Source organism: Chelonia mydas, chromosome 6 (genome assembly GCF_015237465.2).
Source record: "Chelonia mydas isolate rCheMyd1 chromosome 6, rCheMyd1.pri.v2, whole genome shotgun sequence".
Taxonomy (NCBI): domain Eukaryota; kingdom Metazoa; phylum Chordata; order Testudines; family Cheloniidae; genus Chelonia; species Chelonia mydas.
Genome location: NC_051246.2, coordinates 21,796,886 through 22,081,887, shown reverse-complemented (window position 1 = coordinate 22,081,887; position 285,002 = coordinate 21,796,886). Strand labels below are relative to the sequence as shown.

Sequence of the window (285,002 nt, the reverse complement as noted above, 5' to 3'; positions counted from 1 at the left end):
GGAACCCTAACCTTAGTGCGTGGAGACCTATCCATAGGAACCCTAACACCTTTAAAATCTGGTCCCTAGGAGTGGGATCCAGAAAAGGGAGTTAGATGTTGCAATAGTGAGCATCACAGTGCCAAACTTTTAGGTATGTAGAAAATCACAGAAACAAGAGTAATGAGGAGTCCGGAAGCACCTTAAAGACTAACAGATTTATTTGAGCATAAGCTTTCGTGGGTAAAAACCTCACTTCTTCAGATGCATGGAGTGAAAGTTACAGATGCAGACATAAATATACCGACACATGAAGAGAAGGGAGTTACCTCACAAGTGGAGAACCAGTGCTGCCAGGATCAGTTTGATCAGGGTGGATGTAGTCCACTCCCAACAATAGATGAGGAGGTGTCAATTCCAGGAGAGGCAAAGCTGAAACAAGAGTGCAATCCACAAAGCTTAGTTAGGTGTCAAGGCTCCCTACAGGATGAACGGGGAGAGATAGATGCCTTAAACTTCGATTCACAAAGCCAGCGTGATACGCTGCCTGACTAAACAATGGGAGATATCAAACAGAGTAGTGTGTGCTGAGCCCTTTCGCTCTCTCCAAGATAAGTAAAGACCAGGCTGCATGGAAGTGCCTATCTCTGCTAGTGATGCATAAATGGGAACCAGCCCCCTGCAGTCAAATGGCGTAGGAGCCTAGAAGTTTTTCTTAAGGGAATGAGTTAAGTGCCTGCCTTACTCCACATAAAACAGGCAGAGGAGGAAGTGCTGGAACTTTTAACCCCATGGTTAGAGGACACACCTGGGATCTGGGAGACCCAAGCTTCAATTCCCCCCTCTCTGCCAGAGTGGGAGAAAGGACATGAACTGGGATGTCCTACCTCTTAGCAGAGTGCTCTAACCAATGATACAGGGTTTAATCTGATGTGGGGCTCTCTCAGTTTCTCCTCTTGAAGCTGTTCCACTGTGGAAAAATAACAAAAAAGTGACTGGAGCAGAGGGACTGGGGGCAAGGTCTCCTACCTCCTAGATGGTGCCCTAACCACTGGTATCCAGAGTTATTTTCTCTCTCAGGAGAGATTGGGGGAGCCATACACCAGAATATCCTGTAGCTCAGTGGTTACAGCATGCTCTTGAGACATGGGAGACACCCATTCAAATCCTTTTTCCCCCTCTCGCAGAGAAAAGGGAATTGAAGATGGATCTCCCACATCCCAGGTGACTGCTCTAACCACTGGACTAAAAGTCATTATGTGGGTGCTGTTTTCACTTCCTTCTCTGATTAGATTTTGAATGGGACACAATCTGGTAGGAGGCCTCTTAGCACATCTACCGGATCAGACCCCAACGCAACGTAGACAAGTACCCATCTTCCTCCAGTTTGTGAATTGCTCTGAGGCTTAGGTGGGAGATAGGTACACAAGTGCCTAGAAGGAGGCAGCAGTGCACATGCCCTGGGGTCTAAAACATAGCAGCCTAGGGAACTTTTACTGTGGAAAGTTAGGCACTAAATGAGTTTAGGCACCTCCAAAGTTAGGTGGCAGCCAAGCAGGAGTTTTGTGTATCACAGTGGTGCTGCACATAGGGACTGAGACACTTAAGTTCCTTCGTGGGTTGCACCCTAAGAGTCCAAGTTTCATTAATAGTTAATGCGAATTAGGAGCCTATGTCACTTTAGAAAATGAGACATGCTTCCAACTCACTTAGGTGCTTTTGAAAATTGTACGCTTTGCCAAACTACTTTAGAAAGAAAACTTCTTTTGGGGCCTGTTTCTATTTAGACTAGGGCCAAAAAAAATCCCAAACAAAGAACCAAACACAGCTGCAGTTTATAGCAATCACTTAAGAGATTCTTTAGAGAAATATTTCCCTTTAAAAACAGAAATACAAAAATGCACGTTTAATTTATGTTAACACTGTGACAAAAGCCAGGCAACTCATAGTGGATGTGGACATTCCATCCTTAACTGACAGCACTGCACGGCTTTCCTATTCACCCTAACATCTCTTCTCAAAATAGCCCCACTTCAGGGCAGGTGTCAGCCTTCACCATGAATGTTGGACTTTTGATGTTCAGTGTCACCATGAAGTGAGCTGTAGCTCACGAAAGCTTATGCTCAAATAAATTGGTTAGTCTCTAAGGTGCCACAAGTCCTCCTTTTCTTTTTGCGAATACAGACTAACACGGCTGCTACTCTGAAAAGTGTCACCATAGAGGCAATATAAACATTTAGAGTCACAGGTCACGCTTAATTCATTTGCCTAATCCACACTGATAGTAGTAGTGTACTGAGATTTAAGAACTCTGGCACCTGTGTGTTGTTACTGCCGCTTTAAGGACAGGAACAGTTGCATGGCAGAGTTTAAAAGACAAGCTGGAAGTTGTTGCAGCTGAAGGCCAGAGCCTCAGCTAACATAAATTGCAAAACTCAGTTGACTTCAGTGGAGCGTTACTGATTTGCACTAGTTGAGTATCCAACCTGAAGAGTGAACATAAGAATGGAGAGGACTGAATGTTGCTTATAAACAAGGACTTCTCACTTGGCTAACAGGATTATTCTGCTGTTACTTATTTTGTTGTTGTTTTGCTGATTCAATTAAAGTCACTGTAATCTGTATTAAAAGGCATAATGGGGTGATTGGATTTTGGAAGACATACTATCAGAAGGCTATGTAGGTATTAAAACATATGTAGGTATTAAGAGCAACTTTAGACTAATATATATGAGCTGAGGCCCAACATACCAGACCATAATCTGCATCTTCCTGGTGCTACTGCCCCTCCTTTATACTGTTGAGTGCTGCCAACTGCTATCGCTGCTTCCATTCTTCCTCTCGTGGGTGCTGCTGTTGCTCCCCCTCTTCTGTATTCTCCTGCTGATGTTCTGCTCACAGTTACTGGGTGCTGCTGTGCTTCACTGATGGACCTTGGCACCGACAGCTGCTATTCTACATCGTCAGGCACCATCGCCCTGTACTGCTATGTCGCTCTGTCTCCTTGGGCACCACTGACTGCTGCTGCTGCTCTGTGTCATTGAGCCCTGCCCGCTGATGCTGCTTTGTGTCGTCACTGCGTGCTGCTCCAGGCTTCTGCTGCAGCGGTGAGCATTACCACCTGCCATTGCTGTTGCGCTGCATTTGTGGCCACCACCACTGGCTGCTGCAGATGGTGTGACTGACGCCAGCAATGCAATGACTATATGTTGGGTCTTCTAGCTGGCAGCCTTTTCTCCTCCATTCATCCAAAGGTGGTGCTGGGGAGGACATGTACAACAAGGTCCCTAAACAATATCTCCTTTAGAATCAGAATCCCAGAAAGATTCTGCTTCTGCAGGTTATGTTTATGATCTGAGATAAGGGTCAATATCCAACCAGTGAGAATCCTGGGGTTCATCTTATTTATTTTTTAGTTGAAAAAAATGTACTCTTGTAGTACTGTAATGTCCAGGAACAATAATTTATAGACAACAGACCTAGTTATCCTCAGTCAGGACCACTCAAGAATCTAATGTTCATAATAATAACAAAGGCAACCATATGATCCCACTATAGTAAAATAACTAAGGAACAATAAGCATTCCAGTAATATTATGGAGAGGCATTAGGTTCCCTGTAGTTAAGGTTGCAGCCAGTTTCCTTTATTATTTGTATTATAAAGTCGTATATTAGCCTCTGCCAGCTACAAAAACTTTCATTTGGAAAACTGGTTTGGCTTGTAAGGCAAAGGAGAATGTTTCTGCAAACTATAGAGAAAACTGGTCAAACTCTGTTTGAGTTTCAGATCATTAAAAAATTAGCTGATTAAAGAATATCACTTGTCTAGTATCTCTGTGTTCTTCTAACTCAAAACAGCGTATTCCTTTAAATCTTGAAAATATATGTGCAGCGTATTTTAAAAGAAAATGAGCGGCAATTAAGCAAAGTTTTTAATGATTTGTTGTTGTAAAGTTTTGGACTCAATTCTGCTTTCACTGATGTCAGTGGGAAGTTTTTTTTCCCATTGATGTCAAGTGTGGCAGGACTGGGCACTACATATTTTTATGTTTTTCTCAGTATACTGGTTGCAGCTTAGATCGACCAAAAGGATCCTCTATAAGCAGTAGCTAATGAAGACTGTCATTTAGCTCACAAAGTACAGGTCAGTGTTTCCAGAGCTATGTGTTGCCAGGTGGCAGCAGGGAGGGGTAATTTATGAAAGTTTTTCAACTAAAACATTTTCCTGGTGAAAAATGGAGTTTAGTTAAAAAAAAAAATCATGAGAGAATTTTAATTGTTTTTTAATTGAGATATTTCCAAATCAAAAGAAATATTTTGTTTTAAATTGCATTTTGTCCATTTCAGTTTAGTTAGCAAAAAAATTTCTGTTTTCATTTTTAAAAATTTATTCTGGATTTTTCCCCACCTTTTCTCACCTTACCCCCTTTTTCCACTAGAAAAAGAAGGGAAAAGGGGAAAACTCTGGAAGAAAGTGTTGAAAACACACTTTTTCTTTTTGTAAACCTTCTTGCCCACGGGTAAAAGGTGAAGATTTTTTTTAAATGTGCAATAAAGTGGGGGGACAATAATCTCACACTTTTTGTTTACTTTTTTCAACTGGAAAAGTGTGAAAAAGTGAGATGAAGTGTTATTTTATGTCAGTTTTTAAACATTTTTTAAATCTTATTTTTCAGAATTTTCAGGATGAAAAAAGTAAAAAAGTGTGAATGTGGCTTTCTCCCCACTTTCTCCCACTTTCAGGGAAAAAAAATGTCTTCAAATTTTTCAATTGGAGGGAAAAAAATTAAAATGGAAAGGAAGTGGGTTTTCCCTACTGTCTCTGGTTTTTTAAAAATCTTTTTCCAGTGTGAAAAAAGAGAGGGTAAAGTAAAAATGGAAGAGAAAGGGCGGGGGGAGGGGGGGCGGTAAGACCCACATCCAAAAAGATTAAAAATAAGGACCTGATTTTTTTTTCTAGTTTTTGAAAACTCAATCAAAACAAAAAAATCTGCTGAGAAATTTCCCATGAAAAATGTTTGTTCACAATTTTTCATGGGTTACTGTACTGTTTTTTGACCCTTTCTAGTGCTAACCTTTCCATGATTCAGGCTAATTTTGATTCCTTTTTTAGCTAAAAATTGTGATACTCTTTGAGATTAAAAGACTTCAGATTGTCTTTCTGAAATATTTATGAAGTGTCTAAAATTCCTCTGTGTGTATCAGTGTAATGTAACCACATTACACTTCTACTGTCTACTCCCAGCCAGCCTCACTGTTATTGCTCAATCTGCAGAGATCGTGCAGGTATAGTGTCACAGTGCCTACCACTCTATGAATGCCAGTGTAGCTCATATTTCACCTTGATTCATGTGAAAAGCCATTTTTAAGGGCAGGGATAGTAGAATATATGAAAAAATGACTATTTTAAAACTAGGCACAAATCTCACTATTGAAGCTGATGGAAATAAGGAATGCCAGCAGAGATTAGAGTTGATGATGACCCTTGTCATCAATGAACTTTTTCACTTACCAAAGCAGAGATCCCGGGGAGATGTATTGCTTCTACAAAAAGTGGTCTTGTCAATTGGTGATTTCCACAGCTCTAACACATACATTAAGATGATGTATTGCTGGCAGACAATTTGTCTCCACATTCTTTCCACAACAATCTAAAAACTACTAGGAATAGTTATTGGTTTCCAGCCATTATTAGCTCACTCTTTTAATTAATAGGATGACTCATTAACCTCATTTAGAATAACTGTATCTTCATTAAGCTACACAAAACAAGAGATGTTTTGGGGGTCGGGGGGTGGGGAAAGCCTTTGGAAAATTCCAAAAGCATAATCTTTCTTTCAGAAATCAGTTAAGGTGTTTAAGTGACAACAAAGTACTTACCTGTCACATCCTTCCCCCAGGAAGGAAGCCCACATCTTGCACTGTCCATTCTGCACAACACAAAGGCCTGGTCCTGCCAGGAACTCCATGGAAACATACTGCTGGGCCCAAGAGCAGTCCTACTGACTTCAATGGGACCACTCAAGTGCATAAGCATCTGGAGAATCACTGTCTTAACTCATTTTTAAAGAATGGGTTTTGGGTTTTACAAATGATATTTTCTAACAGGGTGTGATATTTATAGCATTTTTCATCATCTTAACGTTTGTACGGTTTCAAATGGAAGTAAGGCAGAGGGTTGCCAATTTAGGTCAGGTCTCCTTTGTTTGTGAAATACTGTTCTTCTGGAAGAATCTAATAAGGAGCAGCCCAATGGACCACTAGGTGGCAATGTTACTCTAAACTAAAAAGGTAAAAGCACCGTTAGCAAAGACAATATAAATTTAGATCCACACATAAAACCTCTTGATTTCCAAAAATGTGTAATTATGAGGGCCAGTAGCAAGTATTTACCAACTAGCAATTGAAAGCAAAGAATAAAGAATTGTGTGTTGGATAACCTGCAGAGAAATGTATTTTGGTTAAGTGAGCAATATCTAATGTAAATTATGTTTTTAAAATACAAAATATCCATTAATGCAACATTAAAGTTAAAAATTAAATTGCTGAACAGTCATGAAATAAAAAACTTAAGATTCTCATACAACATTTGTACAGCCACACTGTGAGAACAAAAACAATTCACTGTTGGAAAATGAGTTTGGAGAGAGGCAAGACAGAAAAACAATGACAACTTTTAAGTACACAGTAGAGCTGAGTTAATTGATTTTTCAGCTGAGTGGCTAAACTGAAAAATGAAATAAAAAATTGGTTAACTTTGAACCAAAACTGATTATTTTCATTTTTGTTACCAGAACAAAACAAACAAACAAAAAACATGAAAACAATGTGTTTGGGTCAAAACAAAATGTTTAGAAAATGTTGTTTCAATTCAACTTTTTATTTTGAAACAACATTTCTAAACGGATCATTTAGATTTTTTCAAAATGTTTGTTTTCATGGGGTTTTTTGACCAAAGCTACCTACCAAATTTGACCCAAATGAATGGATCATTTCAGTGCCCCAAAAAATACATTTTGCAAATTTACTATTCACTGAAAAAATTTCGCCCAGCTCTAGTATACAGTTCTCTGAATGGAAATCTCTTTATGCTGTTTAGAGCAGATGAATAGAAGAATGCATTGCAAATAAAAATCATTGTTAATTTGGGCATTTTTCATCAATAATTATACATGAATATTTCCCCCCCAATTATTTGACCAGACTGAATGCAGATTTGCATTTGAAAGTGAGCTGTACTGGAATGAGCTTTCCAACATCCTAGCAAAACCTCCAGTTTAAATAAAGAAAAAGGGGGTGGAAAGATAGTCCATATTCTTTCATTAAAAAGTATTTGGTTAACAAGAATAAAATAATATTACAGCTGAGCTTGCCCGAAGATCCTGGTCCTATGCCTACACTGCAAATAAAAACCTGCAGCTGCCCCATGCCAGCTGACTCAGACTTGTGGGGCTCAGGCTGTGGGGCTATATCATTGCAGTGTAGATTTCCATACTCAGACTGTAGCCCGAGCTCTGGGACCTTCCCGCCTCACAGGGTCCTAGAGCCCAGGATCCAGCCTGAGCCCAGAAGTCTACACTGCAGTTATGCAGCCCCTTAGCCCGAGTCAGCTGGCTTGGGCCAGTGGCGAGTATCTAACTGAAGTGTAGACATACAAGTGCTAAAATCTCATTAGAGGCACTTGTCTGCTTAGAGGTGGGTATCGCTAATAGGTTTATTAATAATATCAGATGTAGGGACTTTGAGGGGTTATACTTTTGGTGGTTTCATTGTACTCATAGTGCAAGGGGAGAGTTTTCAGTGCCTTTGGCTGCATGACTCCCACTAGCGTGAACAAGACTTTCTTTGGTCAACAACTCCCAACACTGAAAATATGCCTCTTATTTCATTCATAAAAGATTAGTGTATATCAGTGTGTGGGTCATGACCGCAAAATGAGGTGACCGGGCATTGTTTTAGAGGGAACAGAAGTTATGAGCCTGCAGTCGCTCCTTACCTCTGGTCTTCCCATAAACAGAATTGCTCAGCTGCATACACCCAGGTCCTACTCAGAAACCACTAGCTTCAAATAAAATAATGTGCCAGTTCCTAAAAAATTCCTTGGAATCATTGCAAGATCCATTACCTCCTTAAAGCACTGAGTGTCCAGTCTGTCGAGTAGCCGAGCTGACAATACGAAAAGGTTGAAAAGGAGAAAACATCTTTATACTTTCCATGCCACTGACAGTTGGTTCTCTAGAATTCTGTGACTTACTACTCTCTAGAAAGAGGTTTGGGGTGGTGTCTTACTTCCTGGTGAACCACTGTTGTGAGGTTCAAATTATTCTGGGATACAGCTAAGCAAACAAATTCTGACTGGCTGACTGACATCATCTCACTGCTAACATATGGCTGTATTTGGAGTTTTCAGAATGGGGACTTTTTCCCCTGCATCTCTCATAGAAATTGACAAGACACAGATAAAAAGAAACACAACCCTTTGACAAATTTGAAGCAATCCAATGGAATTTGAAATGATTGAAACAGAAACCCTAAAACAGGAGCAAAGGGTATGGTGGCAAGCTCTTCATGTTGATATCATGCCGTCTGTCAATGTCTCTAATACAGACCATCAGTTTGATCCTCATTTACACTAAGGCCCCTTTATACCATTCTGGTGATGTAAACAGGCCTTAAAGTGTCAGAAACTTCAATTTATGCCCACTTTAAGTTCTCTTTATACTATCAGAGTGGTGGTTGGATTGCAAATAAGAATTGCCCCCAATGTGTTTTCCTGTGACTGTATTTAACTCAAGACTCATTTTTGGTGATTTTTATAAAATATACTGCAATGTGGTACTGATCTGATGAAAGTGCAAACATTTTAAAAAAACATTTTAATAATGACAACTTTGGATTCCGGAAAGAAGCCAATCAGGAAAGCAAATCTGGGGTGAATTTCAGAAGTTGTCACATATCTGAGCACATGTTATTTTAAGGCTGATTTTACACTGTCTCAGCATAATGGATGTGGCAAGAGCTAAAAAGGAGTGCATAAAACCTGAGGGTTGCATTGGAACTGTACTCCAAGAAAACGTCTTTTTACCTTAACTAAACATGCATATTGAATATGCAATAGTAATCGGACAGGCTGAATTGTGTTAGCACATTCTTCTTAGGGCGATTTAAATTAGAAAACTCAAAGAAGATACTAAAGAACCAATGGGACAATAGTCACATTACATATCGTAACTGATTAAAAAATAAACCTCTGCACTTTTATGAATCTTATAATCGAATAGCTGATGACTCTTGTGAAAGAATTACAAAGAAACCTACCAAGGATTTTCACAGCGATATACAGTACACACTGTAGGCTAACAAACATTATCAGACTTATTGTATAAGTGTAAAGAATGGGAACCTATATTAAGCACTAAGGCTCTGATCCTGCAAGTCATTGTGCGTGCACACACGTCTGTGCCCATATGAAGATTCGATTGTGCTCTGTGTGGCTATTGCTATCCACACATAGTTAATTTACTGGACTGGGGCCTATGGGCCTAATCCAAAATCCACAAAGGGAGTCTCTCAATGTATCAGAAGAAGCAGAAATACAGTGCTAACAATTTGTCCTACACTGGTAAAGGTACAGAAATACCTTCTGTTGAATGAAACTGTTCTCCCTTTAGCTTTTCGTGTATTATTTGCTATAAAATGGGAGTGCACATAAGAGACCAGTCTGTATTTCCTGGCCCATCACATGACATGGACAAAAGCCAGAAATTATACACTGAAATATAGGGTAGATCTGCACAGACGCAGAATTACAAGTCTCAATTTTCTTGGTATAGCTGCAGCCCCAGCAACAAGAAAGAAAGAAAAAGGTAACAATGTGCAGTTATTTTACAGTGCTGGGATTCATCTCTCCATGCAGCCATGAGATACAACATGTTATGCATATGAATAGTAGCAAGCACTATGTATTCTATGATCAGAAGTCGCAACAATACATTATATAAGGTAACAAAGAATTTGCTGAAATGTGTTGATTCTGAGTCATGTATGTTTATTCATTAAAGCCTAATTTTATGACAGGGTCCTTTAGTTTTGGGTGCCTCCATCATTTGGGTGCACCACTTAAGACAATTAGACTCTGATTTTTAGATGTTCTGCACTCTGAAAATTAGGCCTGAATTATCTCAAGTTGGGCACCCAAAAACGGAAGCACTTAAAATTAGGACAGGTTTCAGAGTAGCTGCCATGTTAGTCTGTATCCGCAAAAAGAACAGGAGGACTTGTGGCACCTTAGAGACTAACAAATTTATTTGAGCGTAAGCTTTCATGAGCTACAGATCACTTTCCACTGAATGCAACCAATAAAGTGAGCTGTTGCTCACGAAAGCTTACGCTCAGATAAATTTGTTAGTCTCTAAGGTGCCAGAAGTCCTCCTTTTCTTTTTAAAATTAGGAGATACTTTTGAAAACTCAATTTTCTGGTCTCCGAACCCCCCTCACTTAGTAACACAATCTGCGCAAAGGAACAGAGCTAGAAAATTCTCGCTGAGTAGCAGAATGACTGATGTGCAGCTATATTATCAGGAATTAGCGAGGCCAGGATGTGACAGGGGCTACTGGAAACAGAAACGTAAAAGGGGCCGCTCCAGCTAAGATACAACAGTGATTTTCACATATATAAGAAAAGTTAATTACTTGATTAGGCTCAAACCTGTTCCTGACAGGGAGCTTTCAGTTTAGTTCCTCATGCAGCTCACCTAACAGAGAAAAAGAGAGAATGAAAAGTGTTGAAAGCTAACATCATAAAGTGAAATCCTTAGCCTTGTACGCTGAAGCCTAGGGAGAGCCAAGGAACGCCCATTACTCACTTTTAAAGGTTTGCTGAGCTCAGCTGTCAAGGCTGGGTGGTGGCTCCGGACGTAATCTAATAATTTGGTTTAAGGTTGTTAGTGATATCAGCTACCAGGTCCTGGATTCAGGAGCAAAAACTGTAAATTAAGGTCAAGTAATTCCACGATAAAGTCATGTCAGCCCTTTCAGTATGTAAGATTAGTCACTGCTTGGCATTAGATGCAATGACATGGTGGCTTATGAAACCTACAACACCTTCAGGAACCACCAGCGTTGCCCAGGCTTTCGATTTTATTCTGAATCTTGTGATGACGTGTTTTTCTGGAAGCCCCAGGTTCTCAATTATGTGACTATGTGAGATTCAGCCTTTATTTTTTTTTAATTCAAAGCATGTTGCCAGCCCTAATGGCTGTGGAGGAAAGCTTGAGTGTACCCTACGTGCTCAAAACCCAGAAGGTAAATTAAAAAAACCCCAACCCAATATGTTTTGTTTACATCCCATGATTTTGAAGGAAATATCAGTATTTTGGGGAGCTTGGCTGATGATTTTTGAAAGCTTGGAGCTGGTATTAAGAACATAAGAATGGCCCTACTGGGTCAGGCCAAAGGTCCATCTAGCCCAGTATCCTGTCTTCCGACAGTGGCCAGTGCCAGGTGCCCCAGGGGGAATGAACAGAGCAGGTAATTGTCAAGTAATCCATCCCCTGTCTCTGATTCCCAGTTTCTGGCAAACAGAGGCTAGGGACACCATCCCTGCCCATCCTGGCTAATACTGAAAGAGTACAGGGAAATACTCATTGCTCAGATCAGTCGGAGAAATCATCCATTCTGAATCTTACTATGAATACTGAGAAATTTGTCTTTAGAGCGGTGTGTTAGTTCATCTCATCCAGAGACTTTTTGGAAGTAAAAACAGAGCTCCAGTGCATTTTTGTGGGGGAAATGAATTTCAGGAAAATGAAAGCGCACCTTGTTCCACACAGAGCACTGAATATCCAACACGCAAAGTGATAGTTCATCTCAAGTGTGGAAAATAAAGCAGCCCAGAGATAGCTGCATTGAGAGGTACTTTTTATACCCTTTCCTCATACTGATTACACACTGATATATAAAAACAATGTTGATGAAATTTAAAACTTATTCAAGTTGTTTTTTCTGGGGCTACTTGGGAAAAATCTGGATTTGTAATTCTCTACAAGTGCTAGCAATGCTGGACATTGTAGTGCAATGCTATGCCATCTACTCTTGCTCTGAGCAGACCAGAGGGAGAATTACAAGTCTGAATTTTCTCAGTGTTAATGCACCCTCTGGGTCCAGCATTGTAAACCCATATACACAAGTCTAATCCTATGCGAGGAGTCTCACTGAAGTCAGTGGGACTATTTGCATGAGCAGAGAGGACTGGAGTGAGGAAGGGTTTTCAGGCTCAGGCCTTTTATTCTTGACCAAAGGAAGCAGAATGATTGCATCAATTATCTATGGAAATTATGTCACTGAATTATAACAACAGTAATAAGAACAGGAGTACTTGTGGCACCTTAGAGACTAACAAATTTATTAGAGCATAAGCTTTCGTGAGCTACAGCTCACTTCATCGGATGCATAGAATGAAACAACAGTAATAGTTCAGTCATTTTCCAGTCATCTTTCTTGAGGCTAATGAGTGCATTTCATGTCCTCTTAAGCGTAAGAATCCTCATCATAAATCACTCACTATTCATGGGGGAGTTCACTTCACTTTAGGCAGAAGAAATAATGTAATGATCCTTTTGGATTCACCTCTCAAAAAGGTGGCAAGTCTGTGAAAAGCAGAGTGTGGTTATCACAACATCTGTCCCATGGCACATTGCTTTTGTAGTGGTATGAGGAGCTTTTTATTTAAGCGGATGACAGGAAAACATCTATTATCCTTTCCTACAAGACTTTAAAAAAACAAAAAACAAAAACAAACAACCCCCCCCAACAAAATATTGCCTCTATCCTACCCCTCCAAAATTACTTATTTTTCTTCTGCTATAGTGACCATTCTATAACCTTTACTATTTTTTCCCCCAGTCAGTTCTATAAGAATTTTAATTTCCCTGTGGTTTAAAATTGATTGTCACCTATTGCCAAAAACTGGTAAATGGCCTACACTCAGGCAGAGGAATGGGGAGGAGACTATGAAATGGGATATCTCAGACATCAGATTCTAATCTCAGTTCTGCTGCAGTAAATCTGGAGGAACTCGAACTCTATGGCTGATTTTCAGAGAGGCCAAGTGCCTGCAGCTCTCATTGAAGCCAATGGGAGCTATGTGTGCGCCTTATCCCCGAAAAGCATCTTTTAGTAGGGCCTGGTGGATTTAGTCAGGCCTCAGTATTGGGTAATTACGTCTCAGGTCTGTAAAAATAAACGTTCACATTCGGGGTGGCAGAACTCATGGAGTAAGTTAGACAACAACAGGGGTGGGCTGGATGCTTGTGAGCAGTGTCAGTCAGAACTTTTCCAAGGACACTTGAGAATTACCAGTATGAAGGGAAGGGGAGAGGGTAGAATTGCAGTAATGGAATCATAGAAATAAAGGCTGGAAGGCACCTCAAGAGGTCACCTAGTCCAGCCCCTATGCTGAGCTGGACTAAGTATACTTAGACCATCCTTGGTTGGTGTTTCTCTTACCGGTTCTTAAAAATCTTCAGTGGTGGAGATTCCACAATCCTGCTTGAAAGCCTATTTCTGAGCTGAACTACCCTTTAGTTTGGAAGTTTTTCCTAATATATAACCTAAATCTCCCTTGCTGCTGAATAAGCCCATTACTTCTTATCCTACCTTCAGTGGAGATCCAGGGGCTGAGCCCCCACTGGTCTTAGTGCCACACACCAATAAGTGCAGTGTGAGTGTGAACACAGCAGGTCATGTTATTTTGCAGCGTAGCTGGTTTTACTTGAGCTATGCTAACTTGAAAAGAGTAACTCGTATTAATTATAGTGAAGACATATTCTTAGACAAGAAGCCAGTAACCAATTTCTGGCAAAAATTAGGGGGATGCAAGTGTTTTCACCACTCCCACTGTGACTGCGCATTTTGCACAAGCCTAATAGTTGCCACACTTTTTTTGTGCCATGCGTTGCTTTCTTTTGTGCAATGAATAACCTTTATAACATGCAACATTATCAGCACCTTTACTCTGTTTATTATTCCACATGGTAGTCATGGTATAGATACTCTACACAGCTAATTCACAGGAAACCACGGGAGAAAGTTACACCTTTCTTTAACACAATTCATCTGCTGTTCCTTCTGTTTTCATAACAAACATAATCAAAATCCCTTCAATTCAGCATCAATAGCATCAAAAGAGGAGAATTTAAATGAATAAAGCAGAAAGTGGTTTGTGAGTGGGTGACATTGTAGGATGTGGGGGTGGGAAAGGCCTTCATTTTCCTTTAATTAGATTAGTATTAGTGGTGGTAGTGGGGTCGTTAAATACTTACAAATGTATTAGAGGGCAAGTGATAAACCAGGCAGATTAACAGGTACTTCTCTGGTTGCAAACACATGGGTTAGGCTAGGATATTAGCGGTAAGTTGAGTTGCAGTCAGATGTGAGAAGGAGCTGTGACCCTGAGAGGAAGCAGAGAGTCAGAGCTTCTTGGGCACATTTGGGGATTTTTGAACAAGGAAACTTCCATTTGTTGTTTGTTCTATTATATTCAGGGAATCGGGACTTTATATGTAACCCACACGCTTCCTATGTAACCCACTTCAATCCTGACGACCAGGGTCTGTCAGTGTTATCAGTGGCGGCTCCTGCGGGATTTCAACTGGGAAGTCTCTGAAGCTTGGGACACGCTTCCTCAGCTAGGGGAAGTATGTAACCCACACACCTCCTGGGTGTGGTGTTCTGTCCCCTCTAGTGGCACCGAGACCACTTAGAGATTAATGAGTCTGCTCTACAGCCTTAGTTAAGGGCGAGGTAGCTTTTAGCTCATGCAGTAGAGGCTCATGCATTTAGCTCCAGAGGTCCCAGGTTCAATGATGACCAGGGTCTGCCGGCTTTACATGTACACTATTTATCAATAAACAAGATTACAAGAACATATCTGACCTATACAACCTATTTTTCAATCTAATAGACACAACCTTTCAAGGCCCCAAATTTTGGGTAACTGGGCCACATGGACAATAGTATTATATGACTAGTATGAAACAATCTCACTGGTTTCAGAGAACACCTTGAGCTAACAAAGAGTTAAGCAGCTTCACAGCTCTACACCTACGATAGCTTTTAATCACCTAATTCATAGTAAATTTATGCGAGAGATTTTCCAGTGTTTCTGGCTCTAGCATGAGTGATGTATCACTTTAAAAGACATGTAACAGCTGCTTCCAAGACTGCCTCTATTATTTTTCTCTTTAAGAAACAGCTGAATGCCTGAAAAGCCATTTGTAAATCTTCCTTTTATTATCTGTAGTGTAGGAGACTTGTCAGAGGCCAGATTTTATCTTGTCAATTAATTTCTGAAATATCAGCCTGCCTGTGGAAAAGCTTATTCAGGAAAGAAAGGACCATTCCACAAACATAATGATGTTCTGAGTGATAGCGACAGGGCACACCTCTATGCTATTTGTATTGATTTTCTATATTCAGTAGCTTGAATTCTGTAAATTATTAGAGCTGGGTAAAAAGGCCCAATTTTTTCCTTTGTGATATTATTTTTGTTTATTTAAATTTGCTGGATTTATACTATGAGCAGGGATGGACAAACCGGTTTGGAAAAACTAAGAACCTTTACCCAACCCTAGAACTCCACCTAGACCAAATCTTTGTGGGAGCTAGAGGGGGTCATTACATGGCATTCATCTTTCCAGCACATTCTCTTATTTACTTTTTCACGGTTAGCAGGTATGGAAGATAGTTGCATCTGGAGCCAGTCTTCTCTTCAAGGGACAACTAATCAGCTCAATCAGGGATTGACAGTCCACCCTCTCCAGGAAGCTAAATGGATGCCTCTCCACAGTTAACAACCCCATTCACTTCTGAAGCTGTGGGACCCAATAGCTCCTTTACCCAGTCTTACTGAGCTGCTCCTTTTAAATATATTAAAACTATGGAACTTAGGCAACTAAACAAAGCAAAAAAACAACAACAACTTTCTATTAACAAGTTAAACACAATGAGCTTGATCAAAAGTCCACTGAAGTAAATGGGAGGCCTTTCATGGACCAAATGGACCAATATGAACTTACATGGTGAAAGTTTCTGTCTGTCTAACATACTGTGTCATATAAACCTATAGAGTGAGACAGATAGATCCTCAATGAAATGTCTCAAAGTATTTTAATGACTGAAGAAATCTAATTTAATACACACATTCTGGATAATAAGGTTGTATGCAAACTTGACAGTTTATCTTGTGGAAAGAAAAGGAGTACTTTTAAAATTTTAAATTTGTTAGCCTCTAAGGTGCCACAAGTCCTCTTTTTCTTTTTGCAAATACAGACTGACACGGCTGCTACTCCGAAACCTGTCAGTTTATCTTGTGGAGTACGCAGATCAACTGATGAGAAAGGGAAACATTTGAAGATTTTAAGGTCTTGATTTTTTAAGTGGCCTTCATTATTTGTGGGCATAAATTGTGAGCACCAAAAAAGGATGCCAGATTTTAAAAATCAGGCTCTACCCTTTTTGCAGTAGAGTTCTGTGAATTTTAATGTTTTTCACTCTTTGCCTATAACTTCAAAACAAATATAGAATGAAACAGTCTCTAGGGCTGTTCTTTTCAAAACCAGAGTGGATCCTACTTATTGACCATGTGGATAAAGCAAACTTCTTATAAGACTAGCTTTTCAATTTTGAAAAGCCTTAAAAGGAGCTGATTTGCAGAAAGTGCTGAGTGTCTCCCTCTCATAATCAGTCCCCTTTAAGCTATCTCAAGCTAGGCACCGGAAATCACTCATCACTTTTAAAAATTAAGCCTCGTCCTTTTCTTCAGTCAAAGACATTAAAAACTTATTGTCCATTTGTTTCAAATCCTGCAGTCCTTATTCAGGCAGGACTCCGACTAATGTCAGTGGGAGTTTTGCTTTAGAGGACAGTGTAAGGATTGCAAGGTTGGGCCCATATTGATTATTTTAACAATACGATTAGTTTAGATTTAACTTCTGTAAATCAAACATTCTAAAAGCAGCACATGAAAATTATAAAAGAAAACACATTAAATACACATATACTTTTTAATAATGAGCAAAGAGGTAAAGCCATTAAGCTGACCTTTTCAAATGTAAACTCTGTATTAGAGTGGTAAATTGTTAAACCCTGGATTTGTGCTGGAAATGGCCCACCTTGATTATCATACACATTGTAAGGAGAGTGATCACTTTAGATAAGCTATTACCAGCAGGAGAGTGGGGTGGGGGGAGAGAAAACCTTTTGTAGTGGTAAACACCCATTTTTTCATGCTTTGTGTGTATAAAAGATCTTCTATACTTTCCACAGTATGCATCCGATGAAGTGAGCTGTAGCTCACGAAAGTTTATGCTCAAATAAATTGGTTAGTCTCTAAGGTGCCACAAGTACTCCTTTTCTTTCTGTAAATTGTTGTAAAATTCACCCCATTTCTCTTGGAACAGCTTCAATGAGTTGCTTCAGATTATGTAGAGATTAGCCTTTCAGTTATCATGGACTGGATAATAACTCTCGTAACTGAACACAGAATAAAGCAAGTCATTTGGTTAAAACAAAACCAAAAAAACAAGTGGTACATTACATAAAATCAGTGCTAGAGAAAAATACTACATAAATAGCATCACCTGCAATCTGTCATCATAGTAGCAATTTTAGAACTGAAGGGCACGTGTATTCACATTTTACGGTCTTGAATTGATGTATAACTTTGATGTAAGATAATTAGGGAACTGAAAAAAATGTTATTCAGTACATGTTTATGGATGGTTCAGATGACGATTAAAAAAAAACCCAAACCCCAAAGTAGCAAATCTGCTTCCTAGCCTCACTGAAGAAGTTACACTGAAACATGTGCTTTGCTGAACAGAGATGGACGAAAGCATGTGCCTATCTTAAAGCATGTACTTAAGTGCTTTGCGAAATTGGAGGTCCTGATGAGGAGGGTCCAAAAGACAGAGGAACTGGTGCAGTTCCACTCCAAAGGGGAAAGGGGCAGGATTTGGAGAGCCCATGCAGGGGAGCCATACCTATTTTGCTGAGCACGGCTCTGTGGGGGTTCCCCGTGCCCCAGCCCACATGTCACTTTTTGAGGGCAGAGGTGGGATAAGGTAGGAGTGGAGCTTGGTGGGTCTGAGGCTATGGAGATCCACTGGTTACTGCTCCAGCTACAGAGCTCATTGGTGCAGTTTCTCAAGCTGCTGCTGACATCAGAATTTGTTCCTAAATGCAAAATAATTAGATCACTGCACAGAAACGAAGGTTCAGTTAAGTCAGGTCTGGTCATATGTACTGTTAAAATTCATGCAAGTTGTTGCATCACCAACGTTTCTTACTTCTATCTAATTTAATGTATCTGATGAATCTGTCAGTTTACTGACTGATAGTCCATTTGTTGGTATTGCTGCTTCTGAACAAACACCGCTAAATTCAGTGCTGGTTTCCAGGTAGCATAATGCTAGTGACTTCAGCATTGCACAAGATGTGTTAAACAGTGCTAAGTTTGGTCCACCGTTCCTTTTAATTCTCTCAGGACCCTTCCGTATCCAAAAGTCCAGTTAACTGCAATGGGAGCTTTGAGTGAGCAACTAAACTTTTTATATTATAATAAACACATATGGGCCTGAATCTCATTTACATTGAGACAACTCTGCAGCACACTGGCAGTGTAGAAGGACATTAAAGTGGGAGCACATATATACACCCACTTTATGGCCCCTGTACGCTGCTAGAGCTGTATAAAGTGGCCTTTGTGTCAATGAGAATTGGACCCATATGAAATACTTAAACCCTAAAGATTTGTAAAGTTCACACACAGCACAGAGCTAATATTTCTACATATATTTATAGGAAGAGGAGAGGAAATAAAATCCTTCAGATTCTACAACTTGAATTTCAGCTCCTTCACTTTCTTTACTCTGGGCAGAATATTTTGCTAGAATCCTTAACATTTGTTTTAATTTACTAGTTTATAATAATTCAATCTTCTTTCCTTTTGTGGTCAAAACACATTTTTAATTCTGGAAAGTCCTGTAAATGTAGGAAATTAATGAACATGTTGTTGCTTTTCATCTTACCATTAATAAGCTTAAAAATCATAAAAGAAATAGTGGCATGTCCAGCTCTGTGTAATCAATGGGAACAGATATAACAGGAACTAGTTCATTTCCTAATGAATCTGAACCCTTGAAATGAACATATAAATGTATAAAGTCATTGACTTTACAATAAAATGATCTAAAGGACTTAAGCAAACACATCAAAGAGATTAAATAAAATACTCTGAATGTATATGTTATATGCCATACAGGATTAATGCCATATCGGATAAAAAACAAATAACGACTGCAATGAAGGGTTGGAACAGTACATAAAAGTAAAACAAAATGTGTAGCTCTACATAGGTGCTACGGTAATGAGTACGGTACAACCAACTAAAGAGAACAGAAGAGAGTGATGGAAAAATGAGCGTATAAAACAGTCAATGAACAGGAAAAGTTTCCTTTTCAACCATTGTCAGGTGTTTACTATGATAGAAAACAGGGCGGAAGATGCAAATTACACATATGCAGCATCTGCTGAGAATGCTTGACATTTAATCAACTTTTGTCTTGTTTTTTTTTTTTCCTTTGGGTACAGGTTGTTTCTGGATCTCATGGGGACAACTGTCATTAACTACCCTGGTATAAAAGAGCCTGACACAATAATTTTTTTGTTTTGATCACAAAGGAAAGTAGACACTGTATACCTAATTTTCGCATACTAAACCGCATGTATACATTGGTGCCTTTAAAACTGACTGCTGGAAAGAAACATGCGCAGCTGAACAGAGGTTTGCATGTTTTATGATCATCAGCTGCTCAAGCTCTTTTCCAGTGAGAAAGTGGCAAACCAAATCTTTGACAGCATTTGGATGATAGAAGAGAGGGACAGCAGCCGACGTGCTAAAATGGTAAGAAGAATACAGAGTATGCATGAAGTCTGATTTATAATATTCATTGCTCCATTTTGCTAAATGTATTATGAAAGACAAAAATATTAATTTTTTTATTATTTTCTTACAGAAAACTAAAACTGCAGTGGTTTGCGCTTGTGCCATCCTCATGGTTTTTCTTATAGTTGAATCTTGGTGTGCTCCAAAGGTAAAATTTGGGTTAAAAATGTCTCTGCAGGACTTTATAAGAGGATTCATTTCTAGCTGAATAATTTCTACTTTGTTTTTGCAACTTACAGAACAAACTAGTAGCAAGAAATTGGGGCCCACAATCAATGCTATACCTCAAAGGACGATGTAAGTTAAATTCAGTAGCCTATCATTTTCACAGTGAGATTAAATGCTTAGTTGGACGAAAAAATAGTTATGAAACTGAATTGATATGTATTTTTAAAAATACCATATTAAATAAAAACACGGATAAGTTAATAAATCTGTTTTATCATATGAAAGTTGTGCCACTGGGAAGTATACAGATAAATCTACTGTGTAAGGATATCCTAATACCAAAGTACTGGTAATTTTTTTGTGTTACGTACAAATTCTGTTAGAAATGTTATTTTTCTACTAATACCATAGTCATATCTTACTCAGTTATGTATTTCTTTTACATAACATATTATTTACAATTACAAATACTAGTGCCTTAAACAAATAGTACAATACTTATTGGCAGAAAATAAGATTGTATTTCTAATTTTTGTGATGTCTGTACATTTACATGTACTTGTTATAAAGTCAACCCAAAAACAGTTTGATGAAAAGTGATAAACGTATATTGCACTGTCTACTTTTAATCAATTTTACTGCTAGTGTCCAGTCTTGAAAACAAATAATCTCCCAGCATTCAAATGTCTCTACCTGTAGAATGACCCATGCATTCCAATGCAGGATTTTAAATTCACTTTCAGTTCAGATTTTTTGAATTACAGTAAGTAAACAAGTAATTTTGTTTTGTTGATTCTCAGAGGAGTCTATAAAGTACGCAGTCATCTAATTTATTTAAGTAACCAGAGAAAGACAAGAGCTAGCAGTGGCCGGCAATCTGATAAAGTTTGCCATTGTTTGACAACAGAATGTCACAGAGCAGACAGCACGACTTAGTTATATCTTTGAAAACAAACTAGTTGAATCTGTCAGGAGTGACAAAAGGTACCTGAAGTACTGAGACCTACATCTACTCAATGTCTTCCTATAATGTCCCGATGACATCTGTACTTTTAATAGACCTTTATTATCACTATGACACGTGCGACTGTCTGTGCATAGTTTATAGGTCATAAGAAACCGTTATGATTAGGTGCATTGTGAATAAATACAAGCTGTTGTTGCTGCTGCTGAAGATAACTGTGACAAGGTCTGAAATGCTCTTTCAGGCTTGGAAGAATTTTATAAATGATACTGTGGGAAAAATATGCTTCTAGAGAGTGATGACCAAAGAGTTCATTCCAAATTACTGTAAGCTCTCAGATTCATAAACCTCTAAAACCTGATTTACTTAAGAAGTTTTATTTTCTGTGACTGTAGGTTGAGAAGTTAATGTAGATAAATAATCTTGGAGTGGATCATATTAAAAATCAAAATATTTCAGAGGTGGATCACAGCTGTAGGCCTAAATCCTTCCATCACTAGGACAATTTGGCCCTGCTTCACTGATGGGCAATGGCTATGAGGCTGGTTTAACCAGCCACAGGAGTATTCCCCAGTGTAGGGGGATTCTTGGATGGCATAGAACCAATAAGGCCTCCATAATGGCTTTTACTCCAACCCAACCTCCTCCTGGTGGCCAGTATATGGGGCATAGCTGGAGGAAAGAGGGGATTAGCACATTTTCCCTGTTCCCAGCGATCCCCTGTTATCATAATGACTCCTTGGGACTGTTGGCAGTGGGTGCAAGTTAGAACAATCTCCAAGCTACTCAGAGGTCATTAAAATCACTTTTGCACTCCTGCATCTCCTGACAAATTCTAAGAGATCCTGAGCTGGACTCTTTGTCCACTTTGTCCCCGAACTGCAAGCAGCCAGTACAAGCAGCTCTTGCAACACACTGGATAGCTGCTGTCTATGTGGACACAAGGCATTGTACAGGCATTGCAAGCTCAATTAATGGTTTGTTGCAATGCCTTTTTGACTAGTTGAGATCAGATCAGAGAAGTTAAGTGACCTGACCAACGCCAAAGGAGGAGTCAGTGTCAAGATTCAGGAGTTCCTAGCTCCCTCGCTCAGCTCAGCAAATCACAGCTTTGTCTGGATTCAGTGTGGCTCTCTCACACACATGCTGAATATTTATAATAAACCATGCAGACCTATGGTTTGTTTTGAATGATGCATTGATAAACCATTTTCATTGGTAACTTGTCTGTCTCTTTTTTTCATTTTTTAACAGATGGTAGAAGATATGCTTCTGATAGTGAAGAGCAATATTACAAGCTTGACCTGGAGGACTTGAATGCAGTGTTAAAAAGTAATTTTAAAAATATAATATAGAAGTAAATCTGCCATAAGCATTTATACGTCGCTTTTTAAAATGTTATCCAGTCAAACAAATTTCTTGGTCTGGGATGCAGGCAAAACCTTTGGGGCAGATCCTCAGCTGCTGTAAATTGTCATAGATCCAGTGGACAATTTACACGAGCTGAGGATCTGTTCCTTGCTTTGCTAATTCACTTCACATCTGGAGGGAAAAACAGAAAACAGAACACAGGCATAATTTTCCACAATGGTTAGTGTTACCTTAACCCTGCTGCCAGTGAACCATTGACTTTGATGGGAGCAGAGTTAGGCCAGCACAGAGTGCAGTGGAAAATCCCATGTATATACTGACAGGTTTCAGGGTAGCAGCCGTGTTAGTCTGTATCCGCAAAAAGATGCATGCATCCGATGAAGTGAGCTGTAGCTCACGAAAGCTTATGCTCAAATAAGTTTGTTAGTCTCTAAGATGCCACAAGTACTCCTTTTCTTTTTTCATGTATATACTGGAGGTTCAACCATTTCATACCATAAAGCAAAAATTTAAATAAAAAAGTCTTTATTTTTGGACTGGCAAAAAGGCAGGCAGCAATCTTCCCGCACATCCTGGAATCTGCAGAGGTGGGAGTGGGGCAAGGCAGAGAGAAGGGAGTTGCAGGAGTGAAGACAAGAGGAGATGAAGGAACAGATGAGGATTTCAGCTGAAGTGGAGTGGTGGCAGTGTTATATACACAATGGCAATGATGGAGGTGCCAACAAGCAGGGTTGTAAACGTAAGTGATGCAGGTAGAACAGTGAAATTCAGGGCCCATGATGAAGCCAAATTTGCAGACAGTGAAGGCTACTGGGGAAAATATATGCTTACTTTGTGACATGAGAATCATTCCCATCAAACATGCGGTAGTATTACACGAAATGGCATTGCAATGCTGCATCACAGCATAGAGATACACCACGGTGCACTGATGCAACATCACACTGGGGATGCATCCGATGAAGTGGGTTTTAGCCCACGAAAGCTTATGCTCAGATAAATTGGTTAGTCTCTAAGGTGCCACAAGTCCTCCTGTTCTTATCACACCGGGGAGATTCCCATTCTCTGATGTGGCAACACAATGGTGAAACCCTGCCCCATCGAAGTCAATAGGAGTTTTGCTATTACCTTCAGTGGGGCAAGGATTTCAGCCCTAATTATTCTGGCTCACCGGCAAATACCGAAAGGTGGCACCCCGCGACCAGGGTGAGCTGGGAGTCTTCAGAACCATACCCCAGGGTCTCTGCTTGCTGCCATGAAGCCACAAAAAGGTGTTACTGTTACAATACCATCTTCTCTCACTGTTCTACAGGAGCAGCCGCAGAAACCCGACCTCGGCCCCGTCTCCGGTCCGGGGGCCATGGCCATTATTGTCCGTGCCTGTGCCAAGAAGTGCGGCAGCATGTACTTCAATGCTTTCCTGGTCAGGAATGGATTTGAGTATGTGCTGAAATGCTTTCCTGGATTGGGAACTGGGTGAACAAATCAGCAGCAAATTACAATGGGGACAGGAAGGCGTGAGCTCCAGGAGGACGTGGCCTTTTAGTGGTAGAGAGAAGGATGGTGGTTTGTGGCAGGCCTTACCATGGGAAAATGAGGAGTCCTAGCTCAGGTCACCCAGCAACGCACTTTTACCCTAGGAAATGAATGAACACTTTTATTTTTCTCTTTGTTTTTGCTATCTCTGCTCAGTGTATTTTGGGGTATGTTGCTAGAGAGTAAAATAAACAAAATCTCCAGGAAGAGCAACTTGTTTCCCACCAGACTCCCACCAAGTCTGGGCTGCTGTAGGTGGAGGGGGGAAAGATGGGGTGGACGAAGACCATGAATACACTATACTTTTTAGAAAAAGATCAGTGACAAACTTTCTACCCTATAAATTGGTTTAGATTCATGTAAGTTTTCAAGACTAGATTGGCAAGGAAGAGGGCTAGAAACAGTAGCCCAGACTTGGTGGGATGGATCTTTACACCTAAAGTAGGTGGAGTCCTACTCAGGTGTTTCTATTACTGATTTTAGGGCCCAGTCCAACTCCTTGTGCAGTCAATGGAAAGACCTTGACTTCAATGGTAGTTTGAACAGGTCATAATATCTAATCATGGACACTAAACATTGTATATGTTTTCATATTAGGAACATGTCTAATGAATATATATTTTTTGAATTTAGGTTATAAAAGTTCAACACCAGTGAAATTTATGAACATCAAAAGAAGATTAACAGCTCAAAATATGGACATTAACTACTTGGAATAGAACAAGTAGATTTACTTTACCTGCTGCTAATTTCTCATCACGCTGTAAAAATAAAAACAAATATGTTAACTTAAAAAAGTTACTGTAAATGTCACTGTGAAAAGTCCCATTAAAAGCTGGTAAACTTGAAATCAGTTTGTTTTAGTAACAATTTCATTTTATGTTAATAAAATTAAATTTGGTAGTCATGAAAGCTAAAGGGTGAACAACATATTAAATGCTTGATGTTCTTAGGAGCGATATTCAATGTAAAAAAACAGTAGCAAAGTTTACAACTCCCAGGTATCTGCAAAGTAGCAGTGTTCAAAACACAAGACAGGTGTCTCTCTCTGCTTTCACCAAAGACATACCTCCCAAAAACTGGCAAATGTGACTGTGCTTCTCACTTCCACTGCAGTGACATTAAGCATCCTCCTGTGTTTGACTCACTCAACAAAGTCATCCCCATCAGCCAGGTGTTTAAATAGGATGAAATGTCCAGCTGGAGCTGCCTCCATTGCAGTTCTCTGGTCTGACAGAGAGAACACTTACTGCCTCTGATCACACATGTAAAAGACCATGCTACCTTTAAGACATAAGTTAAACAAGATGGCAATGCATTTGTACCTCATTGATGTATCTGTCTGGGTTGTGGGTAGTTGGCTTTTCTGATTTTATTGCAATAAAGTTATTAGCTTTCTTTCTTTATCAGGTTTCACACATCACTGGCTTCTTAAAGTTTGTTCAGGAATCTGAACATGACTTAAGTGGGATTTTGTACATGCAGTCTTCACAAATATTGCGCTAGGATATGTTTGGTATTCGTGTAAGAGCTACGAAACAAAACGGCATCCTTCAAGTGAGCTGCTTTTGATCTTTCTGGTACAAATGCCGTGTCTGCTAATTTCTCATTGAAATTTTACATCAGATGCTCACTCATTACACTGACAGAGGACATGTGTTCTGAAAATGGTATTGTATCCTTTGTATTTAAACAACTAAGTCATTTATAATATTTGCTGTATGCCTGGTGACACTGTACACTGACACAAGAGTTATTCTGTGGCATTAGCTTATTTTAACATTAAACTGCTTCCAGAAGAATTTATCACTCATGTGAGATCAGATAATGCATATGCTCGCCAATAAAGATCAACATGACCTGGCAAAAAGTGACAGCATAGTCTGCGGTCTGTGGGCAGCTTATGCAATGTAGGTTTTTATAGTCGTCTAAAACTTCTGGGTGCTTATCTGAACTCTGAATGTTTTGAGGTTCCCCATCACTCGTGTCACTGTACTGATGCTAGTTTATGGCACACTTTTACGTGCTGTTTGCCTGAGGTAATGGGTTTGCATGTTTTTCCTTTTATTCCCTTCTCAGTACTAGAAGCAGGACAAGAATTGTTTTAAAAGGGGAGAAGGAAAATATTTCAGTTTGGGAGGCACAACTGACCAGGGAAAGATTGCCCTAACACAACTGGTTTTTGTGGAATATTGGATGCCTGGCCTCCTTCCTGTCATGGGCACAAAAAGTATGTGCAGTGCTGTGTATGACCACCCATGAGAGTAATGGTCAGATCTGTGCAATGCTTTGGTTACGCGTAGGCCTGGTGGGCACTTGCACCGGTAGGTAGGAAGGCTCCCACAGGGGGACACTACTCTGCTAAAAATAGCAATGTAGACATGGAAGGCACTGCTTGGGTGTGGAGAGAGCCATGTAGGGTATATACTCTAAGGTTCTGGCATGTCTCTACCCTACTTGCCTAAGCAATGCTCGCCATCTACATAGTACAATAGAACCCCGTATAGCTGAGCCTCCATTATCCAGCTCTCCGTATTAGCTGAACTGGGGCTGACAGCTGGAGCCCCACCGCCTGGGGCTGACAGCAGGTGACCTGCCTCCCGGGGCTGAAGCTCTTTGCCCATTCTCCAGATTATCCAAATTTTCGATGATCCGATCTGGCTCCAGTCCCACTTAGATCAGATAAGTGGGGTTCTACTGTATTTATACATGTGGTAGGGAGGCGTGCAGTGTCTTACGCCATCATAAGTGTAGACCTACCGATACACGTCTAAAACAGTGAGAAGGGATCAGAGTTGAAGACCCAGCTGAAAGGTCTATTATTCTTCTTATTCTTATTTGTATCATGTGAGTGCCTAGAAACCCTAGGCTTGAACCAGGACCTCACTGTGTACGTTCTATGGGCACTGTACCAACACAAGGTCTATCTAGTTTGGCTGGCGCTGCTCCTGCCTGAGATTAAGCATACTTTTAATAGACCTTTATTATCAGCATGACACCTGCGACTGTGCATAGTTTATAGGACATAAGAAACCGCTATGATTAGGTGCATCGCGAATAAAAACAAGCTGCTGTTGCTGCTGCTGAAGATGCTGTTTGGTGGGTGAAAGGGTGCGTTGACTTTCACAACTGAATTTCGCCTGGGCTGTCAGTTCTGCTGTTCTTGAACTTTGCTGTTCAAGTGATGCTGATTTTGTGTCCTGCCTGCCTCGCCCGAGTTCTATGGTGTATGCCTCAGCAAAATGCTGGCTCCTGATTTATTGCTGTTCTTTTTGGCTAACTTGGGGACCTGTGTGGTTAAAACAATTCACCTCGCAACAGGCAGGCCGACGAGCAGTCAGACCATTGACTACGTGTGAGCACCCACTGGGTTAGAGCTGGGGGAAAGAAACTTGGACATGGGCAAGAGTGCCAGAACAAACACCTGCCTCCCGCTGATTTCACTAGCATATGAATCAAGCCCTAACACCAACAAATTAACAATTTTTCTTCCTTCCTTCCATTGACCCAGCCACTCTCTTCACCTACGGTGCACAAAATTTTAAGAAATGGCCACTATCCTCCTTGGGCATGAAATTCCAAGATCATGAAATTTCTCCAAATGGAACAAATATTTTCAAGTGAAATTTTGTGAAAAAATGGTCACCAGTTTGACACATCTCTTGTTGCACTCAGGTAGCCTGACTTTTATATGTGCTCTGAACCACACAAAGCAAGGAAAGGGGATCTGCAAGTGATAACGCCAAGTAGACTTTACAGTAGAAGACAGAAGCTGCTTGCAAACAACTGGAAGCATTAAAAAAATCCTTTCCTAAGGAAGCAAACACTGCTTCAAAATCGAACAGAAAAAAAATGTGATTTGCACATTTGCACTCCCATTAAAGCCAACAGGACTTTTGCCTGCAGGAAGTCTCCCCCAGCCCCCAGCAATCCAGGTTTTCTATAATGTCCATCACTATAGTATTTAAATGCTGGCTACAAAAACTGTAGAATTGGGCCCTTAATTGGTTAGTTATCATGGATAAAGGTTACAAATATCTTTGAGGAATCATTTAGTGGTAGGGTGGGTGAAAACTGAGAACTCGTCAACTTTGTGATGGAAAGCCATGATTGCCACAAAGTGTACTCTGATTGAGCTCATTGATAGGCCTGATTTTTTGAGTTCCAGTATATAATCTAATACCATTGGTAAAGGAGAGGTAGTCACCACTGTTTGTCTATTCTGGTACCATATGTGGAATATCTTCCATTTGTGAAAGTAAGTGTATTATGTAGTAGACTTTCTGCTGTTTAATAGTATGGCCTTTACCTCCTATGAGCAGGTCATTTCATTGCCTTGGAACCACGGAGTAACCATGCCTTAATGTGGAGTATTTCCAGGTTCAGGTGGCAGATGTGGCCTGCATCCTGAGACAGGAGATGGGGAAGAGCGTGTGGTGGGCATATTGCCATCTTCAACAGGTAAGGGAACCACATTTGTCTGGGCTAAGTGTGAGCTATCAAGATGACTCTGGATTCATTGGTCTTTATCATGTGTATGACCCTGGAGGCGCATCCCATTTGAGGAGAAAAGCACTGCCCAGAGATTGGGGTCCCAATCCTGCTCTCGAGGAGAAGTGTGGGTACTTGGCATTCTGGGCTGTAGCGAAGAGGTCTATAGTTAGGGAATCCCAGCATTTGAATAGCCTGTGTAATACCTTGGTGTTTATTTCCCACTTGTGGTCCTGAGAGAATTTTCTGCTCAGCGCATACACAGTGGTTTTGTGGCATCCTGGTAGGTAGGAGGTTGAGATGTTGATGTTGTGGTAGGTGCTCCAGTTCCATAATCTCATTGCTTCTGTACGTAGGGATTGTGACCATGCCCCTCCCCTCTTGCTGGTTTATATAAAACAGACAAGGAATGTTGTCTGCCAACACTTTTATGGTCTTGTTCCTGATCCTGGGCAGAAAGTGTGAGCTTGCATTGCAGACTGCTCGCAGTACCAGTAGGTTTATGTACAATGTTGATTCTGAGGGGGACCACCTGCCCTGGATCGTGTGGTTGTGCAAGTGTGCCCTCCAACCAAGCACAGAAGTGTCTCTTGTAAGTATAATTGATGAAGGGGTCTGTGCAAAGGGAACTCCTGCACAAACATTGTGTGGTCGAGTCCACCAGTATAGGGAGTATTTTATTTTGATTCACATCATAAGGCTCCTGTTTATTCTGCGTCTGTGTAAAATATACACTCTTCTGAGCCAGCCTTAAAGCCAATGCATGTGTAGCCTGGCATGCTTCATGACAAATGTCATTGCTGACATATCGCCTAATAGTTGGAGGCAGGTCCCGGCTGATGTCTGCGCGCTGGTTTGTGCTGTACTGATCAGATTGACTAGAGTGACAAATCTGTGTGGTGGCAGAGAGACTGTGGCCTCCAGTGAATCGAGGTAAGCCCTGATGAATTCTAGTCTCTGTACAGGTGTGAGCGTTGATTGTTGCTTGTTTATTTGTAGACCTAGTTGTGTGAAGAGAGCTTTTCTCTTTTGGGTAGTTTCTAAGGCATCTTCTTGGATGCAGGCTTTGAATAAGCAGTCATCCAGATAGGAGAATATTATGACCCCTTGTCCAGGGCTGGTACACCCACAACAAAAAATTAGCAGGTGCTTAGCGCTTACTGGCAGCCAGCTTCCCCTTCCCCCCAGCGCCTCCTGGTCACCAGGGGCTCTGCTGTTCAACTCCTCCCCCTCCCTCCCAGCACCTCCTGCTTACCACAATCAACTGGGGTGGGGTGGGGGGGTTGAGCACCCCCTGGGCCCACAGCAAGCTGGCGCCTATGCAGGAGATGGTTTACTTCCTGTTATAGCAGGTGCTTGTGAGAAGGGTCCCTGAATAAGGACGGGTAGGTGGAGGGGATGGAGGTGAATTGGATTGAATAGCCAGTCTCAATGATTTTTAATACCCATTTGTCTGATGTGATGGTCTGCCATGCTGGGTGGAATGCAATCAGATGGTCTCCAAAAGGATGGATGGTTCAAGCACTTGAAAATGGGGGAAGTATCTCAGGTCCTCAGCCAAACCCTCAAAATTGCTGTTTAAAGGAGGGTTGCTGGGATGTCGATGGCTGAGACTGTAGTGGTCTCCGTCTTGTGGGCCTCTGTCTACATCTTTGGGAATCATATAGCCTCTGTGGTTGTACGTATGTCACAGATCTTGTTCTTTGGACTGAGTAGTATTTCCCTTGCTTCCTTCTTTGTATAGGCATATAGATGCCTAAGGACTGAAGAGTCAACCTGCAGTCTTTTAGGATGTGAAGCGACTCATTGGTCTTAGCGGAGAACAGCTTTGGTCCCTTGAATGGGAGATCTTCTGCAGTGGGTTGTACCTCTTTGGGGAAACCAGAGAGGTGGAGCCAGGAAGCTTGCTGCATGACTATGGCTGTGGTGATGGATTGTGCCACTGTGTCTGCTGAATCCAGTGAGGCTTGTAAGGCTGTTCAAGCTAGAAGGTAGTCCTCCAAGATGACTGCTTTACATTGCTCTTTTTTTGTCCTCAGGTAAATAATCAATAAATTCTGGTTTCAGAGTAACAGCCGTGTTAGTCTGTATTCACAAAAAGAAAAGGAGTACTTGTGGCACCTTGGAGACTAACCAATTTATTTGAGCATAAGCTTTCATGAGCATCTGATGAAGTGAGCTGTAGCTCACGAAAGCTTATGCTCAAATAAATTGGTTAGTCTCTAAGGTGCCACAAGTACTCCTTTTCTTTTTGCAATAAATTCTGATATCTTTGAATGATTGGAGTGGTTGTATTTAGCCATCAGTGCTTCATAATTGACAATTCTGAATTGTAGGGTTGCCCAATCTAACCGCTTCCAGTCCCGAGCATACCGAGTGGACCTGGAGTGATGTTGTCTGCACCATTCATTCACTGTCTTTACCATCAGAGAGTTTGGTGTCAGGTTTTAAAACAAAAATTCCATTCCCTTGGAGGGAAGTAGTGTTTTTTGTCCTGTTTTACAAGTGGATGGAACTGCTGCTGGGGTCTGCCAGATGGTCTTGGCTGGGTCCGTGAGTGTCAATCTTATCAGGAGAGCAATTTTGGATGAAGTTGCTGTTAGTAGAATATCCAACAACTTGTGTTGAGACTCTGCAAGTTCTTCCAGTGGTATATATAGCAAGTCCGCAATCCTCTTACACAGCTCTTGGAATTGTTTAAAATCATCACCCATTGTAGGCGGTCAGGACAAGATGGCTTCATCCAGAGAGGAGGAGGAAAAATTGGTAGCTGGGGTGACTTCCTGATCAGGCCTCCAGTCCATCGGATGCCTCTTCCGGGTGTTCAGAGGGTCCCAGTATTGAGGATGATGGAGAATGTCTCAATCTCTCCCTGTGGGTATTGGGAGGCTTACAATAGTGGTGATGGTACGTTGCCTCATGGAGACCAGTAGGGCCACTGTGGTGGGAACGGCATTGGTGGTGGCATCCATGGATGTCTATGCCACCCATTGGTTTCCATCCTGGCTGGTATTCAGGTTGTTCTGGGGGGCCCCATCGGGTGGCTGTCTGAATGGGCAAGGAGTGATGTGATGAGTAGATCTCCCCTTCCTCATCATCATCCTCATCGCTGGAGAAAGGAGGCACTGATCTGGATGGTGGTGTAAATTGGTTTGGGACCAAGCTTGCTGGAGTAACTTCAGTATCAAGGAGGGGAGAGTAGGAGGTCTTTGTGGCAAAGAAATTCCTATGGTACTGAGAGCACTGATATTGAGGAGAGCATTGGTGGTGCAGCCGATGAAATTACCGCAGTTGTCAGTACCGACAATTGCACACTATGTGCTATAGAGGCAGAAGGTGGTGCCACAGACTTCAGTGCTGCTGAGCTGCGTGGTGCCGCATGTTTGAGCAGCTTTGGCGGTGCTGAGAAAGGGATGTGTGATGTTGCACTCTGTGTGTTTTATGAAAATACGCTTGGAATGTGAATATAATGTAACTGGAATATGCTTTATGCAAAAGGTCTCTTCTAAGGTATCACTACAAAGCTTATAATCTACTGAGTGTGGTCATCCTATTTGTATGAATGTATCATTCTTGTATCTAAAACTAGAAATATGAAGTATTACTGAGGTCCTATTGTAATTATGCAAAGTGTGGGCCATTAATGGTGGCTTAGGATCTTGATGGTTCCCATTAACTAGAACAATTGGTTGTAAATGGCTCTGTTTACTTGTAAGCCTTCCTGTGTTCCTGTGAGTCAGGCCAGAAAGAATGGAGGCTTGGGGTCTCATAGGACATGTGACCATGTCACCTGGAACTGGAATCCATCTTAAACCTGGTGCTTTCCATTTAGAAGGCAGGGTGGGGACTCAGAGAGACAAAAGATTCCTGCCTTGTGCCAAAACTATAGAAGGGGGTGGAACAGAACAAAGGAGGCTGCCAGTCATGAGAAATCCCCTAGTTACCACCTGAGCTGGAACTAACAAGAACTGTACCAGGGGAAAGGATTAGGCCCAGACTAAGAAGGAGTCTAGTCTGTGAAAGAAGCTTATCAGTACATCTCCGAGAGTGAAATTTATCTGTATTCAGTTTCTTAAATGTATTAGGCTTAGACTTGTGTCTTTTGTTTTATTTTGCTTGGTAACTTACTTTGTTCTGTCTGTTATTACTTGAAACCACTTAAATTCTACCTTTTATTCTTAATAAAATCACTTTTGTTTATTAGTAAATGATTAATACCTGGGAGACCAAACAGCTGTGCATATCTCTCTATTGGTGGTATAGAGGGTGGACAATTTATGAGTTTACCCTGTATAAGCTTTATACAGAGTAAAATGGATTTATTTGGGGTTTGGCTCCCATTGGGAACTGGGTGTCTGGGGGCTGAAGACAGGAGTACTTCTTAAGCTGTTTTCAGTTAAGTCTGCAGCTTTGTGGGCATGGTTCAGACCCTGAGTCTGTGTTGCAGCAGGCTTGCATGTCTGGCTCAACAAGGCAGGGTTCTGGAGTCCTAAGATGGCAGGGAAAACGGGGCTCAGAGGTAATTTGAGCACGTCAGGTGACAGTCCCAAGGGGGTCTCTGTGACCGAACCCATCACAGGATGTTTCTCTTTCCTGTTTCTCTCTGCGCCTGCCCACTTAGGGTCTTTGGCTGACATGGCACCCATGGTACCAGAGGGCCCCGCTGCCTCAGAGGTAATCTGCCTCAGTGTAATCAGTACCAATAGCGTCTGATGGGTGGGGATCATCTCTTTTTAGCTAATTCCTGGGGAGGAGAGGTTGAAGGCTGTTTTTTGTCACCTTTCTGGTGGAGTGCTGTTTCCTCGGAGAGGATGGTCTGGAATGTCTCTCAGATGCTGCCTCTGGAGACTGGTGCCCAGGAGAGTCCATGATCCTGGCTTGGATGCTGGGTGCAGAAACTTCTCCATCAAAAGAAGTTTTAATATAAGATCCCTCACTTTTCTGGAGTGGATCTTAAGATTGTGGCAATGGGAGCACTTTTGTGGGACATGTGTCTCGTCAAGACAGCAGACATATTGCAAGTGTCATTGGAGATCAGGATTGACTCCCGGCAAGTAAGGCAGAGTTTAAAACCTGGGGAACCAGGCATGCCCCTTAGAATAAAGGTTCTCCCTTGAGGGTGGGTATCTACACTATGCTAAAGGGTATAATAAGGAATGATACTTATTGAAGAAAATTTTTTTCTATAAAGAAAGATAAATGGGGAAGAGAAAGGTAGCTAAACTACTAAAGGTTCTAAAACTACTAAATCTACATCTAATTCTTAAGTTAAGGCAAACTTGGAGGCATTGATGATGCTCTGTCTTAAGCCATGGGTGGTAAAGAAGGAACTGAGGGCAGTTTAGTCACACAGTGCTATGTTACCATCAGAAGCGGCGTGAGATGGGGAAAGTGCATGTGCGACTCAACTAGGCACTGATACTGAAATTCTCCTATCACAGGGGCAGGGATGCAGATTCACCTAAAGTGGAGCACCCACAGGGACACTCCTCGAAGAAGAAACATGAATTCCTCTTTTTCTGACGCATGCTGATACTATCATCACACGTTTTGTAAAAGCGTGAGATGCCAAGGACAGGCCAAAGGGAAGCACAGTGGCTTACCATGACAAATCTCAGAAATCTCCTGTGGCTTGGGAGAATCACCACATGAAAAGAAGCATCCTGGGAAGGGCAGCACACAAGTTATTGTGGTTCAGTGTGGGAAGGCTAATGTCTACAGTGACCATACGGAACCTCATGTATCTGATGTATTTGTTGAGGCGACAGAGATTGAGGATAGGTCTCATTCCTCCTTTGGATTTGGGGTCTAGGAAATACAGGCAATAGAACCTCTCTCCCCGATGCTGTAGGGCAGTGGTTCTCAACATACAGCCCAACTAACACACAGCTGTGGCCCATCTGTGTGCTAAAAAACCCGGGTCCTGGCTGCCTGGCCCAGTGCGTGGCAGGGTCTGGGTCTGGCACCAGCTGCCTGGCCTCGTGCGTGGCAGGGTCCCAGCCCCGGCTGCCTGGCCCCGCACTGGTTCCATGTTCTGGTTGCCTGGTGCTGTGTGGCAGGGTCCGGGTCCTGGCTGCCCAGCGGGGGTGTTAGTGAGGTGGGCGCTGCGGTTCTCAACCTGTGACCCATGTAACACAACGAGGGCTGCATATGCAGCCCACAATTATAAATAGGTTGAGAACCACTGCTGTAGGGGAACCTCCTCTAAAGCTTCCTGCACAAGCAGAGTCTGGACCTGCTTCAGGAACAATGTCTTGTAAGAAGGGTCCTTGAAGACAGACGGGCTAGAAGGTGGTGAGAAGAGCTGGCTAGGAATTGCATGGCATTACCCGATCTCATGATGCTTAGGACTCATTTGTCCGCGGTAACTGTACGTAAAAGTGAGACAACTAGTCTCCAAACCGAGGAGACGGAGATGCGGGGGGATGCAACTAGAATGCTGCCCTAGACAGGCAAGGCAAAATGGGTGCTTGCTGGAGAAGGATTCGCTAACTGGTTGAAACTGGACCGAGAAGTCCTCCTGCTCTGAGATCTCTGACCTTTCTTGGAAAAATCTTGCTGCCTCTCGGGAGAGGATGACTGGCAGAAAAACCTCTGTGAGTGGTATTGCTCCTGCAGCTGTGGACCCACACAGTGACGTCACTTAGTGGCTGGGGTACAAATTTCCAAGGAACACATAGTAGTAGCCCATGATCCTTCCACAAATTTAGAGTTTCATCCGTCTTTTCTGAAAACAAAAATGACTCTCAAAAGGTAAGTCCTCTATGTTTTGCAACCACAAGGCCCTCCTCATGGTCACAGCTGATACCATAATTCTGGATGAAGCATCTGCCATGTCCAGAGCCAAATGCAACAAAGTGTTTGCCACCAGATGGCCCTCTGCAGTGAAAACTTTAAACACTCTCCTGGAGGCTTCCGGCAACTTTCAATTGCCCCAGGGTGGTTTGCACTTAAATATGGTACTATGGTCTGTCATTTCTTTATAAATAAAGGACATTGTGATCCTCCAAGCCCCTGAAGCTTCTTGTTTCTTATAACTGCAGTGGTGCCATTTCCCTTGCTGTAGGTATTAATAATAAATAATAACCAGACTTTGAATTTCTATAGCATCTTCCACCAAAGATCTCAAAGTTCTATTCTTTCGATTTTCCTGGTGCTTATCCAGAACTCCAGGTATCTCCCAAATATTAAAACACTCTGGTGGGCCAGATTCTCAGCTGGTATAAATCAGCATAGATCTGTTGACTTCCATGGAGCCTTGCTGATTTACATCACTTGAGAGTCTGACTCAGCATTTGAAATCCTAAAAATGTTCAATATGCTGTTATGATCCACAAAATATCTAGTTAATAGTCTCACACAAAAACCAAAGAAACTCAGTTGATATGGGAATATCCAAAGACCTGACCCACCTCATCCTGTGTTCTCCAACCCCTCCATCTATGAACTCTAACATCCCTGAAAGCCTGTGAGAAAAGATGCACTTTACAGCACACCTTGGATTGTTGAGACTCCGAGGGACCAAGGAGGGAAGTGAATTTCATAGCCAAGCTCTCCTCAGGGAGAATGTCCTGCCATGATTTCCTCTCATTTGTACTGAGGGACCTCCAGCTTGAGCACCTCTACTGATATCCATTGTGGCAATATAAAATAAGTGGCCCCTCAGGTAGCCAGGGTCTGTGCCACTTAGGACTTTCCAACTTAAAACATACAGCTACTTGAACTTCTGTAAACTGTAGGAAACCAGTGCAATTCTCTGGCTACTGATGTTATATGATCCCTGCTGAAAAATAGCCAGGGTCACTAGCATCAAGTGTTGATTTCTTGGGGATGGGAAGGACTACCTTGTGTTTCAGAATACATGGTGGAGTGCCCTTCCTGAGAGGGTTGTTTATATTGTTAAGTAACATCTAAGATTACTATAACCGAAAGAGTTCAGAGGAAAACAGTAGTGTATCTTTCTTTCTCCCCACTTTACTTTGCATTTAACAGCACTTTCACTTAGCAACGAGAAAAACAAATAGGAAAGCATGACTGTAAAACCACACAGATTGGTAGCGAGTTTCAGGGACAAGGGTAGTATCTGAAACTATTGTTAACTCATGTTTTAAAACTGAATAGACTTCAAGTTGACAGCGACCCTTTAATCTGCTGGACATACTGCAAGGCCCACCTTTGCTCCCAGGCCTTTGGGGAGAAGGCTGCGTGAAGGGGAAAGGGAAGTTTTATATTTTATTTGAAGCATTTTTGGTTACTTGTTTTCTGTAGCTTTGGGGGAGCTGGGTATTTGTGGTGGGTGAGCAGTTTATTAATTGTTGCTTTATTACATTAATGACAGGTTTCAGAGTAACAGCCGTGTTAGTCTGTATTCGTAAAAAGAAAAGGAGTACTTGTGGCACCTTAGAGACTAACCAGTTTATTTGAGCATGAGCTTTCGTGAGCTACAGCTCACTTCATCGGATGCATAGCATATCGTGGAAACTGCAGTTTCCACGATATGCTATGCATCCGATGAAGTGAGCTGTAGCTCACGAAAGCTCATGCTCAAATAAACTGGTTAGTCTCTAAGGTGCCACAAGTACTCCTTTTCTTATTACATTAATGAAATTCTAATTTTAATTGCTGACAAGGTGCATGCCTGTTAAAATATTTGCCGTCTTTTAAAAATCGAAATACATAAGGGCTAGATTGTGACTTTAGGTTTAGTGCTCGGCCCTGAATGAGAGGTGCTGTGTAAACTGTACTAACCTAGCAGGAGTCTCAGAAGGCAGTGTGACAGGTTTTCTCTGAGGGACCCTATAGAATTCACTTCCCCATTGGTCTGACAGAGCCTGGATTTGTTAATCTTACAGGCATGCTGCAGTGCTCCTATTTTCTCACTGGTATTGCACTGGAGGGCTGAAAGCTGAAAGACAATTTAGGTGGTGTCTTAGATCACTGGACTTTAGCTCTTGCGAGAGTCTGTTAATATAGTACTTGGAAAAAATGATGAACTAAGGTTTTGCGTGGTAATTTTTAAATAGCTAACCTTGTGTTTAAAGTTCTGAGAGGTGCCCAGAGCTCTGTACAGGTATCAGGAAATCTAAAGAAAGGTCAATGCTAAAATACAACATTACATTAATATGGACTAATTATGAGCTGAATGTAACACTCTGAATGTTTGCTTAAATTAAATGTTCAGACACATTTACTACTGTATTAAAATAAATGAACCCAAGATTCTCTGGGCTCTGAGTAATTCAGTTCAGAGAAGAATGTACATTTATGGAAGTCACACTAAATCTATTTCACACACATACATCTACCTTTTTCAAAATACAGAACTCCATTCACATGTTCCCAAGACGTTTCCTCTATATTGCTGGAGACAAGCACCTAAATACAAACGCCTCCTGTTCTGCATACATTCAGAACAGACATTTGCATCCCCAACTGTAATATTGTTTCCATGCTCTTTCCAAATGTAAAGACTTCCCCCTCCCCACTTCCAATAATATAATTACGCTTTAGTGAATCTCTTTTATAGACACTGAAACATTACATTGCCTCTAACCAGTTTCCTTGTTAGGATGGAATAGAGGGGGATGTGTTTCCAGCTACAGTAATTACCTTAATTTTGTAGGAACATAAGATTGCTGCGTAATCGGCTATTACTAATGCAATTACTCTAACAAAAATGGCTCACAAAGAGACAGTGTCAGGGTTACTCCTACATCAGCACAGATTGTAGTAATTTAATACTGAGTCATATTTGTCTCTGAAGTGGATAATACTGAATGCCAAATATCCACATTATAATTAAGATTTATGAAAGCATTATTTTGTGGCATGCTCATAGGACTGCTTTTTGGTTTTGCAAGTTCCCTACACTCCTCTTCCTGGGCCTAATATCCTAACAGTATTACTATTATTTGTAGTACAGTAGTGCTTGGAGGCCCAAACCAAGATCGGGGCCCTGTTGTGCTAGGCACATACATATATAAGGGTATGTCTACACCGGCAGTTACATCACCGGCAGTTATATCGCCGCTCAGAGAGCGCTGAAGGGAAACCGCTGTTGTGTGTTCACACTGTCAGCTGCCTACACAATATCATGTTCACACTTGTGGCACTTGCATCAGTATTTGGAGCAGTGCACTCTGGGCAGCTATCCCACAGAGGATCTCTTCCTCTTCTACTGCTAAGAGTTGTGGGAAGGTGGAGGGGGTCATGGGCATCCTGGGTCCTGTCCCAATGCCCCATAATGCATTGCTTCACATCCCAGCAATCCCTGTGCTTACATCCACATTTGGCGCCATCTTCCAATGGTTTGTGTACTGCGCGCTCTGCCTCTTCGGTCTGCAGGAATGGATCCTGCACTGTTGACCAATATGCTGCTTGCTCTGACTAACACATCATGAGTGGCAGTGGAGTTACTCCTTAAACATTGATCTTGCTACATGCAGTAGCTACAACACAAAATTGCTTGTGGCATTCACAAAGGTGCTGACCACCGTGGAATGCTGCTTTTGGGCTCGGGAAACAAGCACTGAGTGGTGGGATCACATCGTCATGCGTGTCTGGGATGATGAGCAGTGGCTGCAACACTTTCAGATGAGGAAAGCCACACTCCTGGGACTGTGTGATGAGCTCACCCCAGCACTCTGGCGCAAGGACATGAGAATGAGAGCTGCCCTGTCATTGGAGAAGCGTGTGGCAATTGCACTGCGGAAGCTGGCTACTCCAGACTGCTACCGATCAGGATTTCTGGAGCACCTGCTATGTTTTAGCGTCTTATGGAGAAAGTTGTGGGAGACATGAATTTACTGCAAGTGTTAGTTTATTTGGATGACCTAATTGTATTTGGAAGAACCTTGGAGGAGCATGAAGACAAATTTCTTAAAGTTCTAGATCAGTTGGAAGCTTATGGGTTGAAGCTTTCAATTGACAAATGCCAGTTCTGCAGAACCTCGATGAAGTACATAGGTCACATTGTGTCTCAAGAGAGTGATCCTGACAAAATAGATGCCCTCACTACATGGCCACGTCCAAGTAATTACAGAGAACTCAAGACCTTTCTTAGATTTAGTGGCTACTACCGCAGATTTGTAAAGAACTATGCTACCATTGTAAAACCCCTGAATGATCTTACTCAGGGGTACCAGTCCACCAAGAACAAATCTAAGACCAAGAATAAGGGGAGGTCCCCAAAGGCTCCCAAGCAGAGACATTATGGCCCCTTAGAACAATTTGGACCACAGTGGGATGAGAGGTGTGAAAGGGGCATTAGCGATAGTAGAGCAGCCAGCTGAAGGAGATACATGTGAGAGTCAGAGACCCATAAGAGTCTTCATGGGTGTGTTACAGAAGCTCTGGGGCTGCCCTCTGAAAGCATGCCATCTGCCTCAGTGAATTATATTGTGTTGGACCAATCTCCGTTGCCCATGCTCAATGTGGCTGACTGGCAAGAAGCCCAGCTGTAAAATATTGAAATTTGTGATACACTACTTGGCAAAAGGGAGGGGGTGAAGCCCCACTGTGATTATCCCACTTACCCCTGAGGGTAAACTACTATTGAGAGAATGGACCAAACTAAAACTGATTCAGGGAGTGCTGCATCGAATTACCACTGACCCTTTACAACAGCAATGAACGCAATTAGTGCTACCAAAAGAGTACAGAGCCCTGGCCATGAGGGGCCTGCGTGATGACTTTGGACATTTAGGAATGGAGAGGACCCTGGAACTTATTTGTAGTAGGTTCTATTGGCCCCAGATGGCGGAAGATGTTCATAGGAAATGTGAGACGTGCGCTCAATGTGTTCAATGGAAAACTCTGCCCACAAGAGCTGCATATCTGAAGAATATTACCAGCAGAAAACCTTTGGAGCTAGTATGCATTGACTTCTTGTCTTTAAAAGTGGACAAGAGCAATGTCGGGAATATTTTAGTAGTGACTGACCGTTTTACATGGTATGCACAGGCATATCCCACACGTGACCAGAGGGTCACCACCGTCGCTCGAGTGCTGTGGGAGAAATATTTTTCAGTGTATGGGTTCCCAGCTCGGATACACTCCAATCAAGGGCAGGACTTTGAGAGTCACCTTCGGAAGAAGGTGCTGAGGATAGCAGGAATTAAAAAGTCTAGGACAACGCCTTATCACTTCAAGGTCATCCTTAGCCAGAGAGGTTTAATTGAACTCTGTTAGATATGTTGGGGACTTTACGGCCAGAGCAGAAGGCAACCTGGAGCCAGCATGTTGCGTTTTTGGTGCATGCCTACAACGCCACAAAGAACGATGCTACGGGAGTCACCCCATATCTCTTGATGTTTGGGCGAGAACCAAGATTACTCATAGACTTGTGCTTTGGCACATCAGGATGGAGACAGCTATGAGATTCATCAGCAATATGTATCCCAACTAAGAGAAAAGCTGCGGGATGCTTATTGCTTATCTATGTCTGCAGCTCGGAAAAACTCAGACCGTAACAAGCATCGGTATGATGCTAGGGTGTGTTCACAGGCGCTCCAGCCGGAGGATAGGGTTCTGCTGCGAAATTTGGGTATTGCTGGCAAACACAAGATAGCCAACAGATGGAAAGCAATACCTTACTTGGTGGTGGAAAAACTGGTAGATCTGACGGTCTACAAGATCAAACTTGAAGTGGGGCCACGGCAAATAAAGACAGTACATAGAAACCTTTTACTCCCTGTGGGGGAGTTGGTAGGCACCCATTACAAAGTGGACCACAACATGGCAACTGGGCAGAACAAACGTGCTAGACCAAAGCCATCATCCTACATGGACAGTGGGCCCCCTGTGGATAACCTACCCCAACTCAGCACATCTGAGAGTGAGTCTGAGGAGGAAGACACGACCGTGGTGTATCCTAAAATGGAGATGAGATTTCGGTCTCAATCAGCTGAATCAAGGGAGAGCACCACTTCTTCAGCCCTAAACCCCATGGAGGAAGTATTTAGGCCCTTTGCTGGCACACCCATGCCACCAATGAGATTGCCCTGCGATGACACATTTAGGTTATTGGACAGTGGAAACATACAGGTGGAAGATGTGCTGGATGCCTTGGACCTTCCACTACTAGAATCAGAGATGCAGAGGCCTATGCCAGTAGCCAAGGGATCCTCAAAAGAACCCTCACCATCCCTTGCCCAAGAAGATGTCCCCCACTGTCCCTGCAATGCCCACTCTCAATAGGTGGGACAGTAAGCCGCTTAACTCATGATGCACCTTGGGTGGCTAGTGAAGAACCAATACACTTAGTTCACAGGGTTGTGGAAGCCATAGTGGGTTTCCTGAGGCCCTTTGGGGGAAACTAATGAATTTGGTATAATATCGAGTGTGATTTGTCAGGATGACAAATTCTTGGCTGGGGGGAGGATGTAAGCAGAGTTTGAATGAGCTCTCCCCTGACATCTAGTGGTGAGCTGTGTGGAAAAAGACTTCAGGAGCTGATCTTGTTTGCATGGACACACCCACCCTGCCTAGGTGCTCAGCATGATGCGATTGCTTGCCCAAATGATCACTTGTGGCTGATGTTGGATCCCCAGTCTCCTTGTTATAGGGGCAGGAGTAATAAAGGGTTGTTTACTTTATTAAACCCTTAACTCCTTGTTGTGTGAACCGAGGGCAGCAGAACTGCACCTGGCATACCCCGCTGGAGGGATTCACCCTCAACTGAACGGCACTCGCTAGGCAGGGGACATGGGTTCCAAAGCCCAATGAGTTGAGAGAGGGTGGGGGACAGGTACTTGTGGTGTGGGCCCTGTTTAAGGGTTCTAGACACCATTTGACTATTTCTTTCTCCATGGTATAATAAAAGAGCTAATTTAGATTCAATTGAGAGTATTATTACATGCTGCAGAGCTACTTTGGGACAGTGTCTCTATTGCAAGAGATTATCCAGTGTGCACCAGCAGTGTGGCTCCCCCACTAACAGCTGAAATCACTGAGAGCTGTGTTAAGTGGGGGGCCCTGAAGACATCTTGGTGAATGGGTGACTGGTGGAGAGGTGCAGCAAGTGGCCAGCAGGGCGGTTGGTGGTGAGGCGTGGCAAGCAGCCAGCAGGGTGGCTGGTGGTGTGGGCCAGAGCAGAGCCCTGCAGAGAGGCGTGGTAATCGGCCGTTGGGGTGATGACCGAGTGCCTGAGCAGTGGAGCGTGTAAGGTGCCGTCTTACTCCCCCTGCCCGTGCAGGGCCAGAAAGATTAATAAAGCCACAAAAGAAGGGTGTGGCAGAACTGGGAATTGAACCCAGGTTTCCTGAGTTCAGTACCTCCAGTTCAGTGCCTTAGTCATAAGACCATCCCTGTCCAGGGTATAATACTGTGTAATGCAGATATAGCCTGCATTCTAATTAGTGCCATTCTTAACCCCACTAATCATTCGGAAGAACAGAATTTATTTTACTGAAAAATGGCAGCAAATAGGCTTGCTGTAATTTAAGGAAATTAAACTGAACATTGCATAGCATAAAAAGAAACTCTATCAGGACAACATCTATATGAGGGAGACAGAGAGAGGAATTAAATAAAAGACATTCAAAGTTTTAAAAATAAATTATATGCAGGATCATGAATAAATGATTCAGGAAATACACTTAAATTAAATAGTATATTATAATGTCCTTTTAAACATAATTTAAAGTTCAGAGCAGAGGGAGGGAACCTCTGTTATTTTTGTGAGGAGTGGACTTAACACAGCGTTTGTCATAGGAATACATTGTGTTTGGATATTTGTGTGGTTTTTGTGAAAATGAGGTTTCAGCATTTATTTGAAACACATGATATTCAACGTTAAATACCTAAATGTATTGAGAAGTCTGCTTAACTTGCTGAATAAGGAAAGTCTGCAGACAGGAAGAAAGACATTATAGTAACAGGTTTCAGAGTAGCAGCCATGTTAGTCTGTATTCGCAAAAAGAAAAGGAGTACTTGTGGCACCTTAGAGACTAACAAATTTATTTGAGCATAAGCTTTCGTGAGCTACAGCTCACTTCATTGGATGCATTCAGTGGAATTTTCCACTGAATGCATCCGATGAAGTGAGCTGTAGCTCACAAAAGCTCATGCTCAAATAAATTGGTTAGTCTCTAAGGTGCCACAAGTACTTCTTTTCTTTTTATTATAGTAATAGAAATTGTCAGACCAGACCAAAGTTTCAACTAGTCTGGTACTTTTTCTCTGCAGTTGCCAACGCTATAAGTTTCAGAAGAAAGTGTAAAATCCCCATGTTGTTGAAGCTTAATCATAATAAAGGTGCAATACTATACCATGGAGGGAATGCCTTCATGTCCTCAGCCAATGATCAGTTTATGAAATTAAGTATTTAAGTATTAATTACTGTAGTTTTCATGTTGCTAGTATAATTGCTGATATTTCAAAACTCTAAATATTTGCACATTTAAAATATTTGCATGATTTGATAAGACTAGTTTCCCCTCTGATTCGCTAATTTAAATGCTTTATGTCTAAATAAAATAGATTAAATTCTGTTCTCAGATTCATCAGTGTAAATCCATTGAAGTCAGTGGAGTTACATTGATTCACGTGAGAGGAGAATTAGGCTCAATATCCAGTATCTGTATATAGACTGATAAAGGATGGATTGGAACTCTACTGTACAATACTGCAGTGAAATATCCTATTAGTGCAGTGCAACTGGATATGATGCAAAAACAAGCATCCTGAGAAAGTCTTTTTGAAGAATTTTTGCTTCTGAGGGTTTGTCTACATGGCGCAGCAATGCCCACTAACGGGGTGTGAATTTTAAAGAGCACCAACATGCTGTGTACTAACTGGCCTCTGTAGACCCTGGTAGCGCACACTAAATGCTCCCTAGCGCATGTTACTGTAGTGCTATGGAATCAGTAACTATGTTAACGTGCAGTAGGAAACATTTAGTGTACACCAGCAGAGTCTATGGGGGCCAGTTAGTGTGCAGCATGCGGTGTGCTTTAGAATTCACAACCCTCTAGCATGCATTATCAAGCTGTGTAGGCAAACCCTGTGATAAATTAAGCTCTTAAGATGTTAATTTCAAACACTGATTCTAGAAATTGCTCAAAACACAGAATGCTGTAGCATGTAAATTACCTATACGCAGTAGGAGCTATTGATTGTCATAAATAAGTTCTGAAGCATACACTACCTCTTATGTTTTATTTGCTTTTTTATACATATGGTTCACAACAAAGTTATATTAAATAAAAACAATGACATTTGAAATACCTGGAAAGAAGATTTAGGCTTCCATCTAGCAAAGCACTTAACTTGCTTAATTTTATTCATGTGAATAGTCCTTGTTGAAGGTGATGGGATTACCCAGGTGATTAAATTTAAGCCTGTATTTAAATGCTTTGCTGGACCAGGGACATAGTGGAAGAATACTATAAGAAATAGGAAAAAACAAATGAAATAAAAACACTGCTCTGTCATATCAAACTCCAGTATAGAGCAGTGTGGAAGTGTTTTTAGAACATTAGTATTTGTGATAACATATAAAACTTGGAAATAAATTGATTAAATATTTATTGTGTGAATAAAGATGGACCTAAGTGAGGATGCAAAAATGTGAACACTTTCAAAATACAGTTAACTGCAGGTAGACTGAATATTGACAGGTACAGTATATATAGACCCAAACCAAATATTCACAAAACTCCCACAAAAATGGGCAGTGAATGTTTAATCCCTTTTAAAGTAGTGCAGCTCTACTTATTATAATTGGAAGACCAGGTGTGGGGATAAGGTCTAGAGAAAACTTTGAGGCCTTGATTTTCAGCTGCGCCTCCATCCAATCTCCATTTCTGCAGGTGTTTTGGGGCACCCCTAGTGAACTGCATATATAAATATCAATCATTCACATCTAACTACCAGATTTGAGGGAGCAAAATTGCAACTGCAAAAATGAAGGCCATATCTAAAAATCTTGGGTTTAATATTTAATTTTTTCCCCAAACTGGAAAAGTAGAGAAAATACCAAAAGATGTATATTACAAGTTATAAAGTAGCTCTCTACTCTTCTGATTTTAGTAAGTACTTTCATAGTACTAAAAGGGGCCTAATCCTAAATCCTAAAATAGGCCTCTTTTGGGGCTTAATCCTAAAATCATTGACTTCGATACCTTACTTAGGTAAACTCCCCTCAAAACCATGTAAATTATTTGGATTTCAATGGCAGTTTTGTTTGGGTAAAGATTTCAGAATCTGGCCCAAAGCAATGATGTTGTTTTATGGAAAATTCTTTAACATAAGTAAAATATTCTAGGTGACTCTGAAATGTTTTGGTCCTGATTCTGATCTCACTTAAACCCTGTAATTCAGAATCAACTGAGTTAAAGTCAATGGAGTTAAGTCAGCGTGAGATCAAAATCAGCCCACTGAGTAATAACAGTACTCAGAATACAGTGATGCGCAATAAAGTGAATACTCATTAGTTTTAGAATACATTGTACATTACTCAACTGTCAGCCCTTTGGACTTAAATTCTGAATGGAGAATTTGTGATAAGCATCTCCCAAACTCTTCCAAGATCATTTGTTCTGCTAGACAAAGAGAGTAAGCTTCTTTTTCTGCCTCTTCAGCTTGTGCCAGGAGACAAGCACATGTTGCTTCAACCACTTCCCAGGAAATACATGTAGTAGGTTGCCTGTCAGGAAAAAAAACACAATATAAAATACTTGAATAGTAAACACTCAATATATGAAAGGCAAATTACACTCTACTAAACTTACTGAAACTGAAAATACATAGTGCTGAGTCACGGTAGTTGCACAGTTACTAGATAGCATATTCCTGTGGGACATCTTAGTACTCTACTTGTAACAGCTCTAGAAGCCAACAAGCTGCTTCTGAATCCTCCTAATTAATCACATGTAAGATAGTTTTCAGAGTAGCAGCTCTGTTAGTCTGTATTCGCAAAAAGAAAAGGAGTACTAGCGGCACCTTAGAGACTAACCAATTTATTTGAGCATAAGCTTTCATGAGCTACAGCTCACTTCATCCGATGCAAGTGAGCTGTAGCTCACGAAAGCTTATGCTCAAATAAATTTGTTAGTCTCTAAGGTGCCACAAGTACTCCTTTTCTTTTTATGTAAGATAGTGTTCACACTAAGGGATAAGTGCATCCAAGTGCTGCATACATAGTACAAGTTGGGAAAGATGGTGCAATGAATTTCTTTCCTCTTTTGTAAGAAACAGTCAGATTCCCACCTTTACAGTCAAGGAACATGATCTACCATTTAAGAGGCCTAGTCAGGCACCATGGTATTTGTTGCAGGAAGCAACACACATTAGCTGGAAACATACTCTGCTCATTTTTAAGCAAAAGGCAGTGAGTGTCCTCTCCTGGCACTCAGAGCCATCTTGCTTCAAGTCAACAGGATGACTCTTGTAACCACCATATGGTAGCCATCATTCCACTCCCCCTGCAGCATGACTCAAGCAAGTAATGGCAGGACTTAGTACTAACTAACTAATTAACCAATCTCACAAGTACATGCACAAACAGCAAGCCTACAAAAACTATTTAAATTAATCAAAATAAGTCACCAGTCAGTTTTTAAAACAGAATTAATAATATGATTTTTTTAAAATTATATATGAAGGTTAAAAAACAAAAAGCCGTGGTTGATGCAGTGAAAAATTCATCTTGCATAGAAGCTTCTGGGCCTGATGCAAGGTCCATTGAAGTCAGTGGAGAGACTCCTATAGATTTCAATGGACTTTGGATCCTTATTAAGTTTTATTATGTTTATTAGGATGGTCCCTAGGGTCCACAAAAGAATGGGGTCCTGTTGGGCTGGGCACTGTTCAGAGTAGTAGACAGTCCCTGCCCCATATAGCTTACAATCTACATGGGCAAGACAGACAACAAGTAGAGGGGAAAGGGGTATAACATACAAGCAGGGTGAACAATGTGATCACCTGCAAACATTGTGTAAATGACATTTTAAAAAAATTCTTTGGCCATGATTTTGTTAAGAGGGGATTAGCTAAATCGAAAGACAAATAAGGGAGAAGGGATGCTAAAAATGAGTGGGACGGGGAAGAGAGAAGAGTGGGGGAAGGATCAGGTCCTCAATCAGTAAAAAAGTAATTGCAGTTCGGTAAGTAGGTGTAATATTTATAAACCCTAAACGATGCACAGTGTATTCCTAACGGGTTTGTCTTAAATGACCTTTCTAAGCCTATAAATCCAAAATTATGTGTGGATCCACAGATATCTGTTATACAAACCATTAGTCAATATTAGTCACTATTTTTTAGATAACCCAGTGATGGGCACTTCAGAAAAATCTAAAATAACATGGACAGATAGATGGACTTCATTTTGTTAATGCCAAATATTCACCTGTCTCGTCTAGATTTTGATAACATATCAAATGTAGATGTTGAAACAAGGATGTTTCCTTCATTATTTCTAATCTCTGTGTAGTTTGGCATGTTCATTAGTGTTTTTCGATCTGGGCTTTCTTCATAATTTTTGCAACCAATGCATTTGCAAATAGAGGAACACATAATTTTCGCCTGGAAAAAACAAAATACTTTGATTTAAACAAACACTAAAATCATAAATTACTAAACATACATAAGAGTATCCATTGGAGCCGTGCTACCACAGACTCACCCTGACTGTTCCAGTCCTGGAGACTCCCAAAGGGAGACTGGAGAAAAGTCAACAGAGCAAGGGACTATTATCAGCTTTTCCAAGTATTCTCTGTGGGGCCACAGAGGGGAATGATTGGGATGTGTATGCCTCGAACCCTGCACGTGGCCCACCCACTCCTTCCCTCTAGCCTGCCTAGTCTCCTTCAGCTCCCCCAGCATGGACTCCAAACATGTGGAGGACTTTGCTGGATCAGATGGGAGGGCAATGACACAGAAGCAACTGAGCCACCCTTCCACATGGACAGGAAAAATCTGCACTTGGGGCCTGATCCAAAAGTCCAATGAAGCCAATGGGAAACTGTCCTCTGCCTTCAAATACTTTTGGATCAGGGGTGGGGCAAGGCCCTTCAGGGACCACACAACAACTGAGAACTGGTGGAGCGTAGTTGTGCTTTGCTCCTCCCAACATAGCCTTTCCCCATCCCCTACACTGGAGCAAGGAGTGCAGTTGGCATAGGAGCTGGCTGAGAGCTCCTCCATCCCCATAGGGAAATCCTCAGCTGGTGACCCACAGCCAGATCAGGGAAAAGGATCCCCTGTCCCCCTAAGTTGAATAAGATTTAGAACGAACAATCTGAGGGGGGAAAAGACAAATATTTATTTTTAGTGTCTAACATTATTTATGCAAAAACAGCGGGATCAGAACATATCCATTTTCATTAAGAACATGATTAATGCTAGGAAAGCTCACTTGACTAACCTCAAAGCACTCACAATAATTCTTAAGGCACCCTGAGCGCTTGCAATTACATCCTTTGTTGTGGCGAGGTTTAATATCCCCCAGTTTCCCTTTCCCAATCTTTGGTAGGAAAGCTTCTGGGTTTCTATCAAGACAAGCCTAGAACAAAAAGCATTGGCATGCGAGACATTCACAGAAATTTTCTTTATGTAAAATACAAGATCAACTGTGCTTATGAAAAAAAAGTACTTACCTGTAATTCTTATTCTCTGAGGTATGTGCAATAGACCCACACCTCTGAGTCTGGATATCTAGTGTAAAGTAAGTGGGAATTCCTATAACTCAAAATTCTGAGCTGACAGGGCTCAGCCAAGGGTACCATGTGCTGTCCCTCTTATGGTAAACTCTAGTGACTCCTACTCTCCAGCTCACTTAGGATTAGTCTGGTACATGGCACATTATTCTTAAATAATCTTTATATAATATGGCTCAATCACGAAATGCTAAAGCTCACTCATTGTGCAAACTGAAGCCACTGTCACCAGAAATATAACATTCCATGTAAGAAACTTGAAGTCACTGGTATTTATCTGAGGAGGTTTCATCAGATTTATAAATATCATACTAAGGGTCTGATCTAAAGCCCTTTTGTTGAAGACAATGGGAGTCTTTCAGTTGACTTCAATGGGTTTTCAATCAGGCCTTAAGATTTCATGACACCAAGGACTTCTAAAAGGCAGGCTTTAAATGTAACAAGCCCCTCATGAATCGGAGGAAAAGGGACAGCAGAGAAACTGGTCTGCCTTCAGCATGGTGACACACACAACTGAAACAGGACCCAGAGGTGAAAGTAAGCCGGTACACCCCGGTACGGCGTACCGGCAAGAGCTGGTGCGCCGTACCAGGGTGGATTGGCTTCCCTGGGTACAATTTAAAGGGCCTGCGGCTCCCAGCAGCGGCTGGAGCCCCTGGCCCTTTAAATTGCTGCCAGAGCCCCGCTGCCAGAGCCGGGGCGGAGATTTAAAGGGCCCGGGGCGGTAGCAGCGGCTGAGCCCTGGGCCCTTTAAATCGTCCCTGGAGCCCCACCGCCGCTTCCCCAGGGCTCCGGCAGGCTATGGGGACGATTTAAAGGGCCCGGGGCAGCAGTGGCGGCTGGAGCCCCGTCCCCGGAGCCCTGGGGAAGCGGAGGCGGGGCTCCGGAGACGATTTAAAGGGCCCAGGGCTCCAGCCGCCGCTATCACCCCGGGCCCTTTAAACCGCTGCCAGTGCCCCCGGCTGCCACTGTTACCGCAGGGCGGGGGAAGGAGGCACTTGCCGGTACAGGGTGCGCCGGGGCTGGCTCTGACCCCCCTCAGCCCCGCCCCTTCCGGGAGCCAGAGCTGGCCCCAGCCCAGCCCCGTACCGGTAAGTCCCTAGACTTACTTTCATCCCTGCAGTAACCAAATATACTCTCCCAGATATATTCTCCATGATGCAATCTGAAGTAGCAAGGAGAACTTCAGGCACCTGCTTGGAGAGTCCAAACCTCTCCAGCTTTACCATCCAAAGAGCCATGCTGACACAGAAAGAAATCCAAGGGTATGATGCAATGAAGTGCCATGGTTTTGTGTGATCAGATGTGACAAAACTCTCAGTCTGATGAGATCAGCATCAGCTACTACCACTATTCACAGTGCTTAGAACTATATTGGGGAATTCCTGACAGTTGCACTCTAGGAGCACAGACCAAGTAATACAGAGTTATTACAACGCACCTACCTTTGGAAAATAGATTTCTTTTATGTTCAAATTTTACAAAAATTAGCTAGATAATATAATTCTGTCGTAACAGCAGAGATAGATATACTATATTGCTTCTTGCATAGCAATTAGCCCTCTATTTTTCACTCTTTTATTCCCCTCAAAGGTTAATCAAAGGCTCCAAATATGGAGGTAATCTTCCTTCCAAGACAGCAGGTTCAACATGGCTGCCATTGAAGAGCCTTTATATTACTGCATGAGTCATACAGAAAGAGTAACAAAAGGGCCCTGTGAATAGCCCATTCCTCACATGTTGAGGTCTGTCAGACCGGATAGCAACTTGGATATCAGTTTCTTCTGTTTGATTTTGAGACATTACACATTTTTTCTTCCAAGTGAAAATCTTTTCTTAAATTAAATTCTGATATGCTCCACTTCCCTCCAATTTTTTCGAGGACATACCTCACAGTTCAGCTAAAATAATGCTGATTATGATCCAAAAGGGTCAAAAGTCCTATGAAGTGAATGAAAATTTTTAACTGCAATGACTTTTTTTTATTTAAAGACAATATACGGACTATACGCCACTTACTCTATCTAGGTTTTAAATCGGATTATTTTAAATTACAGAATTTTTGAACCCGAACCAAAACCAACAAAAACACTTGTATATTTTTTCCTGTCTGAACTAGATACATATTATACTTTTATTACCTTAATAGCTTTAAACCGCTCAGTTTCATGAAGTGGATTGTTGTAACAATTATTACAGTTGCAGTTGTTGCAAAAATCACCATTGGCAAAGCAATCGCAATATCTGTGATTAACAAAGCAAATATATATACAAATTTAGAATTTTTCATCATTCTCCTTTTTCAAGAAAGAATTTCTGGTAACCAAACAAGAAACATATATGTCTCACACACACACTATATCTGATGCTTACTTCTCTCTCACACATTTTATAATCTATGCCAAAACCATAATGACATAATGAAATTCTATCAGCATCTGTATATCTCTCTCTCTCTATATATCATAGAATCATAGAATATCAGGGTTAGAAGGGACCTCAGGAGGTCATTTAGTCCAACCCCCTGCTCAAAGCAGGACCAATCCCCAATTAAATCATCCCAGCCAGGGCTTTGTCAAGCCTGACCTTAAAAACTTCTAAGGAAGGAGATTTTACCACCTCCCTAGGTAACGCATTCCAGTGTTTCACCACCCTCCTAGTGAAAAAGTTTTTCCTAATATCCAACCTAAACCTCCTCCACTGCAACTTGAGACCATTACTCCTTGTCCTGTCATCTTCTACCACTGAGAATAGTCTAGAACCATCCTCTTTGGAACCACCTCTCAGCTAGTTGAAAGCAGCTATCAAATCCCCCCTCGTTCTTCTCTTCTGCAGACTAAACAATCCCAGTTCCCTCAGCCTCTCCTCATAAGTCATGTGTTCCAGACCCCTAATCAATTTTGTTGCCCTTCGCTGGACTCTCTCCAATTTTTCCACGTCCTTCTTGTAGTGTGGGGCCCAAAACTGGACACAGTACTCCAGATGAGGCCTCACCAATGTCCAATAGAGGGGAACGATCACGTCCCTCGATCTGCTGGCTATGCCCCTACTTATACATCCCAAAATGCCATTGGCCTTCTTGGCAACAAGGGCACACTGTTGACTCATATCCAGCTTCTCGTCCACTGTCACCCCTAGGTCCTTTTCCGCAGAACAGCTGCCTAGCCATTCGGTCCCCAGTCTGTAGCGGTGCATTGGATTCTTCCGTCCTAAGTGAAGGACCCTGCACTTATCCTTGTTGAACCTCATCAGATTTCTCTTGGCCCAATCCTCCAATTTGTCTAGGTCCCTCTGTATCCTATCCCTATCTGCCACCGTATCTACCTCTCCTCCTAGTGTAGTATCATCCGCAAATTTGCTGAGAGTGCAATCCACACCATCCTCCAGATCATTTATGAAGATATTGAACAAAACCGGCCCCAGGACCGACCCTTGGGGCACTCCACTTGATACCGGCTGCCATCTAGACACGGAGCCATTGATCACTACCCTTTGAGCCCGACAATCTAGCCAACTTTCTACCCACCTTATAGTGCATTCATCCAGCCCATACTTCTTTAACTTGTTGACAAGAATACTGTGGGAGACTGTGTCAAAAGCTTTGCTAAAGTCAAGAAACAATACATCCACTGCTTTCCCTTCATCCACAGAACCAGTAATCTCATCATAGAAGGCGATTAGATTAGTCAGGCATGACCTTCCCTTGGTGAATCCATGCTGACTGTTCCTGATGTATATATATACACATGAAGAGGAATGAGCCTCAAGTATACAGAAGTTGATACAATTTCATAATGTTTTTGCCACATATTATAATCAATATTATTTAGTTTCAGGTTTTATTCTTCAAAACTCTGGACCATATGTAGTCATGTACACCTCTGGGCCAGATCCACGGGTGGTGTAAACAGGCCTAGCTACAATGACCGCAATGGGGTTACACTAATTTACATCCACTAAGGATCTGACTCTCTCTGGTTTTAACCCAACATACTAATTGTGTATTTTGGGACATGCATGCATTCTATTTCGTGTTTTCTAAGCTTTGCCTTTTCCAAAATAAACTTAGCTCATATATCATAATAAATGCTAGTTGGTAAGTTACTTACAATTTCAAACACTGAGATTTGGTACAGTTACATGGTTTTTTAGATTTTGTATCCCATGAACTAAGAGGCAATCTATAAAGTTTAAAAGAGAAAAGAAATTAAATGATACTTGAATGTAAAAACTTATTCAAATAAATTATGATTCTTTTTCCCCCAAACCACAAATCCTGACTTTTTAGCATCAGATATCAGTATTATTTAAAGATGATTTGCAAATACAGCATACTTAAGAAAGATTCATTAGCTATAGAATTATATGGTGAATTCCCCATAGTTAGATTTAGAGTCGTCAGCATATAAATTAACGTTTAAAACTGATATATTTTATTTTTTCAGGTCCCCAAAGTCCAAATCACTGACTCCAAGTGATGCCTAACATGCGCTATGCTTGTAACATCACATCAACTATGGAGTCTGCCGGAACATACAGCAGGCAAATCGGACGGTTTAGGAGACGTCAGATAAACACAGATTTTTTTTAAAGCATATTATGTAGGTTTTCTCAAATTTTTTTTAATGTAGCATGAAATAAAGGAATGTCAAATTCTTGAAATATTTCAGAGTTGAAAGAAAGGAAAGGACCCCAGATGTGACTGGGCCTATGGAAAGGTGATGGGGAGAGAGGATAATCTGCTTTTTATTTGAAGTTTTCAGCTGGGGTTTTACTGAAGAGTTAGAGTATGGGATAAATCTGCAGCACTACAGAGAGTTTTGCAAAGAGTTTGGAGTGCAGAAGGGAGAAGATACATGTACTGATCCAAAAAATCCAGAACTAAAATAAGGTTTGTTTCATGGCTTTTCTCAAGGAAAAACATGCCTCACCAATCTATTAGAATTCTTTGAAGGGGTCAACAACTATATGAACAAGGGTTCTCCAGTGGATATAGCGTACTTGGACTTTCAGAAAGCCTTTGACAAGGTCCCTCACAAAAGGCTCTTAAGTAAAGTAAGCCATTATGGGATAAGAGGGAAGGTCCTCTCATGGATCAGTAACTGGTTAAAAGACAGGAAACAAAGGGTAGGAATTAATGGTCAGTTTTAAGAATGGAGAAAGGTAAATAGTGGTCATCAAGGGATCTGTACTGGATCCAGTGCTGTTCAAACATATTCATCAATGATCTGGAAAAAGTGGTGTACAGTGAGGTGGCAAAATTTGCAGATGATACAAAATTACTCAAGATACTTAAGTCCAAAGCAGACTGAGAAGAGTTACAAAGGGATATCATAAAACTGGATGACTGGACATCAAAATGGCAGATGAAATTCAATGTTATGAATGCAAAGTAATCCACATTAGAAAACATAAGCCCAACTATACATGCAAAATGATAAATTCTAAATTAGCTGTTATTACTCAAAAAAGAGATCTTGGAGTCTTTGTGGATAGTTCTCTCAAAACATCCGCTCAATGTGTAGCAGCAGTCAAAAAAGCGAACAGAATGTTGGGAATCAATGGGACCAGTACAGCATTGGAGAGTATGACAAACAGTTGTTGAAATTAAGTGCTCTAAGCAGAGCTGTACAGAGGAAGCCACCATTTGCAGGGTGCAACTGTGATGTCCTGGCCCTTTAAATGTTTGAGCATAACCCCCCCACCCCCCAGTGCAAAGCCTCACTTTTGTGTTAGTTTCAGTTTTCCTGCTGAACAATAAAGCTACCATCACATCAGTCAGCTGTGCTTTTATCAGCTCCCATTGTGTCTATCTCCTTCTGTGCTGGGTTCTAATAGAACATATTAGTGATGAGGAATTTTTATCCCATGAGTGTCTAGTGCTCCCTTTGCCTGAAGAAGACAATCATTATCATCAACATCATCATCAAAAGGAAAAAAGTTCATCTAGACTCAGAGGCACAAGATGACAATCTGCTGCTTTTTGCTGCTGGGACTGAGAGAGCCAGCTAGCTAGAGAGGGAGAAGTAGACAAATAAAACTGAACAAAAGATAAAGGGTTCTGCAATTACTGCTGGAGTTGTGAAAACAAAGCAGTGAGGCAGAAGCAAGCAGAGAGGGAGCCCAAGTGCAACCACAGGAAGAATTCTGCATTCTGCAGTGTAGACACAGCCAGAAGAGGCAGATTAAATGCAGCTAGTGCACAGTAAAAAGGAAAAAAAAGTTTCACTGTGGGAAAGAAGACCTTCAGGAAATGTGAAGTCCAACAGGAGAGCAGAGAAATGGCAACTTTTGTGGGCAATGTTGGTGAGTTTGATGAAAACCAGAAATCATGGGTAGCATACCTTGAACGTTTTGAGCAATTTCTTGCTTGCAACTCCATTTCAGACATACAAAGAGTTTCAATCTTGCTGACAATGATGGGTTCAAAGGCATATGGACTGCTGTGTGACCTACTGTCTCCAACCGTGCCCTGAACTGCCACGTCTGCCACAATTCCTGCAACAATGCAGGAATATTTTTTCCTACCCCACTGATGAAGCAGAATAATATTGGTTCCATCAGTTACATCAGAGAAGTGGAGAGTCAGAAGTACAATTTATTGCTGCTCTCAGGATGTTGTCAGAACACTGTCAGTTCCAACAAACATTAAGTGATGCCCACATGACCAATCTGTCTCTGGATTATGCAATGACCAGATCTGGAAAAAGTTACTGACTGTATCAGCCCTTTCACATGCAAAAAGGCTGTTGAGATAGCAATTGTCATGGAGACCGCAGAGAAGGATTTGCTGAAATTTAATGTGAATCAAGAAGTTCCCCTCCTGCACTGGCGAGACAAAGGACCACGGGAACTTAAGGAACTTCTGTGTGGCTGTTATGCATAAACCACATGTGCTGAGAAGGAATGCTGGGCATGCCAGCTTATCTTCAAGAAGTGCAAAAAAAAAGGACACATTGCTGTGACCTGTCACACAGTTCAATGACCAGCAACACAGAGTAGCCATACATCTAAGAAGACACCTATCGAGACTGAACCTAAGAAAGGATGGAAGTCGGGAATTCATCATATGGAAAAAGACAAGAGTTCTTGTGACACTGATCAAGACCTAGCACTACATCTGTTATCAGAAGCGGGAGTACAAGATGCTATCTTGGTCACATTCTTGATCGAGGGAGTTCCTACAAGAATGCAGCTTGATACTGGAGCTGCCATCTCACTGAGTTCTGCATCTACCTATCACCAGATGTTGTCACAAGTTCCTCTGGAACAGTGGTTCTCAACCAGAGGTCCGGGGCCCCCTGGGGGGTCGTGAGCAGGTTTCAGGGGGTCTGCCAAAATTAACCAGAGAGCAGGGCTGGTGTTAGACTCACTGGGGTCTGCGGCTGAAGCATAAGCCTGAGTCCCACTACCCAGACTGAAGCCGAAGCCCAAGTAATTTAGCTTTGCACGGCCCCCTGTGGTGTGGGGCCCCGGGCCATTGCCCTGCTTGCTACACCCTAATGCCGGACCTAGCTTTTAATCTACTGGATATGCAGAAAAACAACTGTTGTGGCACAGGTGCGCCATGGAGATTTTATAGCATGTAGGGGGGCCTCAGAAAGAAAAAGGCTGAGAACCCCTGCTCTGGAAGATACCTCCATGGTTTTGAAGACTTATACTGGAGAAAAGTTAGTCCCCAAAGGGATACTCCAGGTGAAAGTTCACCTTCATGGACAATCAGTTGTTTTACCCTTGTATGTGATTGAAGGAAAGTATCCACCATTCTCTGCCAGATCTTGAACTGAGAAGCTCAAGGTGAATTGGGTTAAGATCAAGGTGATAAGAAAAGCATCTTGAAATCAAGAAACACTGGGCAGAAACTCCAAAATTTTTGAAAAGGAAGTTGGACAGATGAGCAACAGGTCAGTGAAGCTCACTGTTATGTCTTTAAGGTGTTTCATGTTAGCCACATAAATGATAATGTACATACATTAGGGAAGTTTTTTAAAATAGGGTGGGGAAATGTGATGTCCTGTCCCTTTAAATGTTGGAGCACTCCTCCCTCCCCAGTGCAAAGCTTTGCTTTCCTGTTAGTTTCAGTTTTGCTGAAGAACAATAAAGCTACCACCACAGCAATCTGCTGTGTTTCTATTAGTTCCCTCTGTGTCAATCTCCTTCTCTGTTGTGTCCAACTGTCATTGCAACAACAACTTTTATTGGTCCTACAAAACTCAGGAACTATGTTACATATTTTTGAGCATCATCTTGAATCTAACAATTTACATATTTACAGACAAACAGCATTATTGTAACAGAAATGCTTTCTTTATTGGGAGAGAGAGGAAAAGACATATTAAGAACAACAGTATCAGTGCTTGAAGTGAACTCTCCAAAACGAGAAGAAATATTACAACTGTACAAAATAACTTGACACTGAAATTAGTAACAAATTAAAGGTTTTGTGTTTCTTACCCAACTAAAGTCATTTTTGTTGGCCCTTGAAGATTTACTTCTGATTGGAATGTGACACTGCTAGCTACTGGTTGTAAGGATCCATTCTCAAGCTGTTCAAGATAATAAGCAAAAATTCTGTTTGTGCTAAGTTTTAATAAAGACAAATCATTTCTGTTACTATGAGAATGAGACAGAGAACAGTGGACTGGTTTAATCAGGTAGAAGTTACTAATAAAACTAACGGAGGCACAGATCTTGGGAAAATATGTAGTCACATTCTTTAGAAAGGTTCAATATGCCAGGACCCTTGTCCTCATTATTACAGAGAACTAGCAGTAAGTTTAATTTTTGCTGTTCAGCACCGGCACAATATTTTCATGCTGCTGTCTAGTCTGGGTCCAATCTCTTTTTAATTCCGGCAGTCAGTAGCCACTGGCCACTGCCATTGATGTTTTCCATTGAGTTTAAATGTAATAAACCCTTTGACTGGCCCCAGAGCATGTGAAATTTAAAGAGAGAACAACCATTAGGACCCTTTTTGGAGAGGATCAGAGAAAGAAAGGCTGGGGCTCTGTTGGGAGGTTATACAGATAGAAGGAGAAAACAGGGGACCGTTGGGAAGAAGAGGATGGGAAGGAATGTAGAAATAGAGGATACAGAAAGATATGGCAAACAAAACTGAAAATTTCTTTACACCACATTTCCAGTGTGTTTCACCCCTGACCTGCAGACACCATCTTTAGGGATAAGAGAAAACTTCAGGCGCCTTACTCCATTCAGCGCTTGGGGTTTCTCTTCTCTCCTCTTTGATATAGACACTTATCCACTAGGAATTCGACTGAGCCACAAATTCATCTGACACATTTCATGCAAATTAATATAATTCAAATCGCATGTCATCAGGTAATAACTCCCAGTCACTATTGATTTGAACTCTATTTGTACTGACAGGCTAGAAATCCAGGGCTTTCTATCTTCTTATCAGGCTTCTGTACCATTGTTTTATTTAAACTAACACACTGTTCTAACAACTACCCCAGTGATAATAAATAAATAACAAGGATAACAACCTGAATACTTATAAAGATTAATAACAATGAACATTTCAAGTCTTAAACCCTGGTGGGTAGAGGAGAGGGAAATCCTACTGAAGTACAACGGAGGATGCTTGCCAGAGTGCTTACAATGGCAGAAAAAATTAATGCCCAGCATATGTATTATGCATTGGGTTGTGATTGCTCCACTTCAAATTTTGACATTTTAAACAAACACTCACACATGCACACAGAAGGCAAAAGTGAATTTTAATTCCAAAACCATTTCATATTTTATATATGGTGGGAATTTCTTCCAATTATGGCTCAATCCCCCAAGGTGCTGACCACCTTCAACTCTGACCGATTTGAATGGGAGTTGAAGGATAATTGGCACCTCACAAGTGTGACTTTTCAGACTACTATGCTTAGCTCATGTTCTCTTTTCAAAGCTTCTGGATGAAGTGTTTCCTCCTTTCCAGGCAAAAATCAGGAAGTTGTGATTTCATTTACAAACAGAAACAAGTCTCTAACTCCTTGTCTGTATGGTGACACAGTCTGGACTACAGGTGTGTGATTTGTAGAGCACACTAAACTGTTGATCTCTGACTACCCCGTGTAAACTCTGCTGACATGAACTAAAAGGTACCTAGTTCGCATTGATGTAGTCCTGTTTCAAACAGGACTATGTTAACTCAAGAGTAGATAATTTTTAGATCATGCAAGCCAGAAGGGTCGTCACAGGGCAGTTAGAGTGGAACATTTCAAAAAGCTCTACAAATCACACACCCATAGTCCAGATTGTGGCACTGTGTAGACAAACCCTGAAATAGTTTCCAATCATAATAGCTCATATATGAACACCAAATTTAAGATCTTGATACTGTAATAATTACATTCTTTCTAAAAGGTATGTTCTTAATACTGGGTCCACCTTCATTCTTTCAAAAATAATATTGAAATCACAGGCCTCTATATATCTAACATTATTGTACACTGGATGCAGACCTAGCCAAGCGTTATACAATAACATGTACATAACAGCTAGAAATTCTGATTTAAAGGGTCTTTACATAATTTACAATGTATTGGTTACTTCCCTAAGTCAAATAAATATCCCATTTTATGAATAAATGAGAAGCTTTAAGCGAAGGAATGACAGTATATTTACTTTTTTCTTCTTCTTCTTTTTTTTTTTAAAGGCTTCCTCACCTGTTGTTCATTGAGATCCACTTTACCTGGAATTGGTAAAAATTGTCCCAGCAGAGTTGTCATAGGGTTAGGCACATCTGATAAGAAAAAGTTTATATGATGTTAATTGGATTGCTCATAGGTCATAAAGTTAAGCACACGCGCAAGTGTTTTCAGGATCAAAGCCTACACTTGTGGGAACAGGTGTGCCATTTAGCATCTTTAAACCTTTCTTTTATTAAAGAAAAAGACATTTCCTGAGTTTATCTTCCACCTCCACCTCTTTGTCACAGATTAGCTTGGAACCAAACCCATGCTTCCCCTACAATAAATATTGTTAATGGAGGGCCCAGAAGATAGCTCTCCAGAAACATTTCTTTTAACTTTGCAAAAGGGTTGCATTTTGGAATTAAATGCTAAACAATTGCACACAGCCACCAAAGGCCATCACCATTTTGTCAACAAGTAAGTTGACCATTGGAGGCCTTTACTCTTTGACATTAAATGCATCAGAATATGTTTAAAAATACTCCAAATGCAAATTTTATAGCCTAAAATACCTTTACAAATAAGTAACTGACAGAAACTTCCATTGCATTTATTTTGGATTCTTATTTTACAACTTTCAAAGTCAAAAGAATGCACTTGGAGCAGAAGTATTTGCCTATGAACAAAAATTACTGCTAGAAAAATAAGGAGGAGGCCATAGCCCTAGAGAGAGTTTCTTTACATAGGTCCTAATTCAGCAATGCACTCAAGCACATGCTTAACTTGAAGTACGTGAACAGTCCCACTCACTTTAATTCATATTAATCCTCCACACCAGTTTGAAAAAAAAAGGAATATTAGGCTATATGAGATTGGCAAGATGAATCTTGCTTTCTGAAATTAATTTACAGATGCCTTCTTGCAGATGTTGTAAGAAAAAATCGAGCTCAGAAAAAAGCTCAAATTGGAAATTTCTGGAGTCCATCACCCTGGGACTTTAATGGACTTAATTTCTGGTTCTTCTAATACTGGGCCTCCCATTGCCCTCTGTTCCACACTATGAAGGTGAGTAAATGGAAGAAAGTCTGGTCAAATGGGAGATAAAGACATATGGTTGTTCTCTGATATGGTTTCACCCTCCTCTCCTCTGGAGATACTGTGACTGTAATAGAATTTGGAATTTTAATATAAATATTTTCCTCATTTTGGATCTTTCAAATTTATCCTTGGTAAGGGCCTTGGTTTTTTTTACACTATATAAAATGTGTTGGGCATGTGCAGAATCTACTGAAGTCAATCAGGGTTGGAAATGCTCTGCATCTTGTGAAATTGAGCCTGTTAGTCATGTTTTTACAGTGCCTAACATAATGAGACCCTGATCTCAGACTGGTGCCCATTGGCACTACTGCAATACAAACAACAGATAATAATAAAAACAACATGGAAGGAGACAATGGTAAGATAGCTCTTAATGCTAAATCAGTGCCCCTTCATCTGCTTTTTATTTTTGGAGAAAGAGTAACATTTGGCGGCAAGCTTCTGTAAATGCAAGTTGGTGTCATCCTTGAGAATGCATATGGCTTGGAGAAAACTGCTTCCTACTGAATGTAATCTGTTTATTAACATCATATACCAATTCACTAATTTCAGCACATCTCTTGTAGCAATCTTGTGGTCTTTTTGTGAAGTACCTAGCAGACACTGTAAAATAATGATTAATAATAATTGGTGGTAGCCACATTAGTCCTGGCTCATCTCAGCACCACTGTTGCTTAGAAACGCAAACACATAGTTACATGTTAATTATTTGTGGCATAATATCTGACACATTATTTAAAATTTTCATTTTCTTTGTACCTGACTGAAGATAATTATGTTGGTTTTGATACTGGGGAACCAGATGAACTGTTTTTAGTTCTCTTGTGCCAGAATTGTTTATACAGAGTATTTGAGTACCTCCTTTCAACTGGCAGATCACCTGAAATACATCATAAATTATTAGTTTTCATCTAAGAGATAGTCATTCTAGGCCAGGGGTTGGAAACCTTTCAGAAGTGGTGTGCCGAGTCTTCATTTATTCACTCTAATTTAAGGTTTCGCGTGCCTGTAATACATTTTAATGTTTTTAGAAGGTCTCTCTCTCTAAGTCTATATTATGTAACTAAACTATTGTTGTATGTCAAGTAAACAAGGTTTTTAAAATGTTTAAGAAGCTTCATTTAAAATTAAAATGCAGATCTTATCAGTTTAGTGCAGTGGTTTTTAACCTGGGGTGCACACACCCCCTGGGGGTGCGAGATGCCCTTTCTGGGGGTGCGAGACATGCGAGATTTTTTTAGAAGGTAAATCATCGAAAACACAAATTAAGCACAGGCACATAAGTACAACTACTTTGTTTCATCAAACCTGTGTATTTATTAACATTATACATTTTTTAACGATTACTGTAATATACAAACAGAGTTTTTAAGTTTTTAAGCTAATTGTAGTGTAATTTTTGATAAGGGGTGAAAGAACATATTTTGAGAACTTCAGACCATCAGCGGGCTGAGCAGGGCCAGATGTAGTGTATTACATTCACCCAGGCCGGCAGCGGGCTGAGTGGGGACGGCGGCCGGGACCCCAGCTAGCAGCAGCATGCCAGTAAAAATTGGCTCGTGTGTCGCCTTTGGCACGCGTGCCGCAGGTTGCCAACCCCTGTTCTAGGCAGATAGATACAAAGGTTTTCATAAGAATACCTATCTGTCTGATTGCAGAATGCCGTTGAATGGCTATGCTGCTGCTCCTCATCTCAGGCGGGAAGGATTCATAGCTTTCTAGATTCCCCAACCATGGAACTCCCCAAGACACATTCCAATTACTAGTGCTGTGTTTAGGATTTGTCCCACAAGACAGAAATATGGCTCTGCAATGGTGTTTCATTTTGTTCACTCAACTATAACTATACAGCAAGCATCTCTTTTTGGATGTAGCCAACGCCACAGCTTGCTTTGTTTCTAATGTTATATAGTAAATACAGACAAAATATAGTATAATTAAATATAGGCTCCTGGATCATTAGTTCTGTGGAACAGGGACTGCCTTCTCATTACTTGTCTGTGTAGCACCCGCATAGGGGTGCCCTGATTGGGACTTCTAGACTACTCTAATGCAAATAAATAAGCAAACAAACAAACATAATTTCCTTCAATGTGTACTGTTCCTGTCAGTTTCAGGCAGAAATTACCACTGGATTGGAATCTTTTCTGTGTGAACAGCTGGGGTCCTCCATTACGTTTTGTGTAGTCAGTAACTTGCAGCTGGTTTCTCCTGCATTTGAATTCTGAAAAACTGCTTCCTTTTGGTTATTAGCCATATTACTAACAATTGCCTCTCTTACTTCCGCCTGAAAAAAATAAATAGTTTCACATCTTAAAAAGAATACTTTAAATGCTACTTTAAATTGCAGTGCCAGTAGGACAGGAGATGAAAATTTATAGCCTCATAAACAATGCATTTTAAAGCAAAAACTGTATTCAAACCTAATTTGGAGACTAGCTAGTTCTAACTGTCACAGCTTAGGCTGAATGATTTTCATTTAATATTCAAATAAAAATACTGATGTAAGCAGAGACAGAGTGAGCTCTACCCTGACATCTGGTGGTGAGCTGTGGAAAAGGACTTCAGAGGCTGATCTTGTTTGCATGAGCACACCCACCCTGCCTAAGACAATGGACTGCCTGCCCAAATGGTCACTTTGGCTTCTGTGGGATCCCAAGTCTCTTTGTTATTGGGGCAGGAGTAATAAAGCATTGTTATCCTGGTTATGTGAATCAAGGACCGTAGAACTGTACTTGGCATTTTATGATGGAGGGACTCGTCCTCAACCAAGCAGCACTCACTAGGCAAGAGACATGGGTTCCAAAACCAGTGAACTGAGAGAATTTGACGTGGCAGTGTGGGCCCTAAACACCACTTTGATCCTTCCTCTCTCCACCGTGTATCACAGACCTAATTTTGACTCCATTAGGAGTCTTGTTACATGCTGCAGAGCTGAAATCACTGATAGCTAGGTCTAAGCATTGGACCTACTTTGGTCTCGTGGTGCACCAGCACTAAGGCTCCCCTACTACCAGCTAAACTCACTGAGAGCTGAAGTCACCGAAGAGCTGAAGTTACTAAGAGCTGAGATCACTGAGAGCTGTGCTAAGTGGGGGAGGGGCTTGAAGACAAGTGGGTGAGCGGCCAGGAGGACGGCTAGTGGAGGGGCGCGGAGCAGATAGCAGGGTGGCTGGCGGAGTGGAGCAGACAGGACGGGCAGCAGAGCGGATAGCAGGGCAGCTGGTGGAGAGGCGCAGCTGGTGGTGAAGATTGCAGCAGAACCCCATGGAGAGGTGTGGCACTTGGCCGTCAACCCGAGCAGCGGAGCATGTAGGATGTCCCCCCTCCCATACCTCCCTCCACCTTCACCGAGGCTGGGAGGTAAACTCTGCAGATAAACCTCTGAACTCTGGGGCTGCACTGACCAAGGTCAGAAACTGTGGGTGGGGTGACTGTTGGGTTGCAGGACTTAAGACCCTGACGGGAAAAGGACACTGCCAAACTTCCTTGGGGGTGGGTCATTTGCTCATGGTTTGTGTTATGAATCCTGTTTGTGGTGTTTCCCTCCTTTATTAAAAGGCTTTTGCTACACTCAGACTCCGTGCTTGCGAGAGGGGAAGTATTATCTCTTAGAGGTGCTCAGGGGGGTGGTATGTAATTGTCCCAGGTCACTGGGTGAGGGCTCAAGCCGGTTTTGCCTTGTGTTAGTAAAACAGAACCCCTAGATACTGAATCCGCCCTTGTTGCTGCCAACTCTGATGGGCAGAAGGGTTATACTTCTAAAGAATAACAATGGGTAATGCACAAAGACATATTCTACAGTAACAAAGACGTTCCCACCCTTCCTATACTGGCAATCATCAGCTCAGTTCCACACTGCACTGGAGAAGCTAAGAAACTGCTTTAGCAACTAATGTGAAACACATGAATTAGTCATAAAATACACAACTTGAGTCCTATGGACCCAAGGGATATAATTTAATTAACAACTGAGCAATGACTTCAGGACTGGGGGGAGGGATAGCTCGGTGATTTGAGCATTGGCCTGCTAAACGCAGGGTTGTGAGCTCAATCCTTGAGGGGGCCATTTAAGGATCTGGGGCAAAAATTGGGGATTGGTCCTGCTTTGAGCAGGAGGTTGGACTAGATGACCTCCTGAGGTCCCTTCCAACCCTGATATTCTATGACTGGGACCTAACAGTTTAAGCAGCATTCCCATACTATGACATTTGTCACAGTGGTCAGTGACTAAACTTTGGTGGCACTCTTCTTCAAATGGGAATTGCCACACCTTTACTCATTGGCAACACTATCCACCATAAAGCATTTGTCAAGCTGGTACATGGAAGAACTGTAGTACCCACTGCAAAATGATCAAACCTCTGAATAAACCCCTGATTCATTCAATGCACACACTAAAGCACTCACCAGGAACCCTGGCACACCTTGTCCATGACAGTATTCTAGGGGTGTCTAGCAAAAAGTTCTCCAACCTGGAATTTCTTTGTTTTTATGGTTTGTCTTTTATAAACCTAGGAAATTACATTTAAAAAACCCAAACACAGTAAGAGAATGTTAGGGTTGCAAAGTGAAGCACTCCAACAGTAGGAATTGCCAGTATTATAGTTGTACCCCAGTCTTAACTCTGCCCCTTTGTATGCACGCAACATAATACAGGCTCAGATGCTAAGTGACAGCTGAGGGGTTTTTGGCATAGCTCAGGATGGGATATGTGCAAAGGTAGCCACAAGCCACAAGCCACATCCCTGACTGTACAGGGATGACCGGCCACAATCCATGTGACTGCCTGAGGCAGAGGGGTAGCATAGAAGCTACTACACCATCCAAGATCCCCTTGGGCTGGGGAAATCCTTTGGGGGGCAGGCATGGCAGCTATAGTGCATTACATTATCAAATAAAATGCATCTGCAAGACTAGTGTCTCTTTCGGGCCCTGATTTAGCAAAGTACTTATGCATGTGCCCAGCCTCACTGGGTACATCCATGTTGCCTGCAGACTGCCCGCAGAAGCAAGTCTCCCAGCCCAGGATGAGACACTTGGGGATTGGAGCTTGTGCTAGTGATCTAAAAAGAACTGTGTAGGCAGTGCTTTGAAGTTGGGGCTTGGGTTGGAACTCAGGCTCTGAAGCCTACCCCCTTCCTTAGGCTTCAGAGCCCGAGCTCCAGCCCAAACCATGATATCTACACAGCTACTTTCAACGCAGTAGTGCAAGCTCCACTAACCTGAGTCTGTCAACCCAGAAATACCCATTCTCTTCAATGACAGCTGCTGGTCCTCAGCACTTTTGAAAATCAGCCACTTACTTAGGTGCCTAGCAGCCTGATCCAAAACCCACTGAAGTCAATCAGAGTCTTTCCATTGACTTCAGTGGGTTTTAGATTAGCCCCTAAATGAGGATTTAGGAGCCTAACTTTACAGCCAAGATTTTCAAAAATGGATGTCTAATGTTCTCTTTTTTCTGTTGTATGTGGAATATGTAGGACTGCATTTGAAAAAACATTTTACCCTTTGGCAGTTTATGTGATTTCCATTTTCAATTTCTACAATATTTTGCCTGTAAGATCAAAAACAAAGAACAAAAACTTTTAGAAAAATAATAACAGCATCCTAAATTCATACTTACAAGTTCATCACAGACAGGAGCACTAGTCTGAGGTAAAGTGCTGACCTCACTGCAAGGTTCTGTCACACAAAATGGAGGGTTTTTTTTTTTAACAAACAATGAGGACAATGGCAAACATTAGGAGATCTTTTATACTATAGGTCTGAGGAAAAAAAGATTTGGACATCACAGGATTACGTAGGACGCTGACAAAAATTAAAACAAGCACTCTGAAAGTGCAGCCCGGCTTGCATAAAAATATTGAATGTTCTCCTATAACAGACTTCCTGTCAGGAATGTTGGGAAAAGAGACCCCAATATTGAGCCAGCCTGATGTTTCTCAAAACAGCTGGGAAAAATTATACATTTCTCAGCGATGTTATGTTAATAAAGGCTAATGAATGTGCAACTTGCCACTGGAGGGCAAATACCTAATCTAATCTAATCTAATACCTGATCACATGACAAATGGCTATGAGAAGAATCTCATACATTAGAAGAACCAACTGGAGAACATGCTTTGTGGTCTGGCACCCATATAAAAGGCAGCTTTGACTTTTTGGCACTGGCTCATGCTACGACTGATGCAGAGCAGCATAATCGCAGGAGGAGCTCCAAAAGGCAACATTCTTCAAGGATGCACAATCCCTCTGTAGGGAGCACACCCCCGGCATCACTACTTAGGAAGATGCAGCATGATCCCTTCTGCATATCTGTCCAGCTCTGTATATCCGGCTTTACTCCTGTCTCTTCCTTCACCCCTTTGGCTAGTAAGCAAGGAATACTGTTGCACACAAGGAATGCAACTGTGCATGGCCTCTATGCAACGGTGTAAGGCTCCTTTTGCCCACCCCCACCCCCTCTCCTTCCCTTGTACAACTGTGTATGGACAGGGCGCAAAGTGGCCATTACTGAGCTCCTGAGACGAGAGCTCATGCCTACCTACTTGAACCTGAGCAATATCTTTTCAAAGGACCAAGGAGAAAGCTATCCTTTAATTGAACTTTATATCTTTTCAAAATAACCAGTGAGATACGATAATTTTTTCAAACACATACTCTATCAAACTTCTTCAGCTTCCTTATGGACATCAAAGTAAAAAGAGGTACATGGGTAGAAACAATACTGCCTAGAAATTAAAAACAATTTCCTTTCAACCTCCATGATGTAAAACCCACATTATCACATAGCAAGATCAAAGGTCACAAAGCTAGCCTGCAATCAGAAATTAGAACACTGGGGAACAATTCAAGAGGATTGGTGATGGTATATAATACTTCTTACCTTTCAGTAACTGGTTCAAATTTGGGCCTTGTGAGTAATGACAAAAAATCATTCCCATTTAATAGCTGTTCAGTGGCTTATATCAAATGAGCTTGTGATTGCAGTTTTATTTCTAATGTGTAAGTATCCACATTACAAATCTCCAATTACAAGTGGCACTCACTGCTGGCAGACTCAGCAGAGAGGTCAAGATCTAAAATAACCTGAAGACTGATAATCTCCCTAAGACAGGTCATGGGCAATAAACAAAAATTCACGGAAGCCGTGACCCGTCTGTGACTTTTGCTGCTGCGGCTCCATGGTTTCCCCTACCACCATGGTGGCTGGGAGCTGTGGGGTTCCTCCTCTGCATATGGCAGCTGGAAGCTACAGGGGGGCCCCCCTTCACCGACGGCGGCTGGGGGCTGCAGGGTGACCATATTTCCCAAAGAGAAAACTGGATGCCCTCAGCCACTTGCCAAAGGCACCCCCTACCCACCCTCCTGCGCGAGGCTGTCACCCATTGCTGGAACCCTGACGAGGGCCCCCACAGGAGGCTGTCGCCTGTCACTGGAACCGTGCAGGGGGCCCCTGGGGCTGAAGCAGAGAATGTTATGGAGGTCTCTGGAAGTCACGGATTCCGTGACTTCCATGACCTTAGTGACATAAACATAGCCTTATGCATGGATAAATAGAGGACTTCCATCTCCAATCCCATCACACTTTAATAAGTGCTAACAAAAAATTCACTTAGAGGAGAAAAACAAACTAGAAATCTGAACAGTCATGCACACACAGGCACAAAGAGAATCTTCTATATACAGGGACAGTCAATCATTTATACTGTCAGTTGTAGATGGAAGACCAAATTAAAAAAATCAAACTCACAGTAGGTGACTTCTCCAAACACTTACCATCGGAGCTATCTGGCAAGGCTTGTGACTGTACACAACTATTAAGCATTCCTTTGAATTGGTCATAACAAATACAATTATTCGCACCAGTAACTGGATCTAGTAGCGGTCTGAATACCTAGAGAAAGAGAATAGTTTTCTTTCATTCCTTTCTTTAACTTCAACACATTTATAGAAAAATGTAGCTATTTGATTTCAATTGTGAAAAATCATAGCCTTTTAGTTCAAAGTTTAAGAGAAGGTTGCTCAGCTTGTGCAGTAACTGAGGTTCTTCGAGATGTGTGTCCCTGTGGGTGCTCCACTTCAGGTGTCGGTGCATCCCGGTGCCATCGATCGGAGATGTTCAGTAGCAGTGTCTGGTCAGGGCGCGCATGCGCAGTAGCAGTCTTGAGGTGCCACTGGTGCCTCATCTAGCATGCTCACGCCCCGACCCTTTCAGGTCCTTTCTCTACCGTGGAGCGTTTAGCTCGTACTCCGAAATAGAGGGGAGAAGGGTTGGTAGTGGAGCACTCACAGGGATTCACACATCTCGAAGAACCTCAGTTACTGCACATGGTGAGTAACTGTCTCTTCTTTTTCAAGTGCTGTCCCTGCGGGTGCTCCACTTCAGGTGAATGTAGAGCAGTGCCCTCATGAGGATGGAAAGGACTTAGGAATTCAGTTTGTTGCTGAGGCTAGTACAGTGAGGCCGAGTCTTGTGTCTGAGCTTGAACCAAGAGTAATTGCATAGTGGTTCATGAATGTGTGTTAAGAGGCCCGACGCTCTGATGGAACCTTTAGAAACGGTGTGGCAAACACAGACATCAGATGTCTAGAATGGGCACATTGTGTAGGAATGCTATGGAGGTAGATGAGGCTCCTGTTGAGTGGGTTCTGATGCCCAGAGGGGCTTCAGTGTTGTATAGCACATATGGATACAGCTGGATATGAATTTAGATAATCTTTGCGTAGATATGGCAGAGCCCTCTGATCGTTCTGTTGTTGACACAAAAAGTCGAGGTGATTTCCGGAGGAGCTTCGTTCTGTCCAGATAAAATGCTAATCCAATGTGTACAGGACAGCCTCTTGAGTGTTAGTGAGTGGTTTTGGATGAAATGTAGGTAAGTGAATCAGTTGGTTGAGATGGAACAAGGACAACATTTTGGGCATAAACTAAGGATGCGTTCTAAGTGTCACTTTATCCTTGAAGAATATTGTATATTGCAGGTGAGCCATGAGAGCCCCTATTTCACTGACTCTTCACACCAATCTAATGGCGACCAGGAACGCCACTTTCATAGATAAGTGAAGTGATGAGCATGTGGCTAAGGGTTCAAATGGGGCTATGGTTAGACTTCTGAGTAGATTTAAGACCCATGCTGGCGTGGGTTCTCAGACGTCTGGGTACATGTTCTGTATGCCCGCGAGAAACTGCTTAGTAATCGGGTGAGCAAATATCGAAGTCCCGTCTACCTGCTGATGGAAGGCTGTGATGGTGGCAAGATGAACACCTATGTGAGCTCATAGCAAGCCCTGAGTTCTTTAGGGATAATAAATATTGCAGGATTAGTGGAAGTGGTGCCTGGCTTGCAGATATTTGTTTGTTCTGGCACCATAGGAAGAATCTTTTCTATTTTTGGAGGTAAGTAGTACGCGTGTTGTGATTCCTGCTGTTTATTAACACTTGTTTTACATGTTCTGAGCAGGTTAGTTCATCGCAGTGGAGCCATGAAGGAGCCACACCATCAGCTGAAGTTTCTCTGGGTCTGGATGGAGGACTTGACCATCGTCCTGAGAGAGAAGATTCCATAGGGGAGGGAGAGTGAACGATGTGCACATCATCATGGGTGTCAGGTAAGGGAACCATGTCTGTCTGGGCCATGTCGGGACTATGAGTATTATTTTGGCCCTGTCGATTTGTATTTTAGAGCTATTGGTGGGAATGTGTATAGGAGGGGAGCGTTCCATTTGATGAGAAACGCGTCCCCTAGGGATCATGCCCCTAGTCCTGCTTGTGAGCAAAACTGCGCATTTCTTGTTTACTGATGTCATGAACAGGTCTATGTGTGGGGATCCCCATACGTGAAATATGTGTTGTGTTATTTCATCATTCAGTTCCCATTCGTGCTCTTGGGAAAACTGTCTGCTTAATGTGTCCGCCATCATGTTCAGTTGACCCGGGAGGTATGCTGCTGTAATAGTGATGTGTTTTATGCACCAATTCCATAGTTTTAAGGCATCTGTGCATAAGGAGTGGGAACATATTCCACCCTGTCGCTTTATATAGAACATACACACAATGTTGTCCGTCAGGACCCTTATCGTTTTGCCTCATATAAGAGGGAGGAAATGAGGGCATGTGTTGTGGAACGTGCATAATTCAAGCAGGGTTGATGTGTAAATGTGTTTCAGTGGGGGACCACTTTCCTTGGATTGTATGTTGGTTTAGGTGAGCTCCCCATGCGATCAGTGAAGCATCTGTTGTGATTTGTCTGGATGATGGATCCTGTTGAAACGGGATGCCTGAGCAAACATTTACTGGGTTTGTCCACTATCCTAGTAAATGTAGAATCTCTGGAGTCGGTGCAAGTCTTTTGTTTAGGCTGTGCTTTCGTGGAATATATACCGAGCTCTGCCATCCTCAAAGGCAGCGCGTGTAGAGTCTGGTGTGTTTTACAAAGAAAGTGGTGGCAGCCATATGTCCCAAGAGTTGTAGGCAGGTGTGTGCAGACACCCATGGGAGATCATATGAGGGAGGTCATTGCTGTGAATCCGGGCATTGGAGTGATGCTTTAGCCTCCACTGAGTCCAGGTGCACTCCTATGAAGTCCAATCATTGTACTGGAGTTAGGATAGATTTCTTTTCATTGATTTGTAGCACTAGGGAGTGAAAAAGAGAGCTGGTGTGTCAAGTAATGCATAATGTTTCTGTCAGGGTAGGGCCTTTTAGCAGGCAATCATCTAAGTATGGGAATATCAATATTCCCTGTCTGCACAAATGAGCAGCTACCACCACTAGGATTTTGGTAAAGACACTTGGAGCTGTCAACACTCTGAATGGCAGTATTCTGTATTGGAAGTGATCTTGTCCCACTGTGAATTACAGGAATTCTCTGTGAGCGTGATGGATGGTAATGTGAAAATAAGCATCTTGCAGGTTCAAAGTTTAGAGCCAGTCACCCTCTTCCAGCACAGGGATGATAGAGTTCAGTATGACCATTTTGAATCTGTGGGTACAGACAAATTTGTTGAGTTTTCTGAGATCTAGTATGAGTTGCCAACCTCCGTTTTTTTTTAGAGTCAGGAAATAATGAGAATAAAATCCCTTCCCTCTGTGTTGTGTTGGAACTTGTTCCACGGCCTCTAGTTGTAGAAGGTGATGTACTTAAGAATATAAGAACGGCCATGCTGGGTCAGACCAAAGGTCCATCCAGCCCAGTATCCTGTCTACCAACAGTGGCCAATGCCAGGAGCCCCAGAGGGAGTAAACCTAACAGGTAATGGTCAAGTGATCTCTCTCCTGCCATCCATCTCCACCCTTTCTTATGTTCTTACTTCTTGTCTCAATAGATGCTTGTGAGAGGGTCCCTGAAGAGAAATGGGGAAGAGGGGGTGGGTAGGTCGGATGGAAGTAAAGGGGACGGCATAACCCGTGTGAATGATCTCTAAAACCCAATGGTCCATGGTGATAGAGGCCCACGTATGGTAAAATGGTCGAAGCCGATGACCAAAGTTTGGATTGTTTGTTCTATTGGCGCTGATGGTCGGGGGAGGTCGGTTAGACTCTCGACCAACATTTCAAAATTGTGTCTTGTTTGGTGGTGCTTGGGACGTCGCAGCCTGAGATTGGGTAAGGCAACATCTCTGTGGTCTGTGCCCTTGTCTTTGATTGTCGTATGGTCTCTGCTGGCGCTGAGACGCGCTGTCTCTGTTATGATTGTAAGGCTGGTATCTGCATCTCCTGTTAGGGTGTGTGTAGACCCTGAGGGTCCTCAGTGTGGCCTTCATGGAATGGAGGACCTCATCCATTTTAGCGGGGAAGAGCTTGTCCCTGTCGAGGGAAAGGTTCTCTACCTTGGTCTGGAGTTCCCTTGGGATATCAGATGAGTGGGATAACATGGTTTTGGTAATTAAATATTCATAAATAGGCCCAATGGCCTGTGATGGGCTATTAGATAGGGTGAGATCTGAGCTACCCAGGAAAGAATTTTCTGTAGTATCTGGCTGATGAATCTTGCCCATATGCTCAGGGTTTAGCTGATCGCCATATTTGGGGTCGGGAAGGAATTTTCCTCCAGGGCAGATTGGAAGAGGCCCTGGAGGTTTTTCGCCTTCCTCTGTAGCATGGGGCACGGGTCACTTGCTGGAGGATTCTCTGCTCCTTGAAGTCTTTAAACTATGATTTGAGGACTTCAATAGCACAGATATAGGTGTGAGGTTTTTTTTGTAGGAGTGGTGGGTGAAATTCTGTGGCCTGCGTTGTGCAGGAGGTCAGACTAGATGATCATAATGGTCTCTTCTGACCTAAATATCTATGAATCTATGAATCTATGAGTGCAACCAGGATGTTCTGTGCATGACAATAGCTGTCGCCGTCATGCATGCTGCTGTGTCCACCCTGTCGAGGGATGTCTGGAGTGCTGCTCTAGCAATAAGTTGTTCCTCATTGACAATGGCATGGAATTGGTCTCTTTTTTCCTCTGGAATTTCCTGGATGAAATCGTTCAGTTTTATATAATTATCACAATCGTAGCTGGCGACTAATAGTGTGTAATTGGCTGTGTGGAATTGAAGAGTTGCAGAAGAGTAAACTTTTTGCCCCAAGAAGTCTAGTCTCTTCCAATCCTTGTCTTGTGGTGTGGATTTGAATTGAGGATATTTGCCCCACTGGTTGACCGCATCCACCACTAAGGAGTTAGGCTGTGTGTGTGAAAAAAGGAAGTCCATGACTTTTTGGTACATAGTATTTCCTGTCCATATGCTTATTGGTTGGGGGGATGATGGCAGGTGTTTGCCACAGTTTCTAAAGGTTCCATCAGAGCGTCGTTTATGGGCAAAGCTATTTTTGACGTAGATGAAGTGTGTAGGATCTTGAGGAGTTGGTGTTGCGTTTCTGGAACCTCCTCAAGAGGAATATTTTGGCTCTGTGCCACCCATGGCAATAACTCCTGAAAGTGTTTGAAGTCATCTGTAGTAGTGGAAGGCGGGAGCATAACTGCCTTGTCAGGGGAAGAAGAGGAGTTGTGATCAAGGGATGTTTCATATTCTGTGGTCTCATCCCTGTCTTCCTCCACCTCCTCTGTCCCCTCAGAGGGGTTGGGTACCAACGTCATCACAGAGTGTACGGGTTTCCTGTGGGAAGTGGGAGGTCTGTGAAATTGAAACCTGTAGGCTGTGCATGGGTCCCATTGTGGCCACTTAATGGGAAATGGAATGGGACGGCACATCCATGGATTAGTGAGCCATTGGGGAAAGTCCCTGGTGCTCTGTTCCCTGGATCTATAACGAGATTCCGTGCCTGCTGGGGAGGACCGTCCAGATGAGAAAACTGCCTCCTCCATGTTGTCCCCCTCATCACTCGAAAAAGGTGGAGCATCGGGAGATTCTGGTTGGTCCAGTGCCGTCGATGCTGGCAAGCAGGCAGTGCCGAGCAGTGGAGATCTGGGAACAGAGAATACTTCCATATATGACGAGTGCATAAGGGGGATTGGTACCATTGTATGCGGTGCTGTATCCTTCTGCGCCGCCGCTCTAGGTGGAAATGAGCCTGGTGCCGACCCTTTGTGTGTAGCCTTCTTCAGTGCTGATGAGCTTGGTGCCACATGGGGAGCATCACAGGTGGTTGAGGTTGCAATACCGTGCCCTTTGTAGGGGTAGTCGGTGCTGTGGAGCAGGAGGTTGCTTTGTGCCTGCTACTCGACTCCTTTCTCCTGCTGGCAGAGGTCATGGAGCGGACGGTGTTGGAGGTGCCCAGTGCATCAATGGTGCTCATTCTGGAGGAGGTCGGCATCACGGGGAGGGATCTCGCCGGGGACCATTCTTTTTTAAAAGTTCTTGGCTTGGTGGCCAAGACATGGCCTTTTTCCTCCATTGTGTAGAGGAGTCGGCACTTAGTCTATCCATAGAGGATGCACCCGTGGAGTCCCTTGTTGTGGATTGTCCAGGGCCCAAAGTAGAAGTGAGGGATTTCTCCATTAAAATAAGTTTAAGATTAAGATCCCTATCTCTCGTTGCTCTCGCTTTGAGATTGTTGCAGTGAGCGCACTTCTGCGGTACGTGTGACTCACCTAAGCATCAGACATATAAGGAGCGGCCATCAGAAATTGGTATTGCGTCCTTACATGAAGTACATCTTTTAAATCCTGGGGAGCCAGGCATATTTATGAAAAAGGGAGATGGGAAAATGAAAAGTTTTTTTATGGCTATCTAACAAAGTTTAACTAACGCTAACTAGAACTATAGTAATTAAAGTAACAAATTACGAATAAATAAGGGTAATAACTAGATTAAGTTAGATAGAATAATGTTTTTGAAGGCTTTTAGTGACACTGCTACCGGACTCTGTCTTAAGCCGAGGATGGCTGAGAAGGAACTGCAGGGGTCGGGGTGTGCGCGAGCTAGATGAGGCACGAGTGGTGCCGTGAGACTGCTACAGCACAGGCGCATCCTGACCAGACACTGCTACTGAAAATCTCAGATTCACTGTGTGATGGGTTGGGCCACAGAAACTCCCTCAAGACTGTTACTAGATGTAGTGGGATACCACTGAGAACAAACCCCCCTGCCAGAAAAGGTTGCCTCTATTTCCCTTACCCGAAATAAGCAAACAGAAAATAACAAACCAGTAACCACTTTGTTTGTTCTCCAGAAAGCACACTTAAACTCACTTAAAATCACTACCAGTATCTCAAAGCAATCAGCTGTGCACAGATCCTGCTCAACTACGCCACTGTGATGGGTTGGGTCACAGAAACTCCCTCAAGACTGTCACTAGATATGCTGGCATACCACTGAGAACAAACCCCCCTGCCAGAAAAAGCTTTCCTCCACTCCCATCTTGCTGGGCTAGACACACCAGTTGGCTCCAGCACAGACCAAGAGGCTGGGCCACACCCCCTGCAGTTCACAGAAACGAAGATTCATTTAGTCCAGGGGCTTCTCAGTTAACAGGGACTTTCCCAGCACCCAATATTCAGTCTTTCTGGGAGCCTAAACCCCAAATAAATCCGTTTTACTCTGTATAAAGCTTATACAGGGTAAACCCATGAATTGTCCACCCTCTATAAAACACTGATAGGGAGATATGCAGAGCTGTTTGCTCCCCCGGGTATTAATTACTCACTCTGGGTTAATTAATAAGCAAAAAGTGATTTTATTAAGTATAAAAAGTAGGATTTAAGTGGTTCCAAGTAATAACAGACAGAACAATGTAAGTTACCAAGTAAAACGAAACAAAACATGCAAGTCTAAGCCTAATACATTAAGAAACCGCATACAGGTAAATCTCACCCTTAGAGATGTTCCAATAAGCTTCTTTCACAGACTGGAATCCTTCCTAGTCTTGGTCCAGTAATCACTCACACCCCTGTAGTTACTGTCCTTTGTTCCAGTTTCTTTCAGGCATCTCTTGGGAGTGGAGAGGCCATCTCTTAAGCCAGCCGAAGACAAAATGGAAGGGTTTCCAAGGCCTTTTATATTCTTTCTCTTGTGGGCAGAAACCCCTTTGTTCTTCTGTGCAAAGTCACAGCAACAAGACGGAATTTGTAGCCACCAGGCAAGTCACATGTCCATGAATGATACAGCTTTTTGCAGGACGACGCCATAGTTTACATGTTAGTTTGAACATTCCCAAGAAAGCTCAGATGTAGATTGGCATCTCCCAAAGTCCATTGTCAGTTAAGTGTTTCTTGATAGGACTAGTTTCAGTAAATGCCCATTCTCAAGAAGCTGACCAAATGCTTCACTGAGGCTACTTGGAATCAAACACATTGAGATACAAGTACATAGCCAATAGTCATAACTTCCAACACAAAAATAATACGCACACACAGACAGCATAATCATAACCAGCAAACTACAACCTTTCCATAGACACCCCACTTGACCTGCTCTGTACAAGACCTGGTGCCACCATAGGACCCTGGTTGCAACAATGATCTATGTGGTCACAGTTCATGTCAATAATGTCACAGATGGGACACACCGACACCTGAAGTGGAGCACCCACAGAGACAGCACTCGAAGAAGAAGATTTGGTTTTTCAAAAACTTGATTTACAATGACCTTGAAATTTAGGGGGGATATGGTGCACTGGTGCAATCGCTACTGGAATATTATGTCCACTTGTGATGTTCAAAACTCCAAAAGGATACTGATTAAATTGGAGAGTGATCAATGGGACAGGAGAATGATTAAAGGATTGGAAAACATGCGTTACAGACACAATGAGCTCAGTCTGTTAAGTTTAACCAAAAGAAAAAAAAGGCTAAGGGTGACTTGATCACAATCTATAAATACCTACATGGGGAACAACATTTTGATATAGGGCTCTTCAGTCTAACAGACTGAACAAGATCCAATGGCTGGAAATGGAAGCTAGACAATTTAAAACTGAAAATAAAGGTAAAAAAATTAAGTGAATGTAATTAATCATTGGAACGTCTTACCAAGGGTTATGGTGAATTCTCCATCACTGACAATTTTAAATCAAGATAGGATTTTTTCTAAAAGATATGCTCTAGTTCAAATACGAATTAATTCAAGGAAGTCCAATGGTCTGTGTTATACAGGTCAGACTAGATGACTACAGTCTCTTCTGGCCTCACAGTCTATGATTCTATTATATTTATATGATCTAGAGATAGTCAGAGAGGTGTATAAAACTGTTTCAATCTATCTAGTACTAGTAGATACTAAAATAAAACCTTGTGAAAGAAAGCTGAACACAATACTACTGTTTTCTTGTTCATGAACATATCTTTGTATTTTAAATACAGTGCACTTGTAATTGCATCATCTGTAATACCTGATTTTTATTTTCAAATTTAAAAGTTATGAACAGAAATTACAACAAACACAGACCACCTAATCTGAAACTTCACAATCAGGTGATCAATTTAAGATAAACAACGGTCCCTTTGAATATGTGTTAACTACTTATGATAAACAATCTGTTCCACATAACTTTGTTAGACACTACACACTTTGTTAGACACTACAAATCATGGTCTTAATAAAGACAAGGATTTATGGCTTATTACAACAATCTGTAACCCACTAACCTCCCTTTTTGTCATATGACTGCAGAGGTGCTAATGAGCCACCTCACGTTGAAAGGTCCCTTAGAAAGTGTGATAACTACTTATTGTAAACAATCCGTTCCACCTTGTATTTAGCTGTAACATTCTGAGTACCTTTCCCAGACTTGAAGAAGAGCACTGCTTAGCTTAAAAGCTTGTCTCTTTCACCAACAGACATTGGTCCAGTAAAAGATATTACCTCACCCATCTTCTAACATCCTGGGACCAACACAGCTACAACACTGCAAACAACCATAGAAAAGGTTGGACATTTCACATATCTTTGCTGCACTGTAAGTACAACAGATGGAACAAAGACATTAAAGCGAGAATAGTGAAAGCCAGACATGCCTTTGTAACTCTAAAGCCCCTCTGTAGAAACAGAAATCTTGCCCTCCAAAGTAACTTTGAATATTTAACACAATTGCAGAGTCAGTTTTACTATATCATATTGAAACTTGGAGACTTATTAAGACCTTACTATCTAAACTCCAAATTTTCATAAACAGCTAACAGCCTTAGACAAATCCTCAATATCAGCTGGCCAGAAAAGAGTCACTAAGGAAGCACTCTAGAGGAGAATGAAACAGAAACCAATAGAACAGGAAATTACAGGGGAAAAAAAATGAAGATGGCTAGGACATACATGGAGGAAAGACCCAAAGAGAATAACAAGATGGGCACTGGACTGGAACCTCTGGGGTAAGCAGCAACAAGACCAAGGATAACATGGAAATGCACAATACAAGCAGAATTGAAAGCTATCAGAATAGCATGGTGAACCCTGCAGACAGGGACTGGCAAAAATGGAACGCAGTGGTGAAGGTCCTATGTTCCGCATAAAAGAGAGATTTCAGAGTAATAGCCGTGTTGGTCTGTATTCGCAAAAAGAAAAGGAGTACTTGTGGCACCTTAGAGACTAACCAGTTGATTTGAGCATAACTTTAAGAGAGAGAAATAGTAGCTAATACAACTTATATAGTAATAACTTTAAAGCATCTTATGCTTTCTCTTAATATGGGAACTGTGCTTATTCACACACTTAAATCAAGAAAAAAATATATAAACAGAAATCTGTTTTGTTGAATCTTACTGGTATCATTCTGACATTTTGATTGATTGTTCCTTCTGGAGGGCAGGTACTTAGTGACAAATCATTAGAATTTCTATGTTGCATCATTAAGGAAGACAGAAAATGGACATTGTATGAGTGCGACAGTGGACAAGGTGGATATGTATGTTTAGCTTCTTCTGAAGGATTTAGGTCTTGTAGCTTCTGACATTTTCCAAGGATTTCATTATCATGATTGTCTTCTACAAGTGGCTGTATTTTGACCTTGAGTATTGTATTTTGACTTTCAATAGTAAGAGGGTATTTGAATTGATCCAGCAAAGTTTCTCCAACAGCCATAGTGGATAAATGACTGTCTTGACTGGAGTGAAACCCTTCTTCACCAGGTTTATTAATTATTGTATTTTCAAAGTTAAGGTTTTCAGAACTAAATGGCCTATTTTGACTAAATATTTCAGTAATAAATCCATCTTCTGTACTTGAAATTCCACCAAGCAGTATCTGATTTTCCATAGCCACAGTTGGAATCTCAGTTTGTTCACATCTGTTTTTCTCTTTGGGGATATCTAACTTTTCTAGATCAAAATTCTTCTTGGTAAGTCTTTCATCTATAAAATAAATAGCATAATTTTAACAAAACAAAACACACACAATTAAAGGTTTCAGAGTAGCAGCCGTGTTAGTCTGTATTCGCAAAAAGAAAAGGCGTACTTGTGGCACCTTAGAGACTAACTCATTTATTTGAGCATAAGCTTTCGTGAGCTACAGCTCACTTCATCGGATGCATTCAGTGGAAAATACAGCAGGGAGAGTTATATACATAGAGAACATGAAACAATGGGTGTTACCATACACACTGTAACGAGAGTGATTACTTAAGGTGAGCTATGAAGCAGGAGAGCAGGGGGGGAAACCTTTTGTAGTGATAATCAAGGTGGGCCATTTCCAGCAGTTGACAAGAATGTCTGAGGAACAAGAACGTCCTCTCCAACGCATCATCAAGGATCTACAACCACACACCACACAACAGAACCACTAACCCAGGCACGTATCCTTGCAACAAAGCCCGTTGCCAACTGTGTCCACATATCTATTCAGGGGACACCATCATAGGGTCTAATCACATCAGTCACACTATCGGAGGCTCGTTCACCTGCACATGTACCAATGTGATATATGCGAGCAATGCCCCTCTGCCATGTACATTGGTCAAACTGGACAGTCTCTATGTAAAAGAATAAATGGACACAAATCAGACGTCAAGAATTATAACACTCAAAAACCAAATCTCTTTGGTCGCTCGATTACAGACCTAAAAGTGGCAATTCTTCAACAAAAAAACTTCAAAAACAGACTCCAACGAGAGACTGCTGAATTGGAATTAATTTGCAAACTGGATACAATTAACTTAGGCTTGAATAAAGACTGGGAGTGGATGGGTCATTACACAAAGTAAAACTATTTCCCCATGTTTATTCCCCCCACCGTTCCTCAGACGTTCTTGTCAACTGCTGGAAATGGCCCACCTTGATTATCACTACAATGGCCCACCTTGATTATCACTACAAAAGGTTCTCTCCCCCCCCACCCCCGGCTCTCCTGCTTAATAGCTCACCTTAAGTGATCACTCTCGTTACAGTGTGTATGGTAACACCCATTGTTTCTGTCAAGGTTCCTTCCCCACTCTGAACGCTAGGGTACAGATGTGGGGACCTGCATGAAAAACCTCCTAAGCTTACCTTTACCAGCTTAGGTCAAAACTTCCCCAAGGTACAAAATATTCCACCCTTTGTCCTTGGATTGGCCACTACCACCACCAAACAAATACTGGTTACTGGGGAAGAGCTGTTTGGAAACGTCTTTCCCCCTAAAATACTTCCCAAAACCTTGCACCCCACTTCCTGGGCAAGGTTCAGTAAAAAGCCTCACCAATTTGCCTAGGTGACTACAGACCCAGACCCTTGGATCTTAAGAACAATGAACAATCCTCCCAACACTTGCACCCCCCTTTTCCTGGGAAATGTTAGATAAAAAGCCTCACCAATTTGCATAGGTGACCACAGACCCAAACCCTTGGATCTGAGAACAATGAAAAAGCATTCAGTTTTCTTACAAGAAGACTTTTAATAGAAATAGAAGTAGATAGAAGTAAAGAAATCACCTCTGTAAAATCAGGATGGTAGATACCTTACAGGGTAATTAGATTCAAAACATAGAGAACCCCTCTAGGCAAAACCTTAAGTTACAAAAAAGATTCACAGACAGAAATAGTTATTCTATTCAGCACAATTCTTTTCTCAGCCATTTAAAGAAATCATAATCTAACACATACCTAGCTAGATTACATACTAAAAGTTCTAAGACTCCATTCCTGTTCTGTCCCCAGCAAAGCCAGCATAAAGACAGACACACAGACCCTTTGTTTCTCTCCGTCCTCCCAGCTTTTGAAAGTATCTTGTCTCCTCATTGGTCATTTTGGTCAGGTGCCAGCAAAGTTACCTTTAGCTTCTTAACCCTTTACAGGTGAGAGGAGCTTTCCTCTGGCCAGGAGGGATTTCAAAGGGGTTTACCCTTCCCTTTATATTTATGACAGTTTCATGTTCTCTATGTACATAAATCTCCCCGCTGTATTTTCCACTGAATGCATCCGATGAAGTAGGCTGTAGCTCACCAAAGCTTATGCTCAAATAAATGTGTTAGTCTCTAAGGTGCCACAAGTACTCCTTTTCTTTTTACACAATTAAAGATGAGCCCAAACCAAAGTCTAATTCCAAACAAACCCACATGTTGGCAAAATTCATAACCAGGACTGAATATGCAGCCAAAATTTTAGCAAATTTTAAAAAAATGCAAATCCAACACTTTATATTCTATTATAGCAATTGTTAGTCACGTTAGCTCCATATAAATATTATTTATATTACAGTAGTTCCTAGAGTCCAGGGCAATATTGTGCTATCCACTCGACAAATATATAACAAAGAGATATACCCTGAAAACTAGTTTACTATCATTCTCAATACTCAAGCAGGGGTGGGATGGATTGTCACACTCAACCCCAAGGGAGACAGGGAGTGTGGTGGGGAGACACAGGTACAATCCTCTAACCCCAGGGGACAGAGGAGAGAAAAGAGGGCAAGGACAAGAGAAAAAGTTTTATTATTCCTATTGTGCCCAGGAGCCTGAGTGATAGATTTGCATCCAAAATCTGCAGGGATCTGGGGCAAGAAATAACTAGTGCCCAGACTCCAGGATGGGGTGTGTGGAGGAACTGGTAGCTTGTGGTTTCTAAACGCTGCTTGTGTTATCATTTGCAGAAGAAAGGGGAGATTGGGACCCCAGTGGGAACATGACTCTCAACCCTCTGTGTGTACGACTGGATTTTGAGCCTGCCCCACATGAGAGGGACATGGGTTTTAATCCCCAGTGGGGCACAAGGGAAGCTCAGGCTGGATTGTGACCCCCATCTCCCCCGGAGCACTGCGGGCTGCATTAGGGACAGCTCTCCCACGTGTGCATCACGACACTCCCTCTATCTGCAGGTATAATGTGCACTGGGACCCCCGGTCCAGGGATCAACCCCCACCTGAGGGGGACCTGCACTGGGACCCCCTATGCCGGGGCTGGATAGCCTGCCCCGCCCCGCGGGGGGGCAACACGGTGTGCTCACTCCCCCCCGGCGATCAGGCTGCAGCCTCCTTCACCTTCCCCTCGCCCCGCAGCGAGCTCCCGCCTTTCTCCCTCCATGCCCCGCCCGGCTCCGCGCTGGGCCTCGGAGGGGTCAGCGTGCCTAGTCCCGCCCGCGCGCGCCCGGGGACCGTTGGGGCCGAGCGAGAAGGCGCTGGGGGGGCCTGCGCGAGAGCCGCGCGGGGGAGGGAGCTTCTGTAGGGCCGGTGGAGTCACGTGGCGGGGGCCAAGGACGGGCCCCCGGCCACTTCAGGCCTCGCGCGGGCTAGCCACAGAGCGCTGCGTGCGCAAAACCGCAAAGGCGGGAGCCTCAGTCCCGGGGGACGCCGCCACCGCCGCCGCGCGCAGAAGCCGGGCTGCGTCCTCGGGCAGCGTCCGTCGCCCTGCCCGGCTCCCGCATGGCTGCCCCGGCCCGCCCCGGCAGCGCGTGGGAGGCGGGCGAGGCCCCAGAGAGCGCGCGCTGCACCACGCCGCCTCCGGCCCAGCCCGGGCACGGCCCTTGGGAGCGGGTCCCCCCGCGCCTCTCCTGGGGACAGGGCGCAGCAGCGTGTACTCGTGCTGCCGAAGAAGGGGGGGGGGGGCGTTAGGGTAAGGTGGTGTTTGATCCATTGCACGGTGCCATGCTGCCCTCTGGTGCCCACCTTTCTGTCCCTACGAGCGGACCATTACCCGACTTCCAAGCGCTCCGCGTGAACCAGCTTTGTTGGGCCCGAGTCGTTGCTGTTTGAAAAATACGAAGGTAAAACGAGCGCTGGGCCACGGCTGTAGGCGCCGCGCCTGAAAACGTTTTAAATGTAGTTAAATGAACTCCTGCGTTCACTCCTTAAAGCGATTACGGTCTAATAGACATCACCAGCATGTGGATTTACAGGGCCGTGGACCGTTATCACCTTTGAAGTGCAGAAAGCCTGCCCTCCCCTCCCCTCCCCAAGGCGAGCCCACAGCACCGCCAACCCCCAGGCACAAGGCAACTCCCCTGCCTCCCTGAACAGCCACTTGCGGTCTCTGTAAAGATAAGACATACCGATAAGATTAACACTGGTCTCCTCACTCTCCTGTGACACACACCTTCTCTCACACTTGGGCATACAGCAGGGCTGCCCGCTTTCCAAACGCACAAAACTTAACACCCTTGCCCTGCCCCCACTCACTCCATCCCCCCACCCTCGCTCACTTTAACTCGGCTGGGGCAGGGGGGTGTGGGAGGGGGTGAGGGCTCTGGCTGGGAGAGCAGGCTCTGGGGTAGGATCATGAGGGGTTCAGGATGCAGGAGGGGGCTCTGGGCTAGGGCAGAGGATTGAGGGGTGTGTGGGGGGGGGGGGAGGGGGGAGCCAGGGTATGGGCTCTGGCCAGGCAGCACTTACCTCAGACTGCTCCAGGAATCAGCCTCCATGTCTGGCTCCTAGGTGGAGAAGCCAGGGTTCTCAGTGCGCTGCCCGCGCCCGCAGGCACCACCCTTGCAGCCAACTGGTTCCCGGTCAATGGGAGCTGTGGAGCCGGTACTCAGGGCAGGGACAACGTGCGGCACCCCCATGACTGTCCCTGTGCTTAAGAGTGGGACATGCCGGCCACTTCTGGGAGTTGTGTGGAGCTGGGGAGCCTGCCATAGCCCTGTTGCACCGCTGACCGGATTTTTGTGGCCTGGTCAGCGGTGCTGACTGGAGCCGCCAGGGTTCATTTTTGACCCGGCGTTCTGGGATCAAAAACTAGATGCCTGACAACTCTAGCATACAGCTGCTGTATTTTCAACAGCTTTGATCTGTTATTCCTTAAACTGTGGAAGTGGGAACACTGCAGCATCTTTAGCTGGACACAAACCTTTAACATTAGATATCCCACTCTATTATGATAATTATGCAAAACTTTACCAGAATTATTTTTATGTGGGTCTAGATTAAATTATTTTTCTGACAACTGGCAAATTCGTTTATTAAAACTAAACAAAAAACAGACAGGCCGCTCAAATACGGCAAGGTAGTAATCCTAGGTCCACGAGCAGAGATATGGGAGCAAAGGATAAGGAAGAAGACTCCAACAGAATGGGTGATAATCGTGAAACCCTTAATTTTTATTTTTCAGAGTCAGAAAGGCAGAACAAATATAATTAAAGAACAAACTAGTAGTACTAGATGTAAATAAATGATGAAAAAATAGTACAAGTGAAGTAAATGAGCACGATAAACCAGTATAAATTAGTAAATCCTATATAGGAAATCAATATGGTGCAAAGCATAATAAATCAGGAACTTTTTTAAACTTGTGGGGCTAAAGTCAGGCACCCTAATCCATATTCCCACCCAAACAAAACTTTAAAAATAGTTAGGGCCATCAACCAGAGTAAGTGTTAACACCTAAATATTAAGTCTCCCAAATCACACCAAAAAGCTAAATATTAGAAATTCTGGAAATGCACAATTGAGTTGTCCAGCCAATTCCTCAATCGCATGTAATAACTGATTTACTATAATTCCTACCACATTCTATTACCCACTCAACCTTAGCTTTGTCCTCCTTAAATCACTGGTTGAGAACCAATCAAGAATTTTTCTAAATATATACATAATATTTTAACTTGGCAGTGCTTCTTAGTATTGTGTACCACACTTAAAAATTAGAGCTAAACTGTCACTTTCATACAACTTTGAAGCAAACAAAAGTGAGCAGTTTCACTGCGTATACATAATGTAGAGGATAGGAAGATTAAAAAATTTTTAATTAATGATAACCTACATTCACTGTGCATTTTTAAGATTTACATCCAAAAGAGCACATTTTTATTTACATGCAGTTGACATTCTAAGATAAATGAAATACAAACCATGTTTAGAAATTATCTGCTCCAAATAAAAAATACATAAGACTTACCCTTTTCAACATGTACAATAAAAACGAACTCTTCCTGTGCCAATTATATTTACACTCTCTTAAGGAATGTAAAATTGCATTGATAACTGCACTACCTACAATTACATATGTAACATTTAAAACCTGAGAGTCAAACCTAAACATTTTCTTAATAAAAAATTCTCCTACAAGCGAATCTGTCAATGTTAATTTAATACAGATTGGTCAGTGGTCATCATAAATAGTGCATGATTTCTGCAGCTTCAAAAGGACAATTCACTGTGAAGTTGCTGCAGTAGTCTGATTAGATGCCATGCCTGCCAGTTGCAGTAAGGCTTATTTGATAATCTCCTTGCCTGCACACTGTATCTGACCCAATAAAAATTATCTGGCCCACTTCTGTCGCGTTCCTGCATTACAATATTTACATGAGTATGCATCTGTGATCTTCAGCAGGGCCTCTTCCCAAACTTGTGTATCAAATTCATGTGAAACCCAGAGGGGAAAAAATTTACGTGGCAGAGTCAAAACAAGATTATGGTCAGAAAATATTCATATTCTCAATCTAAAGATAAATTAGACATTTTCCTTTACAGGGCTGTTAATGTTATAATAGCCCTGGAACAGCAGTCATTTTTGTACTGACCACCCCTGTATATGTTACAAGATCCTTTTATATACAGTTGCTCTGTATATAAAGTACTTGCCACATTTTATGCTGCTTAGGCTTTGTGTGATATAAAGACTGACTAAAAGGAACACAACCTTGAATCCCAGGGAAGAGAGGTATCACAAAAAGCTACTTCATTTAATTTCATAGCAACCATGAACTGTGAAGGTTTCTTTACTCTGCTTTTAAAATTTCCATTATATACCTTTTTGAGTGGTACTGCTCAGTTTTTTTCCCCCCTTTCTCCCTCCCCCCCCCCCCCCATATGCTTTCCTCATTAACTGTGTTAATTCTCCCTGGCCCTACCCAGACCCTCTCCAGGCAGAGACCAGGGAATGCTAGATTTCACCATTCTGGCATTACCATTTGGCAGTCTTAATCCTTTCCGCTTAAAGATGTTTGGAAATGTGCTGCTCTAAGCATGAGGGTAGACAAGATGCAGTTCCTTAGCTGCGAGAGTCTTCTTCTATGGATTGCCCAACGGGCTTGTATGTGGCTCATGGCTACGTTCCCTGGAGTCCCAGAGAAAATGTACATGAGATGCAGCAGTTATCTTAGGTGACTTATTCAGCAAAATGGTGGGTTTTAGAAATGTGGTTCTGAAAAAAAGTGAATTCATTGTCTCACCGGGACTGGTCTTTCATTAGCCAGACAAAGGGGCATTTCACATAGGGGCCCTCTGCCAAATTGCAATGTGTCAAAACATGAACTCTTATCCGATGTTGCACCTAAATAAATCACAACTTGAGAATTAAATTTACAATCCCATTCCCCTTGTTCAGCATAGAAAATGTATAGAAATAATTCAAAAAACAAGAACCCCACAGTGTAAGGTTTCCCTGTATTTGAGGCCTTTCATTTTTAAGGCACTGGCTCATACAACATGCAGGTATGTTCATATGGTAATAAAATTAAGATGCGGCAAACTATATGCTTATAAAACAGAGGAAAATAGGTGATACCTGCCATTCTTTTATGTAATGCAACTATTTTATCACCCACTGTAGCATATACTTATTTCCAAGAAGCACAGTATATTTTCCAGTTAGTGCACTATATTAGGTTATGTCAGGTTAAGAAATACCTTTAAAAAGTGACAACCCCCTTAGATGAATACCCACAAGTCTGGTCACTGTCAGACAGAAGTAGCAGATATACTAATTGATGTTTTGCTACTAGTACATAGGAAGTCAAATACTTTCTGCTGATTGAAGTTGACTTAATACATTTTATCCACTCATTTATGAAATACAAGGAGACCCAGATTTTCAGTAAAAAGTTACCATATGTACACAAAATTGAGACAGGCCTACAGTACACATCTTTCATATGATGTTGCCTTATAGTATCCCTAGAATCACATAGGATGTCAAAAGTCATCTCTTATGGGAAGAAAACTCTTCTGAGCTATTGTGAAATGATGGGACATTTGAACCTCAGCCTAGGTGTTGAATCCTTATTCACAGGTGATCACTGGATGATTATGACCCAAATGCCCCTCTAACCGTTCCAGAGTACAACTTGCTTTCATTCATTGATCAGAAGAGTTCTCACCCCAATGGTAGGACACTGGCATTGATATTAAGGAATCACTTGGTAGAGTTCATACCAACGCCAAATAAAGTTATGGTGTCAACCATTGCTTGCTTGATGTTTTTTCCAAAACGATGAGAATCCTAAGAGAATAAAAAAAATATAGCAAGAGTTGTAATGCAGTTGTAATGCCACCATTATCTTGTAGCCAAACTTATCTATTTCCTCTTTTCATTTTTTGTAATATTGAAATTTATGGAATGAAGCAGTCATCTATTCATAGTGAAGCAGGAGAATGAAAATCTGAATAAAATTTAATGCAGTGTATAAAAGGGCTATCTCAGCATGGATCCTCCTCCATTTTCCATTTACTTCCCTGTAAATGGAATTTAGCTGTATTTTAGTTTGAAATTATATTGGTCTCTATTGTAGGTTAAATTGAAAAAATTTGTCCCTCAGGAACAGCACTGACTTTTGCAGATTACTATTTCAAATAGTGACTTTTTATTTTGTAAACAAGACTCAGCAGGAACTGATTTTCAAATGACACCAAAATATTAGGAAATATAGATGACCTGGGAGAAATCTTTTAACATGAAGTCTCTGGTGACAATTTTGACACACTACACCCCATATTCTTCATTGAAATGTTGTTATAATATGATTATAGCATATCTAAGATGTATTTTATGCAAGATGGGTTTTGTGAGATCATTGGAAAGGTTATGATTTACTGAACATAATTATCCTATTTGTATGCATGTATGATTTTTGTATCTAAAGTTAGGAATATTGACTATACATCTGTTCTACAAAAGTGTTCGCACCTGAGGAATGCTCACCAGACAGAATGCAATCAGCTAATTTCCCACCTTCCTGGGATGCTACAAATGGCCTCTGACTCATGGCTGCTTTGACACTGCAGGGTCACGTGATCAAAGTCACATGGCATTGACTCCATAATAGAATACCAGTATTTTTCCACTGGGGGAGAGAGGGGAGTGGGGGAACAAAGGATTCCCGCTATACATAAAACCTATTTAAGGCCGAGGAGTGACTTAATTAAGTTCATTCTTCACTGAATCCCCACCCAGGATGACTGCTGGAAACATCTAAAGGTATGTCTACACTGGCAAGTTTCTGCGCAACAAGTTATACCACTTTCATTAAAGCGCTGGAATTAAACTGCTGTTGCATGTCCACACTGTGCTCCTTGTGCCAGTGGAGCGCATCCACCTTAGCAGCTCTTGCAACAGCAAAGACAGCAGTGCATTGTGGTAGCTATCCCACTGTGCAACTGGCCGCAGGGTGCTTTGGGAAGGGTTTGCAATGGCTCTTGAGGCAGGCACAGCATCACATGATGCAGGTTTCCCAATCCCATTGTTCCATGGGTATCCTACTACATTGCCAGTTGCTTTTCAACTGAAGTGGGGGGGCGGGCAGAGTGAGAGTGTGTGTGTGTGTGTGTTTTGGGGGACAGTGTGTGTCAGCATGCTGTCTTGTAAATTCAGACAGGGGCAGGAAGCAACCAGTCCTGAGCCGGGGGGGTGGGGGGGGGGACCCCGACATAAGCCCCCGCTTCCCTCCCTGGGCTCTCTGCACAGCACTCTCTCTCTCTCTTACACACACATGCCTGCCTCTGTGTTCAACAGCATGAGCAGTCCATATTAATGGTTTGCTTTGTGTCCCAGAGCAGATCAGCACATCATGCAATGGCTGTCAGAAACAGAGCTTTGAAAGGGGAGAGGCGCATATCTCCAGAGCAGCCACTTGAGGGATTATGGGACACTTCCAGAGGCCAATTGATTGCTTTCTGCACTGTAATGTGTTTACACTGCCAATACAGCGCTGGACACTCTGCGCTGTAAGGCTTACGACTCTCGAGGTGGTTTTTTTGCAACGCTGCAACTGAGGAGTTTCTGCGCACTAAGTGGCTTGGCAGTGTGTACACCGCGGGAGTTACACAGCAGAAAGCTGCTTTACTGCGCAGAATCTTGCCAGTGTAGACACGGCCTAAGAAACAAAGTGGTGGGGAGAGGGACTGAGCCCAGGCTGGGAAGGTGTCTGGCCTGTGAAATAAATACCTGGAGTTTTAATCTGCAAGCAAGAGCAGCTTGCCTCCAAGAACCTCTGCAATCTGCTTAAAACAACATTTAGGGTGAAAAATTACTACTTGTAACCAGTTTTTTTAGTGTATTAAGTTTAGTTTGCGTGTTTATTTTATTTGCTCAGTAATCGGCTTTGATCTGTTTGCTATCCCTTATAATCACTTAAAATCTATCTTTTGTAGTTAATAAACTTGTTTTTGTTTTCTCTAAAACCAGTTTTCATAACTGGGAGGCAAATAGCTGTGCATATCTTCCTCCACATTGAGGGAGGGAGCAATCTTCATGAGCTTATGCTGCACAGTTCTCTATGCAACGCAAGATGATACAAGTTTGGATTTCCACTCCAGAGAGTGGTGTGCACTCAACTGCTGCACAATTCCCTAGCTGAATCTTCCCATGCAGAGCTGATTTCAGTGTCTGTGTCTTTCTGCAGCTGGGCGTGTCCCTACTTGTGTGTGTGCTGGAGTAGGCTTGAGGGCCTGGCTCAGCAGGACAGTGTAAGGGAGCCCCGGCTGTTGGAACAGGCAGGCTCAGTGGTACCCCAGTACATCAGGTGGCACGGGGGGGGGGGGGGGGGGGACACCTGTTACAAATACATTTTGTACTTGAGGTTGTGTTGGGATTTCTTATCTTTCTGGCACCAGAGGGTTATGAAAACTATAGTAAATAATTGTACAACAATACTCTAGTCTATTAATAATAAACTCTGAACCCGACCAGTTTTCCTTCTTGTAAGTTAAAGATCAATAACAAAAGGAAGGAATTAAGATTAAAAATAGGACCAAACAGTTATAACACTGAACACAGTGCGCACTGGGTGTAGAAACAGTATTGAAGTCAAGATCACAAATAAAAAGTGCTTCCTTCTTGGCGTGGAACTCTGACTTCACTGATGAGTAAGGCAAAAAAATCAAGGCAACTAAAGGATGAATAATTAAGGGCATCTATAATCCAATAAAAAACAATTTCCATGATGCAAGGACAAAAATGTATGTCCTCATCCATTTATGAATAGGTGGTAGTAGCACTGGAAGCGTCGTTAAGATATCTTAAATTACCTATGAGATCAGTCCCAACAAGACGATGAGATCACCTATGTGGCTAAAATTCAGCAGGTTTATAGAAACACAGTAAAAAAATAAAGTGAATGGCTGAGGCTCGCCCTGTATCACAGGATATTCCCACCTGATCCTAATGGATGACCCTCACTAAAAGCTTCAGAATATATTACACATTTATTAAATACTGATCAACACAATAACTGGACAAACTTCACAAACTATTGTTTAGGTGAGGAGAGACTTTTTTCAGAAAGAGGTGGCATACATTCTGCACTGTCTGAAAGCTCCAATGCTTCCAACTAGTGGAAGGCCTGAAGAAAGATGTGCAGTATTAAAAAGTGAGAATCCACCAGTGGTGTTTACTGGATGGATATGGACTATCTTACATGCGTCACATGGCACTGCATGTGTGAGAAAAAGATCAGGCCATATATTTTCATGGTGTATGAAAGTCTGGATGAACTTGAATGGGGGCAACTTCCATTGTTTATAAAGATATTCAACACACACAATTTCAGAAAAACAGATTCACAGCAAATCTAAAAAAGTCAGCAGGAGTAACCACAGAGAAGCCATATACTACAGATTCAGATATGTTTTTAAAAATATGACTTCAGGGGCATTTCACAAATGAATCCGCAAATGTAATCACTACTGAGCTATGTAGGAAAGGTTAATAGAATTGTAATTTTACTTCACACTTACTGTCTCAGGACAAGAGAATTTGCTGGACACATGGAAATGGATGAGGTGTTCACCCACAAGAATGTAAGACACACCATAACCATCATCAGCAACCTGTGGAAAAAGTATTTAGCAATAGGTTTAATACACTCATATATAAACAGCACAATTCCTGTTCTATAACCAGGTATTAAAATAACTTCAAGTTTTCTCTAAAGCAGGGATTCTTGACCTTTTCTGAACCATGCCTCACCTTGGCATTTTTTATTTATTTATTTAAAATTTGGAGCCCTTCCGCCCTCCTCCCCCGCATGTCAGGTCGCAACTTGCAACCAGGCCAAATTTGGCCCCTCACTTTTACTATAATTACTGTTAGAAGGCTTGGAGTGGCTCTCTAAAAAGTTTGATATAACCCCTGGTTGACCACCTCTGCTGTAATGGAAAAATAAATTTTAATGTATGTTTAATGATGCTTCAGCTCAAAGAATTACTGCTATTTAGGGGAACACAGAACAGTTTAAATGGTCTGCCTTCAATGTTATCAGCACATGACCATCCAAGTGTCAAAATGCAGCTCCATGGGACAGACCTATAATACACATAGGAAGGACTGTCCAGCTGTGCACCTCCTACTTATTAAATGTAATGCATCCTCCCTGCACGTGGGGGCATCTCCCATTCTTGCTGAGCAGTCTGATACCCTAGTATTCTCTCTTTATACTACAGGGTCATGTTCTGTAGAGCTTTAAAAGAAGAGCAGAGAAACTAGGGAGTAATGAAGTAATGAGTCCTTGGGCTGCCATTGTCACAATGGAAGAGCTCCTCTATCAGTTTTTGGAGGGATGCTAGAGGTATCACAAGCGGAGCCCATTTGGAAGTGAAGAGAACATTCAGGGGCAAGACAAAAGAAATAATAAAAAGAAACAGGAAGAGAGAATTTGATGAGTGAGACAATGGAACATAAGTAAGAGCAAAAATGATGGGACAAAAAAGAATGGACTGAAATCCCTATGGCTGAAACACATTTCTTTGTTGGCAAAAGTGTCCTCTTTTGGATACTAATTACTGGCTATATATAATCTGGATGTTGTGGTTCATGAAACGTTTCTCAAGTCAAACTACCCCATAGAAAGGATTTCAGAGGTTCAAATGCTGCTGGGGAAAGTTTCACTTAGTCTTGTTGAGTAGGTAAAAGTCTTATTTGGAAAAAAAATCATATCTATTCAGAAGCCTCCTAATTTGAACACCCCTTTGGGGAGCTCTCTTATTTTATGGCATTGCAATTTTAAAAAAATGTATCTCAATGTACTGGAGAAAAGATAAAGATCATACCAAGGATGTGATTTAAAGGTATTTTCAGGCTCATTAGCTGGTCAGAGAGTACAGTATCACAAAGCATATATACTGCAATCCCCACCTTTGACTGGAGGGAATCTAACAAAAATAGGTACAGTACACATGAGCCTTCATCGGCAGCTACTCTGTGTCCTCAGTGGTTGTTCAGCAGAAAATAGGAATGTGTCATAATGAACACAAATACCACAAGTAAGAGGTGAAGTAAGCCCCCATCCACCAGCTTTCATGGTATAGTTATGTCTGCCTAGCACACCTGGATTCCTCTGCAAGACCCACCCAATTTCCCTAGTCTGAAAGAAAAGAACAAAGCCAAGACAACAGATTCTCCTCAGCACATACATACAAAAGGAAAACATTAACACACATACTTTCATAATCCCCCAACTCGTCTTCAGTCTTCATATTACTGAGATGAAAGTTTCAAGTTAGGCGCATGCAAATTAAGCCCATGTTTAAGAAGTATGCATTATAAAATATGTTTAAAAAACCCCCAAACTTACAGGTCCAAAGCCTCCGCCACTGGATACAAACTCGGGGTTCTTCTCCAGATCAATGTGCTGCTGTGGTGTCTGACTTGTTGACAACCTCCAAGGCTCTGACAAAACCTTTAGAGCATATGAAGTCCAGAGTAATGTGCATATGGACAGTTTGTGTGTTGCAATTAAGTATTTGTGATCAAGCTAAGCTACAAGACTTTGCTTAATAAAGCACTACTACTAAATATGAACTCCAATAAACATTCCCAAAGGAATGAACAGGTTAAAATGAATGATCTATATTTCAGGACAAGCTATGTTAAAAAAAGAGCAGCACATAAGGTCTTGACATTGATCCCATACAGAAAACAGATTAAGTTCCTGTTAGTAGCATGTTTGGAAAAGGCTTGTTGAAATAAGAAGCGTGATCACTAGGGATCTGATCCAATGCCCACTAAAGTCAGTGGAAAGATTCCCACTAAATTCAATGAGCTTTGGGTCAGGCCCTTGATTTGCCCAGTAAAGTATTAAGAAACTGTAACCCTTACAAAAAAGTAAGAGTTCTGTGTGATCTCTAGTTATAGCACACCAGTTTCAAGACAGGACTAAGGAAAACTGCAAAAAGTTGTTTTCCTCCTCAGCCTGATCATTACATTCATTAATCTCTGTGACCCAGACAATGATCCCATATGTGATTAATCTTTTATGGAATGAAGCAGCAAAGTATTTTTGTCATCTATGAGAAAAAGTGCAATACTGCACCATTTTTGCATGTCTAGACCTTACAAACCCAAACTATATAATGAAATTAAAGAACTTTATTAACCAAGATCCATGGTTCTCAACCTATATTTATAATTGTGGGCCGTGTTACGTGGGCCGCAGGTTGAGAACCACAGCGCCCACCCCACTATCCCCCCCACCAGACCTCTCTGTCCAGCGCTCCCCGCCCAGAGACTCCTCCACAGAGTGGGGCCAAGAGCGCCACGCACAGGGTGGGGCAGCTGGAGCCAGGACCTGGACCCCGCCACATGTGGGGCCAGGCAGCTGTGGTTATTTTATTTATTTATTTATTTTAATTAAAGCACATAGCTGGGCCGCAGCTGTTTGCTAGCTGGACCCTGGGTTGAGAACCACTGATCAAGATAATATTCTGTTCGTGCGATAATCCGTAACATATATACGGTTTCCTAAGCAAACTAACTTCAAAGGGTGATATTTTACAGTGACTTCACCTTACATGTAAGTAATGTAATCTAGAGGAAAATTAAAAGCCTAACTCCACTGCCTTGATCACTATCAATCATTCTTTTTGCAATACCTGTCACATCTCTTTGAACCACTGCTGATACCTACTACTCTACAAAAATAGTTTTCTGCAAGTTGTGTCTTTGTATCTTATCTAGTCTCCTATAAAGCTGAATACTACTACGGGAAGATCTACACTACAAATTTGCAGCTGTGCCACTGTAGTGCTTCTGGTGAAGACTTAATAACACTTAACTCCACCTCTGCAAGAGGCAGTAGCTATGTCGGCAGGAGAATCTCTTCCGCTGACATAGCGCTGTCTACACCAAGTACTTAGATCAGTATAACTACGTCGCTCAGGGGTATGGATTATTCACACCCCTGAGCAACATAATTATAGGGAAGTAATTTTGTTGTGTAGACCAGGGCTAAATTAGCATCATTAATGTATTTCAAAATGTCAGCGTAACCAATTCAATCTCACATTTTCCTTAGAACTACACATTTTAACATAAAATTATAGTAAACTCATATCAGAAAAAGCTAATTACTGATAACTAATCTTTTGTTTACTTGATGAAGCTGCATGACTGGATAGCAACCAAGAAAGGTTACTTACTTCCTTAAGGAAAGGAGACTCAACACCAAGGTATTTGGACACCACATAAAGGCAGAACAGATGGCGGTCAATGCCTGCACCAGTCATGGCAAGGCGATACAAGTGCTGGTGTTTATCAGCAGCAATCCTGAGTAGTTTACACCTCTTTTCATTCTAAAGAATAATAATAAAAAAAAAAACACCAAGGAAACAGACAGAAGGTATTCAAATTGGGAAATCGAAACCAAAACCTGCAGCACTAAAAGCCAAGTACAACACAAAGTATGCAACAAAAACCAGCTATGAGGAACAACTACCAACAGCAAGAAAGGAAGTTTGAAGTGATGTGGGATGGATTTTTTTAAAAATCCAACTTTTCTAGTTTTTACATATATTTCAATTTCTGGAGTTATATGTCAATAGTTTCTGGTAGAACTGTAGTGAAGGTACATTTAGTTTTAGAACTCAGAGATATAACTCCACTGAATCAGGTACAGCATGAGATATGATTACAACACTAGCCCTATGAAGTTTGCCTCTTCATTGTGCATCTTTTCAAATCAAGCTTCATGAGAGATTATAGTTCAAAAAGAATCTAATCTTACTCTGTTTTTGTATTACTCTGCTTAAACAGGTACAAAAAGCAGGTCTGATCGAACTGATGAAAGAACTGGGAGCTTAACAGCTATTTTAGGAGGCTGATAGATAGTGCCGTCAGTAGCAATAGAAGATTTTAGTTCCTAAATAAAACAGTCATTTTCTAGATAGTCAAGCATATTCTGTCAGATTATTTCATACACCCAGTGTGCTATCTCACAGCATGATAAATTGTCACTTCTTCCCGAGCCCTCTCCCATCACAGCATGGTGTACTATCCGTACAAGGTCTTAGACAGTCCCCTTGGTTTGGCTTAAGAAGTTGGTAATACTTCTCCTGTTAGTTATTTGAGATAATGATAGCATCCAATAGAAGAAGCCACTGGGGAAGAGTTACAAAGAGAGGGATAGAAGAACAAGGGTGGGTGGAAAGGTGCACAGGGGAATGCAGGAGGAAAAAACAGAAAAAAGGAGAAGTAGCAGAGATCAGGAAAAATGGGGGAGGAAAAAATCAGATGTAGAAATAAAGAAAGGAAAAAGGTATTCTAGTAGAAACAGCATCCTATCAGAGACTGAAGTACTGCCTTCAGAGAAGCCCATTCAGGACTTGGAGACGTCATAAGTGATTGAGATGGTTGAATCATCTGACCTACTATAATAAAAAAACCTTGGCCATAACCTTTACCTTTAAAATGTTTGGCCAAATAATAGGACACTGTCACAGAACTTTCTGAAATGAGCCCAGGCCCAGATTTTCAAATCTAGGCACCTAAAGAAAGATCTTCATAGATGCTGCGCACCCACAGTTTCCAGTGACTTTCTGCCATAGCATTCAGTAAGTTTACAGGGTGAAAAGCACTTTTTATACTGCATAAATAAAAACAATTCTAAAAATTAAGTTTGAATTCTCGGCCTGATTTTCAATATTGCTAGCACTCCAACTGAAGTTCACAGGAGCTGTGGGTGCTCAACACATCTGAAAAATCAGGTAAGTAATTTCCAAGCTCATCAAAGGCAACAGTGATCTTGTGAAATGTGACATATCGTAGTACTTTACACTATCAGTCTGAGAGCACCAAGTTAAGAGATCATAGGGTAAAATAACCATTTCAACTGTGAATTTTGGTTTAAAACTACATAATATCAGGAAGTTGCAAAGATGGTATTTAAAATTATGTTAATTGGACACACTCAATGGTGGCGTCACAAAGGTGTCTTCAGCAATATGCCTACTTGTAGCTGTAAACTCAAAAGTGACAATTTCAACGGACATAATTCAGCCTGTACATGTGTCCTCACTTTGACCTTTCACATTGTTGGACTGAGCAGTATGTGGGCAATACTTGCGTAAAATGAACATGTTTTCTGTTATCTTAATACAGTATGTTCACAAGACATTGACTTGCACTGCACAGCTGTAAAACAGGACTTTACCCTACCAACTGTACAGTAGCAGAACTATCTGCTTCACTTAAAGAGACATTCACAGTCAAGAAAACTTTTACTTAGAATGTATTCCATTTACCTCTTAACTGTTTAGGTTTTCCCATGACATTTACTTATTAAACATCTGTGTAAAAAAGCCACACAACCTTTCCCCCTCCCACCAAGTTTTTACCCATAACAAGGCCCGGAGTTCTCTTGCTCAGTCTCACAGTGAGGCCATAATGCTACGTTATGGCTACTACAGCATAAAGGATTAACATGGCTTCTGTTTCTAATCAAGAAATTCTGGGTAAATAAGAACCAACACAAAATTGAGCCATAAAATGTTAACATGTTCAAACATTTAAAGAAAAGAAAGTTCTGCTAGCTTTTTTTTTTTAAAATAACTAGCAGCATTCAATATTAGTAACCACTGTGTTTAATATATAATCAGAGTGGAGATGAACAGCAGCTGCATAATTCATGATAAAAACTAGGAGAAGAGCCACACTGCAGTTCAATATTTTCTTCTATGTCTAGGTTAGCTAGAGTGTTTTATTGGTATTATCAGAGGATGCCATCCAGAAATGTTTGTGTTCCCTTGTCAGCATTCATACTATTACAACCACTATCAAATATTTATTTCTTAAAGTAAAACACAAACAGCTAGCACAGTAGTTTGCATTACAGAAAATTACCTTGCAATAGCATTCATTTGCTCAGTTTCTCCTTCTAAGAACACATTTTTTGCTTAAAAATGGTAAGAGATTTATATTTGTGAAAATTATGAGTTGCAAAGAAAAGGGTCACTTTTTGTTTTTTAGTTACTGCGATTCTCTTTTTATGTAACAATTCTGAAATCCTGCTGCAATGATACAGAAGTACAGATTATCACCACTACTCTGCATTTAAGCCTTGTCTATACGACAAATGCTTTGCTGGGGTAACTATACAGGCAGAGTCCTCTAGTGTTTATGCAGTATATGCCAACAGAAGGAGTTTTTCTGTTGACATAACACCACTACATCCCCAAACCTTAACTATGTTGACAGAAGCACTCTTTCAGCATAGCTGTGTCTACACTGGGGGTTTTACTGCCATAGCTATGTCAGATAGAGGGTATTGTTTTTTCAACCCCCTGACTGACATAGCTATGCATACAAAACTTTGCAGTGTAGATCCAAACTTAGACATTTATTCCTCATTCAGGAAGAAAGATATAGTAGTTCCTAAGCATTTAAAACCTATTATGGGGTTTATTTGTACAGCTAATGTTATTTCTGGGTTGGTAGACAATGTAGTAAATGCATCTAGTGTACTGTCACAGGAAGTCTGTGTTTTATTACCAGATACCTATATATGTACACAAAATTGATGGGAATTTATCATGAATTGCTGCAATGAACTTACACTTTGGGTTGGATCTTCCATGGCTTGAACGTAATTGCACGATTCAGTAGTACATGAGCGCACTGTTTCTGTCCTGCCTTCTCTGAACAGGCGGGTCATAGAGGCTTCATATGTCAAACAAAATTTTCCCATGTCCTTGGAGACAAAAACAAAGATTGAAAAATCTACTCAGACTAAAATCTGGTGTTATAAAGCAGCAGATCAAGGAAAGCGCATAGAAACCAATTAAAAAAAAAATCACACCATAAATTAAACTGACCAAACTAAAGTATTTATCCTTTCATCCTAAAACCTGAAACACAGTCTGTATCCTAAAGTCTTTGAAAACAAAACTGGCTCAACAACTACTTCCCAAAATTTCTGGTGAAAGCAACCAAAAGCTTAACACAAACTATCCCGCACAATTTTTCCCTTCACAGTCCTCTATAGCTTGACAGGGCCTGATCCAAAACCCATTTGAACAGTCAATGGAAAGGTTCCTATATATTACTGTACTTGGGCATATTACATCCCATGCACTACTTTTAAAATTTACCAAGGAAGTTACACATCACCAATTAATATGCATCAGCAACTTTCTGGTTAAAATACAAGTCAGGACAGGTGTGCAAGCCAGTTACTCCTTCTAATGAAGACTGCAAGTAACAATGACATGAACTATTGCTCAGGGTGGTGGCCTGATAAAGCGCATTCATGGATACTTTCAGAATTCAGGATGAGAAAATTGGCTGCAGTAGTGAGAAAGTCTAAATTTCTATGATCATGTTAAAAAGAGATTCCATCTACAACAGCATCAGAAAAATGGAGTGAAAATACCTTAAACTGAGAAAAGCTACCAAGCGAAGTCAACAACAGGAATGGGGACTCGTTCTGACACAGAGATGCGTCTAAAATCATACTACTGACAGAGGATTAACGAAAGGGGAAAGAAACCACAGTCTAAATATCTATGAACACTACTGAAGTAACCAAACATATATGATTAAATTTGTATGGTTTAGGATAACAGATATTACAAATGAAAAAATACCTACTAGATAATCAAATCCATTTCCTTTAAGTGCAGGACTTCTGTAAATAGATTACTAATTAAGCAGCAAACAATCTCTGTGTGTGTCATAGAACTGACCTTTGGAATCTTGAATTTCTAGCTAGCAGACCATTTAGAGCCTGATCCAACTCCCACTGAAGTCAAAGGGAGTGTCTCCACTGACTTAAACAGAAGTTGGATTGAAGCCTATGCATATAAGATGTCTGTATATTTTTAGCCATGGTACAGCTTTATTATATCCATTTTTATGACATTCTGTAGCTTCTTACCCGATAGTGAGCAAGCTGAAGGGAAAGTTGCACAAAGGCATCAGGGCTTATTTTGGCTTTCTTGATCAACCCTTTCCCAAAAGCATCAAAGGGAAAACAACAGAAGTCCACATCATCGGCGAGAGATTTTGCAGTGCACAGGGACCTCTCAATCACTTCTTGGCACTAAGAACAGCAACAAATTTTTTTAAATACATACATAATACAAAATGGCACTGTTTCTTTAAGAAAATGATAAAAAGCTCATTCATATATAAATAGCTAAAAAAAATCTGACCAGAAAGCTATTTAAACTCTCATGCTAAAAAAATGGAAAAAATCAGGGAAGTCAATATGCTTCCAGGAATACAGCAAAATTGTTATGATTTTCTATTTTGAGATGTTTTCTAAGTCACTAGAGCTTAAATAGTATTATATGATGACATTTATAAAGGATTCTGGTTCCTCGGGCCCCACATAAAATACAGGGAAGGAAAGAAGGGAAAATGCTCCATTTTCTGCAGACATCCCTACTCAACTGACTTACATTCACCGTTTTATGTATTAGTGAGTAATTAAAAATGCAAGGTTAGTGTATAACAACATGTATTTTAGGTAAGCTATAAATGAACAATTGCTTATATTACATAGCAAACAAGTGCTCTGCAGCATAAATTGAATGAAATACTGAAATCTTAGTGACACTAGAGTGCTGCTGTTAAATCTTTGAAAAATTATGGATGGCCATTTTTCAGTGCTGCTATGCACAAATTACCGAGTGCAACCTAGTTAAGGTCCTACTAATAATCTGGGCAGAAAAGTGAACAGTTTTGAAGGAAAGCCTTTAATAAAAGTCCTCTCAGTTTAAGAAACCCAACTGCTGTGGCTGTCTCTTATCCCAAGGCTCCTCATGTGAAACACATATAACTGAACCTCCGAAAAGGCTCATATGAACTGAAGCATAGTGGGGCAAGTTATCTTCTCTGTAAGGTAACTACTGACAAACAGAGAAATAAAATGAACTCAGGAACTTGGCTGTGGTTTTGCACTTACTTCTTCAGGGATTTCCCACTGTAGTCTAGTGGGGAAAGGAATATTTTGATTGATGTCTCCCTTGCAATGACCATCTTCTGTATAGCCCAGTTGAAGGCAATCAGAAGACATAACATTCTGCAAAGAACAAGACATATGTAACTACATGTATTATACAATAAAGAGTTCCAGGTTACAGAGTTCAAATGCATTTCATTTTGGAGTTAGGCTAACAATTCCAGTTTTGACCTACAGAAATATTAATTACTAGATTCAGAACGCAAAACAATATCTGCACACATGTTCATTAATGCACTGAACATTCAGTTTCTCTCTCTGGTATTTAGAGCAAGCGTGCAGCTCTGGTGCAGGAGTTTTCTTAAAGTGCCACCACAATGGATTTGTTTGTTTTAAACCACAACCTTGTATTAACAAAAGCAGAGACTGAGCTAGTTGGATATTAGTCTGATTCTAGATAAGAGCTGTCTCTTGATTTAGAAAATAAAGGCTTGTAAAAATATCTAGATAAACACAAATGCTGTCTCTTTTGCTTTTTTGTTTATTGTAAGCACTTTTTATAGACTGCTAGTATATTCATGGTAGAAATATTTGATTTCTTAAATGAACAGAAACAGTTTTACTGTAAAAATGGGAGTTCCACAGTATGTTTTACCACAAATGCAATAAAGACCTTTTCCATAAATTTGTGTAGGTCTCAGCAGCAGCATTACAGTAAACTAGACTAGAGAACAAAGTGACTGTTCCACTGATGTCTACATACTCCTTCTCAATGTGAGTCCCAGTTGATATTTGAATCTGCTCAACACAGTGGTAGCACACAAACTGAGTACAGAACAGGGCATTTTTGTAGCAAACCTGTTATTCCATACATACTTTCAACCTTTTGCTTCTTATTGAATTTCTCCACTTGACAGACACAACATGCCAATTACCTGGTACACAACTGGTTCTTAGAATCTAATCATTAAAATTTACTATATCTTTAGGTATAATCAGCTAGCAGAAGTTAATCCTTTAGAAAATTAAACCAAATTCAGTTTATTCTTAGGCTTCTAAGATGCTAGCAAGAAGTTGTTTCCCCACCCTAAAAGCACCTATATTAAGGAAAGGAGATAAACAAATAATAGTCAGTGCTTCCCTAAAACAAAGAATTAGAAGAATTTTTCCTCTCTAGTGATTGAATAGAAAAGCTAGTCAGAATTAGACTCTTTGGGGCAATCTCAGTCCCAGAATCCCTTTGCAATTTCTAATTAGGGATGAGAGAAAGACTACTAGGCTTTTAGATGTGGATATTCCTTGCTGAAATATTAAAAACTACTAGCTAATACCAAAAATGTATGAAAAAAGACAAAACACTTTGGACAAACGTATAACACATAAAGTTGAAATGGTCTCCAAAGCAACAGATTTACCCTTTTTGTACTGGTTTTGAGAGCTGAGAGAGTCAATAAGGGTGGATATATGCTTAAACTCCAAAAGGTGAAAAAACAAGGTTTTGGGGCAATGAGCTGTGTTGACAATGAAATAAAATAGGAGGGCTAGGAGACAGAGAAACAGATGAGCATTTAAAAAAAAGGGGCGGACACTTCTTCACCCCACTCACTGAAAGTATACATCAGAATGAACAACTTGAACATGTAAATCTGTAGCCCTGTAAAAGAATTGTTTAAAAAAAAAAAAAAAAGAGTGTTCAGCCTTGAGAGTATGCTTCCTCAAATTCTTCACAATCACAATTTCATAAAAAGCACAAAAAGTAAGAACTTCAGAAATATGCACACAGGTTAAATGAAATGCATGTCACAGACAGATTATAAACCAAATAAATCTGTGTGCACAACTACATGTGCAAATTAAAGATAAAGGGAAGTTATCTACCTTTGTAACTTGAGTTCTTCAAGGTGTGTGGTCCCTATCTGTATTCCACTGTAGGTAAGCACACTGAGACCTGAAAATTCTTGCAAGCAGTGTTTGCTGGTCCACGCCAGCGCCCTGATCTCCTCTTACTCTGCACAGAGGGTATGTTCTAGATTTGATGCCATCCACATAACAAGCTGTGAGATGAAGTGCATCCAGGTTTGGATATTTGACTGCCATTCTCCTGAGTCAAAGGATCTGAGAGGACCGAATGCTGACAGGTGGATGGGACCACTTTTGCAGTAGATGTGGAAAACAGAATTCTCCAGGCCACTTGGGCTCATTGAGGATGACTTATGCCCTGTCCAGTCGAATCATCTGTAAAACCTGCGTTAGTAGTGGAATGGGAGGGAAGAGAATAGCTGAAGTGATCTGTCCAAAGCAGTAGGAGAATATCACCTCTGGAGTGCTTTCACCGAGCTCCCCTGGAGTAATGTGTTGCATTTCCCATTTGCCTTAGAAGCGAACAGGTCCCAAGTGGGGTTTCCCCACTGAGTGAAGATGCTGTTCACTAGTGAATTGTGTAGCTCTCACTTTGATATACCAGTTCCATAAGGTGACTGCTTCTATACCCAGGGGAATGGATCTCGCTCCTCCCTGGTTGTTTATGTAGAATATGATTGTTATATTTTCTGACACTATGATTAAATGGTGAGACTGGATGAATGGCAGAAATGCTTTGCAAGCCTCGCAGACTGCCTGGAACTCCAGGCGATTTATATGCATTCTGATTTCTCGGGGTGTCCAAGTGACCGGCACCACGTTACTGTCCACATAGGCTCCCCAGCCTAGCAGAGAGGCATCCAGAATTATCATCTTGTTGGGTGTAAGGGATAGGAAAGGAACACCCACACAGACTTGTCCAGGATTTTTGCATCAAGTTAGCGAGGCCCTCACTCTGATGTTCACATTGTGCTTGCTTGGTTTATATACTCCATTTGGAGCCAAGCCCGCAGGCAACGTAGGTGGAGTCTGACAAATGGCATGGCAGAAGAACACGACGCTATACATCCCAAGAGAAAAAGGGAAATCTGAACCAATGTTCAAGGGTTGTGCATGATCTGAGCTATCAAATTGTTATGGGTGTGAGATAAGCCCTTGCTCTGATTGAGTCTAGACTTGTTCCTATAAATTCCATAATCTGCTTTTGTGTCAGGATAGACTTTTCCATGTTTACATAGACTCCTAGAGATAACAGATGAAGCAGCAATGAGGTTGATGCAAGGGCTTCTAAGCACGCCCTTCCCGCAAAAAGCCAGTTGTCCAAATATGGGAAAATGGCAAAGCCTCTACGTCTGAACTGTGCTACTACTACTAGAAATAGAAACCCTTTCCTTGATGTTGAAGAGGCACCTACTCTACCACTCCCCATTGCAGGAGGGATTCTGTGTCCTGGAGGAGGATCGTCTCGTGAGAATGGTCCCTGAAGAGGTATACGGAAGGAGATTTTGGAGAGAAATTTGATGATATAGCAGGAATGGATGATATTCAGCACCCTCTTGTCTGTTATTACACTCCAGCTGTGGGGAAAAGAGTGCTAGATGACCAAGTATATGCAAGGATTGGGTGAAAATAGCATCAGTAGTGGTTCACAACTCCCAATCATCCCATCAAAAATATCTATTGGCGGGGTGGAGGGAGGTTGAGTTGATGTGGAAGGTCCAGGATATTGTGACTTTTGCATCCTCTGTCATGCTCCTTGCTGACTCTGGATGATGTACAGGAGAAAGGGGGAGTTCTGATTGGGTCCAAATAACCTTTTCCATGAGCCACTTTTTAAGGTGGAATTGGAATACCTGTCAGGTTCTGCTAGGGATGGAGTGACAGATATTGTACCTGGTGCAGATATGTGCTTCTCTAAGGCAGCATAGGCAGTGCTGGTGGTCATTTCTGACCAAGAAAGAATGAGGGCAGGAGACACAGTTTTGATGCCCAGTGCTCTGGGCATAATCTAATTTCTGTACCAGGAGGTGACAGGTTCCCGGGGACAGAGGGGAAATCTAACTAACTAAATTAATAAAACTAAACACCATCACTAAAGACAAAACTTTGAAATATTTATATGTTTGAAGTCTGGAAAAAAGGAGACACTCCAGACCCTGGGAGATTCTGACACAGACCATATGGCAGTAAGAAGGAACTGGAGAGGCAGTAGATCCATCCTGCACCTTATACTCGTGGTGCAAAGCATGAGGAGAGCAGAGATGCAGGTGCAAATCAACAGACACTGCTTGCAAGAATTTTCTGGTCTCAGGCACATGGAGCACATGCGTACCCACAGTGGAATACACATATGGACCAGCACTCAAAGCAGAAGCAGTGACCTTTCAGTTTTCCTTTAAGACTTCAAAGCTTATCACATGAAATACTATGAACTCACAATATCAGACACAACTTTCTTAGTAAGCGTAGCTTGAAACAAACTTTAGCCTCAGGATTCACAAAACAGAAGTAACCAAGATGAGATAATCTCTTCCATTGCCTTACTTTGTCAGCTATATAAACACTCACCTCCCAAAGGTGTCCAACAATAGGAGCATCTGCCCAAGAATGCTCTGTATTCAGGCCCATTTTGCCATTCTTGAACACTACAAGAGTGAATGTTTTGTCAAACCACCTAAAAAAAAAAATTGGAGATTTTTTTTTTGGTATGTTTAAAAGTTTTCATTCGAAGTGACACTTTGTTGAATCTCTCTCATTCAATTAGATACACCAGCACATACAATTCCAGGTGACAACAGAATAGAAAAGATTTAAAAACATGCTACAGAAATAACCAGCCTATAAATTCACTGGGCCAAATGCACTAGAAGCAAAAACAGGTGCAACTCCACCAAAGTGAACAGAGTTAAAAAGCTGATGCCTTCTGTGAATTTTGCCTATCAAGTGAATCTGGCAATGCTAGGTTATGATTTACAACTGTGTATTAGGATTTGTATTTAAAAACTATATCATAATAAATAAAGGTTTCTAAACGATGGTCACATAAACACCACCCTATACTGAAAACCTACTGACCGCTATGCTTACCTTCATGCCTCCAGCTTTCATCCAGACCACACCACACGATCCATTGTCTATAGCCAAGCTCTACGATACAACCACATTTGCTCCAACCCCTCAGACAGAGACAATCACCTACAAGATCTCTATCAAGCGTTCTTACAACTACAGTACCCACCTGCTGAAGTGAAGAAACAAATTGACAGAGCCAGAAGAGTACCCAGAAGTTACCTACTACAGGACAGGCCCTACAAAGAAAATAACAGAACGCCACTAGCCGTCACCTTCAGTCCCAACTAAAACCTCTCCAACACATCATCAAGGATCTACAACCTTCCTGAAGGACGACCCATCACTCTCACAGATCTTGGGAGACAGGCCAGTCCTTGCTTACAGACAGCCCCCCAACCTGAAGCAAATACTCACCAGCAACCACACACCACACAACAGAACCACTAACGCAGGAACCTATCCTTGCAACAAAGCCCGTTGACAACTGTGTCCACATATCTATTCAGGGGACACCATCGTAGGGCCTAATCACATCAGCCACACTATCAGAGGCTTGTTCACCTGCACATCTACCAATGTGATATATGCCATCATGTGCCAGCAATGCCCCTCTGCCATGTACATTGGTCAAACGGGACAGTCTCTACGTAAAAGAATAAATGGACACAAATCAGACGTCAAGAATTATAACATTCAAAAACCAGTCGGAGAACACTTCAATCTCTTTGGTCACTCGATTACAGACCTAAAAGTGGCAATTCTTCACCAAAAAACTTCAAAAACAGACTCCAACGAGAGACTGCTGAATTGGAATTAATTTGCAAACTGGATACAATTAATTTAGGCTTGAATAAATACTGGGAGTGGATGGGTCATTACACAAAGTAAAACTATTTCCCCATGTTTATTCCCCTCCGCCCCCGCTGTTCCTCAGACGTTCTTGTCAACTGCTGGAAATGGCCCACCTTGATTATCACTACAAAAGGTTTCCCCCCCCCCACTCTCCTGCCGGTAATAGCTCACCTTACCTGATCACTCTCCTTACAGTGTGTATGGTAACACCCATTGTTTCATTTTCTCTGTGTATATAAATCTCCCCACTGTATTTTCCACTGAATGCATCCAATGAAGTGAGCTGTAGCTCACGAAAGCTTATGCTCAAATAAATTTGTTAGTCTCTAAGGTGCCACAAGTACTCCTTTTCTTTTTATAATAAATAAAGGCACTTAACCATTTTACTTTTGTTTGAAAAACCCAGATATTGAAAATTTTTAAGTTTTCAAATAGACAAGTGCATTTATTTTTAACCAAAAGAAAATCTGAAATTTTAAAGTTTTCTTGGGGGCCAAACATCATCACAAACTTGAATGTTGCTTGTAGTGGTTACTCACCAACTTCAGCATGAATATGACACTATAACTGGTTATGAATTATGAAATGCAAGACATAGGTACATATGATGCTTAAGAAACATGGAAAAAAGTGACTGATTTAAGTAGCAGATTGAACAAAAACACCAACTCTAGTAAAATATTAAACGATGAGTTGATTGCCAGAAGACCAAAATCCACAAGCATATGCAGTGCAAATTATAGGACAGACGCAAAAGGTAAACACCACACTACGTTACACATGAACCAGAATCCTCTTCAGTAAAGTAATGTGATTAAGTGGCACTGTTCCCACCTAAGAACATAAGAACGGTCATACTGGGTCAGATCAAAGGTCCATCTAGCCCAGTATCCTGTCTTCCAACAGTGGCCAATGTCAGGTACCCTTGATGGAATGAACAGAACAGGTGATCATAAAGTGATCCGTCGCCCATTCCCAGCTTCTGGCAAACAAAGGATAGGGACACTATCCCTGCCCATCCTGGCTAATAGCCACCTGCTCATTGTGACTAAGTGGCACTGTTCCCACCTGGTCATTGCTGTACCTGTCATAACAACTGCCATGCAGCAGAGATTTTGCATATGTATCCATTGAAGTCATTGGATCCTCTTCTCTGTATCCCTGCTCAGTTTCATCCAAAGTCACAAAGAAAGCCGCTTTTTCCACAGCATCCAAGGACTGCTTGTTCTTTCCACGTCCAAAATAGGCCTGACGAGCCTTAGCCCAGGGTACTCTGCAGCAAGAATTTCAATTTATGGTGATATTATGTAAATTGGTCAGTGTTTTACTACCTTTAAGAGCACAGTATGATTCTATAGGGCAATCTTACTTTTAACAGATTTAAATGTCCTTCGGCTTTCACCCTGTGCCTAATGAATTTATACTAGCAGTAACAGGTGAGGATATTGCTACATATATTCTTGAATCAGAGTCCTGGGATGAAAAAGGAATTACTACCATCTGAGGCCAACTCAAGTAGTAGTACACAGGCAGGAAATTTGGTTTTCAGGAATTAAACATGTCTCTGGTACACAAAATGCATACTACATATCTTGTACATTTACAGCCTAACAAAGCACAACTTCTTGATGTACCTCTGTGGAAAGTCACACAGACACTGGAAATTAGATATAAAAGGTCACAAAACCAATCCACAGGTACTCAAATACTATGACAAAGGAGACCAATGTAAGAACCTGGATAGATCCACACATTCAGCTTAAAACAACTATGCTAATGAAATGGTTATGTCTGAAATTTTAACTTATAAAGATCTGAATATCTGAAGTATGAGTCCAAGAACTGTAACTCACTTCTCTTGTATGCAGATGGCTAGATGTTTGGAGTCAAACATGTACAATTGCTCATATGTGTGTGTGTGTGTGTGTGTGTGTGTGTGTGTGTGTGTGTGTGTGTGTGTGTGTGTGTGTGTGAGAGAGAGAGAGAGACAGAGAGAGAGAGAGAGACAGAGAGACAGAGAGTGTGTGTGTGTGTGTGTATCTGTATAATTTATATAATGTAGATACCTAAAATGAGTGTTATAATATAAATAAGACTGTACTCTCCAAAATAAAGTTTTTTATATACTATGCTACTGAATTGTACATTTAACATACATTACATTTTTCCATTAAGATCTGCATTTTGAAACCAAAAACCTGAAAAAGGAAGTGAACTGTGTAAAAATAAGGAACTATTGAGCTTTCATGCATTCGTTTTCCAAACCTTCCAGAAACAAGGGAACAAACTGATCTCTGGTGTAAGGCTACTGAATTCAGTGAAGTTGTAACAGGGATAAATTCAGTCAGGTCAGTCAGATTTTACTTTTTCAATTAGATATGCATAAATTAGGTTAGAGTAACACCACTGAAGTCAAGGGAGATATTCTGGATTTATACTAGTGTAACAGCAGAATCTGACAAAGTATCTTGATTTTAAAATTTGGTATTTTTAGTAGGTATGCTAATGCCCCAGAAAAGAGATTTATACAAATGTTCATAAGTCATCAAATATTGTTCAATTAAACAATTCACTTGTGTTTCATAATCAAAGCAAGCTTCTCAAACTACAAATAGGCAGAAGGTGTGCCTGAAGGTGACTGGTCACTGCCAAGTTACTTCTAACTCAAACCAGAAAGGGTTCAACAATTGTTTCACATTCCAGTGATATGCAACAACACAGATTATGGAATAATCAACTAACCGCAGACAGTAAGGTTCAGAAGCTGGCACTGAGCCTGGCATCTTTAAACAACTGTCTTAAAATATTAGAAAAGTTACTGTTTAAAAAAATTCATACCTATCTCCTGCAGTAAGAGCTGCTAACTTCTCTTCTCCAGCCTGAGGTTCTGAACGGTCTTCTAGAATTCTTTGCATCTGCTGTTCAATTTCCCGAGGCTTCAACAGTCTACCATCATGATATAGCCAGACTTTGAAATAACGGCCCTTATGATAAACCACAATGTGTCTGCTGTCCTTCATGTGCTGGATAGTATCTAAAATCGGAATCAAAGGTTTGAAAGTAACCTTAGGTCATGTGATGTTAGGATGGAAACAATCAGATACCAAATGTTTAACTCTAAAGGGCATATGTTTACCATAAAATACCATTGTGTCTAAGCATACTTGTTTACAAAATATTAAATCCCACATTTCATTTGATTTATAAACACTGGCGACCCACTATATTATCTGAAATTTAGCAAGAAAATACTGCTATACAAAATAGCCAAAAAACCCCTAAATTTTATAATAATTTCTCATATACATAAAGCAAAACACTTTCTAACTTGGGTGCCAATGTTAAGCAACTAAGAAAGTGACCTGTCTTCCAGTTCTGTGATATGGCCAGGAAGTCAGTGCAGGAAGCGTGGGTGTAAAAGTGGCTTTACATCACCCAGGCTCTTCAGCTAGTTGGCCCTGGGCACAAGTTAAAGAAACCTCAGGGCTGCCTTAATTTATGCCTGTGGCCCACATTCACATCTGTTCTGGCAGCTGGGAATAGGTTGAGTGCAGCAATGCTACTGCGACATCCCTCAGATGGGGGCTATGAAAAGAGCAGTTATGTAAGGACCACACTGACACTCGGGGATTCAACCCTATATTCGGGGATTCTTATCTGGCCACAATTCACTAGTTTTATGGCCCTTTTGTGCCTTTACAAAGGGACCACACCTCTTGACTGAGAACGAGGAACCCGTTTTTCCAGTGGTTCCAACTACCCCCAGCTTCCACTATTTCAATAAGAATTTCAGGTGCTCCACACTTCTCATGATGAGACCACTTATTTAGGTTCCTAAATATAGATTTAGGTGCCTAACAAAGTATGAAAAGATTAGCATATTACATAAATAACTTTCCATAAACATTTGTTCTATTACTAGAAGAAAAATGTTATTTCTGTACATCTATAAATGTTTGAAGAAAATTGCATGGGTTTCCTATGGTGGGGGGATGGACTGGCCAGATGATCTTCCACCTCTGAGGTCTAACAAACAGTTTACTGTTGTCATAATATGTTTAGTTGTAAGAGAAAAATTTAAAATAAGAACTGTTTAATGGATACTGTATTAAGATAATTAAGGTTTCATCACTGGCAATGTGGAAGTGAAATACATATTTTTAAAACATAAAATTCCTATAGTTTAAGGCTGTTATAGAAATAATTTAAGATACCATTCCAGTCATTATTGAAAATAAAAATTAATCCCTTCAAGATGCAGAAAAACTGATTTCAGTAAACATTGTGCAAAATGAGAACAAAGCCAACACATGACATGCATTATTCATAGAAAAATTGAAATAATTTATTTTTAATAGAAAAATGAAAAACATGCTGAAACTGAAAAGAGCAAACAGGACATGAAACAATGATTAAGGGAAAGTGATTAATTATTTTATGAAGATGACAGAAGATTTTCATATAAAATACTTTAAGTTTGCTGCCTGGAGCAGCAGAAAAATTAGGGTGCAACTGTAGTGGTTTTCAAATGTACAGAATTTACTTTAACTATAATTTGTTGCAGTTACAGTATGGCAATTTTATATAATATTTCTGCAAAGCTCAATGCACAGAAAGTATATGAACCAGTTACACATAGGCCTTGATACTGAAGGTGTAGGAACGCTATTTCTTTTCAGAGTATTCCAAGTAATTATAGTACATACACTGAACTTGCCTACAGGTCAGAGCCTATTCCTCCAAGCCTCTCTATGCTCAGACCACTCTTCAGGCCAGTGAGAGGAATATAAAGGGGGGAGCAGTGCCATAGTCTTGCTTTCTTCCTTGCTCATTTTGGAGCAACATGTACCCCAGAAGCACACAAAAAAGAGCAGTCTCTGTGGTCCCTGGACCTTTTGCAGGTCCTTCCCCTTGGAAGGCTTCTTTTTCCTTTCCCTTCCTTCTATGCCTTAGTCAGGGACATCCTGGCTCCAAGTGAGAACTAACAACTACTGGTGTGAAATGTAATTCCATTGTTTCTGAGAAGATTCAACGGAGTCCTCACTGTTCTGACTGAGGATACTTGATGGCTTAAACACTAACAAATTGCTCCACAGAGGAGAATAGGCCTGTTTTTGTTAAGACTTTTGTTTTAAAACAAAAAGCTATCTGCTTCTGAATCCAGTTTCTTTGGTTTTGTCCTGAACAGAAGTCATTGTTTTATTCTGCAGTGAATCATGACCTTATGTTTATGACACCACAAACCATCACCACAGAAGTTTATATCACACTCACCACTGGGACTTCATTGCAGGATTAAATAACAGAAGATGGACTGCAGGATATAATTTTAAGAAATGGCAAGAAACATTATTTTTAAAAATGCCAAAGTGTGTAAAATGTATGTACCCTTGTATGTTCTCTAGGATGCTCTCTTTTGTAACAATTTATAATTGCTGGTAGAAGATCCGATTAACAACCTTAGCAGTTCAACTTTCACCTGAAGACACTTTAAGGGATAAGAACATAGCTCTAGTTTCCAAGCCTACTTAATCCACAGTTTCCCAGATTAACATTGGTACCAACTGCAAGAGTGTTTTTTGTGATATGGTCACATACCATCAACCCATTTCATATAGCCCAGTGGTTTGTACTAGTGATGAAAGGTTTCAGATCCCTTTGCTAGTCCCCAGAACTACCAGTATGTATAAATCTCTTATGAATGCAGATCTGGAATACAATATACACAATTTAAATAAAATAGTGCCTTACTTTCTAGCCACCCCCCTTTCTCTCTTTCTAAAGATTTTAACTATACCTATCTACTATGTCCTATTTCTATCGCTCTACCATTAGAGTGACTTAGGTTTGAAGACCGCCCAAACCTTTTACAATTATTTAAACCTCATGATTTCTGTATGGTAGGTGACTACAGTTTTTTCCTACAGGTAAACTAAGCACAGGAAAGTAAAGGGAACTGCCTAGTGTCACACAGTAAGTGGCAGACACAGAACGGAACGCAGGAGTGGACTCCCCCCACCATTCTAAACAGTAGACACTCCCTTTATTATATTGATAAGCCTTCACAACACTATGGAAGTAGTTCATAACTTTGAAGAATTGAGCTCTTAATTATTATAAAAAGCAATATAATTATCTTAAAGATGTTATGGAGAAGTCACAGTTTGGATAAAAAGTGTCATTACTATAGGTGATTTCAACTGTGACATCTCTTACTACGCACAAAGAAGGTTAAGAGGCAAGTACGGGCTAAAAACATTGACAGGACTAAAACTGTACCTGTCTCTATGCCTGGTATACGACTAGTGTTGAACGTACGTTCATACTGAGAAGAGCACATTGGGATGATATTTTGAATCATAAGCTGAAAGGAAAAAAGGAAAGTCAAAAACAAAATAAAAAGATTTCAAATGATTGTGAAATCTCACAGAGAATGGAACTTTCATGGAGGTAAAAACGTAATAAAAAACAAGAGGACCTTAAGGAACAGAACAGAGAAAAAGTAAATATGAAATTAACAAGGCAGCAAACAGTTTCCAAGGGCCAGCTTATAAATAAAGGAAAGGAACAGCCAAAAACCATTAATCTGTCAGAATACTACCGTACTAATTGAAGTCAGTCAAAAAGGAGAAATGTCTATGAAACTATTATGCTAATTTGCTAATCGCTGAGAAATGGTCATGGCACACATTCAGTTTAACATAAGAGCATTTTTTACTCCTTTTTCAGGTTTTGCTCTTTGAAAGTGCAGGTCTAGCAGCTTATGGCTATATTAAGAGGACACCCTTCGGAAATATTCCACAGACCGTTTGGATTCCCTGGCGTTCCTTGTCCTTGGCTGGGCCCACTTACCTGTTTCCTCTCCTGGGATACGGGAGGTATTAAACATTCGCTCCCACTGAGCTGAGCAGAGTGGAACAGTGGATCCCATCAGAAGAATCTATGCCGCAAATGTAGGTTACAATTGTGTTTTTATACATACAATTAGCAAATTGAGAGAAAAAACACACATGCTGGTTAGAGAGAGAGACTGTAAGACAACATGAGGATTTTAACACGTCAAAGACTTTTTTTTTCTTTCTTTCTTTCTAGTTGTCCCCTGACCTACCCATGTTAGGGTCCATAGTTTTTCCACTAGTCATATGTACACTGCCCAGCTACTCTGAGCTTCCCCTTTAAAAGCAGATGATCAAAGCTGTGGATTTAACAGATTCAAGGCTTTCTCAGTGCCAATCACTGATGCAGAACTTCATATCATCCATTGGGAGTTGCCTCTTCACAGCCTCTGATTCCTCACAGTTAAATGGCATATCAGTGAACGTATTTTATATATGTATATATGCAAGAGAACAGATTCTTATTAGACTGCAGTTTCTTAAAACAATCATGTGACCCTAGGTCTCAAGCTAAAACAGTCATGTGATCTTGATTCCCCCCATTAGCAGCATTTATTCATTAAAATAAATGGCCACGAAACTGAGTAGAAATTAACTACAAACTGAAGGCACAGAAGAAAGGGGAAGCCCTTCGTATGAATAACAGAAAAGCCATTGGCATGGTATTACCTGTACATTACTCCATAAAAAAAAAAAAAATCTAGTTATCCTCCTGAGACTCATTCAATGACTGTTTTAAAAACAAACAGTGATACCACCAAAATGGACAGGGGAGATAACATTTCTAAATATGAATTTCTTCTAAAGCAGGGGAGGCCAACCTGTGGCTACGGAGCCGCATGCGGCTCTTCAGAGGTTAATATGCGGCTCCTTGCATAGGTGATGACTCCGAGGCTGGAGGTACAGATGCTAACTTTCCAGTGTGCTGTGGGGTCTCACTGGTCAACCCCCTGCTCTGCCCCAGGTCCTGCCACCACTCCACCTCTTCCCCCAAAGCTCCTGGCCCTTCCCCCCGAGCCTACCATGTCCTCGCTCCTCCTCCCTCGCCACCAGAGCCTCCTGCACACTGCAAAACAGCTGATTGCGGCTCGTGGGAGGCGTGGGGAGCGAGGGGGAGGTGCTGATTGGTGGGGCTGCCAGTGGGCAGGAGGCGCTCGGAGCTGGAGGGGGGTAGTGGATGGGGGGGCTGCTGATATATTACTGTGGCTCTTTGGCAATGTTCATAGGTAAATTTTGGCTCCTTCTCAGGCTCAGGTTGGCCACCCCTGTTCTAAAGTTTTCAAACACCATTTAAATAGTAATTAAGATTTTTCTAGCCTTATTTTTAAATTTTTATAGGATGCAGAGAAATGGATTAAAGCCATAAGGCCCATAACAGGATCTGAACTTCCCCAAAGTTTGGAACTATTCAGATGCTGGGTTTTGGTTTGCATCTGTCTCTAGTATGATTTCCTGGACACATCCTTCAACTGCTCCAGTTGCAACGTAACAGTAGAAGTCACTTCGCTGAGATGCCTGCTTTAAAAAGAAGATTGTCTGGGAATCAGTTTTGTCCAGTAGGTTCCTACAGTCCTATGTGATGCATTATTGGTATGCAGTATCCATTTCAATGGCATGCACAGAAAGGCTTTTCTAGCTCTACACAAGTTTTAAACTACTTTTTGGTTTGAAAATGCCTCTAGTCTCCTAACTTGTTTAGCACTTGATGTCTACTCAAAGAGCAGTGAAATGATCTGATCTTACCCAGGTATTAAAAAACGCCGATTTCCTGGTGCTTTTTATTACTCTCCTCAAGGCTTCACTTTTTGACAAGGTTACCGAATTTTTACATTTAGTTTTCAGCATTTTAAAAAAGTTTGAAGCTTTTCAAAATTTAGCACAATTTTACTTATTTTAGAACTGAAGTACAGTGAGGATAGACTGGAAATGTAGTTAGATGGATTTCTGCCACTGAGATTTATGGTAGTTGCCACATTTCAATTTCCACATCAATATGCCCATTAAATAGGTTCCTCCATTTTGCCAGGTTTATCTGCCTAGGTGTAAGGACTTAAGGTTGGCCCTGTTTGTCCTTCGTGTGCACGTGCATGCACATAAACGCTGCTCTCCGTATTCTTAAAATACAGCATGAAGGTAAACATAGAATACAAACTATTCTGGCATGACATTTCTGCTGCTCCTGGAAGATGTCATTTTCACTATCATCTGCCTTTTGTTCATTAAAATCCTATTGCACAAACCTTGAAACTTGCCTTCAAAAAAAACCATAATTGCATCTTCCTACAGGGTTCTGCGTTTGAATATATCATCATACTAATTAACATGTATGTGTATCATTGCCTTCTACTAGACAGAATACTCCAGTGTAATGTGACTATTTTGCCCTCCAGTGGAGTGCAGCCCACAGCAAAGTTCAATTCAAACACTACTGTAGCAAAAGGAAGTTTTCCTTTAATTTCCATGGCAGAGGTCTACATCTTTTTAAACAGAAGGTCCAACATGAGTGGAGTTTAACTAGCAACCACAATGGGTTTGCGGCCACACGTTAGCTACAGTTACATACACTGTACCTTAACATAAGGCACTACTTCTCTCCCCTGTTACTTTTCAAAATGGAGGCTGATTTGTTAAAAAGTAAATTTGAAGAAATTAGAAACTACTGAAATGGATTTACATACTGGCTTGATTTCCTGTCTGTCCAGTTTTTTCCTGTAGAGCAGGGTGGCATGGATAACATTACCTGCTCTAGCTGCCTGCAGGGAAGTGGGAACAACATACAGAAAGTCCTGAAGATAGAAGAAAGGTAAGTTAATATAGATACTATAATTGCCAAACTCCATTCAGCAAACGGAGTTCATTAATCATGCATTAGTCAAAACGCAATTTTCCCCATAATTAATTCCAGTGTCATTACAGAAAAGGCTTTCATGTAGGGAAACTGGCCAAGTCACTAGCCAGAGTGCACTTAACAGCTTCCTACTTTAAATATGCTCAAATAAATTTGTTAGTCTCTAAGGTGCCACAAGTACTCCTTTTCTACTTTAAAAATGTTTTCTTAAAAAGTCACAAAATAATAGCAGTACCTGCTCCTTAAATGGCATCAGACTGAAGACGTGTTGACTGAAATCTACTGTATCGAACAGCTTACTTAGGCTAGGTCTACAGTACACGCACTACTGCAGCACAGCTGTAGCTACGCCACTGTCAGCACTGTAGTGTAGACACTTGCTGCAGCAACAGAACAGGGTTTTTCCATGGCTGTAGTAAATCCACCCCCGCTAGAGGTGGAAGCTGGGCTGATGGAAGAATTCTTCCACTGACTTAGCAGCGTCTACACTAGGGCTTAGGTCAATTTAACTGCATCTCTCAGGGGTGTGAATTTTTCACATTCCTGAGCAACACAGCTAGGCCAGCCTCCATTTTAGGTGTAGACCAGGCATCACACTTGCAACAGAAGAGCAATACTAAAAACCTTAATTCATATCAAATCAGGGAGATAGTGAAGCCTGGTGGCAGCTAGTGCTTGTTTTCTGATAACAGAAGTTCATATATTTTTATTTCCAGCATGTACGTATTCAAGAATTTAAAGCAGCATCCAGTATAACAACATGCTTGTGGATTAAGTAGTATATGGAGCTGTGATGAACTGGGGCTCTGTCTGTACAACTTACAAATTCCGATTGACATTGTGAAGTTGTATTATGAAAAACTGCTGTCATCAGTGTCTGTGGCTTGACCTACACCTAAAATCTGACACCATTAAGAGACACAGTTAAGCTGAACTAAGCCTCAGTGTAGACTAGGGGTGGGCAAACTACGGCCCACGGGATTACCACCCCTGTGGCAACACGGACCCTGCACCACTCCTGGAAGCGGCCAGCGCCACGTCCCTGCAGCCCTGGGGGGAGGGGGATGAACTGGGGGGCAGAGGGCTCCGCGCGCTGCCCTCACTTGCAGGCACCGCCCCCTGCAGCTCCCACTGGCCGGGAACGGCGGCCAACGGGAGCTGTGGTGGGGTGGTGCCTGCAGGCGAGGGCAGTTTGTGGAGCCCTCTGCTCGCCCTTCCCCAGGGGCCGTGCTGCCAGCCGCTTCTGGGAGCGGTACGGCATGGGGCCAGGGCATGCAGGGACCTGCCTAAGCCCCACTGTGCACCGCTGCCACCCCGGAGCCACTCAAGTAAGTGGCGCCGGTCCAGAGCCCTCACCCTGAGCCCCTCCTGCAACCCAACCCGCTGCCCTGAGCCCCCTCGTAAACCCCACACCCCTCCTGCACCCCAACCCCTTGCCCTGAACCTCTTCCTGCACACCGCACCCCCTCCCACACTCTGCACTCCCTCCCGCACCCCAACCCTCTGCCCCAGCCCTACATTCATGGCCCTGCATGCAATTTCCCCACCCAGATGTGGCCCTCAGGCCAAAAAGTTTGCCCACCCCTGGTGTAGACAGTGCTAGTTCAATGGAAGAATGCTTCAGCTGACCTAGCTACTTCCTCTTAAGAGAGGTGGATTTACTACAGTGACAGAAGAACGGCTTCCCTTGCTATCAGAAGTGTCGAAGCTTAACATACCCCCAGGGATCCAGAGCACAGAGACTTGGATTCCCCCTCACAGAAATCCTAGTGGGTGGGCAACAGGGAACGCTCATTAGAATCAGTCATAGGCATTTATGAGCCAAGAGGCAATGCTTTTCACAGTAAATAATTAGTAGACTCTACAGGAAGTAATAATACTCTTTGAACTTTTAAATCTGAAGTAGAGTCCTATCTAATAAAGCAGGGCTAAAGACAGAGGAACTGAATTTATTATGAACATTTCCATATTAAAAGACATCAGTGCTTTTGTAATATATTATGTGAAGACTATGCCAGCAGGAAGAAACCACAGATTATATCAGCACAGTAATGGAGTTCAGAAACGAAGTATTAAACAAAAAGATAACAGGAATCCTAAGGAGGAATGTTTCTATAAAAAGGTTTAGAAGATTTACTTACCATTGCATAGTAATTACTATTAACCATAATTGGCCCACGTCCTCTCAGATAGATATATTCTTCCCACCAGTCGCTAACCTACAGAATGAAGAGAACAAAATTTAGCATAAACTCGTTAGCCTGTACCTCTGCTCTCAATGGCTTCTGGTCCTCTACTGTAGTGGCTCCATAACACTGGGTAATATTACACACCAGGCAGAAGGAAATGCTTTTTTTTTTTTTTTTAATTAATTCTGAATGCTGAAGTGTCACTGTTTGGGGGAAAGAGAGCCACAAGGACCCAGGAAACTAAGGTCAGAAATTCAGCCTTAACTCTCAGGTAAGCAATTTTTGAAGCAATCTCCCATTTCCTCTTCAGACAGTATTTCTAAAGTGTCCTTATAATATGCATCATAATAAAGCTTCTGAAATATTATTCATCCTATGGTAGGGTTGCTCTAGGGACTGTGTAAGCTTCTTCAAGCTACCATGTATAGCTAAGATTTAGATAACAGGCCAGTAAGGTGTGTGCCCACTTTCTCCCCGCACCCCACCTGCACACACACCCCACACCCACCCATCCTGGTGGCTACAGCTTTGTTTTCCTCTCTAACATGTACACATAATTGGACAGATTCACATCTGCATTAAGTTCATACTCAGTGCAGCTTAGGACAGCGTGAGGAAAAGGTGGCTCTAAACCACACTGCCTTTCCACTCCCTGGATCCCAGACTGGCCAGGTGGAGAAGTTGCAAGTTAATTTAATAAGCAAATATAGCAGTGAGTAGGTTTTGAGTCCTGTTCAATGACAGACAGGAAGCCTGGTCTAGAGTAATAAGACAGGAATTCTTAAGTTCTACTTTTCGCTCTGCCACTTGGTTAAATAACTTACTCACTGTACCACACTGAGCAAGTTATTTAACCATTGTCTCAATTTCTCCACTTAGAAAATGGGGATATCAATACAGTAGAACCTCAGAGTTACGAACACCTCGGGAACGGAGGTTGTTCGTTAACTGATATGTTTTTAACTCTGAACAAAATGTTATGGTTCTTTCAAAGTTTACAACTGAACATTGACTTAATACAGCTTTGAAACTTTACTATGCAGAAGACAAATGCTGCTTTCCCTTTTTTTTTTTAGTACTTTACATTTAACACAGTACTGTATTGCATTTGCACTTTTGGGGGGGGGGGGGTGTCTCTGCTGCTGCCTGATTGTGTACTTCCAGTTCCAAATGAGGTGTGTGGTGGACTGGTCAGTTCGTAACTCTGGTGTTCATCTGTACATATACTCACCTACTACACAGAAACACTGTAAGAATTAATGGATGTGAAAGACATTAAAGATGTAAGTGCAAGGCATTTTTAGTAATTTTGGTTTTGGACTTCCTTTAAAATTACAGAAGATTGAAAACTGAAAAAGCATGTATTAAAATCAGGAAAAAATGCAAGAGGGGAGAGAGAGTTAAACTATGTGATTTCATAAGAGCCGTTGCGTCATCTGCTTACATAGTTTGTGGCCCACCAGGATTTCAGTTTCAAATACCACTGTAGTTTTGGTCCAAGATTAAATGCAAAATTTTTGGCAAGACCCTCCATTCTTTTGAACTGTTCATCATTCATAAGTGGCTGAACTGAATCCAGATACTAGAATAAACACAAAAAAAATTCATGTCAGTGCCACAGCTTTCACCAGAGCTTATTGTCATTTATTCACAAAGAGCTTAATAAACAAAGGGAAGTATTCTAAAGTCGGTTTACAGGGTTTCAGCTGTAACAGGTGTTAGTAAAAAATAATTGAGAACATACCTCTTGAAAGATATGAGCTCATTTTCTATTACTATATCTATTTCCCCCCCTTCAAATATGGTACTCTCTTCCCACCCCTACCCCGTCTACTCACTACTTGCTACCAAATCATAAATGAAAGCACATCTATTAGCATAGAATTTTTGGAAAAGTGATTTTCCTTTTAGTAGGTGAGATATTTTATATTATGAATTAAGTATTTCCTTAATTTTGAGCCATTTTAGATATATTTTTTAGTTACAGGGGATAGACTTAACTGCTATCACGATTTTTGTTGCCTATTAACTTTCATATATAGTTAGTTTGCCTAAGGCCAGCAGAGACTCTTTACCTGCAAGAATCAAAATAAACCTAAAACTAGTTGGAGTCTTGCCTAAAGGAATTCCTAATACAAAGCCTATTATAACAGGAGCACTACACTTAAGTAACATCAAGAATACATAACATGGATAATGAAAGCAAGGAATATCAAGGGCTCTATCCCAGTAAATCACACTCCATTGTGTGCTGCTGTACCAACTGACAAGGCATGTAATATCATGCATTTATCCACTGAGAGCCTGGGCCCAAAGATAAAGATTAAAGGAAAAAGGGTCAGTCTTTAACTCTGAATTACCCTTGGTCTGTCATAGTCTTTATTTTAATTGATACATTAACTGTTAATCTGATACTAAAACTGGAGGGATTGGAATGTTAATAGCATTAACCACTTCAGTACATTTATCATATAAAAGACACTGAAAACCATTACGACAATCAAATTGTGAAAAAGTTAATTCAGCTCCTCCAACAACACACCCTGTTGACAGTGTTTTCTACAGCTGGGACCGGCAGTCGTGGCAGAGACGTCTGAAAGCTGTACAACATTGGTTTACAACCGGAGAAAAGCTTTACCAGCCTCTGAAATAAAAACAAACAAACAATCTATTACATTCAAAATGACTGCAAAGTATGTGTGAGATGAAAATTAATAATACCCTGGCTTTTCATCAGTAGATCTTAAAACACTTTATAAAGAAGTAAACAACATTATCCCCATAGTGCACTTTGGAACTCAGGAGACCTGGGTCCCCAGCCTAGCCACCAGCCTGATGAGTGACCTTGAGAAAGTCACTTTACCTTTGTGCCTCAGTTTTCCATCTAGTGTTCTAGCCACTAGGACACACTGCCTCTGTTGAATGGTAAAGGCCTGGTAAATGCCTCTGTTCCCAACCTAAAGGCCTTTGACAGGGAAAATGTCTATGATGTAGACCATAAAAGTTCCCTGTAAAGTGTTTTTCTGAACATGTTTACATCTTTGAAGACTAGAGGATTGGCAAGACTGAAAATCGAACTTGTATCTACATGGTGTCTCAGAACCTATTCCATCACTGGGTTAAGGCCCCTGGTAGAATAAGAACACTAGTTAGCTACAATCATGTTTTAAAAAATTAAATATTGTAACTATGTTTGAGAACCAATTTTCCTACACAGTTTTAGCCTGATATAAAAATCTAACTTAGACAGTGTTTTTCCCCCCAAAAAAATACATTCCTAACAGAAACCACTGGCCCAGCAAGTCCATAGCACAGTTTCTAAGCATGCAATGAAAACAAGTATGAGGATGCCAGTGTTAATAGCCAAGTCTTAGTGTATGTAGGGCTTTCAAGTGCCTCGAGAAAGTCACCAATTACAGTAAGAAGGCAACACACTTTGCATCTCATCATTAAGACTGAGCATTTCTTTCCCACCTTCTTCTTCGGAACCCTTCCACCTATTGCAAGTCCTGAGCACTGATCACATACACGGGATCTACACTACTATAAAACAAAAGGACAGATCATGCCACCTCTTATATTCACACATGGAGGAGTCCCACTTGATATGGATCACACCACTTTCAACATAAAAGGGAAACTCAGTCTTAGCTCCGTTCTCCCTGCACCCATACCCAAGAACCCAGTGGAGCCTTCTCTGTGCGGTTCACCATCCTCGATGGTGGGGGCAACTACTCGGTGGGCACAGGAGGGCAATTCAATTAATTCCCTCTCTGACCCTACAGAACTTATAGAGAAAAATCAGTTTTTTCCATGATCAGAAATACTACCCTTTGGCCTGGTTTACACTAGGGGGTGGGATTGATCTAAGATACGCAACTTCAGCTACAAGAATAGCGTAGCTGAAGTCGACGAATCTTAAATCGACTTAGAATCACTTACTTCGCATCCTTGCGGTGCGGGATCAATGGCCGCCGCTCCCCCGTGGACTCCGCTTCCGCCTCTCGCCCTAGTGGAGTTCCGGAGTCGACGGCAGAGTGATCGGGGATCGATTTATCGCGTCTACACTAGACGCGATAAATCGATCCCCGATAGATTGATCACTACCTGCCGATTCGGCCTTTCAGTGTCACCCCACCCTGCATCCTTGAGGGCCTCCACAGGTGGCATGACTGCTAGAAAAGATCCAGGAAGGTCATCTGGAGCACAGGATCTCTACATGGTTCGCCCTGTCCTCTCAGGGATCTGTAAGATTTGTGGGGAAACCCCACCGTTTTCACAGGGGGGATGGCGATGGTCATGGAGATTTTCACCAGAAGGTTGGTTTCTGCTCCTTTCACGGGGGGGGGGGGGGGCCAGCGGCGGCGACACAATTTGGCTTCAGAATATTTGAACCATACCAGGTGCAAATTCTCCCATGACGAGGAGGATACTTGCTCACCTGATGGCAATAACAATATTCACTTCTATGTAGCTCTTTTTTTCCTTACAGTAAGCTTGTCAACAGTTAAGACATTCCAGGGCAATTTGGATACTTCTCAAATGATTTGTCAAAAAGAATGTAAGTGATTTATTCTACACAGTTAAATTCTCTTATTTCACATCCAGATATAGCAATGATCTCATTCTAATGGGTTTTGCCTTCACAACAGACCCAAAATTTCTCCTGTCTATGGAATAAATATTAAACTACAACTACAAGTTTACTTCCTAGTACTGCTACACAAATTAAAAATAATAAATTTCCTTAAAAAAAACTCTAAGCACAAGTGTTACAAGTTTCCAGTCCCTTGCAAAGCAGTTTGGACTATGGGTGAACAGACAGTCCAGTTTTCCAATCAGGTGACTATTTCTGAACAAAGATCAGTAAATTCCTACTAACCACACCTCTGAATGCTCTTAATCAAGGGAACAGCTGAGAAATAAAATGGGAAACAGGTCCAAAAAAAAAAAAATCATGGAATACCAAAGAGAGATAATAAAGATGTAAAAAGCTATGAAGGTCAGAAATGTTTATGAGGGAAGTAATACCATCACCACCACTGGAAATTATTAAACCAGCTATGTTAGATATCAGAAAAAACTTCTGAGGGACTCTGTAGTTCCAAAAGAGAATACCAACTAACTAGTTCTGATTTGTCAGTCTTGAGAGGCAACACTGGATTCACTCCTTTATATATATATAGAGAGAGAGAGAGAGAGAGACTTTTAAAACCATGAAGAGAAACAGCTTTCCAACAGTACCCAGAAATATAATGCAAGCAGCAAGACGTGATAATTAGCATTACAGTTCACACTGCTCAAGCTTAGCATTATAAGGGAAGATTAACAGCTTAAAATATCCATTTAGTAGGACATGCTGAAAACTCCGCCAGTGAGAATGACAAGCAATTTTGACAGAGTGCACTGTGCCTTACCATTCAGCACCTGCACTGTACAAATTCATATCAGGAGGCTCTCAATACCATATCTGGGGGAACTATAAAAAAATTCATTTAAAACAGATACATATTCACCTTAGAACTATTTTAGCATATCATTCTACAGGCCTACTGAACATCCTCCATAACACAGCCACTACATGTTAATCCCACACTGTAGTAAACTTGGAGGATGCGGTGAATAAGGGGTATCATCACGTGTATTTTAATCGGACTCTTACACTTTTTTTTTTTTTTTTTTTTAATACAACCAAGCGCAAAACAAGGTAAGTATTTTTGTTGACATAACTGAGTGTGATTAACAGCAAATCCCCTCCCCAAAAAGTATTCACCTGCATGCAACCAGATCTCTCTAAACACATCATTTGAGGCATATGACAGCTTCTTAAATAGATTCTTTTCCATAGAGTCATGATCAGCACTGGGAGACAGAACTCAGATCTTATCTTGGGTTTGACACTGGGCTTCTTTTGCTATCTTGGGTGAATCATTAGGTGTCTCTGCCTCAGTTCCCCCATATCTGTAAAATGGGTAAAAAACCACCTAACCTCACAAAGCATTTTGTGCTTTTGTGTTTTCAACATGCTTTGAACATAAAAGTGCTAAATACTTTGAAAAGATGATGTTTTATTTCAATGCAAAATAAAGTTCAAAACAAACACATATTTACTGTAGACCAAAATAGCTATAGAAAACTACGTTTACCATAAAATGGCTAACGTCCCATACGTTCAACTATCTGGAAATCAATTTGAGAGAAAAGTAAATGAAATGAAACCAAACATCAATAAAAAGGTGGATCATAGGGGAACAGTAAAAGGGAGCTTTATTGTTTTAGACTGCTTAACAGGTTTTATCTTCTGTGTTGCTGTTCCTTAGCAACTCTTTCTCTATTCATCAGGCACAACCATGGTCTTTCAAACGTTGCAGTTGTTTTGGGTCAAGAGCATCCAAGTTCTACCCAGCTGAAAGACCATGTTGCCAGGAACCAGAGCGCTGTAACTATTTTACTTTAAATGGAGTAGATTACAGTGCTTCTCAACTATAACAGAGATGTCACATTGCAGGGACTACAATCCCCAAAATTTGGTGCTCCATCCTGCACTAAGCAATTAGCTCAGATCATTCTGTAGAATATGCAGCATTGCATGCTGGGACCTGTAATCTCTGAGTTGTACTTCCCTACTAAAGAAGAGGTGGCTGTAGGCAATATATTTGATCCCCCGCTTTGGGTGAATTAGCAAATTATACAAGTGCTCTTCCTTCTCCAAGGACTACCTGAACAGTTTCACCAACAACCTGGGTGCCAAGTGAATGACAGCAACCAAAGACACTGGGAGAGAAAATAGCACTGTACAAGGACATTCCAATGCATACCAAACATTATGAATGAATGAGACAAAGAAAACTGAAAAATAACTAAAGAGCTGGCTTCTAAGAGCTTAATGACACACAAAAAAAATCAAATGATATTTAAGATATCTTATCAGTGCCACAATTAAAACAGAAACAGACAAAATTTCCTTACCATCCAAATCTTGGTTGCTGTGGAAAGTTTGCCATGTTCAGCAAAAATCCATCCATGATAGGAAAGCAGCATCTTCAGTGAGTATCGCATTGTCATAATAAGGGCTACCCACAGCCCAGTGCCAAAAAGCATCCCACTCACAATGTTCTGCGTTTGGTTGGACATATAACCACTATTTAAAATAAAAGTCAGTTTATGTCAATTAATGTCAGAAGAGGTAAAACAATGTATAAGAACAACAAAAGTGATAACATGAGCCCTGCTTGTTCCCAGTGACTAGCTACATCAAGCTCTATATAGAGGTCCTATAGCTAACCTTTCACCAACAAATTTCTGGGAGAATCAGAGGGTTCTTTGATCCATTAAAGTCATTCTCCATTGTGTGGCGGTGAATTCCTCTGGCACAGGCGAACTGTATTGGGATAGTTCTGCCACCTCCTTTGCCAACAACCTCACATAAGAGCAGTTGTGTGCACAAATGTAAGGGGTATTCTGGAGGCAGGGGATGATTAGGATGGGGAGAAATAAGGTTTGTGCGCAGAAGCTCCAATATGCCTAATTCCTCACTGGTGTAAGTCCTAGGCTTCAGCATAGGGTTGACCTTGAGCAACAGAAACTGGGGTAAAAGATGTTAACCTGCATTTACACAAAGGAAACTACTGTGGTTAGATCTTTTACTAATCTAGGCAAACTCAAAGAGGAGAGTGGCTGAATGGCAAAGGGAAGTTTCTCACTCCATACAAGTGATCCTTCCTGCTCAGAGGTGAGACACACTGGAGGGTGCTGTGATGCAACTTGTACTTCCGCTGTCAATGCAGTACCTAGAGTGTGGATAAACTGACTTTACCTTTTGAGGCCATTGCCAAGCTAGTCTCTTTCCACATGCTAAGTCCACTTTTTTCAATTGAGAGAGATAAAAAGTATGGATCAAAATTTTCTCTGGGGCATCAATTCTCCAAACAAAATCATAAATCCTTAAAAATGACTATTAAAAAGGGAGCTTAAATATTAAAATATTAGTAGCATCTTTTCCCACACACTTCCTCTCATCCTGCTGTAGGAATAGAGAAGAGAATAGGATAAATTCTATTCTCATTCACCCTGGATTTACACTTGTAAATCACTAGAAAGGTCCAACATGATTTAACATAATTCACCCAGATTCCTCAGTGATTGCATACACAAAATATGCAGAAAAGTGTGTTAAAATGGTAGTAACTGACAGAAAGGTAGCACTAAATGATTTGACCTATTAGCCTTATAACTCTATAAGAGAACAAATTCCTTCCTTCAGTCACAAGAACAAAAGAGTTTGTGGTTTCATCCTTGCTCATTTGTGCACATCAGAAAACTACCACATACTCTGCCACTACTAAGAAAGGCCCAGAGCCGGAAGAGAAGTATGTTGCAAGTCAGGATTGTGTGGGTCCCATTCTGCACAAGACTAACTTAGCAGAAGACGCTGTAGAAAGCTTGCCTCATGTCTACCCGTGCTTTGCTTGGCTGTGGTCTGTACTATTCCTCCTCTGACAAGGAACGTTGGGGGTGAAAAATACCATAGAAAAGACTTTAGTGTTTATATCTTGTGTGTGTTGAATATATGTCGAATTCATAAAACAATATGCCCATCCAAGCTTGGCACGATAAGAATTCTTTTCTTTAAATATATAGTGTCAAAAGTGCAGTTTATCATACACATACTCCCAATCACATTTGAAACACTTGGTGGTCTTCTGAAAATACTAACTGAAGTTATATCTCCAATCCAGCTAGTGACATACATGCAATAGATTTCTAAAGCAATAAAGGATAAGAGGCCTAAACTCATGCTCAAAAGCTTCTGCATGACGTTGGAGGACTGAGCTTACAGTATTTACTGATGCTTCCAAATAGCTCTGGCTACCAGTAGCCTAATACTTACATAGCTGAACAAGCCAAAGAAGGTTTAAATCAATTTCTACAGTATAAACAGAATCATGGCAACATTTTGTAGTCAACTGTACTTCATTCCTAAACAGAGACATGGATATAGTGTCCTGATACACAGGTCAGTCTGCAGGTGAAACATCCCATTGAGAAATCTTCACTTATTTTTTTATTTTCTTAAAATTGTGAATGAACCTAGCACTCAGAGGTACGTTGCCTGAGCCAGGCACACTGTAGGGCAGGGTTGTACAAGATTCCTCTTTACAGGTTCTGTTAATGTACTTCAGTCCTGTCCACAACACCTGTGCTGTCTGTTCTCGTCGGATGAAATGCTGTCAATTGTACTCCTCAGATAATACTCATGCTAATAAAATGAGTGGTAATACCAAATGGTGACTTGCACATTATGATAATTTAATTCTTCAACTTAAAACTCGGTATGTGAAAGTCTATTAGATTATACATCTGTCTGACAAGAGAAATGCTGGTTTGCATAAAAAAAACCTGATTCACTCAGAGGAAACAGGTACTAGTTTACTTACGTTGTATCCAGGGTCCGGTTGATTTTAGCTATTATTCCTAAAGAAGGATCAATTCTGGCATACATTGTTGACATCACCCCCACTACTACAATAAACCAACTGGATGGGCTAGCAGGGTACACGCCTGTGATAATTCCATTCTGGAAAAACAGAATCCCTTACTTAGCCTTCCCATATGAAAGTCATTTATTTCACAATACAAAAAAAAAAATTCTTAATTATACAAACAGCTTTTAAGAGGACACTAACATTAGTATCCAATATTTTTCTTTCAAATACACGTCTAACTCAGAACAAGAAGATGGACACAGATGAGATGACTAGATTGGGAGGAAGAAGAAATTGCGATTCAGAAGCTGTTATATCAAGATGATGCATGAAATGAGCTTAGAGATTCTCAGTTATATATCAAATATATATATGTATATATTTGTCCACCCAAACTGCAAGCCTTGTGCAAGCGTGAAGCGGTGCCAGCAGGGGCCGCGCTTTGCACTGGGGAAGACTGCTAAAGAGAGGCTGAAATGAATGGACCTCTTTAGCAGAAGTAACTCTTTAATGGAATATCCACATCTGAAACTGGCCTCTCTAAAACAAATGCTCAGTGTGGCAGCAACAGTTTATCAATTTAGATTCTAAAAACACAGCTAAGTTTTCTATATAATTAAAACCGTTCTCTTCACACAGTTGTATAAAAATCCCAAGTATACTTTTATATTTATAATAAAACTATTTTAAAAAGTAATTTCAATATTTCACATACAGTTATGTCAGACTACAGTCTTCAACACCAATACTAATAATGCATAAATAAGCATAATGTAAAAACAGACATTCAGAAAAAAAGCTCACTGAATTCACAGCAATCTAGACCCCAATATTTAGAATTTAATGTAAAACCCAGATTTGATTTAAGTGTTCCATGCATCGGAGAGCCACTATCTATTTCTTAGTTTAATTTACTAGAACACATTTATGTAACATCAGAATCTTCAAAAAGTCACCATGTTTTCATGAATATTTGTTTGATGACTTGGAAACTTACTTTTAACAGAAAGTATGCACAATCAGGGTTTTACTTTAAATTCTTATGTATGTGAATAATTTAGACAGGGGAATAATTCAGTGAGACTTCTCTGTAAGTAACGAGAAGCATACATGTTTGGAAGACTGGGGCCTAGAAGAGCCAAAATTTTGTTTAACCAAGAGTGACAAACTTTTCTCAATCTGAAATGATTACCTACTCTAATTTAAACACTATGTTAGTTCACTCCTGGTCTTCTCATTAACAATATGATCACCAAATGTGACAACCCATGTTATGCTACTTCTGGGTTTTGGGATTTGGACTATTGTTAACTGAAGAGCGAAGGAAGAACCCTACCAGATTTATTTAATTTTACTCCTGGGGGAATTCTGCACCACTGTGCAATGCAGAATTTGCACAGAATTAATGTTCTGTGCAGAATTTCATTTCCCACCGCAGAATGGTGCTGCAGAGCTGCTGGCCACCATTAGGGACTGCTGGAGCCAGCAGAGCCCAGCTCTCCAGCTCACAAATACAGGACACTGCCAGGGGGAAGGAGGAAGGAAAGGCGGTGCTGGAGGGTTCCCGGCAGCTGCGGTTCCCAGCACATCCTGAAGGAAGGAGGCATCGTCCAGGAAACTCTGTACAAGCCTGGGACTCAACATCAGGCTGTGTCTCTCTCTGGATCCCTGGGCGGTACAGGGGGGCGGGTGTCTGGTCTGCTGGGGGGGGGGGGGGGGGTCAATCATGGAGCTCTGCTCTGGAGGGTACAGGTGTCTGGGCTGGGGTACGCCATGCAGCTGGGCTCTGGGAAGTAGAGGGTGTGGGTGTCTGAGACCAGAGGGGCAGAGTTAACCCCCAAGATGTGCCCAGTTGGCACACGTGACATACCCAGACTGAGGTGCCCAACAAAAGCATAACAGAGAAACAGGAACTGGGTTGTCGTAGGGTTTCATTAACTCTACCCCTGAGGGAATCTCTTTTGTCGTCTGTATTGGTACAGACATACTTGCTGACAGGTATTTGAAATAAATTAGCAAAATAATTGAAACTCGTGTGATTATGTAGTGCTATATAGACAAATAAAATACACAGAATTTTAAATTTTTGGCACGGAATTCCCTTAGGAGTAAAATTTAGAACAGCACCTGGGCCTCATATATAAAAGGGCAATAAAAATGCCTCAATGTTAGCCCTCACATAGCTATTTTACTGTTTCCACAAAATATCACTCAGTGCTAAATTCTTCAGCATAACTCAATGTTTGCACTTACAACTGAGAAAAAAATCAGCCTGTTAGAATAAAAAGACTGATTAAATCAGGATGAATGATGATCATTTTCCATAGCTACATCAATATTTAGTTCTACTCATGCAAAATCCAAGCAAGTTTTAAAAATACTAAATAGATTTTGATTATGCATTCAAATCTACAGGAACTCAATACCTTGAATCTGATGAACTTCTTTTTCCAGGAATGGAGACCAGAAAGATAGATCTGTCTGAGAGCCTCATGGCTCATTCGCAGGTCGATCCCATCTGGAGTTACTGTAAATTGAAATGCTACTGCTTGATGGGCTTCTGCCATTTTCAGAAAGTGTTCTGCCAAAAGAAAAAAGTTAAAACAAATCTGATTTTACTATCGCAGAGGAACTATTGGTCCAGAAGCTACTCCATTTCCAGTGAAACATCCCTGGCTTGCTCAATTTCCCAATATTTTTGGGAGATATCATGAAGTGGGCTGCAATTATGTGCAGTACTACCCAATTCCATATGGCCTATTTCAGACAGATGGCCTGTGCAATAGAGGGAATCTCAGTAGATGATCTAATGTTCCCTTTCTGGCCTTAATTTATGAGCCTATAAATAGGAGTCTTATCTTCTCCCAATTATATTAGGTTTTTCCACTGGTAAAATGAACCAAATGGTGTGTATATCTGCAGACTGGAGGTAGCGTATGTTTGCACTGCAATTAAAAACAGGTGGTTGGCCCGTGCCAGCTGACTCAGGGTCACAGGACTTGTGCTAAGGGGCTGTTTAATTGCGGTGTACATGTTTGGTGCCAGGTGCTAGGACCCTGAGAGATGGGAGAGTCCCAGAGCTTGGGCTGCAGCCCAAGCCTGAACATCTACACTCCAGTTAAACAGTCCATTAGCCTGATTCCCACGACCCCAAGTCAGCTGGCTCGTGCCAACTGCAGGTGTCTAATTGCAGTGTAGACATACCCTTAGAATACAGGTGGAACTGCATAATGGGTTAATCAAATTATATTCAGAAAATAGTATAGAGCAAGCAGTAAGTAAACTTTTCTCTGTTTAACTATATACAGAGATACAGCGTTAGCTCTTTCAGGTGCTTAGAACAAAAAGGTACTTAGAACATTCACCTCAACTGGCAGAACCCTCCATACAGATCTGACTTTATGGAGAAAACAAATTTGCAGCCAAATCATAAACTAAAGACCCTCTCCTCCATTTTTTTTTCTATATCCTACTAAACTCATTATTGAGAACTCCAGAAACTAGAATATTTTAACATTCAGGGTCATATTTTCAGCAGGAGTTAGTCATGTGAATTCATCAGCACATTAATGAGTGCGATGCGGTTAAACCTATCTGAGCAACCCTTATTTCTTATTCTAAAGAAGACTCCTTGAGCATTACAAAATAGAAGGTAGAAATCGTTAGACTAAAAAGAGTAGAAGGTATGGGCTGATTTATGGTTGAACAGGTTGAGGACCACTAGGCTAGTGCATGAGAATCTCAAAGTGAAATCAACTATGCTTTTTCCATTATCTAAGCTAAGAGATTTACAACCAGTAAATCAAATAGCATCAACAGTGAAAGATATATTCATTTTAAAAGATTTTAGTTTTAATATAAAGGGATTAGGTAATAAACATTTTTAATCTGAATGTCTCAAATACACAGACACATTAGCTCCCATGGAAAAAATAACCTAGCCTCTCCAAAAGCTCAGATTTAAGAAAAAAAGTGATGCAATGAGAATCACCTCATCAGTATGAGCCCTGAAAACAAGGAGTGTCTGTTGCTTAGATTACTACACCCCTAGAGACCTGGAAAATCTCATGACAATAGTTTTCCTTTACCAACAGCATTTTCCCCAGGAACTGAAAAAGGGGAGGGGGGGCGCGTTTGAATATGTGGGGCGGGGGGGAGAGGGTGATAGCTGACATGGGGTGCAACCATAGGGCGAAAGTGGGCTGTATGGCAAAATAATAAAAACTGAAAAATATTTCATGACCATTTTATTAGATTTAACTCATGTTTCAAAATCATCACACAAATTAAAGTTAGCTACTCAAGCCTACTATGAAGCACTACATCTACATCCTTCTTGGCTTCTTGTTGTAATTTGAACTTCTCAAATGCAGTGCGTTCATCTTTGGTGGCTTCTCATGTGTCTGGTATTTTGGTCCTTCATGATATGCTCATGATTAGGCAGAAGGTGTCTCTTTTCAGAGCACAAAATTCTACTCAATGAGGAAAAAGAATGCTCAACTATAGCTGTTGTGACTGGGAGTAGCAAGAGATGAATTCCTACTTCTTTCATCACAGGAAACGTAGCAAAAAGATTGGGTCGAACCACTAGTGATGATAAAGAAGAAGTTGAAATCAAATCTTCATTCATTTGTTATTGTTGTTGATATTCCACTCTGTGTTCAAATTCTTTGTTCTGTCCTGATCACATAGCAGCCCCATTGGTGGTACTGCCTCACTCCACTCAACTGTTGGTGTTTTATAAGACAGGCATCTGTAAAACCTAGATAGAGATTTAGTAGAATCCAGAAGTTGCTGTTGTAGATTTGTAAGAATCAAGTCTGTGTACTTCTTCAGCTGGCTTAACAAACACTTCTTGTCCTCTTTACTGAAGTAGACAATATAAATGCCTTAGTCAGTCAACTTCTGAACTGCAGTCTTTGCTTCTTACAGTATGTTTTCAATGACTCTCTCTCCGATTTATATAAGTGTAGCTTCTATTGCTGGACAAAGATCTACTACTGTTGCACCAGATGCCTGGATGGCCTTATTTAATAACTCAAGTGCTTTCAACAGTAGACTTATGAGAGAGAATGGCAATAGCCTTCTCTGAACTTAGTAACAAAAGTAGTTAACCAGCCTCACTACTTCAATCCGTCCCATCTTGGTAGATGCTTTCCAAAGTCAATAATAATGGTTGCAGTAATTTTAAGACAACAGCCAAAGATTGCTCATGAGAAAGCCAGCAGGTTTTCTCAGGTTGGACTCATTCGAACTTCAGTCCTAGTGTATCTTCTATTTTTTCCAAGACGTTCAGTCCTTTTGGACTCTTGCTGAAAAAAAAAAAAAACACGTATAACACACATTAAATGTATGGCTTTTTTTAATGGCTTTTGAAGATTCTGCATCTTGACTAGTGTTAGTTGGAATAGATGGCCTCTGCTGTGTGTACAGGAGAGATTAGGATTACACTTTTCTCTGAGCAAAGCTTGTACTCCACTATGTCTTCCAGAGAAGTTTGCAGCTCCATCAAATGCACAAGCAGCAATCTGTTTGGGGTTCAGTTTACAAAGCATTTAACTCTTCTAAGATGTGGGTTGTCACAGATACAGCCGATATGCCTTCTATAACCTGAACATCTAGAAATGCATCTACTGGCCTACCACTGACATCAAGATCACGTACGCAATGACTTAATACTTAACGCCCATTTGCATCAGTGCATTCATCGGCCGTGTATGCACATTTTCTGAATGTGGTGAGAGAGTTCTTCACTTTTTCAGCTGCTGAGTCTTTCACTGTTGCACCACATGCTTCTAATCAGCCAGTTAAGTTTCTTGAAGACAGATAGCGAGCATTTGCTGGTGTTGGTCAGAATCAAAGTCCAACTTCAGAATTAACAAGTGACGATGCACTTAACATTGGTCCCCAGTTTGTAGTGTGTGGTATCTCTTGCTTAAATAGGAAGTATGATGAGACAGCCATGTTTGTTTGCATAAACTGTGTTGTCTCTCCAGCATTCTTAACAGCCTCATTAAGTACTTCTAAATTGGCTTTGACAGTGACTGGTTTATAAGGTTTTCTGCATGTCTATGAAGTCCAGAGGCTTGGTATTTTGCAGCCTTTTCACATAGGTTGTCAGCATTGGTTTGCTGATCAGTCTGGCAAACCAAGCTCCTCCACTTTTACTATATAAATCCATGGTATGCCAACATCTTGAATACTGCGTCCAGTTCTGGTCGCCTCATTTCAAAATAGATGTATTGGAGTTGGAAAAGGCACAGATAAAGGCAACTAAAATGACTAGGGATATGGAACAGCTTCCACATGAGGAGAGATTAATAAGATTGGGACTTTTCAGCTTGGAAAAGAGACAACCAAGAGGGGATATGATAGAGGTCAATAAAATCTTGACTGATGAGAAAGTGAGTAAGGAAATGTTATTTGCTACTTCACATAACTCAAGAACTAGGGGTCACCCAATGAAATTAATAGGCAGCAGGTTTAAAACAAACAAAAGGAAGTATTTCTTCATACAGCACACAGTCAACCCATGGAACTTTTTGCCAGGGGACGTTGTGAAGGCCAAAACTATAACAGCGTTCAAAAAAAGAACTAGATACGTTCAAAGGCTATTAGCAGGATGGGTAGGGATGCAACACCATGCTCTGTGTGTCCCTAGCCTCTGTTCTCCAGAAGCTGGGAGTGGAACACAGGGGATGGATCACTTGATAATTGCTCTATTCTTTTCATTCCCTTTGAAGCACTTAGCATTGGCCAATGTCAAAAGACAGGATACTGGGCCAATGGTCTGACCCAGTATGGTCGTTCTTATGTAAAAAGTAATTATAATATAATAAAAATGTTTTGTACAGAAACTCCCCAAGATAATGGCCTCTCGAGATATCGACAATGTGAGATAATGACCTTGACAAATAATGCATTTTAAAAATCTTGGCCTACTAGAAAATGTATATTTATATAAGTTTCCCTAGTCACAAATCTAGCATTCTGGAGCAAAAGTCACTAAAACATAGTCCAACAAACAAATGTTCCTTTAACGTACCCCTCCCTACTCCCTCCACTGCACCTCACTCATAGTTGTTGTCCTTGCAGATCCAGAGTTCAGGGATGCTTTTGCATCAGTTCATCTAGCACCTACAGGCGGGCGAGAGAGAGAAGGCACCTTGCTCATTCCTCCAGCTGCTTGCCACTCACTCCAGCTCTTGTTGTCCATCATGCCACCGTTCATGCCACCGCTCCTGTGCCGTCATCTCCTGCTGCCACCGTGACCTCTATGAGTCGGTCTCTTGAGGTTCTACCCAGCTTTCAGTGATTTCAGCTCTCAGTGGGGGAACCTCACTGCTAGTGCAGACTGGGCAAGGTCTTCCACAGAAATGCTATCCTACAGCAGGTCTAAGCACTTAGACCAGGGATGGGCAAACTTTTTGGCCTGAGGGCCACATCTGGGTATGGAAATTGCATGGTGGCCCATGATAATTGCTCACAAAATTAGGGGTTGGGGTGCGGGAGGGTGCTCTGGGCTGGGACCGACAGGTTCAGAGGGCGGGAGAGGGAACAGGGCTGGGGCAGGGGGTCGGGGCATGGGAGGGGGTCAAAGGTGCAGGCTCCAGGTGGTGCTTACCTCAAGCAGCTTCCAGAAGCAGCAGCATGTCCGTCCCCGTCCCCCTGGCTCCTGCGCGGAGGCATGGCCAGGCCCCTCTGCATGCTGCCCTGTCTGCAGGCGCCACCCCCTGCAGCTCTCATTGGTTGCGGTTCCCAGCCAATGGGAGCTGCGGGAGCAGCACTTGGGGCGGGGGCAGAGCCCCCAAGCTGCCCCTACGCATGGGAGCCGGAGGAGGGACATGCCGCTGCTTCCGGGAGCCACGCAGAGTGGGGCAAGCCCCTGACCCCGCTCATCATTAGCGGTTGGGGAGAGCTCATTCAGACCTTGCTTACAAATCATAATTTGAAATTATTAGGTTGGGCAATATCACCGAAATGAATGCACTGACATTGTCAGGAAAAACAACAGCTGGGTGAGGAAGCTAGTCTGTGTTCATAATTTTTGTACCTGAAAAAGCATAATAGGTTTAAGTATTTTATCATACACTGTAAATGCTTTTAAAGTGTGTATTAATGTTTCGATTTCCATTCAAATTTCCAACCAATGACTAAACTGGGAACACTGCATGTAACTAGTTGACCACTGGGGAGGTAGTGGGGAAATTCGGGAGGAAGGGAGCGGGGGGGAGGGGGAAGGGTGTAGGGAAATCCCCGTTCAGCAGTCCTTCTTCACAAAGAGAGGAACTGCAGCTTCCCAAACAAAACTACTACTATTTTTTTTAAACGCACTTTCACAATGAATATTGGTTGTGTAGCAAAAAAAAGAAAAAAAAAAAAAAAAGAAGTTTCCTTGAAGCCCTTTCCTTTAGGGAAATTCTCTTCTGCTTCTCCGAAGCCAATTTAATAATCTGCTCCATGCATTCCCCTCTTCCACAGTTCTGAGGCAGTCACATGTTTGTCAGTAAAGTAGGTAGAAGGGCACAGCTCAACTGAGCATGCGTTTTATTCATCAACTCGATTTGCCAACGTTTAGTAACACAGACGCCACAACACTCATTCAGACCAAGAGGAAAACAATCATTCATTTTAGCTGCAGGCAAACTAGTAGTCAGCAAAATGTTTCCGTACAGTACATGCTAATAAGCCTCACCCCAAACAGTGAATCACAAAGCTAGGGTGTTTGTGACTTTCTTAGGACTCAGCAAAATCTTAGAATATTAAAAAGTTGACTGTGATTTTCTAAAAATGTCATTTTGAAACAGAACTTCATTTCCGTAAGTGTTCTTTTAAAATACATTCACATCCATACAAGCGTAAAGAAATCTTACAGTGTCCTTCCAGGAGAGAAAGATTTGCCTGTTCCACACACACTCCTGCTTTCTATCTTACTGAAACCAGCTATAACATCAACCAAGTTAGACCATCAGTTCAAAACAAGGTAGTTTTAAAAAAAAAAAAACCAAAACCCACACCACACGCAACCACAGTTCAGCATGCTTTTTCTCTGTTTAACAAAACAGTGAATACCAGCCCAGCTGATTTTCCCAAACAAATAATATTGCTGACCTCCCCAGCCACATCTACCTGTTAATGCTGCCCACTATGCTATCTTTGTGACTCTTTAGGACATTTATACTGCCTCGACTAAAGGTCAACTTTTAACCAAACATGCCCCTGACCCATATTCCCCTATGATTTCAGGGAACAACTGTTACACAGCCTTTCACCTTTGATGTATGCAGTGTAGTTGTAGCCATCTGGGTTCCAGGATACAAGGTGGGTGAGATATCTTTTATTCGACCATCTTCTGTTGGTGAGAGAGATAAGCTTCCAAGCCCTGAAAAAGAGCTCTTTTTGGTTTGAAAGTTTCTCTCTCTCACACCAACAGAAGCTGGTCCAATAAAATATACTACCTCACCCACTTTCTCTCTCTGTATCACCTTTTATGTCAGCGAACATGAAGTAAAATGTCGTGTTTAAAAAAAAAAATCAGGATCTCAGATCTGAAAAACAAATTATCATAAACCCACAAAGAAGGCAGTTACAGGACCCATTCATTTAATCAAGTGTATAAAAAAGGCACTTGGAGTTAGGAAGTGGACACCTGAAAAATGCTACTGCACATGCTAGTGAACAAGCTCCTAGAACACAGCAGAATAACCACTATATATATATGAATATGAAACAGCATCAGGTTCATTGTGAAAAGATTTAGTCTAACTAAAATTGTTACATACAAAGGGTGCATTTAGCATCAGTCTCTTCTGTAGCAGAGATTTTGGGGGGAATGTTATTGGCAGAAGGAGACCCCTCTTCATTCATAGATCTAATGACTGTGTAGTGTGGGGGAATACAAAGGCTGCTGAAGATCACCCCCGCCCCCAGCTCCCTTGCCCTTAATGAGATATCCAGGCACTCCCCACCCCTGCACTCATTTTAGCCACTTGCTTCCCACCCATTTTATGACCCATCTGCTACAGAAACAGAAAACTCTATGCTTTCCCTTGCTGTAGCAAAGGCCTGCCACTTCCCCGTAGTCAAGAGGCCAAACCTTTCTGAGTCACAGTACATTTTACAACATTTAAATAGAAGAAGCCAGACATTTTAAGTAATATAATAGCAGTAATAAGATCACAGAAGATGCAAATTAGTAAATGCAAAGCAACTGAATAAAACAGAAGTGCAGATTTCTAAGGCTACAGGGTTCAGCCATATCTCAATATCTGGTGAGTATTTCCACCACTATCACCTTCAAACCAACTTAACAATTTATGAAGTGGTCTTCATAGTATTTTAATAATATTTACACATTATTGTGAAATGTGTGCTCTGTACTTATAAATGCTAATTAAATGCCTGATGACAAACTAAGTACACAAAATGAAAAAAAGGCTCTTCTACTATTCTCTTTTCAAGATCAAAGGTTAATGATTCCTTGGAGAAACAGTAAGTAGAGAATGCAGTCTCATCTCAAGCAGCGAATCCAGAGAATATCAGAGAGACCTAAAAATACACTTGCAACTGTGATCCATTAGGTGAGCACTTATGTGGCAAACAGCAAGAGTGGAGATAGAGAGGAGAGAAAGTGATACTGACAGGTTACAGTTACATTGTTTAAAGAGTTGGGGAGAGGGGCATCACTGGAAAGTACATTAAATCCAATTCTAGTTAGAAGTCGACTGCACACTCAGTTTCACTGAGCCACATTAAACTTTCAGTTTAAAATTGGAATCTAAGGCCTTGGGAAACGTTGTGCAATTGGCTCAGAGTCTTTGCCTGTTCTGAAGCAGTTATATTTCAAAAGAAAAACCATAAGAGTGAAGCCTTCATCTCTATAAGCATGCACAGAAATAAGAGTTACTTCACAAGCAGATGTTATCAGAAGAAGCTATACATGGTAGGACATATGTTTTAAGAGGCGTCTCAGTTTTCTGAGCAGATTCCAACCATGGGAATTGTTAAACTTTAGGCTCTTCAGAAACAATGAGCCAATCATTTTCTTCCTCATCCCTTTCTTCAAAGTAGTTAGAAAGGTTATTTAAATTATCTTATGGGTCAGACAAACCCAGATATTGGAAGGAGAAAAGACAAACCCAGAAGTAAGATAATTTCTTGTTTGCCTCTGACTTGACTGTCAACTGGCATATCATTTGGCTGGACCTAGTTAAAACTCAACAGCACACTCTAGGGTTGACACAGTTTGGCTTTTAGAATAGGGCATGGTAAAGTCCAAGGTTTTTAGAGTAAACCTAGTGAAATCCAAGGCTGTAGCAAGATTCAGAAGTGCTTCTATGTTACATAGTGTATCTATATTACAGGATCAAAAGATGATGTTGGGCGCTTCAGTGTTATAACCAAGGCCCATAGCACTGCAGTTAAGGCAGGTAGCTACTGAAACAATAGTACTGAAAGAAGTTTGAGCTTCCTGCAATCACCTTAACTTGATATTAAACAGAAGAGAATATTTTCCACTGTTGTTTACACTAGAAATAGCCAACTAATTTGCTTAATTAGTGCAGCTAATCATACCTCTAACACAACATGTATGTACAGTGCTTTAAAAGGTCTACAGCACTTACTAATTAAGATTGATAACATCCTTTCGGGGTGGTGGCACTACTCTCAACACATGGGAAAACGCAAAAAGAAAAGGAGTACTTGTGGCACCTTAGAGACTAACAAATTTATCTGAGCATAAGCTTATGCTCAAATAAATTGGTTAGTCTCTAAGGTGCCACAAGTACTCCTTTTCTTTTTGCGAATACAGACTAACACGGCTGCTACCCTGAAAGATGGGAAAACGTAATCTTTGTACTTTACTTCTGAATATGACTTTTTTCCATGTGAATATTTAACTATCTTAAAAACTAGTGAGAAAAGATGGTTATATTGCTAGAAACTAAGAAACATTGTGCCTGTGTGATTTGTGAAACTTTGTGGTTTCTACTTGTTCTATCTTCAGCAAAGGCAGGTTAGAAAGCCAAACATTTTTTCAGTGACCTTTTTGTGTACTGACATATGATATAAAAATAAAGAATAAATCCAAGTAGATTATAAATAAAAATCTCAACAAAAATTTTACAGATTGGAGGCAGATAGAAGAATCCTCAGAATATGCCAAAATTCTCTTCAGATACCTGTTGTTGTGGCTCATAAGTGTATTAGTCAAGACTTTCTATGCCATCTAAAGTATACAAACCATGTCATCCTGTGACAACTGACTGAAGATAGACATTCCAACTGGCAGTAAAACTGCAGTAGGTAAAGCACAACACAGTCACTGCCAACGTTTCAAAATTACTTACTATTATGCAAGATTACTTCCACTTTGCCATCAGTTTCAGAGTTTAATGATAAGCAACTATTCTGCATGGCCATGCCAGCAGGCTGGATTTGATTTAAATCAATTTGATTTAAATCATGATTTAAATCACTAGTCAGGAAGACTTGATTTAATCATGGTTTTCAACATAAAAGTGCATTCTTGTTGGTTGTTATAACCTTAATATATATTCCTCACAACTCAGAGATAGATGTAGGTTTCATTTTTAGAAGATACAGTAACACCTTGCTTAACGTTGTAGTTATGTTCCTGAAAAATGCGACTTTAAGCGAAACCATATTAAGCTAATCCAATTTCCCCATAAGAATTAATGTAAATGGGGTGAGGGGTTAGGTTCTAGGGAAATCTTTTTCACCAAACAAAAAACTATACAGACACACACAGTATAAGTTTTAAACAAACAATTTAATACTGTACACAGCAATGATGATTGTGAAACTTGGTTGATGTGGAGGAGTCAGAGGGTGGGGTATTTCCCAGAGAATGCCTTACTGCTAAATGATGAACTAGCATTCAGCGGAGCCCTCAAGGGTTAATACAATTGTTGCTAATGTAACCTCACACTCTACAAGGCAGCACGAATGGAGGGAGGGGAGACAGCATGGCAGACAGAGACACACACCCTGTGGGTGGAGGAGAGAGAGATGTGCATTACCCCTTTAAGTACGCTGCCCCACTCTAAGTATACTGCCTTTTTAAGTATATCAGGAAGACAAGACAGCAACTGCCACCAGCAAGCTCTCTCCGTCCTGAGCCCTTTTGTGTCGCCACCCTGCTCTATATGGAGAAGGGGTAAGTGGGGGCAGGAGCAGGGGGGAAGGGGACACCCTGACATTAGCCCCCCCTCTTCCCGCACTGCAAGCAGGAGGCTCCCGGGAGTAGCTCCAAGGCAGAGGGCAGGAGCAGCACATGGCAGTGGGGGGAGGGACAGCTGAACTGCTGGCAACTGCTAGCCTGCTGACCGGCTGCCGCATAGCGAGCTTAGGGGAGTTGATGGGGTGGCTGCCGGTCCACCCTGGTTCCAAGCCCCACCGGCTAGCTCCAATGGGCTGCTCTACCTGCAAGCAGTGGACAAAGCAGGCGGCTGCCGAACAACATTATAAGCGAACATTGCACAACTTTAAGCGAGCATGTTCCCTAATTGATCAGCAACGTAACAACGAAACGATGTTAACCAGGACAACTTTAAGTGAGGAGTTACTGTACACACTATACATTTTTAAACAGTGATTTAGTTTGAAAACTTTTTCTGATATAGCTGTAAAACTAATCTGAAATGAATGATTGGTTGGTTATTTCATTTACCAAATGTAACTGAAGCAGATATTTATGAAGTCATTGGGAGATGAACTATCTCCAAATCAACAGGTTAATCATTAATATTTGGAGGATTTTCATGCTGTATTAGGAGAAGAACATCACCAGACAGACATTTAAATTGTTTTATTTAATTAAAACAACAACGTTAAGTATTCTGGATTTTTTTCTTCAACAGCAAGCATATAATATTTTAACAAAAAAGCATATGTCGCTCACTTCTCACATTTATCTCCAGACTTCTTCTCCTTGTCCAGATCTATTCCGCCCCCAACAATCTTCTATTCATTGAACTTTTTGAAACTTTGCACTTTGAGAGAGAGGAAAGGGATTGACTGTGTGTACACAAATTTTCAGAGGGACAATAGAGTTGAGGTCTGTTATTTCTCACTTCTATACATTATTTATTTATTTAAAAACAGTTTTGCTGTTAACAAGCATGCTACCTCTGGAGACACAAATCCACAGTTTGAGACCTGCAAAACTAAGCATCTCTGATGGTATTTTCTAGACTGAGCACTGAGTCCCATTGGGTAGATAGAAAGATTAACCTAAATAATCTATACAGAAGCCCTGGCACCCCATAAGATTGGGTCCCTAATCCATGAACTATTGGAACTCATTTATAAAACTTTTCTTAAACATTACACAAATATTTTGTCTCATACTATAGAATTAGAATGTATAATCCTGATTCCATAATGATATATCTTTGAGCTATAATGTATCTTAATTAAAACTGTCTTTAGATAAAATGCTTTTTGAGGAAAAAAACTTTAAAAAATCCGATTTAAATAAAAAAAATTGGATTTTTTTAAAAAAACATTGATTTTTATCCACCCTGCATGCCAGCAATCTCCTTTCCATTATAACCAACAAATGAACTGCAAAAAAATACTGCAAGATCCCGCACAGCAGTAATCATTAGCCTTAATCAAAATATCTTCATCTGGATGTAGGTTTGATAAAGGTCATATGCCAAAGAAGAGCAGAAAGGTGCAAACACTGCTGTTTGCCTTATTTTTCCCTTATCTCAGGAATTTACCATAGTTTCTACTTCCAGCTAAGTACAGCTGGGTGGAAACAAAAGCATAATCATCATCGACAGGAAAACATGAGAGTCATTCACCAGGCAGGTCAGAGATGAGGTTGTGGAACAGCCTGTTTTGCTGCCTCTTCAGATCTCCAACAAAGTCGCAGTAACCGCCAAAAGAAAAAGTTAGTAAAAAAATTAATCTAATTCTCTAACATTCCTGTCTTTTCATATGCAAATTAATTTTCAGAAACCAGCTCCTATTCCTTATGAATAAGGTCCACAGTTCTAACAGCCATCTCACTCTCACTGGTTATTCACGCGCTCTCATAGCAAAGTGACCACCTCATTATGTCAAAAATACAGCACTTGATTCACACAAAAGTAAAATGCTGGATTTTTATAGTTCTGTAATAATTTTCTTAATATATAACTATGATTACACATACATCAAGCTGAACTCCCTTGTATGTCTATCCCAGTCTGGATACTGCAGAAGAACTGAAGTCTATCAACTCATCTTGTTTGATGTTTCTGTGAAACACAACCTGTGAAGCACAATCAGGCTCCACTGCTCCCTCCGTCTGCTACCATTGCTGTTAAAAGCACTATTGGGCTGCATCTACACTTGCAAAAATAATAATTATAATCACTAAATTCACTGTTAGTGCAGTTCACAAGCTATTTTTGTGTCTGCAAAAACAGACTTATCTCTGCCCCATTGCCCTGCCAGCTCTCCACCCTTGCCAGCCGCATAGATACTGCAGTCAAAAGTGCAAAGTAAACAGAAAAAAGTGAAATACATTTTTTCTTGTGTCTTTCCATTTTAAAAGTTGTGGGTATTATTTTTAATAGCAAGAACAAGATTTTCAGGTAAAAATGTGATTTTCAAGTTGGTGGCCTTTTACAATGTGGTCTACTATAGTTTAAAATGTTTGTAAACTCATCAACTTGAAAATAGGTAAAATATGCTTCAAAAAACAAAAGTCAGATGACAGGTTTCAGAGTGGTAGCCGTGTTAGTCTGTATCAGCAAAAACAATGAGGAGTCCTTGTGGCACCTTAGAGACTAACAATTTTATTTGAGCATAAGCTTTCATGGGCTAGAACCAACTTCATCAGATGCATGGAGTGGAAAATACAGGAGCAGGTATAAATACATGGAAAGATGGGAGTTGCGTTACCAAGTGTGAGGCCAGTCTAATGAGACAATTCAATTAACAGTCGGATACCAAGGGAGGAAAAATAACTTTTGTAGTGCTAATGAGAGTGGCCCATTTCAAACAGCTGACAAGAAGGTGTGAGTAACAGTAACTCACACCTTCTTGTCAACTGTTTGAAATGGGCCACTTTACCTCCCAGAGAGACAGCAGTATGTTGACAGGAGAAGCCCTCCCATCTACCCAATGCTGTCTACACCAAGAGTTTGGATAGTATAACTCCATTGCTCACAGCTGTGGATTTTCCACCCCCCTGAGCAACAGTTATACTGACATAAGTTTGCAGTGGAGACCAGGGCTCAATGAAACAGGTTTCAATCAGACATCGCAATTTTAACTACTATCTACACTAATGCTCCCGCTGATGCTCAACCAATGATAGTGGCAGGATATTTTAAGATAACAGTCCTAATGAAGACTAAGCTCTAAAATTGAAGACTCTACTCTACAGGGGTTAATGCTCTGCACACCTAGAAGGAAGGTAACTGACTCCACTACTGCCCAACCAAGCCAACATGAGAGATGAGTAATAAAAACTAGTTGTGATCTCTATAACTTATATTTCAGAGTTTTCCCTATTCAAGTAATAGTTTGTTCTATACAGCTCATACTAGAGAATTCTGTTAATTAGAGTATCAGTTTGGTAATTTAGGGCCACATTCAGGCTTGTTATGAATACAACTCCATTAACTTCTGGGGTACTTTATCCACCTTCATCATGGCAGAATTTGGCCTTCAGGGTAGCTGACTACTCATGCTTAAAGATGCCAAAAAACTCTTCATTGGTGTGAATCTGGTGCTCACATAAGGCAGTATTTGAACAACGACCTCATAACATGGAGCTAATCAAAAACATACAATTTAGTAGAATTCCAAAGATACCTTAGCCTGGGGATCAGGTTTTTCTAGAATTTTACACACTCATGTATAGCTATTAGGATGCGTAATTGAACACTTCTTGGTATGCCACTCAAAGAATGCTAGAACTCATGTCCTCAGAAAATTGTGTGAAGAAGCACTTGGTTCTGAAGCACTTAAATGGCGACCCAGATAGAAAGAGGATTCTGACTATTGACTATTTATATTAGTCATTCATGACAGGAAAGTAGTAGTATTAATAGCTTTCCAAGTTTAAAAAAAAGTGGTAAGACAGCAGAAGCTCAGAATCAGGGTAGCTATCTCATTTCCATACCACGTGGCACCCCTGCAAAAGCTAATGTCTAAATTTGAAAGCCCTCCAAGGACTGTTATTCACTTAAGTATTTCCATTTCAAAGCAGTGCCCTATTTTCCTCCAATTCTACTCATCCTTACTGATATCTAATCATGCTATTCCACCTTAACAGGTAAACAACCCAAGACACACAGAGAAACTCACTGCACTTAAATCTTATCAATGCAACTGATACTACAGTGACTATAACAAAGTTGTATGAATAGTCTTAAAATACATCAGACATGCAACACTGTTTAGAGAAATTCGCAAAGCAAAAGTGAAAACAAATATTCACTGCACAGAAATGGCTTGAGACTTGCATGGGCCAAAATGTTCTACCTGACAGCTGAATCTGATGGCTATAGCATAAGGATGGAGGCAAAAGGAATAAAGACAGTAATATCAGAGACAGACAGACTATTTCAGATGTACATAGCCCTCTTAAACCTGAATTAAAGAAATATTCAGTTTAACCACTATTTAACTTGGATGAAAACAAAATTAAGCTGACTGACTCTAGCAAACATTTAACTGGGGTCACAGCACCACTACAGTTAAGACTGGCACTAGCTTACTGTTTAACAGCCAAATTTTGAAAAGTACTCTAAAATCTGCATGCTGACCGATTTGTTGTGAAAACTTCTGTGCCTTGGGGGGGTCCAGGGTATAGAGTTAGTAGTTCAAATGTTAGGTTGTTTGAGCAAGGGGTTCCTAAGATGCAGCCCCCACCCTCCCACCCCAAAAAGTCACAATGTCAAAATTTAACAGTTTTAAATTTTTTAACACACTTGGGGCTCGAACCACGGCTCTCATCCTCTTGAAACTCATACCACCTATCCAGGATTGATCTGAACTAGTGTCTGACAACCATTGTCCGTTTGGGAAAGTAATATTTAAAAAGTTATTCAGGGTTACAGTCGCATCTACAGTGAGGAGCCAAAGTCCTTCACATACGTGCAGCAACACTGGGGATGTGTTGCAAGCCAGAATGTTTACAGGCAGCCTGATGTCTGAGTCTTTCGGTGGCTTGCTGGGGCCAATGTCAAAGACCAAGCTGCACCTATGTATTGTGAGCTTGACTATTATCTACGCTGCAATACAAATCCCGTGGCACCCAATTTCAGAGACCAGGTAAACTGACTTGGGCTCATGGGGCTTTGGCTGCAGGGCTAAAAATAGCAGTGCAGCTGTTCAGGTCTGGTCTGAAGCCCAGGCTTTGAGACCTACCCCTCCCGCATGGGGCTCTCAGCAGTGTCGCTGTTCAGGTTTGAGCTGGAGTCCAGACTCTGAGACCCCATAAGGAAGGGAGGGTCTCCAAGTCTTGGCCCCAGCCCAAGCCTGAACATCTCCACTGCTATTTTATAACCCGCAAGTTCATGTCAGCTGAGGCCATGCCGTAAGTCTTTTTATTGTAATGTAAGCAAATCCCTTGATTCCCGTGGTCAGCCTGGGGCAGCTTTCTGAGAATGTTTGTTGTTCACATTAGCTGCTCTTGACCTGCATTCTACAGCAGATCCTTTAATTCTGCCACTTACCTCCTTTCCCCTCCTAAATTTGGGCAATGCTTGGGGGGAGGAGGGGAAGAAGAAACAAAAACTAGTGACGCTGACCTGCATGTAGACCTGACCAACAAAACCCACTGAGGCCCAAACAGAACCATAATGGGGGAATCTGGTTACAAAGTTCCATTTTGTAGTATAAAAATGGCTTCAGAGTTTCCAAACCATGCTAATAACTTGCATGGTCCAAGTTCTTACTATGGTTTGGGAATATCGTTAAAGACCCACCTACCCTATTAAATAGAATTGTGTTGTAACCAAGTCACTCAACATAGCTCTATTTTGTGAGTTTCGGGGCCCCCTTGAGAGCCGTGAACTGGTTTCAGGGGGTCCACCAAAATAAACCATAGAGCAGGGCCAGCATTAGACTTGCTGGGGTCCATGGCAGAAAGTCGAAGCCGAGCCCCACCGCCCGGGGCTGAAGCCGAAGCAACTTAGCTATGCATGGGGCCCCATGCAATTGCCCTGCTTGCTACCCCCTAACACCAGCCCTGGCTTTTAATCTACTGGATACGCAGAAAAACAATTGTTGTGACACAGGTGGTCTGTGTAGGTTTTATAGCATAAGAGGGGGGTGGGGGGTTAGAAAGAAAAAGGTCAAGAACCCCGGCATAGAGAACACCTTATTCCCAAACCAGCTGGGGCTGATATCCTTGTAGAATTGACAAAGAACTTTCAGCTGAGGTGGGAGAAGAAAATATTGGACTAAATAGGACTTCTATTAACTGATACAGTTATAAAGAATCATTATAGCTCCACACTGGAGAAGTCATGAAGACACATACACATATAAAAAAAAAGCTTTGACTTTGAACCACCCCAGTCTCCTGGGTTTCATAAACTGACTGCTACTCCCAGTACACTGGAACTAGGTCAGAGGTGAGGAGTGGGAAGGGTTTCAGGAAACTTAGTGCCAAACAAGGGAGTCACAAATACAAGCTTCAAAGCCATATTTACTACCCTTTCACACAAATACACACCATGCCCTCAGGTGCAGATATTAAACAGTCCTGTTTCTCCTGCTGAACCGTCTTTAGTCAGCAGTTCAGAGCTGATCACGAGTGGAGAGGGCTGAAAGTAATAACTCTGTGCCCCCAGCAAGGATTCTAAGGAATCAAACCAGTTTAGCTAACATATAGAGTAAAATGATGCTGGGGGCCAAATGACAAGTGAAGGCACAGATATTCCTTTTGCAAGTATCGTTTCTCCAGGCTGTTCTGCCTACTATGCTTGGTGTCCCCGTCTGGTTCCCTTCGTTTGATCCTTTGACCACACTCCTGTCCCTGTTATTTCATTAGTTGTCCCCCGTACTCATTTGGTGTCCAGGTCCTGTGGATCCCTCTCTTAGGCTGGGGGGTGGGGGGGATCCTTTCGCAGTGGGCGGGTGCCCGGATCCCCGTAGGATCATGTTAACAACTATAAAACCCTTCCCCTTCAGGCAATGCTCGAGAGAAAAGAAAACCATCTGCTGGGGGGCATGGCAGAGCGGGACAAATGATTATTATCTCTCTCTCTATCTCAATGGAGTTCAATAAAAATTCTGCTTTTCTTCTAGAAGTAGTGTGCTGCTGTGATCGTCCAATTTTAATTATTTATTTTTTTAAGGCACTGATCTAAATTGAATGCTGTGTTTCATGCTTCCCTATTATAGGGGAACTGACTGGTAAATGGTTACAGCAATGGTTCCCAAACTTTTCAGCATCACGTCCTCTTTTTAATTTCCAAGAAACCCTCACCCCCCCCACCTCTCCTTTACCATCATCCAACCCGCCCCCCCCCCCCCCCCCCCATCCTTGTCCCCTGACCGTCCCCCCCAGGACACCACTCCCTATCCAACCCACCCTGCTCCTTGTCCCCTGATCTCCCGGGACCCCACCCCCCTTCCAACCCCCCTGCTCCTTGTCCTGACCGCCCCCTCCCGGGACCCTTGGAACCCCACCCCCTATCCAAACCCCCTGCTCCCTGTCTCCTGACTGCCTCCCCACCCCGGGACCTCCTGTCCCTTATCCAACCCCCCCCACCCCCTGCTCCCCACCCCCTTACCAGGCCGCTCAGAGCGGCAGGACTGGCTTACTGGAAAGCCTGGGAGGTGGGCGGGCACAAGCTGCACTGCCCGCACAGGAGCACAGCTGCGGGGGAGGGTGGACAGGAGGGGAGGGGCCAGGGGCTAGCCTCCCTGGCTGGGAGCTCAAGGGCCAGGCAACCTCGCGCCCCCCTGGGAATTTCTTCATGCCCCCCCAGGGAGGCACACCCCCCAGTTTGGGAACCAATGGGTTACAGTGTTTTCCACATCTAAGTCACCAATTCAAAACCAGTTCTGACTAATAGTAACCAAGTCATGTAACATTTACCTGTTTGGAGGCCTATGCAAAATGAGCTGGTGGCAACCTCAGGGCTGCTCTACGCTTAAAAATGAGGCAGCAGCACAGCTTCAGCAAAGAGGCTACCTACACCAACAGGAGGGCTTCTCCCAGAGGCGTAGGTACTCCACCTCCCCGAAAGCCGGTAGCTAGGTCGATGGGAGATGCTCTCCCATCGACATAGCGCTGTCTACACTGGGAGTTAGGTCAGTATAACTGTGTCGCTCAGGAGTGTGGATCTTTCACACCCCTGAGCGAAGAAGTTATATCATCATAAGTTGCTAATATAAACCAAACCTAAGTATGCTTAGAAGGATTAGATTTTTATCCGTAAATGTTGATTTCACTGTACACAAACTGATGAAATATATTTCAGATAGGCAAACTAAGAAAAATGCTACTTGAGTACTTATTATATTTCAATTTAAGGATATTTGCTTTGTTATTAGAACCTCAGAGTTACAAACACCAGAGTTACGAACTGACCCGTCAACCACACACCTCTCTTGGAACTGGAAATATGCAATCAGGTAGCCGCAGCAGTGACAAAAAAAAAACAAACAAAAAACAAATACAGTACAGTGTTAAACATAAACTACTTAAAAAAGGGAAAGTTAAAAATAAGATTTGACAAGGTAAGAAAACTGTTTCTGTACTTGTTTCATTTAAATTAAGATGGTTAAAAGCAGCATTATTCTCTTGCATAGTAAAGTTTCAAAGCTGTATTAAGTCAATGTTCAGCTGCAAACTTTTGAAAGAAGAACCGTAACATTTTATTCAGAGTTAAGAACAACCTCCGTTCCCGAGGTGTTCATAACTCTGAGGTTCTACTGTATAGTTTGACAGCTGATATTGACAATTTGCATTTTAACTGTAATAAAGCTTTTTGAATCTCAGCATCTACTGTCTTTAAATAATTGCCCCCCCCTAATATTTTCCCACAACTGTGAAAACTTTAATCAACAGAAATCCAGAAAAAAATGTTTAAAACTCCTAATTTTGCACAACTGTGAAATTTTGAACAGGTAAATTAAAAAAAAAGCTTAAAAATAAACAAACAATGTTACTCATCAAAATTATAAAAAAATAATAATCAAATTCTACCAAGTCTAAGAATAAACTATTTTGTCAATAGTAGAGGCACATGGGCAAATAAGGATGGGGGAACCTGACTGCAGCAGCCTGAGCTGTACTTACTGCATAAATACTAGAGGACTTCACTCTAAAACTGCCACTCCAGCACACTTCCACAGCAGCATGCTACAGGTAGAGGAAAGGCCCTTTAATGCACAGGCTAAAAACTCAGACAGCTCACACAGCTCAACTCAGTTCAAAGGCAAAATTGCTGCAGCTCTGACATTCACTTATCAGGAAAATACTAGTAGAAAGATATTTTCCTTATTCTCTGCCCATATATGTTCTTTTCTATACAGTACCAAGCCTAGAAAAAGGCATTACTTCAGGCCTGTACTGCAATGCATGTTATTCCGTACATCCACGCAAAAGCCACCTTTTATGACATTCTGGAAGTTTAAAGTACATCCTGCTACATAAAAGCCAGATATGTAAAACCAAAACACCATATAGCTATTTTGCTATGCAGCAAGGAGAGGGCTGACAACTGGTGGGTTGTTTTTTGTTGGGGGTTTTTTGGAGGGAGGGGGGATTGGTTTTGCTGTTGTGAAAGATACACCTAAGCATTTACATTACCGGAATAATGGCATTCCACTAATTACCTTCTGTAATATTCCTGCGGTAACATAGAATTGCAATGCTTACCCTCCGTACATTAACCTAGATAACTGGAGTGACAGGCTTTTTATTGGCTAAGCATACATTCTCCAGTGGCTCAAAACAGCTATCAGTATGACTGTTAAGCAGGGCCAACGAGGCAAAAAAAGTGGGGTCATCTCAGGCAGCAGATTATGTGATTTACAGTGCAAGTGGGTAAGGCGGGCATGGGGAGAGGGTTCAAGAGGTAGACTTTTCATTTGCCCTAGGGACTAAAAAGAACAAAAAACCAAACCAAAAAGAGTCAAACACTGGTGCCATCATTTAAATAGACCCTACAAAAAAAAGCTGATTTGAACATGCAGGGAAGACTGCTTTACAATTGTTTATATGCATGTTTTCCTAAAAATCTGGAGTTTAGGAATACTTCACAGTATACTGCAAGTCCTAGAGGACTGTACTGAATTACGATACCCAACTTAGTTGCATGCCAATTAAAAAAAATAAAAAAAGCTTCCATTTAAGTTGCTTTTTATACAGGAAAGCTCTCCAAGGTTGGGCTTATAATCATACATTTTTTAAAGCAGCAAGAAGCTAGACCCACCAGTTCCATTATCTCTGCATATTGTAAAGGTTAACCATTTTTCCTGACAAGAAAACATTTGAATTAGACAGTCTTAGGCATTTTTCTTCTCTCTTTTTTTACCCCTACCCTCCCACCAAATAATTGAGAATACACTTGGATCTGCAGTTTAGTTTTACGACGCTCTGATGTGTCATTTGAAGGGCACTTCCACTGCGCAACCCAACCGGTATTTCTTTTCTTGAAACCGCACTCCTCCTCCACAGCACTAGAAAGTCACATGACTGCTGCAGAAAAGTAGGTGAAAGGTTATGCTGCTGCAGAATGGGCTACTGAACAACAAAAGCTCAATTTGTCTTTTACACTCCGGACTACAGATCCTGTTTCACTGCCAGGGGTCTAACAAAATGGGAAGCGTGGCTGCTAACAAGAAAGGAGCGTTTAAGTGCAGACTTTAAATGCATTCCCTCTTTAAAAAAAAAAAAAAAAGAGAGACGGAATAAAGCTGAGTCTTTAATTTAAAGTAGAAAAAAGATACAGCCCAACACAGAACTAAGAATTTGATACTAAAAAAAGGTATTTTGCCCAAAGCAAAACTGAAAGACTTTTTTCTCTAATTGTTTTCAGTAGTAATAGCCTTTATAGTAGGTAAAAAAATGTTCAGTCTGATTTCCAAGGGTTTTTCTAAACATAATTGTTCATTTAAGGAAAAGGTCCATAAGTGAAAGCTGTAGCTCCCCAACATTTTATGAGTTAGAAAGCTCAGGCACTAGCAGTTAGCTTTCAAGCTACGCCAAGCCTGTCACAGAGCTTGGAACTTGTGACAGGACTGGAGTCTGCTCCTCTCAGTTCCGGGTCTCTCTTTCCTCCCCAGACTGTCCCATTCCCAAGCTAATGCATCTGATTCTCCCTCCAACTACAGATGTAAGACACTAGTATGAAGTTTAATACTTTAATAAACAGCTTACAAATGTACTCTCTGGATCTCTGTTGACATTCTGTATTCATGCTAGTCACATGTTTGTAGTAGTGGTTTTAAGTTGCATTATCTCAATCAATCATTTTCAGTATCCACAGAGTCAGAAACATCAGTCTGAGGACTGGTAGCTACGAAACCTCAGTACAGTACAGTGCTGTACAGTACTGACATCAGTGAGAGCAGTTTCTCTCCATTATTATTTACAGGCTGTATAATAAGGTGTATAATAAGCTGATTAAAGTAAATATACTTTTAGATCTGGAAAGACAAGTAATCAGACACTTAGGGAAGAGAACAGCGTAATAAAAGGAGTTTAAAGATATTCCCCATTCTTAGACCTAGCACTCTTAAAGACACCATGATGCAAAGTGTAATCTTTCCTGTTAAAATTTACTCCAAAATCTAGCCTTTCAAATAAGCAAAACAAAATTATATATTACATTTCACATACATACACACACACACACTCACTGACTATGTAAAGTACAAGTCAGCTGCAAGGCAGAAAAAGAATTTGAGTTATAAGACTTGAAATCTCTTGCACTTGGCTATACTTACACTTGCCTTTCGGGGAAAATTTCCTCTGGTGCAGCAGATTCACCAGAGGCTGTACAGCAGTGTACAGACTGCATTGAGAAGGGTTTTAAGTATCTTGAGTAGTATTTTATATGAACTTCCCTGATGAAATCAGGAGACATGCCTCACTTCCAGGTGTTTTCTATATTCAGATGTTAGCTAAGAATACTGACAGGTATGAGATATTGTTAAGTCTTAGTCACTCAACTACCACTTCAAATATGTTATAGTTCCAGCATAATTAGCTTGCTTACTGGATGACAGCAACCCAACATGCTGACCATCCCGAACACAGGAAAGAGTGCCATGGCAGAGCATGAAAAGTTAATGAAAATTTGGAAAGCAGCTTGTGATAGCTGATTGTGAAGGGGTTTTTTTTAGCCAACATCTACTCTCACTATCCCACTTTCCTAGAGCTACAAATTACACTGGGGGACATTCTAACCACGAATTACATATTATTTACCTTCAAACAGCCTTCTCCATCCCACCATCACCCCTCTCCCTGTATTTATAGCTTCACTGTTCTAAAATGAAGTCAAGACAAATACAGTCAACGGATGCAAAAAGTCACATTTTTGTGATGTACCCGCCCTTTCTTGTATCATACAGAGAAGGAGAGAGAAGATGCTACAGAATATCATTTACTTTGTGTATTTGATCACAGAAACTGGGTGTTTTGTAGCACAACAAATGAAAGGTTTCCACAACTTTCAGGGCCTGACTATTTTAACTTTCATGTATAGATATTTCCTTGTACAATGGCTCTGCAGCAGTTACTGTTTTGCATTTGGCCTCATTTTAGACTGTGGCATTTTTAACCAGAGTGAGCTCAGTCAGAGAATGAACACTGGTTCAGACGAGGTGGACGCGGGGCCCGGTGGGTCCGAGCCGTGGGGTGCCTGCAAAGTAATACTGACAGAGAATCAGCTGGATACCCTTTCCCTTGAAGGCGCTCTGGGTGGGTGAGGCAAAATGACTGACGTTTCATTCATTCCTCAGTGCGGGAGCCCGTGCCGGGAGCCAACCGTCGGAACCACCCCTGCGGGAGCGCCGCGCAGCGAGCACGGCGGAGTGCCCGGGAGACTTGCGCGGGTAGGGGGGTCGCTTCCAGGATCCCCAGAGGCCGGACTCCCCCCAGCCAGGAGAAGGGGGCGGGGAGGGAACCGCGTTGTTGACTGCAGGGAAAAGCTGCACATGCCGCTCTGGAAGTCACTCAAGCTGAGGGCAACGTACAGGGCACCCCCCCACACACACACACACCCTGCCCCTCTGCTATGCGGGGACCCGGCTTGCTCACCCACCCCCAGCCCCGCCTGGGGAGCCCCCAACCCATCGCCCCGCGCCACCACGCCCAACCTAAACCCTTCGCTAATGGGGACCCCACTACTAGGGCGGGATTCAACCCCACCGGAGCCCCTCCCTCTCCCAGGGGGCCCCTGCTATGGGGCGCAGCTCTACCACCCGGCCGCTGCCGTGTCCCTGCGCAGAGGGGTGTCCCTTACCGGGGCTCGCGGCGACGATGAGGAGACAGACAGCTACAGGGCGCGCGCGCGCCGGCCAGCCGGTCACTCTCTCACTCACACACACGCGCGCACACCCAGCCAAGGCACTGAGGGAGCTGCGCGAGCGCCGCGGCTACCGGCTAAGCCTCGATTGGTTGAGCCCCCGCAAGCAGCCAGACTGGGGGCGGGGCGGTGGCCAGAGGCTCGCGGCGCCGGAAAGGGGCGGGGCCTCGAGGGGCAGGGAAGAGGCGCGCGGGGAGGGAGGAAGCCCCCGCCTCCTCTGCGCTGAGTGCTCTCCCCAGAAGGGGGTCGACGTTGTGACGTGGGGCGGGGCTAAAGGAGGAAGCGTGGAGGGGGGGCCAACGTGGGGGGAAGGGTCCGCTCAGGGGAGGGAGAATGGGGGCTGTTGGAAAGGTGGGGGTGTGCAAGTGTCTGGTGAAAAGGGCCTGATGTGAGGCAGAGGCGGGGACAGGCTCTGTAGTGGTCAGGGAACAGCTGGGCTCATGCTAAGGTCCCTCACCAAGTCACGTTGCTTTTCATACAGAAATCCTCCCATGGATATTTGCTTATTGCTGAACAGTACCTAAGTGGAAGGGTAACCATCGTCCTGTGTGAAATTCATGCAGGGGCCATCGCTCCTGCCTCTAAAGCCAAGATATAAGGAATAGAGGTTTCTTTATAGTGAAGGAGAAAAAGTAATAGTCCTGAGAAAAGCTAGGCAGGATCATTTTAGAGAATAGGAGAAGATGATAAGGAATGAAGCAGAAACACTGGATCTAACTGTCCCCTCACATAACTAGGTGTAACTTCCACTGAAGTCAATGGGGGTTGTATCTACTCAGACCATTGCTGAATTAGACCCTCATTACATAATGCTGAACCTGTTTGGTTACATTGTTTAGTGTTAAAGCATTGACAGAATTATAACAAGGAGAGAAATAATAGCTTCTGGCCCATACAATAAAATGCAAAAGATAAGTACAGTCAGTCTCACTGAAGGACAATAGTTTCTTTGAAACAAACATTTGTCATTGTGGACACCTTGGAAAGAGTGAAAAACATGACATTGGAAAACACAGGTGAAAGATATATAGAACCTTGCTGGTAATATAGCCCTGAAATCCAATACCATTCACCCAAAGAACTGCAAAAAAGAACCATTGGATTTTAAGAAAATATGCAGATATCACACTTCCTGGAAAAAGACTTCATGTTCTTTACATAATTCCAAATAATAAAAGTACTACAAAAAAGTGGATCTACATTTTGTCACAAGATAAAGCAAAATACATTTAAGATATTTTCTCATTTAAAAGTACTGAAAGTTTAAGTTTGAACTCTGTTAACTTTTTCAGTTTGAATAAGGGTGATATTGTTTGATTAGAATTTTATAACAGCTGGATGGCCATTTTTTTTCGTGGTAAGGGAAGTAATTCTATCAATCTGAATTCATGTATTAAGGCTTTTCTTCTGATTTTTTTTAAACCTTTGAAATATCAAATACATCAAGTCTGGTCTTCTCGTTTTGTTGGAGGACTTCCTAGATGTCTCAGGTCATAATCAGCATGTTTTCCTATACCATCCATAAGTGGAAGGGAACAAACTTTCAAAGTATGTCATCTGGAAGAAAATGCTGGGGTTATTTATCATCTCTGCCAAATAACTATGCCAGCTGTTCCAAATCAGAGAGCACCAGGCTAGAGAGTCTGCTTTGTCACAACTCTGATCCTACTTCAGCTAGAACTGATAAACATGAAGTACTCCCTGAGAAGGTTTGCATTATATGGGCTCAGAAAAGTCATAGACGCAGACCTAACTTGACTTTCCCCACCTGACTAACACTACAGCCACTCCTGTCCTGGATTACTGGAGCTGCTGCCTCTCATAACTTGGCCATGTTGCATTTCCCAGTAACTCAATCAGACATGAGACAGATGCTAAACTGCTTGAAGTGAAACCCTTTGTAGTAGAGCCTGGCCTGGGCCATCTCCCAGCATGACAGTAGGTGTTGCTGGAGGTGTTCCCCCTCAAAGATTGGCCATGAGTTGTTATCTCCAGTTACGAGTATGCTGTGATGCTGCCTTTCATATCTGGGATATGTCCCATGTCCTGGCATGCAGTATGGCCTTAAGGAGTCCTGTGCTGCTAGAAGTGCCTTTCATTTCCCAATGAAGACATTTCAGATTTCTTTTCTATAGCTGCCATATTTCTCATTTCTAAAGATGTGATGAACACGATCAGCAGAAATATGATGTGACTGGCTCCATAGGACTCTTCCATCTGACCTTCGCAAGCTAATGAGATCTGAATGATCAGCAAAAGGTCTAAATTACTGCACTTAGCAGTAGGTGGTTTGAAACAACTTGTTGGTGTATTTCAACACATTTGGCGCTCCTAAAATTAATCACATCCAACAAGCTTCCCCTGCCTTTCCAAGACTTCCTTGGCTGCTGTATGTGCAGTTAGGGTTGCTAACTTTCTGATTGCAGAAAACAGAACACCCTTGCCCCACCACCTACCCTGAAGACCTGCCCCTTCTCCCCAGCCCCACCCCCACTCACTCCATCCCCCCTTCCTCCATTGCTCGTTCTCCCCCACCCTCGCTCACTCACTCATTTTCATCGGGCTGGGGCAGGGATTGGGGTGCTGGAGAGGGTGAGGGCTCTGGCTGGGGGTGTGGGCTCTGGGCAGGGACGTCCCTACCTATGGTGGTGCCCTACGCAGCCCGAGCACCTGCACCCCCCCTGCAGGGGGGCTGGCCCCTCCGCGGAGGGGCGGGGGGCGCTCTCAAAGGCTGCAGGGCCGCAGGGGCATGAGCTGTGGAGGGCAGCAGCAGGACAGGGAGGCCCAGGGATTAATGGGGGGCCTGGAGGCTTGGGGGAGGGGGCTTGGAGGAAGGGGTCAGGCCCACCCCTACACTCATCAGTGGCGGTGGGGGGGAGCAGAACAATGCCGCTGGGAGCTGGCAGAGCGGAGTGGGCTGGAGCCGAGTCTCTCTGCTTCCCGCTGCTGGTGAATGTGGGGGCGGGCCTGACCCTTTCTGCCGTCTCCAGTACCCCCGCTAATCCCGTGGGCCCATCACTTGAGGAGAAGGTTTGGGGGAAGGGGTGGAATCAAGGCGGGGGTCAGGCGGAGCAGGGGCGGGAAGAGGTGGGGCAGGTCGGGAGCTTGGGGGAAGGGGTCGAATGGGGGCAGGGCAGGGGGGATGGCTGGGGGATAGGCATGGCCATTGGAGCCAGCGCCGCATACGCAGCATGTAGCTGCCTAGGGCACTATGAAATTTGGCACCTGAGGTAGAAGTAAAACTCGAACAGCTTAATGGGACTAAATCGGGGGGCCCAGATAATCTTCATCCAAGAATATTAAAGGAATTGGCACATGAAATTGCAAGCCCATTAGCAAGAATTTTTAATGAATCTGTAAACTCAGGGGTTGTACCGTATGACTGGAGAATTGCTAACATAGTTCCTATTTTTAAGAAAGGAAAAAAAAGTGATCCGGGTAACTACAGGCCTGTTAGTTTGACGTCTGTAGTATGCAAGGTCTTGGAAAAAATTTTGAAGGAGAAAGTAGTTAAGGACATTGAGGTCAATGGTAAATGGGACAAAATACAACATGGTTTTACAGAAGGTAGATCATGCCAAACCAACCTGATCTCCTTCTTTGAGAAAGTAACAGAATTTTTAGACAAAAGAAACGCAGTGGATCTAATTTACCTAGATTTCAAAAAGGCGTTTGATACAGTGCCACATGGGGAATTATTAGTTAAATTGGAAAAGATGGGGATCAATATGAAAATTGAAAGGTGGATAAGGAATTGGTTAAAGAGGAGACTACTGAAAGGGGTCATACTGAAAGGTGAACTGTCAGGCTGGAGGGAGGTTACCAGTGGAGTTCCTCAGGGATTGGTTTTGGGACCAATCTTATTTAATCTTTTTATTACTGACCTCTGCACAAAAAGTGGGAGTGTGCTAATAAAGTTTGCGGATGATACAAAGCTGGGAGGTATTGCCAATTTAGAGAAGGACCGGGATATCATACAGGAGGATCTGGATGACCTTGTAAACTGGAGTAATAGTAATAGGATGAAATTTAATAGTGAGAAGTGTAAGGTCATGCATTTAGGAATTAATAACAAGAATTTTAGTTATAAGCTGGGGACACATCAATTAGAAGTAATGGAGGAGGAGAAGGACCTTGGAGTATTGGTTGACCACAGGATGACTCTGAGCCGCCAATGTGATATGGCCTTGAAAAAAGCTAATGCAGTCTTGGGATGTATCAGGCGAGGTATTTCCAGTAGAGATAAGGAGGTGTTAGTACCATTATACAAGGCACTGGTGAGACCTCATCTGGAATACTGTGTGCAGTTCTGGTCTCCCATGTTTAAGAAGGATGAATTCAAACTGGAACAGGTACAGAGAAGGCTATTAGGATGATCCAAGGAATGGAAAACCTGTCTTATGCAAGGAGACTCAAGGAGCTTGGCTTGTTTAGCCTAACCAAAAGAAGGCTGAGGGGAGATACGATTGCTCTCTATAAATATATCAGAGGGATAAATACCAGGGAGGGAGAGGAATTGTTTAAGCTCAGTACCAATGTGGACACAAGAACAAATGGATATAAACTGGCCATTGGGAAGTTTAGACTTGAAATTAGACAAAGGTTTCTAACCATCAGAGGAGTGAAGTTCTGGAAAAGACTTCCAAGGGAAGCAGTGGGGGCAAAAGACATATCTGGCTTCAAGACTAAGCTTGATAAGTTTATGGAGAGGATGGTATGATGGGATAGCCTGATTTTGGCAATTAATTGATCTTTGACTATTCATGGTAAATAGGCCCAATGGCCTGTGATGGGATGTTAGATGGGGTGGGATCTGAGTTACTACAGAGAATTCTTTCCTGGGTATCTGGCTGGTGAATCTTGCCCACATGCTCAGGGTTCAGCTGATCGCCATATTTGGGGTTGGGAAGGAATTTTCCTCCAGGGCAGATTGGAAGAGGCCCTGGGGGTTTTTCACCTTCCTCTGTAGCATGGGGCACGGGTCACTTGCTGGAGGATTCTCTGCACTTTGAAGTCTTTAAACCATGATTTGAGGACTTCAATAGCTCTGACATAGGTGAGAGGTTTATTGCAGGGGTGGGTGGGTGAGATTCTGTGGCCTGTGTTGTGCAGGAGGTCAGACTAGATGATCATAATGGTCCCTTCTGACCTTAATATCTATGAGTCTATCAGTATGCCTAAGGACTGCCCTGGCTCTGGGCTGCGGCCAGGGATAAGGGGTTCAGAGTGTGGGAGTGGGCTCCAGGCTGGGGCAGGGAGCTGGGGTAAGGGAGGGGGTGTGTGCTCTGGGCTGGGGCCAAGGATGAGGGATTTGGGGTCCGGGAGGGGTCTCCAAGTTGGGGCAAGGGGGTGGGACACAGGGGGGGTTCGAGGTGTGGGATCCAGGCTGCGCTTACCTCAGGCAGCTCCCGGGAAGCAGCCGGCATATACCTCTGGCTCCTAGTCTGCAGGTGCCGCCCCCGCAGCTCCCATTGGCCGCGGTTCCTGGCTGATGGGAGCTGTGGAGCCAGTGCTTGGGGCGGTGCCTGCACCATGGGCAGGGGCAGCGTATGGAGCTCTCCTGGCTGGCCCTGTGCCTAGGAGCTAGAGAGACATGCCGGCCACTTCCAGGAGCCGCGCAGAGCCAGCCACTGCGGCCAACTGGACTTTTAGCTGACGGGAGCCACCAGGGTCCCTTTTTGACCAGGCATTCCTATCGAAAACCAGACACCTGGCAACCCTATGTGCAGTATGGCTTCCCTGTTCTAAATTTTCTTACACTGTTTCTGTATCTGGAAGACCTCCATTATATTTACTTGTGTCTACTCTGGACAAAATAGCATTTCGGCCATGTTCACACTGGTAAGCTTACAGAGGCACAGGTGTACCGATGCAGCTGTGCTGCTGTAAGGTTGCTCGTGTAGCCGCTCTATGCCGGCAGCAGAGAGCTCTCATCGACATAATAAAACCACCTCCACGAGTGGTGATCCACACCAGCACTTCTGTCTGTGTAACTTATGTCACTCGGTGGGGTGTTTTTTCAGACCCCTTAGCGACATAAGTTATACCAACAAAAGTGGTAGTGTAGACATGGCCTGAGACACTGGTAAAAACTGTCAGCATGCATCTTATCTGGAAATCTGAACATTCCAGGTAGGAATCACATAAAATTAGCCATTGATGTGTTTCCGTGAGTTAACCTCATTGCTCAGTTTTTCAGAAGTCAAGCATGAACAAACACTCCACTTTGAGTAACCTGTGACTGAATTACATGAGACTTTATGGCATCTAGAGAATTACATTGTTAGGTTCAATGTCAGTTTTATGAACAGATGTTTCTCCAGTTTGCTAGCTGGCCAAAATAGCAGTGTGATTTCCTTATAAACAGAACTAAGAGCATTTTGTTCTTCTTCACATTTCTCTCTCTTCTATGTTGCAACAGAGGATTCCAGTTCATAGTTAGGATGTTACCATTGGCAACTCTGTGTCCCATAGCAACTTTCCCACCAATAATACGCTGGGGAAATGGATTGGTAATAACTGAACTGGAACACTTGTTCAAGAATGTGGGACAGAGGCATTGAAATTGTTCTGTTTAAATCGTTCTGTATAGGTTGTTAGGCTACTTGTGTTAATGCCTTTTCATATACATATACAAAATGGCCACGCATGTCTTTGTGTACAGTGACAGGGGCAGAACCGTGACATCAGGAAAGTTCTAAACACAGGATTTTGGGTCAAAAGGACAACATTTGATTTATTCACAAAACAGCAAACTGTGCATACTACTAACTACAAGAACTACTCAAAAGTGACTTATAGCAGCCAAGATCTACACATACCAGCAACAAAGGCCAGAGGCTTGTTCGGAGTGGCTCTTGTGCCATACTTTGGTCTGCAATACTGGAGAAAGCAGAAAGCCCTGTATTTATAGATCCCAGGCCCCCTTCTCTCCCAGGTCTCTTCAACCCAGAATGGTAATGAGTCAGCCATTCTAGCCACTGTCATTCGTATTTATAAGAGTGTAACCAAATCTACCACCTTACCAATACTTGGCAGAGGGGAGGAGTTCTACTTGAGACCTCCCTAAAATCTTAAATATATGGTAGAATAAGGAGATAATGCTGACTCGCCCAAAACTTAGAAGGGTAGAATTTGTCTCTTTTAACTCCTGCTTCTTTCACCTGATGAAAGGAGCACCACTGCTAATCTCGTCTGTTATACAGTCAATCTTTACTGATCACTGCCAGATCTAGCAGGGAAACTTGCTAGTCAGTTTTTGATGTGCATCCCTGAGTGCAGTAGGGAGAGGGAAACAGGAGCCAGCTCTTAGTGTGCCATAATTCTCTCCACTTCTTAAAGTTTTTTTTAGAAATCTATTTATTTAGATTTTCTTTTAATGACTTATTTTTCTGAAGTGGGCAATCCATTTGAGTTATTGTGGACATGAATTACAAAGATCACTCAGAGCATGTGACTGGTATTATTTGTAGTTTATAAATCTAAATAAAATAAATACACCTCTCCAGTGTTCCAAGTGCTTAGGCATATTAAGTTTAGAATGCATAAAAACCTCTGATTGATCAAATGGCTACAATTAACCACCCTTCCAATCTCCTCATCCCAATACCTCCTCATCACTCTATCCATCCTCTGAAAGAAAGCTTTCAAACCATGTGGCAAAGCCTAACAAATTTAAGTTCTGCTGAACCAGCAGAGGAGCAGGGGAGTTAGTTCTAGAGTTCATAGATAAGGCCAGAATGGACCATTGTGATCATCTAGTCTGACCTCCTGTATAACACAGGCCATAGGACTTCCATGAATCAAGAGCCAGATCTTCTGCTGGTATAAAGCCACATAACTCCATTGATTTCAATGGAACTATGCCAGTTTACAGCAGCTGAGGATCTGACCCAAGGATTCTTCACTGTGAACATCCTACTCCCAGTACCCGGGTATTTACCTTTGAGAGTTGCTAGCTTGAGCACCCCACCTGATCTCATCTGTTGCATAATTACCTGGAGAGAACAGCCAGACACATGGTATTGATTACTGTTTGTGTTCTAACACCTCAGACTGTGCCAAGACATGTGTTGTAAGCACATGCAGGCTCTGGAGCACAGGTACAATATGTTCCCTGCAAACAAGTCCACAAAGGAAGTTGGCAGACACATTTGGCAGTAGGGGGCAGTGATTAAAGATGCAGATAGGTGCTTAGTGGGATTTTCAAAAGTGCCTGAGCAATTTTGGCACCTGAGTCCCATTGAAATGAAATGTTATCTGCATAATGGAGACACTACTGCCCCCATTGACTCACTGTCTCCCCTACTTGCCTCCCATACACATTGCCCTTCCTGTTCAGAGACAATAGAACATTGGGACTTCCCTACATGAAAAAGTTTTTGTACAAGACAAGAACATCCAGCACTATATGAATCCTTCCATACAGAAAAGAGGAAAGCCAGCCCAAAGCCACTCTATTTCTACCAGAGCCTGCAGGCATATCAACATCATCTTTTGGCAGTGGCATCAAAAGCACCCTATAGATCTAAGACAATCAGCACGATCACTTGATCTTTTCCCTTGTCAGCAAGAAATCATTGACTGAGGTGACTGCAGTTCCTGTTCCATTCCAAGGCCTAAAGCTAGATTGTAGGTGGTTAAGGAAATCTAAAGAGTACAAATTTTCATAGCTTGTATTTCTCTCCTTAATTGCTTTGTTTCTCAGCTGTTTATTCTTTCCTAGTTTATTCTTTCCTGTTTATTCTCTCCCTTCCCTCAAATGTTTATCTCCAATGCCCCTGCTGTTCACAGTCACATCCACTCAGGTAGCACCTTTAGCAGCACAGGGCCCCTACTGTCACACTGGATGCTGGGATATGAGCCATGTCCTGAGTGTGAAGGACAGCACCTTCCACAGCACAGCATGTGCCTAAGGTCATTTAGCAGAATGGAGGATGACCAGAGGAAGGTCTGCAGCTGAAGGCTTTCTAAGGTAAGGGAACAAATAAAAACTACAGTCCTGCCCCTGCATATTAGCAACAGCTACAGCTAAGCTTGGAAGAATTAGATTTTTAAATCAGTTAATGTTGGTGAATGTCTATTTCACCGCACACGCATATCCCAGTGAAAAAAATATTTCCATCTATAATAGAAATGTACTGTGATGTTGCACTCTATATGATTTTATGAAAATATGCTAATGAGTGTGAATATAATATAACTGGAATATGTTTCATGCAAAAGGTCTCTTGTAAGGTATCATTACAAAGCTTATAATCTACTGAGTGTGGTCATCCTATTTGTATGTATGTAACATTCTTGTGTCTGAAACTAGAAATATGAAATATAACTCTGAGGACCTATTGTAGTTATGCAAAGTGTGGGCCATTAATGGTGGTTTGGAATCGTGATGGCTCCCATCAACGAGGACAATTGACTGTGGATTGCTCTGTTTGCAGGCAGGCCTTCCTGTGAGTCAGGCTGGGAGGAATGAAGGCTTGGGGTCTCACAGGACATGTGACCGTGTCACCTGGTACTGAAATCCATCTTTAACCTGGTGCTTTTCCATTTAGAAGGGATGGGGGTGGGAACCCAGAGAGGGACAAAGGATTCCCGCCTTGTGCAAAAGATATATAAGGGGGTGGAACAGAACAAAGGAGGCTGCAATCATGAGAAATCCCCTAGCTACCACCTGAGCTGGAACAAGGACTGTACCAGGGGAAAGGATTGTGCCCAGTCTAGGAAGGAGTCCAGTTTGTGATAGAAGCTTATTGGAACATCTCTGAGGGTGAGATTTCATCTGTAATCACTTTCTTACTGTATTAGGCATAGACTTGCGTGTTTTATTTTATTTTGCTTGGTAATTCACTTTGTTCTGTCTGTTACTACTTGGAACCACTTAAATCCTACTTTTTGAATTTAATAAAATCACTTTTTACTTATTAATTAACCTAGAGTATGTATTAATACCTGGGGGGGGGGGGCAAACAGCTGTGCATCTCTCTCTTTCAGTGTTACAGAGGGTGAACAATATATGAGTTTATCCTGCATAAGCTTTATACAGGGTAAAACAGATTAATTTGGAATTTGGACCCCACTGGGAGCTGGGCATCTGAGTGTTAGAGACAGGAACACTTCTTAAGCTGTTTTCAGTTAAGCCTGCAACTGTTGGTGGATGTGGTTCAGACCTGGGGCTGTGTTTGCAGTAGGCAAGCGTGTCTGGCTCAAACCAGGCAGGGCACTGAAGTCATAAGTTGGCAGGGAAAACAGACTCAGAGGTAGCAAAGCACATTAGATGACAGTCCGAAGCAGGTTTCTGTGATCCAACCCGTCACATGTACAGATAGGCAAAGAAAGAGACATGCTACTTGAGAACTTTAGCATTGATTTAAGGATATTTATTTTGTATATTTTGACATGTGATGTTGACAATTTATATTTGAATGGATACAAAGCTTTAACTTTTTGAATCTCAGCATCTGGCATTATATAATTATTCTGAACCCCTTCCATTGTCTGACCCCCCCCCCCATATTTCCCACCACTGCAAAAATTTTAATTGATAAAAATAAAACTTAAAAATGTTTAAAAATAAAAATCCATTAAAATGATATAAAATAAAAATCAAGTTCTGCCAAGCCTTGATGTTGCAACCAATCTATTACAAGCTTTATTCTTGGCACCCATCTAAGATTTGGGGGAAATAAACCCTTTTAGCTTGAAAATGTGCATGACCATTGTTAGGAAAGAGTAGAATTTTAATGCATTCTTGGAAACTTGTGGGGCAATACAGCTATGTATAGTGTCCACATGTGAAACATTTTGCTAATAATCCACCATTCTGGGGCTGTCACTCAAAAGCCTAATATTTATGCACATAATACTGATAACAGTTTTCTTTAATACTTAATGCATAGTATCAGTGTCAAAATTTATTACACTGCAGTTTCTTTGCCAATAGATGCATCAGATACTGATGTATATGTCTTGGCTTGCTTGCTTGCTGACTCTGGGCTAGGTTGCCTTGCAGTAAGGTGAGGTAGTGCCAGGTTTCTAGCAGGACTCTTTGAAGTGAAAGTGATGCAGTTTTTGATCCATTTAGGCCAGTGATTATTATTAGAGGCAAAGGAGTCACCCTTCTAGCTGTCTATGGGGCCCAGCTGTTTCTCAGCTTTAAAAGGCATGCAGGCTCCAAGTAGCTGATGAGACAAAGGCAGTTGGGAGACGAAGGGAGTTTGCCAGCAAAGGAAGGCGGGGTTGTGTGTTGTTTTTTTCCTTTCTTTAACTTGTAAGTGCTCTATAAGGAAGACCCTGCAATGGGGAGTAAATACAGCATGTCTCCATCACCACTGCTAGCTCTTCCTCTGCCTGCACCCATAGAACCCTGCCAGAGAGGCATCCTGATTCTATAGGCTTCCACCCAGGTCCGGGTCTTTACTTGCTGGGAACATGGCCTGCTGATGAAAGAAAGGCAGGTGGAACCACCTGGGGTGAGAGGTGTCTGTTGTGGGAGTCCCTCAGGAAGCAGGTAAGAGAGCTGCAGGAGGAGGTGGCTTATCTGCGTAGCATCTGGCTGTGTGAGGACTTAATCAATAGGACACATGTAGAAACATCTGGAACAGAGGATGCTAGCCTACTACAGTGGCACCATAGAGGAAGGAGAACCTGCTCTATAGGAAGGAGTCTGGCTGCTGGCCATCTCTGGCAGTAGACAGTGCTCCACTCAGGGCCCTGTCCACCAAGGTGAAGAACCAGTATGCTGAACTGGCAACAGGAGGTGAGAAGCAGACCCTAATGGCAAAGGAAGAGGAGATGACCCGTGCCCTCAAGGCTGGGAGGTTCACAGCTACTGCACTCAAGAAAAAGGTGTAGGGTGCTGGTGCTCGGGGACTCCCTTCTAGAGGAATCCATCTGCCAAGATGTCCTGGGAGGTGTGCTCCCAGCCTGGAGCCTGCATCGGAGATGTTACAGAAAGGTTGCAAAGGCTCATCTGTCTCTCTGATCACTGTCCCATACTGCTCATTCATGTGGACATTAATGATACTGCTCAGCATGATCACATGCATCATGGAGATGACTGCATGGCTGAGCAGATGGATCGCTTTGGCTTCCTTGACCATAGTATGATGTTCCAGGAAGGTGGTCCACTGGGAAGGGATGGGGTCCACCTGACTAAGAAGGAGAAGATTATCTTCACACATCAACTTCCCAACATAGTGAGGAGGGTTTTAAACTAGATTCAAAGGGGGCAGGTGACAAAAACCCACAGGTAAGTATAAAGAAAGGTGACCTTAACAGAGGTCTAGATGTTAGGGCGGGACACACATGAAGACCAGAAGGAGGGGAGAAGCAGACCAGTTGAAAGTCTATGGGTAAAGATAAAAGTGGGGGGAGAAAGGTTGGCATCATGTAAGGTCTATAGGTCCTTGTCTAAGATCACCAGATCAGGAAGAGGAGGTGGATGAGGCATTTCTAGAACAAGTAACAGAAATATCCAAAACACAAGACCTGTTAATAATGGGGAACTTTAACAACCTAGACATATGTTAAAAAAAATGGCAAAACTCAAAATTTCCATTACATTTTTGGCATGTATGGGGGACAACATTTTGTTTCAGAAGATGGAGGAAGTAACCAGGGCGGGCAGCCATTTTAGATTTGATTCTGACCAACAGGGAAGAATTTGTTGAGAATCTGAAGGTGGAAGGCAGCCTGGGTGAAAGTGATCATGAAATGATGATTTAATAATTTTAAGGAAAGAAAGGAGTGAGAGCAGCGGAATAAGGACAATGGACTTCAAAAAAAGCAGACTAACAAGATCAGAGGACTGGTAGGTAAGATCCCATGGAAAGAAAGTATATGAGAAAAGGAGTTCAGGAGAACAGGCGGTTTCTCAAGGAGACAACATTAAAGGCACAACTTCAAACTATCCTGTTGTGAAGGAAAGATAGGAAGAATAGTAAGAGGCCAATATGGCTCCAGTAGGAACTCTTTAATGACCTGAAAATCAAGACGGAATCTCACGTAAAGTGGAAACATGGATGAATTGCTAAGTAGTAGTAAAGAATAGCACAAGCATGTCGAGATAAAAATCAGAAATGCTAACGCACAAAAAGAGTTATACTTAGCAAGGGCTATAAAAGGCAATAAGAAGAGGTTCTATGAATACATTAGGAGCAAGAGAAATACAAAGGAAAGTGCAGGTCCTCTACTTAGCTGGGAAGGAGAGCTAATAACTGATTACATCAAGAAGGATAAGGTTTTGCCTGTTTTGCTTCAGTCTTCACTAAGGAGGTTAATGGTAACCAGTTACTCAACACAGCTAATTATCAACAACAAGGGGAAGGAACGCAAGCCAAAATGGAGAAAAAATAGGTTAAAAATATTTACATAAGTTAAATGTATTCTAGTCAGCAGAACCAAATGAAATTCATCCTAGGGTACTTAAGGAATCAGTTGAAGCAATCTTGGAACCATTAGCAATTATCTTCAAGAACTCATGGCAGACAAGTGAGGTCCCAAAGGTCTGGAGAAGGGCAAATATAATACAAAGGGAACAAAGAGGATGCAGGAAATTATAGAAGTTAGCTAACTTTGATTACTGGAACAAATTATTAAACTGTCAAGTGTAAGCACCTAGAGGATAACAGGTTATAAGAAATAGCCAATCTGGATTTGCCAAGAACAAATCATGTCAAACCAACTCTAATTTCCTTCTTTGACAGAGTGACTGGCCTAGTGGATGGGGGGAAGCAGTGGATGTGATTATTTTGATTTTTAGTAAGGCTTTAGCACAGTCTCATATGACATTCTCATAAGCAAACTAGGCAAATGTGGTCTAGATGAGGTGGGTACACAAAAGATTGAACGACTATACTCAAAGAGTAGTTATCAATGGTTTGTCGTCAAACTGGGAGGCTGTATCTTGTGGGGTTCTACAGGGGTCAGTCTTGGGTCCAGTACTAGTCAATATTTTCATTAATGACTTGGAGTGGAGAGTATGCTTATAAAAATTGCAGTGACATCAAGCTGGGAGGGGTTGGAAGCACTTTGGAGGACAGGATTAGAATTCAAAATGATCTCAACAAATTGAAGAATTGGTCTGAAATTACCAAAAGGAAATTTCAATAAGGTCAAGAGCAAAGTATTATTCTTAGGAAGGAAACAAATCAAATGCACAGCTACAAAACAGGGAATAATTGGCTAGATGGTAGGACTGCTGAAAAGGATCTGGGGATTATAGTGGATCTCAAATTGAATATGGGTCAACAATGTGATGCAGTTGTGAAAAAGGCTAATATTCTGGGGTACATTGACAGAGTGTCATATGTAAGACATGGGAGGTAATTGTCCCGCTCTACTTAGCACTGATGAGACCTCAGCTAGAGTACTATGTCCAGTTCTGAGTGCCACACTTGAAGAAATATGTGAACAAATTAGAGAGAGTCCAGAGAAAAGCAACAAAATGACAAAAGGTTTAGAAAACCTGGCCTATGAGGAATGGCTTAAAAAAAAAAAAAGCTGGGCATGGTTAGTCTTGAGAAAAGATGACTGAGAAGGGACATGATACTCTTCAAATATGATAAGGGCTGTTATAGAGAGGACTGTGATCAGTTGTTCTCTGTGTCCACTGAAGTTAGGACAAGAAGTAATGGGCTTAATCTGCAGCAAGGGAGATTTACCTTAGATATTAGGAACTTTCTAATTTATAAGGGTAATTAAGCTCTGGAATAGGCTTCCAAGGGATGTTGTGGAATCCCCGTTTTTGGAGGTTTTTTAAAGAACATATTGGACAAACACCTGTCAGGGATGATCTAGGTTTACATGGTCCTGCCTCAGTGCAGGGATTGATGACTTCTCGAGGTCCCTTCCAGCCCTACATGTCTATGATTCTATGTCATCGCCATCTAGTGGATAGATTCAGAATGTTGAACTGTGTGCCATGTACCAAGAGCTGAGCGGATAGTGCAAATTATTTGTGAATATTTCTTTGAGTTCTAAAACAAGTTTATTAGTATTATCTATTATTTGCCTTACAGTAGTTCTCAGATGATAGTGCTCAGAGGCCCCAGTCAGCAACCAGCCTGCACTGTACTCGGTGCTGTATAAATATGCTAGTCCCTCCTCCCAAAGAATTTACAATCTAAATAATTCAACCATGTTCACAACCCTTTTTTGCTTGCTTTCAATGCACATTCAATGGTTTGAACTTTACTAACATGAACACTGGCAAAAGCTAGGTTTTAAGCTTGAAATTTCACTGACAGCAAATTTCAGTGTGTAGCCTTGTCTTACCATAGAACAGATGCTGCTATGCTACTTTTCCAGGGCTGGAATCTTCACACACTTGCAGGATGGCAGGAAACAGTAGAATCCTCATTTCAAGGGACAAGTGGCACTATAGCCCCTTTGTCTTGTTTTTGACTGTCTCTTTCAACCCACTGTCTTTAGAGTTTCTAAAAGAAAGTTCAGGGGCTCATGGGAAAAATCTTGGAATTTGACTTTCTTGAGTCCTGTGATAAACATACTTCCAGTCATGCAAGACTAGGGTGATTCAGAATTTAACTAACATGCTTTATAGTAGACAGGAGAGGAGAGGCCAGTGGCTCCTATAGAAAAGTAGACTCTTAAAGTGCCTGTGATGTGGTTCTCAATAAAAAGGATATTGCTGAGCTAATTATTTTTGGTTTTCACTGTAGACCAGAACTCATTGCCATTTCTTTAATTAAACAAACTTATTTTTCACACACACAATAATAAAGGGCAAAAATGGAAGCAGCATGGTCTAATGGATAGAGCATGGGGACTCGGGAGACCTGGATTCTACTTTGGGATCTGCCACTGATCAACTGTATGACCTTAGGCAAATCACTTCACCACTGTGCCTCTGTTTCTCCTCCCACCCTTTGTCTGCCTTGTGTATTTAAAAGGTAAGCTCACTGGGGCCAGGAACTGACTTACTATGTGTTTCTATACCATCAAAGACAAGAGGACTTCATTGGCTATTTGGGCCTGTCGCTGCTACTGTGAAACTAATAACAATAATTAATAACAATTGTTCGTAATGGGTATCCATGCTGTCTGACCCATTTAATTAATGGTGCCTGAGCCAAAACCCATTGAAGTCAGTGGGAGTCTTTCCACTGACTTTAATGGGCTTCAGTTCAGGCCCAGGGTAAGCAGAGCCTGTGGAAAAGCATGCTGTGGCAGTTTTACTACTTTTTTGGGTGGGTGGGGTGGTAAATCTTTCCCCAATTTCACACCGAATTTGCCATAGTAGGCAGCATGAGATTTGTACTGAATATAATTGGATTCCTCTGTGGGAATGGATTGAAAGATTTCCTCATTAGTTTTCTTCTAACCTGGTCCTGATTCCTTGATTACTAGAGCTTTACAGCTGAGGTACTTATTTGCTTACAGCCCCAATCCTGCAAATTACTGTGTGTGGCCAGACCTCTGTGCTCACATAAATTTCCACTGACGTCAATGACGCTCTGTAGCCTCAGATTGGTACCAGGATCTGCCTGCATGAAACAAGCTGCAGGATTGGGGCCTCATTTATTCTTTATGAATTTTTAACCTTAACCCCCACCCCCCAAAAAAACCCAAAAAACCCCCAAACAAACAAAAAGGTTTTGGTTTAATAATTGCTTTTGAATTCACTGATGAATTTTGTTTTGCATTTCCCTTTTTGCTTCAGATACTGACTGCAACATCAATAGCAAATTCTGGACATTAACAAATACATGTTCTTGAACATAAAAAATGTTCAGCAATATTTTAAAAGCTGAAAAATCACAAGATTCATAATTTATTTTTCATGTTGCAGTTAAGTCTATTCTATTTTGTTCTATTCAGAGTCTTATGCACATCACCATAGTATCTGAGTATCTGTCAGAAGTGCAGTAGGCAATTTGACTAGCACCTGTCACATCTAGTTCTTTCTTTCCTTCCTTCCTTCCCCAGAAGGAAATTGTAGGGGGTTATTTTTTAGTATGTATAGTTTAGCATCTTTATATGTATACCATTTTATGTATTTATATTAGAAAAACAAGACTGAGAAAGTGTGTTTGTACTTGGAGAAGAGGGTGGTGAGGTTTGCAGTAATCTTGACCAAAATGTATCAATATAGAGTATTTTGAGTCTAAAAGCAAGCACCTAAAAAAATATTATTTTTCATATTTTTAGCAGAAATTGAAGTATTTAATTCTGTTTAACTGGCTCAATGAGCATTTACAGATGCTGGGAGGTTTATTATTCTGGTTTGTGTGTTTATTAAGACCTTGGCTAGTCAAAATATTTGCTACAACCAAAAGAAAATAAAACCTGAACTACAGACTTCAGCCCCTTTCAAGATGTGGAATGAAAACTGAGCCAGTTTACAAATGATTATTAAGCAGTTGGTGGACTTTTTACAAATGTTATATGTTGTCAGTGGACTTTGTCCATAAGCACACTGTGGCTGAACAGACAGTGTCAAATTCACCCCCTGTGTTATTCCACTGACTTCTGTGGTTTTTCACCAAGGACAAATTTTGCCCAGAATGTCTAAAAAGCATGTGGTTAATAAAGATCCAAAAACAGATAAGGAAAGGTGAATGCAACCACAAATGATAACAAAATTTGTAAAAGCATTTTCCGATACTGAAAGAAGATAGTTTATAATGATTTTGTAGAATGTTTAGTGCAAACAGATGAGCTTTAGAGAAAAAGTTTTCACAAGTGATTTTTTTTTTTAAATAAAAAGTTTCTGACAAGGGGGTAGTCTTCCAAAGCCATGTGATCTGCATTCTTGTTTCCTTCTACTTTTATTGCTCATACAAATTGCTCTCAAGGCTTATGTTAGTGGAGATAATGGCTTTAGGGACTGCACAAATGCCCTGCTTAGCAATTAGGATAATATCACATATCATGCATGCATTTTTTTAAATTTAATGAAACACCAAGGGAAAAATTGGCTAACTTTAGACTGTCATCAGCATATGGAATTATTAAAGCATGTAGTGCCAACAAATCTGAACATTGCCTTGAATGAAAAACATCTTATTCTAGGAACATTAAGAAATTGAATCAGTCAGTCAGTGGGCTCAAATGACACCTATATACAGATAATACTTCTGAGAAAGATTTAAAATGCATAAGTCATAGGAAAATGAAATATTCCCATTTCACAAAGTTGTCTAAGATTATAATTAATTATATTTGGCTCCGAATGAATTCCATAGCTAGGTCTGGTAAGGAATGGTGTCCCTAGCTTCTGTTTGTCAGAGGGTTGAGATGGATGGCAGGAGAGAGATCACTTGATCATTACCTGTTAGGTTCACTCCCTCTGGGGCACCTGGCATTGGCCACTGTTGGCAGACAGGATACTGGGCTGGATGGACCTTTGGTCTGACCCAGTATGGCCAATCTTATATTCTTATGTCTGGAGCGGTGTTTCTCCTAGTCTGATTTAAAAGAGGAAGGCATTCTTCTGTGTGATCAGTGCCTGATATTTATGGGAAAATGTTAGGCTCTTCACAGTGATTTATTTTAAGTGGACTTCCTAGGAAATTGAAACTAAATTGCTTTAAATCATGAGTCCTATATAGCCTGAAAAGGTAAAATTTTGAGTTACAAGCATCTGAAAGTGACCCTGAAGAAAGTAAACCTATGCAACCTATTAGACATTACTCAACTTAAAAAGAAATCTTGACCCATGGTGTTATAAAAGTAACCTAAAATAGGCTGCTACATCCATATTTAGGCTCCTAAATAAGTGATCTTCTTTTCAAAATTGCTGACCTTAATGGGAATTGAAGGGCATAAAGCACCAGGCCACCTGTCGAGGTTCCCTCCCCACTCTGAACTCTAGGGTACAGATGTGGGGACCCACATGAAAGACCCCTGAAGCTTATTTCTACCAGCTTAGGTTAAAAACTTCTCCAAGGCACAAATCCTTTCTTGTTCTTGGATGGGTACTGCTGCCACCACCAAGTGAGTTAAACAAAGAGTCAGGAAAAGGACCACTTGGAGTTCCTGTTTCCCTAAAATATCCCCCCAGGTCCCTTCACCCCCTTTCCTGGGGAGGCTTGAGAATAATCTACCAACCAAATAGGTAAACTAGATTCTTAAAAAACTGAACTTTATTATAAAGAAAAAAAAAGTAAAAGAAGCACCTCTGTAAAATCAGGATGGAAGGTAACTTTACAGGGTAATCAGATTCAAAACACAGAGGATTTCCCTCTGGGTAAAGCTTTAAAGTTACAAAAAAAAAACAGGGATAAACCTCCCTCTAAACATAGGGAAAATGTACAAGCTAAAGACAAAAGATAATCTAACGCGCCTTGCCTTATTTACTTACTCTTTTTGCAATATTGAGACTCATTTTAGGAGGAGTTTTCTGACCCGATGCTTCTCTGCTTCCCCAGAGAATATACAACAAAGAGCACAAACAAAGCCTTCCCCCCAGATTTGAAAGTATCTTCTTTCCCCATTGGTCCTTTTGGTCAGGTGCCAAGCAGGTTGTTTGAGCTTCTTAACCCCTTACAGCTAAGGAGGAATTCTAGGCTGCCCTTAGCTGTATGTTTATGACACCACCTATATAGGAACCTAAATGTGAATGTAGGAGCCTAACATTAGGCTATTTTTGAAAAAAAATTGGCCATAGGTGTTAAATTGAACAGACATGTTGGCCAGTGTGTCCAGTACCTTGCTGAAGAGTCATTTCCAATATGATAAAATCCTTTGTTAGTGCAGAAGTTTGAAATAAAATAGGCCCTGCTGCCCTCATGTGGCTAATGCTAACAAAAAGAGAATTGAAAGAGAGAGAAAAATCTCATGTTTCAATCAATCTCTAACTATTTAGGGATTAGGCCTTCAAGGGGTCAGATTACCCACATCTGCCTACTGTGCGGGTTTTTGCCCCTACCTCTGAAGCATTTGCTACTGGCCCCGGTCAGAGACAAGATACTTGACTAGATGGTCTAGGATCTGACCCTATATGGCAATTTGTATGTTCCTATAACATGAGAAAGTGCTGTCACACAGGAGAATTTAGCCCTACAATCTAGAAACCTGATTCTCTACTACCTCACACTTTGTATGGTCATTTACATCTGTGCAAAATGAATATAAAATGTAGCCAAAGTAGGACTCTCCATTCACTTGTAAACACACACACACACACTTATTTCCTTTCTCCCTTTAGTCTAGGCATCAAGACTTGGAGTGTGTGTGTGTGTATTTCTATTGATATAGATATAGGGAGCCCTTATGTCTGTTCCTTTTCATAAAGTTCTTTTGCTAAATCTGGTCTAAATGAATCACATCTAATTCATAACTGGCATTTAATAACTGGAGGTTGAGAGTGGTAGAGACAGCACTGCCAACTCAAATGATTTTATTGTGAATCTGATAGTATTTATCCTAAAGCCCCAGATCCTGCAGTCATGTCAGTGCAGGCAAATCTCAGTTTTCATGTTAAAATAAAAGTAACTTCTTGACCTCACATCTGCAGAGAAAAAGCTTGAAAATGCAAACCCTAAAGGCTCAAAAGACAGAAGGAAAATAAGACCCCCAAATTTATTATATTTAAAAAAAATCATGATTTTTGTATGCTTCAGGTTGACAACACGGATAAAATTTGTAACAGAATGTTTCAAGGTTCTACCATCTTATTTTTTTCCACATTTCCACTTTAAGTGCCTGCACAAATTGTTCTGCTATCTGATTTTATACTAGATTATAAGCAGTGGATATAGGGTGATTTTAATTTTCTTGAGGAATATTTGAAATTCCCCCAAAACTGAGAGCTAATTCTAAGTTTATTTCTCGTTTCTTCCCCAGTAGTTCCTGGATTTCTCATTTCATCCTACTCTAGTATGAAATATGCTATGAGAACTTCTTGAACCAGTCATGGGATTTTCCTGGTGGTTGGCTGTAGCCAGAAAGCAGATACTTTTGCAAAACAAAACAAAAAGTCACCCACCACTCTAAACCAGGAATGTATTTTTTTGATCCCTGACTTTCCAGTGTTAAACTGTAGGCCCCAATCCTGCTGTGAACTTCACAAAGGCAGACCCCTTGTGTCCACATGGAGACCTATTGAAGGCTAACAGCACTCCACAGGGCACAGGGGTTCCTCTGAATGAAGCTCATTGAAGATCATGACTTTTAAATGTAATTACTATTTCCTCTAAAACCCCTCTAAAACAGAATTGTTTAAAAGAGCTTCATTTTCTGCATTTCTTTTGACGTTTTAGAGCAGAGGTGGGCAAACTACGGCCCGCGGGCCACATCCAGCCCGCGGGACCCTCCTACCCGGCCCCTGAGCTCCTGGCCCAGGAGGCTAGCCCCTGGCCCCTCCCCCACTGCTCCTCCTCCCCCCACAGCCTCAGCTCACTGTGCCGCCGGCGCAATGCTCTGGGCGGTGGGGGTGGGAGCTCCTGGGGCAGTGCAGCTGCAGAGCCCAGCCTGACCCGGTGCTCTGTGCTGTGCGGTGGCGTGGCTGGCTCCAGCCGGGTGGCGTGGCTGTAGCGCCGCCAGCCACTGGTGCTCCAGGCAGCGTGGTAAGGAGACAGGGAGCAGGGGGGGTTGGATAGAAGGCTGGAGAGTTCGAGGGGTTGGTCAGGGGCCAGGGGTGTGGATAGGGGTCAGGGCGGTCAGAGGACGGGAAACAGGGGGGTTGAATGGGGGCAGGGGTTCCGGGGAGGGGCAGTCAGGAAGGAGGTGGGGTTGGAGGGGGGGTTGGATGGGGTGACGGGGGGCAGTCAGGGGTGGGGGTTCTGGGGGCAGTCAGGGGACAGGGAGAAGGGGTGGTTGGATGGGACAGGGGTCCCGGAGGGGCAGTCAGGAATGAGAGGAGGGGTTGGATGGGGCAGGGGTCCCATCATCAGGTAACGGGGGGGTTGGATGGGGCAGGAGTCCTGCAGGGGGCCGTCAGGGGGCAAGAAGCAGGGGTGGGGATGGATGGGGGGCAGGGGCTGGGCCACGCCTGGCTGTTTGGGGAGGCATGGCCTCCCTTAACCGGCCCTCCATACAATTTCCGAAACCCAATGTGGCCCTCTGGCCAAAAAGTTTGCCCACCCCTGTTTTAGAAATTAGTTAAGTACTAATTGGAGGCCAAATTCTGCCACCCTTACTCACCTTTAGTACCTTGATGTTGATGGAACTGTTCATGAAGAAAGGTACTATTCAGCATGGAGTAAGGATGTGAGAATCTGGCTGTAAACAAACAAGGAGTTACAGTCATTCCTCTCCCTCTCCATCTTCTTATGACTTGCCACTTTGAAACAGAGTAAAATCAACACTTATTTATTTAGCCTGGGATTTTCAAAGGGTCCTAAGAGAGAGAGGCACCCAACTTTTATCTGCCTTCAGTGGGAATTAGGCACCTCTTATAGGCCCCTTTAAAAATATCTTGGCTTTGTATACAATAAATATCAAACATTCTCAACACCTCACAAATGCCTGCAATTATCTCCCCTGAGTGGGGTTAACACAGAGTAACTTTTAAATGGGGTGTGATGCTGGCAGACCAGGTGACAGCTCATGCTGAAATCCCAGGTCAATTCACTTGTGTATTAGTATAGATCAAAGTAATTGTTAAATGGATAAGGATATATTTGGTGTTTTAACTTCATGAAAACTAATGGGATGTTACATGCATTGTGTTTACTTATCTGGAGCCTTTTATAATGTATAGCAAACATTTACGTTGTAAATATTCCTGTAGCTAAATAACCCATCAAATACAGAAGCCACCTTGTGGTATTCAAATGACTAACTTTAACAGAAAAATGCTAATTTCAAAGCAAGTGGTCACTGCTTGTGATGATCAGAGGTCAAAGACTCTAAATGCATTCCTCACTCTCTTTCATCAAAGGAAAAGTCCACATGGGTAGTGACACTGCCAGCTTGTTTTCTGTAATAAGAAGCTATAAGAATGGATTAAAGGAAAGATCCTTCATCTCTGGACTGTTTGGATTCTAACAGGGTGGAATAACTGGACGAGAAGACGGAGATCCCTAGAGTTATTGTGGGTAGCCCTGAGACACTTTTGGGAAACTGGCAGTTTATTACGTCACTGCCACCATTTGGAATTATAGACTGTGACTCACCTGTACCTACATTTTACCTGCTTTAGCCTCTCAATAACTCATTCTTTTTTTCTCAGCTAATAAACCTTTAGTTAGTTTACTATAGAGTCGGCTACCAGCGTTGTCTTTGGTGTGAGATCTAGAGTACCAGTTGGTCTAGGTTCCGTGACTGCTCTCTTGGGACTGGGAGCAACCTGATGTGGTGTGACGTTTGGTTTAAGTGACCTTTTATCACAAAGTCCAGTTTGTCAAGGTGGGAAGATAGATGGGAGAGTTCAAGGGGACTGTCTGTGACTCCATGGTAAGACTAGTATAGTGATCCAGGAGTTCACATTTGTTACTGGCTTGGTGAAATCTAATTACAGAACACACCACCAGTTTGGGGTGTTTGACTTGTTTTCTCACAGTCTGCCCTGAGGTAAGCACTCACAGCTGTGAGCTACTCCAGACAGTGTGACATGGGGAAGCATGCAAATCCCGTGGGTTTTGCCCAAATGCATGCAACTCATAGACGTTAAGGTCAGAAGGGACCATCATGATCATCTAGTCTGACCTCCTGCATGTTGCAAGCCACAGAATCTCACCCACCCACTCCTGGAATAGACCCATAACCTCTGGCCAGGGGTGGCTCTACCAATTTTGCCTCCCCAAGCAGGCGCCGCCGAATTGCCGCCGCCGCAACAGCGCTGGAGCTGCCGCCGAATTGCTGCTGCGCCCGGAAGAGCGGCGGAGGTGCCACCCAAAAGCCACGGCAGTGGGAAGAGCGGCGGAGCTGCCGCCGAATTGCCGCCACGGGACACGGACTGCTGCCCCATTCTGAATGCCGCCCCAAGCACCTGCTTGGAAAGCTGATGCCTGGAGCCGGCCCTGCCTCTGGCTGAGTTACTAAAGTCCTCAAATCATGATTTAAAGACTTCAAGTTACAGAGAATCCACCATTCACACTCGTTTAAACCTGCAAGTCACCCATGCCCAGTGCTGCAGCGGACGGTGAATCCCCCCCAGGATCTCTTCCAATCTGACCTGGGGGGAAATTCCTTCCCGACCCCATAATATGGCGATTAGTTAGACCCTGAGCATGTGGGCAAGACCAACCAAGCCAACTAAATGAATATATATGCAAATTTGCCATTTGCTAGATTTTTGTCAGGGGATGTTGGCAGGTTCGTGGATGTCACTCCCTCCCTCCTGCCATCAGCCTCCCAGCTGGAGCCTCTGGTTCTTCTGCTGCCCCATTGTCATTTTCAGGAGTGAATGCAGACAGTGGTTCTGCATATGAGATCTTTTTGCTTCCTTATATTTAAAGGGGTCATACCTTCCTAATCCTATCAGGACATGTATCATCACTTCATTGAACGACTGTCAATTCTGGAGGCTTGCTGTTGGATTTTCAGCAGCCCAAAGGGTCATTCTTGCCTCTGGCACCTGCATTACCCAGAGTGTCTATTCCAATATTCTGGTTGTTATAACCAGTCTCTTCCAAGAGAGGGAATGTCATGCCTTTAAGTAACTATATGAGTGGGTTGCAAGGATGGATTGGTACTCACAGGAGAATGTATTAAATTATGTTTCCCCTTTCTTTGCTTTACAACCCAAGGCACTAGCACAGGGGAAAGTGAACTCTAAAGACATTGGCGAGAGCAGCTGGTATTTCCAACGGAGTTCCAAGGAATCTGACAGCACTCAACGTGAAGTTTCAGTGGAGGCAAGAACAATATTAGAACATCCAGCAAGGGTCTTGTGTGGCTATTGTTGAACCACTGGCCAATAACAAGTATCAATGGTGTAAAAGTTGTCATATGCAGGGCAGTGTTAAGGAATGTGTTTACATGTAAGGAAAATGTGTAATAGCCAGATCTCCTTAGTGGGATGAGATACGTGACAGGGCACCCTCCATCTAAGAGAGAAGAGAATTTTTTGTTTTTAGAAAGTAGCATGATGCACTTTTTTCCCCAGAAGATTTTGTTTGTTATTGTCAAAAAAGCAATACTAGACCTGTAACGCTAAATTACTAAAAAGAAAAACATTCTGGATTTGGGTGAGAGGGAGGAAGGGATCATTCCTGAATAGTTAATTCCTTTGAAAGAGAGTCTCAGTTACAAAAAGTTGGGAAACCCTGGACTAGATGAACTATTGATCTGGCCTGTTATGACGGGCATTATGGTCCAAGATTTATTCACATATTTATCTGTTCCTAAGTAAATATTTATGCTAGTACATTATCATCAGCCTGGTTTATATCTACTGGTATCTTGCTGGCAAACCAAGCTGGGCAAATACTATACAGATATTACATCTAATCTATTAGCAGGATCCTAACAAATAGAAACAGCTGATAGTTGGAGCTGATTTGATTTCTGTTCAAACTCTTTATGTACCAGCCAAGAAGTCATGTTCCAGGAAACAGGGAGACAGGAACAACACTGCTTATTTACCAGGTCACTGACTCTTTGAGATCAGTGAAGTTCTGCACTTGGGCCATTCATTGCTGCTGCTGCTGGATCTCCTGCCTGAAATGATACCATTGCATTCGTGGGTAGGAAAAGGTGGAGAGAGTGGCCATGGAAATGAAAAACTGGAACCCTGACATTTTGCAATTGAAAATCCCAATTTATACTGGTTTAAAGCAGTATGATGAAGATTCCATTTTGTATGGAATCTCCTATCTGGTCAGGCTCTTGTTTACAGAGAGTAAGCATACGGATTATTTAGAGGATGATAGTAGGTAAACTTTATTTACTCTCTATTTAAATGCACATTGAATTGAAATGCTGCTGTTTAACCTAATTAATTTAACTACATAAAATCCATCTAATCCTTTCATCCTGTAAGTATCAGTCCTGGCTAAATCCGATATAAAATGCGCTGGACCAATTTTGGGGGTGGGGACGGAAATTTGTGTCTTCAGGATCCCCCTAATTGCTGGTCTTGCATTAAGATGGCACTTATATCCAATGTTTATTTATGGCCAGATGCTGATACCCTTACTCAAACTGAGTAGTACTTTAGTTCACAAGTAGTCTCCTGTAGTTCAATGCAAATAATGTTTCTGTTCAGCGTGAGTTGTGGTTGTGACTCTGGCCCTTAGATTGTAAGCTTTTCCAGGCAGACAATATATCTTATATATAGGTTTGTAAAGTGCTATGTATGGTTATTATTTGCATTACAAAACACATATAGATAATAGGAGCTGTCCAGAAACTGGAATTTCTATTCAATGGGAAATTTTAACATTCTGAAGTTTGTTTTCATTCCAAATTGGAACAAAAAGCCAAAATGTAGCAATTTTCAATAGATCAAAAATGGAAAAAATAAATTCTATTTGAGACTATCAAAACATTTTGTTTAGATAATGCTGAATGATTTCAATAGTGTCAAACCATTATATTATAAAATATAAATTATAATTCATATTATACATATTAAAATATATGACAGGTTTCAGAGTAGCAGCTGTGTTAGTCCGTATTCGCAAAAAGAAAAGGAGTACTTGTGGCACCTTAGAGACTAACAAATTTAGCTCACGAAAGCTTATGCTCAAATAAATTTGTTAGTCTCTAAGGTACCACAAGTACTCCTTTTCTTTTATTAAAATATATGTATATTAATGTCAATATTTTAACATATTGTAAAACCAGAGGAATTGAAACAATACATTTGAAATGAAATGTTTTTACCTTATGATTCATTTCAGCTTTTTCCCCATTTGAAATTTCATTGAAATCAAGACTTTCCCATTAAATGTTTTAATTTACATTAAACTGCATTTTGTCATAGAAAACTGTTCCACTGAAAAAATTTCAATCATCACTAATAATAATGATGCTTATTGATTAGAGTAGGAGTGAGTAAATATATGCCTAAGAACAGCAGAAGGAGCTTAGGGAAACAGAGAGGAGTGCAAGAGGGGGAAATAAGATGACTGAGCTCTCATTTTTGTGCAAATTTATTTGGCTAAAGAACCCAGTTTAGCCTTGCTGACTGCTTACAGCAAAAATACAACAGGCATTCTCTCTCCAGTGGGGGAGGTCAGCTAATGACTTAAATGTAAAGTCTGTTTTATTTTTTTTAAATTTGGTCCAGCATTATTGATCACTCATTTTCCAGGCAGATCGGTCCTTCAAAGAATGAATCCTATTTTAAATCCAACCTCAAACACTCCGTCCTCCCAGCCACAACCTCACCGTGAGCCCGTGGAGATTCAACGGCAGTAATTCTCAACCTATTTACCATTGCGTGCTGCATATGCAGCTCTCTGGGTGTTATGTGGGCCGCATCCACACAATACAGATGCTACCTTTACGGCCCTGAAGATGTCACATGGGTCGTAGCTGTGTGCTGATTGGGCTTCAAGCAGCCCGTGGGCTGCGGGTTAAGAACCACTGGTCTAAGGGCTTGCCCATTCTCAGTTCATTCAGCATTTGATGGCTAGCAATTCAAGTGCAGTCAAGGGCATGCCAGTGTTTGCACAGAGGTAAACGTTGATTATCTCAGTTGGTGCAAACCCCAACTAATCCTTGTCTATATTTTGGGATCAGTACTGGTGCAGCAACACGGACTACTTGGTCTCAGTCACTGAATCATGATTAATTCCCAAGGTCCCAGGAAACAAAATCTAAGATGGTGGCAGAACAGAATTTACCATCCTTCATGTGTCAAGAAAAAAAGATTTTTCTTTATATATTGTGGTTTGTCATCTAATTTTTATATAATGTTCATGTTATTGGACTAGTACTTGCTGGTGCCAGCTATTGCAGTTATCAATTGCTTTAGCAAAAGACCTTGGCGTTTAATCTTTCATAAAAGCCTTTTATTGCTTTGGATCCTCCAGGGCATTGGACATTATCCTCTAAGTGTCTGATCTGAGATGACAAATTGTCAGAAGGGACCACAGATTCTCTTTCCTGAACCAGAGAAAGTCCCGTGCCTAATGTCAAGTTTCTTAATGCTCGAGTACGGCAATCTCATCTATCTAGTTCACACTCCATCCCTCTGTTCCTGCTTCACACTCCATCCTTATGGGCTAGCCTTTGAGGTGGGGAGTTTCATTGCAGAAGAAAAGAAAGCCAAGGGGGAAAGGAGGAGAATCTGATCCCTGAAGCCAGTGGAGATCAGTTCTAGTGGTTGAAACCTGATCTCAGGCCTGTCACTGGAAAGTGTCCCAACAAGCACCAAACAATAGTGTCTTCCCTGATTTTGGATGCAATATCACTTTGTTCCAGTGGTGCATCAGGCAGCCTTGTATGCCTTTCTGTAGCTGGGACATGAAGAAATCGGGTTGGGCTCATATTAATCAGCTGCTGCCACCACATCCGAAACTTGCTTAAAAGGATTCCCTTCTTAGCTGAGATGCTCCCCAACTCCTCAAATCATCTGAATGATACTTGTCTGAAAAGCAGACACACCTTCACAGCCTATTGGGGTTGCGGAAAGGAGAAGGAAATGTACTAGGTAGAAGTCAAAAGCAGAGATGGATCTGCACAGATTGAAACCAGCTAGTAGCTGTATTAAGGAAAGTGAAATCTTCTGATGGCAAGAGGAAGTGTTTGGCACACTGGACAATATATACAAACATTAAAACACTAAATAACTTGCAATTTGAAGGGCTGCAGAAGCAACTTGCTCTTCTCCCAAGGAGAGGGAACATCTTGTGTCATTCTAACAGCCCTCTCTGGCCCACCCAAGAGCAGCACTGTTTTGGTTATTTTTTGTTTGTTTTGTTTTGTGACTTTCAGGCCCAGATCCTAACTGTGGTGTGACTCCTTCAGCTTAATCAGTACCTTCTATTTGTCCCGTCTTATAATACAAGACCAAGGGAACAAGCACCGGAATGGGTTACCTAGGGAGGTGGTGGAATCTCCTTCCTTAGAGGTTTTTAAGGTCAGGCTTGACAAAGCCCTGGCTGGGATGATTTAGTTGGGGATTGGTCCTGCTTTGAGCAGGGGGTTGGACTAGATGACCTCCTGAGATCCCTTCTAACCCTGAGATTCTATGATTCTATGATTCAGTGAAGTTTGTTTTAGCAAATTCAAACCTATATATACAATACACAATTAGCTTGAGGGTTTCCATTGCCACAAGATATTATGAAGGCCAAGAGTTTATGAGGATCCAAAAAGGGATTATATATTTATATGGATAATGAGAATATCCAGGGTTGTCATAGATACTAGAAAACACCAACAATTAAAGAGTTTTGGAAGGTATATAAACCTTCCTGCTTCAGGGCATAAACAAACCTCTAATGGGGTTAAGAAGAATCTTATTGCAGGGTTTCTTGCACCTTCCCCTAAAGCTTCTGGTACGGAGGTTGGTGACTAGATACTGGACTAGACAGACCATTGGTCTGATCCAGGATGGCACTTGCTGTAATCCTTTGTGTTACCGGCATAGTCTGGCCCTGGAGCCTAGTAGGATCATACAAGTGTCAGGGGATTCTACCTGCGATGTAGAGTCTTCTACACCACTCCCCTTCTACATCACCTGCACAATAGGTGCAGCTAAAAGAAAATTATGTGTGTGGGACACCGCTATCCTGCAATGATCCCCAGCTGCAGTTTGAAATTGGCATACATTAGAGCAGGCTGAGGGCTACTCTAGCTTATGCCAAGGGACCCAGGTAGGCACACAACCAGCCCCATGATCAGAGGACAGAAAAAGTGAATTTTATGCCACCACCTATCAGAGATCAGGGCACAGGTAGTCCTGCCTAGTGGATGGAGCATGAGTCAATAGCTAGGAATAGGAGCCCAGCATCAGAGCTGGTGTCAGAAGCCAGAGTGGACATCAGGAATCGGAGCCGAGGGTAAGAGTCGGATTACCCAGGGTGAAGAAAGGCAGGAGGAGGACTGGAACAAGGTTGGGAACATGCAGGTACTGTCACAGCCTTGAGCAAATGTTTTGAGCAGCTATCAGCCTACTGCTGCCGTTGGATTTAGGAGCACGGTAGTTGGTTCCTGCAGCCAGTCAGGCAGCCTGGCCAAGCAGGTGATTCTGCAGCAAGCTAACTGTGATTCAGCTGTAAGTCCTCTATTGCTCACTAGGGAGGTGGAGCTACGTGGACCCAGGCTCAGCTGCAAACCCTAATTCCTGCCACCCCCTGGCTTGCACAGTGTGCCCCTTAGATGCAATCAAGGATCTGGTCCTTGGTTTTTACACTGTATCAGTAACAATGCTGCAAATCTCTGCTAATATTTCTAGGAAGTTGTGCTAGTCCAGGTCTCACTAGGAATCTCCTAGAATATTTTGCTAGATTGACTGTCAGTCACCAGCAAAGGCTGATGTTCAATACCATTTTAATACGTTAGCCCTGTTCTATTCTTGACTGTCTGTCTCTATAACGACACAATCTCAAACACGCCATTCATTCTGTGACATCTTCAGTTTACACAATCTGTTGCACTTAGCACAAGTCAATATAAACGAAGTAACAGGCTGTAACTAAGAACAGCAGGCTCACCATGTGTCAGGGCATACTTCTGTGGGCGTTGCTTACAGCCCTCGCCCTTTTTGAGTGTGTACGTTAAAAGATTGTAGTGAGTTTGTTTAGCACGTAGTGTGAACAGCCTCCGTTTTGAGGGGTATCCTGCAGGTAATTGACCTTTTGTGTAGTTCGTGCCTTGGAGGAAATCTATAAGTTGCAGGAAGACCTAGGAAGCTGCAGCACTTGTGTGACATTACCGGTCATATTTATTCCACCTAAGTTCTGGTTGCATTTGGATCAATATAGCACTAGCTCAGGTTTTTAAAATTACCTTTCCATCTACAATGATGAAGTTGTCTTATGAGCAAGGGCAAGCTCAGTTGCCATTTCCTTCCCCGTACAAGCTATTGAATGTTTAATTGTGCACTCTGGCTCCAATCTGGCAAAGTGTTTCTTTAAGCATGGGAGTAGATCCATTGACTTCTCTGGGACTTTACCTGGGGAGGTGGTGGAATCTCCTTCCTTAGAGGTTTTTAAGGCCTGGCTTGACAAAGCCCTGGCTGGGATGATTTAATTGGGGATTGGTCCTGCTTTGAGCAGGGGGTTGGACTAGATGACCTCCTGAGGTCCCTTCCAACCCTGAGATTCTATGATTCTATGATACTCCTGCACCTAAAGTTAAGCATGTACTTTTTACTGGATGGGACCAGAGTTCTCAGCACTGTGCATGACTGAATCCATAATGATCTAAGCAACATTAATGTAAAATGCTGTATTTAAGCATCTCATATTACACATGGTGTCCTCCTGTCTGAGTGACCTCTCCCAAATCTACCAGTATGAAACCATATTCTGCAGCACTAAAGGCACCTAAATTCAGTATTGATTTTTAAACACCATTTGGGTAATGAAAGCACTCCAGTACCAATATAGAAACTTTTTTTTGGTACTTCAGAGATCTCCAATCCATTCAAAAGAGTGACAAGCAAGCTATAATAACTTAAAAATTGAGCAGAAATTTTGGAGCATAGCTAGATAATCTCCACTAGATGTCACCATCAGATAATATTCAAGAAGCTGGTATCTCAGTGTACTAGTGCAATGGGGAGGGGGGGGGAATGAAATAGAAATGAGATGTCCAGTTAAGGGTGTGGATGAGGAAGATGGGAAAATACAGTGAAAGAACTTGAGCTAAAGAGTAATCAGGAACACCTGTACAAAGCTCAGTCTTCTGCAGGACACTCCAATTCCTGTAGCCCATTAGACAAAGAGGTGCTTACAGATTCCTATAGATGTATCTGCTTTTCTGATTCCTGAAATACCTATGGGCTCCCAGCAGTGCTTAAATGGTCTGTGTAACAGAAAAATCCAATGCGCACCTTCTGCCTAAAAGACATTTCTCGTACTATGTAGTGTAGGAAAGAAAAGGGCTGCCACATGGATCTGACTTATATAGTCGGTATAATAACTACAGACTTTTCAAGATTTATTGCACCATCTGATTGTTCTCACCAGCTTTGTAGATCTTCTGCTTATATTAAACAGCCATGCTCTAAAATGGCTGATTGCTACATATGACTCATAAATTTGAGATGATCTCTCATCACCCCAACATCTGGGAGTGGTGGTGGGAGACATCAGCTGGCCATACACCTGAGTAGGAACTAAAAAAGGAATCAGCAGGGATTTGCCCTGCCACATTAGATTATTGATCCATGTAGGATTCAACATGGTGAATCTTGCGTCCTGCTTCAGAAAAAGATGAACGCTGCCCCGTAATATAGTTAGTTTTGGGCAAGGCTGTACGTGGTGATAGGGGTTGGAGGGGCAAAAATTCTTGCTTCCTCCAACAGCCAATCAGCTTATGTCCAGAAGCATAAATTTCCATAAGCAATATATTGAGAAAAGATTGTAGTGAGTTTGTTTAAATTGAGAAAAAAATTACATTAAAAGGTCAAGTCTAAAAAGTCTATCTGATAATTCCTTAATTTGGTAATCTAGTTTATTACATTTTACATGCCCAGAAGGCTCCCAACCACTTGGCACCAAACAATAAAAATGATTATTCTGTGCAGATGTAAACCTTGCCTTTGTTCACAGGAGATTAACACAGGCGTTCAGGTTAGAATGCAGCCTGACACCCAGCTCAGATGGCTCTTCTAGTTTCCCTTTATCTTTGTATTTCAGAGATCCCTCCAGGATCCTCACAGCATAAATCCCCCCAAACACTGGGGAAAATAGCTCGGTAGGCAGGCAATTAATTTTTTCCTTCTATCTCTTAATCCTTTCCTGTAGCCCCCAAGTAACCTTTGGGACCTCATTGCAGAAAACATTAGCCATATAAATCACTCAGAGCTTCTAGATTGCCTCAGACTTCAAGCAGGCTGCACATACCTATTATGTAGTTATGGCTGAAGGGGACACTTCTTTTCTAACCCTCGTCTTCAGTTGCATATAACTTTCTCAGCAAATTACCTGTGGACCTCTCATTTCTCATGCTTGGTTCAACACAGAAGTATTATTATTTCTTTTAAGTGTAATAAAAAGCCATTCAGCCATTTCTGACTTATCCAAATGCATCCTGGAAGAGGAGAGTGTTTCTCAGCTCTCGAGACGTTCTTCAGCTGCCTTTTAGTGCTCAAATCTCTAAGGTTTTGTCTACACTAGCACTTTTGTCAGGAAAACTTTTGTCAGTCACGGGTGTCAAAAACACCCCCCCCCGCCCCCCGAGCGCCATACATTTCACTGATAAAAGTGCTGGCATGGGCAGTGCTATGTCGCTGGAAGACATTTTCCTGCTGACAGCTACCGCCGCTTGTTGGGGAGGTTTAATGATGCCAGCAGCGACCTCTATCTACAGCTGAGCCGCTGTAAGGTCTGCAGTATAGACATAGCCTTACATGAATTTCTTCTTAAGCAGCAGGTAACCGTCTCTGAGAATACCTAGAGCTCACGTTTTGCTCCTTCTCTCTGATAGCAAGGGCTGTTCTTAAGGCCAAATCACTGAGCTAGTGCCTGAGTAGCTGGATGAGTGCTGGGAATATGCACTGGGAATATAGGACAGGGGCACAGCGGGGACTTCCCCAGACTTCAAAATGGCTGCAGAGCGATTCCACAGAGGATGCTTGTGTCTCTGTTGGCTGGAGTAGCCCTGGCATCCCTTATGCATCCCTCACTTTTGCTAGCAGCCTATTATGCGGAAACCACTATGATGGGGCGTGTTTAGTACACAGGATTTGCCTTACTGGAGCAGGCCATTGGTTCATCTACTCCAGTATTCTGCCTCCAATAATATCTGATGCAGATAATGGCATAAAAAGATCCAGTGGCTAGAAATTGAAACTAAACACATTCATAATGGGAATTAGGTGCACTTTTTTAAAGTAAGGGTAATTAGCCCCTGGAACAACTTACTGAAGGGTATGGTGGATTCTCCACCACTGGAAATCTTTAAATCAAGACTGGATATCTTTTTAAAAGATACACACTAGCTCAAACTCAACTTATTGGTATCAAAACAGGAATTACTGCAGGACATTCTATGGCCTGGGTTATGCAAGAAGCCAGACTTGATGGTCTTAATGATCGCATCCGGCCTTAAAATATTTGAATCCATAACTGAAAAAGAGGTAGAAATATAATAACTTTGTTAAACAACATCATCTCATATACTGCCCTATAATACTGAAACATGGGGTATGTCTACACTGCACCTGGGAGTGAACAATAGTCCATTGTCCTGCACTGTGTCATTAACGACAGTGTGAAGTGGGTGTAACTTGTTACCATTCTGACTGAGTAGTGTTTTACATCCACTTTGTACTGAAGTAAATGGCTGCAGAAGGTGCCCAGGATCTGAGAATCAGGCTCCCAATGTCCAGCTCTCTTGTCCTTAGAAGCATCATTTCCTGTCTTTCAGTCGTGAATACCATGATCAGCAGAGCCTCCTCAAAGCAAAGGCAAATTATTCAGCTGGTCCCCTGGGAATATAAAGTGAAAGTGCTCGAACAATTTTGAAAGCCCCAGATGTGCAAGGGGGAGCCATTGCTTCTCTTGCAGACTAAAAGTCCAGCTGAAGCTGTCTGCAATGCTAGACTCATAACTTTCATACGGGGAAGCTGAAGTGCACTGCAAGGCTCTGGGCTTCCTTTCTGACAAGGAAATGCATTCACAATCTGCCAGTCTTAAAGGGATAATCACTCTACCATTTCTTTGGCCAGGGCTCCCTTTTTTTAACATTCAGTTGCCTGTTTAACCTGCTAGGGGGAAGGGGAATAGAAAAGAAATGACTTTACTAGTTTTTCTAAAGGCCAAGGACATCAAAAGCAGCACTGTCCATCGCCCACCTCTTTTCTTCCAAGATATTTTAGGGAGTTGATTTTTAGGACAAGCTGGAGGGTTGCATTTGCTTTGTCTGGGATTTGAAGGTATTTAATCACAAATCAGACTTCTGGGAGAGGACACAGACTCACATCTTCTGTGACTAAATGTAGAAGTATTTGGGTCTCATTCAAATCTACATCCAGCTTGTCAGAATAAATTTCAGTTCAAATGGGTGAATCAAACCTGATCCTCATGCTCAGTCTCTGTGTCCTGGAAGATCATATTTTATCCAATAAAAAAAGTTTCAGTGGTGCAGGCAAGAAGCAAAGACTTGCAGCCCTAAGGATCAACTTTTCTGTAGAAGGGGAAATCGTGCTGAATCTGGGCTCTGCAATGACAAGCTTTGCTGAATGGCATTGGCACATAAAGACCGTATCAAGCTCTTTTAATAAAATGAGAGCTGCTCAGACTGCAGCAGGAAGTGGCCACATGAATAATCTTGTATCGTTACCACGACAGCTTTTAAGAACAGCAGCTCTGCAGAAAAATGTCATCCCATTTCACAAAAGGGTGAATTACTAATGAGCTGGTTCCTTATTGTGGATGGTACCCTCTCCTGTCTGTCTACCTTTCAGATTCTTGCCAACCTTAAAATCACCTCCTAAATGCACATGATCACAGAACGAAGTACACTCAGAATGACACCTTTGTCTATGTTGGGCCACAACCTTATGTTCAGGGGCTGTTAATGGGCTGATGTAAAGCCACAAAAGCAAAGGAAATGAAAGTATTGTAGCACACACCTTGAACAGTATGTGAGATTATCCAGCATTCACAGACCTCTGCTCCACCCGGGACAAAGTGCCAAGGAAGCCAGTGAGCAACAGCTCACAGGTTCCTAAGCTGTGGTCCATGGAGCACTTGCTAGTGGGCTGTGGGAACTGGCAGGTCACCTGGGGCCAACTCTGCTCCTTGTTTCTAGCTGCTAATTCACATTAAAAGAATCTAAATTACATAATCACTCTCCTAATGGATTAACCTTTCCATATAAACAATAGCTGTGGTTGGTACTGGGGTACTGTGCGATCGTGAGGTGGCAGTGGTGTCTGCAAGAATGAGACAATCTCTGTATTAAAATGTGATCTATGCCAATGAAAACACGAGACCCGCTGCTCCGGCCCAAATTGCCAGGGCTGGTCAAGTTCACACTAGACCAGTGAATAAAGTGAACAGAAGGTGGGGAGCAATCACAGCACCAGCCAAGGAGAAGAGGGAGCTGTGGGGACTGCCCCTTACCCAGCCAGGGAGATTAGGGGGAGCTCTTCCGCTCCTTACACTCCTCCTTACTTTAACACTGTATGAGACGTGTCTGTGAACAGCCAACCTGTCTCATCGTTTCCATTGAGGGCCCCTTGACAACTGTCAGAGAGGATGGCTACCGTCATATAATCTACTGCTGCCTCAAGCCAGTGATGCTAACTGGAATTCCTGGTTCCTGAAGGGTTTTGAATTGCAAACCCTATAGCAACGAGACTCTGGAGTTCTGTGGCTTCATTTAATTTCTGAAGGGTTTGTGTTATTACCGAAAGAGAGTACATTTAAGTAATCTCAGGGGAAAGGGGGGGTCTGATAGCAAACGCATTCACATTTCACCAAAGTTTGGGGTATAGCTTTTAATAAAACATGCTGCCTCCCACTCACCTGAAGCCATCCTCTTCTGCTGGCACCCCCACTGTGGTTTGCTAGGAAATGAACTGTGAATCTGAATCTGACAGCGAGGAGCCCAATCCACAGCTGGTGTAAATCAACACATTTCCATTGGCTTCACCAATTGATAGCAGCTGGGAATCTGGCATTGTGCCTACAAGGGAGGGGGAGAAGCAGCAAGAGTGGATGAACTTCAGCAACAAAGTTTCCATTTTCATACTGTGCCGAACTTTAAAAAGAAAACAAAACAAGAACCTCCAAAATAGTAGACCTTCTTCTAAGTAGGTGGTTTTTCATTTTTTTCCATGCAGCGTCAGCTGCTCTTTCCCAGCATTTACTATAGTAGACCCTCTAGATCCATAATACAAGGTGAATGTATGATTAAGTACTTATTAGTACTTACTCTGTTTGCACAAAATCTGTTTTGTTGATTGGGTTGCTTTTCACTGGATTGTGGATGGGCAACCATGCAGAATTTCATTTGTGCTAAAGGAAGCAATTGGCGGGGGAGGTGGGGGAATTAAATGGGGAAAAGTGCTGGATTAAGAGCCAGGGAGGCCTTCTCTAGTACAGGATGGGAAGCAGTACAAGCTTGCCCCTGACCTGTCAATGTGCCTGAAAACCCCATTCAGAGAGACCACTGCTAGGGCTGAGTGGTCAGTTCCATGTCTCTACTGCCTAAATTAAAAGACCCAGCTCTATTGCTCAAGGCTGTAGCAGTTTCACCAACCTCTATACACGGCCCAGCCACCACTAGAGGGGCACAGAGGGCTACTGTGAGTGTGGTACATTTGCTAAGGGTGCCTATTGGAATCAATTATGTTGGGTGTGTATTTTAGTTTTTTAATTAACAATACAACTTTATTTCATACAAACTTTACCCTAAAATGCTTTACAAAGTTATTGTAAATCATACAATTGCAGCGTTAAACAATATACAATAGCTGCATGAGGGAGAAACCAAGCAGAGGCCAGAAAACAAAATAACAATTTAGAGCTGGGGTTTGAAAGAGACAGAGGGTTGATCACGCAGTGAGACATCCCAAGGTTCTTCCAGATGGCAGGAGCTGCAGAGGAGAGGAAAAGGCTCTCACACCGAGAGTACGGGGAGACTTAGAAGAAGTCAGTGCTTGATAAGCACAATGTCGGAGGGGAATATTGAAAGGTCCTGGTTTGGAGCGGGAGGCTGAAGCAAATTCCTCTTTTACAAACAGCCAAGGTCTGATGTGGATATTTGGACGGTGCCTGCAGTATCAATTTGTTTCATATAAATTGCTGATGAGACTGAACCCCTGGAGGGGACCATGTCAAGTTACAAGCTCAGGGCAGCAGCTAAAATCTATTCTGTTCTGTTTGGGCTCCATTTAAAAGGCCACTCAGTGCTGTCAGGGCAGCACCAAAAGGCATCTCTTCTTTGCCAGTCTCTTCTGTCTCCTACAGTATGCAAGTTATTTTCATGCTAAACTTGTACACCGTGCCATAGCAACCTCCTGTGCATGGTCAGAGCGAGCCCCTTCCCTGTGTGGCACAGAGGGCTCCCCCTCCCATACACAGCCTTTGACCCCTTGCGGCACCCTGCATTTTGACACTGCTCTTGGGCCCCCTCACACTCCAGAAAGTCCTAGATGCTCTTGATAAAATTAGGAAAATCCTGAGTGGTTCCTGATCTAAAAGGAAGACCATGAGAGAGGTCATCAGCTGATGTAAATCGGCCTTACTCCACTAAGGTCAATAGAACGTGATACCCGTTGAGCATCTGGCCCGTTTATCCCAAGGGTATGACAAAGCAGTAAGACGTTTCCTATGAGTGAAGTTGGGTACTTGTCATGGGATACACAAAGAAATTGTACCATTTACATTAATTTTAGCATTGAAAATCTGAGCCGCCCTCCTATATATATGCACCCCTTGGTACGGTCATTTGAATTCACTCGGAAGCTGTTCCTTCCCTCCAGTTATGCTAACACTATGTATGTCCAGCCTCTGCAGCATCTTATCAGCTACTAAGAACTCATGTGTTTGCTGAGCTCCTAACATTACAGAAAATAATCTTCTCTTTGTAGCCTCCTAGAACCTTTTGAATGTTTTAAGTGTTGCCATTCTAGAACATCCTCAGTGTACTGAGTCCCAGCTGCTGCATAAGACACACATCCCTGTGCTTCAAATAGGCTACTTAGTTCCAAAAATAAGCAAAGGCTGATTTCAGTTTTGGGGTGTTCTCAAGCCATGGGAGGGGGGCACTCTGGAGTGAGAAAGCAGGGGCAGAAGGCAGCAGACAGGATAGTCTCTAAAACTACACAAGGCAAATAATCATCCATAAGGAATGGAGAAGACATCTCACATTTGTGACCTGCAGCCACACATTACAGAACAGTTTTCTCTGCCCTCTCCTTTTTTTGTAAGTTTTGTCTAATAATAAGACACTAACTTTTTCCTAGACGAAAATAAAGACATTGACACAAGACCCAGAACTGGATGCTGCAGGTTTCCCAAACCAAACATTGCAGTCTGTAGAAGGTAGGTGATGATGCAATCCTGTTTCACTAAGACTCTGGCCGGCAGTTAGACCTGGTCAACCAAGACTGTTTCTTTTCAAGGCAGCCAGTCCTGCTGTCTGTCCATACCTGGCTCTGCTTAGAGCTTCCTCTTTACTTTAATTATTTTTCCCCCCAAACAGGGGAATATTTCCAGTAGACATTGAATCCATCTGCTTTCTCATTACCCTGTGACTTTGAGGGTGTCTCTCTTTCACTACTAGTTAATCAGAGACGTTCCTGGTAGTTAACACACAGGATAGGGTCAGATGAACCTGGATGATCTCAGCAGATGTGCTACATGTGTGTATTTTTTGTACCAAAGCTCCTGCAGTATTTCACTATTTTAGAACGGTAGCAAATCACAGTAAAAGATTTAAACACCTGTATAAAAAAAGAGTTCCTGGAAAAGCACAAATGGCTGAAAAGGAAGAGAGCCTGTCTTGTCAGCATCGCTCTTCTGAGAAGTAGGTGACTCTTTTGAGAGCTGGGACTGCCTGGAATCTAGGAGGCTTTTACAAAAACTGGCACCTCCACAAGACTGACTGAGTAGTTCCTGATTAAGGTTCCTCCATCAAACACCTGGGCGGTGTTGGTGTCCATCCATGTGAGGCCTTCCCCAGGCAGGTAGATGTCTCTCTGAACTCGCCCTTGTTCTGTAATTGGGGCAATCAGTACCTGCATTTAAAAGAAGCACAGCATTCAGCAGGGCTAGGTAGAATTTACTGCAGCAAATCTAAGCAAACCGAGGGCCAGATTCAGACAAGTGCAACTGAATGGAAATCCATACAGTCTTCCATAAGTTCTGAATGAGTTGCACCCACTATCACAAGGCCAAAATTTGGCCCACAGACATTTCTCATGCAGACCTGGCAGAGCAAGAGATTGATTAGCACCGGCCAGAACCTTAGGGTATGTGCCCCACTTGGCTCTCTACACACCCAAGCAGTGCCTCCCCGTCTACACGGCTATTTTTAACAGTGTCGTTTCCTGCTGCCTCCCCTCCACCACAGCCTTTCCCTGCCACAGGTGGCTACACATACCAGTGTGGATGCAGCCTGATTTTCACTGCCACATGTAGCTACGCATACCTACATGCCACTGCAACGGGTGTGCAGTGTAGACATAACCTCACTGTCTCACCTGGAGGCCCCACCCAACAGCAGAGCCCCATTGTGTCAAGTGATAGTCTGTTGCATGAGTGCTCTACAAAAGAGATGTCTGTATACATGTAGATAATAGAGCTGGTTGAAAATTTTCCAGTGGAAGTTTTCCACCAGAAAATGCTGATTTGATGGAGTCCAAACGTTCTACAGGAAGGTGTCAGTTCTGTCTAAACTTTGAAAAGAAACCAGCCAGCCTGCTTGGTTTTCTGTCAGCCTACTAGATGGCTGGTGGGGGAAGCTCACAGGCTCCCTGGGATTCCAGAATCACTGGCTCCCCAGGTGATTGGCTCCACGAGGTGCCTGGTGATGTGTGGGTGGGCTGCCAGGCTTCCCAGGCTCCTGCGCTCCCACTTGATGTATGGTTGGGCTGGCCGGCTCCCTAGACGGCCCGGGTCCCTGGAATTTTTTGAAAATTTCTGTTTCACAGGAAACTTCGTATTTTTTGTTCCAATTCATAATGATTTTTTCCCCCAGAAATGTAAAATTGCCCACTAAATGGAAATTCCTGTTTCCAGCCACCTCTAATACAGAGTTAATAGAAAAGCTGCCAGTAGACCACACTCAAAAATATGCAGCATTGTTCATAGGCTTTTCAGGAAAAATAAAAGATGGCATGCACTGCAAATGGTTTCTGGTATGCAGTTCTTTACGTGGAGCTCTTATCAGCCCCTGACCTGAAAAGCTTGCATCCTAATAGACAAGACAGACAAAGGGAGAGAGAAAGGGGATGTTGTTATTCCATTTTACTGATGGGGGAAAAGTGACAGAGATGAAATGATCTTTTAGTGGGTCCCTTCTGGGGCCTTAAACTTTACGACTATGAGATTAAATGACTTGTTTAGATCACACACTGAGTGCAGCTTGGCCAGACCCAGGGATCTGGCTCAAAGTTTGCTCAATAGCTTAGATTTAGTCATTTATTATCACCTCATATATTTGCTCAATAGCTTAGATTTTGTTATTTATTATCACCTCATATATTTCTGGCATAATAACAATAAATAGTAATAATTAATAATAAAGGCTGACTCTTTTATTTTAATTAGGAATAAGATTATTGATTTGGATGGGAGAATTCCCATTGACGTCAACAGGCTTTGGAGCAAACCCAGAAAGCCCTGTAATCCTGCAAGGAAGGCTGCTCTCATGCTATATTAGGAACATTTACATCAAAATTAATGGCCAAGACCACACTAAATTGCACTCGCACCAATGTGTGCCCCTTCCATTGCTAGCGGATTGTTGATTCTAATCTAGACTAGGCATTACTAATGTACCTAATCACTATGGTATCTAGGCACCAATTAAAAAAATGTGTATAATATTTTTTCCATAATGGACTCTACTCTGCACTGCTTCCTTTAGCCGCAGTTGCTTAGTGTATGACTTTCCCCCGGCTCATTTTCTGTTCTCTTCTTTTCTCTATCCAGAAGAGCTGATCTTAAACTGCTACAGTTAGTCCACAGTGGTGCAGGCTGCATGATTTACCTGGAATCTGTTGGCTGGTAACTTACTATATAGCAGTGCATTAATACTCTAGTTGACTATTCCTTGGACTCAGTGTGAGAGTCTCCATATTTTTTCTGTAATGACTCAGGAGACACTGAAACTGGGATTTGCAAAAGAGACTCGGGGAGTTAAAGCTCCCAGCTCCCACTGAAATTCTGTCTCTGTCTTCACTGCGTAGCTAATCCAGGGGATTGGCACCCGGGTTAGCCTAGCCCAGGTGAGTGTCTGCACAGCAGAGCCCTACCTGCGTTACTGTGTGGTCACTGTTCTGCACTCACCTGTGTGTGTCTGGGGACATATCTAATGGTTCTTTGGGCTGAAATGCTCTAGGATTCTTTCCCAGTCCATTGTGTCAATTGCATGAGAACTTGTCTGTCCTTTGAGGGGAATTGTGGGAAGGGCATTGGAGGACTATCAAGCACTTGAGTGATATTTGTCTGCATCCTCGCTGCAAAGTGGAGGGTTCAAGTTTAACTGGAGCTTGGGCTTTAACCCATAACCCCAGCGTGTAAACTAGGCCAGGCTTAAAGCACCCCCAAATCCAGGTCAGAGGTTTTTATGTGTGGACAGTAGGGGTGTTTGAGCTAAAACCCGGGTAAAAGCCCAGGTTAACTCTGCAGTGAAGACAGTTTTTCTGGAATTTAGATACCTAACTTCCTATATTCCTTTAAAAATCCAAGCCTGATGCCTTCTTGTGTGGATAATTGCTTTGGATAAAAAAACCCCAAAGAGTTAACCCCCGATTAAATGATTTTCATTCTGAGATCTGGAGTAACCTTGTGTCCTCTAAAAATACCGCGGAACCCAGCCTCTCCAGCACGCCTCCTTCATGATAATCCACAATTTCCAGGGAATTTTAAAGCTCTTTTTTTTTTTTTAAATTTATGGGAAAAGAACAGTTTTTTAAAAGATTAAAAGCTTTAGTTGATGGATGCATCCTAATATCTTTTTTCCCTTCTGAAAAATAAATGGCAAATTCCAAGCTCTTAAAAATATTTATCACTGAGAAATTATTTCACTTCAGAAACTGGAAAAGGCTTTCTGGAACCTACACAAGTTTTGCAAAAAAAAAAAAAAAAATGCATTGCCTTTTCGAGGGAAGAGCCAGCTGGTTTTGCCTAACTTTGAACCCACTAAAACACTGTGTTTTTTATTCAAATTGAAATGTTACTAGATCTATGTGCCTCTTCGGAAAGACTGAAAAAGCAAGGGGGAAATGAGAGAAAGATGCTAATGAGAAAAAAACCACTATTCAAAACAATCAACATTCTGTAAAAGGCCACTTACAGATAAAGTGACCACACATACTAAATAAAAAACGGGAGTTTTTTGTGGTGACATTTTTAAGCTTGTGAAATACGCATGCAAAAGTGCACTTTAAAAAAACACAAAACACTGTGCTGGTGTGATCCTGACAGCTGCTGGCTCAACCGCCACGTGGGCAGAGGGAAAGATTTTTTTTCTTCCAGTATCTCAGTAAATTTATCATGAAAAATGGAACAAGTGCCATTAACATTCACGTTGAGCTAAGAAACAGCTTTGATAGTGCCTATGCTCCTTTGGCTTTTCTCTTTATGCCAAATACTGTTTATCACACTGAACACTTGTTCCACTGGGACTGTGTATTCCCAGTAAACCCAATGCAAATTTTACTCAACATAATAATATACCGTGAATAAATATTTTGTAGTTATTTAAAAAAAAAAAAAAAGGTTGACTGATAAAATGAACAAAACGGGCATTTTAGGGAGTCCAGAAAGAAGTTCTCAGGACACGAGAATATTATGGTAAACTAGAAAGACAAGGTGGGTGAGTTAATATCTTTTATTGGACCAATTTACGTTGGTGAAAGAGACAACAGAAGTTGGTGCAATAAAAGATATTACCTCACCGACCTTGTCTGTCTCATATCCTGGGACCAGCACAGCTACAACACTGCAAACAACAATGGTAAACCAGGACCGTTTTGGTGAAACCCAGGTCATATGGTCACTTTACTCATTGGTGCCTGCTGAGCTTTCAGCTATGGTTCTTCTAGCCATTATTATGTGGAAGATTAGATGGCTGGGACTGGGTTAAAATAATGTTTGCCTGTTCCAGTCATAGGCTGGTGACATTTAACTTTCACCATAGTGTGACGTTATTGACATGAACTGTGACCGTATAGATCATTGTTGCAACCAAGGTCCTATAGTCGCACCAAATCTTGTACAAAGGAGGTAAAGTAAGGTGTCTATAGAAAGGTTGTAATTTGCTAGTTATGATTATGCTGTGTGTATCATTTTTGTATTTGAAGTTATGAATATTGGCTATGTACTTGTATCTCAATGTTTTTGATTCTAAGTAGCATCAGTGAAGCATTTGGTCAGCTTCTTGAGAAAGGACTATTCTGAGTAAATGTCCAAACGAGAAACACTTAACTGACAATGGACTTTGGGAGACCCCAGTCCACATCTGAGCTTTCCTGGGAACGTTCAAACTAACATGTAAACAATGGCGTTGGCCTGCAAAAAGCTGAATCATTCATGGATATGTGACTTGCCCAGGTGGCTACAAACTCATTCTTGTTGCTGTGATTTTGCACAGGAAAACAAAAGGGTTTCCGCCCACTAGAGAGAGAATGTAAAAGGCCCTGGAAGCCTCTCCATTTTGTCTTCAGCTGGCTTAAGAGATGGCCTCTCCACCCCCAAAGAAATGCCCGAAAGAAACTGGAACAAAGGACTGTAACTACGGGCATGTGAGTGATTGCTGTACCCAGTCCATAAACCAAAATGTTGCTCTGAAAAGGATTGGGCCCAGACTAGGAAGGAGTCTAGTCTGTGAAATAATCTTATCGGAACATCTCTGAGGGTGAGATTTACCTGTGTTCAGTTTCCTACTGTATTAGGCTTAGACTTGCATGTTTTGTTTTATTTTGCTTGGTAACTTACTTTATTCTGTCTGTTATTACTTGAAACCACTTAAATCTTACTTTTTATACTTAATAAAATCACTTTTTGCTTATTATTTAACCCAGAGTAAGTACTTAATACCTGGGGGAGCAAAAAGCTGTGTATTGATGTTATAGAGGGCGGACAATTTATGAGTTTACCCTCTATAAGCTTTATACAGACTAAAACGGAATTATTTGGGGTTTGGGCCCCATTGGGAGCTGGGTGTCTTGGTGCTGGAGACAGGAGCACTTCTTAAGCTGTTTTCAGTTAAGTCTGCAGCTTTGGGGGGCATGGTTCAGACCCTGGGTCTGTGTTGGAGCAGACTGGCATGTGTGGCTCAACAAGGCAGGGTTCTGGAGGCCTAAACTGGCAGAGAAAACGGGCTCAGAGGTAGTCTCAGCACATAAGGTGGCAGTCCCAAGTGGGTCTCTGTGACTGAACCCGTCACACATAGATTATTATTATCCTTAAGTATTATTGGTACTATGGTAGCACTTAGGAGCCCTAGTCATGGATCCCATTGTACTAGATGCTGAACAAACACAGAATTAAGACAGTCCCTGTCCCAAAGAGTTGACAATCAAAATATGAAACAAGAGACGACAGCTGGAAACAGACAGGAGTACAAGGTTTACCTATCCCCCAAAAGATTAGTATAATTGTTTCCCTCTCATTTTTGAAAAACTATGGAAGGAGTTTCTAAATAGTGTGGCACTGTAGAGAAACTGTAAATTTCTAGAGAAATAACAGATTATACACAGGATCATATGATGGCTTCCTTTTCTATGTACTCCATGAGCATTGTTGCGACATCTGAGCACCTTTCTGGTTTTCTATTCCATATGGTTATCAGCTGGTCAAATAATTCACTGCAAATAATATTCATTGTGAATTTGGGCCATTTTTCCATCAAATAGTTATTCACAAATGAAAGAATTTATTAGTTGGCTGGCTCCGTGGAATGCTTTTGACACTGTTATGTTTACTTTTAATACTGAAGCATTTTTAATGTACAGGGATGGCAACGTTTCCTAGCTTTCCTTCCTCTTGTTTTTCCCTCCATTGACATTCTGACTTCGCACTTTAAGGGCATAAAAAAGATGCAGTACCACAATTTGCTGCAGTGCTATCAAGTGCCAGTACACCAAATATTTTCCAATGTATCAATGCAACAGCCACAGTCTCCGTGTTCTCTTCCTGTGTCTTCACAGTGAATTTAAATATGCATATAGGAAAGGATTTACAATGGGCCAGATCCTTCTCCAATTTCAAATCAATGGATGTTTGGTTATGAATTTTAGTAGGATGAGGATTGGGCCCAAAAGCAGGGACCTTCTCCCTAATCCAATGTCGCTGGTGATGCAAAGCTCAATGAAATCAATCAAGCAACAATTTTTCAGCCTTACCAAAATGGCAGTTTGTATTTTGCCTCGGAGAAGTTGCTTATAGTAATGGAAGACTGTCAAAGATTCAGTTCAGTTAACTGTCCTATGATTTAGATCCCTCGCTACATTAGTGGTTGGACATTTCAGAACAGTTTGCATATGTCCCAATACTCCCTGGTGCTGAAGGTGCCAGACATTACACAAGAATGGCCTTTTTTTGCTATATTTTAGTACTTCCAGCCCCAACGAGCTAGGCTGCATGAAAATGTAAAATAATAATATCCAACCTCTTTCTGAGCTCATAAAACATTTGGCTCAGGTTTGTTTTGAATGGTGGAATAGGCTTATGCTTGCATCAGTTCTGATTTCATCAGAACCACTAGAGATTGATTGCGGTATTTGCCTAGAACACACTAAATTGTATCTTATTTTAGGAGCCGAACTTTCAGCCAAACTTTGGCTCTCCACCTTTTAGGAGATAGGTCTGAGGTTGTTCTCATCTTTGTTCTTGAGCTTGTGGTATCTTAAAAGAGAATATTTTCCTGCTAATGCAGATCACATTACTGTACTGGAGCTGTCTGATTCAATTGCACAGGAGATTTTTCAATTCAAGGGGTTTTCAGGAAGGAAATATGTTTTCGATTGCTTGTGATTGTAACTAATCTTCAACATTACAGCCAAAATTCCAGACCTTTGTTATTGTAGAAATGTTTTCTGTGAAGTTTATCATTCAAGAACATTTTCCATGGTCAGCCCGGATTTGCAATCGGGACATTCTTCATCCCAAATTATTGGGAAAACAAGGGATTTGAGACAATTGAAACGAATAACTAAACGTACAGGTCACAGGATGCTAGGGTTAACTCACTGCATTTTGTGAGAGATGCCATGGAATCTTTAATGACCACAAGTGGTCAGGGTTCTGCTCTTTCCTCTAATCAAAAAGACGGTTACTCCAGCTGCATGAAAACATCTTACTGGGGCACTGGTCCAGTATAAAAACACATGGCCCCCTACTGAAAATGGGAGTTTTATCAGTGATTTGTGAGTGAGCAGGATTTGGCTTGCAGTGTTGGAACTCACCTGTCAGAAATAGGGGGTGGAGTATGGAGTGCCTGTTTCATCCAGTTTGACCTCCCATCCCCACGGTCCTTCTGTGAACTGTTGGAGCTGAGCCCTGGCATAATTCCCAGACTGCTGATATATGATAGTCAGCCCCGACGCAGCCAGAAAAGCCCACCTAGCCCACAGATTTCAAGATCAAATAATAAACACAGATAATAAAATATGTTTTCAATTTAAATGTTTATACTTCTCTCCCTGTCACACATGTGTTGTTCTCCTTTCACCCAGGCACCCAGGCAGCAACTGGAGCTGGGGCAAGCTGCATTCTGACTCGCTTCGCTCTGCTGGCTGTTTAACCCCTCAGCTACTGGTGACTGCTTTGCTGCTCGTGGTGTCAAGGGAATATCAGGAAATGGCCCAGTGCCTCTGGCAGTGCCAGCTGGTACTGTCACTCAGACTCATCCCAGCATGCCTAACAGCACAGCGCGTGCCATCACAGAGACACAGTTTGACAGTGCAGTGAGTGACATTGTCTATCCTCAGTCTAGCACATCTGGCCGCCACCGGGGTGCTGTTCCCCAGATGTGCTCAGCAGCACAACGGGCACCAAGCCTAGACTCAGTCTGGCACACGTGGCAGCAGCATGGTACGAATGTGGACCAGGTAAGTCTGGCGGCCCAGCCGATGGAGTCTTGTGGATGCACATCTGACAGCGTGGTGGGATACATCACACAGACGCAGTCCAGCAGGCACCGTTACCCAAGTAAGCCAGCTGGTTGGCAGTACAATGAGGGACGTTGCCTGGAAACAGCTTGGCCCAGGAGCGGTGTCCAGCAGCAAAGCAAGTGGCATCACCCAGAGGCAGACCATGCCCGTGAGGTGCCATCAGCCAAATGAACCCAATGGATCTGGCAGAAAAGTGGGTGGCATTGCTCAGAAACAGCTTGGCCTGTCCAGTTGGCATAGCGGGCAACTTACCCAGATCTAGCCCTGCACATTTGGCAGCACTGTGGATCTTGTCACCCAAATGCATCTCAACACACTGACCAGTGCAGGTGTCTTCCAGGTGTACTGAGTAGGTGCCGGTGCACAGCGAGAGGCATTGCCGGATGTAGCGCGGCATGTCTGACAAAGCGGAGAGACCCGTTGCTCAGGTGCAGCCCAGCACGCCTGGCAGGACAGATGAAGCCCTGACCTGGACACCATCTCTCTGTCCTGTGGCACAGTGAGTACCAGCTCACAGATACAACCATTATGTTCAGTAGCAATCCATTTGTTGAAACTAACTCTGAATCTGTATGGTGACAGGTTTCAGAGTGGTAGCCATGTTAGTCTGTATCAGCAGAAAGAATGAGGAGTCCGTACTCCTCATTCTTTCTGAATCTGTAGCAGACGTGGCTTTAAGGTTGTTGCTGGACAACTCACTAGGGCACCAGTGAACCTGGGACCTAAGGAATGGGCTGGACAGGGTGCCTGCGAGTGAAAGGCCACACGTGGAAACATGTGGCTCTCCAAAGAATACCATTTTTTAAAGCTGTCTTCTGCGCTTTGATCTTGCATACTGAAATTTCCCCACCCTGAATGGGGGAGGGGAGATTTGTGGGGGGAGAAGAGGTGGCACTCTTTGAACCAAAATCCTGGATCCACTCATTAAGTATGTCTATTACAGTAGAGCCTGGAAGTCCCAGTCAAAATCAGGGCCCCATTCCGATAGGTGCTGCACACACATTTAGTGAGAGAGTCCCTGTCCCTGAAAAACAGATCATCTAAATATTATTATTAGTTACTATTTGTATTACCATAGTGCCTTGGAGACCTAGTCATGGACCAGGGCACCTTTGTGCTAGGTATTGTACAGGCATAGAACACAAAGACAGTCTCTGCCCCATGAAGCTATTAATCTAAGCATAAGACATGAGACGACAGATGGAGACAGAGAGACGGGAGTACAAGGAGACAAGATTAAGGCAATGGTCTCAGCACATCAGCAGCCCAACCACTGTCACGTTTTTTTGTAGGCATCATGAGAAAGGAGAGTTTTACGGAAGAATTGGAAGGTGGCTAATGAAGTAGCCTGGTGAATGTCTCTGGGGAATGCCTCCCAAGCGTGAGGGGCAGCGTGGGAGAAAGCACAAAGGAGCTTGTTTGAAAATGTAACAAGTGGGCAGTGGGGCCAATTGAAGGCAGGAGTCTACGTCTTAATACTGAATGGGAAATGATAGGTAGGATAGGGACAGGCTAGGAAGTCCTAAACAAAGCAGAAAAAGGTGGGGAAAAGGAAGCCTCATTGTTTTACCTATTGAGGCACAGAAAAAGACATGGGGACTTGCCCAAGGTCACACAAGAAGTCTGTTGCAGAGCTTGGAACTGAACCAGGTCTCCTGAATACTAGTGCAGAAGCTTAACCACAAGATCGCTCTTGCTCACACGAACTAGTGGAGGTTCAAACTCCAGCTCTGATGTCAAAGGGAATTGGATTCAGTGTTCACTTTTGGACCATTATAGAGGAAAAACTTGAGCTGAAAACTCTGACGCACGTATGAATCTGGAACTATGGTTTGTGTCTGACTCTGCCAAGGAGGCAAAGTCTTGTGCCTCACAGCTGGTGGTAAACTGTGAGGGAACAGGGATATGTGCATGGAGCAAAGATTGCAGCTGCAGGGTTGAGTCTTTATGTCTTAAGCAGAAAAAGTAAAGCTCAAAGATGGAACGTGGCCATGCTGAGCAACTTGCGGTATGTCCTGCTCTGCCAAAGACAGTTAAAACTCCCAAAGATCGAGTGGAGATTAAGGAAAAATCAGCTCTCAGGCAGTTCAACTTGTGTAGCAACCTGTGACTGGTTGACAGTCACCGTGACGTTGGCAGTATTGCTCGGATGATATTTCCAAAGGATGAAAAGGACAAGGCAATGAAAATGGTTCGATGAATGGAGAGCTCTCCATATGAGGACAGACTGAAAATATTGGGACTGCTGGCTTTGGCGAGCAGACAAAGTACGTGGTATAGAAAATGGCACATGGTATTGCAGGAAATCAGAAGCAGAAAACCACTTAGGGGCTACATTAGGGACAGGCAAAATGAGAGATATCCCAAGGTGCAGCTGTGTGAGTGCAGGAGAGGAGGGATAAAGAATGCTTGCCATAAGACTATCAAAAGACACAGAAATGTACTTGCTATCTTTAAAGAGTTTGCTCCATCCCACACTTGAAAATTGCTCATCTCTGACATACATTATCCTGTATCATCCCTAAAACATGACCCATGTGCCCACACAGAGCCTGATTTTAAAAATAGTCTCAATTTTGGCAAACACACTTCTCTAACCCAAATTACTTGTGCTTACAGTTAACTGCAGGTCCAAATGCTAGTACCTGAGGCCAAGATTTTTAAAAGAGACTAGTGATATTTTGGGTGCCCAGCTTGAGACCTCTTGAAAGGATATGATTTTCAGAGGGCAAACATAGGGCTGGATTAGGGCATAGGCATGATAGGGCCACACATAGGGTCCCAGCACCTGGAGTCATGCGATGACTTCAGATTCTAAGCTTTTATTTTAAAAAAAATCTCTAGCCCTTATGGCTGTAACGAAAAAATTGAAAATTGGCCTAGTGATGTCTGCCCAAGTCTGCAGAGAGCCTGAAATAATGACTCAGAGATGTGAACTGTCCCATGCATCTCAAAGGGGTGTGAACTCTGAGGTCCAATGCCCTGATGGTCCCTGCCAAGACCACCCCAGCAGAAGACTCTGTTTATGTGAGGTGACAGGAGAAAAGTGTAGTAGGCCTGGCCCACCCACCGAAGCAGATACACTTCAGCTGTTAGGTTACGGGCTGAGGGACACCCTGCTGCCACTTCAGAGGGAAGAAGTAATCCCTGCTGCTGCTTGGTGGCGGGGGGGTATGGGGGTCCCATTCTGCTGCACTGACTCTCTGGGATGTGAGGGGTCCCTGCCACCAGCCTCCACTATGGTGCAGGGGCTGTAGGGTGACCAGGTGTCCGGTTTTGGACTGGAATACTGGTTGAAAAGGGATCCTGGGGGCTCTGGTCAGCATTGCAGACCAGGCCATTGACTGTCTGATTGGCAGCACCGCACTTCACGTGGCTTTTGGGAAGCAGCCAGCATGTCTCCCCCTCCGGCTCCTATGTGTAGCAGGGGTGGGGAACCTAGGCGTGGGCCAGATCCAGCCCCATGGTTAATTTCATCCGGCCCGCAGCACCCCGCCACAGGACAGGAGCCACTGCACTGGATTGTCCTGCTGCGGGGGGAAGCCGTGAGCCTCCATGCTCCCGCCCCCCATCGCCCCTCCACGGGTGAGTGAGTGGCCCATGATTGATTTTTTTCTGTGGGTCAATGGCCCATGACAGAAAAAAGGTTCCCCACCCCAGAGCCCTCCCTCCTTCCCCCCGCACCCTAACCCCCTGCCCCAGTCCTGATCCGCCCTCCAAACCCCTCATCCCCAGCCCAGAGCACCCTCCTGCACCCCAAACCCCCTCATCCCCAGCCCCACCCCAGAATCTGCACCCCTAGCCAGAGCCCTCACACACCCCCAGCTCCCTACCCCAGCCCAGAGCCACCTCCCACACTCCGAACCCCTCGGTCCCAGCCCGGAGCACCCTCCTGCACCCTGAACCCCTCATTTCTGGCCCCACCCCGGAACCCACACCCCCAGCCCAGAGCCCATACCTCCTTCCACAGCCCAACCCCCTGCCTCAGCCTGGAGCCCCCTCCAATACTCCAAACCGCTCGGCTCCACTCCCCAGCCCAGAGCCTCCTTCAGCACCCAAACCCCTCATCCCTGGCCCCACCCCACAGCCTGCACCCCCAGCCGGAGCCCTCACCCCGACTCGCGTGCCAACCCACTGCCTCAGCCTAGAGCCTCCTCCCACACCCTGAACCCCTTATTTCCGGCCCCACCCTGGAGCTCACATCCCCAGCCAGAGCCGTCACCTCCTCCCGCATCCCAGCCCCCTGAGCCAGCCTGGTGAAAATGAGCGAGTGAGCGAGGGTGGGAAGAGCGAGCGATGGGGTGTGTGTGTGTGGAGTGGGGGCGGGGCCTATGAGAAGGGGCGGAGCATGGGTGGGGCTTCGGGTGAGGGGAAGGGCTAAGGTGCTCGATTTTGTGTAAGTAGAAAGCTGGCAACCCTAAGAGGCAGGGCCACAATGGGTTGCATATCCTGGTGTGCCTAGAGTCCCAAATTGCCTGAATACATCTCTGGATGGATGCCTAACACTTTCTGAGCTTTAGCCACTTTAAGGTGTCTCAGGTTTAGCAGTAATGCAAGGAACCTACAGCGCAGGCCTGTGTCCTGTAAGACACTGGCTCCAGCAGTTAGCATAAGGCTTGAGGCCTATGAATTTTGGCACAGATAAATGGCCCAATGGTCACTCCTAAGTTTTGGGGAATAGAGTGTTTAAGGGGGAAGTCTGTACATAATGACACCGGCAACCACAGGAAGATGAGCTAACACCAACTTTGGGATATTTTAGATAGGAACATCTGCAGATGTCTGACCACAAGAGGGCCATGGCAACGAACTGACATATATGATAATAATTTGAGATCATTAATATACTCACCCGTAGGAGAAGGGCTCCCCAACATTAGTAGAGCAAGGAAATACAAATAAGGAAGTGGTGTCAGCACAGCATATCATAAAGGTTGTAGCCCAGCCTGTGTGCAGAGGGAGAGAGAGATGTAGCCCTTGGGAGGTGCCAGGATGATGGCCACTGGTGAGGATGAGGAAGGTGATGGATGGTGAGGAAGATATTGGTTAACATTTGAGGTTGTTTTGCAAGGGATGGTGTGAGTATATGGATGTTCAGATGTACATTCTCTATTATCTCCATCTACCTTGCTGGGTTAGAGTGCTTGCAACTTTGCTAAATGTATTAATAAACTATTACGAAGACAGAAGGTTCCTAAAGTGTGAGTGTTGCAACAGTGCACATCAGGATTCCCAACTGAACAGTAATTTTAATAATACTGGGCCCAATCTTGGGACAAGAACCTGTCAAACCTCAGAGTAATACCTGGGAATTCCTAAGTAATCAGTATAATTAATACACATAGATCAGGCTACAAGTTGGGCACCCAAAACCAAAGCACCCCAAATCGTTAGTCACTTTTGAAAACTTTGGCCCAGATGACTGTTAGTCTCCAGAACGATATTCACTTTTAAAAATCAGGCTTTAAAATTTCCACTGCCCATTTTAAAACCCTTCAAATCAAAGCTACTTTTGGCAAAACCCTACCAAGGAACTGACGCATGGCGTTGTATTTTGGATTGGTTTTGAAGCTGAAATCATCATTCTGTTTGTGACATCACAATGCACTGCTGTGGAGATGAACGTGATGTCCCAACAGAAGATTCTGACTTCAGGGAATAAACTGCAAATGAAATCTTAAACCACCATGATCCTCGGTTTTTATGCAATTTTTCAAATAATCAAGAGTTAGAGAAGAGATAACAAAAATATACAATATCAAAGCGGATATATATTAGAAATAAGTTTTTCAAAGTTTTAAATGAGTCATCAATTGCTCTTTGAGCATACATTCTAGATTTAATAAGGCCATAACTAGATGCTAAATTTCACACCATTTATATGCTAAGTGAATACTTAGTGAGTCTTAATGCAATGAAAGACAAACTGCAGAGGCAGATAGTCAATAAACTCAAAGCTATAAAAGCCAAGATCAATGTGTGAATATTCCAAATTCACAAAAATATTTAGACATTTAAATTAATCTTGATACGATCAAATAAAAAAAGCTCCCAGGCAACTTAATTAGATATCAGCTGAGTTTGAAACTCTACTGGAAAATGAGTAAGAATGTTAACTGCTCTTTAATATGCTGAAATTGCCTTATATATGAGCATCTAGGGGATCAAAAATAGCCTCAAGCAAGTTCACCAGCCTGTTTGTCTACAGCAGGGGTTGTCAAGCTGGGGGTCGGGACCCCTCAGGGGGTCACAAGGTTATTACATGGGGGGTCGCAAGCTGTCAGCCTCCACCCCAAACCCCGCTTTGCCTCCAGCATTTATAATGGTGTTAAATAGATAAAAAAGTGTTTTTAATTTATAAGGGGGGTCGCACTCAGAGGCTTGCTATGTAAAAAGGGTCACCAGTATAAAAGTTTGAGAACCCCTGGTCTACAGGCTTTAATCCCTTCAGCAGGGCATAGACCTCAGCCTGTGCGGATACACCAGGCAATCTCAGTTTTCCTTCACATCATGACCATACTTGGGCAAAATTTTTCAGCTGATACCTTTTTTTCAGTAAAAAATGCATATTTGGGCTACAACGTTTAATGAATTCATGTCAGTTTGACTGAATTGTTTTGGCTGAAAAAAAAATTTTTTTTAAATCAAAACGTTTCCATTTTTTCAGTTTTAAACATTTTTTGCTTCAAGTTTTTCTCTAATTTTTACTAAAAACATCAAAACCATTTTGATTTTGTCACAACAAAATGTTTCATTCAACCGAAACTGAAATTTTTTGACATTTTGATTAGCTGAAAATTGACTCAGTGCTTTTCATTTTCAAAAACATTAACGAATGCCAGTGAAATGTCTGAATATTATTATTCTTACCCCACTTTACAAATGGGGAAACTGAAACAAAGGTTATGTGACTTGCCCAAGACTACAGAAAGTCAGTGACAGAGCTGGGATCAGATTTTAGGAATTCCTGGCTCTCAGCTTTTTGCTTCTCATCTCCCTTTTGCATGGAAATAGAACAGAAAAATTGGCAGAAAAAAAGTAATTGGTTAAACAAACAACCGAATCGTCTATGAGTAATCAAGAAATGCATTATAAACTGCAATGCTGTGCGCTCTCTTTTCAGTAATGGAAACACACATAGCTACGGGGGCATCATCCAGTAGCCAACATTGCGCCTAATATTTATTTTGATTTCCAAGTTTCAATCTTTTTTTGTAAATTCTCAGCTCCTCATCAAAATTAGAAGAGTCAATAAACACCTGATTAACCTTACAATAATAAACTAGATGCACACAGCTCAGTGCTCCAGAGAAAGCCTATAACAATAGGCAAGCACACAGCCCTGCTCCCACAAGCAACCAAGAGGGCCTCTGCTAGTGCTCACAACCAACCCTATGAGAAACAAACCAGTGCACATGTATAGAGGATCCTACAGTAACAAACCAATGATTTTCCGCAACTGGACTGGTAGGGGTCATTAAGGAAAATGAATGGGCAGAGGAGATGAATGAAGTTTCAGATCGTTGGAAATTCCTGTCTTTTATACCAACGCTATAAGTGGCAGCTACTTTGCCAAAGCGTTGTAAACACAGCAGTGAAATACTGATGCTGCAGGGGTTAGAGGAGACTTCAGAGAACATCCCATAAATCAAAATCATTCTTGTGTAGTCTTTGCCAAGCTCTCCAAAGGTAGGGCAATTGGAGGGAATTCAGAGAAGTGCAACAAAAATGACGAAGGGGCTGAAGCCTCTGACTTATGAGGAAAGATTTTAAAAGCTAACTATGCTTAGCTTGGCAAAGAGATGACAAAGGTTGGGATCTGATCACGAGTGCAAGTATTTGGATGATATAAATGTCAAAAGGAAAAAGTGTTGTTTAGGGTGGGCAAAGGGCCCATAACTAGGAGTAACGGGATGAAACTCAAGAGAAAAAAATTAGGCCAACTACCAGGAAACAACTGGCAGTAAAATCTGATAGGCTGTGGAAGAGCCTCCCCAGGGATGTGGTGGAAGCTCACTCACCAGAGCCATTTAAAATTAGACCGAGAAAAGCTCTAGAGAATATAGGGGGAAATCTTCCATTGGCCTCCAGGTTTGGATAAGTGCCAATGACTTAATTGGTCTTTTCCCTCTTTAATGTCTGTGGGCTTAACCCAAAGCCCACTCAAGTCAATGGTAGTCTTTCCATTGACTTCATTGGGCTTTGGCTCAGTTCCTATGTTTCTAACACAGGAATGGCATTTAATTTGGAGCATTCAGTGAAGATGGATCGGGAGTGAAGTGCAGGCATCAGGGGGTACCTGGTCTTAATGATAATCTTAAATGTTGCTGCGTGCAATTAGTACCCAAATCTCGATGTTTCTTACCTCGTCTCCAATGAGGAATTCGTCATCTATAGTGAAGGTGACTGGGTCATTAGGGCTGAGCCACCACAGCGGCCGGAAGATGGGGTACCCCCAGGAGAGCCATTCCTTGCTGAATTTTACAATGAGCGGGACAACAAAATCTTGATGCCTCTGTATGTATTGCCTAGTGAGATTCAGTACCTGAGGAGAAGAATTTAGCATATTCTCTCACTTAATAGATGGCAATATAAGAGCAGAAAAATGAGACTTTTAAGCCTACTTGTGTATTCCTGGAGGAAAAGAGTAGTTGCCCAGAAAAGCAGACACAGTAAATCCTAGCAGAATGATCAATAGACACACCAGACAATCATGTGCAAACAGCTGTGATAGATTGATAATAGCTGTAGCTATGAACTCCACTAGGAGCTGTGTGTATTGGTAATATCCCCTTTGGATTCATCTCTTCTAACCCATAAATGATTAACCCTCTCCTACTCACGTAGAGGGTGTGATTTAAGCACTCACTCTCCCACCCTGAATTTTCATGAATCATTTCCCCCTTATAGTCTCCCTCAGCTCCATGTCCGAGATCAGCCTGCTTGATTCTATTCTAGATACTTGCTGTTTCAGATGCAGCAGGGAGATGTGCATACAGAAGGACACCCTGTTTCTCTGACTATCATTTCTGCTTCTGAACATTCGGCAGAGTGTTCCCTTGAAGTGCAATCATCTTGGTGGAAAGTCAGCTCTTCAGGGGTGATCCACCGCCATGCTAAACTGGGGAGCACTGGAAGTGCATTATCTCCCAGGCACTTATTTGCTTCAAGGAAAGTCAGGAGCGCAGTTCTGCAGTGTTCTGTTCTACCACCACTCTTCTTCTATGTGTATGTGGAACTGCTGGGAGAGACAGCATGACTTCACGGGCAATGGTGTCATCAGTATGTTGATAGTACACAGCTCTAGATATCACTTTCATCAGACCTGAACGGCGGGGAGTGTCACTTATCACTGCTTTGTTGTTATTGAGGGTTGGATGAGAGTGACCTGGCTACAGCTTAACCCAGACAAGATAGCAGTGCCCATAGATTGGGGAAAGGACCTTGCCAGTCCAGTAGCTGTGGTTTGCTTCCTACAGTTCAGGGGTATTCGCTAGTGTTTGTCCAAGGGCTTGGCTACACTTGCAGATGTAGAGTGCTGGGAGTTAAACCAGCCTTCGGAGACAGCAGCAGGGAAAACGTTGCCGTGTGTTTACACTGTCAGCTGCAAGCGCACTGGCGTGGCCACATTAGCAGCTCTTGCAATGCCACAGAGAGCAGTGCATTGGGATAGCTATCCCAGTGTGCAAGTGGCTGCAGCGTGCTTTTCAAATGGGGTTGGGGGTGGAGTGTGACAGGGAGTGTGTTGTGTGTATGTGGGGGGAGAGACAGTGTGTTTTGGGAGGCAGTGTGTCAGCATGCTGTCTTGTAAGTTCAGACAGCAGCAGATCCCCTTCCCCCTCGCCCCGCCTCTCTCTCTCACACACACTCACAGCAGCAGCATTCCACAGTAATGGGTTGCTTTGTCCTGGAGCAGATAAGCAGCGGGCTGTCAGAAACGGAGCTTTGAAAGGGGATATCCACATGCCTGCAGCTGAGTTCAAAACAATGACCAGAGTGGCCTCTTGACTTCAGGGGATTATGGGATGTTTCCAGAGGCCAATCACAGTGCAGTAATGCAACACATCAACCACACTGACACCTGGGCGTTTCAGCCGGGGCACAGCAAGCTTTATGCTTCTGGTGGAGGTAGATTACCAGGAGCTCTCCAGCTGCAGAGTCCAGGTGCTCTACGTGCCTTGCCAGTGTGGACACCTCAGGAGTTAGGGCACCCGGGGCTGATTTAATGCGCTCTAACATGCAAGTGTAGCCAAGCCTTTAGTGGTGAACAATTTGATGGTGATTTAGGTTGCCTGATTGCTCCTGGAATCTCAGGTGGCACTGGTAGCCCAAAAGGCATTCTCTATCTCCTTTAGGTAAGGTATTTCTCTCAAACACAGACCTTGCATTGTTGTTCATATCTTTCTGACTTCTAGACTGGTTAACCGCAATGTGTCCTGTTCTGAACTGCTCTTGAGAACCTCTCAGAAGCAACAGCTGGGGCAGAAAGTAGCTTGCTAACCTGTTGAGCAAGTTTAGCCATGGGCACTATATTACAGGAAGTGCCCTGGCTTTCTAGAACAGCTGAAACACTTGAGCCAACAGACCCTAGATATAAACATCTGGGGTTCCAGAAGGAGGGTGTTCGCACTGAACCGCTCTTGTCCTGGAATTCACTTCCTTCACTGATCTGACTGAGCCCAGGTTTGTTGATTTCAGTGGGAGATGAAGGTTCTCAGCATTATTGAAAATCCACCCACCCTTGTTTAGGAATCTATGGATTTAGGAGCCTGACTTCTTATTGGTTATTTGTTCCTGTTACTTTGGGATTACTTAATGTTTCCAATTTAGAAACACTGAACAGAAATGAAAATCCATTCTTCAAATTGTGTCGGGGGAGCTTGTATTAATGATTTTTATTATTTTTTTTAAACTCTGAATTCTGAACCTTTTGGCCTTAAACATCTCTGTGCCTCAGCTTGTTCACCTGTAAAAAAAAGAGAGTAATACCAGCCTCACGGGGGCGTTATAAAGCTCTGTTGTGATCTTTGGATGAAAGGTGCTACAGGGCAGTTTAGCTGTCCCGTGTGCATCAGGGAGCATGCATTGGTGTAGTACGTGGAGAGTACGTACCCATTCGTCACAGCAGACCCATGGCGGAGTGCTGAAGGACATCACAGGAAGGAACGTCACAATCTGCAGCCAACGAATATACAGCTCTTCTTCTGTCAGGAACTCATTTGCCAGGGTCCCTCCTGCGCAGGACATATTCAGTTTGTGAAAAGGCAAATCAAAAGTGTATGTGGAACCCACACACCTCCTGGGTGTGGTGTTCTGTCCCCTCTAGTGGCACTGAGACCATTTAGAGATTAACGAGTCCGCTACAGCCTTAGCTAAGAGCCATGTGGCTTTTAGCTCATGCAGTAGAGGCTCATGCATTTATCTCCAGAGATCCCAGGTTCAATCCCGCCTGCTGAAAACTGGGGTCTGTCAGTGTGACATAGGCAGTCATTTATAATGAGATGCTCTAATCCCAGGATCTGCGTTGCTGCAAGGTGCCAGACAGAAAACCCTAGAAGTCCATAGTTTATCCACAGTACAGGCAGTAGCAGCTTCCCCTCCTGCCCCCAGCCCTGCAATGTAATTCAACCTGTTCTGGAGGGGTAAGAAGGTACTTCAGTCCTCAGGCCTATTCGCTCCTTAGCCTCTCTGTCAGACAGCAAATGAACATGCAAGTCAGAGGCCCTGGCTGTGGACACTTTCCCACTGGGAAGAGGGCTGAAATCACTGACTCGTTACATACAGCCACAGAACAGCTGGCACCTGTGACACGTCATCACTAGTGAACAGGGAAAGCAATAAATGAGTGATGAAGAGGTGAAAGATTGCATTTTACAGTGGGCAGAATTTTCAAAAGCAGCTCAGTTCATTGATTTTCAAAGGGATTTAGGTTCCTAACTCTCTTTAGAAAATGTTGCCCACTATCAGCCCCACAGTATAATCCTTACCTCTTTACAGGAAGTACTATGTAATTCTTTGTTATTTGTATTGCAGTAACACCCAATGTCCCCAAATGAGAATGGTGACCCATGGCGCTAGGCGCTGTACATAAACATAGTCACATCCTTCCCCCATCAAGAACATGCATTCTCAATAGACAAAGGATATGTTATTGCCTTTTGACAGATGGGGAATTGACACACAGAAGGATTAAGTGACTTGATCAAGGTCACACCAGGAGTCTCTGGCAGAGCTGATTTTTGAGCCCAGGTCACCTGACACCTAGTCCATTGCCTTAACCACATGCCCCTCCCCTTCTTAGATGGGTGAAACTCACCTATGTCAAGTACTAAATGCAATAGCTTTTAAATGTGGTGCAAAGGCTTGACCCACATCTCTCTCAATAGAACAGGGAGCAATGGCGTGTTAGTTATTGTGGAGGCTTCCTTTCTTTCCAGTCCTCTGAGCCACCCAGTCACCAGGAAGCTTACAGAGTACTTGAGTTTTCTACTTTTCCAGATTGTTCTTTTTCTCCTGTTAACCTGGGATTAATGTTTCCCATTTAGAAACACCCAACAGGAATGAAAATCAGGACTTCAAACTGAGTAAGCGGCAAGATTGTAGTACTGATGTTTAATATTTGAAAACTCTTCCATTTTAACAAGTCATGTGATCACACAATAAACTGGGACCCTGGGTGGATCTTAAGTAGAATACCACCGTTTTTTCCCACGTCAATCTGACCAGTGGGCTAAAAGGAAGCTCCTAGCCCATACTCACAATCAAGGCGGGGGACGGAAATTGGGCATAGGAACAGGCATATGAGAGAACAGGCATGTGTAGCAGGCAGCCTAAGTGAGTTAAGCACCCAACTCCTATGGAAATTCAATGGGACTTGTGTGCCTAACTTCCTTAGCACCCTTTGAAAATCCCAGCCTATGTCAGACTTTTAAATGTAAAGTTATGTCCTCAATTGATGTAAATGACCACGACTCCATTGAAAGAAAGAGAGGGTCCAGCCCATTGACTGTAGTTTTCTATAGTTTGTTGCTAGCTGATCAGGTACACAATGAAAGAAAACAGCCCTGACTGTGTGATTGAAACACTAGTGAAGGCGGGAAGATGTTATTTGTTTGGAGGGGGGATCTCTAGAATGCATATAGCAGATTGAAAGACGACGGGTTGGGCGACATCTGAACGGAATGAGGACTGATAGTATGGCTCAAAGGAAGTTCAACAAATCCAAGGGGAAACCTTTAAACTAGAGGATGAATGGGACAGGCCTATCCGTAAGTTTAGACAGCAAACAGGAACAAGATACGGACAAAAGAAGCAGCTATAACAACAGGAAGGGTGGAGTGAGAAAGCAGCTGGCATTATCAGATCAGGTTAACATTGCCTCAAGGGCCAGGACTACATAGGACACTTCACCTGCAAGCTATCCCTGGATACTGCTTTTTCCGGTATATTTTGTTCCAATTCTACATCCGCACCCCAAGCAAAATAAACTACACGGTAAAAGCACTGCTTTGCTGGCCTAACTGCACCTCCACTCAGGGCTTTTGGCAACACAACTATGTCAGTCAGGCATCACAAAGCTTCGCACCTCTGACCAACCCAGCTGTTCCAGCAGAAGTCTATAGTGTAGAGATGGGAGATTGTCCAAATTTAGCAGTAGTTAAATTACCCAGGTAGACTTTGAAGCCTCTCTCATTTCCCACCTCACTAAGGAAAAATGGGTGCAGTAGACTTCACATCTTAGTGAGATGGGAGAGGTCACATCTCTTCTGTGCTATGGTTTAGCTGGTGACATTTTTATGCCAGCCTGGGTTAGAAAGGGAGCAGTCCCTAGGACAACACTGCATAGATAGACCAGGACCAGATCCTCAGGCAATGTAAATCTTTATCCAAGTTATATGGAACTACATATAACTAAGGCTAAGGATCTGGCCCTGTGTACCTGCAACAGAAAAACTATTTCTTTTGTTTTTGTTTTTACAAAAATCTAGATTTTTGTGGACAACAGATAATGCAACATTGGTGAGTAAAACTGGCTGCATTCTTTAAAAAAAAAAACCCCACCGAAAAATAGTGTTTGTCAAAAATGTGTGTGTGTGTGTGTGTGTGTGTGTGTGTGTGTGTGGAGGGGGGATTGTTTTGATTAAGTTTTTCATTTCCCAAAAGCATGTTGGGGGATTTTTTTTTTCTTCAGAAAATTTGATTTTGAAATGACCAGGTAAAACCTACTTCTCCCTCCCACTTTCTGATAGTTTTTAGACTTTTGTCAGTTGGAAAACTAATAGCGTGTTGAAGCGTTAACACTTGAAAATATGGTTTTAAACAAGAAAAAAAGTGTTTCCCTCTCACTGGAAAAAGTTGAGAAACAGCAAGGAAGGGTGGGAAAGTGAAAAACAAAAACACCCCACTCTCACATATTTTTGGAATTTCCCATTGGGAAAATTTCAAAAGGGGATTTTTTTCCTACAAAAAATGTTTCAAGAAAAATCCCGGTTTTCCAGGCTTCTCTACTTGAAAGGGTAATACGTCTGAAAATAAGTTAGTCTTATAAGGCTTTTCCACTGTATAGTATTTGAGAAGAAGAAAGTCATAACAGCTACAGAAGCAAGCATGGTTCAGGACACCACAGACCAGATCCTCAGCTGGTGTAAACCAAGATAGCTTTGTTGAAGTCAATGCAGCAATGCTGACTTACCACCAGCTATGGATCTAACCCCACATGTTCCGCCACAGGTGGTTATGTGGAGACAAAAGTTTTCCAGAGAGTTTCCAAATGAGTACAATTGGTTGGTCTATGAACTGATCTATTGGTCTGACTGAATGGGACAGAGAGAGGGCAGGTAAGGAAGAAAAGGTTAATGTTACTGGCCATCTGACTGCTGAAATAAAATATGTATAAATAAATAAAATAAAATATAATTTAGGTCAGTCCATGCTATGGAGATTTAAAATTAATTAAGTGATGCAGTGGTAACTCCAGCTGGAGTATCACAATGCACAGGCTATAGTGGTTAAATTACAGACAAATGTTCTAGATAAATCACCTGCTGAAAGAAGGAAAATCTTTAACTTTTTCTCTCGCCTTCTTCCTTTTCAGAACTGAATGGTTTAACAGCAATGCCAGGTTTCTGTAAGTCTTGTCAAAGAGAAAAGCAGCTACAGCACACCACTCCAGCAAGCTAAATATATACAATTTTATAAAATCCCAGTGAAAACTGTCCTTTTCTGTAACTATTTTCTGCTGATTACCAGTATACTTATGTAAACAGAAGCTATTTCCTTTCTAATCAGCCTCCTCTTTCTCTCAGACTCAGTCAAACACAATCCAGTGACTGTGAAAGTCATTTTGACATCACAAGACCCTAGACTGAGGAGTAACTGAATGAATCAAGCAGCAGTAGGGAAGAGATTATTATAAAACAAAGAAACTTTGTTTTGTTTTGCCAGAATCTTGGTAATTACCACTGAGAAAGGCATTATGGAGAGATGAATATCAGCAGAAAGCCAGAAGGCATTTGGACATGCAATATATTCCATTTTCCAATGTTCTCAGGAGATGAAATTCATCCTTTAGTAAGGGTCTACGCTGAGGATTTAAATGGGATTTAAATAATATACAGACCTTGTGCTGATCCTCTGCCCTGAGGGTGAATTTTACCCAGAGTGAGTAATATGGAATATGGGTGTCATGAGATTTCAAAAGTCATAAACTGGGGAAATAGATGGCTCTGGGATAGGAAGATTTTAATTTCTAAGTCGCCAGCTTGAATCCAGCCCAAGTTATTACTGGAAATGGGCATAGGCGCAGAGCTTAATTTGTACAGGGGCTTAGCCCTTGGAACCTCTTTTCATGCTAGGGCACAGCCCGCGTGCCTCTTCCGCCAGAGGCATTTAGTAAGGCGTGCAATTCTACACCTGCGTGCAAGTCATGACCTTGTATATACTGTGAGTGCGAGGTCATGCTGTGCGGGCGATACCATTTTGTTCTACAAAATGGCATCCTCCATGCGGCATGACCTTGCCCGTATGGTGGACGCCATTTTGTTATGCTTGAGCCCCGGCACTTCTTCCTTCTCAAATTAAGCACTGCATCGGAGACACTGGGCCAGATCCTCAGATAATTTAAATCGGCCTAGCTCCACTGGCATCAACTGAATGCTTCTTGGTCTCAAGCAATAGGGGATTTAGGGCTTGGGAGCAGATTGGATAGCTGATCCTGCTATCACAGGACGGTGGCAACCTGGAGGTCCATGGTTTGTGCCCAGATTCATGACACTATGCCACAGGATTTAAATCCTTAGTTTTTTCCAAAGTTCTTCCAAACAAAATCAGTAGACTAGATATTGACCAAACACAGAGGGCACTGACCCCCAGACACAGCACTAGAAAGTTTCATGCAAAGAGTAGCACCACTGGGATTACTAGCACTCATTCTCGGGAAGAAACTGAGTTCAGATAGGGTCTGAGATGTATTCCTATTCTCCCTGGCTTTGTTGCTCCTTTCTTAAATAGCTTGGTGGTAATAATCTGGGTCTGCTCCATCACATGGAAAATGGTGGAGGGGGCAGGGTACCAATGACTAATTTAGAAGAAACACACGGGATAAATGGAAGCAGATTCTGATTCCCCTCTGAAACACTAGACAGTCGCTTGAGGGTTAAAAAAAAAAAAAGGAAAGGAAAAGAAAAAGATAATGGAACTGGTTGTGATTTAAAAACCTACTGCAGGCATTAAAAACCCAGATCCCCTTCTAATAGTAAGAGGCTTTCAGAAACAGAGTATTTGTTTTGGTATAGCTTTACAAGTAACAGCTCACTGTATGAATATAGAGCCCATGAACTTCTACCACCTAAGCCTGGCAGGAAAGCTTCAATATTGAACTTGCTTCTCGTACACACCTCTTGCCACCAGCCTCCCTCATTTTTCTTCTTCATTATTTGTAGTGTGGGAGCACCCAGTGGCCTAAACCAGGATCAGAGCCCCACTGGGCTAGATGCTGCACGAGCACACAAGTCCCTGCCCTGAAAGAATACAAGCTGGGAAGACACTTGTCAGCTTGTCTTTAACAGTACTGTGTATGTTCACATGTGCCACCGTACAGGACAACCGTTAGCACCCTCACTGACTTCCTCTGGTGTTTTTCTCTCTATTATATTCTCCATGGGGATAGGTTGGGTTGCTAGTAGAGAGTTCAATGAAGATAGAAAAACTCTGTGCTGTATTACTAGCCAACATGTTCAAAAACAGAAGTTAGCTCCTAATGGAAAAGAGGAGACTAAGGACAGACATGATAGCCGTCTTCAAATACTTGAAAGGCTACCATAAAAAAATGGAGAAAAATTGTTCTCTCTTGCCACAGAGGGCAGGACAAGAGGCAATGGGTTCAAACTACGCATGGCAGATTTAGATTAAATCTCAGGAAAAACTTCCTAACTGTAAGAACAGTAGGACAGTGGAACAGATGCCTAGGGAGGTTGTGGAAGCTGCTTCACTGGACGTTTTCAAAAGGAGGCTCCATAGCCATCTGTCTTGGATGGTTTAGCCCAGGGGTTGGCAAACTTTTTGGCTCGAGTGCCACATCTGGGTATGAAAATTGTATGGCAGGCCATGAATGCCCACGGTTCCCAGCCAATGGGAGCTGCAGGGGCGGCACTTGGGACAGGGGCAGCGTGCGAAGCCCCCTGGCTGCCACAACACGTAGGAACCGGAGGCAGAACGTGCTGCTGCTTCCGGGAGCCTCACGGCGCCACGGCACGTGCAGAGCAGGGCAAGCCCCGGACCCCGCTCCCCGTCAGGAGCTTGAGGGCCAGATTAAAACATCTGAAGGGACGGATGCGGCCCCCAGGCCGTAGTTTGCCCACCCCTGGTTTAGACACAACAAATCCTGCATCTTGACAGGGGGTTAGACTAGATTACCTTTGTGGTGCCTTCTAACCTGATGATTCTATGTACCTAGATCAGTGGCTTGGTTATCAGATGCACTGACTTCCCATCATGCACTTTGACTTCAGAGGGAACTGTTGGGTGCTCAGTACTTTTGAAAATTGGAGCACTTATTTAGGTTTCTAAATATGGCTTTAGGAGCCTAGCTTTAGGTACCCACTTTTGAACATCTTGTCCAGCTATGTCTGCATTACCAGACATGTCAGAATCCCTGAGAGTAAAAAAAATCTCTCTCTAAAAGTATCCAACTTACCCATCTGTAAATCAAAAGCCTGGGGATGCTATTGGCCATGAATGTTATCACCCCAGTAAGTTGCTCCAGGTAGGGACGCTTAAGAACAATACATCTAGAGGTGACGGGGCAAAAAACAGTGCTGCTCTGTACTTCAAGATGGAGGGAGAGAATGCTCAAATTGGCAGGCACTTGAAGATCCTAACATTGGCTAAGGCTGTCTCCTGCTAAAAGCTATTTTTAAAGCAGGAGAAAGGACTCAAACAGAAAAAAACCCCTATTTTAAAAATGTGCTTGAAAAAGGTGACTGAAAAAATAACCATTTTAGACGGTGCAGGTAGCACTCCCTATAGTTAAGGTTGCCCACAACTTTTCATTTGTAAGATCCTATTTTCTGTTGTTTATAACCTTGCCAAACTGAAACCCTTTGGCTGAAGTTTTCCACACTGGGTGTCTGCCTGTGGCTGAACTCTTTGGGGGAAACTTTCAGCAAAAATAATTCAGCTGTTTCCGAGAACAGGATAAGGAAAAAATATGTTGTCTTGCCCATGTTAGTGAAGTGGTTGTAGGAATGTTATTTTTAGAAGCGCTAATGTCTCCAGGCTTTGGAGCAGAGACTTGAAATTTGGCAGGGGGGTGACCTTTGTGACAGAAAAGTGTCTTTTGCTGTTTCCATGAAAAAACTGCCCAAATTTGTCCAAGAAAAAATTACCGTTCATACACACTCAATAGAGACGTGTTAGAGTTTGGCTTCTAAATTCTCCAACAAGTCTGTCTGTACTGAGCATGCTCCAGCCCCTCACAGCTCCTACATGCCGCTGGACTGTGCATGTACCATCCCCACGGTGTTGGGGCTGAGCAGGACTTTCCCTGCAATTGCTGTTTCAGGCTGCTCTGGGGCAGGGCACTAGAACTGAGAGCAGGGAGACTGTCTGCCCTGTGCTCTCAATGCTCCCCCTGCTGGCATCTAGGTCAGGAGGAGCGAGAAGAAGTCGCATGACACAGAATGCAGTAGGGTAAGGAACATATGGTAGGGAGGACCTGGGTAGAGAGGGGTTGCAGATAATGCTAAGTATTCTGAAAATTCACACCCTAAGGGCCAGATTTTTAAAGCTATATAGGAGCCTAAAGACACAGATAGGTGTCTAGTAGGATTTTCATAAGCACTCTTGAAAATCCCACTAGGCACCTATCTGCAGCCTTAGGCACCTAAATACCTTTAAGAATCAGGCCTTTAGCATCACATATCAGGCACCCAAAATTTGTGGACACTTTTGACTTTAATTTCTCTGTGTGTCAGTCCCACCATCTATAAAATGGAGATAATACCAATCCTACACGTCACGGGGATGTTATGAAAATAAATTAATTAATGTTTAATGAGAGCTATAGAAAAAAACCATGAGGAAATTAATTATTCTGTCCTTAGGGCAAGGTTTTAATAGTGTACATTAAATAAGGCCTAGGGCTATATGCTGAGTGATGGGAATAAAACAAAATTCACTGACCAGCCTGCACTGAATGAGGGAAGAGTCCTGTGGAAAAGAATAGTATGTGCTCATGTCATTAAAGATTGTATCTTAATGGATATGCACAAGGGGCCAAATGAAAGTTGTGCAGGAAACCTAAATTCTGATCTTTTCTAAGTTTGTAATGCTTAATGTTGTTTTGACATAGGCTTTTTTTTTTTTTTTTGGATGCACTGTAATGTTATATATACACTTAAAGAAAAAAAGGGGGGGAATCTCATCATTATTAAGATAAACTCCTTTTAAGGGTGTGCTTAGGCAGGCCAATAATATACTTCTGGGTTTGGCTCTGCTGAAGCAAGTTTTAAATGCGAAAAATGAGCTGTATAAAACAATATTAAATTAGACCTGAGAGAAACTAAGTGCTGCTCTGGCCCTGCACTGCCTGAGGGAACTTTAGCCAAGCACGTTGTAAGCAGGAAGCCAGAACCGTCAAAGAAAGTGTAAACAACCTGTGCAGATGCAGCTCGAATGACAACTCTCTCCCGCCCCCACCCCCGCCCACTCTGGGGGTGTTTTTCCCCACATCTCCCCTCTGCCAGGTGTGAATGATTCAAACAAACCCCACTGCAAGAGTGAGATGGTCAAAAAGGAGGAGGTTCTGAGGTACATAGACACAAGGGGCAGCAACTTCATATTAAATTACTAGCTCTTAATTACACAAAAGGAAAACAAAAAACAGTGCAGTTAAATGCAGCCTCACAACCTGGCATCCATCCATCCACCTCTCTGTCCCCTTCACTGATGAGAGAAGGAAAGACACAGTCTTCACTGGCCCAGGTCTGTCCCCTTGTATCAGGATCTTCACCAGTTTGAACCTCTACCATAATTGTGTCCCTATAGGGAGTGAGTCAACAGTCCCCCTCAGTTCTCCATCTAGGGTGAACAGGTTTCCTCCTTGAGGGCACAATGCACCACTATGGTTTTGTCCACTGGGATAAGACGGGTTCTCCCAACAGGGCATGAGGCACCACTCAACCCGGCTGGCTCCGAGATGATGAACATGGCTCTCTACAAATGATCTGAGACATCTACACTGACCCATGGTTGTGCCTCTGGAACGAACATAGTTCTGTCAAAAGGCCACTGAGCTGCCCATCAGCCCTGGCTTGTGTCTTAACTTAGCAATGGTTTCTCTATGCAAGGATCCTCTATGAATAATCCAGAGCTACATCATGGATTGGATCATTTTGTACTTTGCAATGGAGGAAGAGGAAGTTCCTTTCCCTCAGGAGACCTAGGTACTTTAGCAAACTGTGCAGTGGCTTTGTACTTGGACTACTGAGGCCACACCCCAATCAGCAGGGGGAGCTGTTGAGCAACTCCATAACTAGGCTGGAATAAGGGCTTCACACTGGGATAAACTGCACCAGTGCAAACGATGCTGCCTTCATGTAAGTAGAGTTTGCAGCGATGGTTGAACTCCCAGTGCTGATAAGTGTCACCATGAAAATACTGGCTGGTCAAGGGGCGGTGGGATGCACAAAGCCTTGGAAACAAGCAGGGAGAACTGGAGGTCCTGGTGATGTCAAGGAATTATGACGTGATTGGAATAACAGAGACTTGGTGGGATAACTCACATGACTGGAGTAGTGTCATGGATGGTTATAAACTGTTCAGGAAGGACAGGCAGGGCAGAAAAGGTGGTGGAGTAGCACTGTGTGTAAGGGAGCAGTATGACTGCTCAGAGCTCTGGTACGAAACTGCAGAAAAACCTGAGTGTCTCTGGATTAAGTTTAGAAGTGTGAGCAACAAGAGTGATGTAGTGGTGGGAGTCTGCTATAGACCACCGGACCAAGGGGATGAGGTGGATGAGACTTTCTTCCGGCAACTCGCAGAAGCTACTAGATTGCACGCCCTGGTTCTCATGGGTGACTTTAATTTTCCTGATATCTGCTGGGAGAGCAATACAGCGGTGCATAGACAATCCAGGAAGTTTTTGGAAAACGTAGGGGACAATTTCCTGGTGCAAGTGCTAGAGGAGCCAACTGGGGGGGAGCTTTTCTTGACCTGCTGCTCACAAACTGGGAAGAATTAGTGGGGGAAGCAAAGTGGATGGGAATTTGGGAGGCAGTGACCATGAGTTGGTTGAGTTCAGGATCCTGACACAGGGAAGAAAGGTAAGCAGCAGGATACGGACCCTGGACTTCAGGAAAGCAGACTTCGACTCCCTCAGGGAACGGATGGGTAGGATCCCCTGGGGGACTAACATGAAGGGGAAAGGAGTCCAGGAGAGCTGGCTGTATTTCAAGGAATCCCTGTCGAGGTTACAGGGACAAACCATCCCGATGTGTCGAAAGAATAGTAAATATGGCAGGCGACCAGCTTGGCTTAACGGTGAAATCCTAGCGGACCTTAAACATAAAAAAGAAGCTTACAAGAAGTGGAAGTTTGGACATATGACCAGGGAAGAGTATAAAAATATTGCTCGGCCATGTAGGAATGAAATCAGGAGGGCCAAATCGCACCTGGAGCTGCAGCTAGCAAGAGATGTCAAGAGTAACAAGAAGGGTTTCTTCAGGTATGTTGGCAACAAGAAGAAAGCCAAGGAAAGTGTGGGCCCCTTACTGAATGAGGGAGGCAACCTAGTGACAGAGGATGTGGAAAAAGCTAATGTACTCAATGCTTTTTTTGCCTCTGTCTTCACTAACAAGGTCAGCTCCCAGACTGCTGCGCTGGGCATCACAGCATGGGGAGTAGAGATGGCCAGCCCTCTGTGGAGAAAGAGGTGGTTAGGGACTATTTAGAAAAGCTGGACGTGCACAAGTCCATGGGGCTGGACACGTTGCATCTGAGAGTGCTAAAGGAATTGGCAGCTGTGATTGCAGAGCCATTGGCCATTATCTTTGAAAACTCGTGGCGAAAGGGGGAAGTCCCAGATGACTGGAAAAAGGCTAATGTAGTGCCAATCTTTAAAAAAGGGAAGAAGGAGGATCCTGGGAACTACAGGCCAGTCAGCCTCACCTCAGTCCCCGGAAAAATCATGGAGCAGGTCCTCAAAGAAGCACTTACATGAGAGGAAAGTGATCAGGAACAGTCAGCATGGATTCACCAAGGGAAGGTCATGCCTGACTAATCTAATCGCCTTCTATGATGAGATTACTGGTTCTGTGGATGAAGGGAAAGCAGTGGATGTATTATTTCTTGACTTTAGCAAAGCTTTTGACACGGTCTCCCACAGTATTCTTGTCAGCAAGTTAAAGAAGTATGGGCTGGATGAATGCACTATAAAGTGGGTAGAAAGTTGGCTAGATTGTCGGGCTCAACGAGTAGTGATCAATGGCTCCATGTCTAGTTGGCAGCCGGTGTCAAGTGGAGTGCCCCAGGGGTCGGTCCTGGGGCCGGTTTTGTTCAATATCTTCATAAATGATCTGGAGGATGGTGTGGATTGCACTCTCAGCAAATTTGCGGATGATACTAAACTAGGAGGAGTGGTAGATATGCTGGAGGGCAGGGATAGGATACAGAGGGACCTAGACAAATTGGAGGATTGGGCCAAAAGAAATCTGATGAGGTTCAATAAGGATAAGTGCAGGGTCCTGCACTTAGGACGGAAGAACCCAATGCACCGCTACAGACTAGGGACCGAATGGCTAGGCAGCAGTTCTGCGGAAAAGGACCTAGGGGGGACAGTGGACGAGAAGCTGGATATGAGTCAGCAGTGTGCCCTTGTTGCCAAGAAGGCCAATGGCATTTTGGGATGTATAAGTAGGGGCATAGCGAGCAGATCGAGGGACGTGATCGTCCCCCTCTATTCGACATTGGTGAGGCCTCATCTGGAGTACTGTGTCCAGTTTTGGGCCCCACACTACAAGAAGGATGTGGATAAATTGGAGAGAGTCCAGCGAAGGGCAACAAAAATGATTAGGGGTCTGGAACACATGACTTATGAGGAGAGGCTGAGGGAACTGGGATTGTTTAGTCTGCAGAAGAGAAGAATGAGGGGGGATTTGATAGCTGCTTTCAACTGCCTGAGAGGTGGTTCCAGAGAGGATGGTTCTAGACTATTCTCAGTGGTAGAAGAGGACAGGACAAGGAGTAATGGTCTCAAGTTGCAGTGGGGGAGGTTTAGGTTGGATATTAGGAAAAACTTTTTCACTAGGAGGGTGGTGAAACACTGGAATGCGTTACCTAGGGAGGTGGTAGAATCTCCTTCCTTAGAAGTTTTTAAGGTCAGGCTTGACAAAGCCCTGGTTGGGATGATTTAATTGTGGATTGGTCCTGCTTTGAGCAGGGGGTTGGACTAGATGACCTCCTGAAGTCCCTTCCAACCCTGATATTCTATGATTCTATGGGGAGCGGCAGGTCAAAAATAATCCGAGGGTGTTGGGAGCAGCCGTTTGTAAGGCTGTGGTCAGTGGGAGCTTGGCACCAAATTACTAATGAGGAGCAGAGCCCTAAGTATAGAAAATGGCATCCATGGATTGTACAGCTACCCTCCATTAGGCCTTTCATAAGGGATCCTCCTTCTCAGACCTGACTCGAGGGTGCTGGACTCAAATGCAGACTTCAGCTCAACCATTTTAAAGTGGCAGCAGAAATTCATAGAGACGACCATTGTTCTTACCCTCTGAGTGGGAAGATGGCCTGGGGCAGGTGATGGCAAAAGCATAACTTCCAGGTAGCTATGCAGCCCATAGAGCTCTAAGATGCAGCCTTTGTAGGCCCTCTTGGTACAGCCCTTGGCAGGTCCCAACACACAGGGCCGTCCCTAGGCATACGGAGGGCACCGGAAAATTTGGGGCACCACGCTCACTGGCATCCTCTCTTCTCTGGCTCCTCCCCCTTGCTGGGCCAGGGGGCTTCTCCCCGACCCCAGCTCCTCCTTCCCTCCCTCCCTCCTCAGCTGGCTGGCTGAGGGCTCCAGCCTCCGGCTCTGCCGCCCCAGCCCTGGGGAGCCCAGAGTGGCATGGCGGCCTGGTCCACCGCTGCCCGGAGTGGAGTCCTTCCCTGGACCCAGCCTGCCTGCGCCCCTCGCAGGCCGGGGCCAGGACAGGAGGAGCGAAACTTCCACATGGGATGGGGGGAAGCAACGAGGGAGGGGACTTAAAGTGACAGTGCACTCACTGTCTCTCACACTTCCCTAACACACACACTGTCTCCCTCACACACAGACTGGCTCTCACACCCACATACACTCTGCCTCTCACGAGTCACAGTCCTCCAATACTGATTGTCTCACACACACACACACACACACAGTCTCAGGCAGTCCCCAACACACACTTTGTCACGCAGTCCCCCAACACAGTCACACACAAACACACACATATACACATAGTCTCTCTGTCTCTCTCACATGCACTGGCTCTCTCTCACACACACATACACACAGTCTATCACGTGCGCATGCACACACACTCGTGCACGCGCACACACTCATGCACACACACACACACACACGTACACACACAGTTGTATCATTGTTGTTGTTATTACTGCTTGGTACTTCCTGTCAAAATGTTTGTGGTGAGCCAGGAGTGGCAAGGGGCTGCAGGAGGGCCGTGGGCTCTGGCAAGCTGCAGCCTCCATGTGACAGCGTGAAGCCTGCTGTAAGTCACTGCTGCAGTGTCTGCTGCGTACGAAGCTCAGTGTGTGTCAGCAATGGTGGTGGGAGGTCCTGGGGGTCCGTGACCTCTTGACACACTGGGGTCAGTGGCACCAGCTGAGGACAGCCTTCAATGGAGCATAGGGGCAACAGTTTAATAATACTGCGTAGGGCCCCATAAATCATAGGACGGCCCTGCCAACATACACAAGAAACTTGCAAGAAACCTCTGCGCAGGCACAATCTTGCATCCCTTGCATCCCTGGTCCAGGAGACTCTAGCACCAGTAGCATTGCAGAGAAACTCCTGTGAGAGGCAGACTGGGGTGAGCATATGCCCCACCCTGAGAAAAGGATGTGGATGGTGCTGCTGTACGTGCTTCCCCATTGCTCCCAGAGGTATCACCCCTGCCTCAGACACAAGTGACCAGACTCTGAGCTGATGTGAGTCAGCATAGCTTCATAGACTCATAGACTTTAAGGTCAGAAGGGACCATTATGATCGTCTAGTCTGACCTCCTGCACAATGCAGGCCACAGAATCTCACCCACCCACTCCTGTAACAAACCCCTGACCTATGTCTGAGCTATTGAAGTCCTCAACTCGTGGTTTAAAGACTTCAAGGTGCAGAGAATCCTTCAGCAAGTGACCCGTGCCCCACGCTGAAGAGGAAGGCGAAAAACCCCAGGGTCTCTGCCAATCTGCCCTGGAGGGGAAAATTCCTTCCCGACCCCAAATATGGCGATCAGCTGAACCCTGAGCATGTGGGCAAGACTCACCAGCCAGACACCCAGGAAAGAATTCTCTGTAGTTACTCAGATCCCACCCTATCTAGTGTCCCTTCACAGGCCATTGGGCATCTTTACTGTTAATAGTCAAAGATCAATTAATTGCCAAAATTAGGCTATCCCATCATACCATCCCCTCCATAAATTTATCAAGTTTAGCCTTGAAGCCAGATATGTCTTTTGCCCCCACTGCTTCCCTTGGAAGTCTTTTCCAGAACTTCACTCCTCTGATGGTTAGAAACCTTCGTCTAATTTCAAGTCTAAACTTCCCAATGGCCAGTTTGTATCCATTTGTTCTTGTGTCCACATTGGTACTGAGCTTAAATAATTCCTCTCCCTGCCTGGTATTTATCCCTGTGATATATTTATAGAGAGCAATCATATCTCCCCTCAGCCTTCTTTTGGTTAGGCTAAACAAGCCAAGGTCTTTGAGTCTCCTTTCATAAGACAGGTTTCAGAGTAACAGCCGTGTTAGTCTGTATTCGCAAAAAGAAAAGGAGTACTTGTGGCACATAAATTGGTTAGTCTCTAAGGTGCCACAAGTACTCCTTTTCTTTTTTCATAAGACAGGCTTCATTGAATGCAAAATGGGGCTATGCTAACTTACACCAGGTGAGGCTCTGGCTCAATATCTCAAGGAGCTGGTGCACAGTTCCTTGGGCTCCCACTATGCCACATGGCCAGTTCACAGTCTACCCAAGAGACAAAAGCGGATGCAATCTATGCCAGTTTATACAAATTTACATGCAGTCCTCAGGCTCCTGGCATATTTTCAATGAGCTGGACCCAGTTAAGGTGCCCTTGGTACAAAGTTAAGGAGTTCTTTGAAATCTAATCCCAAGGAACCTAGAAGCATATGGGTTTCCTATTTAATTTGATAAAAATCTTTCTTTAAATTCCCTGGTTAATTCCTGTTAATAGTAAATCAAATAAACTTGATGTGGCATAGAATAGGATACCAAAAAACCCCCCCCTGAGGCTGTGTCTTAATATAGCTTTCTATGGTTTTTAGCAGCTTGCTGATGGAGCTAACAGACCACATGCATTCTTCCTGCTGTAGCAAGAGGCAATGCTTCGACCTTACAAAATTCATGCAGAATGGTCGGGGATACGAACAGATCACAAAAATATATTACCTACAGCATCCGGAATGAAGAAGTTGTAGCCAAGAAGACTGTAGTGAAGCACAGAAGGTATAATTCCCTTCAAACCAGCATAGCTCCAGTCCGACTGGAGCGGGGTCATTTGAATGAAGAGTGGCAGATGGTTAGATCTAGGAGCAACAAGGGCAGATGAACAGCAAACCAGAAAAACACATGTAATGTTTAGTAAGCCAGGCTGCCTCAACTCTTTCAGAAAGCATTGCCTGCCTTGCCCTGTGCTGTGACATCTGTCAGCTGAGGGTGTGCGCACGCTGGAGAGAGAACAGATAGTCTGAACCCCTAGGTAGAGCTTGGGGTAGTTAGCCCGTCCTGCCACCTGCACAGCCACAGATACACTGCTGTTTGTGTGTCTACCTAGACTGGAAATTACACCTCCCAGTGCTAGTGTAGACATACTCTGAATGCTCATCCCTTCTAGAACAAGACACCTTTTGCCATTTGCTTACATTTTTCAATACCTAGATGACTTCAGTGTATTTTAGCAAGAGTTTATTTGTATGGTGATGTTGGAACAATTACTCTGTCTGGCTTTAGCAAAGTGTTGTCCTCCCTGCTTTTGTCCTGAAATGGCTAGGTTTATTTCTAACTCTGCTCTTTCATTGTGCTGTCCTTGCAAAACTCTTAGTTTCATTTCATGTAAAGCTGGGTAACTTCATGTTCCAGTTAGGAATTCTGTTATTTCTGAGGTTATAATAGACATAGGTTTCACTTCATGAATTTCGTATTTATCTACATTATTGTCTGGTGGTATTATTGTGTTTACTGCCCTGCTATTGGTATCAGCTGGGGCAAGTCCTTATTCAATTTTTATTTCAATATGGAATAATTCTCTCCAACTTCAGCATCACAAATTGGGATCTAGGTTGTGCTGAAGATTAAATCTAAACACATTTCCAAGCAGTCTTCAGCCTGTTTATTAATGGCTCTTTTCGGGCGTGGGTACGTACATAACGTAAGACAAACACAAACACCTTCTTTTCAATCTAGAAGTCATTTCTTTCTGCCATGTTTAGGTATCGTAAGTCAAATGCAACAGGCTACTCTTCGAGTGCACAAATGTCCAATACAGATAAAAATCAACAACTGGTCTAATAGAAGTTAAATTCATGGTTAGGTGCCACTCCCTTGCTGTCTGCCAAAATCATCGAAGTCTTTCATTGTGTTCTTTGAGGTCTCTAGCCCAAATCAGAATTTCATCCATTATGACTTTCACCCCTTAGAACTCCTCACAAGTCTTTACACTGTTTGATATGCTCTGGAACACAATTAACAATTAAAGGCACACCTTAAAACACCCAAACAGTGTCTGAAAAGTCACTAACTTAGAACTTGACACAATGCAGGTTCTTCATCTAACACTGAGAATATTTTTGGTACAAAGTGTTTGGCCCTCAATTCTTCAAGTTTTAGTCATATACAGTTCACATTTTCTGACTTTATTTAAACCACATGGATTGATACATATTCTTAATTCATTTGGCTTTCAGTTTACATGTCTAGAGTTAGATCTGTCTGTAAGTTGATCTAAATTTTCAGTAATTACTGTTTTTTCCATACAGTTAAAATTACACTTGTCGGTATCTATAAGCACAAATTTTTTCCCTTCATAATTGGACCACTAGAGTAAATTGACTTGTTTCTCTTAACTGGAATTTTTCTTTCAGGTACCCTGAGTCTCTGAGGTCATTTGAGAAGTCTCTCCAAATACAGCCTACACTCTCTGTATGCAATTTTATGGTGTTTTCAGCAAACATATTTTTAACTAATTTCATGGGTAGATAGGTTTTTAGTCTTCAAACAGATGATACCATCTGCATTTAACTGTTCAAAAAGATATTATTTTTTACTGGATTCTAAAGCAAATTGTAATAGTTATTTGCCTTTATACCAGTATTTTCTGACCTGAATATGAAACAAGCTTTACTTTAATTTTCTGTATCCTTTCCTTACTTACAGTATTAGATATTTAATGGAATAACACTACATTGTACTCCAGTGTCTAGGTTAAAAGGCTACAGTTCTATCATTAATGCTTAGCTGTATTTGTTAGTCTGCAGCAGTAAATTCTCCAGATACTACCAACAAAGAGATCTGAATTGTAGAATTGTTTGCCAAAACAGAGACACTCTTGAGATTAACTACAGTTTTTGACATAGCCTTGAAAAATTATTTTTTCATTGCTTTCACACCATATTTGACCAAATGCTGGGTAATTCCTTGGCTAATTTTCTTGACCACATCTAATGGAGAGAGATTTTGATTTTGATTTCCTTCATTTCTAGTTTTGTCTCTTTAACATGACGAGACTGGACTACTTGCTTATCTGTGCCAGATCATCAAAAGCCAAAATCTACATTTCACTCATTGGCCCAACAACATGTCTAAAATGTGGGTTAAATCATCTCGTCCACAAGTTTGCCTCAGTTGGTCATTTTGTATTCCATATACAAGCCTCTTGGTTATTAAGAGTCACATTATTCCCCAAATTGAAGTTTGAGCTTTAATCACCGAGTTAGTCACTTTTAAATTAACTGACTCATATTGCCCTTGACTTTGAATTTTTAAAAACTGAATGTCTCTCAGATGTAATATTTTTCTAGGTTTAAGTAATTCTAAAATCATAGACATGTAGGGCTGGAAGGGACTTCACAAGGTCATCTAGTCCTTCCCTCTGTGCTGAGGCAACATTAAGTAGACCTAGTCCATCCCTGACAATGTTTGCCTAACCCATTCTTTAAAACATCCAGTGGCAAAGATTCCACAACTGTTGTGGGTAACCTGTTCCAGTGCTTAGCTATCCTTACAGTTAGAAAGGTTTTCCTAGTATCTGTATACATCATCTATGCCAAATCCTCTTTATGTCTTCTAGTCCCTCCTTCCATGTAAAAGCATCAGACGTTTGCAATACTGCTGATCCTGACATGCAGAGAAACATCATGGCTGGCATTTTAGTTGCTTTCTCAGAGATCTCCATCAGTACGAGAAAAACATCAAACTGTTTACACGCTGACACCGTTTTCTTGTGAGGATTCCTTGCAATTCCAATGGGGTCGGAGGAAGTCAGTCCTCCAATTTTCCTTTTATGTATCTCCTGACACCACATAGTATTTAGCAAGCACACAGGAGTTAGATTGGCTAGAGAGAAGGTACAACACTTTTATAAACTGCATGAGCATCAGATTCAGACTGCTCCAGCTCCTAGAAACATTTGGACATTTCCAGAACAGTCATTAGCAGAGTCACTACTGCAATACTGCCATAACACCTATCCTTACAGTACTCAGCAAACCCTTCCTCATGGCTTTCTTATTGCTCTGTCTGCCATTACTCACGGTCTGACCCAATGCCCATTGAAGCCACTGGGAGCCCTTCCATTGACTTCATTGGGAATTAGGTTGGGCCCTCAATGCACACTCAGGGGTCACAAGGCTTCTGATAGCATATTGCCTCTGGTATAGGTCCATAAGATAGTTTGGGTGTTGCTTTTCTGGATGTGCAGTCACGGCCAGATCCTGCAGACTTTACTCCAGCAAAACTCTCTGTGAAGTCAACAGGAATTATGTGCAAGCAAGGATTAGGGAAAAACTTCAGGATTTGTGCCTAAATGCTCTTAGGGCTCTGAAGTGGTGACCTTTGATTTTAGTAGAACACCGTTAACTAGGGGGTTCTTAACCTTTATCACACTGTGACCCAGGCCCAACGGGGTAATTTAGATTACAAGATCTTCAAGGCAGTGATAGTGTCTTTTAGGTATCTAAAGATATGCCATGAATATAAATAGCACCATAAACAATGAGCAACAGTACTACTAATAACAGACTGATTGGTCCACAGGTGCTCCCAAAAATACTTTCTGGTGATGCTTTCTCAGAGGTGACATGGGATTTGATGCAATGGTTTATGGAGCAGTTCTGGTACCTGAGAGCTACTAATTACAAGTGGCTGAGCAAATCTGCATCAACAGATGACCAGCTTGTAGGAACAGCTTGCCACCCTACTGCTTTCATTTCCTAGGTGATACCTGACACTCTTCTGAATCGTCACAGACAGCACCGTCTTTCTGAATCACTGTCAGTCCCACAGCCGATTTAGAAATGTCTTTGAACTAGGCATTCCCAAGGAGAGTTACAGCCTTTTCTTCTTTTAAATGAACCGTTTAAAATGATCTTTGTTTCCAATTTCCTGTAAAAGCCTCATAAGAAGCTTGAAAATATTTATTTCCCAAATAATTTGTATCCCTTCGCCATCTGGTAAATACAAGAGATCCCAACGTAAAAACAACAAAGCTCTCCACTGACATAGTGCCTTTAATCTCAAAGTGTGCTGCAAACATTAACTGACTAATTAGGCCTGCTGTGTGATATGTAAAGGCTATTTAGAGATCACTGCAGGGCTTAATTCAGTTGCATCCGATGAAGTGAGCTGTAGCTCACGAAAGCTTATGCTCAAATAAATTGGTTAGTCTCTAAGGTGCCACGAGTCCTCCTTTTCTTAATTCATAATGAAAGAGGTGCCAGGGATCAATCAATGATTTACTTTAATAACTTATGTGGCAAGCCCAGAGATGCCAGGGCTATGAACTGCCAAGCCTAGAGGTGCCAGGTCTCAGCCCTGGCAAGCCCTGGCACAAATTAACCACGGATCTCTGTCCCTGCCACTGAAATACACCCACTTCTGGTGTGGAATATGGCAGCTGTGGTAGTGTACAGCAACATTACAGGAGAGAAAGCGAAGAAGACTGTACCCATTTGAAACTACAGGTGATAATTAGGTGGCAAAATAATTGCTCAGAGTGGACTTTGGCTAAAACACTGGAGTTAATGTCCCTGCTTTGCAAAAGGTGCTGTGGGAGCTTGGATTATCATAAGTGGCCAAGACCTTGGATCTGTGTGTCATCCTATAAACATAACACACACTGAAAAAGAAAAACAAAAAAAAACCCCAGTCATAGGAAGGGAAAGAAAAAGCCCCCTCACACACTCATGCTGCAGGACAAGCCCTCCAGTTGGGTCATTTCAAGAGACTTGCAAGAGTATCAGAGCAGACTTGCAACTGTATCAGGACAGTCTATCATTCTTTATGGCCATTTAAAATTAACACCATTTATCACTAAGAAAGAGAGAGAGATGGAGCCTCAGCCTGTTTGCTCTCATAATACTAATTGGGCTGGATTTTCTCTTTGGGAAACAATGATTTGTGTCCCTGGATTCTAGAAGCTGCAGCAGAAATTTATTGGCCAGCCCCATTTTGCATATTTCCTCATTTATGTGCCTGCAAAACAGTATGTGTAGATTTGATCACAATTTTCTAGCTGAAACATTTTCCTACCAAAATAAAATAAAATAAAAAGCAGGGAATTAATAAAAAAAAAATCCTGAATTTTTCTGTGGGGAAAAAAAGCCATTTTCAATCTTTTTTTTTTTTTTTGAGTTTTGAAATAAAATAAACATATACATTTAATTCTGCTTTGCACTTTTCAGCAAAGGAACTGAAATCAGCAAGAGCCAAACCAAAGTCTAACGGTCTTTGGCAAGAATCTTATCAGTAGACTCTGCAGTTTAGTTCTATGAGCCCCCCAACCAGAAGATCAGCAAATTATAGCTTGCTTGGGTAACGGGTTAATTGACAGGGTAACAAAGCACACGGGGCAGTAGACCCAATCACCCAACCACTTCCTTGTCCCTACTGGGGCTGAATCCAACCCAGCAGTGTGTGCATTTTCTTTCCAGTGACAAGTTTCAGGAGTGGTGCTTTCAGATTGGCAGGGTTAGTACATCCCACAATAATGGTGCGGCTGCAGGCTGGGAGGAGCAAACTGCCATTATGGCCCAGATCCTCAAAGGTATTTGAAATCAATGGTAATTCAGCATCTAGATGCCTTTGAGGATCTGGGCATGGCTACATCTGAGCTGGGAGGTGTGACTCCCAGCTTGGATAGACGTACCGGCGCTAGCTCTGCTTGAGCTAGCGTCTAAAAATAGCAGTGTGTCCCTGGCGGCACAGGCAGCTGCTTGGGCTATCTGCCCTGAGTACAATCCCACCTGACCTCCGGGTACATAATGGGGCACCTAGCCCGAGCTGTCACACATGCTGCTGCTATTTTTAGGTGCTGATTCGAGTAGCGCCAGCACGGGTATGCCTACGTGAGCTGGAATCCTACCTCCTACAGTACAAATGTGGATGCACTCTCTGCTTGCTTGCATAGCAGAACTGGCAGCTGCCATTAGCTGGTCTGTTTGTTCAGTGGGAGATAAACCAACCACTGCTCTCCTCCACTGAAGCCAATTTCAGATAAGTGGCATGAAGATGAGTTACCCTGTGTGCTTTAAATTGTGCCACATGCAGAATCTCTCATTCCACAATGCCCACCCAAGTTCCCACGCAGGGTTAAAACAGGGCTCCCGTACAGTTCACCCTCTTCCTTGGCTGTTTGGACCCTAGCCCAGCTATCCTGCTTGCACTGAAATAGGACCAATTGGAGGCTTTAGATGTCTGTTTTCATTTCACCTTTCGAGCGCTTTTCCTGAGACTCACCTTGTGACGGCACTAATTATTGTCGAATTTCCCAGCGTAGCTGCCATAAGAGCAAAAATGCCAATGTATTTATCCCCTTCCAGTTCTTTGGGTGGCTGGACTGTCTGTTCCGCAAATGTGTTTCCTTCAGCACCTTCAAAAGTCACATACTGCGCTCCCAGTCTCTGCCACAAGAGGCTCACCCTGTCCATGTACCAGTTTCTTGCAGCATCATTGGTCACATTCAGCCGGACAGAAAACTGCCCTTTCCACTTGGTAAGCAGAGGAGTCTGTGATACAGCAAGGGTAGTATGAGGCTGGGTTTGAACCATTATACACTTACTAATTCCAGAGCGTCTACCGTTACACTAGCTAGGATAGAATTGTAAAAGCTGTCAGTCCCCATGCACCAGGACATAAGCTGATCACTAGGTGAGGTCAGGAAGATGTTCTCTCCCATGATATAATATGCCATGTTATTATTTTGCATTCTTATTAATGTAGATAGCACTGAGCTTTTATTTCCTTCTGAAGCCAAAGGCATAGGGCATTGTTAGAGATAATATTCTGGATGTATACTGGTTGGGCAACCCTTGAAGTGACTTGTGGAAAGCATGACTTGCTGACACACGAGAACTGGCAGCACTGTATTGCTGGTGAAAGGCCTGATCCAGTGCCCACCTGAAGTCATGAGGAGTCTTTCTAACAGGCTTTGGATCAAACCCTAAGTGCCTACACTTCTCTCCAGGCTACTGGCAGCAAGCCTGAAAATTCCTTTAATTGAAAATCAAGCTTACCAGTAAAAATCCTTTGTAAATTATGACATGTGTGTCAGTGAATAAATATTGAAAAGAGCAGCGCGAGGTATTTTTCATTGTGATGGGTGGACCGGCCCCGCACTGCGACTGAGAGAGTTAACCCTTCCCTCCTCGCAGAGGAAGCCATGCCCCTGAGGCTCTGCTGGGCAAGCTCCGACTGGAAGTCAGGTATAAAAGCCTGTAGAACTGTTCAGTCAGGGCTGGTGGCTGAGGAGGAAGGCTCAGTGGAAGTGCCAGCCCAGGAGCCATTACAGCCCTTACCGGGGAGAGCTGAAGAGCCAGGAACCTGGACCAGAGGCTTGCAGCTATCAAAACCCCAGGAAGTGTCTGGTGCTGAGAGCCCTGGAGACCCTGACACTACACGGACTACGGTGACTGGAGGACTGGTAGGAAGAGGCCCAGGGAAGGTAAGGGAGTGGTACCTCCCACCACTATGCCGTCAGCGTGTTTCAGTCGGATTCCCCGCTGACCCTGTGGCGGATCATTCCACCCCTGAGAGGCCCTGGGTTGGAGTGGTGAAGGTGGGTGGGCCCGGGCTCCCCTACCGGGGGTCATTGCCCTCCCCTTTTTGAGATGACTTAATTCCCTGACCCCTTGCTTGCCTCAGAGGATTTAGAGGGACTGTGGCCATTGGGCCATACTGCTCTAGGAGTGTACTATATGGACTCTGGCTGCCAGGCTCCACTATCCCACTAGGGGGAGAGAGTTTAGAGGGACTCTGGCCATTGAGACACACCATACAGACTACCGAAGGGGCAGTAGAGCAGACGTAGGTGCAGAAAGGCAGGGTTACTCCTCGCCTCCCCCTAGATCAAAGGGGTGGGTGAGGTACAAAACCCGCCACATTCATACTTAACTATTTATTTTATTTTGATTTCAGATATCCTTCTGGAAGCTTGAAATCTACTTGCTTACCAAAAAATGATCTGCATTGCTCCGCCATGTAATGGTTCATTATTGTAAGATTTGCCAGGAATACTGAGTTGCATTTGTAATCTACTGTAGGAGAGTGCGGGTCTTTGCCCCCTTCTACTGGCTGGTCCTCGTAAGAGGCCAGTGATTGCTACAGCTGCCAGCTTCAGGCCTTAGTCCATGAGCTAAAGTGGAAGAGACTCAAGCTTTTACCACTGATGGACCAAGAGAGGTTGGCTTTGGCTACAAATACCCTGGTTTTATCATGGTAGGCTTGCAGCTGGGTACTGAGTTATGGGTACTGCCCATTTATTGTAAGGTTGCTTATGAAGACTGGGCTTATGGACTCTCTTCTAATTTAGAACTGAAAGGGGGAAAGAGTTATATGGGCTCTTCACAGGAAATGTAGGAAAAGATATAGATAAGACTATCTAATAATTGGCCCCACATTGACCTAACTGTGCCTGGTTTTAAATTCAGTTACAATGCACATTTTAAAACATTTCATAACTTACTATCTGTAGTAACATACCCCAGTGCCACAAGAGTACTGGTATGAAACTGAGCCTCTAGCAAAAGAGATTTAGCTTTTTAATATAGCACACAAATCTGTGTCAGTCAGGAGTTATTTTGGTTAACAGACAACTAAAGTGGGTAATATTTTTTTCAGTGACACATTCTATTAAAAAATCCAAGATATGGCTTTATTTATATTAAATGTTACATGTCTGAGACTGGATCACTAATATTTAAACACCGTCTAGTGTAGTGTGCAGCATTGATTATCTATTACTGTGGAAAGAGTGTTTAACCAGCCAAGTGTTTCTTATACCTGTTGGCTTCTTCTGAGTTCAGACTCTCTAGACTTAAGTGATTGGATCAGAAAAGCAATATAGGCTTGTACCGGGTGGCTGTCGAATTTTGATTGGAGGCTCAGCCAGTAATTTTCTTTGCCCTCTTGCAGAGACATCAGAAACAGCTGGGAGTTAATGCTTGTGTACGGGGACAGAGTTATAGAAAACTTCAGAGGTTTAATTAATGAGGGGTCCCTGGTGTGTCTCAGAGCATGCATCTTCCTGCTAGCCATGGGCAAGTGCATATGGTCCTGGAGGGAAGGAAGAGCAGAGTGCACTATTAGTCAATACTCTGAACACAGGTCATCAAGGTAACTTGAAACTGATGGCCAGAGAATGCAAGGCTTGGCAAGTCAGACTAGTTAACAGTACAGTCTTTATGAGTAGCAGTATCACAGTATCATGTAGATGCTCCAACTGAGATTGGGGGTCCCATTGTGCTGAGGGCTGCACATACACTGAATGAGAGAGAAGCTCTGCTCTGAAGAGTTTACAATCAATATAGACAAGATAGAAAGACTAAGGGACTGATTTTACAGTTGGGGAACTGAAGTAAAGACAGATTAAGGGGCAGATTTTCAAAAGAGCTCAGCTTTCATTTAAACCACTTAACTCATTGAGAACTCCTGGGAGCTGAGCAATTTTGACAATCCAGCCACTTGATTCAGGTACCTAAAATGGGAGCTGAACTCTTGAAAATCTGGCCCAAGGTCACACAGGGAGTCTATGGCAGAGCTGAGAACTGAACCCAACTCTCCCGAGTCCCAGTTCAGTACCTGAACCACAAGAACATCCTTCCTCTCAAATTAAATAGCCTTCATCACCCCTTAAAAAAAATAACCACAACCCACAAACAATTCAGGAGCACACTAAAGGTAAGCCTACACTGCAATCGAAGGTGTGATTATAGTTTGGATAGACATCCCCACACATATACCGGCCTTTATACTAGCTTAGCACAGCTAAGTGAAGATGTGGCAGTGCGGGCAAGTATGTGTAAGTACGTGTGTTCCTAGCCTGCACTGCTGAATTGTCACTGCTATTTTTAGGCATGTTAGCTAGATGAAAGCTAGCTCAGGGATACTCTCCCGAATGCAGATCACACCTCTGACTGCAGTGTAGACGTACCCTAAGTGCAAAACAACTTGTATTATTCTTAAGATTAGATTTAGAAAAGTACATACCCCCTCTTTAATGATGTGCTTATAATTACATTACATGCAAATTACTAGAGCTAGTCCAAAAATGGTCATTTTTGAGAATTTTTGAAAACTTCAAAAAAATTTCATTTTTCAGGTTTCAGAAAGGATCATTTTTTTGTTTGTTCAAAAAAATTATTATTATTTTTTTTTTGCAAAAATTTTATCCCATTCACCCCCATCTTCTCTCTCATTTTTCCATTTGGCCACTGAAAAAGGGGGTGGCAGGGAGAGGAGAAAAAAATAAGCCAAAAGCTGAAAGTTTTTAGTTTTCATTTTTTTTCCCAGAGAAAATTTAGAAAAACCAGGAGGTTTTTTGTTTTTGAACAAAGTCGATTTTCCAATGAGAAAAATTATTTGAAAACTTTTATCCAGCCCTACTGTTTGCCATAGAGATGGAGGGGGACAGCCTCAGATAACATCCCAACCATCTCCGATACTCTCCCATTCCCCCGCACACAACCTTTTCAAAGGCTCAAATATTCCATTACATTCTCCCACCGACCAAACCATGCACTGGTCACCACTTCTTACCTTTGGGGGTGGGACCTCTTGGAAGAGGTAGCCCTCTCTGCCATATCTCCTAAAGTCGATCTATGGGGGCATCGGGTTTCTACATCAAAAAATGGCCCATTCCCTGCTCTAGAGTAGCAGAACCCCATCACCCCTTTTTCTGGGCTTTCCTAAGCAGTCCCTCAGTTTGCCCTCACCCAGCATAAATGCACATACCGCATTGGAAAGTAACATTGTGGAATGTTCATTGAGAGCAATTAGCCCCTCCCCGAGATGATGTCTTTTCAATCTGTTGAAGAAAGACCTTAATCCTCGCTCCATTTTGGCAGCAGAATCTGCTGCTTTGTAATGCCTCCAGATTGGCAACCTGCATCAGGATAATTAAAAAAAAAAAAAAAGGCTTGCTTGATCTTACCAGATATTTATTATGTCTAGCCTCCCACAGCTGGGCAGAAGATACATGACACAAGGTCTCTGAAGACAGTGTGTGTACAGGGGGTGTGGGAGAGAGTAAAAGGAGGAAAATGGTTGGAGAATACAACCCCCTTCCCACCAAACAGTATATGATCTAGATCCACTTGGAGCATTACTTTAGATATTGATTGCAGAAGAAATGGGAATGTTCCTCCCCAGTGAACTGGACTTTTGGATCTTTGCTTTTGAACCAATCAATTAATGGAGCTACTACTGAACACCAGTAGAAATGGGAATGTTTTCATTCAATTTCTTGTTGTACATTCACTGGGAGACTGCATGGCTCAGGGCACTGGGTACAGAGCTTTTCACTCTGGATTGCTGGTGGAAATCCATCCCAGTTCAATAGGGACCAAGGGTTGCTGCCACTGGATAGTTATTTGGTGCCTTCTGGAATGGGAAGATTTTTCTCTTACCCTAATATGTCAGTGTTTGGCAGCCTCCTCTCCTGCTCTGAGAGCTGACTCCCCACTTCCTGGTGGGCAGAGGTGATGTTTTGACTGATGCACACCATGTACTGTAGGGGGAACATGGATATGCTGGAAGGGCTCTCCAGACAGAAGTGCCTGTTGCTCTCCACTGAGAGGGAGATGGGGACATCTGGTGCAACTGTCACTGTCACCCCTTTAGAGACAACAAGAGGCAGCATTAAAGTCAGGGAACATCCCCATTTCAGATGCCCCCCCTTTCCTCCTCCCTCCTGCCACCCAAATGCCTCTCTTCTCCCTGCATGAACCCTCAGTTTGCTTCTAAAAATATTCAGGAATCCCCAAGACTTGCCTCATATTTCCTCCTCTTTCTGTCTGTGGTTGTACAAAAGGACATCTGAAAGAAATCACGGGCTAAAGGGGAACTCTCTGAACTATCCACAGGCTGGAATTTGGTCACTGTGGTGGGACTGGACCATGCCATCTATACCCAGATTTGCTCACCACTCCGAAGCAGTTGGGTGGTGGAATAAAGTAGTATAGGTCATGCAGAGGGTTGTGTGCCTTTTGGGTCACCAGCCATCTCAAGAAGACTTTGTGGCTTAGGCTGAATAGAATGAGAACAAGAAGACTGACCTGCCCAGCCAGACCCTGAAATTAATCACTTCCAGAAGAAGGGGAGTCATAACATCATCTTCCTAACCTTGATTAGTTTTTCCTGTATCCGAAGACGTCCCTTAGTGAAGTGCCGAGTGCCAGCAATCACTGTCTGGTCCACAACTGCAGTTACAGGTCCCTACACCACACAAGTCAGAGAGCTGATGAGTTCAAACCTGTTTTTCACTTTAAATATTTTATTTTTCCTTTTTGGGAGACATCTCTACTTTCTACTATTTTAGGGTGTGCATGCGTAGTTGGATGCTTATAGGTGTAGTAGAGCCTGTTAAGGACACAGAGGGAGGAACCAGAGAATATTCCCTAAACTTTGCCTTAAAATAATACAATGTGTTTGTTACTTGTTCTCAGAAAGTCTTCATAGAAACAAAACTGTCATTGTTCAGTGAAAAAGTTGGTAAAACTTTCTTTTATTAAAGTATCTTGGTAAAGTTTATATTTGAGGGGAGAAGAGGAAACAGATTAGCTCAGAGGTGGTGTTAGCCCAGTGGAGACCTGTAAAGGAGCAGACTCACTCTTGCGGCGCCTCCTACTGGCTGTTGGGAATTAACACTTTTCCAGCCTGGAGTGCCCTCTGCAGGCTGGTGATCCACCCAGCTCTGGCCCCTGTGTCCCTCACAGACCCCGGTGCCTCTTTCTCTGGGGTTCTGCTCCCTGGCAGTACCCGCACACCCTGCCTCTCCCCTTCCCAGGGAACCCCCAACCCACTATCCCCACCTTGCCTCAGTCTGGGCTACTACCAGTCATCACCAAGCCCCCACTCCCTGGGGCAGACTGCAGTGTAAAGGCCACTCATCATAGGCAAGGGGGTTTGGACCTGTTACCTTCCTCTGCCTCCCAGTACCTCTATGGGCCTTGGGCCAGGCCCCACAGCCTGGGGAGTTGCCAGCCTGGAGTGCCCCCACTCAGCCTGCGTCTTCCCCAGCATGGCACTACTCTCAGTACCCAGGCCTGCCCTACTCTCTCCCAGCCTAGAGAGAGACTCCTTGGGCCCTTGGCTCACAGCCTTTTTACACAGGCCAGCTGAGGCCTGATTGGGGCATGGCCTCGCTGCGACTGCTTCCCCAATCAGCCTTCCCCAGCCACAGCCCTCTCCAGGGCTGCTTTTAACCCCTTCTATTTTAGGAGCAAGGTAGCCACCCTGCTACAGGACCCTAAACAGAAATATTCTGGGGGGCTCGCCACACAACACATAATATAAAGCAAATAGGAGCCTCCTTGAGCTGCTCGGGGCCCTAAGCAATTGCTCAGTCTGTTTATGCCTAGCGCCGGCTCTGGGTTATCCTCTGTACCTAACAGTGTAAGCAAGGAGGAAAGCTTTAATTGACTTTTGAGACAGCGGCACAGATGTAAACAAATTTGGTTTCTATACTAAAATATCCACCCAGCTAAAGATTGGTGTCATTCCTGAGAGTAAAAGTTCTGACTGGTTTGTAATTAAGCAAACATTTATCTCCTTGAACTTCTGCTTTAGGATTAAGAACTGATTATTTGCTGTGTTAATCTGATTTGACTAAACTGATTTCATGCCAGTATTGCTGCTAATTAGTTCAGTTGACCTTAATTTGATAATGGAGTTGATTAACGCTGAGTTTGATAGAAACTGTCGTAGTTTAGCTTTATTGATATGACCTTTTCGATTATTTATTATTTTTAATAACATAGACAGAGCCATTTTCCCCCTAAGTAAGTAATCTGGGCCCAAAACTTAGAGAGCCTTTGGAGGGCATGAGCTGATCTACCTTGGAGCCCAGGTATTCCTCCCTAAATTAATGCTTTGGTTCTCACAACTGGGAATAGAAATCATGTCTCCTGAGACCCAGTTTGATGCCTTCTCCATTGGCCCACATTGCCTCTCCTCAAGTGAAGCTAAACTTCCACCTTCAGCGTTCTGATACCGCCCTTGTATTCATGGGGGTGGGGGCTCTACATTAAAAGTTTTCATTAACCATTTTTTAAATTTCACAAAAACATTTCTGTTCATATTGGCTTTAGCAAGATCCTTCTTGTTTCAAAAAACAAAACAAAACAAAAAAAACCCATAAGGAAAAAAACACACTAAATTTTCACCCTAAATTATTTGATTTCTTGACAGGGCTGGAGAGTGAACAAAAATCTGGATGACACAGCAGGGCCATTAGTAAAAGGTGAAAGAAATGTAAGGAATTTGAAGAACAGCAGAATTTAAAGGCCTCCAACTGAGATCAGAGCCTCATTGTGCTAGGTGTATATGTCCAGAATAACACATTATCTGTTTCTTCTTTCCAGTGAAGAGACCAAGTGTGGGGGGGGAAAGGAAGCACTACTGTCTCCCATTTTATAGCTGGGGCAGTGATGCACAGGGAGATTAAGTGACATGCCTAAGATCAGACAAGGAGCCTGTGGTAGGGCCAGGATCTGACCCCAGATCTCCTGAGTCTTGGTACCTTAACCGTCAGACCACACTTCCTTTCCAACCTAGCTAGAATAACTACAGTAAAACTCAGAATCTGACTGAACCACCATCCCCAAAAAGAATCTGCATTGGAGCAGAGCTTTCCTTGTTGGGGGAGGAGAAGATACATTTATATTATATAAAGTTGTATATCAGGCTTTTGAACTCTTGTCTGAGCAGTGAATTATCTATAAAATTCCTAGGCAAGCAATTTCTTTTGTCCTCATTCTATTCAGCCTAAGCCACGAAGACACAAACCAAAAAAGTCATTGTTACACATTGGATTTCACTAAAACATTCCACTGCTCAGCTGCTGGGACCCGTAAATCCATTTCCCATGACAGATTTTATATTTCATGCATGAAAGTTTAGTTTACAAATCCAACATGACCCTCTCAGTCTTTGAAGCCTGTAACTCAAAGCTCTCAATACACAAGCTCTGATTGGGTTTTCTACATCTAGGTCTTGATCCTGCTTCTGTTGAAGCCAATGGCAAAAGGAACATTGAGTTCAGTGGTCCCGGATCAGGCCTCTAGTTTCTGCATGAGATTTTGACTTCTAATCAGCTCCATAAACGTTTGTGCAAATACACATGCTGTCTGACTGGTATGGACATCCTGCCATAATGCTGCCAAGAGAAAAGCCCTTCGTTGCCTCATTTAGCATTCTGAGGGTACTTCTGTTAAACAAGCAGAAAGCTGTGGATGTGTAAAAACCATCACGCAAACTCTCACGGGTCTCAAATCATGATATACATTTCACACCCTTCTATTTGCAATATTGCTAACCCAGAAGATTCCAAAAAATCAGGAGTCCAGGCTCCCTAAAATCACGCGATTGGCTTAAAAATCATAACCTTACAAACAAATTGTGCGTGTGTGTGTGTGTGGGGGGGGGGGGGTTCTGCCTTTTCATTTTGGAGCATTTAGGTTGACCTCTAGTTATGTTTCAAGTTTTCTCTGCAAACACGAGGGCTAGACACGTTTTTTTTAAATGAAAGCTGAGATTCTCATATAATCACCTGATTCCAGGAGTTGGGGCTTCAAGAAAAGTACCAGATACCATGAGACTCAGATAAAACAGAACTGGCAGCAGAGTCATACATTATATTAGATTCTGACTTTGACTATGTGTCTGCACAGATGAGCAGGAGCCAGGAGGTAACAGGAACTACCCCATACACTGCTAGGCTGGCTATCTAGGCCTTGGGATTAGGTGCTGTGATGCATGGCTAGAAAGGGTTAAACATCCTGCAAAATAATTAACCCAGGGAAGATGTGGGGAGATAATCTTTGTGAAAAGAACATCCTATCTTGTAAATGAATTGTAAACATGGGATATCTCCGTATTCATCTCTCTTTAAAATGTGCTGTGAATGGTAGAGGAACAAGCAAATAGCCTTATGTTAATTCCTATAGCTAAGTACCCGTGATGAAGGGAGGGATAGCTCAGTGGCTTGAGCATTGGCCTGCCTAAACCCAGGGTTGTGAGTTCAATCCTTGATGGGCCCATTTAGGGATCTGGGATAAAAATTGGGGATTAGTCCTGCTTTGAGCAGGGGGGTTGGACTAGATGACCTCCTGAGGTCCCTTCCAACCCTGATATTCTATGGACCCCCTTCAAAGTCATCATAATTACCTTTTGTTCCCTGAGGAATTCCAACTTGTCAAAAGACATGAAATTGTATAAAAGATCCTTGGGTCCTGATTCTGTCATCTCAGATCTGCTTAGACTTCATCAGGGGAAGTTTGAGTCACAAGACTGAGGTCCCAGTTATGCTGGAATGCCCTGAATATGAGATTTGGACATTGGACTTTAACCTATGAACTGAAATCTGAAGGAACTCTTTGCATCTACAAAGCTCACCATCTCTGTGAATCTGAACCTCAACGAATTGAACTCATGTCTGTATGTATATTGATCTTTTAACCATACTCCCTCTATTTTTGTTTTTTAATATATTTTAGTTTAGTTAATAAGAATTGGCTGTAGCGTGTATTAGGGTAAGAACTGAAACATTCATTAACCTGGGAGGTAATGTGTCCAGTCCTTTAGGATTGGTAGAACCTGTTCTTTTATATAATAAAATAAGAGTTACAGAAACTTTCATCATATTTGATGTTGGTACCTGGATGGGGGCCTGAGGCTGGATCACTTTAAGGCAGGGGTCTCAAACATGTGGCCTGCGGGTCACATGCGGCCTGCGGAGTTATTTCCTGCGGCCCGCCATAGGCACCAACTCCACTGGCAGCCAAGCTCCCCTCCTTCTCCCCGCCTGAGCGCGCCACATCCCTGCTCCTCCTCCTACTTCCCAGCACTTCCTGCTGCCAAACAGCTGTTTGGCAGTGCTTAGGACTTTCCATGAGGGAGTGGGGAGGAGCAGGGACACGGTGCGCTCAGGGGAGGAGGTGGCGAAGAGGCGGGGCCGCGGCGGGGATTTGGGGAAGGGGTTGGAATAGGGGCAGAGAGGGGGAAGAGTTGGGGCAGGGACTTTGGGGAAGGGGTTGGAATGGGGGCGGGGAAGGGGTGGGAAGAGGCCGGTCAGGGGTGGGGACTCATGGACTAGATTAGCAGTTTGAGGTATGAAGTTCAGCATGTATGATTCTTTGCTGTGAGTAGTTGGGAAGAATGTTAAAAGTGGCAATGTATTTTGTATGAATAGTTACTTTAAAAAGCTGCTGCCATTACAGCTATGTTGATAGACTGTTAGTGTAGATCATCATCAGTGTTACTGACCGCGTAAGGAATAGTTACACGTGTTTATATTTTATTAATACCCTTCTTTGCATTACAGTTTAAGAAGTTAATACATTGACTTTTGATAGCATACTATATTACTCTTCCTTTTTTTTATTTTTGACTATACTTTTGTATCGTTGTATCAAAAGGTTTCAGTGATGAGGCCCTCAGGCCAATGTACTAGTCCTCATATGGCCCTCATGGTGATCTGAGTTTGAGATCCCTGCTTTAAGAGAACTGTGTTTGGACTTCTGAGTAACGAGTAAAGTCATAAAGAAGCTGTTTGTGCTGGTTTGGTGAATCTAAGTATTGGAATATCCACCAGTTTTGGGGGGATTGTCAGCCCCCTTCTTTGCAGTTCACCCTAACTGAGTGACCGCAGCTGGCTCCTCACTTAGGACCCTGGTCACAGGTGTATAGGAGTAAACACTGCTATTTGTCTACTTCCTTCCTTCCTGAAGCAGTTGGGTGGGGAGTGGGTGGAGCCTTGGCTCTACTTTCTCTCTAGCTTGATGGCCAGTGTAGCTGAGCCAGCACGTAGACTTGGGCAGAGGTAGTTTGCTGATACTGTTAGCCAGCACTGTGTGGCTACCTACCTTCTAGGAGCAGGAAGGGAATTGTGACCCACGTCACAAGGTAGATGTAGCATACACAGGAGGCTCTTGCTCATGATTGTGCCTAAAGACACAATCCAGCCCTTTGACTTTATAAGTCTCTTCATTCCTGAATTTTAAAAAAGGCAATAGATTTGAGACTTGGGGACTGTTGGAGGAGTTTGTGGAAGCCGGGGAGGTTAATAAAGGAGCGCTAGATGACTAGTATCACAGCCTCAGGGAGAGAAAGGAAGTGTCATGGGCTATACTTGGACGCTGGAATAATGAGGGAAGGAATAGGCAGGCAGAGGAGTAAGAGCAGAAGGATCTGATTGGCCGGGGGACCAAGAATGGTTGCAAGCCAGCCAGAAGGGCTGCATGTAACTGCAGCTGCGCCAGGCATTCCAAGTCTAGTCCTCAAATGACACTTCCAACTGCATGTAGCTTGTCAGCTGGCAGAGACAGACATGGAGGAGTTGGTACCTGTGCAAAGGTACCAACTCAGGCAGCTCGCCCATTGCACCACCTTTCCCTCCCCAGTCACACTGCTATTTTTAGTGTGCTGGCTTAATCGGAACTAGTGCATGTGTATCTACTTGAGCTGGAAATTACACCTTCAGCTGCAGTGTAGATGTACCCTGTCATCAGAATGGCAGCACCTCTACACCTGCTCTACACAGATGTAACTGTCTACCCAAGGTGTGGGGCAGTGGAGACTCAGCCCTGCAGGGAGCTTTAAGGAATTGTGCTCATGACTGAGTTTCCATGCACATCCCCCTGAGGCGCCATTTAATCTGTTCTGCTAGCACTCGGCATGAATGGAAGGAGAAGAATTTCCACAATGGATTCTGCAGCCAAAGTAGCAGCTGAAATAGTTATCTGTGACTTTCAGTAACTGATGCCACTAAAGACCTAAACACACATGCCATGTGCCCGACAATGATACATAGTGCTAGCTGCCAAGGGCTTTTCCAGTACTGTATCTCTGGGTTGCCCTCAGTGAATGATATTGTCAGGTCAGCATGCATTGCAAAGAATAAATAGAAGATTTCTCTGCCAGGGCAGATCACTGGCCCATGTAGTCCAATATCTGGCTTTTGGCATTGCCAGTACCTGACGCTTCAGAGGAAGGGGTAAACACGTAACCAGGTGTGCAGTGTTGTATTTTGGAACTGGGATCTTGCAGATCATCTTTTACCCTGAGGCATGAGATCTGATTATCCTTTATTCTCTGAATGTACATAACTACTAGAGATATCAGTGTCATAAAATTATCCAGTTATTTTCAAAATCCAGTCACAGGGACCTCTTGCAGCAGTGAATGTTTCAAATTAACAGTGTGAAGAGAAAAGATAGAGCATGCAATTTGGCTAATTTGTTAATGCTCATAGACACCAGTGGATCAATGGAGGGGCACATGTTGATGGCACTTCCACCTTTGGGTCACAAGATCTTTGGTTCAAGTTCCACATTAGGAGAATGCCAATGGTCCAAGCCAACACTCCTTCAATCAGTAAAAGTATATCCTAAATTAGGATTCCCAACATCCAAAGCTGTGGGTTTGCTAGTTAATGTCAGCAGCAATGAGAAATCACAGCAAGGAAACTCTTCTTACCTGTTGATCCCAAAAAGTATTTTTCTAAGACAGATCCATAGCCAGTGGGATTTTTGGTGAGGTTGCTGATAACAAATGGCTGGGACTTTGTATTCACTTTGTTCAAAGGCCAGTGCTGGGCTCTGATGCTTGCTCCTCCGTACCAGGAGACATTAGTCATTGAAAAACAATCCTGCAACCAAACACAGAGCTCTGTTAGAAATGAAGATAGAAAACTTTGTGCCAGGGACTGGTACATAGGATAATACATACATAGGGTAATAAAGAAGTGAGAGAGGGCTCTTTACAGTATGTGCTTAGAAAGGGAACAGGTTTAAGTGGATTGAGCAAGGAACTCTGTGCCAGTAACTCACTGGGGGGCCTTTGGAAAGTCAGAACCTCCGTGTCTCAAGCTTCCCCACTGGTAGCCTCCAGGATAATGACATTTCCCGCACTGGATGCTGTGAGGATTAAGAAGTGAATGTTTTCCTAGTGCTCTGAGGCAGACTGCTCTGCAAGTGCACAATACTACCAGTGTTGCCAGCCCCAAATATTCAATAATCATGAGACAGTCCTTAATCCATGAGATTTTAAAAAGATATATCAATTGTAGGTACTTTTTCTTTGTCTTTTGGTATCTGAGCTTTTAACTTAACTTGAAAATGTGACTTAAATGTTTCTTCACAACCATAGGGCTAGAATTTTTTTCTTAAATGAAAGCTGAAATTCTGCATAATCACCTGAGTCCAGGAGCTGAGGATTTATTAACGCCAAGTATTGCAAGACTCAGTAAAATCACAAGAGTTGGCAACACTGTTATTCTATCATCTCAGGTACTATGTACATTACATGCCTTAAAAAGTGTCTACTTCTTATCAATCAAAAACTAAAGGCGATACTTTCCTTTTAAATCCTCTCAATGGATCTTGTCCTCTGGGGAGTTCCACACATGCAGGGAAGGTGGAATATCAAAGCAGATATCTACTACCATGTGGACTTGAGAGGGAAATTTTGGTCCAGCTCCCTTACCTTATTGATTTTTGATGGTTTGCACTTCTATAGATACAGCAAAAGTACTACAAATATTGTTCAATGTGTATTTTATTATCTATATTAAAGCTGACCAGGAAATATCCCCCCCCCCCCCCCCAAAAAAAAACCCACTGACAAAATATTGTTTTAATACAAAAAAACCCAAAATCTGGATGTTGATCAGGTTTTGGCAACTGAAAAGTGAGTTTCTAAATTTATTTTTACAAAAATTCAATTTTTTGATGAAATTAGGGGTTTTTTGTGTTGGAATTTCCATTTAATCAAAACACAATTTTCCACCTAAAAGCTGACAGAAGGTTTTGACCAGCTGTGGTCTATATACGAGAGAGAGCATGCAGAGAAGAGCAGAACTGCAACTTTCACTTTAGCTGCTAATGTTCTGACCCAAACTAGTAACCCTTATTTAAAAAATAAAGAAAAAAGCAGTCCTTTCAGGAAAACAATAACCTACAAGTCTAGATTTTTTTTATTTTTAAATATAAGAACAACACTCAATAGCAGTGCATCAAAGCATAAACCTGATATAGAGATGGTGGAAATAAGAGTACTAGATTTTTAAGGCTAGAAGGGACACGTGCTGGGGTGTACAAACCCCACACTGGGGACAGAGGTTTAAAGAGCAGATCTGAGCCCGGGAGGCTCTGCCCCGACATATTTGCTGGGAGTGCAAACAATAGAGGTGGAGTTTAAAAAGGCCCCGCACAGCTCAGTCAGGGAGGTCAGTGCAAGTGAGCAGAGTTGCTCTGGTAGCTCCTTCAGGGACACAGAAGGAGTCCAATGCCATCTGGAACAGACCTCAACTGGGAGATGCAGGCTGCCAGTGGAGAGACAGCAGAGCGCCTGTCTCTGAGTGAGAGGGAAGAACCTCCAGACCCCTTTCAGTTGAGTGTACATTGCAAGTCAATAGCCAGGCAACCACTAGGCCTTTAGAGAGACAGGGGCTGTAGTAGGAAGTGACCCAAGGAGCAGTCTTGGTGATACCCTTGCCTTTGCTGCACATCTGAACTGCCAGGCCCAGGGCCCTGGGTTGGAGCTTGGTGGAGAGGGAGGGCCTGGGTTCCCCTACAAGAAATCCACAGACTTGAGCCACTAGGTGCTACTGCCAACCTACGGACTTGAAACTATAATGGGGAATAGTGTGAGAGACCACCCTGCATCACAGGACTATTATGATAATAACATGCATCACACAGGCCATAGAATTTCACCCAGTGGTTCCTTCCCTGAGCCCAATAACTTGTGGTTGAACTAGAATGTATCTTTTAGAATGACATCCGGTCTTGATTTAAAGAGGCCAAATGATGGAGAATTTACCACATTCCTTGGTAATCTGTTCCAATGGTTAATTGTTAAAAATGTGCATCTTATTTCCAGTCTGAACTTTGCTGACTTCAATTTCCAGCTGTTCTGCATTTGTCTACTAGATTAAAGAGCTCTGTAGTACCAGATATCTTTTCCCTGTGCAGATCAAGTCACCTGTTAACCTTCTCTTTGATACACTCAATCTATTTATCTTAAGTCTCTCTCATCATAAGGAATGTTTTATAGACCACAAACCATTCTTATAGCTTTTCTCTAAACTCTCTCCATCTTTTCAATATGCTCTTTAAAATGTAGATGTTGGAACTGAACACCATATGCCAAGGGTGGTCTCACCAATGCCATACAGTGATAACACCACCTCCCTACTCCTATTCAATACTCACCCCTTTATACATATTGTGTAACCCAGCATCACCCTGGGAGTTCATGCTCAGTTGGTTATATACAATTTCCTCTCCCCCACCCCACCATCTCCTTTTCAAAGTCATTGCTTTCCAGAATGCAGTCCCTTGTCCTGTAAGCATGGCCTACATATTTTGCTCCAAGGTGCGTGACCTTGTCTTTAGCTGTATTAACGCATATTGGATTGTAGCAATCCAGATCATTCTGCATCAGTGACCGGTTGCTGTTTGCCTCTCCACCAGTCTGCGTCCTCCACAAAATTTAGCGGCGATAATTTTATATTTTCTTCCAGATAACTGACCCCAAAAGGGCCGAGAAGCAATCCATAGGGGACCCCCCACTAGAAACCCTCCCCTCAGAGCTGTTAATGGGGAATTAAGAATGCTTTCATATCCATCAGGTAACCTGTTTTCAATTCATTTAACACAGGCCATGTGGATAGACATAAAGAACATGGACAAGGAAGGGACCAAATGGGGAAAAGAAAAGCTGTGACTATACCATCCCCTGGGCCTGGCCAAAGGAGGAAGGGGAACACGAAGAACAGTAAAACCACTTAGGGAGGCTCTCGGTGAGCTGTTCATTAAAGCCGGAAACCCGCCATTCAGTGTTGGTTGGGTTTTATTCCTAGCTTTTTCTACCCCTCCAGTAATGTTCTTTATAAAACAATAATTAAATGAAACACACACTGAGGTATAAAATGGCAGAGATGTACTTTATCCAGAGGGCTGTCTTGACCTTTGTGATCTGCCTGTGAATAACTTCTCAAATACCTACCACTGTTTCTTGAGTTTTGAAATAGGCACTAGTCCACTGCAAGAGAGTCACAAGAAAATGAATACTCTTAGGTGGTAGGATATGGAAAATAGTGCCTCCATTTAAAACAAAGCACCTAGAAAATATTTCTGAAACAGTTTGTGTCAAATATGTCTAGTATATCTAAACAACGTAGCCATCCCACACTCCTGCGAATAGAACCCTTCAAGTGGACAGGCAATGAAAGTGAAAAGTGACAAATTCCAAACAGTTAAAAGGAAACATTATTTATACAACAAGCAACATGTGGAACTCACTGCAACAAAATTATCCCTGAGGCCAAGAGCTTAGCAAGATTATACATGTATGCTCACAAGACTATCCAGGGTTACAATAGTGAATAACGCAAAAACTAACAATAGTTTCAGATAAGATACAGACCCATTTGCTTCAGAGCATAAACCAACTTCTGGGAATGGGGTACAGTGGGGCGGGGTGTTAGAATGTCCATTCCCGGGGGGGCAGGTTATCCCATAACTACCTCCTGCAGTTTCTTGCACCTTCCTCTGAAGCAGCTGGTGCTAACCACTCTCAGAAAGAGATTACTGGACTAGACAGATTGCTGGTCTGATCTAGTGTTCTTACGTTCCTTTAGAGCACAACACACCGTCATATATCATCACCGTCTCTCCCCCATCCCCTCTCATTATAATAGGATGTGTTGGTATGTTACTGTACGTAGCCCTGGTTCAGCAACGTACTTAAACGCACAAGCCTGCCCAGAACACTAGTTAATTACTCGGTTGGTTAGTCTACGTTGAAACCTAAGCTTCAGCAGTTTCACTGCTCTGGTGCCGGAGCTAGCTAGATTGAAGCTACCTCGGGTATGTCTACACCAGTTGCTATCATACTCTGTGATCGCAATGCAGACACACTCAGTATGTGAGGAGTGACGCATTAAAATAAAACCTTTCAATAAAGAAAATGGGTTTGTGGAGAGATGAGAAGTGCTAATATCCCAGCTGAGCTCTTTCCTTTGGGCAAGAGAAACAATCTGAAGAATCCTCCCTCTATTAAACATCACTATCGTACAATAGCATGCCTGCAAACCTGCTAGTTGCCTTTTTTCCCTTTCAGACATATGAGAAACTCATTGTTGGCCTTGAAACCAGATAGCCTCACATTTCAGAATCTTCCCCTCACAGATCTGGACAGACATTTATTCCTAGATGCTAGTGATATTTGCAGACGCAGGACCTGTGCTCAAATATTTAAGTCCTTTCAAAATTATGAAAGTAACCAAGGATGCTTTGCTGTACCTTTAATATATGACACCTTTCATTCTGGAGAACCAAATTCCAAGGGGCTGTGAAGACAACAGGACAAATTCTGCCCGCAGTTACATCAGCTTAAGTCTAGAGGAACTCCAGTGACATCTACTGAGCTAGTCTAGATTTACAGTGGTGCAAGTGTAGGCAGAATTTGACCCACAGCTGTTTATAGTAGCAAGCACTATTTTCCATCTCCATATTTTAAGATATCCCCGTGGTTGATGCTATAACAGTCTATGTGACCACGAGCTGAACCTTCCAATTTAGCCCTCCTCACCTGGAACATGTCTCCACTCAGTCTCCACTCAGCTAGCTGTGGATTTACTCCTGCTTCTGTAGAAGTCAATGGGAGCAACTCATTGATTTCAATGGGAGCAGGAGCGGGCCCCATATTTGCCAAACACTGGGTTACTCATAGAAGTTTCTTTCCCCTAAGGGCTGGACCAGATTCAGCGGACCTAGATCAATTTATGACAGCAGAGAATTTGGCTCTCCGTCAATCCAGTAATTATGTAAGCATGCTCAGCACGATAACGTAGGCATACTGATCTTGCCATAAGGTTTCCAGGCAGACATCATACAATAAATAACTCTGAGGATAATCCTAATGTTGGCTACTTACTGCTCTCATTGTAATCCCTGACTTGAAAAGGACTTTCTTCCTCAGAACTTGAAAGTCTCTCCTGTTTTCTCTAGCATCCAAAATGCTACAACATGGCAGGCCAGGCTTGCTTTATGACATTAGCAGAGGGTAAGCACAACTCTGTATGTTTCATATTAAATACAGAGCTGACTGTTTTATTTCATAACCAAAAGAACAGATCAAAGCACCGTCTTCCCCATGCTGCTTGGCCTCTCGACTGGAAAACAAAGGAGCTAGTTCTAGTCCTGGATTACATTGGCTTCTGCTAACTAAATCCCAGGGGAATGGGTGTCAGAACATCCTCCATAAGCAGGCTGCAGCTGTATCCTCCCAGCCACTGGGGTTTCTGCAGCTGGGCAGTATCACCAAAGAAGTGGGCAGTGCTCGCTGAAGAGGACTCCTGGCCAGGAGATGTGCTGCTTCAGCAGAATTATCATGCAAAGGAGCTTCTGCACCTCCTGTGTCATGTGGCGGGAGGGGTAATTGGTGCAGCAGTCATGCATGGGGTGGGGATAGGTTAGAGAAAAGGCCACCGGATCCTCAGTTACTATAAATTCAATTGTCCTAATGCCCTGTGCAAGTGGCACAGAGAGGTTGCAGCCACAGGGAGTGGGCTGAAGGGATTATTACTCTGCGGCTCAATGCTCTGGCCCCAGCTAGGGGGTGTGTTTGCATCCTTAACCCTTTCACGCTTCACACTCACAAAGCCCAACCGCACTGAGTTTCTGCAGGGCGCAGGGAATGCTTTGAGCCAGTCTATGTGGTACATACGTGCCGTCCAAAAAATTCCTGTAGCAACTGCATAGGAGCCTCTACAGCCCACGGCAGTTCTTACTCAGGGCAGTGTAAAGTAGGGTCTATACACTATGTACAGAATCTCACGTGCTACACCGTACATTTAAGCCCTGCCCATACAACAGCTGAAACCATACCAGCAACATATATATTCTTGTAACATCTCAGGCCCATCCTTGCTACGTTATAAGAATATATATTATGGGGGGAGCTGGCAGTGAGCCTAGGTTGCCAACCGCTTCCTATTATAAAAGATTGTTGTGACCTTTTCTGTGAGAAGCTCTCAGACCTTCATTCTTTGTAGTAGGCCTTTGATATTCAGCCAGGGGAATCCCCATGGGCTACAGAAATGCCTTTTCTTTCTCCTAAGAAATTCCATTCAGGGTTGGCTGAGATATATGTAATTGTAGATTTTAAATCACCATTTCCCTTTTCTCACTTGCATCCCTCAGGGAACTTTTGGCAGCCGGCCCAAATGGCTGATCACACGGTAGGCAGCTTCCAAAATAGCCAGAGCAGAGTGTGGAGAGAAGAGTGCCCACCCAGGCTGTACTCACCTACAAGTCCCTGGAACCAGCACAGGGCCCCAGTGGCCCGTTTACACATACACACTTATACCCCAGGGTACCGCATGGAGCAGAAGCTTGGCTCCCTTAACTACTAGGCAGAGAGAGAGAGAGAGAGAGAGACATGGCAACACCCCCTTTCCCAAATCCTGCAAATGGCACCAGACACCAACCCCGCATTCCAGCAAGACGTGAGGCAGGAGCTCCCCCCACTCTGGAAGTTGGAGAGAGCAAGAGCCAAGCTGGAATGGGCTTCTTCCTGGACCCAGCACCTGGACTCAGCAATCCAATCCCCTCCCACCTTCCCACACCTGGAAAACAGCCTTCTCCTACCACTCATTCATGTTGGTCCTGTAGCTCACGGAGCAGCGGTCTGTGCCACAATGCTGAAGGCTTGGGATACAGATCCTGTTGATGATCCATGATTTGGGGAGTTGTTACAGTTGCGTGCAACAGGATCTATTTTTATCTTAACCTCCCCCCCCGCCCCAAAATTGCTCAATTACACACAAAATGCTGCTTTAAAAGAATGTATGCAGTGTTGTTGTAGCCAGGGTGGTCCGAGGATATGAGAGAGACAAAGTGGGTGAGGTAATGTCTTTTATTGGACCAACTTCTGTTGGTGAGAGACTTTCACCAATAGAAGCTGGTCCAATAAAAGACATTACCTCACCCACCTTGTACCTTTCAAAATAATGTTATTTATGTTGAAGAGTCAAGCACCTGAAAGTTAGGAAGTGCCAGATTTAGGATTACAACCATAATCCGATGAAGTGAGCTGTAGCTCACGAAAGCTTATGCTCAAATAAATTTGTTAGTCTCTAAGGTGCCACAAGTACTCCTTTTCTTTTAACTGTAATTCAGGTATGCATTATGGTACGGTCTTTACACAATCATACTATTATATCTAGGGTGACCAGACAGCAAGTGTGAAAAATCGGGACGGGGGTGGGTGGTAATAGGAGCCTATATGAGAAAAAGACCCAAAAATTTGGACTCTCCCTATAAAATCAGGACATCTGCTCACCCTAATTATATCTCTAGGATCCTGCGTTATTCTGCGCAGAGAATGGATGCCCACTGAGCCAGTAATTAAGGTTGCATGAGCCATCACACATGGTTTTCCTAATGGTACTTAACATTGCAACCTAAATAATGTTCTTTTAACATAGTGTGTGTGTGTTTTGAGTTTGTGGTGACTGGTTCTTTAGCTTCAGGAAGGCAATATAAGAGACTGGTCAAGCTGCTAGGAGGAAATCCAAGAAGGGATAGTTTTAAAATGTTTCCTTTGCAACAGCTGCTAAATATTTTAACAAATATTATGAAAATTCAGTTTTCTGAAGTTACTGTATTGAACTTGAAAACCAATTCAGTCACTAAAGTGTAAAACGTGAGTCTTTCTACACTTTACATCCTACTCCGAGTGCAAATCTCAACGCATCCTTAATTATCGAGTCCTTATTGATGCTGCCATAATATAGTATATGTATTTCCCCCACTAAATTTTCCTCCCCAACATTGTACTAAGGTCCCCCAGTGCTATCAACGGTGCCTCTCTTCAGCAAGGCAAGCAAAACAAATTTGGAGATTCCAGGTCAAGGTGTTTTGGTGACATGATGAACCAAAAAACCGCTAAGAATATTTTTCAGAAGAGTCAACAAGCTACTGCCACTCCATAATACAAAACAAAGACAAACCTGGAAAGTATCAAGAGTTACGTGGCTTTTCCCCCCTTGCCTCCTGGTTTCCTAAACCACCTAAATACTATCAATTATATTATTTCAGTTCAAATGCTCTTGTTGCCTCTGCTCTTTCTAAACCTTCCCTTTTTGCCAAGCAGCAGGATCAGCGAGACTTAACCTCCCACATGACTTCAAATTCTCTGGCAATTAGAACAAGGCCTCTTGAGTGCCTCTGTGAAAGCCCAGATGTATTTCAAGGGGGAAAGGAGATTTCTGGTTGTTTAAGCATTAGCAGCTAGTCCCACTTACACCTTCAACTACTAAAAAGAATGATCAGCTCCAAACTCTGTGCAGTGATTCGTGCAGAATTGGGGTACCGAGGAGGGAAATTCAGCTATTTCAAGTGGGCTGTTTCAGTTTGTATTCAGCATTGCCAATGAACAGCTGAGTCCATGAAAAACAGGCGCTACCAGCCAAACAACTGTGACTCAAAGCCAGCCATAGATTACTTTAACATATTTGAGCCTGATCCTTAGCTGGTGCAAACTAAGTAAGTCAATGGAGTCATGCTAACTGACGCTAGCTGAGGATCTGACCCTATATGTGTAACTATGGAATGCAGTCAAAACAAGACACAGAACCATGTCTCACAGGATTGTTTCTATGGCTCAGCACAGAGAGAGGATTTATTGGTGTCACACGGTGCATCAGTAAATGGCTTTAACTGTTAGGGGGTTTATTTTTGTTTTCTGGTGTAAACTTCTAAGGACATGGAGACAATCTGGGGCAGATTCTCAGTACAACTGTAAAAGCCAGCCAGCCAGCCAGCAACATTTATAATTTATCCTATGTTCTGATAAAGGGACATATACGGCCAGCTAATTTGCTGGATTGTTTCCGAAAAGACCTTTTATTTCCATTTCATTTTCTCCTCTCTGACCAGCTCTGTTGCTGCAAGTTAGAGACACTGCTCAGCTCTCCCAGCTTAATCCCTTTCACCTTTTACAACCACATTCACTCCCTACTCTCCACTGGCCTGGATTTGAACCTATAAATGTCTGAGGAATTTCACCTTCCCCTGAAGTCAGCAGGGGTTGGGGGCTCTCAGCATGGTGAAGGATCAGACTCCTGTTTCCTACCTTTTTTGAAACACCTATGTGTGTCGGAGTCCTGCCTTATTCTGATTGATTGAAATCTACAAGAGAATAATTATTCTCTGTCTCTTGATAATATGAAATGTGTATTCGTGGCTCAGGTTCCTATGGGGTCCCTTTGAGACTGATCCTAAATGTCAAGAAAAATTTCTGAATCTCTGAACTCTGTAATGGTTTAACTACATTGTAAAATATTTTTTATCTGGGTGCTAGTGAGGGACAAATTCTACTGAAAAACAGGGCAAATCCACTCCTGTCCTCAAATTGAATGTTTCGCTGAGGTGGAGGAATTTGGCCCAGAGTATTAAAATAAAGATCCTCCGCTGATGTAAATCAGCATAGCTCAGTTGACTTCAGTAGCTGATTTCTACCAGCTGAGACTCTGGCCCACTAACCGTTTCTGACTTTCCCCACATCATATTTTCCAACAGTTTTTGATTTTTACTTGGAAAATGATCAACTCTATCCTACTCATCACCTTGGCAGTATAGATCTGAAACAAACTAAAACAAATCACACACGTATGCTACACTCCCCGATTACGTTCAAAAATTACTCCAAAGCAAAGTGTGTTTTAAATGCGGATTTACTGTACAGCTAGCAGAGATGTCACTATCTAGATAATGTATAGATCAGCAAAGAAATCAGATTTTATTAAAGTTCTCAGTGCTGACACCTGATGTATCAGGAGAAAGGAAAGTGCTGTGCTCAGATCCAGACGAGTTGATTCATTCTTCCGTTTCCTAAATATTGTATAACAAAATACTCTTAAGCCCTCTGTAAGTCGCAAGAACATCACACAAACTGAGGGAACACAAGAGGAAGTTCCCCAACTTTTAGAATAGACAGAGAAGCAACTTCTGAAACCTGGTACAGTCACAGGATTTCAGTGCCAGTGCAAATATGTGGTAGGTATTTATTTTACAGAAGTTCTTTTTAGTTACAAACAGAGGAAGAAGGGTGCTGCCGTTCTCCCACCAGGGGCCATTGGAATAAATCTATTGCAACTGTGTTTAGGAATAACCTTTTCTAGCTTTTTGATTTTAAACACCATTGTTATTTTGTATGTGTTGGTGTATATATGTATTCAGTCTCTATCTAAATGTGGCTTTCCTGCCCTCTAGTTAACACCACAGCACTATGAGGAGGTAGCTACAGTTGACTGGTTGAGTATTATTAATGTATTTTTAATGGTGACAGTAGCACCCGGAGTGCTTTGGAGTACCCATCTGTCTAGGATTTTGTATGATCACCCCATCATTATGTGGTCCAGATGCCTTCCACAAAAAGTAAACACACACAAGATCTCCCTCTCTCTTCCAGCCCTGCCAGCAGGACAAGCTTAATGTTATTTTTTTTATTTTATTTTATTTATTTTTAATTATAATAAATATATAAGGCCAGATCCTCCATTGATGTAAATTGGTGTGGCTCCATTGACTTCACTGGAGCTGTGCTGATTTATACCAGCTGAGGATCTGGCCCAAAAAGCACCAGGATGCATTAATAAAACAACACATTTCTTTTATAACTAAACCAAATCCCCATTACCTTTAGTGTAACCTTGCAGTGCAGAGGAGTCCAGTTTATCCTGTAGCACTCTGTGCCAGCAGAGGGACCGGCTTCGAGGGAGATCTCCAGATCCGCCGTCGCATCCCAGGTATAGCAGAACTCCGTCTTGTTCAGCCAGCACAAGTTCTTCACAAAGGGCTGCTCCATGTCTGGGAAGTTGCCCACATTGATTTCCACCAGGGTCTTCTCCTCGCTCAGGGTCTGCAGGACGAGGGATAGGGACCTTCGCTCCCAGATGAGACCACTGGTGTTCCCTCTCAAGATCCAGTTCTTGTTTGGCTGATCCACCACTTGCCAGTAGATAATTCCGATGGTCATCACGAAGAAGACAGCCACCCCAAGGCAGGCAATAGCTCCCTTCCAGGTCTCATTCATCTCCTTGAGCCCAGAGTCCCACGTCACCTCTGGGATCGGACTCTGGTTCCTGGGACGAGCATGGGGCATTTTACACAAAATTATTAAAGCAATCTTGCAAGGAAACCTTCTGCTTCAGGACACGGAGCTCTCTCTTTCGGAACCTGCTGGGAAGCTCTCTTTAACTTTGGTTATTTCCCCCTCCTCTCCAAAAATAACTTCACAACTTCCCCCTCCCAGAAATAAAAACAAGTAAACCCACTTCTTAAAGCTTTCTTCACCACTCAGCACATGTTGCTAAAGGGGAAGTTATTCTAGCCAGCAGTGCACTAGCTGTATAAAGGGAGAGTGCCTGCAAAATATAGCTGTAAACGTGTGGTGTCAGATCCATTCCCCCTGCCAGATTTGTCCCAGGTGCTTGAGCTGTGACGTTTCTCTGGCATGCCAGACTGTGCCTAATCAGGAACACTGTCTGTGGCCCTATAGAGACAAACATGCATTGAAAAGCTTGGATCCTGTATAACCATTAGATTGGGAGTAAGGGAGGGGGGAGCGGGCAGCAGCAGCTGTATAGGGAAAATGCAGCGTTCAAGTCTCCACGCAGCTTTGGGTTCAGGCTTGCAATGCAGCGTTAAGGGGACATGTGGTGCAGAGAAGATCACAGTGGATATTTGCTGATTATAAAGAGAAGGGTGTGAATGGGATTCCCCAAAAGTGCAAGTCACTCAGGTAAAAGTTTAACAAGTTCTTTAGCCTTCCCTCCCCCAAATAGAAGCGTTAGATTAATCTACCTGTTGCGTAGTAAAAACTGGAAGCTGTCTGTAAAGCATAATTTCATTCAAAACCTCATGTGGTGTAGATCAGTGTAGTACCCTTGATGCCCATGGAGATATGCTGATTTACACCAGCGGAGGATCAGCTCCGTTCTCTTTACAAGTGCTCGGCGCTCGGTTGGGTTTCCTGCATGTGAAATAACGTTTGTTTCAAAGGAAAAACATTGCTTGGCTTTTTTCCTTCTCTCAAAGAGAAACACTAATACGAGCACATCTGCTCAGGTTTAGGTGAAGTCTCTGTGAAAGTCACACTTCCCTGTAACAGTGGCATTAACGCACGCTGACCCATGTCATGCAGGGCTATTAATCTTCGGAAGTCTGGCCCGGCTCAGATGACTGGGTCCAGGAAATAAAGCTGAATCTTTTCGCCGCACTCACTCTGTCACACTTCCTATTCAACAGGGGCATGCCTGGGCCTACAATATTATTTATATTTATTTTGCACAGCCTTTGAACTAAGATGCTATATATGAGGGTGGTGTTATGGGTATTTGTTCTTCGCAGGGCATTTCAATTTCTGCATGGTGGCATTGCCATGAAAAGACAAGATGCCATCTCCCTGACTTAGAAAGAGGCATAAACACAAACACAGAATGGCTGGGTTTAGTCAGGTACCTGTGGCCCCCCCAGCTCCACTTGCCGCACTCAAAGGCCCGATTCTCCTCTCGCGCTAGTTTCCACAGAGAGCATGATTCATTTCGTCTCCCTAAGGCAGGTAAAAATTAATTGGCTTGTTTCCCAAACGTTACCTTTTCATGTAAGCAGCTGTCACCGACGCACGGATGTCATGTGACCGCTAATGAGCTGGTTTTGATTCCCAGTACATTTCCAGGAAGAGTTCCAAGTGCTGGCTTTATCCTATAAATCCCATGGTTCGGGACCCAGTTACCTAAGGGACCACCTGTCTCCCACACCATGCTGCAATTGTGGAGACCGGCATGTCTGAGGGCAATTGATAACAAACAAATGCAAGTGGATAGGAGGGCATTTTCTTTGACTGGATCTCTTGAATTTACTTCCCTGCTTGGTCCAGCAAAGACTGGATTCATTCACTTCCAGGCAGGCTGCTAAGCCTCTTTTCTCCTAGGCGTTTAGGCTCAGATCCAGCAAAGCATTTAAGTGGGAACTTAATTTTAAGCATGTGACTGGTCCCACTGACTTCAGCTGGATTACTGGTGTGCTTAACTTTAAGTGCTTTCCTGGATCAGGGCCATAGTGGGGCTGGGGGGGCTCCAAAGGGGAGAGGCCGGAGATGGAAGGGTGAATTATATGAAGTCTCTCACTATAGGATGCAGTTGGAGAGAATGTCTTTAATCTGTTCTGTGGGAGTCTATTTGAAAAAAGGCCTCTGGAAATCTGATGAATCAGCATATTGTCGTGAAATTTTTTTTTTAGGTTTTCTAATGGAGTGCTTTACACTTTGAGAGGTGGATAGAGGAGTGCTGGAAATGTGCCAGAGATGACTAAATAAAATCAAATACGGCTTTGATGACTTCGCTACTTTATGCGTAATGCATTTCTCCAAACTCAGGCTCCATCTTCACTGCAAAGAGTGTGTTTACACTGAGATATTCCAATACAGTCTAAAATCCTGGCGGAGACAAGGGCTTATATTTTTTACCTCGTTGTAGCTAGTCAAGGTCAACCTTGTACCTTCCACCTATGGATGACTTTGGTTAGCTACATCAGACTCCCTGTGCCTTGTCTCCTCTAGGATTTGACATCAAATTAGTGATCTCAGTGCAAACACACACCTTTTATCTGCCGTGAAGCCAAAGCCTCATACTCAAAGCTTTCATACATACCCTCACACTCTGTATCTGTGTTCTGTACTCTGTAGGCCAGATCCTTGGAAGGTGCAAATTCGCATAGGTCCATTGGCTGCAATGTAACTAATCCAATGTATACCTGCTGAGGATCTGGCCCAATAATTCACTCTCTCATTTTAATCTAGATTTTGAGCTCTTCAGGACAAGGGCTGTGGTTGTTATATATTTTATCATGTGCCTGGAATACATTTGGTTGGTTAAAATATTATTATTTTGGTCAAGCCATTTCCTATCGGTTCGATTTAAATAATAAATACCCAGCTCTGACATAGTGCTTTTCATCAGTCGATCGCAACACGCTTTACAAATAAGTGGCTGATTTTGTTAGCCACATGGCCACCAGTGATCATATCACAGCTAGGTGACCAGATGTCTCGATTTTATAGGGACAGTCCTGATATTTGGGATTTTTTCTTATATAGGCACCTATTACTCCTCCCACCCCCATCCCGATTTTTCACATTTGCTATCTGGTCACCCTAATCACAGCTTTCATAGCATGTGATAGTGTGCCCATGTCTGTATTTCAACAGCGCTTTATAAAGGTTCAGAAGAATCCTTTGAAAGGAGCAAAACTCCTTTGAAATACCCATGGAAGTTAGCTGGGAATTAAAAAAAAAAAGTGCATGGAGACTGAATAGTGTATATTCACGTTGTGCGCTCTTTGGATTGGGTACATGTTATGTGGTATGTTTCTGTGTCTTCATTAGCTAAGTGCAATTCTTGGAATCAGGTGTTTAGTGCAAATACTAGAGAGACAAGCTGGTAGTGAGCTAACCTGAAGAAGAACTCTGTGTAAGTCAAAAGATTGTCTCTCTCTCTCACCAACAGAAGTTGGTCAATAAAAGATCTTACCTCCCCCACCTTATAGCTAATATCCTGGGACCGACACGGCTACCACAACACTGCATAGAGCAAATACTCACAGTTATGGATTTGAGATGTGCTGGCTGCAAACGTCCTGTAGTATTTGTTTAAAAATTCACTGTTCAGATGAACAAACCTGTAGGTATGCACACAAGGGGCACAAACACTGTCATTTTGATATCCAAACAAATATTCACAGAAATGTTTCTTGCCGCACTAGCGTGGCTCTAATCAAGAGAAAGAGGAAAACTAATTAAAATGTGAGGTGACACAGAGAAACAGTTGTAATTGCGTATTGACATCTAAGCGTAGACTCTGATCCTGCAATCTGCAATGCTTAGGCAGAATGCCGTGCTGGCATCAAGCCACACTGTCTTCAATGGATGATTGTGCAACAGTCTGCCCACTGCCCTAAGGGATGAGGAACACATTCAGTGCGCTAATGAAGACTTCACTCCTGGGTACACAGCCCCAGAGAGATGATAAAACAGAGGCTCTCCATCCATGGAGGAGGCAGGAGCAATGGAAGGTCACCTGGCTAGAACATGGAGTGTAAGCTATTTTTAATTTTTTTTTATATGTATTGCTTTTATTTTGTGATTTTTTTTCTTTGTTGTCAATCCCACACCAAATAAACCTTATTTTGTTTACTGTACCTGGAACAATTATCTGGGGACAGGGATTGCTGGACACAGCTACGGAAAGGGAACTGGCTTCAGACCATAATGAAGGCTGAGTCAACGAAAAAGTAACCTCAGATCCAGAGGGGAGAGACAGAGATAAGCATCTGTCATAACCATACAGCTAAGGGTAGCCTAGAATTCTTCCTTACTTGTAAGGGGTTAAGAAGCTCAAATAACCTGGTTGGTACCTGACCAAAAGGACCAATGGGGAAAGAAGATACTTTCAAATCTTGGGGAGGGGAAGGCTTTGTTTTGTTTGTTCTCTTGGGAAGCAAGAAGCACCAGGTCAGAAAACTCCTTCTCCTATAAACCATCCTAAAAGTCTCTCATATTACAAAAACTGTAAGTAAAAGCCAGGCAAGGCGTGTTAGATTATCTTTTGTTCTGCTTGTGAATTTTTCCTTTGCTGGAGGGAGGTTTATTCCTGTTTTTTGTAACTTTGAAACTAAGCCTAGAGGAAGTTCTGCTGTGTTTTTGAATCTTTTGTTACCATCTAAAGTTATTTTCCATCCTGATTTTACAGAGGTGATTTTTACCTTTTTTAAAAGTAAAATCCTTCTTTTGAGAACCTGAATGATTTCTCTATTGTCCTAAGACCCAGGGGTTTGGGTCTGTGATCACTTTGTAACCAATTGGTTAGGATATTATTCTCAAGCCTCCCCAGAAAAGGGGGTGTAAGGGCTTGGGGGGATATTTTGGGGGAATAGGAACTCCAAGTGGTCCTTTCCCTGATACTTTGTTAAATCACTTGGTAGTGGCAGCATACCCTCCAAGGGCAAAGAATTTGAGCCTTGGGGAAGTTTTAACCTAAGCTGGTAGAAATAAGCTTAGGGGGTCTTTCATGCGGGTCCCCACATCTGTACCCTAGAGTTCAGAGTGGTGAGGGAACCCTGACAGCATCCAATCAAAAGCAAAGGAACCATGAGGGCCTGCCCACGAGAGGAACAAGAGCTAGTGTAAGTCAGCGTGGGCACAGGGAGAACTTGGTAGTTGCAGGGCCCAGTACCAACTGGCCACTTAACCAAAAAATAACTGAAACCAACATTTTTTTATGCAGTAACATATCCCAAATAAACCACACCTCAGAGAAGAGAGAAACAAACTCCCTCTCTCTCCAGAAATGATAGCCAATCCTACCCCACAAACACTGAATTAAAAAGAAAACTCACAGCTTTGAGCTTGGCTCTGAAGGATATTGCAGAATTGCATGTATCAAGGTAGAGACGATTCCATAGTCACAGACTTTTGATGGAAGAGGCCTTACCAAGTTATGCCGTCAGGTGGCCAGCAGTTCCATCCTGCAGATTTTAGTAGCCACAGCACAAGACAGGGCAGCACACAATGCTTCAGGCAGAGCAGTCCGGTGTTATCCAAGGCCTCAAAACACTACCATCCTGATACCATTGATATCCTGAAATGCACTTGCTGAGCAACAGGCAGCTACTGCAGCTGTCAGAGACAATGTGTCAGCGATGCTTGTGGGTGGATGCCCTTGAACAATCGTGCTGCTGGGCTCTACAAGAGCCGTGAGTGGTTTTCAATGACAGTCCTAAAATGAAATACCTTACAGCCATCCAGCATAAAAGTCATGCAGATACAGATCTACTGCAGGAGGGTCCGTGAGAAAAGGAGGGTGCCACATAGCAGTGCAGATCATTGTTGGGTCCATGCTGGCTGACAGCAATTCGAAAATGGCGCGAGTCTGCTCAGAAAGGAAGTATGGGGCGGAGACAGCAGAAACATGGGGCCTGTTTATTACAAACCATAATGCAAGTCAATCCTTAACAAAGAGCCCCAAACACAGTCATTTCCCACACCCAGGGTATATAGGGTTTTACGACTCTGCTCATCCCACCGGGCACCCCCACCAGTTTCTCTGCTGGGAGTCCTTCCACACCATGCTCCAGTGTTGTCTGCCACACCTAGGCTCCTTATGGGTCCTCTTTTGTTGCTCTGCCAGGACTGCCACCCCAATCCTTCTAGCTGGAGTGCAGCCCTGCTCTTCCCAGCAGGAACCCCCACCCGACCCCAGCATCTCTGCCGGGAGAGCCTCCTCACCAGGAGAGCATCCCTCACTCTCCTGGCCCGCTCACTGTTCCCCTTGGTCCAGCTCTCCATTGTGGAGACATCAGCCCCTGCATTGCTCCCCTGGCTTCAGCCCTCTCCGTCCCTTGGCTTCAGCTCCCCAGCTTAGAGCCAGCAGGCAGCAGCTGCTCCTGCTCCTCCTCCTGCTGCCTGCAGCTGTCTCCAGCCCTACCTTGGGGAGGTCAGCTGCAACCCTCCCCTGCCCCCCTTGCTGCTCTCCTTGCCTTCAGCCTTCGCCCCCAGAAACACGTTCTGGCTCTAGCAGCTCTTATCTGCCTTTTCTGACTGACTCTGGCAGCCATCACCCACGAGGTTGATTGGTCGGTCGGTCACAATCTCTCTCTTCTTCATCCTCCTCTCCTCTTCAGCACCCAGGTTCCCTGATCCTTTATAGTTCCACATGCTGCTCCCGCCCTCTTAATTGGCCAAACTGGGAGCCCCTGTCCTGGCATAAGGGGCATTGGACCTACTTCATTCACAGGAGCCAGCCACCCTGTGATAACCCCTTTTAAAATTTCTCTCTTAGTTTTCACTTTTCTTCTGCTGCTCTAACTTTTTAACAGCTGAGAGAGTTTTAAAACAAGAAAGAAAGAATCCTGCTGGAAATCCTTCATTCTATTGCATTCAGAGGGGGTGGGAGGGCAAAGTCTCAAAATTAAAAAAAAATATGGAAAATTTTCAAAAATCCAAGAAACGTTCTGCTTTACAACTATTATTCCTTTTTTTTTTTTTTTGGACCAGTTCTAATCAGGACATCCCAATGTATTTGGCCCTCTTGAGAGCCAGAGGATTGTTTTCTGATGTGCATGGAAAGATGAGCGCATGAAGGTTGAGTGTGTGTGCTGCACAGGGGATATGAAGGTGGAGCCCGGGTGTGTGGGTGAATGGTGTGTAGAGGATTGCAGTGTGCACAGGTTGTATGATAGTCAGGGATGAAGGAAGTGATTTTGTTTGGGGTATTTGTGTAGAAGGGTGTGGTCTGGATGTGTGTAATTAAATTGTTCCTCAGTCTTCATCAGATCTGTATTCTAATCATTCAGTACATTATCACTTTTCAACAAACAGTATAAATAATGTTCTTACAGTGTAGTTTTACCGTACAAAATAAATATGTACAGGTATCCTCTTCCCACTCAGCAGATCTGCTCTGAGTGCAGGGGTGTTCAGAGAGCCCTGTCTGCTAACTTTGGTGACAAGTAAGATTTTATTACCATTCTCTCCTGTTATCCTGAAAGAACCTATCCTGAGTGAACTAGGATTTTTTGTCTTGCACATCAACCAAATTCTATTTGCAGGGCCACCCGCGGAACCCCATTGTCTTCATATCAGTTACATCTGTGCATTTCTACTCAAGGCAATAGAGGTAATTGAGGGCCTCATCTGAAGACAATGGAGCCGCACGGGTGTCACTGAAGGCCCAGTTTGGCCAGCAGAATCTTTATTTCAGTGATGAGGATGTACCTACACAGGAAGACAATGTTTGATAGAAGAGAGCTTTTTCATCTAGCAAACACATGCATAACAAAACTCCAACTACTAGAAGTTCCAACTACTAGCAACTTCAAATTGGAAAGAAGATGCAGCTTTTTAACCACTAGAATCACTTACCTAGGGATGTGGTGGATTCTCCATTGCTTGCTGCTTTTCAAAACTGGAGGTCTTTCTAAGACATATGCTATAGCTCAGTGGCTCTCAAACTTTGTACTGGTGACCCCTTTCACATAGCAAGCTTCTGAGTGTGACCCCACTTATAAATTAAAACCACTTTTTATATATGTTAAATATATAAATGCTGGAGGCGAAGCGGGGTTTAGGGTGGAGGCTGACAGCTCACGACCCCCCATGTAATAACCTCGCGACCCCCTAAGGGGTCCCGACCCCCAGTTTGAGAACCTTTGGCTCAACCAGCAGTTGTGAGCTTGATGTAGGAATGACTGGGTGAAATTCTATGGCCTGGGTGAAGCAGGAGGTCAGACTAGATGATCATAATGGTTTAAAATCTATGAGAAGATAAAAAACCCAGCTTGACTTTCAGATCCCCTGTTTTGAGCTTGTAAGTCTGGTTTTGGGGGAGGGAGGAGGGCAAACCTTTTACTTTTAAACTGTGAAAATTTGATTTGAAAAACATTGAGACACAGTGACACGGCCACTATGCCATTATTACAAAACCACTTTTCAGAGTAACAGAAGTTTCATTCAATTAAAAAATACAAATATGTTACTAAAAATATTTGTAATACTTTGTTAAAGATTTTTTTAAAATCTCAATTAATGGTCCTTAATCTGCATAGGATTAACACAGGCTCTAAATTATAATGAGGAGGATGCAAATGACATGCCAATGTCTTTCTCGCATACTGCATTGTAACCCACCTATCTGGGGAGAACCAAGCAGGTGGACGTCAGGGTCTTAGTTTTATAATATTTCAAGTGCCAATGATGTCGCAGTGCTACTGGCCAAGCAGTATTACAAGCTGTGATGCAATACCCCAGGAAATACTGCATTCAGAATCTCATACAGAGTGCCATTGGAGCCAATGGGAGCCATTCTATGGACTTCAATTGGCTTTGGATCAGACATTCAGAGCCCTACTCATCTCCCACTCTCATCAGTGGCAAGTTTTCCATCGATATCAGTGGGAACTGGATCAGACTGTCAGCAAGGCTGGAGCTCCCAGGAGCAATAATGACCCAAGATGGCAAGATCTATGAGTTCAAAGTTCATACAAGTAGGACACCTCAGCTACCTGTATATGTCTGTGTACCATGGAGAATCTTTAAATCCCAGCTCTGTTTATCAATAGGAAATGGCAAAGCCCAAAGATTGCCGGGGTAAAACAAGGAGCAACTTGGTTCCACACCCCAAATTCAAACTGAACCATATTTCAGGTTCACAAGTTTGGTTAATTTTCCCCCGTTTTTTCCACACACCTCTGTGCTTCTCAGTTTGGGCTTGATCCAGATTTGAAAGCACCAAAATGCTCAAGACACACACACACACAGTTTTTATGCTATTTCTAGTCTGGTTAAAACGAGGGAATCTTGTGGGAGACATCTGATAGATTATCATTCCCACACCTCAAATACTACATAGATTCCTTATGAGAAAGAATGAGAAATGTGTAGAGGTTCAGAGAACAGAAACAAGGAGAATACTGGAGGGACTGAGTTAAGAGAGAAGATTAAAAGAGTTAAATTAGTGTGGCTTGGCTAAAGAGTGAAGTATGTGAAGGGTGTAAACAGCAAGGAGGGAGAGGAGCTATTTAGTGTGATACACATGGGGCACAACTAGAAGTAATGAGGTGAAATTTAGGGTGAATATCAGGGGAAGACTGTGAAATAGCTAAGGCTGTGGAATAGGCTCCCAATGGGAGTGGTGGAAGCCCCTTCTCTATGGGACATTTAAAACTAAAGGGGACAAAATCCTATTCAGTGTCCAATATGGAGAAATCCTGCAGTGGCAAGGAGATGGACTGCTATGGTTTGTGGGGTGTGGGCCTGTATATGCAAGAGGGGTGGGGTTCCAGGAAGCAATTCCTCATGGATGAAAGATGGACTTTAGAAGCACAATAGCCTTTGGTCACCAGTAAGTGGGATGCGAGAATGGGTGCTGGCCCAATCTGAGCCAACCTTCAAAAAGCAGGCAGAAAGAGATGTACTATCTTGAGGGCAGTTCAATATTTATCTAGCCTAGGAGGCTCTCATATTACTGCTTTTAATGGTTATTCTGTACATCAAGGCCTGGCCTGCACAGAAAGTTTCTTTAGTCTCTCTTGTTTAGTTCTAATATTGCTTGACTCTGAATCCAAGCGGGAAGATTCCCCATTCTCTGCAGAAAATGGGGTTGGTGGATCTGTTATTCTCAAGGTGGTCTTAATGGATTCCCCTCTCTTCAAGACAGTAGCTGAGATTTTTCAAAGCCAGCTAGGGGATTTAGCTGCATAACTCCTATTAATTTTAATGCATTGTGCATCTAAATACTTTAGCAGGCTTTGAAAAACTTAATCTGTGCTCCCAAATTAACAATCTTTGGGGAAGCAGTTTGAACCTTGTGTCTGATTTAAACTGGGTGGAAACTTGTCCCTGCCCTCTTGTGAATTGTCTTTTCTCTGAGCACGGGTTTTAACAGGTTTTTTTGCTGGTCATAAATCACAGTGTGATCCAGTTTCTTGGAACTAACAGCTCAAAACTGCAGTTCACCTTGTTTAGTCTTCCTCAAATGATCTTGAGTGTTTACCTTCCACAGCCAAGAAAAATGGCTTTTCGTTGACCTGACTGAAGGGAAAATATTGGTGCACTTCTCCTATTTTTCAAAGCAAGGCCGACCTTTTCTTCCATCTCTTCGTCTCATGTTTATCTTGGAAAAAATCAACCTCCTCCTCTCTGCGATGGGATGTTTTTCTTACTTTGCTCGTGTTTGAAAGGCTTTTGCCTCTAGCCCACAGCCAACCAGCCAGAACAAGGTTTCTATAAAAGATTAACACATCTCTTTCACAGTCTACTATATTCCACTTTGTCCATTGCCTTTAACATTTTCCCTCACTTCAGGCCATTAGTCTGCTTGTGGCTTTTAGCCTTCTGCACACATGCTTTTCGACCAGCTGTCTGGATGTTCTCTAGGCATCCATGCCCTAAGGCTGAGAGATGGATAAACATGCATAGTTTCGATGCCCACTTTTTGGAAGCCATAATGCATCACAACATGACCGTATCCTCAGCCTAGGTCATGTAGGGCATCACCCCTGCCTAGTCAAAGCAATGGAGAGACTCCCATTGACTTCAGTGGATTTTGGTTTAAGCCCATAGTAAGTAGGTTCAGGTGCACAACAGTGCATGTTGAAAATCCCAACTCTTCCATTGTCTGTCCTCTCTTTCAAGGATTACTCACTGGCCTAATGTGTCTAGCACAAACTATCAAACTTTTTGATACTTTTGTAGGTGCCATAGGAGCCTTGTTTCACCACATGATGCAGCTCAGCTGTGGATTAAGTTATGTGATCCCCAGATATAACTTGTATTTTGGTGTACAAAGCACTTTTGGCTGGAAGGTGCTACGTAAATGCAATAGGCCTGATCCCCTACTGCACTGCACTTTGTGTTATTTATTTACACCAGGGCAATGTGGGTGTAAAACACTACCATTGTTATGTGGTAGCATTTTACACCCATGTTGCACTGGTGTCAATGACTGTGCAAGGTGTAGGGCAGTGGAGAATGAGATCTAGAATATCACAAGCTATGCGGTTCTACCTCGGGTCCTGATCCAGCTCCCTTTGGAGCCAATGGGAGTTTTGCGATTGACATTAATGAAAGCACTGGGCAAACTGGTGCGTAATGTTTAGAAATATGTGATCAGCTAATACGTAAAATAGGTCTACAGAACAATTGGTGGTATGGCCTTCACGTTCTTGAAGATCTAGGCACAATTTAAAGAAAAAATCCCCTGTAACAGTGTGTTTCACAACAGAAGAAATGCACAGAACTAAGAAAAATAAAAGAGGGGCATGCGTGTATGAGCAGAGCAAGGTGGAAATGGACAAATCACAGAACTGGATGGTGGTCCAAGAAGGTTTGTCCTCAGTTTCAACATTTCACAGAGATAGTTTAGCAATCTCAAGCTTCCAAGGGCTACAGATAAAGCTCCTGTGTGATCTGTCTTATCCAGAGGTGGGCAAACTATGGCCCGCGGGCCACATCGACCCCATGCGACCCTCCTGCCCAGTCCCTGAGCTCCTGGCCCAGGAGGCTAGCCCCCAACCCCTCCCCCACTGTTTCCCTTCCCCCGCAGCCTCAGCTCACAGCTCTTGCCGGGCAGCGTAGCTGCAGAGCCGCGGCCTGACCCGGTGCTCTGTGCTGCGCGGTGGCGTGGCTGGTTCCAGCCGGGCGGCACGGCTGCCAGTCCTGGTGCTCTGGGCGGCACGGCTGTAGCGCCGCCAGCCACCGGTGCTCCAGGCAGCACGGTAAGGAGGCAGGGAGAAGGGGGGGTTGGAGAGAGAGCAGGGGAGTTCAGGGTGGTGGTCGGGGGTGGGGGTGTGGATTGGGGTGGTCAGAGGGCAGCAAACAGGGGGGTTGAATGGGGGCAGGGGTGGCAGTCAGGAAGGAGAGGGGGGTTGGATGGGGCGGCAGGGGGCAGTCAGGGCCGGGGGTCCAGAGGCGGTCAGGGGACAGGGAGGGGTGGATGGGCGGGGTCCCGGGGGGGGCCATCAGGGGACAGGAAACAGGGGTGTTGGATGGGGCAGGAGTCTCAGGGGAGCCATCAGGGGGCAAGAAGCAGGGGGGGTCGGATCGGGGGCAGAGGCTGGACCACGCCTGGCTGTTTGGGAAGGCACAGCCTCCCCTAACTGGCCTTCCATACAATTTCAGAAACCCGATGTGGCCCTCACGCCAAAAGTTTGCCCGCCCCTGCTTTAATCTGTGCTCTAGATAAAAACATACCCCCCGAGCTGTGTCCAGCAGTGTAGTGTTGCCAATAGCAATGAAGGTGTCATAAATATAAAGGGAAGGCTAACCACCTTTAAATCCCTCCTGGCCAAAGGAAAAACCCTTTCACTTGTAAAGGGTTAAGAAGCTAAGATAACCTCACTGGCACTTGACCAAAATGACCAATGAAGAGACAAGATACTTTCAAAGCTGGGGGGGGGGGCGAGGGGAACAAAGGGTTCTCTCTGTCTGTGTGATGCTTTTGCCGGGACCAGAGCAGGAATGCAGGTCAGAACTCCTGTAAAGAGTTAATAAGCAATCTAGTTAGATATGCGTTAGATTCTGTTTTGTTTAAATGGCTGATAAAATAAGCTGTGCTGAATGGAATGGATATTCCTGTTTTTGTGTCTTTTTGTAACTTAAGGTTTTATCTAGAGGGATTCTCTATGTTTTGAATCTGGTTACCCTGTAAGGTATTTACCATCCTGATTTTACAGAGGTGATTCTTTTACTTTTTCTTTAATTAAAATTCTCTTTTAAGAACCTGATTGCTTTTTCATTGTGCTTAAGATCCAATGGTTTGGGTCTCTGTTCACCTATGCAAATTGGTGAGGATTTTTATCAAGCCTTCCCCAGGAAAGGGAGTGTAGTGCTTGGGGGGATATTTTTTGGGGGGAGACATTTCCAAGTGGGCACTTCCCCTGTTCTTTGTGTAACACTTTGGTGGTGGCAGCTTTTAACCTAAGCTGGTAAGAATAAGCTTAGGGGGTCTTTCATGCAGGTCCCCACATCTGTACCCTAGAGTTCAGAGTCTGGAAGGAACCTTGACAGAAGAGTAGGATTTTCAACAGTGCTTGAGTGACTTTGCACAAGTCCCATTGACTTTCAATGGGATTTGTGTTCCTAAGTCATCTTGGCACTTTTGAAACGCCCATACAAAGCATCTCACATGACACCGGAGAAAGGATCTGATCCCTTCACTACCAGAACGAATTACAGGCATTAATGATTGTCAATGGGGAAAATAATCACGTATCCAATAAAGACTTCTTAGAAAGTTCGGAGTCCTTGTTAATGAACTTGGTCTGGTTTTGGGCATTAGTAGTGGAACCATCTTTTTACCTTGCTTTTCTTTGCACTATATTGTAAATATGGTGATGTATTTTCTGCTTCTTTGTCTGTAATACAATTCCCACCATCCTCATCTCAAGAGATATACCATAATAGTCCCCTCAACCTTAAGTCTGTGGCCCTGTTGAGCATTGTGATTCCCCACCCCCCTTTTATTATATTGATAGGTGTAATCTACTAGATAAATCAATAATTGTCTCCACAGAAAGACCAATAACTGATGGGTGGGTTTATAATCTACTCCTATCTCATAGTTTTGCTAAAGTATTTTTCCCTTCTTGGGCACCAGTACCCAGTGCTGGGCTATTGCCACATTTGTGGGTGCCAGAATTGCTGCAGTATGTGAGTGCTCACTTTGATCTTCTGTCTCAACAACAGCTGTCGCCTTCCCTGGTCTCTCACTGCTGGGAACAGGCCGGCACACTGGCAGCAAACCCTTCCCAAGGGGTGCTAAGAATTCTCTTCCTTGCACTCCTTGCTTTCCCTATGTTTGGCCAGCAGATTCTCTCAGCCTCTCCCGTACCCCCTTCTGTGTTACATAGTGGATCTCCTCAGCCCCTCCCAGGGGGTTTCTGCTGCTTGGTGCTTATCATTCTCCTAACCCCAGGCTGTTTCTCTAGCTGGTTTATTATGGGGCTTTGGCATTTGCTTCTCCCTCCTCCCACCCAGATATGCTCACTCTAGTTCTGCCCTGAATAGCGTTCATTTTCCAGCATGTGGAGAGTGCTGGGAAAACCAGGACAATAACACCAGGGAAACTGACAAGCGGTTGCTGGTACTTTTATTTTCTCGCTTGTCTTCATTTTCTTTTCTGTCTGATTCCTAAATCTCCTTTTGAATGTTAACAGATTGAGGCTGGGCTTAGTTTCCCTTCAGCTTTCTGAGGTTTCAGGGTCAGTCAATGCAGCCTTGACTTCTTTAGCTATTTAATTCATTGACGAGTTTAAGGCACAACAGAGCACATTCTCAACAGGTGTAAATTGGCCTCATTTCATTGACTTCAGTGGAGCTGTGTCCATTGATACCAGCGAAGGATCTGACCCTGACACCATACAGATCCTCAGATTATTAAAGGGCAATTACTCCTGTGAGCATTTTAATACTGGGTGGCTCAGGGGGTGGGTAGGGGCATAGGGAACCTTTTATTCTAAGTTGTTAGTTTAAAACAACTCCCAGATTTTAGTGACAGCTGTTCAGTGGCTTATTCTTCTTAAATTAGCCCATGGCCCCGTCTTAATAGACAGCAAATGTCCACAGCACAAAGCCACCACCCATATACAATTTATTGGGGTCACACAATTGTATAATCAAACCACTGGAAAATTACCTTGTATCACAAGGTAGGCAGCAATATATGTATAGGGTCTACATCACTGCAACAGTAAATTTTCCCCATGGCATGAGCATTCATGAAGGGGGAACCCCCCACATCTGACAGGTTTAGGGGACAAGTCAGGGATTGAATGGTCCATAGAGACTGAACTCCCCTCTTACCCTTATAAGTGTTCCCTCCAGGTCAGAGTGGGCCTTGGTGGAGCTATCTGATGGATGCGTGTATTTCTGCTGCACTCCTCTCTGGTGACAGGTGCTGTCAGTGAGTCCGGCACCTCTACCTGACACAAAACCTGCTTTAAAAATAAATACAAAGCATTCTGCTGTGACCCCACAACAACAGTATACGTATGTTATTCCTAACCAACACACAGTAATTTATACTTACCCATAAAGACAGCCAGAGGCAAGCACAGTAGCTGCTTAGAAGTTGGGGTACTGCTACCTAATCCGATATTCTTACCACTCGACCGGCTTTCCCCAAATGCCACCATTTTGGAAGGTACCACTTGATGTATGCATCTTGACATCGTCGTACCTTTTGTGTTAAGTGTCCTTGACTTTAAGTTTCTCAGAACTCTTCCTCTCTCCAGTGACTGCAGCCATTTTGTTCTTAACAGGAGGAGTTGCTGAAGCCCGTTACAGAGGAGACATACACTTGATGCTTTCCAATTGGTACATTACTTTTGTTTTTTCTTGCTGCTGTTGCCTTCCTTAATCTAACTTGTTTAACATATAGGGCTGTTCTTTCTGCAGGGAAACAGCCACCCTGCCATCAAAACACTCACAGGGAGAGATCACCACCTCAGGAATCAGCCATGCTGCGTATTTAAAATTTCACATTTAGTTACAATTGAGCATTGCGGAGAGGATAGCCATTGCTAATGAGGAACCTAGTTTGTGATGCTAACATTATGGGAACGACTGCCAGAGATTGTTCAGGAAAAGTCTCTATCCTGCTTTCATTTAAAAACAAAAAAACCCCAAACCCTTAAGGCCAGTTCCTCAGCTTGTGCACATCAGTGGTGCTCCATTGACGTTAGTGGAGCACCGTCGATTTACACCAGCTGAGGATCCTGTATGTTTAATTTGATGGTGAAGTTCTGGATAATTGTACTGGAGTCCAGCATGTTTGAAGCAAGCTTACAGTTGCTGTCATTAATCCCCCATGCTGCTGGTAGTGGTGTCATATGTGATGTCTTCCTTAGCAAGCTGGCATCAGCAGAAGCTCTGAAAAGCCCAAGTATAATAAAAAAAACCTTTATTTCCCAATATAGTCACAGCTTATTAGCCTCCCCCTCACCCCCAAGCCTGTGACCTTTCAAACTGCTGGGCTGAGCAATTTTCCCTTAGTAATGCTTGTGGGTACTAGATGATCATTTCCAAGTTGGCAGCCTTCCCTTTTGCGGTCTCCAAACACTTGCCATGTTAGTGTTCTCGGCACCAATGCCCCAGCTCATGATGTAGCAGCAAGGCTGAGATGGGAGGAGAAAGGAGGTGGGAGTTCACAGGTGCCCTGGAATGAAGCCTAGGCCTAGTAAGGATGAATCAGAAGGATGGTAGGAATAACTTAATTGATACTAATGTCTCTATCCTTTCCGAGAGAGGGAGCTTGCTGAGATGTTGTGTTTCAGCTGCTTTAAATGTCTCCTGCCTGGTGACTCACTTGGAATAAAGCAAAAAAGAACAAGATGTCCCTGCGCGTCATCACTTTCTACTAGAAATAACTAAATGGGAATCAAGCACCACGGTCTGAGTAGTTCTCATTGTAAAATTCAATCCAAGGATTAGATGCCTACTGTACAAGAGTAATAATAGTTGAACCCTCGGTTGCACTTGCCAGGATAAAGTTACAAGGGCTGTCACGCCTGCTGCAGGGCACCACCCGATCACGAGTTGAGATCAGGAAGCCATCTCCCCTCCTCCATGGTACAGTACTATACAACTGGCTGCCAGCTATTTGGGAGAGGGTTCCTCTTCTGTCTGAAGCAACCAAAATGAAGTTACCCTGCTCTTGAAAAATCCCCTGGGTATTTTAGGATGCAGGGAAGGGGACCCTTCTGAAGACTAAACTCTGTGGTCTCTGCAGAGGGGCTAGGAAAGTCTGCCCCATCCTCATGTTTTAGTAAGGGTGAGGGGGAATGGGACAAAAATCTTCTATGGGCAAATCTCTGCAGAAGACATTGTAGGGAGCAGGGTGAAACCCGATGATGGAACACAGCTTTTTTGTCTCTAACTTCTGAGAGTTTCTATCCTGAGACGTAAAAAGCTCTGCAATTAAAGGTGCGAGGAAGCCCGGCATGAAAACTGGCCGCAGCATTGCTGAGTAGCACCTCTCAGTGCTGGATCACATATACTACCAGACACCCCATTTCATAGGTGGGAAGTGACCCTTGACTTTAGGGAACTTCAGAAGACACCTGGGTAGCTTAGCAATTATTTATAATAACTATGAAACAAACAGCAGGATTTGCAGTAAAATTTAATGATAATATAAATAGTCGTGGCATTTTAAAATCACTGCCCGGCTGCTGTGGAATATTCTATATCATTTTATTATCATATGCTACTGGTTCAGAGAGTCACAACATTTTCCTGGGGAAGAAGTCATAGATCCTAAGGCCAGAAGGGACCATTACGATCATCTAGTTCTAGTCTGACCTCCTGTCTAACACAAGCCATAGAACTCGTCCAGAATAATTCCTAGAACAGCTATTTTAGAAAAACAATCTTGATTTAAAAGTTGTCACAGATGGAAAACCCACCATGAGTCTTGGTAAATGGTTCCAATGGTTAATTACTCTCACCATTAATAATTTACGCCTTATTTCCGGTCTGAACTTGTCCAGCTTCAACTTCCAGCCATTGGATTGTGTTATTAAATATTTGTTCCCCATGTAGATACTTGTATACTGTAATCAAGTCAATCTTTAACTTTCTCTTTGTTAAGCTAAATAGATTGAGCTCCTTGAGTCTACCACTATGTTTTCTAATCCTTTAATCATTCTTGTGGCTCTTCTCTGAACCCCTCCAATTTATCAACATCCTTCTTGAATTGCAAACACGAGAAAAGGACACAGTATTCCAGCAGGGGTCACACCAGTGCCAAATAGAGGTGAAATAACCTCTCTACTCCTACTTGAGATTCCCGTTTCTGTGTCCCAAATCGCATTAGCTGTTTTGGCCACATTACACTAGGAGCTCATATTCAGATGATTAACAATTACAACCCCCAAATCTTTGTCAGAGTCACTGCTTCCCAGAATAGAATCCCCCATCCTACAAGTATGGACTACATTCTTTGATTGTAGATATATACACTTAGATGTATTAAAATGGATATTGTTGGCTTGCGTCCAGTTTGCCAAGTTATACAGATTACTCTGAATCAGTGACCTGTTGTCTTTACAACTCCTCCAATTATTGTGTCATCTGCAAACTTTATCAGTGACGATTTTATGTTTTCTTCCAGGTCACTGATAAAAATATTAAAAACAGAGTAGGGCCAAGAACTGATCCTTGTGGGACCCCACTGGAAACAGACCCACTCAGAGACGATTCCCCATTTACAATTACATTTTGAATCCTATCAGCCAGTTTTAATGCACTTAATGTGTGCCATGTTAATTTTACATTGTTCTAGCTTTTTCATCAAAATATTGTCCAGTACCAACTCTAATGCCTTATGGAAGTCTAAGTATATTACATCAACACTATTATCTTTATGAACTAAACTTGTAATCTCATAAAAAAAAGATATCAAGTAGGGCTGTCAAGCGACTAAAAGAATTAATCGTGATTAATTGCTCTATTAAACAATAATAGAATACCATTTATTTAAATATTTTTGGGTCTTTTCTATATTTTAAAATAAATTGATTTCAATTACAACACAGAATATAAAGTGTACAGTGCTCACTTTATATTTATTTTTATTACAAATATTTGCACTGTAAAAAACGAAAGAAATTGTATATTTCACCTAATACAAGTACTGTAGTGCAATCTCTTTATAATGAAAGTTGAACTTACAAATGTAGAATTATGTACAAAAAGTAACTGCATTCAAAAATAAAACAATGTAAAACTTTAGAACCTACAAGTCCACTCAGTCCTACTTCAGCCAATCACTCAGACAAACAAGTTTGGTTACAATTTGCAGGAGAAAATGCTGCCCATGTCTTGTTTACAGTGTCACCTGAAAGTGAGAACAGATGTTCGCATGGCACTGTGGTAGCTGGCATCGCAAGATATTTATGCCAGATGTGCTAAAGATTCATATGCCCCTTCATGCTTCAACCACCATTCCAGAAGACATGCATCCATGCTGATGAAGGGTTCTCCTCGATAACGATCCAAAGCAGAGCGGACCTATGCATATTCATTTTCATCATCTGAGTCAGATGCCACCAGCAGAACGTTGATTTTCTTTTTTGGTGGTTTGGGTTCTGTAGTTTCCACATCGGAGTGTTGCTCTTTTAAGACTTCTGAAAGCATGCTCCACACCTCATCACTCTCAGATTTTGGAAGGCACTTCAGATTCTTAAACCTTGTGTTGAATGCTGTATCTATCCTTAGAAAACTCACATTGGTACCTTCTTTGTGTTTTGTCAAATCTGCTGTGAAAGTGTTCTTAAAACGAACATTTGCTGGGTCATCATCCAAGACTGCTATAACATGAAATATATGGCAGAATGCAGGTAAAACAGAACAGGAGACATACAATTCTCCCCCAAGGAGTTCAGTCACAAATTTAATTAATGCATAATTTTTTTAACGAGCATCATCAGCATGGAAGCATGTCCTCTGGAATGGTGGCCGAAGCATGAAGGGGCATATGCATGTTTAGCATATCTGGCATGTAAATACCTTGCAACTTCAGCTAGAAAAGTGCCATACAAACGTCTCTTCTCACTTTCAGGTGACATTGTAAATAAGTAGTAGTTAGCAGTATCTCCTGTAAATATAAACAAACTTGTTTGTCTTAGCAATTGGCTGAACAAGAAGTAGGACTCAGTGGACTTGTAGGAGCTGAAGTTTTACATTGTTTTGTTTTTGAGTGCAGTTATGAAAAAAAACTACCTTTGTAAATTACACTTTCATGATAAAGAGATTGCAGTATAGTACTTGTATGAGGTGAATTGAAAAATACTATTTCTTTTGTTTATCATTTTTACAGTGCAAATATTTGTAATAAAAATAATAATATAAAGTGAGAAGTGTACACTTTGTATTCTGTGTCGTAATTGAAATCAATATATTTGAAAATGTACAAGAACATCCAAAAATATTTAATACATTTCAGGTGGCATTCTATTGTTTAACAATACGATTAATTGTGATTAATTTTTGTAATTGCAGTAAATTTTTTTGAGTTAATTGCGTGAGTTAACTGCCATCAATTGGCAGCCCTAATATCAAGTTAGTTTGACAAGATCTATTTCCCGTAAAGCCATGTTGATTTGCATTAATTACATTATCCCCCTTTAGTTCTTTATTAATTAAGTCCTGTACCAGTTACTCCATTATCTTGCTTGGGATTGATGTCAAACCAATGGGACAAGGCCTTCTCCATGGGTGGATGGGGAAATTTACAAAGCTTTTACCTTTGATGGCCCACTTAAATTTTGATAGTCCTCCTGGATGGGTGGTGGGGATTATTCCCATGCCTGGGTTCACAAGTTCAGAGCAAACATTTTCAAAGTTATAAAGGAAAACTTACATCTGTCCTTATAGCATGGAATACAGACATTACAAGTGAGATTAATGCATGCAGCAACTTACAAGCATTTCATACAGTCTAAACACTAAATACATTCTTATAAGACTAATACCTGTTTTGAACAAAACTAACATACAGGTGAGCTGGTTTCGTTTCCAGCTATGTGTTTGTCAGTTCTTAGCTAACGCCTATGGCCTTGGCTAGAGCTGGCACTTGGTTTACCAGTGTCACAAACTGTATTTGAAATCTTCACATTTTGCTACTTAGTGCAGGATCTCACGAACGAGAGAATAAAATTGCTGCACTCCTGCAGTGGCCATTCCCCTCCGTGATCCAAGATTTTTTTTACCACATTTTCTACGTAAGCATCTGAAATAATTATTTACTTGGAGTTTTTAAATGTTGCTGTAGGTGTACATTGACTACCAAAGGGATATTAGAAGCCCATTGGCTGATTTCTCGTCAACTGCAGAAGAGAGACAGCTGCAAAGTAATTATCTCCCACTTACGCCTGCCACTGAAAAACGACTGGATTCTTGCTACAAAGCTCAGTGGGCATCTCTACACATTTGTTAAGTCTGAGGCTCTAGCAATCTGGAGATTTTGTGCAAGTGAAGCATAATTTGCATATTTGATTAATATGTATCACCTTATTTAAATAAATGACAGGAAATCTCCCAGGTATGAGAACTTAAGCCTGACAAGGCTGCAGTGTGGAGTGGCTGTAGGAACATGGGAATTTTGTTATGCGGACACTGGCCTCTCCTTGGGTTGGTATCCATACAACTCTGGTAGCTCCGTGAAGGACAAAGCGCAGTCTTAACCCAGGGAGAAGCAATTGTGCAGACAACGTGACATTGTGAAATAGAAGCTGTGTCTACACTGGGACACACACTTCCCCATGTTTAGGCGTGTGCATGTATCGCATCCCTCTGCTTAGTGTCCACATATTCTGTGCTGGACATGAGGACAACCTGTATACATGCGTCCCCACTGCTGCTGTGGTATGTGCGTTTGGTATTAGCATTTCAGGGGTGGTATCCCACAGTTCTGTGCATCACACGAGACACTCTGGGAACCTCCTCGCAGTATGTTGTTGGTACGGTCTGCTGCCTTCACCTATTTGAGGATGGCAGTTACCCCTCTCTACTGCCCAACTTGGTGGAAGACATGGAGCGAGTGACAGATGATGTGTTTCTGATCCTTCATGCAGGACAAATGTGCTTTTGTTGCAGCGTGCGACCGGCAAGAATCTTGCACGAAGGGGACTCTAATCTTTCTCACAAGCTGAAGATGGGTGATCAGGACAGTGATTGATCCGCTGTTGCCTCATGATACAGAGACACAGGAGAGTGCCTGTCTTGCAACTGTATGTTTATGGATGGACCGTCGCTTCTGGGCCAGGAGAATCAGCACAGGGTGGTGGGATCACATCATCTTGGAAATTTGGGACGATGACCTGTGGCTGCAGAACCTCAGAATGAGGAAACAATGGTTTCTGGAGCTCTGTGAGGAGCTGACCCCAACCCTACAATGGCAGAACACCCCATTCCACAGCCACGTGCTTCTATGCCAGTCTGGGACTATTGCCCTCTGGAACCTAGCAACTCCAGACCGCTACCAGTCAGTCACAAACCGCTTCAGGGTGGGGAAGTCTACTGTTGGGCTCTTATGGGTGCAGGTTTGCAAAGTTATCAACACTCATCTGCCCATGACTGGTTGCCATCACCAGAGTTCCAAAAAGAATAGCTCGGTTCCAGAGAATCGGGTTTCTGAACTGCGCGGGGGCCATTGGTGGCACCCACAATCCCAGTACTTTGCCCACTGAAAGGACAGAGTGAGTACCTCAGTCGAAAGCGTAATTATTCACTCACTGTTCCAAGCTAGCAGAGGGGAGCCTGCACGAATGCGGAGAAGCAAACCACATCAAATGCCCCCATCATCCCCAGGCCAGCCCCTGCAGCTTCAGGGAATCTGGCTCCTTCATCCAGCGAAGAGCAGAGAAAGAAGTCACAGCTACTGTACTGTGGTCCTTGAACTTTCTGATTAAGACCATAAGCCACTCAGCTCCCTACTGCAAAGGGATACTGCAGTGTGTCTGTGCAGACCCTGGAGCAGGCCCCCTCCCAGCCCCACAGTCTTTCTACCAGCTTGTGAGACCCCAGGGACCGGGAATGCTTGAAAACATTTGTACTGTGATAGAGGACCGCTGTCACGTTCCTCAGAGCAGCAAAGGCTCCCCTTCTCCTTCCTGTACATACCCAGCCCTGATACTAAACCCACCCACCCCTTGTGCATGGCTCCTGTTTGTAAAGGGCAGGGGAAGGAGGTTACTGTAGTGAAAGATTGTGATCTTGAAAGGAGTCAAAAACAACTGTAACTTTGGAGAACCAAAAAAGTTCCCCTCATCCCCTAACTGGGCTTTTCCCGTCCCCTCTCTCACTGTCAGCCAGTTGGCTGACAAACCTCACAGACCCAGGGACAATCCAAGAGTTCGCAGATAACCTGTGCTATAGCTTCTGCCAGAAGCTTTATAGTGGTTCGTGGTAATTCAATCAAATTTTCAATTGGCAGTTGTGTCTTGGTCAGGGACCGTTTGGGCGGGAGGAGCCTTCCTGTCCTGCATGCCGCCCTGGAGAAAGAGGGAGGGTGGGATTTTAATTTACCAGCTTTGGGGTTTGGTTCCTGCTGAGCCTCAGGGTCCGCCTCTGGCTCATCAGAAGGGGCTTGTGGAGCCGGTTCCTCCAGGTAGAGGTGCAGGATAACGTGCTCCTCTTCCTCTGGGTCTCCCAGGGCCGCCTCCTCCAGTCTCCACGGCCTCCTCAGCATACGGCTGGGTGATGAGGCCAGTGGGGGGTGAGTCACC

General features: G+C 42.7%; 4 protein-coding genes across 8 annotated transcripts; 1 reads left to right on the top strand and 3 right to left on the bottom strand.

The window, feature by feature from the left end:
- The first annotated feature begins 19,828 nt into the window (after nucleotides 1-19,828).
- Nucleotides 19,829-22,529, top strand: LOC122466174 (spexin-like). Its single transcript, XM_043548488.1, has 4 exons — nucleotides 19,829-19,942; nucleotides 20,055-20,132; nucleotides 20,224-20,281; nucleotides 22,371-22,529. The coding sequence occupies exons 1-4, from the start codon at nucleotides 19,829-19,831 to the stop codon at nucleotides 22,469-22,471; spliced, it is 351 nt and encodes a 116-aa protein (XP_043404423.1). The 3' UTR covers nucleotides 22,472-22,529.
- A 22,129-nt stretch (nucleotides 22,530-44,658) lies between these two features.
- On the bottom strand, nucleotides 44,659-82,872 carry TESMIN (testis expressed metallothionein like protein). Its single transcript, XM_037899522.2, has 13 exons — nucleotides 82,758-82,872; nucleotides 79,075-79,661; nucleotides 68,704-68,821; nucleotides 66,548-66,606; nucleotides 63,050-63,208; nucleotides 61,681-61,801; nucleotides 59,857-59,933; nucleotides 57,629-57,720; nucleotides 53,284-53,355; nucleotides 51,316-51,418; nucleotides 48,883-49,020; nucleotides 47,866-48,041; nucleotides 44,659-46,161 (listed from the first exon to the last, which is right to left on the bottom strand). The coding sequence occupies exons 1-13, from the start codon at nucleotides 82,798-82,800 to the stop codon at nucleotides 45,969-45,971; spliced, it is 1,938 nt and encodes a 645-aa protein (XP_037755450.1). The 5' UTR covers nucleotides 82,801-82,872; the 3' UTR covers nucleotides 44,659-45,968.
- Nucleotides 82,873-84,784: 1,912 nt separating this feature from the next.
- CPT1A (carnitine palmitoyltransferase 1A) lies at nucleotides 84,785-155,037 on the bottom strand. 4 transcript variants are annotated; one of them, XM_037899520.2, is made up of 19 exons: nucleotides 154,766-155,037; nucleotides 130,727-130,881; nucleotides 128,253-128,392; nucleotides 125,785-125,956; nucleotides 121,358-121,459; nucleotides 120,260-120,397; nucleotides 118,768-118,845; nucleotides 116,457-116,564; nucleotides 113,162-113,246; nucleotides 109,721-109,916; nucleotides 107,967-108,155; nucleotides 105,527-105,632; nucleotides 101,102-101,218; nucleotides 100,070-100,234; nucleotides 98,750-98,884; nucleotides 95,340-95,492; nucleotides 93,497-93,601; nucleotides 91,662-91,754; nucleotides 84,785-87,930 (listed from the first exon to the last, which is right to left on the bottom strand). In XM_037899520.2, the coding sequence occupies exons 2-19, from the start codon at nucleotides 130,865-130,867 to the stop codon at nucleotides 87,844-87,846; spliced, it is 2,310 nt and encodes a 769-aa protein (XP_037755448.1). In that variant the 5' UTR covers nucleotides 130,868-130,881; nucleotides 154,766-155,037; the 3' UTR covers nucleotides 84,785-87,843. The 4 variants fall into 4 exon arrangements, with proteins under 4 accessions (XP_037755448.1, XP_037755447.1, XP_037755449.1 ...); XM_037899519.2 differs by lacking the exon at nucleotides 113,162-113,246 and adding an exon at nucleotides 113,735-113,822 and having other exon boundaries at nucleotides 154,766-154,935; XM_037899521.2 differs by lacking the exons at nucleotides 113,162-113,246; nucleotides 128,253-128,392 and adding an exon at nucleotides 113,735-113,822 and having other exon boundaries at nucleotides 154,766-154,922.
- A 37,215-nt stretch (nucleotides 155,038-192,252) lies between these two features.
- LOC102930923 (SITS-binding protein) lies at nucleotides 192,253-265,238 on the bottom strand. 2 transcript variants are annotated; one of them, XM_043549712.1, is made up of 12 exons: nucleotides 264,823-265,238; nucleotides 262,026-262,194; nucleotides 260,860-261,304; nucleotides 249,625-249,796; nucleotides 241,557-241,764; nucleotides 240,883-241,033; nucleotides 239,005-239,205; nucleotides 236,392-236,660; nucleotides 229,831-229,967; nucleotides 213,771-213,892; nucleotides 211,024-211,203; nucleotides 192,253-194,552 (listed from the first exon to the last, which is right to left on the bottom strand). In XM_043549712.1, exons 2-12 carry the CDS (start codon nucleotides 262,070-262,072, stop codon nucleotides 194,379-194,381), a joined length of 2,106 nt encoding a protein of 701 aa, XP_043405647.1. In that variant the 5' UTR covers nucleotides 262,073-262,194; nucleotides 264,823-265,238; the 3' UTR covers nucleotides 192,253-194,378. The 2 variants fall into 2 exon arrangements, with proteins under 2 accessions (XP_043405647.1, XP_037755446.2); XM_037899518.2 differs by lacking the exon at nucleotides 264,823-265,238 and having other exon boundaries at nucleotides 262,026-262,297.
- Between the last annotated feature and the right edge of the window lie 19,764 nt (nucleotides 265,239-285,002).

Bases quoted from the DNA above. Each gene is read 5' to 3' on its own strand.
- CPT1A (XM_037899519.2), bottom strand. From the start codon at position 130,867: ATGGCAGAAGCCCATCAAGCAGTAGCATTTCAATTTACAGTAACTCCA. The intron at 105,633-107,966 runs GTACAGCAATGA...TTTTTTTTTTAG, and splicing joins CATGGCAGTTGTTATGACAG to GTGGTTTGACAAAACATTCA. The intron at 95,493-98,749 runs GTAAGTTCATTG...ATTATTCTTTAG, and splicing joins TGGAAGATCCAACCCAAAGT to AATGAAAAGAGGTGTAAACT.
- LOC122466174 (XM_043548488.1), top strand. From the start codon at position 19,829: ATGTTTTATGATCATCAGCTGCTCAAGCTCTTTTCCAGTGAGAAAGTG. The intron at 19,943-20,054 runs GTAAGAAGAATA...ATTTTCTTACAG, and splicing joins GCAGCCGACGTGCTAAAATG to AAAACTAAAACTGCAGTGGT. The intron at 20,282-22,370 runs GTAAGTTAAATT...ATTTTTTAACAG, and splicing joins GCTATACCTCAAAGGACGAT to ATGGTAGAAGATATGCTTCT.
- LOC102930923 (XM_043549712.1), bottom strand. From the start codon at position 262,072: ATGAAATTATGCTTTACAGACAGCTTCCAGTTTTTACTACGCAACAG. The intron at 211,204-213,770 runs GTACGTACTCTC...TCTTCTCCTCAG, and splicing joins GGGTCTGCTGTGACGAATGG to GTACTGAATCTCACTAGGCA. The intron at 194,553-211,023 runs GTAAGAAACATC...TTTTAAATGCAG, and splicing joins AATTCCTCATTGGAGACGAG to GTACTGATTGCCCCAATTAC.
- TESMIN (XM_037899522.2), bottom strand. From the start codon at position 82,800: ATGGAGGGAGAAAGGCGGGAGCTCGCTGCGGGGCGAGGGGAAG. The intron at 63,209-66,547 runs GTAAGTATGAAT...TATTTTTTTCAG, and splicing joins CTCCTGTCTGTGATGAACTT to GCGGAAGTAAGAGAGGCAAT. The intron at 57,721-59,856 runs GTGAGGAAGCCT...TATCTTGAACAG, and splicing joins TGGATCTCAATGAACAACAG to CTTGAGAATGGATCCTTACA.